The sequence below is a fragment of the Homo sapiens genome, chromosome 11 (assembly GCF_000001405.40).
Source record: "Homo sapiens chromosome 11, GRCh38.p14 Primary Assembly".
In the NCBI taxonomy this organism is placed as follows: Eukaryota; Metazoa; Chordata; class Mammalia; order Primates; family Hominidae; genus Homo; species Homo sapiens.
In genome coordinates this window covers 73,674,963-73,948,879 of record NC_000011.10, presented here as the reverse complement: position 1 = coordinate 73,948,879, position 273,917 = coordinate 73,674,963, and the positions used below count along the sequence as shown (strand labels likewise).

Here is a 273,917-nt window from a genome sequence, read left to right as displayed (position 1 = left end):
GTGTGACTTATTGTCACAGGCTGTATAGTACTCTCTGTTGATGAACATTTGGGTATATGCGCCCACTTTGCAAGGCAATGCCAAAGTTTTCTGGTGTGGTTTTCTAATTTACGCTGGCAACAGCAGTGTATCAGTTTCTTTTGCTTCATATCCTTACCAACTCTTTTTTTTTTTTAAGACAGGGTCTCCCTCTATTGCCCAGGCTGGAGTGCAGTGGTGCGATCATGGCTCAACCTCCTGCAGCCTCGACTTCCTGGGCTTAAGCAATCCTCCTGCCTCAGCCTCGCAAGTAGCTGGAAACCCAGGCACACACCACCACATCAGGCTAATTTTTAAATTTTTTGTAGAGACGAGGTCTTGCCATATTGTGCAAACAGGTCTTGAACTCATGGGCTCAAGTGATCCTTCCATCTCAGCTTCCCAAAGTGCTGGGATTATGGACATGAGCCAACACTCCTGGCCCTCACCAACTCTTGATGTCAAGTTTTAAAACGTTTGCCAATATAGTAGGCATAAAGTGGCATCTCATTGTGGATTTTAATTTGCATTTCTTGGTTGAGTATCTTTTCATACTTATTGGCCATTTGTTTTTCCTCATTGTGAAACACCTATTTATGTTTTTGCCCATTTTTTTCTATTTGACTATCCTTTTTACAAACTGACAGGCCGGGCATAGTGGCTCATGCCTGTAATCCCAGCACTTGGGGAGGCCGAGGTGGATGGATCACCTGAGGTCAGGAGTACAAGACCAGCCTGACCAACATGGAGAAACCCCATCTCTACTAAAAATACAAAATTAGCTGGACATGGTGGCGCATGCCTGTAATCCCAGCTACTTGGGAGGCTGAGGCAGAAGAATAGCTTGAACCTGGGAGGCAGAGGTTGCGGTGAGCAGAGATTGTGCCACTTCACTCCAGCCTGGGCAACAAGAACGAAACTCCGTCTCAAAAAAAAAAAAAAAAAAAAAAACTGACTAGTGGCTTTTTATGTTTTTTGAAAACAAACTCTTTGTTGATAATATGAAATACGAATCCTTTCTTCAACTTGAAGCTTTTTTCACCTTTTTAAAAGTCAAATGTATCAATCTTTTCCTTTCTGGTTACACGTTTTGTGTGTGTCTAGTTTAAGAAATATTTCCTTATGTGAGGGCATAAAGATCTTCACCTATATGATCTTCCGAAAGTCCATTTCACATTTAAATATTTAACACACCTAGAGTTTATTTTTTTGTATATGGAGCAAGATAGTATCTTTTCTGAAAGATATCCAACTGCTCAGATCATTTATTTAATTGTCCATTGTCTTCCCACCGATCTGTACTGACTGCTGTGTTAGATATGAAATTTCCACATATGCATGGGTTGGTGTCTGGAACTACTGTCCATTGGTCTATCACTGGGGCAATGTGTTGCTAGAAGAGCTGAGGCAAGTCTTGCTTGTCTGACATAACGTAAGAGAGTCTTGGAACATGTCCTGGGTCCAGGGTCTAAAACCCCTCGTGGCCTTTGGAACACCAAGCTCTGTGCCAAAGGGTGGAAGGCTGCCCTGCCACACCACAATCTAAGCCCAGGGCATAAAACCCCTCGTGGCTTGGATGCAATCCAGGGCTCAGGGAATAAAACCCCTTGTGGCCTCTGGAATGTGTCCAGACTTGCTGGCTCCTTGCTTCTTGCTGTCCCAGGTTTGTAAATTGATTGTTATCTTGAGATAGAAAAACACGTTCTCCATTATCTCGAGTAGCAGAGCATACTCCATATGCTTAAAAGAAAATGCTAAACTGCCACAGCTATAGGTCAAACGCTTGATGCACCGCTTCCTTTCTAACCCCATGTCCTCACGTCCTCACCACCTGCTTCTGTTTGATCACCAATAAAGAGCGTGGGCTCCCAGAGCTCAGGGCCTTCGCAGCTGCCATACTGGTGTTGGCCCCCTGGACCCACTTTATGCATTCTTGTCTTGTCTCATTCCTTCGACTCTGCCAGACTTTGTAGCCCCCACAGCCTGGTGTTGGGTCTGATCACTCCAACATTTCTGGCACCCAATGTGGGGCAACGAAAACCCCTGTGAAGGAACGCTAGAGCATGCGGAAGCAGAGGACAATTGTCAGAGGACACCAGAGGATGACTGAAAGAAGCTCGGCAGGTAAGCTGGACGCTTGGAAGAACCAGGGTAACAATGGGACAGAATGAAAGCAAATATTCTGCTTATTTAAATTTCTTAAGGCATTTATTACGGAGAGGGGGAGTGAAAGTTAGTACTCAAAGTCTATTAACACTTTTCAGCACAGTAGAGCAGTTCTGCCCATGGCTTCCGGAACAAGGGACTATGGAGTTGGATGAATGGGAAAGAACTGGCAGAGATTTTAAAAAGGCATATAAAGATGGAGCCAAAATTCCAGTTTCTGTTTGGTCAGTGTGGGCGTTAATAAAGGCAGCTCCTGAGCCATTTCAAACAGATGATGAGGCAGATTCAGATGAAGAAGAGGAGGATGAGTGTAAGAAACTAACATCAGATTCTGAACGCGAGGCACAGGAGCCGGAGGAAATCATAGAAAAGAAAGGAAAGCTGAAAAAGACATATTTTACTGGTCCATCAGCTCCGCCTGCTGAATTAAGTGAATGGCCACCTCCTCCCTCTCCCACAATGGGTGAGAAAGTGAAGCAGCTGTAAAAATTACTGCTCCTGTAGTGACAACATTAAAATCTGAAGCAACTGGTGGTGCTATACAAAATTCTATTCAGAAGGCTAGAGCTGAAGGACACCTTGAAGCATGGCAATTTCCAGTTACTATAACCCAACAAGGAGGACAGAATACAGCTAATTGGGCCACTTTTCCTTTTAAGTTATTAAAAGAATTCAAGCAAGCCATTAGTCAATATGGGCCAAATTCTCCTTTTGTGTGAACTTTACTAAAAAATGTGGCTCTTGATAATAGGTTAGTACCATATGATTGGGATACTTTAACAAAATCTGTTCTCACTCTGTCTCAGTACTTGCAATTTAAAACTTGGTGGGCTAATGAAGCTCAAACTCAGGCAAGAGAAAACACACAGGCACAGCCGCCTGTGCCTGTGTCCTCTGAACAGTTAATGGGGGTCAGCCCTAACAGGGGTCGATTAGACAATCAAGCATTAATGGAGGATGTTGCCATTGCTCAGTTATGCTCTGTATGCTTAAGGGCATGGGAAAGAATAAATGTTATAGAGGAAAAATATCCATCTTTCAGTTCTGTCTGACAAGGAACCATATACTGATTTTATTGCTCGGCTCCAGGAGGCTGTGTATAAAGCCATAACTGACAAAACAACCTCAAGATGTTGTAATAAAGCTTCTTGCATACGATAATGCCAATGCAGAATGTCAAACTGCTATTCGACCTAGGAGAGGGAAGCCTCATTTGGCTGAGTATATTAAGGCTTGTGATGGCATTGGGGGTAACTTACATGAGGCTACTCTTTTAGCTCAGGCTATGGCTGGATTAAAAGCCGGAAAAAATATGCCTCGTTTCTCGGGTTCTTGTTTTAATTGTGGGCAATTTGGACACACAAAAAAGGAATGTAAAAAAGGAAATCAACAGGCAAAGGTTACTACCAGTAAGCAGCAAAAAAAGTTCCGGTATCTGCCCCCGATGTAAAAAGGGAAATCACTGGGCAAATCAGTGTCATTCTAAATTTAGCAAAGATGGACAAACTCTCTTTTGGGCCCCTCAACAAACCGAGGCGTATCTGGCACAGCCAGTGCCCTTACAAACGTACAATTGTCCCCCGCCACAGCAGGCGGTGCTGCCGTAGACCTCTGCAGCACAAGTCCTGTCTCCCTACTTCCTGGGGAGCCACCAAAGAAGGTCCCCACGGGAGTTAGGGGCCCTTTACCCTCAGGATCAGCTGGTCTATTGCTTGGAAGGGCTAGTTTAAATTTAAGAGGTGCCACTGTACATACAGGAATAATTGATTCTGATTATACCGGAGAAATTCAACTAGTTATCAGTTCCTCAACTCCATGGTCTGCTTCCCCAGGAGAAAGAATTGCTCAGTTGTTACTTCTACCTTATACAAAACTGGGAAGCAGCATAGTAAAAGGAATGGGAGGCTTTGGTAGTACAAATCCAGCAGGAAAGGCTGTCTATTGGGTTAATCAAGTGTCTGACAAAAGACCTATTTGTACAGTAACGATTCGAGGTAAAGACTTTGAGGGACTAGTAGATACTGGAGATGATGTTTCTATTATTGCTTTAGATCAATGGTGCCAGCATTGGCCCAAACAAAAGGCATCCTTAGTATTGTTGGAGTAGGAGCTGCCTCAGAAGTGTTTCAAAGTTCCTTAATTCTGCCATGTCAAGGGCCAGATGGTCAGGAAGGGACTTATTCCAACAACGGGGTGCTGAAATATCTATTCCTATGGATCAATATAGTAATAACAATAAACAAATGATGAAAAAAATGGGATATCTCCCGGGGAAAGGACTAGCAAAAAATGAAAATGGACAACCAGAACCTTTAGAACTAAAAGGTTAAACAGAGCAAACTGGATCGGGGTATCATTTTTAGGAGCGGCCATTGTCGAGCCTCTGGCACCCATTCCTCTTGTTTGGCTAACTGCCAAACTGGTTTGGGTGGAGCAATGGCCACTGAAACGGGAAAAACTGGAGGCTTTAAAAGAATTGGTGCAAGAACAATTGCAAAAGGGACACATAGAGCCTACTTTCTCTTCTTGGAATTCTCCTATGTTTGTCATTAAGAAAAAATCAGGGAAATGGAAAATGTTAACAGACTTGAGGGCCGTTAATGCTGTAATTCAACTCATGGGCGCGCTGCAACCAGGGCTGCCCTCCCCAACTACGATTCCTAAATACTGGCCTCTCATAGTGATAGATTTAAAAGGTTGCTTTTTTACCATTCCTTTAGCGACCCAAGATTATGAAAAATTTGCTTTTACTGTTCCCGTCATAAATAACAAAGAATCAGCAGATAGATACTATTGGAACGTATTTCCACAAGGCATGTTAAATAGCCCAACTATTTGTCCAACTTATGTTGTTAAAGTTTTTATGCCAGTTAGAAAACAGTTTAAAAAATGTTATATCATCCGTTACATGGATAATATCTTATGTGCAGCTGAAACTAGGGAGGAATGAATACTATGCTACAAACAGAAAAGGCTGTAACTGCTGCAGGATTAATCACAGCCCCCGATAAAATCCAAACTTCCACTCTATTTCAATATTTAGGAAGGAAAGTAAAACAAAGTACTATTAAGCCTCAAAAGGTTCAAATTCAAAGAGATAATTTAAAAACTCTAAATGAGGCCGGGCGTGGTGGCTCACGCCTGTAATCCCAGCACTTTGGGAGGCTGAGGTGGGTGGATCACAAGGTCAGGAGATGGAGACCATCCTGGCTAACACGGTGAAACCCTGTCTCTACTAAAAATACAAAAAATTAGCCAGGCGTGGTGGCAGGCACCTGTAGTCCCAGCTACTAGGGAGGCTGAGGCAGGAGAATGGCATGAACCCAGGAGGCGGAGCTTGCAGTGAGCCGAGATTGCACCACCGCACTCCAGCCTGGGTGACAGAGCGAGACTCTGTCTCAAAAAAAAAAAAAAAAAAAAAAAAAACCTCTAAATGATTTTCAAAAATTATTCCCACTTTAGGCATTCCTACTTATGCTATGTCTCACCTCTTTTCTAACTTATGAGGTGATTCTGATCTTAACAGCAAATGCTCTCTATCCAAAGAAGCATTGTAAGAACTTCAATTAATTGAAGAAAAAATTCATCAGGCACAAGTGACTTGAATTGATCTACTACAGCCATTACAGTTTTTCATTTTTCCTACTAAACATTCAACTACAGGTGTTACTGTTCAACAGGATGATCTAGCTGAGTGGCTTTTTCTACCTCACAATACAACTAGAACACTTACTCTGTACTTAGATCAAATTGCTGTACTGATAGGTCAAGCAAGGCTGTATACAACAAAATTAATGGGATATGATCCAAATCAAATTATAGTTCCTTTAAATAAACAACAAATTCAGCAAGCTTATGTTAACTCCCAGAAATGGCAAGTTAATTTAGCTGGTTTTATTGGTATACTTGATAATCATTATCCTAAATCCAAAATATTCCAATTTCTAAAATTGACATCATGGATATTACCCTCCACTACTCAAAAGACCCCTATTGAAGGGGCCAATACTGTTTTTACTGATGGATCTAGTAATGGAAAGGCCTCATTTGTAGGACCTCAACAACAAGTTGTTCAAACTGACTTTGCTTCTGCTCAAAGGGCTGAACTTATGGCTGTAATTACAGTACTAAAAACCTTTAAACAGCCAGTAAACATTATTTCTGATTCGGCCTATGTGATGCAAGCTGTGCAAAATATTGAATGTGCCTTAATTGAAAATGTAACTGATGATCAACTCAATCTTTTATTTCATTCTTTACAACAAGCAGTACAACAAAGGCATTCCCCTTTGTATATCACTCATATAAGAGCACATACTAACCTCCCCGTCCCTTTAACCAAACTCAATCAAAGGGCAGATGCACTGGTTTCTGCAGCTTTTACTGATACACAAACATTCCATTCTTTAACCCATCCTAATGCTGCAGGCCTTGGAAACAGATATGGCTTATCTTGGAAACAGGCTAAGGAAATTGTACAACATTGCTCTGCCTGCCAAGTCTTACACCTGCCACATCAAGGAACAGGAGTTAACCCTAGAGGTTTATCTCCAAATTCCATCTGGCAGAGGGATGTAACACATGTTCCTGCCTTTGGAAAGTTGTCCTTTGTTCATGTTTCAGTAGATACTTACTCACATTTTATTTGGGCCACATGTCAAACAGGAGAAGCTACAGCTCATGTTAAAAGACATCTTTTACCTTGCTTTGCAGTTATGGGAATCCCAGAAAAAATCAAAACTGATAACGGCCCAGGGTACTGTAGTAAAGCTATGGCTACATTTTTTTCAACAGTGGAATATTACCCATACTACAGGTATTCCATATAACTCACAAGGACAAGCAATAGTTGAAAGAGCTAATCATGCTTTAAAAACTCAAATACAAAAACAAAAAGGGGGAGACCAGGAATATAAAACACCGCATATGCAATTACACTTAGCTTTATTAATATTACATTTTCTAAATTTACAAAAAGATCAATCCATGACTGCAGCTGAACAACACTTGACAGGACAAAAGGAAAACAAAAAGGCCAGACAAGATATATGATGGAGAGATACTCACACAAAAAACTGGGAAAAAGGAAAGATAATTACGTGGGGAAGAGGATTTGCTTGTGTCTCTCCAGGTGAAAATCAGGTACCTGTGTGGGTGCCCATCAAACATCTGAAGATCTATCATGAGCCACACCAGGAAGAGAGGACTCTGGGAAGAGCCAGAGCTCCCAATACGAGTGATGGCGTGAATGAACATCTCAGAGACAAAAGAGAAGACCGAGAATACTCGTCAGGCGGATCCTCCAACATGGGGACAAATCAAGAAGCTGGCGCAGATGGCAGAGGACAGCTTGAGAGCACAGAACAAACCAAAAACAACTAGTAACTTAATGGTGGCCATGCTGGCAGTACTCACTGTGGCGATAAGCCTCCCTACTGTAGGAGCAACTCAAAATTTTACTTATTGGGCATATGTCCCATTTCCTCCTTTAATTAGGTCTGTGAGTTGGATGGACCCGGTTATTGAGGTGTACACCAACAACAGTACCTGGATGCCTGAGCCCATAGATAATCAAGGCCAATGCATTCTAATGAGGAAGGGATGAAAATGAATATATCAATAGGATATAAATATCTTCCAATATGCCTGGGACCTGCCGCTGGATGCTTACAAATTGGCACACAAGTCTGGTTGGCAGTAATCCCTGGAAAAAATAAATCACAGGCTGCTTTACAAATGATTTCAGGGCAAAATTTAACATATAACCATTCCAGCCCTAAAACTCAGCAATTCTGTCCAAACAAGCTCAAATGTAAGAAAAATAAAGTTTGGTTTGAAGGTGTAGATACTTGGACTTGAGAAGATTATATAGCAAGTAAGGCTGAGGTGCTACAAAAGAATTCCTATGGAATTGTCATTGATTGGTCCCCTAAGGGGATTTTTAAACCAAATTGCACAAGAAGGCCCTCTTGTAAAGCAAATTTAACAAACTGATGGAATCGCTGGCAATGTAATCATACACAATACATTCAGATGGAAGCTGATGCCCCTATCATATGGAATCCTGCTGGCATTATCGCCCCTAGTCCAAAAATGATATCTCCTGCCATAGGACAGGAACATTCAGAATTATGAAAATTAGCTGTAGCTCAAAGTCCAATTAAAATTTGGGAGGGTAAATATGAAAAGTACAGTGGGGAGGGAGGTAAGGATAAATATGCTCTTTCTTTTCTTTCCAACAGGACGTTTTGGATTCAAAGTTGCATTCGACCACCTTTTATGTTAGCAATAGGAAATGTTACTATTGATATAAATACACACTCTGTTACCTGCCCAGAATGTCGCCTATTTACCTGCATTAACTCAACTTTTGATAAAAAAAAAAAAAACCACAAAACAAAAAAAACTATTCTGTTAATTAGAGCCAGGGAAGGAGTTTGGATCCCTGTGTCTCTAAATAGACCATGGGAAGCATCACTATTCATATTATAACTGAAATCCTTAGGAAACTTTTATCCCATTCAAAAAGATTTATAGTGGCTCTCACATTTGCTATAATTGGCCTCACTGCTGTTACTACTACTGCTGCAGTAGCTGGTGTAGCTTTACAGTCATCTGTGCAAACTGCTGAATTTGTTGATAAGTGGCAGAAAAATTCCACAAAATTATGGAACTCTCAGCTTCAAACAGATCAAAAAATAGTTAATCAAATTAATGATCTCCATCAGACTGTAATTTGGATGGGGGTTCGTATTATGAGTTTAGAAAATAGAATTCAAATACAATGTGACTGGATACATCTGATTTTTGTATCACTCTCCATAGTTATAATGAAACAGAACACCAATGGGAAAAAGTTAAACACCATTTGGAAAGAAAAGAGGAAAATCTCACCCTCAATATCGTAAAACTAAAAGAGCAGGTTTTTGAAACCTCTCAGGCTCACTTAACCCTGCTCCCTGGAACCGATATTTTGAGCAAGGCAGCTGATGGGTTGTCTGCAGTCAATCCTCTTAAATGGATTAAGGCCACTGGAAGTTCTACATTTGTAAACTTTATTCTAATAATTATGTGCTTGTGCTGTCTCATGTTAGTTGGCAAATGCAGAAGCCACCTCTGGAGAGAAAGCCGCCACCAAGAACAAGCAATGATAGCTGTGGCGGTTTTGCAAAAAAGAAAAGGGAGACATGTTGGTAGAAGGGCTGAGGCAAGACTTGCTTGTCTGACATAATGTAAAAGAGTCTTGGAACTGTCCTGAGTCCAGGGTCTAAAACCCCTCATGGCCTTTGGAACACCAAGCTCTGTGCCAAAGAGTGGAAGGCTGCCCTGCCGCACCACAATCTAAGCTCAGGGCATAAAACCCCTCGTGGCTTGGATGGAATCCAGGGCTGAGGGCATAAAACACCTCATGGCCTCTGGAATGTGTCTAGACTTGCTGGCTCCTTGCTTCTTGCTCTCCCAGGCTCATAAATTGATTGCATCTTGAGGTAGAAAAACATGTTCTCCATTATCTCGAGTAGCAGAGCATATTCCATATGCTTAAAAGAAAATGCTAAACCACCACAGCTATAGGTCAAACGCTTGATGCACTGCTTCCTTTCTACCCCCACATCCTCACGTCCTCACCACCTGCTTCTTTGATCACCAAAAAATAATGTGGGCTTCCAGAGCTCAGGGCCTTCACAGCTGCCATACTGGTGTTGGCCCCCTGGACCCACTTTATGCACTCTTGTCTTGTCTCATTCCTTTGACTCCACCGGACTTCATAACCCCCACGACCTGGTGTTGGGTCTGATCACCCCAGCACAATGCCACACAATATAACCTTCTTTTTCTCTCCCTCTCCCCATTCTTTTTCTTCAGCAGTATCTTCCCTAAGTACTACTCCTTCAGTCAGCCTCTTCTTTGTTGTTGTTTTGAGACAGGGTCTCACTCTGTCACCAAGGTTGGAGCGCAGTGGCATGATGCATGATCACAGCTCACTGCAACCTCCACCTCTTGGATTCAAGTGATCCTCCCACCTCAGCCTCCAGAGTAGCTGGGACCACGAGGGCATGCCACCATGCTCAGATAATTTTTTTTTTTTTTTGAGATAGAGTCTTGCTCTGTCGCCCAGGCTGGAGTGCAGTAGTGCTATCTCGGCTCACTGCAACCTCCGCCTCCTGGGTTCAAGTGATTCTCCTGCCTCAGCCTCCCGAGTAGCTGGGATTACAGGTGCGTGCCACGACACCCAGCTAATTTTTGTATTTTTAGTAGAGACAGGATTTCACCATCTTGACCAGGCAGGTCTTGAACTCCTGACCTCATGATCCACCAGCCTCGGCCTCCCAAAGTGCTGGGATTACAGGCATGAGCCACCACGCCCAGCCGATTTTTTTTTTTTAAATAATTTGTGGTAGAGACGAGGTTTCACCATGTTGCCCAGGCTGATCTTGAACTCCTGAGCTCAAGTGATCCACCCGCCACCACCTCCCAAAGTGCTGAGATTACAGACATGAGCCACCACACCCAACCAGTCAGCCTCTTACTCCCCTCAAATGGAAACATGTTAAGAAAGCATCTGGCCGGGTGCACTGGCTCAGGCCGGGCGCAGTGGCTCACTTGTAATCCCTGCACTTTGGGAGGCCAAGGCTGGTGGATCACCTGAGTTCAGGAGTTCGAGACCAGCCTGGCCAACATGGTGAAACCCCGTCTCTACAGAAAAAAATACAAAAATTAAACAGGTGTGGTGGCAGGGGCCTGTAATCTCAGCTACTCGAGAGGCTGAGGTAGGGAGAAATCACTTGAACCCAGGAGGCAGAGGCTGCCGTGAGCTGAGATCATGCCATTACACTCCAGCCTGGGCAACAGAGCGAGACTCCGTCTCAATTAAAAAAAAAAAAAAAAGAATCTCACATCACTCATATAGGGAAAAAGGAGTGCTGTGTTTAAAATCTCATCTCTCCTCGCTCTCCCTCTCCCGTCTCCCTCTCCCTCTCCCGTCTCCCTCTCCCTCTCCCTCTCCCTCTCCCGTCTCCCTCTCCCTCTCCTTTCCACGGTCTCCCTCTCATGCCGGGCCAAAGCTGGACTGTACTGCTGCCATCTCGGCTCGCTGCAGCCTCCCTGCCTGATTCTCCTGCCTCAGCCTGCCGAGTGCCTGCGATTGCAGGCGCGCGCCGCCACGCCTGACTGGTTTTCGTGTTTTTTTGGTGGGGACAGGGTTTCGCTGTGTTGGCCGGACTGGTCTCCAGCTCCTAGCCGCGAGTGTTCCGCCAGCCTCGGCCTCCCGAGGTGCCGGGATTGCAGACGGAGTCTCATTCACTCAGTGCTCAATGGTGCCCAGGCTGGAGTGCAGTGGCATGATCTCGGCTCGCTACGGCCTCCACCTCCCAGCCGCCTGCCTTGGCCCCCCAAAGTGCGGAGATTGCAGCCTCTGCCCGGCCGCCACCCCATCTGGGAAGTGAGGAGCGTCTCTGCCTGGCTGCCCATCGTCTGGGATGTGAGGAGCCCCTCTGCCTGGCTGCCGAGTCTGGAAAGTGAGGAGCGTCTCTGCCCAGCCGCCATCCCACCTGGGAAGTGAGGAGCACCTCGTCCCGGCCGCCATCCCATCTAGGAAGTGAGGAGCGTCTCTGCCCGGCAGCCCATCGTCTGAGATGTGGAGAGCGCCTCTGCCCCGCCGCCTCATCTGGGATGTGAGGAGCGCCTCGGCCCGGCCGCGACCCCGTCTGGGAGGTGAGGAGCGTCTCTGCCCGGCCGCCCCGTCTGAGAAGTGAGGAGACCCTCCGCCTGGCAACCGCCCCGTCTGAGAAGTGAGGAGCCCCTCCGCCTGGCTGCCACCCCGTCTGGGAAGTGAGGAGCGTCTCCGCCCGGCAGCCACCCCGTCCGGGAGGGAGGTGGGGGTCAGCCCCCCACCCGGCCAGCCGCCCCGTCCGGGAGGGAGGTGGGGGGCTCTGCCCCCCGCCCGGCCAGCCGCCCCGTCTGGGAGGTGAGGGGCGCCTCTGCCCGGCCGCCCCTACTGGGAAGTGAGGAGCCCCTCTGCCCAGCCAGGAGCCCCTCTGCCCAGCCAGCTGCCCCATCTGGGAGGGAGGTGGGGGGGTCAGCCCCCCGCCCGGCCAGCCGCCCCGTCCGGGAGGTGAGGGGCGCCTCTGCCCGGCCGCCCCTACTGGGAAGTGAGGAGCCCCTCTGCCCGGCCAGCTGCCCCGTCCGGGAGGGAGGTGGGGGAGTCAGCCCCCCGCCCGGCCAGCCGCCCCGTCCGGGAGGGAGGTGGGGGGGTCAGCCCCCTGCCCGGCCAGCCGCCCCGTCCGGGAGGTGAGGGGCGCCTCTGCCCGGCCGCCCCTACTGGGAAGTGAGGAGCCACTCTGCCCGGCCAGCCGCCCCATCCAGGAGGGAGGTGGGGGGCTCAGCCCCCTGCCCGGCCAGCCGCTCCGTCCGGGAGGGAGGTGGGGGGGTCAGCCCCCCACCCGGCCAGCCGCCCCGTCTGGGAGGGAGGTTGGGGGGTCAGCCCCCCGCCTGGCCAGCCACCCGGTCCGGGAGCTGAGGGGCGCCTCTGCCCGGCTGCCCCTACTGGGAAGTGAGGAGCCCCTCTGCCCGGCCACCACCCCGTCTGGGAGGTGTACCCAACAGCTCATTGAGAATGGGCCATGATGACGATGGCGGTTTTCTGGAATAGAAAAGGGGGCAAGGTGGGGAAAAGATTGAGAAATCGGATGGTTGCCGTGTCTGTGTAGAAAGAAGTAGACATGGGAGAATTTTCATTTTGTTCTGTACTAAGAAAAATTCTTCTGCCTTGGGATCTTGTTGATCTATGACCTTACCCCCAACCCTGTGCTCTCTGAAACATGTGCTGTGTCCACTCAGGGTTAAATGGATTAAGGGCGGTGCAAGATGTGCTTTGTTAAACAGATGCTTGAAGGCAGCATGCTCCTTAAGAGTCATCACCACTCCCTAATCTCAAGTACCCAGGGACACAAACACTCTGCCTAGGAAAACCAGAGACCTTTGTTCACTTGTTTGTCTGCTGACCTTCCCTCCACTAGTGTCCTATGACCCTGCCAAATCCCCCTCTGTGAGAAACACCCAAGAATGATCAATTAAAAAAAAAATAAAATTAAAAAGAAAAAAAAAAAAAAAGAAAAAAGAAAAAAGTCCTCCCATAAGGAAAGATGATCAATTCTTATGTATCGTTCTAGGGATATAAATATTCAGGAGGCTTTTCAGAATAAAAGTTAAATCATTTAAAAAAAAAAAAAGAAATAAACTTACTTGAATTAAAAAAACAAACAAAAAAAATCTCATCTCTAACTGCAGAAGGAAAAGCTTGGTTCCCTGATGGCATTTCAGATACTAGTGCCTAAGATATTGAAGAACTTTCCTGGGTCTCTGAAACCACACTGTTACAGAGGATGGCCTGCCTTGAAGTAGCTCTTTCATATTATTTGAGGCAAAAGGCTTACTTTAGGTGTATTTGGAGTAAGTAAAACACGCTTTTGGAGGTGGGCCAAAGGACAGAAAAGTCAATTAAAGAGCTAAAAAATAAACTGCAAGTTTTGGGTAAATTGAGTGGTCAGAAAGTGACCAAATCTTCATGCTGCCGAGCTCACCTGCCAGTTGTATGACTTGAAGCAAGCTTGCTTAATGGCCCTAAGCCTAAGTTTGTTCGCATAAATGGGATTATTAACAATCAACTGTAACACAGGGTTGGTAGGAAAATACATAAAGTTATAGGTGGCCAGGTGGGCCCAATGGATCCTCCTACTTCAGACACTTGTAATCCTAGCATTTTGGGAGGCAGAGGCAGAGGGTTGCTGAGGCCAGGAGTTCAAGACCATCCTGGGCACCATAGCCAGACCCCGTGTCTACAAAAAAATTAGAATAATAATAATAAAAGTTATAGGAAAGCATGTAGCATATAGAAGATGTTCCTTCAGCCTTGAGGCAGTAGACTCAAAGACCAGGTTCAAATCCTATCTGTTAGCTACTAGTTTTCTGACCTTAAACAATTATTTCTTAGCCACATTTTCCTATTTACAAAATGAAAATATGGAATTACCCTTTTTTGCATTACCAAGCCTTCTTTTGAATTTTAATTTACATTTGTTTAATTACTAATGAAGTTGAGCATCTTTTCACGTTTGCTGGTCATTTGTTTCACTCTTACCACTAGAAAAGAAATGTATTAAAATGAAAATCCAGAGGGTTGGGAGAAGGCCTTGCTCAGCCTAGGCCTGGCTGAGGTGGAGGGAGAGAGGAAGACCTCATCTGAGTGACAACCATGTGTGCAGGGGGAGGGTAAAACAGGAGATGGGCTGTGTACTGGCAGGTTGGTTACTCACAGAGGTACTGTGGATTATGAGAGGTATTGAGGATTATGAGAGGCAAGTTCCTCACTGTTGAAGAAAGGAAGTATATACGTGGAAGGCTAAAATAAAACCTGTGGAGGTGGGCTGGAATTGGAGACATCAGTGTGAACTCATGCTTTTTACTATAGAACGATGGATGTGGAAAGGGCCATTCATGTACTGTCCCCGATAGGGCCCCGAAGCAGGAACACTCCAGTAACAAAGTATACTAGCGCCCGGATCTTGGTTTCTGAATACCATTATCTACTAAATGGAACCAAGGCCGCATACACAAGTGACTGGTTCTAGGGATGGGGCTGGAAAAATACAAGGTGAGGCTGGAACATCTTGTGGTACCAGAAAATATGGAAGTGCTCAGAGAATGATGGGAACGTGTCAAAAGGACACAGGATCCAGCTTGAAGGAGTGTCCACTGGCCAAACTGGAACAATTTTAACATCAAAGTAAATAAAAGTAAGAATGAGTTGTAATCATAGAATATGAATCCATGAGTAGTCCACACTGATATATCTACGAATGAACAAACAAGCAAATGACTAAATAAATAAATGGGGTAGAAGGGAAAGTTCTAACTTATGGTAGAATGCTAATTATAAATATAGAAAGAATGATGGAATAAGAAAGTCACCCTTTGGCAATTATTAATAGCATGGGAATAACTCATTCAGACAAGAATCATCTAAGAATGCTAAAACTAGTTGACGCAAGTTTCATGGGAACAGGATATTTATATAGTTTCAAAGTAGCTCCCCACAAAATGCTTATTAATTTTCTGTGGAGAAACTTGGAAGACACCATTTTAACCACCTTAACATCAACAGACTATAACTTTAAAAATGGAAAAAAACAAGGACATGGCTGGGCGCGGTGGCTCACGCCTGTAATTCCAGCACTTTGGGAGGCTGGGGCAGGTGGATCACCTGAGGTCAGGAGTTCACTTCACTAACATGGTGAAACCCTGTCTCTACTAAAAATGCAAAAATTAGCCAGGCGTCGTGGCACATGCCTGTAATCCCAGCTACTCAGGAGGCTGAGGCAGGAGAATCGCCTGAACCCAGGAGGTGGAGATTGCAGTGAGCCAAGATCACGCCATTGCACTCCAGCCTGGGCAACAAGAGCGAAACTCCGTCTCAGAAAAAAATAAAATAAATAAAAAACAAGGACATGGAAAAATGAGAACCCTCGTACACTGCTAGAGAGGATGTAAAATGGTTACAGCCACTTTAGAAAACAGTTGGCAGCCCCTCAAAAAGTTAAATATAGGTACCATATGACCCAGCAATTCCACTGTTAGGTATATACCAAATAGAACTGAAGGCATATGTTAACGCAAGAACTTGCACATGAATGCTGCTAGCAGTGTATTTCATAGTAGCTAAAAAGTGGAAACAGCCCAAATGTCAGCCCATTCATCAACTGACGAATGGATAAACAAAATGCGGTATATCCATACAATGACATATGTCAGGTCTCTCCAGAGAAGGCGGACAAATAAGATGTGTACGTTCTGTTTTCATATAGATACGTGTGTGTATGTGTATATATACATAGAAAGAGAGAGAGACATTTAAGGAATTGGCTCACAGGAAGCTTGGCAAATCCAGAAACTGATAGAGTAGGCTGATGGTCTGGAGACTCAGGGAAGAACTGCAGTCTGAGTCCAAAGGCAGTCTGTTGACAGAACTTCTTGCTTGGGGGACAACAGTCTTTGTTCTATTAAGGTCTTCAACTGATTGGATGTGGCCGACTCACACTATCACACTATGGAGGGTAATCTGCTTTACTCAAAATCCCCTGATTTTAGTTTATTCATTTATTTTTTGAGACATGGTATTGCTCTGTTGCCTAGGCTGGAGCTCAGTGGTATGATCATGGCTCACTGAAGCCTCAACCTTCTGGGCCCAATCGATCCTCCTACTTCAGCCTCTTGAGTAGCTGGACTTGAGTAGCTTGCCTGGCCCCAAAATTCACTGATTTTAAATGTTCATCTCATAAAAAAAAAAATACCTTGAAAGAAACATCCAGAAAATTGACCAACCATCTGGGCACCATGGCCAGTCAAGCTGACACATAAAATTTACCATCACAAATGGTAATAAAGTAATAGAATGTAACATTTACATATTACTCTCAAATGAGTCAGAAAAAATATAGCATATATAACCTGTGTACATATATACAGAAAGAGAGTGATAAAGCAAACATAATAAAAAGTTGACAACTGGGCTGGGCACGGTGGCTCACGCCTGTCATCCCAGCACTTTGGGAGTCTGAGGCGGGCGGATCATTTGACGTCAGGAGTTTGAGACCAACCTGGCCAACACGGTGAAACCCTGTCTCTATTAAAAATACAAAAATCAGCCAGGTGTGGTGGTGCACCCTTGTAATCCCAGCTACTCAGGAGACTGGGCAGGAGAATTGCTTGAACCCGGGAGGCAGAGGTTGCAGTGAGCCAAGATCGCACCACTTCACTCCAGCCTGGGCGACAGAGTGAGACTCTGTCTCAAAAAAAAAAAAAATTCAACAACTGGGAGATTCGGGTGAGGGTGTACTGAAATCCTTGATGCTATTCTTTTTTATTCTTTTTATTATTTTTAAATATTTCTCATGTTTGTTTCCTATCCTTTGTACTATTTTTGCAATTTTTCTGCAAGTTTAAGGTTATTGGCAAAATAAAAGTTAAAATAGAAAAAGAACATAAAGTATATGCACAAAGAGTATTGTTTAGAAAAGAAATCTACCTATTGTGAGGCCTGTGCCTGGTACCAAGTACATGCTGAATAGCTGCTGCTGCTGCTGCCAGCTTTTCAGGTCTGGAGAGAAAGGTTATTTCTCATAAGAAGTCACAAGGGGGCATCCCAAAGCCAAGAAACACCATCTAGCACAGAAGTTCACTGAGTCTGTAGAGCTGTCGGTGTCCTACCGTTCCTTACCCAGAATGCACTCCTTAATCCTAAAGAAAAAAAAGAAAAAGCTTTGTCTGCTAAAAGCAGGGGCTCCTTCCTTTCACAGTGGACAAGGCTATGGAGCACCTGAGAGCTGGTCTCCTTTCCTTCTGTTTGGGTCTGGATTTCAGAGCAGCTGTCAAGGGTCACTGCATATATCACAACCAGGACATCGACTCTGGAGACGTATGAAAAGGAGCGGACGAATGTGGTGGCAATGTAGAAGAGTGAGCCCTGGAATGAGAACTCACAGACATTCACGTGTTGTGTGTACTCAGCCATATCCCTCCTTATCCTCTTTTCTTTTAATTGATTTTTAATTGTAAATGGACAATTTATACTTGTTTATAATTATGGGCCACAAAGTCCTATTGTGACTTATAAATACAATATGGAATAATTAAATGAAGCCAGTTAACATATCCATCACCTCAAATGCTTAACATTTTTTGGGTTGAGAACATTTGAAATTTACTCTTAGCAATCTACCATGCTATGCAATAGATCTCAAAACACAATATATTCCTCCTGAGACTTTGCACCCTATGACCATCATTTCCCCATTCCTCCTCCCCGAGTCTCTGTAACCACCATTCTACTCACTGCTTCTACATATATAAATATATATATATACATATATATATACATATTTTTTTTTTCTTTTTTGAGAGAGAGTCTCGCTCTGTTGCCCAAGCTGGAGTGCAGTGGTGCAATCTCAGCTCACTACACCCTCCACCTCCTGGGTTCAAGCAATTCTCCTGCCTCAGTCTCCTTAGTAGCTGGTATTACAGGTGCCCACCACCACACCTGGCTAAGTTTTGTATTTTTAGTAGAGACAGAGTTTCCTCATGTTGTGCAGGCTGGTCTCCAATTCCTGGGCTCCAGCGATCCACCCACCCCAGCCTCCCAAAGTGCTGGGATTACAGGCGTGAGCCACCACGCTGGTTCTTCCACTCACTGCTTCTATGAGTTCAAATGTTTCAGATTCTACAAATAAATGACAACATTTCTTCCTGTTTTCTTTTTTTCTTTTTTTTTTTCTTGAGATAGAGCCTCGCTCTGTCGCCCAGGCTGGAGTGCTGTGGCCCGATCTCAGCTTACTGCAAGCTCTGCCTGCCAGGTTCACACCATTCTCCTGCCTCAGCCTCCCAAGTAGCTGGGACTATAGGTGCCTGCCACCATGCCTGGCTAAATTTTTTTGTATTTTTTGTAGACAGGGTTTCACTGTGTTAGCCAGGATGGTCTCAATCTCCTTACCTTGTGATCCGCCCGCCTCGGCCTCCCAAAGTGCTGGGATTACAGGCGTGAGCCACTGCGCCCGGCCCATTTCATCCTGTTTTCTTTTTTTTTTTTTTTGAGACGGAGTTTCACTCTTGTTGCCCAGGCTGGAGCGCAATGGCGCAATCTCAGCCCACCACAACCTCTGCCTCCCGGGATCAAGTGATTCTCCTGCCTCAGCCTCCCAAGTAGCTGGGATTACAGACATGCGCCATCATGCCCGGCTAATTCTGTATTTTTAGTAGAGACGGGGTTTCTCCATGTTGGTCAGGCTGGTCTCGAACTCCTGACCTCAGGTGATCCACCCGTCTTGGCCTCCCAAAGTGCTGGGATTATAGGCGTGAGCCACCATGCCCAGCCTCATCCTGTTTTCTTAATCTGACTTCTTAGATGTTCCACCTGGAGCTCCTAGGATTTAATGTTTCTAAGTTCTGGAATATGTCCATTCTGGTCTACCTGACCCTGTCACAAACTGCACCTTGAAATGAAATTGCTCTAGTCACAAAAGTCTCTTGCTACCTGCCTGTGATTACACAGTGCAGCAGAAGGTGCTGTCCAAGGTCCAAATGAAGCCTCTGGTATTTAATGTATTGAGTCTCAGTTTCCTTATCGGAATAAAACAAATAATAACATTCGCTTTTTGAGTCTTGTAAGAATTAGATATATAAATATAGTATCTAGAACAGAGTAGATATTAAATGAATTGCAGTATTTTCTTTTTACACTTTGGTTTAAGTAACAGGGTGTTGTAGAAAAAAATGGGATTTAAAGTTAAGACAAAGTTCCTGGTTGAGTGCCGTGGCTCATGCCTGTAATGCCAGCACTATGAGAGGCCAAGGTGGGAGGAATACTTGAGTTCAGGAGTTTGAGACCAGCCTGGGCAACATGGTGAGACTCTGTCTCTACAAAAAATTTAAAAAATTAGCCGAGTGTGGTGGTGTGCACCCATGGTTTCAGCTACTTGGGAGGCTGAAGTGGGAGGATTGCTTGAGCCCAGGAGGTTAAGGCAGAAGCTGTAATCATGCCAACGCATTCCAGCCTGGGCAACAGAGCAAGACCCTGTCTTTAAAAAAAAAAAATTTACATGAGAATACGCCTTTAAAAACTCTGGTGGCCGGCCGGGTACGGTGGCTCACACCTGTAATCCCAGCACTTTGGGAGGCCAAGGCAGGTGGATCACAAGGTCAGGAGTTCGAGACCAGCCTGGCCAACATGGTGAAACCCCATCTCTAATAAAAATACAAAAAAAATATTAGCCGGGCATGGTGGTGCATGCCTGCAGTCCCAGCTACTAGGGAGGCTGAGGCAGGAGAATCGTTTGAACCTGAGAGGTGGAGGTTGCAGTGAGCCAAGATCGCACCAGTCTGGGTGACAGAGCGAGACTCCGTCTCAAAAAAAACAAAAAAAAGAACTCTGTCAACAACATTATTACCCCAGCCAGAAATGACCTTCCTCCGTTAAATAAATAAAAATCTTAATCTGCATGTCCCAGCTCAAGTGTTACATCTTTCAAGAAACTTTTCTCTAATAATCTCAAAAATATAAATAATATGGTATCCATATTCTGGACATTGTTAAAAAAGAATGAGGAACGTCTACATGTACTGAGATGGAAAATCTCAGAGACATTAAGTGAAAATAAGCCATGGAATACATACATTATGATTCCATTTTTATGTTTAGAGAAAAAAGGAGGTGACCATGCCATTCTCTTGCTTAAAACCCTTCAGTGGTTCCCCACTGCCAACCACGTAAAGTCTGAGCTCCTTAGCTAACATTCGTGCTCCTTCACTATTTGGGCTCTGCCAACCTCTGTGGCCTCATCTCCTACAGACCGATCTTGTCATTTTGAGCCCTGGGTTCCAGCTGTGACTAAAGTGCCCTCCACCATCTCTTCCTCTAGATCAGTGGCTCTCAAGCTTTAGCATACATCAGAATCACCTGGAATGCTTGTTAAAATACAGACTGCTGGCTGCACCCGTAGAATTTCTGATTTAGGTCTAGGATTGGGCCTAACAATTTCTATTTCCTGTCAAGTTCCCAGGTGATACTGATGCTGCTGTTCTAAGAACCACACTTTGACAGCCAATGCCTTTACAATGCTTATGATTCAGTTTCCTCACCTACATATAGGCTGACCAATCATGTTGGTTTGAGACTGCCCCAGTTTTGGCATTGAAAGTTTCAAGTCACAGAAAACCCCTTAGTTCCAAGCAAACTGGGACAGTTGGTTACCACCTGCATAAGAATCTCTCCCAGGTGGCAGCTTACAGGACATTTATTGCTACTGCCAAGCAGGCCTTCTCTATGGCCAGGCAACAGGGAGTGCTGAGGAAGGAATTCCATCGTCCTGACCAACTTTTTGCTGGAGTAAGAGTATTTAACAAAGTTCTTCATATTCAGGCACCTCCAAACATATTTTCTTTATTTCCTCCAGAGAACAGGCTTTAGTACTGAGGTCCTTGTAAACATTTAACAAAACTGGTTTAAGAACAAACTAAAAGCATCTATATCCTTGCCCTGTGTTGCTGGGGTGAGTTTATACAAGGAGAAGTTGGAACAAATGCAGTGGGCACAATGACCTTCTTACTCAGTTCAAAGTAGGTCTTGGGATGAGAGTTCCACACGGCCAGTACAGCTGACTTTCTGTGATTTCCAAGGGGTGCCCAAGACATTAAACGCCATGGTCCTTGGGAAGGACTGATGATGTTTCTGCTCATTGTTGATCAGGGTCAAACCTTTTCACTAACCGGGACTGCTCTTTCCAAGAAGTCAGAGGTCAGAAAGCTGGTAGCGTCGTACAAGACCGTCTCGACAGCATGTGTAGATCTGCTTCTCCCATGTGGCTACCTAAAACACAAGAATTCACAGTTCAAAGGAAGCCTGGGATTCTTCCATTTCAAAAAGATGGAGGCTTATGATTGACACACACTAGTCCCATGGAGTCTGAGAAGGCTTTATGAAGGCAACAGAATTACATCCATAATTATGTGCTTACAAAAATTGTTGGCCCATAGTGATGGATGCATCCCAATCACCAATGGTTGGGATGCACCATGACTATATAACAGAGAAACTAATTGGCCCAAGTGGAAAGCAAACCCATTAGTATTGTTCAGGTTTAGCACAGATGGTCTGCCTCTAGGGAGGAGATGGTTCAGAGATGGGCTTGACTATTCTTGAACCTTATAAAATTGGATGCAAAAATGTTCTGAATATGTGTCTTTTTTTCTGAGGAGGATTTCATCAACTCCTCAAGGAAAACAGCATGAATTCTGGAGTTAGTCTCAGCTTTACTACCAACTAGCTGCATGACCTAGGGCAACTTTCTCAACCCCCCAGGCCCCAGTTGCCTCATTTGTACAATGGAAATGTGTTGATTCAAAATATGGAACACTACACAAGAATTTTGTTTGTTTGTTTTTTGAGACAGACTCTTGCTCCGTCGCTCAGGCTGGAGTGCAGTGACGCCATCTTGGCTCACTGCAAGCTCCGCCTCCCGGGTTCACGCCATTCTCCTGCCTCAGCCTCCCAAGTAGCTGGGACTACACACACCCACCACCACGCCTGGCTAATTTTTTGTATTGTTAGTAGAGACAGGGTTTCACCGTGTTGGCCAGGATGGTCTCAATCTCCTGACCTCGTGATTCGCACCCCCTCCGCCTCCCAAAGTGCTGGGCATGAGCCACCACGCCCGGCCGGAACACTACGCAAGAATTTTTAAAAATGAAATAGATGGCTGGGCGCGGTGGCTCACGCCTGTAATCCGAGCACTTTGGGAGGCTGAGGCAGGCCTCAGTCGGGAGTTCAAGACCAGCCTGACCAACATGGAGAAACCTCGTCTCTACTAAAAATACAAAATTAGCCGGGTGTGGTGGCGCATGCCTGTAATCCCAGCTGCTCGAGAGGCTGAGGCAGGAGAATCGCTTGAACCTGGGAGGCGGAGGTTGCTGTGGGCTGAGATCGCGCCATTGCACTCCAGCCTGGGCAACAAGAGCGAAACTCCATCTCAAAAAAAAGAAAGAAAGAAAGAAAGAAATAGATCTATATGCATTTACCTGGAAACAGCTCTAAGATGGTAATTAAAAAAAAGTCACAGGGCAATATATAGAGATAGTCTCAATTACGTACAAACTGAAGATAAAAGTATATTATTTACATTAATACATAAAGATGTAAGTGTGCAAATTCTCTGAAAATAGTCTTGAAAAATATGTGCCAAACTTTTAATGCTAGTTACTTCTGGAAAAGAGAAAGGGAACCAAAAAGGTCGTAAAGGAGACTTTTAAATCTGTATCATTCTGTATTGTTTGAACTTTTACAGATATTAATTGTACAACTTTTTTTAAATTATAGGAAAAAATAGGAATAGTAATACCTACACCTCAACAAATAGTAACAAAGATTACATGAGATAACGTATATAAAACGTTCAGCACAGTGTCTGGTCAATAAATATTCCCCTTTTGTTTTTCTCTATTTGAATCAAATGAAAAAATCAGTCTAGAAGTCTTAATAATAATAAGAATGAATAATATTTATAGAATGTATTTACAAAGAGTTTTCAGATTACTATCTTTACAGATGAATTGACAGACTAGTGAGGTAAAGTAAGTTTTTAAGTTTCTAGAGCTAGTAAGTGATGAAGTCACTTTTTTTTTTTTTTTTTGAGACAGGGTCTCACTCTGTTGCCCAGACTAGAGTGCAATGGTACAATCACAGCTCACTGCAGCCTCAACTTCCCAGGCCCAAGCAATCGTCCCATCTTGGCCTCCCAAATGAGTAGCTGGGACTACAGGTGTGTGTGCCACCATGCCCAGCTAATTTTTCTGTATTTTTTGTAGAGACGGGGGTCTCATCTTATTGCCTAGGCTGGTTTCAAACTCCTGGGCTCAAGTGATCCACCTGCTTCAGCCTCCAAAAGTGCTGGGGTTACAGCTGTCAGCCAGAAGTCACTTGTTTTTTTTTTTTTTTTTTTGAGATGGAGTCTCACTCTGTTGCCCAGGCTGGAGTGTAGTGGTACGATCTTGAGGCTCACTGCAGCCTCCACCTCCCAGGTTCAAGCGATTCTCCTGCCTCAGCCTCCCAAGTAACTGGAACTACAGGCATGTACCACCACGCCCAGCTAATTTTTTTGTATTTTTAGTAGAGACGGGGTTTCACCATGCTGGCCAGGCTGGTCTTGAACTCCTGACCTCAAGTGATCCACCTGTCTCGGCCTCCCAAAGTACTGGGATTACAGGCGTGAGCCACCATGCCTGGCCCAGAAATCACTTCTGAGTTAAGCTCTTGATTTCTTGCCATCCTACCACACTGCTTATACAATAAGCACTATTTTATCATCCCTAATGACCACAAGGTATCTGGATTCAGTCTCATAAAAGCCCTAGATCTCTCATGAGAATCACCCAGGTCTGGTGTCGTCTCAGGCCTGTACCTTGTACACAGGGTCACAGTCAGCCCCAGTGAGCTCAGTGACATAGTCTAAGTCTTGCTGGACAATAAAACAGCTTCCATCACCTGAAAGGCAGAAAGAAAATTCATATAACTAAGAGAAAACTGCATCCAGAGTTTAAAAACTCAGTATTTTTATTTGCTTCTGTAGATCACTAGTGTAAAGAAGATGGTCCAAAGACCCAGAATGGCAAATAGATCTTATTACGTGGGCCAACTTTTTTTTTGTTTTTTGAGACAGAGTTTCGTTCTTTTTGCCCAGGCTAGAGTACAATGGCATGATCTCAGCAAACTGCAACCTCCACCTCCCAGGTTCAAGCAATTCTCCTGCCTCAGCCTCCCAAGCAGCTGGGATTACAGGTGCCCACCACCACGCCTGGCTAATTTTTGTAGAGACGGGGTTTCACCATGTTGGCCAGGCTGGTCTCAAACTCCTGACCTCAGGTGATCCACCTGCCTCAGCCTCCCAAGGTGCTGGGATTACAAGCGTGAGCCACCATACCCGGCCTATGTGGGCCAATTATGATGATCTATAGTGGCTGCCTAGAATGCTGAGCTGGGCTGGATTTGAAGAGCAAGTGCAAGTTCTGTGGGAAAAAGAGATGTCTTTGATTAGCAATGCCTGCCAAAGGCACAGAGCAAGCAACCACAGGTGTGTGTGTGTGTGTGTGTGTGTATTTATAAACTTATCCTAGATTATATTTAATAGGGAATGTCTAAAAAATGTCTTTAACATTTTTTAAAGAAACATTTGTGTAGATATTCCCTATTAAAATGTTCCCAGATTATTCCTCAATCTGTAAATTTGACTGTATACACTAGGAGAAAGAGGACAGTTACACTAAGAAAGTAAAAGTGTATCTAATTCTTAAAAGAGCATGGACAAATGAAACAAATGAATCATAGGGGTGATCTATAAACTGCTTAATAAGGTGATTTCTTTTTGTTAATATAAAAGTAGTAAAAATACAAAAAAAATTAGCCGAGCATGGTAGTGCATGCCTGTAATCCCAGATACTCAGGAGGCTGAGGCAGGAGAATCGCTTGAACCCGGGAAGCAGAGGTTGCAGTGAGCCAAGATGGTGCCACTGCACTCCAGCCTGGGCGACAGAGTGAGACTCTGTCTCAAAATAAATACATAAAAACATAAATAAATAGAAGTAGTACATGCTCACTGAACAAAACTTTAAAACTAAACAAAGCAGAGGTACAAAAATCACCCCTAATCTACCATTCAAAGGCAATTACTGTTAACATTTTGATCTATTTTTTTGTGCCTATTTTACATGGTTGACAGCATGTGCATAAACGAATGTCTTTATGCATAAAGTTTTTTCTGTATTAAGATTATGACTTTGTATATATAAAGACCTGGAAAAGAATCAGCAGACATTAACCTTTTCAAACTTTTTGGAAATCTGAACAACTGTTTTCCAAATTTATCTGTTAATCTACATTCAAGCAGCAGCATATACGAGGTAGTACCTTACCCTTTTTTGCATTACTATTAAAAATCACCTTCTCCAAAAATGAATCCTTGTCTTTTAGAGAGACATATAGAAATGCTAACAGATGAAATAAGACGCTCATGATATATTTCAAAATATATGAAGACTGAGGAATGCAAGGGAATGGGTAAAACAAGATTAGCAATATATTGATAATAGCTTAAGTTGGATAATGGGTATAACAGGTTCATCGTGCCATTCTGTCTACTTTTAGATATGTTTGGCAATTTGCATCAAAAAATTTTGTTTTTTATTTTGTTTCATCTGGCAACTTAAATCTCCTCACTAATAATCAAAGAGTTCCAAAGGACCTCAAAAATCATCTATATCCAACTTCTTTTTTTTTTTTTTTTTTTGAGACGGAGTCTCGCTCTGTCACCCAAGCTGGAGTGCAGTGGCGCGATCTCGGCTCACTGCAAGCTCCACTTCCCAGGTTCACGCCATTCTCCTGCCTCAGCCTCCCAAGTAGCTGGGACTACAGGCGCCCGCCATGATGCCCGGCTAATTTTTTGTATTTTTAGTAGAGACGGGGTTTCACCATGTTAGCCAGGATGGTCTCGATCTCCTGACCTCGTGATCCGCCCGCCTCGGCCTCCGAAAGTGCTGGGATTACAGGTGTGAGCCACTGTGCCCGGCCTATATCCAACTTCTAAACCAGTACAGAACTCCCTCTACAGCACATGGCAGAGCGGCCAAACAGCCTACACTTGCCCATCTCCAGAGTTAGGGGTGCCCACTACCTTAAGGGCAGCTTCTTTCTTAAGGAAAAGAAAGCTTTTCCTTTATAATTAACTGAAATGTGGTTTCTGATAACTTTCTCTTATTGGTCTTAGTTTTGTCCTCTGAAAACAGAGTTATAATCTTACTCCCTTTGCCTTTAGACATCAGTACTGGAAGTTATGCCTTGCCTTCTTCCCAGCAGAAAAGTAGAAAAGTACAAAAAATCTGCTCCTCTGGGTTGAAACCCGGGCGCCACCAAGATGCCAGCTTACCACTCTTCTCTCATGGATCCTGACACTGAACTCATTGGAAACATGGCACTGTTACCTATCAGAAGTCAATTCAAAGGACCTGCCCCCAGAGAGACAAAAGATACAGATACTGTGGATGAAGCCATCTATTAGTTCAAGGCCAATGTCTTCTTCAAAAACTATGAAGTTAAGAATGAAGCTGACAGGACCTTGATATACGTATCTCTGTCTACGTTTCTGAGTGTCTGAAGGAACTCCAGAAGTGCAATTCCAAAAGCCAAGGTGAGAAAGAAATGTATACACTGGGAATCACTAACTTTCCCATTCCTGGAGAACCTGGTTTTCCACTTAATGCAATGTATCCCAAACCTGCAAACAAACAGGAAGATGAAGTGATGAGGGCCTATTTACAACATCTAAGGCAAGAGACTGGGCTGAGACTTTGTGAGAAAGTTTTCGACCCTCAGAATGATAAACGCTGCAAGTGGTGGACTTGTTTTGTGAAGAGACAGTTCATGCTAGAGTCTTTCAAGACCTGGACAGTGAAAGGAGCACGGGCAGCCACCATCTCCAGAGCCCTGGGCAGCATTTTCCAGCAAGATATACGAATCTTTTGCCTTTATTTCATAAAGTTTTATACAGAAGAGAGAAGACCATGTCTTTACTTGAAAAACTCTTGATCAAGAATTTGGGTGGGAGAAAAGAAAGTGGGTTATCAACAGTGATTTGAAATTTTCTGCAGCATTAAGCTGGCGCTTAGTAAGAATAAGTAATAATAAAGAAATTTCTAACATTCCAAAAAAAAAAAGTACAAAAAGTAGAACCATGAGTCAGCTCTTCTCCACCTACACTCCTCATATAACCCACACATCACCTTGCAACAGAGATTTTTTTTTTTTTTTGCGAGGCAGTCTCACTCTGTCGCTGAGGCTGGAGTGCGGTGGTACAATCTTGGCTCACTGCAACCTCCACCTCCCAGGTTCAAGTGATTCTCCTGCCTCAGCCTCCCAAGTAGCTGGGATTACAGGTGCACACCACCATGCCTAGCTAATATTGGTATTTTTAGTAGAGATGGCGTTTCGCTATGTTGGCCAGGCTGGTCTTAAACTCCTGACCTCAGCTGATCCACCCGCCTTGACCTCCCAAAGTGCTGGGATAACAGATGTGAGCCACTGCACCCAGCCAGAGATGTTAATAATCAGTAAAATGGCCTGTAGATAGGACAGAGGAGGCGAGAAATATCAAGGCCTCAGGTGATCTATCCGCCTTGGCCTCCCAAAGTGCTGGGATTACAGGCGTGAGCCACTACACCCAACCTTATTTTTTAATTTTTAATTTTTTTTTTTTTTTGAGACAGAGTCTCACTCTGTCACCCAGGCTGGAGTGCAGTGGCGTGCTCTCAGCTTACTGCATCCTCCACCTCCCAGGTTCAAGTGATTCTCTTCCCTCAGCCTCCTGAGTAGTTGGGACTATAGATGTGTGCCACCATGCCAGCTAATTTCTGTATTTTTAGTAGAGACAGCGTTTCACCATGTTGGCCAGGGTAGTCTCAAATTCCTGACCTCAAGGAATCCACCCGCTTCAGCTTCCCAAAGTGCTGGGATTACAGGTGTGAGCCACCACGCCCAGTCACTATCTTTTTAATATTTTTTTAATTGAAAAAATTATTTTTGAGACAGAGTCTCGCTTTGTCACCCAGGGTGAAATGCAGTGGCACAATCATGGCTCACTGCAGCCTCACCTCCTAGATTCAAGTGATCCTCCCACCTCAGCCTCCTGAGTAGCTGGGACCACAGAAATGAACCACCATGCCTGGCTAATTTTTATTTTTTGTAGAGACAGGGTCTCCTATGTTGCCCAGGCTGACCTCAAACTCCTGGGCTCAAGTGATCCTCCCGCCTCAGCCTCCCAAAATGCTGGGATTATAGGCATGAGCCACTGTGCCCAGCCTACTTGTTTTTTAAATTAAAAAAATATATAAAAAATATTATATTTTGGAGTGACTTTAGGTTTACAGAAAAGTTAGTTAAAGATAATACAGAAGGTTCCCATATGCCCTTAATCAGTTTCAGGTTTTCCCAAATGTTATCACCTTACATTTGTCAAAACTAAGATGCCAATATTGGTACACTACTACCACCTAAACAGCATGCTTTTTTTTTTTCACCAGTCTTTCCTTAACATCCTGGATCCAATCCAGAATACCACTGACTTAGTTGTCAAGTTTCCTTAGTCTCTTTGGTTGACTTTATTTTCAAATCACTAAATTAATATAATCTGAAATGGACTCTGGACTTCTTGTTAAGTGAAGCAGTATCCTTTCCTAACTGTTTAAACCATATTCAGCTGGGTGTTCTGTAAATAACAGCCCAAAACATCCTAACTGACATACTGAAATGCTCAAGGTAGGTAGGTAGTCCCTCCAGGCTGTATAGTCCAGTCCTCCTGACCTACATCATTCCTACAAGGATCCAGTGTCCCTTAATGTACACTTTGCTCCAGGCATTTCCCCAACACCATTCCTGAACTCCATTCCAAAGAGTTTGTCCTGGCTACATTAAGATACTCGCTTTACCTAGAATATGTATGTAAAGCATCAAACACAGTACCTACTACATAGCAGGCCCTCTGGAAATGCTAGTGCTCTTCTTCTTTTGCCCCCGCTTGCCTCATCTATGACTTTGCATATACAATAGCTTCAGCTTTCAGTGTCCCTCTTTACATCTCCAGTGGGTGAAATCTTTATCAGTTTACATGTCACGTAGTTCACGAAGACCTTGCTGACAGCACTCCTACCTCTAGAATTAGCTATTCTTCATTTCCTCATGCAGTCTTCTGATGTAGTCCTTATCAAACTGGACTGCAATCAAATGTTCACACGTCTGTCTGCCTTACTGTGAGCTCCTTTAAGGCAGAAGAGTGGTGGGCATTGAGCTAAATTCTGGGAATAACACAATGAATAAGGCACAGTCACCACCCTCAAGGAGTTTGAACTGGAGGGGGACACAGACAATCACAACGTAGAGTGATAAACACTATTGATAGGTACAATATGCCAAAGAATCATGGGGGACCATGCCCCAACCCAGCCATAGATCAGACACTTAAAACTATGTTTAATTAACTGAACTACAGAGAAGCATCTCTCTCAATTGGCCCATGGACCCACCTTGGCTAGCAATGAATCCATCTCTGACACTTAGCAGGGATAGAACTGGTGCTCCTGATCTGTGGATGACTTGTACCGGAGCCCTAGGATTCAGAGAAAGGGGAAATTTTACTTTCTTTCTTCAAAAGCAATACTTGACTATATTCAACATATAGTACTAACCACATAAGAGCAAACAGGATAAAATGTGAAGAAAGATTAAACATTTCTATGGTTTCTTTCCTGGCAAGAACCTTAACTGGCAGATTAAGGTAATTCAAAAACCATCCATGTCTCTAAACATGAACTAAGTCACCACCCAAATCCTGAGTTTTTAAGGTAGGTATGACATGGGTTGAAGATAACAATATTAGCAGTATGTTAAACTTTTCACTTAACAAAAGAATTAAGATTTGTTGTAAAATATTAAAATTGTCAGGACTCTAAAAAGAAAGAGGCTGAGGCAGGAGAATGGCGGGAACCCGGGAGGTGGAGCTTGCAGTGAGCCGAGATCGCGCCACTGCACTCCAACCTGGGCTACAGAGCAAGACTCCATCTCAAAAAAAAATAAAAAAAAAAAAGAAAGAGAAAGCTGAGTGAGAATCAATTTAATATATATGTAAGTGTGACTTTATAATAGTGATCAGAGATTCCCTATCTCTGTGGAGGCAAAAAAAAAAAAAAAAAAAAAAAAAAAAAAATTAAGTAACTGAAATGATGGAAGAAAAGGTATAAGCTAGTCACCATCTACTGGAATTTATTCCCTACTCTTGGAATAAACTTAGAATGGCAGGTAAGGTCAGAGCAGCTCCTGTTTTCCTGCTGGTATCACTTCTCACCACTGCCCTCATATGCAGGGAACATACCTGTCATAGACTCCTGAAAACAATCCCCTTCACATGCCTTCATATATGGGATTCTATACATGGGATTCTACCGAGGCCAGCTCTTTTCCTCCTTCTTTACTTGGCAACGTCCTACTCAACAAGACCCAATGTTTCTCATTTCCTTGGAGAAGCAGTCTCACCTCCTTCCCTCTCCTTTTTGGTGCTTCCTTAGATTTCTGTAGCTAGCCCTGTCAGACAAGTGATCACACTGCACAACAGTCTTTTACTTGTCCATCTTTACCATTAGACTCCAGGTGCCTCAAAGGCAGAGTCTGTATCTTTTTTTTTTTTTTTTTGAGATAGAGTCTCGCTCTGTTGCCCAGGCTGGAGTCCAGTGGCACGATCTCAGCTCACTGCAACCTCCACTTCCCAGGTTCAAGCGATCCTCCTGCCTCAGCCCCCCAGTACCTGGGATTATAGGTACGTGCCACCATGCCCAGCTAATTTTTGTATTTTTAGTAGAGACAGGGTTTCGCCATGTTGGCCAGGCTGGTCTTGAACTCCTGACCTCAGGTGATCCACCCACCTTGACCTTCCAAAGTGCTGGGGTTACAGGCGTGAGCCACCACGCCCAGCCCAGAGCCTGTACCTTTTATTTCTGGTTTTCAGTGCCTTGAACCAAGCCTGATGCCCACAGAAGCTATTTTCAATAAATATCAGTTGAAAAAAGGAAGGAAATCAAAGGAGGAAGGGACAAAATTGTAGAAATTGTTAAATCCTGCAACAGAGAGATTGTGTGATTCTCTTTGGATATCTTTAAGGCCAAAGAAAAGCCTGTTTAGAAAGGTCATGATCAAAACTACATAACTAACAGAGCTGGGTTCCTTGAACTAAAAATGATCATTCAGGGCTGGGTACAGTGGCTCATGCCTGTAATCCCAGCACTTTCGGAGGCTGAGGCGGGCAGATCACGAGGTCAGGAATTCGAGATCAGCCTGACCAACATGATGAAACCCTGTCTCTACTAAATATACAAAAATTAGCTGGGTGTGGTAGCGCGCACCTGTAATCCCAGCTACTCAGGAGGCTGAGGCAGGAGAATTGCTTGAACCCGGGAGGCAAAGGTTGCAGTAAGCCGAGATAGCACCACTGCACTCCAGCCTGGGCGACAGAGGGAGACTCCATCTCAAAAAATAAATAAATAAATAAAAATAATTCAATCTTTCAATCTTAGGGTAGCCAGGGTCTAATGTAAGAGAAAATTACTGAGCTCTTTAAAATTAAAAGTTCTAGACAATCAATTTAAATGAAATGTTAGTTTATATTTAAGCTTAATTTTCAAAGCAATCATTAGTCAGACAATCATAATGGTATGAATCATATATTTTAATATGAGTCCAGGAATAATAAGAAAAATCAGAAAATTCAGACTGGAAAACCTTTGTAAATGGAAAAATATACCCTTGATTCAATAGTTATCTATATGCTAGGCTAAATCAATGTTAAAGCCAATAAAAATTTCCACTCTGCAGAAGACCTGCATCATGTAAATGAATGGTGACTCACCTTGGACTCCTCACATCCAGCTGATAAATGTTTCCATCTTGAGTCCCAGCCAATAGCAAGAAGCCAGAGAGAAAAGTACAGCAGTTGAAAGCGTCTGAGCCAATAAAGAGGAACACCTGGGAACAAGTAGGAGGCAAAAATGCTGTTTAAAGATTAATTTGTTTCCAAGAATAAACAGGCACCAAAAAAGGAAAAATTTCACTATATTTTGAGATATTTTCTTCCTTCCCCCTTTAATTATTCTCAAATGGTAAATTACACATTCACCAAAAACTGAGAAGGAAGTACTCCCAGGATTTCAGGAACCTGGGGTTGACTAAGGACTTGAGCAGGTTATATAATATACTCTGAAGTAGCAGTTTTCCAACTACTACCACTCAACACACTGTCTCACAGGATCCTCACCACCAAAATTCCTTCTTTGCCCCTTTTTCATGACAACTTTCTGAGAAACACTTGCAATTCCCACATGTAAGTTTTGCTCCATGTCACTTCAACCTTTTGAAGGAGGGTATTTTGTAGGAAAATGAACAGGCTTAAATAAAGTAGCAATGTAAAGAATCACAATTCTCCCCATGAATCTGAAAAAAAAAATTATTATAGTTTTATTTTCTCCTTACTGTTAGCTCAAACTGATCATGTCTTCCCCAAACATACTAAAAAGAAAAGGCAAAAAACAAAATAAACAAACAAAAAAACCTGATTTCCCTCTGGAAGTAAAAGCCAGCATGGAAACTCAAGTACAAAGGCGATATTAGCAAAAATGGTAATGTTCCTGAAACAAACTTTGAAAATGGAAATATCACCAGCACAGTGGAGTAACAAGATGAAATGAAAACAGCAAACCCTGTGGCCAAATCAAATCACTAAAGTTGTCTGGATGACGATCACAGGAGCTAGAAGGAAATTTTAAAAATCTAATCTCTGGGAAGAGAGAATTTAGTTAAGAACATAATCTGCCCAGCAAAAATTCAGAGGATGTAGGAAGAAACTTCAACTAATGGTCTGTTCATTAATTGATCAAGAGTCCTGAATGCATGAGTCCCTTTTTTGAGACAGGGTCTCACTCTTGTTCCCCAGGCTGGAGTACAGTGGCGCAATCTTGGCTCACTGCAGCCTCGACCTTCCAGGCTAAGGTGATATTCCCACCTCAGCCTCCCAAGTAGCTGTAGCTGGGATTACAGGTGCATGCCACCATGCCCAGCCAATTTTTTGTATTTTTAATAGAGATGGGTTTTTTTGCCCAGGCCAGTCTCGAACTCCTGGACTCAAGCAATCCACCCTTTCTGGGCCTCCCAGAAAGCTGGGATTACAGGCATGAGCCACTATGCCCAGTGGGCGTGAGTTCTTTACTCAGAATTTTTTCACATTACCTTAGAGGTAGCAGGACTCATAAAGAAAATCTATACAACTTCATCATTTTACATATAGCACACTAAGGTCCAGAGAGGGAAAGTGACTTAACAAAGATCACAAAACAGTAGACCATTTAATCCTCATCACATACCCTATTATGACCAGTTTAGTGATGAGGAAGCAGGCTCAGAGAGGTTAAGTAACTTGTCCAATGCTGGAACCATTAAGTATTAATAGAAGAACTGAGATTTATTTTATTTTTTTATTCTCTGCAAGTGCTGCACAAGAACTGGGATTCAGGGCTGGGCTCAGTGGCTCACATCTGTACTCCCAGTACTTTGGGAGATTGAGGCAGGCGGATCACTTGAGTCAGGAGTTTGAGACTAGTCTGGCCAACATGGTGAAACCCCGTCTCTACTGAAAATACAAAAATTAGCCAGGCATGGTGGTGGGCTTGTAATCCCAGCTACTCAGGAGGCTGATGCAGGAGAATCACTTGAACCTAGGAGGTGGAGGTTGCAGTGAGCTGAACCGAGATTGCGCCACTGCACTCCATCCAACCTGGGCGACAGAGTGAGACTCTGTCTCCAAAAAAAAAAAAAAAAAAGAACTGGGATTTAAATGTTGCCCTTATTCCAAATCCCACAACTCTTAATCATTACACTGTACTGCCTCTTACTCACGCAGCCTTCTCAAAAGTGAACACAGGGAGCAAGTAGAAATGTTTCCAAAATAGCTTTCTAAGACACAGAGTGACCCAGGTTGCCTCAGAGTTCAAAGGTCATATAGGAACCACTTGCCAGCTGCCTGCTCTGTAGTCCCAAGCACTGAAGTTTCTTATCTTCCCGGGCCAAGAGCAGCATTTTGGCCTCTGTTCCAACCTCCCGTTCACCTGCATGACAAATAAACTATGTTAATAACAGTGAGGCTGATCAGCTGGTAGTGCCCACACAGCACCAATACTGATGGTTGATTACTGATTTTGTTAGCGATTCACTTATTACAAAGAAAACATTTATTATGTTCTGTATCTCACTGTGGTATTATTTATACAACTGGATATATTTGTCAAAACTCACAGAACTATACAATTAAAAATACTGACTTTACTTTTACATTTTAAAAATGTTTTTTAATGGTATCCAGTAGCCAAGGAAAAGGGTGACTTTTACCATATGTAAAAGATACCTCAGTAAATCCAAATTTATTTTTAAAATGTGCCTGTGTGTGTGTGTACTTTTTTTTGAGACAGAGTCTAGTATGTTGTCCAGGCTGGAGTGCAGGGGCCATTCACAAGCACAAACATAGCACCCCACAGTCTTGAATCCCTGGGTGCAAGCAATCCTCCCACCTCAGCCTCCTGAGTAGCTGGGACTACAGGTGTGCACACCATGGCTGGCAATAAGCCCAACTTTTAAAATATTAAGTTGTTTGTACCATGATAAGACACCACACTAGGAGTTGGGATACAATACTGCAAAAAACAGTCTCTGACCTCAAAGATCTTACAGCCTAGAGAAAATGAAATTTATTCATTTACTCACCAAATATTTCTTTAGGGCCTACTATGTATCAGGCACTATTCTTTTTTTCTTTTTTTTTTTCTTTTTTTACCCTCATCTTCTATGTGATGACATCACACACTATTCTAACTGCTAAGGAAATAGTGATGAACAAACAGATAAGGTCCTCACTCTCAAGGATTCTAGTGAATAGGTAAATAAACAAGTAGGATACTTTCAGAAAGTGATGAGTTCTAAAATAAAATAAAATAGGAAAATAAGATCAGAAGTGAATAGATGGTGGAAGGCTAGATGGGGAGGGTAACTTTAAATGTAAACTTCAACTTTATTTATTTTTTAAAATATTTTTTATAGAGATGGGATCTCACTATATTGCCCAGGCTAGTCTTGAACTCCTGGGCTCGAGCAATTCGCCCACCTCAGCCTCCCAAAGTGCTGGGATTATGGGCGTGAGCTACCACGTCCAGCCTAAACTTTAACTTTAAAAAGCCTCTGTGGAAGTCACTTTTCAACTGAATGGCAAGACCTGAATGGTGAACAGAAACCAGTCATGTGAAGACCTGCAGGAGTATATTCCAGACCAAGGGAAAAAGAAGGCAAAGTCAGGCCAGGTGCGGTGGCTCACGCCTGTAATCCCAGAATTTTGGGAGCCCAAGGCAGGTAGATCACTTGAGGTGAAGAGTTTAAGACCAGCCTGGCCAACATGGCAAAACCCCATCTCTACTAAAAATACAAAAAATAGCCAGGCATGGTAGTGCACGCCTGTAATCCCAGTTACTCGGGAGGCTGAGGCGGGAGAATTGCTTGAACCTAGGAGGTGGAGGTTGCAGTGAGCCGAGAACGTGCCACTGCATTCAGCCTGGCAAAAGAGGGAAACTCCATCTCAATTTAAAAAAAAGAAGGCAAAGTCCAGGAGACTGGGAGAGTCTACTGTACTGAAAGAAGAAACTGAAGGCCTGTGGCTGAAATGTAGTGAACATGGCAGAGGGTGGTATGACATGAGACTGGAGAGAAGTGTAGGGGTCAGAAAGTATAAGAGCTTGTTGTAAACCATGCTAAGGGGTTAGGATTTCAACATATTTATAAAGGGAGGCCACTGGAGAGTTTTAAGCAGGAATGTGACATGACTTATGATTTTCTTAAATGACCACAAGATTGCTCTGAAAAGAATGGCTTATAGGAGAATAGTCTAGGCAGTAGTACAGGCAATAGATGATGATAGTTTGGACCAGATGTTGACAGGAGGAAGGGAGAGAGGGGGAGGGAGAGGGAGAAATAGAAAAATTAGAAACACTTTGAAGTTAGAGATGATAGACTTTGCTGATGTGGGACATGAGGAAAGAGAGGGTGGACTGTGAGTGAATCTCAGGCTTTGGGCTTGAGCAAATGGGTAGATAGCGGTGCCATCTTCTGAGATGGAAAAAAACAGTTTGGGGTGGGGAGGGATCAAACACTCCTTGTTAGACAAGGTAAGTTCAACTTATTTATTAGACATCGAAATAGAGTCTGAAACTCAGGTGAAAGGTCTATGCTTTACATGAACTTTGGAATGATAGCTATAGAACAGATGAGGTCACAAAGGAAGAAACTGTAGTTATAGCTGAGGGCCCAGAACTTAATAGTGGGGCCCTCTAGTATTTAAAGGTAGAAGAGAGGAGTTTCATAAAAGGAGACCTTTAAGAAGTAGCAGTCAATGAAATAGGAAGAAAACCAGTGTTATGTGGTATCACAGAAGCCATGAAAAAAAAAAGTTTTTTGAGGAGAGGGTTTACTATGTGAAATACCACTGAATTCAGAAAGACAAGCACAGAGAAACAAGGTGGATTAGGCAAGAAGAAGGTCACTGGTGGCTGGGGCCCATAGCTCACACCTGTAAGCCCAGCACTTTGGGAGGCTTAGGAGGGTGGATCACTTGAGGCCAGAAGTTCATGACCAGCCTGGCCAACATGGTGAAACCTCATCTGTACTACAAATACAAAAATTAGCCAGGCATGGTGGTGGGCACCCGTAATCCCAGCTACTCGGGAGGCTGAGGCACAAGAATCACTCGAACACTTGAACCTGGGAGGTGGAGGCTGCAGTGAGCCAAGAGATCGCACCACTGCACTCCAGCCTGGGCAACAGAGTGAGACTCCATCTCAAAAAAAAAAAAAAAAAAAGGAAGGTCACTGGTGACTTTAACAACAGCCATTTCAGTCAAGTACTTGGGCACAAACCATCCTAGAATGGGTTGAAGAGTAAATGGGAAATGAAAAATTACAGAAAACAAGAAAAAATATTCTCATTTAAATTACTTTAGGGCCAGGAGCTGTGGCTCATGCTTGTAATCCTAGCACTTTGGGAGGCTAAGATGGGAGAATCACTTGAGGCCATGAGTTCAACACCAGCCTGGGCAACATAGTGAGACCCTGTCTCTACAAAAATAAAAAAAAGTAGCTAGGTGTAGTGGTGCATGCCTAGAGTCCTAGCTACTCGAGAGGGTGAGAGGCAGGAGAACTGCTTGAACAGAGTACAGAGGATTATTAGGGCTAAGAAACTACTATGTATGATACTGCAATGGTAAATACATGTCACTGTACACTTGTCAGACCCTATAGGATATATAACACCAAGAGTAAGCCCTAATGTAAACTCTGAACTTTGGGTGACAATAATGTGTCACGTAGGTTCATCAGCTGTAATAAATGTACCACTCTGGTGGGGGATATTGATAGTGAGGAGGGCTATGTGTGAGTGGGTAAGGCAAAAGGTATATAAGAACTCCCTGTACTTTTTTTTTTTTTTTTTTTTTTGAGACAGAGTCTCACACTGTCGCCTGGGCTGGAGTGCAATGGAGCGATCTCAGCTCACTGCAACTTCCTCCTCCCAGGTTCACACGATTCTCCTGCCTTAGCCTCCCGAGTAGCTGGGATTACATGCACACACTACCACACCCAACTAATTTTTTGTATTTTTAGTAGAGATGGGGTTTCACTATGTTGGCCAGACTGGTTTCGAGCTCCTGACCTTGTGAATCGCCCGCCTCGGCCTCCCAAAGTGCTGGGATTACAGGCGTGAGCCACTGCACCTGGTCCCCTGTACTTTCTGCTAAATTTTGCTGTGAGCCTAAAATGGCCCTAAAAAATAAGGGCTATTTTTTAAAATGTGAGGGGCTAAGACAACAGTAGAAAAAACATTGTCCTATGGAACAGAGATGCAACTATTATTATGGGAAAATAAGAAGGAAAGTTGCCTTATTAGGACCTTTATTAGTCTCTCACCACAGCTATTCAACCCATTTCCTACTACTACCCCTCTTAATTCAACTTTCTAGCCCAGTCAAACATATCTTTTTATATAACACTTAGTTTCACGTCCAAGCTATAATGCAAACTGCCCCTACACCTACCCCTTGCCCTAGCTCCCATTGTCCTATCCTTACAATTACTGTCTGTTCAACTTCAACTTATCCTCTAAAGGTTCAAGCCAACTTCTTTTGTGACATCTTTCCTATCTATACTAACCGGGAACACTCCGTCCCTCTGAAAACCTATTATATTTGCATTAGGACTTGCTAATTTGCCAGGCATGGTGGTGCAGGCCTGTAGTCCCAGCTATTAGGGAGGCTGTGGTGGGAGCATCACTTGAGCCCAGGAGTTCAATGCCAGCCTGGGCAAAACAGCAGGACTCTATCGCTAAAAGAATAAAATAAATAAAAAGAATCACTAATTATTTCAGCCAAATGTTACTGTTCTCTAAATGTTTTAAAGCAAGCTTGTCCAACCTGCAGCCCAGGGTGGCTCTGAATGAGGCCCAACACAAATTCATAAACTTTCTTAAAATATTATGAGATTTATTTATTTTTAGCTCAGCTATCATCAATGTTGTGTATTTTATGTGTGGCCCAAGACAAGTCTTCCAATGTGGCCCAGGGAAGCCAAAAGATCGGACACCCCTGCTTTATAGGCATTTATCTCATCTTCTACATTAGATTGTACTTACTGAAACGCAGTGCTATGACATATACTTCCTTTGTAGATTCCAAAGTAATAGAAACATAGTAGGTACAGAGTAAATATTAATCGTATGGTGAAAACAGAAATACCAGGCACAGAGCAGAAAAGGATGAGGAAGAAAAGGAGAAACTAAGGCAATCACTGAAGGGGGCCTAAGAAAATAAAACAATGCTACATATCATTATCAACTTACTGGGCATCTGCTCAGGGGAGCCAAGGTTTATGGAGTTGTCAGCAGCACCCACCGCCACTCCATTGATAGAAGAACCACAATCTGCAAGGACTCCCAAGCAGGCTGAGCGCCCACAATCCCAAAGTCGTGCTGTCCCATCTCGAGAAGCAGACACCACATTCCTCCCCCGATCAACGATGGCTGTATCCAGGATACCTAGCAAGAGAAAAAAACTCCCTAAGATGGAGGATGGAGTAAAGGAACTACAAGGGCAGAGAAGATGGAGCTGCATAAATGACTCCATCCCTTCACAAACATGTTCTGAACAGGTACCACATGCTGGCCATGTTCAAGTGCTAGAAAAACAGAAATAGAGTCCCAGCTTCCCAATGAATCAAAGTCTAGCTGTGAAAGACAGGCATGGAAAAACAAGTACTGGATTTAATTTTTAGTGGAGTGTGCTAGAGAAATCATGTTCAAGTTTTTTATTTTGTCTTCAAAACTCTTTTTTAAAAAGAAAAATTAAGAGGTCGGGCGTGGTGGCTCACACCTGTAATCCCAGCACTTTGGGAGGCCGAGGCAGGTGGATTGCCTGAGCTCAGCAGTTCAAGACCAGCCTAGCTAACATGATGAAACCCTGTCTTTACTAAAAATACAAAATAGCCAGGCGTGGTGACACATGCCTGTAATCCCAGCTAAACAGGAGGCTGAGGCAGGAGAATCGCTCGAACCTGGGAGGCGTAGGTTGCAGTGACCCGAGATCACGCCACTGCACTCCAGCCTTCAACAGAGGAGACTCCGTCTCAAAAAATAAATAAATAAATAAAAAATAAAAATTAAGTAGACACCTTAACAAGAACTTTGGAGGAAAAAAAAGTTGACACCTAAGCTAATTCAGTTTGAAAATCACTGCCTTGGCCAGGTGCAGTGGTACACACCTGTAATTCCAGCACTTTGGGAGGCTGAGGCAGGAGAATCTCTTGAGCGCAGGAGTTTAAGACCAGCCTGGGTGACACAGCATGACTCTGTCTGTACAAAAAATTTAATTTAGGTATGGTGGCTCGTGCCTGTAATCCCAGCTACTCAGGAGGCTGAGGTGGGAGGATTGCTTGAGCCCTGGAGTTCAAGGCTACAGTAAGCCATGATTGCTCCACTGCACTCCAGCCTGGGCAGTGGAGCAAGACCCATATATATATATACACACATATATATACACATATATATATACACACATATATATACATATATATATACACACATATATACACATATATACACATATATATACATATATACACATATATATACATATATACACACATATATATACATATATACACATATATACACATATATACATATATATACACATATATATACACACATATATATATATTTATTTACATATATGCTGCTGCTGCTTTCACTGATAATTGATTAAAAGGGTTAGCCTCCCCATTTGAAAAAAGGACATGACTTCTGGTTTTGGCCAAGAAAGAGTAGTCCCATTGCTCCTAGGTCCTTCTGTTTACAACTGAAAAGTCATTGACACCACAAGCATAGTAAGACTTGGAATGATGGAAAGAAGGTGGTGGACCACTTAAGGACCTCAGGACTTAAAAAACAACACAGCAATGAGTTCCTGGATTTCCTTATTGCCTCCCACATGTCCTGGACAGGACACTGCAGAAGCCTCCAACACAAAACTGCTAACAGGAACAGAGTTAAAAAACAAAACAAAACAAAACTCCCAGTAAAGTCTGTTGCCCCTAGCCCAAAGACTGAGAAAGAAGTAGCTCACAAAATAGAAATCTTGGCAACATCCACCCTATACCAGTAGACATCAACAGAAAAACTGTTACTTCCCCTCCCCCATGGTTTCAGTGGGGCTGAACAGGAGGTGATCATCTACCCCGCTCCCATGGAAGCCGGCAGCAGCACTCCCATTCCCCTACCCAGTGGGGTTGACCAGGTTAAGTAGGGTACTGTCACAGGATCTAGCAGTGAGCTCAGTTTCCATCCCCACCTGGCAGTGACAGGCACAAAGAGGTGCCCTGAGGTGCCCACCACCCCTTCCCAGGTGTCAGTCAGCAGGGAACCAAGCTTATAACGCCACTAGAAGGCAATGAGGTGATGCAAGTCAGGTGGTGCAACTGTGTCCTACTTTCACCAAGAAGATGACACAGGACCAAGGGGGAAGCTGAACTTCCACCTCCCCTGTCTGCAGTGTGAGGCGGTATGAGTCAGTGCTCCACTTTTGCCAGGGTAGTGTCAGGGGAGTCCAGTAGGTGGCTGAACATTCTTATCTACCCAGCCCTCATACCATACCTCAACAGGGAACTGCCTGCCAAAAAAGATGATGGAATTAAGATCGAGTGTTATAATGTCCAAAATGCCTATCGATTTTATAGTTTTTGAAGCCCTTTATTATCTATAATCTGAATATTTGCTATGGTCCCTAGCCTCAGGAATACACAGCATAAAAAAATAGAGTTGATTATAGACATAAAGACTTACAATGGAAAAAAAAAAAGAGAAAAAATACACAAACAGAATATATCTGGAAAAAAAAAGACATACAATACAATGGTACAGGTGTAAAAACACAGAGTTGTATGGAGTAGAGAGGTAGTGCAACCCTATGGTGATCCAGGCAGGGCTAGTATTTGTTTCATTAAAACCCATTTAACGATGCTTAGTATAGGTGCCCAATAAATTAAGAGTAACTGACCAAAAGTCACATAGCTAATTAGTGGTCTTTAGCATACTTTCTTTCCTCTTAAAATGAAATGACTTCAGATACACAAACCTTGACAAAAACTCTACAGCAACTCAGCGTAACGTACAAGTGCCAATCCAATGTGATTAACCACATGTCTCTCAAGTCTTACTGGAAATTTCACTTTGTTTAGAAAAAGATGAGTTTAAGAAAATGCCACAGCTTTAAAAAGTAGCCAATTTAGGGTCTGTGTGAGAAAATATCATTAAAAGCAACTCAGGTGGGACCTAATCACTATAGTGTAACTTTTCAAATAGATCCAATTTAAAATAAAAACTAAATCCAGGCCAGGTACAGTGCCTCACAACTGTAATCCCAGCACTTTGGGAGTCTGAGGCGGGCAGATCACTCGAGGCCAGGAGTTCAAGACCAGCCTGGCCAACGTAGCGAAACCCGTCTCTACTAAAATACAAAAATTAGCCAGGTGTGGTGGCAGGTGCCTGTAATCCCAGCTACTTGGGAGGCTGAGGCACAAGAATCACTTGAACCCGAGAGGCAGAGGTTGAAGTGAGCGGAGATTGCACCACTACACTCCAGCCTGGGTAACAGAGGGAATCTCAAAAAAACAAACAAACAAACAAAACTAAACGAAATTCAATTTATACAGCTGGCAACGGTTGTTAGGTAAATGTAATTCTCACAGCTATATACCCACTGGATATAGGCCACTAGAGAAAAGATTTTTCAGTCTTCCTTTCAAAAACAGATCTATCAAGCCCATATGGTTTGCTGCCATCTTGTTTCTTATTTTGCAATTGGTCACTAAAGTATTTTGAGTTTGGAAAATCTACATTTCTATTTCAACTCCATAATACATTCAGCAAAAATCTAATTAGAAAGTATCTTAGAGCTTTTAAGAATCCTAAGGAATCACCATAAGGAAGGTCTTTCAGCTCTTATTAAGCAATCAAAGATCTCCTTATGTCTCTACTGGAAGTTCCAACCACTATTTCAAAATGCTACTGAGTTCCACGGAAGTGATACATGCTTTTGGAAAAAAAAAATTCTGAAAAGTATGTATTCAAGGCAGGGATGCTATAGCTGTGGCTAGAAAGCTGACTATATTATTAATTGTGTATAAATTTCAAGTAATACTCACCAAAGAGCTGCAATCTAGATAGTTTTCCTTTTCTATAAAAGCAGAGTGGAAAATTATCACCCTCTCTTTAGTAAATAAAATGTCACTCATAATGTAACAGCATCTAGTGTGGGTCTCTTAACACTTACACGACAAGAATAAAGAAAAGAGGAGCCTAGAGAAGTGGGAACCTATGAAGAATGACTTTAGAAAGAAGCTATCAAAGTAGCAATTTTGGCTAGGCATGGTAGCTCATGCCTGTAATCCCAGCACTTTGGGAGGCCAATGAGGGAGGATCACAAGGTCAGGAGTTTGAGACCAGCCTTGCCAATATGGTGAAACCCAGTTTCTTCTAAAAATACAAAAATTAGCCGGGCATGGTGGCGTGTACCTGTAGTCCCAGCTACTTGGGAAGCTGAGGCAGAAGAATCACTTGAACCCAGGAGGCGGAGGTTGCACTGAGCTGAGATCACGCCACTGCACACCAGCCTGGGCAACAGAGTGAGATTCTGTCTCAAAAAAAAAAAGAAAGCAGCAATTTCAAGAATGCCTTTCCAAGAGAAGCAGCCATAGCTAAGACTTACCAGAAGCTGCAAAAAGCTTTACTGTTATTTTTGTTTTGTTTTGTTGAGATGGGATCTCACTATATTGCCCAGACTAGAGTGCCATTGCTATTCACAGGCACAATTATATCACACTGCAGCCCTGAACTCCTGGCCTCAAGAGATCTACCTACCTTTGCCTTCCAAATAGCTGGGATTACAGACATGCACCACTGCACCCAGCTGGAAAAGGCTTTAGATATCAAACCAAATAGATACAAGTCTTCACCATACAAACCAGAACACAAAAGCATTTGCCTTCAAGAAAAGATTCAGCAGAATCACATACGAGCATCCCAGCCAAAGTCTGGAAATACGAATAACATTAGATGAAACTATTCCTGAAATAAATATTTGTAAGAAATAAAGCAAATTTCATATTCCCAGGTGTATATTCTTAACAAGTGTATTTATTTAGTTTCTCTATCATATTAAGCTGTTTTAATGTTGCTAGGGAGCAATATACATACATGCGTATATGGGAAAATTAATGGCTATGACTCAGATCTCCGAAAAAAAAATAAGCCTTGAAGCACCTCCTATTACTTGGAGGCGGCATAGCCAATTTCTAAGAAAGTATTTAAGACTTGGAAAATAATGGCGCAAGTGCTGATACTGCAACCTGGTTTCTTAAAATTATTCTATAAATGTAAGCATTTCCACTACCATTATGAGAAAAAAAATAAAAATAAAGCCAACTAGTTAACTAAAATAGGGTGTAATTTGGTCTCAATGTTTCACTGATTATGAAAGATGTAATGCTTATTATAAAGAATTAGGATTATAAATGTATATCCCCAAATTTCACAAGCTTACTTAAATGGCCTGGGCAATTTAACTTCAAACTGATTAAAGTGCATTTTAGAATTACTTATTGAACTCATATGTTACAATCACAAAACTACTTTTAGTCTACCTTTCCACTTGAAAAATTCAGCATACACAGAAACCTTACCTCTGCTTGTTAATTAAGTAGAGAACAAACTAATCCTTTAGTTATATATATTTAAATACACACACACACACAATTGGGGGACCAATTTATGTATATATATATACTTTTTTTTTTTTTGAGACGGAGTCTCGCTCTGTTGCCCAGGCTGGAGTGAAGTAGTGCAATCTTGGCTCAATGCAACCTCTGCCTCCCAGGTTCAAGTGATTCTCCTGCCTCAGCTTTCCAAGTAGCTGGGATTACAGGCGCACACCACTACACCTGGCTAATTTTTGTATTTTTTGTAGAGACAGGGTTTTACCATGTTTGCCAGGCTGGTTTTGAACTCCTGACCTCAGGTGATCCTCCCACCTCGGCCTCCCAAAGTACTGGGATTACAGGGGTGAGACGCTGCGCCCGGCCAATTTTTTTTAATGTTTCTTTTTATATGGGTTCATGGCTCTGAACAAAATGCTTCAAAATCTCATAAGAGATTTTTTTTTTTTTTGAAGACAGAGTTTCATTTGTTGGCCAGGCTGGAGTGCAATGGTGTGATCTCAGCTCACTGCAACCTCTGCCTCCTGAGTTCAAGCGATTCTCCTGCCTCAGACTCCCAAGTAGCTAGGATTACAGGCTCCAGCCACCACACCCAGCTCATTTTTGTATTTTTAGTAGAGACTGGGTTTCACCATGTTGGCCAGGCTGGTCTTGAACTCCTGACCTCAGATGATCCACCCGCCTCGGCCTCCCAAAGTGCTAGGATTACAGGCATGAGCCACAGTGCCCGGACCAAGATTTTTTTTCTTTTTAAGTCACACAAAGCAACTTGGAAGTCATTTGGTTGGAGACAGTGATGATCGGTCAATCTATAGGTTGCTAAGCTATCAGATCTATCTATATATACGCTGTTAAGCTATCAGAGATCAATCCTGATTTTTGCCACGCTGTGGAAGAATGGGCAACCCCAAACCTGGGGCTACTTTATTCAACGAACTGGAAAGGAGCCTTTGTGACCTGATAAGAGGCCAGCCTGGATCTGACTTCATGTCATTTCTTCTAAAGTATATCATTCCGTTCAATCTACTAAAAACTCCCTTCTCAAGAAAAAAGTCAGGGCTGTTATACTCTGCAGAAGGCACTACTCTACCCCAGGACTTTCTCACAAGGCCAAAAGAATGGAACAACTACATGAATAAAAGCTTATATCTAAATTGATTTAACATTCTAGGCCGGGCGCAGTGGCTCACGCCTGTAATCCCGGCACTTTGGGAGGCCACGGCAGGCGATCACAAGGTCAGGAGTTTGAGACCAGCCTGGCCAATATGGTGAAACCCAGTCTCTACTAAAAATACAAAAAAAAATTAGCCGGGCATGGTGGCGCATGCCTGTAATCCCAGTTACTGGGGAGGCTGCGGCAGGAGAATTGCTTGAACCAAGGAGGCAGAGGTTGCAGTGAGCCAAGATCGCGCCACTGCACCCCAGCCTAGGAGACAGAGTGAGACTCCATCTCAAAAAAAATAATAATAAATAAATAAATAACATTCTACTATTTACTCTAAGCTAAAGGTCCATACATATTCTTAGGGAGAATTAAGGAATGTTGGGAGACTTAGGATTCTGTAAAGGGAACAATAATTGCAGTGATCCAAAGGTATTTATAAACTGGATGTGCACTGATGTTGAATATGCATCTTGTTAATTAAGTTCAACATGCTGAGTCATGACTTGTTCCACTGAAATGTTTTCCTGTGCCCACACCTTCAGAGGGATGGCCAGATCGGAGGTGAAGCTTGCACTGTTCCTCTAGACTACTTTGGCTCCTGGACTCCCCAGATCTGTAGGCCATTCTGACTCCTTCAATCTCTCAGTTCTTCAGGAGGTGATGAGTTCTTCAGTAATGTAAGGAAGGCTCTGAATATTGTTTCTATTCCCTCTCAATGTACCCGTTTTCTTACATCATGGAAGTAAACCATTTATGTACTTAGGTTAATGTGTGTGTTTGCTAAAACATCAGCATGTAATCTGGCAAAATGTTATAAAGAAATATTAAAACTTAAAACTTGGGCCAGGCGCAGTGGCTCATACCTGTAATCCCAGCACTTTGGGAGGCCAAGGTAGGCAGATCACTTGAGGCCAGTTTAAGACCAGCCCAGCCAACACAGCGAAACCCCATCTCTACTAAAAAATACAAAAATTAGTTGGATGTGGTGGTGCACGCCTGTGATCCCAGCTACTTGAGAAGCTGAGGCACAAGGATCGCATGAGCCTGGGATGGGGAGGTTGCAGTGAGCCGAGCTGGCATCACTGCACTCCAGACTGGGCAACAAGCGAAACTAAAAAAAAAAAAAAAAAAAGGCAAGGCGCAGTGGCTAATGCCTGTTATCCCAGCACTTTGGGAGGCCGAGGCTGGTGGATCACCCTGAGGTCAAGAGTTTGAGACCAGCCTGACCAATATGGTGAAACCCCATCTCTACTAAAAATACAAAAATTAGCCAGGTGTGGGGCGTGTACCCGTAGTCCCAGCTACTTGGGAAGCAGAGGTTACACTGAGCTGAGATCATGCCACTGGACTCCGGCCTAGGCGACAGAGTGAGACTCCATCTTAAAAAAAAAAAAAAATCTTAAAACTTGATCTCCACACACAAGTTACAATGTACTGAGGTTCACAAAAACACAGAGTTAAAAATCCCAGAAGTAGAGGGCAATACAAATTAATTCCCAAATGAGTGGTACACGCAATATGTATTATGGTTCCAGAAGAAGGATCAAGGAATTATTTGGGGATATTATCACATATTTTTAAAATATTCAAACTTGTAAAATAGGAATAGCATACTTATCTCCTTTTTAATACTCCAATTAAGGATAAAACATACCTAAATAATATTTTTTCCCCACAAAACTCAGTTACAAAGGGAAGATGTTCCCACTGTATATCTATAATCTGATATTAACTGGTTATATGGCTAATCCATTTTTAAAACACGAACTGTAATTTAAATCTATGGGAATCATCAAGCTCTATCATAATGTCTGATGATGCAGCCATTAGCCACCCAGCTTTTACTGTTCCCTCAGCCAAAAAGACTAATATGAGAAAATGCAGACACATCTCCTTTTCTCTCACTCTCTCTCTCTATTTCCCAGCACACAAGTATACGATTTCCTGGAGAGGATTTTTTTTTTCCTTTATCAATTGTAGAAAACAACTTTTTTTTTTTTTTTTTTTTTTTTTTTTTTTTTGAGACGGAGTCTCGCTCTGTCGCCCAGGTTGGAGTGCAGTGGCGGGATCTCGGCTCACTGCAAGCTCCGCCTCCCGGGTTCACGCCATTCTCCTGCCTCAGCCTCCCAAGTAGCTGGGACTACAGGCGCCCGCCACTACGCCCGGCTAATTTTTTGTATTTTTAGTAGAGACGGGGTTTCACCGTTTTAGCCGGGATGGTCTCCATCTCCTGACCTCGTGATCCGCCCGCCTCGGCCTCCCAAAGTGCTGGGATTACAGGCGTGAGCCACCGCGCCCGGCCAGAAAACAACTTTTAAAGCTGGGATTACAGGCATGCACCACTGCACCCAGCTGGAAAAGGCTTTAGGTATCAAACCAACTGTGTAAGACAGTTCAAGATAGCAATAAAAAGACTGTGTGGCAAAGGAATTTCTGGTCCTTAGGGAAATGGCAGCTCATCTAAATGCCCAGCTGGATGGATTATTTGTGTATTTGTGAATAAACTAGCTTGTTTCTACCTTTTCAGTGATTCATTTCTGGGGATCATTAGAGAAGCCTTTTGGAGAAAGCACACTTCATACCTCCTTTGTGACCTTTGAAGGTCACCACGCAGCTAGCATCTTCAGCTGACCATATCTTCAGCTGGGCATCCATTCCCCCACTCAGGACCACAAGGCCTGATGGGAAAAACCTGCAACAATTCACATCAAACACATGTCCTTCCAATACTCTCTGGAAAAACAAAAGAAAATTCCATGCTAGTTCTCTTGTCCATCCCTTGATGTTCTCTTACCTCCCATACTCTGGTCCCTTATATGAAATACCTACATGCTAAACCCACATGCTGGGTTTTAAAACTAAGGATATCCAAAGGATCTCTTAGCTCATTTGTCTAGCAGGCAGTGTTCTAAAAGGTGTTTCCTCGAATTCAGCTATAGAGGTTATAGAACTGAATTCCATGTAAAAACACCCCAGAGCCTAGGTTAAAAAAAAAAAAAAAGAATTCCATGGCTTTCACAGCCATCTCTAGATCTAGTTAAAGAGCTGAGGTGGCTTGGGGACTTTTTCACTCATCTCTGTTTAAAATCCTTTGTAAAGGTTGGAGGCTCAGCCATAGATTCAGTCTAACAGCCAAGCTATTCTGTCTTGGAAATGGATCACTGAAGGCAATTAAAAAACAAGGGCACACCCACTTAGACCTTCACTGGTCTGGCTCCTTAACTGCTCCAGCCCCACTCTGTTCTGCCAAATCACTGAGCTTGAGAAAGGTTCTCGAATTGACAGCTGAGAGGCCAGGAGCGGTGGCTCACACCTGTAATCCCAGCACTTTGGGAGGCCAAGGTGGGCAGATCACTTGACGTGAGGAGTTGGAAACCAGCCTGGCCGACATGGCGAAAGCCCATCTCTACTAAAAATACAAAAATTAGATGTGTGTGGTGGCACATGCCTGTAATCTCAGCTACTTGGGAGGCTGAGGCACAAGAATCGCTTGAACCCAGGAGGCGGAGGTTGCAGTGAGCTGAGATCACACCACTGCACTCCAGCCTGGGCAACACAGCAAGACTGTCTCAAAAAAAAAAAAAAAAAAAAAAAGAGAAAAAGAAAAAGAAACACACAAATGGGAGAAAAGAGATCAACTGACATGCAGAGTGGTCCCACATTTTTAGAATGGGCCATTCTTCCTTCCATGTCCCAGTCCAAGGCTTCTCAGACCACCCTTTGTGTTTAAGACCTAAAAGTACATCCAAATCCTTTACCCTGAGTTCTCCATTGGAAGCCTGCCAGATTTTCATGGTCCCGTCAGTACTAGAAGACACACCAAGACCTCCTCTGCTGGAAATGTCCAGGCATGTTATCTGTTCAAAGAGAAAACAAACAATGTGTTAGAAATAATGAAATACTCTTATTCCCTTGAAATATGTTATAAACTTCCCTTTTTTCACTCTTCCAAGACTTCCTGAAGCCTGTGTTTCCCAACAAAAGGACTTGTGTTTGATGTAAAGGTTGAGTTATCATCACCAACCTCCCAACAAGGCTGAAGTAAACACCTTTTACTTCTTCAAACAAAAAGATATTCCTCTAATCATCTGAAGTCTAATGCTTCAGCTAAAAAGTTTTCCCTATCCCCATTTCATTTCCATAGTTTCCATGTGTTGCATTTATTTATTTGTTTGTTTGTTTGTTTGTTTGACAGAGTTTCACTCCCATCACCCAGGCTGGAGTGCAATGTCCCCATCTCAGCTCACTGCAACCTCTGCCTCCCAGGCTCAAGTGATTCTCCTGCCTCAGCCTCCCGAGTAGCTGGGACTACAGGCGCACACCACTGTGCCTTATTTCTGTATTTTTCGGTAGAGACAGAGTTTCACCATGTTGCCCAAGTTAGTCTCAAACTCCTGAGCTCAAGTGATTCTCCCATCTCAGCCTCCCAGAGTGCTGGGATTATAGGCCACCGTGCCCAGCCCTGCTATTTTATTTTAAAATTAAGACCAGGTGCAGTGGCTCACACCTGTGTAATCCCAACACTCTGGGAGGCCAAGGCAGGAAGATTACTTGAGCCCAGGAGTTCGAGACCAGCCTGGGCAATATAATGAGACTCCATCTCTACAAAAAATTTTAAAGTAAATATAAAAAATAAAAAGAAAATTAAGATACCTCTCCTAATTCTTAGGAACCCACTTACACAAAAGATAATGTTCTAAGATGCACCAGGAGGATTCAAGAGTTCAGCTATTCCTCTCCCTCTCCCTCTCCTTCTCCCTCTCCCTCTCCCTCTCCCTCTCCCTCCCCCTTCCCCTCCCCCTCCCTCTCCCCACGGTCTCCCTCTCCCTCTCTTTCCACGGTCTCCCTCTGATGCCCAGCTGGACGGTACTGCTGCCATCTCAGCTCACTGCAACCTCCCTGCCTGATTCTCCTGCCTCAGCTTGCCGAGTGCCTGCAATTGCAGGCGCGCGCCGCCACGCCTGACTGGTTTTCGTGTTTTTTTGGTGGAGACGGGGATTCGCTGTGTTGGCTGGGCTGGTCTGCAGCTCCTAACCATGAGTGATCCGCCAGCCTCGGCCTCCCGAGGTGCCGGGATTGCAGACGGAGTCTCGTTCACTCAGTGCTCAATGGTGCCCCAGGCTGGAGTGCAGTGGTGTGATCTCGGCTCGCTACAACCTCCACCTCCCAGCAGCCTGCCTTGGCCTCCCAAAGTGCCGAGATTGCAGCCTCTGCCCGGCCGCCACCCTGTCTGGGAAGTGAGGAGCATCTCTGCCTGGCCGCCCATCTTCTGGGATGTGAGGAGCCCCTCTGCCTGGCTGCCCAGTCTGGAAAGTGAGGAGCCTCTCTGCCCGGCCGCCCAGTCTGGAAAGTGAGGAGCCTCTCTGCCCGGCCGCCATCCCATCTAGGAAGTGAGGAGCGCCTCTTCCCGGCCGCCATCACATCTGGGAAGTGAGGAGCGTCTCTGCCCGGCCGCCCATCGTCTGAGATGTGGGGAGCACCTCTGCCCTGCCACCCTGTCCGGGATGTGAGGAGCGTCTCTGCCCGGCCGCCCCGTCTGAGAAGTGAGGAGACCCTCTGCCTGGCAACCGCCCCGTCTGAGAAGTGAGGAGCCCCTCCGCCCAGCAGCCACCCCGTCTGAGAAGTGAGGAGCCCCTCCGCCCAGCAGCCACCCCGTCTGGGAAGTGAGGAGCGTCTCCGCCTGGCAGCCACCTCGTCCGGGAGGGAAGTGGGGGGGTCAGCCCCCCACACGGCCAGCCGCCCCGTCCGGGAGGGAGGTGGGGGGGGTCAGCCCCCCGCCCGGCCAGCCGCCCCGTCCGGGAGGGAGGTGGGGGGGTCAGCCCCCCGCACGGCCAGCCGCCCCGTCCGGGAGGTGAGGGGCGCCTCTGCCCGGCCGCCCCTACTGGGAAGTGAGGAGCCACTCTGCCCGGCCAGCCGCCCCGTCTGGGAGGTGAGGGGCGCCTCTGCCCGGCCGCCCCTACTGGGAAGTGAGGAGCCCCTCTGCCCGGCCAGCCGCCCCGTCCAGGAGGGAGGTGGGGGGGTCAGCCCCCCCGCCCGGCCAGCCGCCCCGTCGGGGAGGGAGGTCTGGGGGGTCAGCCCCCCCGTCCGGCCAGCCGCCCCGTCCGGGAGGTGAGGGGCGCCTCTGCCTGGCCGCGCCTACTGGGAAGTGAGGAGCCCCTCTGCCCGGCCACCACCCCGTCTGGGAGGTGTACCCAACAGCTCATTGAGAACGGGCCATGAGGACAATGGCGGTTTTGTAGAATAGAAAGGGGGGAAAGGTGGGGAAAAGATTGAGAATCGGATGGTTGCCGTGTCTGTGTAGAAAGAGGTAGACATGGGAGACTTTTCATTTTGTTCCGTACTAAGAAAAATTCTTCTGCCTTGGGATCCTGTTGATCGGTGACCTTACCCCCAACCCTGTGCTCTCTGAAACATGTGCTGTATCCACTCAGGGTTGAATGGATTAAGGGCGGTGCAAGATGTGCTTTGTTAAACAGATGCTTGAAGGCAGCATGCTCCTTAAGAGTCATCACCACTCCCTAATCTCAAGTACCCAGGGACACAAACACTGCGGAAGGCCGCAGGGTCCTCTGCCTAGGAAAACCAGAGACCTTTGTTCACTTGTTTATCTGCTGACCTTCTCTCCACTATTGTCCTGTGACCCTGCCAAATCCCCCTCTGCGAGAAACACCCAAGAATGATCAATAAAAAAAAAAATAAATAAAAAAGAAAAAAAGAAAAAAAGAAACATCGTAAAAAAAAAAAAAAAGAGTTCAGATATTTCCACATATACCTATATATAGGTATAGCTATAGAAAATATACAGATATAGATCTTTCAGAATAAAGAATAGAGAAATTTCAGATTCACTTTTTGTTTTCCAAACTCACTTTTATAGTTTTTGTGTTTTTTTTAAAGACAGGGTCTCACTCTGTTGCTCAGGCTGAAGTGCAGGGGCATGATTACAACTCACTACAGCCTTAGCCTCTCAGGAACAAGTGATCCTCCTGCCTGAGCTTCCCAATAGCTGAGATTACAAACATGGGCTGGCATGTCCAGCTAATTTTTTAACTTTTTTTTGGAGAGATGGGGTCCCCCTATGTTGCCCAGGGTGGTCTTGAACTCCTGGGCTCAAGCTATCCTTCTGCCTTGGCCTCCCAAAGTGCTAGGATCACAGGCGTGAGCCACCGCGCCCAGCCTCACTTTTGTAATTTCAGTATCAGCAATCACTTCATGCATAAGCCATTATCAGAATAACAAATCTTTTATACACATGCATACATGTACACTTTTATTAAAAAACAACCAGCTGCAAATGCTCCAGAAATGATGGACCAAGATATGCAATTCCAGACACATTCCCAGCAACAATAATTCCCACATAAGTTATTAAGAAAAAAGTAGGGACTTTGGCTTTAATTATCCAACTTTCCATTTTACTTTGTTCTATGTCAATTAAACCATAATAAATAAGTTTGGGAAGAACTATAGGGATATATCCATCAACTCTAACATTTTCTAAGACTTTTCTTCTTCATTTTGCTTCCTCGGAATAAAAGGACTGCTAACTTAGTAGTGGATCCTTTACTTGTAAGCAACATACTTCAGGTTCTGTCCTGATACAGGTGGTATCTATCCAATTGCTTGCTGGTAGGCAGTGAACACCTAGGCTAGACTGGAAACCTCAAACTGAACATGTCCAAAGAAAACTTTTATTTCCCCTGCCCCATCCCAATACAACTCCTCCTCCTCCAATTAGTAAATGGAACACAATTCACCTACTTCTCAGGCCAAAATTTTTTGAATCATCCCAACTCCTCCTTTTCTCTCATACTTAACATCCAAGTCATCAGCAAATCACGTCTAGTCCCACATCTCTAGCATGTAAGATCTATAAGGGCAGTTTTATTTATTTTATTCAGTATCCAGAAGACTGGCTGAAATATAGTAGGTGATTAATAAATGGATGAATCATCTTTCAGTAAGCTCAAATAAAAAGAGAATAAGAAATAGAAAAGGAGCACAGTTATGTTTGTTTTTGAGACATGGTCTCACTCTGTCACCCAGCCTGGAATGCAATGGCACAATCACAGCTCACTGCAGCCCTGACCTCCTAGGCTCAAGCAATCCTTCCATCCCAGCCTCTCGAGCAGCTGGGACTACAGGCACACACTACCACATCCAGCTAATTTTATTTTTTGAGACAGAGTCTTGCTCAGTAACACAGGCTGGAGTGCAGTGGCGCAACCTCGGCTCACTGCAACCTCTGCCTCCTGGGTTCAAGCGATTCTTGTGCCTTAGCCTCCGGAGTAGCTGGGATTACAGGCGTGTGCCACCATGCCCAGCTGATTTTTTTTTTATTTTTATTTTTTTTAGTAGATTTTTTTTTATTATTATACTTTAAGTTTTAGGGTACACGTGCACAATGTGCAGGTTAGTTACATATGTATACATGTGCCATGCTGGTGTGCTGCACCCATTAACTCGTCATTTAACATTAGGTACATCTCCTAATGCTATCCCTTCCCTCCGATTTTTATATTTTTAGTAGAGATGGGGTTTCATTATGTTGGCCAGGCTGGTCTTGAATTCCTGGCCTCAATTGATCTGCCCACCCCAGCCTCCCAAAGTGATGGGATTACAGGTGTGAGCCACTACAACCAGCCTATTTTGTTTATTTTTTTGTAGAGACAAGGTCTCACTATGTTGCCTAGGCTGGTCTCAAACTCCTGGGCTCAAGTGATCCTCCTGCCTTGGACTCCCAGAGTGCTGGGTACAGGCATGGGCCACTGTGCCTAGCCTGTAAATGATTTTTAAAATGACTTACTTCTCAAAAGGTGAGCGGCATTCCCAACTCTCCCAAGAGGTGAATTGCCTTCTCCCTCAGTTAAAGCAGAAAATAATAAAAAATGATGTATAAAGGCCAGGCACAGTGGCTTATACCTATAATCCCAGCATTTTGGGAAGCCAAGGAGAGAGGACTGCTTGAAGTCAGGAGTTTGAGACCAGCCTGGGCAACAGAGCAGGACTCCACCGCTACAAAAAATAAGAATAAAAATTTTTAAGCCAGGCGACTAGCTGGGACTACAGATGTACATCACCATACCTGGCTAACTTTTAATTTTTTTGTAGAGACGAGGTCTTACTATGTTGTCCAGGCTGGTCTTGAACTCTTGGGCTCAAGTGATTCTCCTTTCTGGGTCTCCCTAAGTGCTGGGATTATAAGCATGAGCCACCGCGCCCACGTTTAGTTTTTTCTTTCTTTTTTTTTTTTTTTTTTTTTTTGGAGACAGAGTTTCACTTTTGTCTCCCAGGCTGGAGTGCAATGGCGCAATCTTGGCTCACTGCAACCTCTGCCTCCCGCGTTCAAGCGATTCTCCTGCCTCAACCTCCCGAGTAGCTGGGATTATAGGTGCACGCCACCACGCCTGGCTAATTTTTGTATTTTTAACAGAGACGGGGTTTCGCCATGTTGTCCAGGCTGGTCTTGAACTCCTCACCTCAGGTGATTCACCTGCCTCGGCCTCCCAAAGTGCTGGGATTACAGGCATGAGCCACTGCGCCCAGCCTAGTTTTCAAATAAATAACTGCTTTCCGCTTTTCACATTCACATTTTATTGATTTAACATAAGATTTAATTAATTTATATAATTTCAAAAATAATATAACTGGCATTACAATTGACTCTTGATAAACTTTCAACCTAACGGTATGTTTTACAGAGGAAATGAAGAGCAACAATTGACTCTATACATCAGTTAAGCGGCAATGCATTAGAACACACCCAAAGCCTCATAATTCCCACACCCTATGACTTAGCAATTCCACTTTTACAAATGTATTCTAATTTCTTCCCATCTTTGGGAGCAAAACTTTAGCTATAAATGTATTCATAAAAATACAAAATCACAAAACTGGAAACACCTGAATGTCCAGTAATATAAAACTGTTAAATTAAATTATAGTAAACTCATCAATAGAATACCATGCAGCTCTTAGAAGGATACATTGAAAGACAGCATAGAATAATGGACATATAATTAAGTAATAAAAAGCAAGTTATAGGCTGGGCACGGTGGCTCACACCTGTAATCCCAGCACTCTGGGAGGCCGAGGTGGGCGGATCACAAGGTCAGGAGATTGAGACCATCCTGGCTAACACAGTGAAACCCCGTCTCTACTAAAAATACAAAAAAAATTAGCCGGGCGTGGTGGCAGGCACCTGTAATCCCAGCTATTCGGGAGGCTGAGGCAGAGAATGGTGTGAACCCAGGAGGTGGAGCTTGCAGTGAGCCGAGACTGCACCACTGCACTCCAGCCTGGGCAACAGAGCGAGACTCCATCTCAAAACAAAAACAAAACAAAACAAAAAGCAAGTTATAAAATAGCATGTAATGTAAAAACCCATTTTGGTAAAATATTTAAGGAAAAGACAGAGTATTAAGTAAAATAATGATATGTAGAGTTGCCACAGTGCTGGCTCATAGTAGGCAATCAATAAATGTGAGCTTTACTACTATGATTATTATTTAAAAGGGATATACAACAAAAGTTCCTAACAGTTATCTTTAGGATACAGAAATATGAGTGATTCTCCTTTTTTTACATGTCCTAAATTTTCATCACTAAGTATATATCTGTTTTGTAATAAGGGTGAAAAAGAGCTCTTTTTCTTTCTTTCTTTTTTTTTTTTTTTTTGGTGAGACAGTGTCTCATTCTGTTGCCCAGGCTGGAGTGCAGTGGCATGATCATGGCTCACTGCAGCCTCAACCTCCTGGGCTCAAGCAATCCTCCTACCTCAGCATTCAGAGTAGCTGGGACTACAACATGTGGCACCATGTCTGGCTAATTTTTGTATTTTTCTGTAGAGACAGAGTTTCACCATGTTGCTCAGGCTGGTCTTGAACTCCTGAGCTCAAGTGATCCACCCACCTCGGCCTCTCAAAGTGCTAGGATTACGGGCATGAGCCACTGTGCCTGGCCAAAAATTGCTCTTTTAAAAAACGTACCACACAGTAAGAAGTGAATGGCTTCAACATAATCAGTTTTATCTAGCAATTTCTCACTTCTGCTTCCAAGAAGCCCATGGTAGTAGAAAAGGCTTTATATCACAAAGACCTTTGAAAATTATTCCTCAATGTGGTATATTTGAAATTTTGAGAAAATATCCCTGTCCTATAGGAAAAGGAATAAAATATGAGCAGCAGCATTATTATATAAGCATCAACTATTACAAATTTATTTATTTTTATTTATTTTTTGGAGACAGAGTCCAGGCTGCAGTGCAGTGGCATAATCTCAGCTCACTGCAGCCTCCAACTCCTGGGCTCAAAAAATTCTCCCACCTCAGCCTCCTGAGTAGCTAGGACTACAGGTAAGTGCCACCACGCTCAGCTAATTTTTGTTTTTTTGTGGAGACAGGGTTTCACTCTGTTGCCCAGGCTGGTCTCAAACTCTTGGCCTCAAGTGATCCTCCTGCCTCTGCCTCCCAAAGTGCTAGGATTGCAGGTGTGAGCCACTGCACCTAGCCAAGCATCAAGTATTATATCATTATCTGAAAGCTGGTAACTCTCCTAAAACATATGTAAGGAAATTTCATATAATCTCTAAGATGACCAGTGAGTAGATTTGAACACATATTCTATGTGGACTAGAGTACCAGTTTTGCCAAACACATCAGACTTCATCAGCTGTATCATCTTACAATGCAAAGTAAATGAAAGACATATTAATTATGAATATGTTTATAGCACTAGACAAGCAAATAAAATGAAAAATTAACATGCTATTACATTTTCTCTTCATTTTATCAAAATACTTACACTCTTTGTATGAATTCTGGAAAAAGTAGTATATGGTGCCAAAAACTTAGAAGATGCATTTTCCTTTGGACATGAAATATGAATGCTTTTCTAAACAAAGAGGAAAAGATGAGATTCATCAGTAAAACTCCTCCAATGTATTATAATTAAAGCCTCTTAAAGAAAACATTAGGACTACAGGACATTCTCATCTTCTCAGTGTACCCTCTCTCGTTCTCCTTTCCCACCCCACAAAACTATCCCTCCCCCATAGATCAGCAGTCCTTTTAAACTGTTGAGGGCTACAGTGTAATTTGGTATTGCTAAGATGCCATTATCTTTTTGTGTTGAAATAAGCTGCTCCACAGAAGACAGACAAACAATATGATACAACCAATAAGCATTAGAGCATTCGTTTTAAGAAGAAAATCTAATACCAATACTCTCAATTAGCAGTGGGGCAAGGAACAGGATCAGTGCGAAGAGGACATAAAGAGATATAAGGAAACTCTTCAACACCATCCCCCAAACCTAGGTCTTAAAAGACAAGTCTAAAAGTAAACTTGCTGTCTACAAGAACTTTTAGAGAGAATGTTAGACTACTGACATTTACAATGACCAGATGAAATTGGTAAAGTAAATTATGGTACACCCATAAAATATGTAGGCCTGGGTCAGGCTTACGGTGCCTATTCCCTCCTAAGACTTAAATTGACTGTACATGTTCATAGACTGGTTGTTGTAACACAGCTATATTTTGATGCCCCATGTGTTCTACCTAGTCATTATCACCTGTCTTTCAACTACTGTAGGAAGATAACACTGGTGGCATATTAGGAAACTATACCTAGAACCAGATGTTAGATTCAGGAGACATGACTTGCTAAGGGCCATTTGTAACCATTTTAGGTAAGAATATTGGCGTTTGAAGGTAGCACGTGTAGAGGTAAAAAAAAGAAAAAGGCTTGGTAAACCCTCCCTCAAGGACTCTTGCAATATGACAGTCCCTTACTCTAACCAGCATAATACCAATACTATCACTTAAGTATAGATCTCCTATAAGGAACTGAGGAGCTGCACTCACCAAATGACCCCTAACCTTTTATCTCTTCTGCAGTAGTACTTCAAAGTCTCTGGTAATTCTTCAGGACAATGAAAATGTCTTCAATAATCAAAATTTTCTGAACCTCTTTATATCCAACAAGCACAGGTCCTCACAGTTCATTAGAAAGAATGGTTTCAAAGTCAAAATATTCTCATCATTGAATCAGTATGCTCTTTACAGATCATCTACTCCTTTAAAATGACAATTAGACTATCTACACAAACAGCACTTTCTTAGCCAGCATATCCATGCCTGGCTGCCTGCAGGCCTTTCACTAAATGAGTTTTTGCTTCTAACTGTGTGATAAAGCCCATATAGCTGCAAGAGTGCTGGCCTGGATTTGGAACTGCCTCTTGTACCAGAAACTAAAGCGTCAGCTAAATCCTCTTGGCTGAATATTCATATTAGCAAGGATGCAAGGAGCTTCAAAAGCTTAGTGTTTGGGCCTCTGTAAGAATTGGATTTGCTCTCAGAAGACTTCATTTCTTTGGAGCTATGTGACAGATTTCAATAATCAGTACTTTTCTCCTACTTTGCAGTCTTGCAAATCAATCTTTAATCCACAAACAGACTACAAAGGAAGATAAATGTTAAAATATCTTCCAACATTAGCAGTGGACAATCATGCTGTTAATGAAAATATTTTAAAGAAAAACTGCAAGAGAGATCAGAACAGACAAAATCCAAGGGGAAAAAGTGTGAGTATGCTGCACTAAGATAAAATTCTAAGTCAAACATTTTTATGCTCCAGGGTTAGACATTTAAGCATAATGACAGATCTACTGTTTAAGAGAACAATGTAGCAATATCAAATTAGCAAAGTGACTCATGGCAGTTAGGAAACAAATGAATGTTCAACCATAAGCACTTACTGTCTGAACCCACTCAGCAGGTTCACAGCAAAAATTAGCAATCATGTTTGAAGTGATAAAGACTGTATCCAGGTCTGAGTATGAAGGGAAGAAAGAAGTCAGCACCCAGGCTGTGCCAAAACACCTGGGAAAAACGTAGGCTTGCATGGTAGTGCTAAACTTGGAATCAACAGAACTGGGTTTCAATTCCAGCATACAGTCTGTCTTTGATTATTTGAGATTAATTAACCTCTCTGAGTTGGTTTGCTTATCTGCAAAATGGAAATTTAAAATGCCAATCCCACAGGATTGTTATGGTAAAAGAACCAAAACTAACTTCTGTAGTATTTTATAGATTCATCCACATGCAGTCTCATTCCCCATTAACCATTCTAGGAGGTAGAATAGGATCTCAGCTTTATTGATGAGGAAACTGAGACTCAGAGAACTAAGTTATTTGTCCAAAATCACACAGCTAATAAGTGTCAGAGTTAACTAAGACTTAGATCTTCTGATACCTATAATACCCATAGCTGTTTATGAAAAACAAATATAAAATATATAATAACATGTAGCCTACTACCTGGCCCAAAGAGAGTAATGAATGAACATTTGCTAAAAATCTTATGTAAAAAACAAAGTATTCTCTATTCTTGTCAGTATACCCAAAATATTTTTTATAACTAAAAAGTTTAATTACACAAAAAATGAAAAATGAAACAAAAGGCTGGTCCACCCTTACGGAATCATCTCACCAGAGCATACTAACTGCAGCAGTCAGAATGAGTAGGGAGAGGCAAATCATGGGTTCTCCAACGCTTTGCTTACCCATCTACTCACCTCAAAGACAAACAAGAAAAACTGTTAAGTACTATTAATGTAGGCTCTTCATCAAGGCCTCACCAGATATGGATTATAAGGCTACATTGTTCAGTGTAGTAGGTAATGGCCGTATCAGGCAACTGAGAACTACTTGGATATGGGCATCTATATTTTCAACTGTAAATTTTATAAAACCTAAATACAGATCAAGTATTTCTAATAAAAATTAGAGTCTGAGCTGAGATAAGCTGTAAAAGTAAAATATACATGGAGTTTTGAAGACTTAATAAGAAAAAGAAATGTAAAATATCTCTAATAATTTTTAGTATTATTTACAGGTTGAAATAATGTTTTAGATATACTGGGTTAGATCAAATATATTATTAAAATCAATTTCGCTTGGGCATGGTAGCTCACGCCTGTAATCTCAGCACTTTGGGAGGCCGAGACAGGTGGATCACGAGGTCAGGAGTTCGAGACCAGCCTGGCCAACATGGTGAAACCCCATCTCTACTAAAAATGCAAAAATTAGCTGGGTGTGGTGGCGGGCGCCCATAATCCCAGCTGCTAAGGAGGCTGAGGCAGGAGAATTGCTTGAACCCAGGAGACAGAAGTTGCAGTGAGCCAATATCATGCCATTGCACTCCAGCCTGGGCGACAGAGCAAGACTCCATCTCAAAAAACAAAACAAAATCAATTTCATTGTTTATTTTTATCTCTATAATGTGGCCACTAGAAAATTTTAAATTACACATGCATCTTGCATTATCAGAGCTGATATAAGGGAAGTAAGAGGAAGTCTGATGGCACTTAAAAGTATATGTAACTACAATAGAAAATACCAATGACACTCACAGACAGCAAAAACTATGATTCTCATACAAATGAAGTGGAGATACACAGATAATAGTATAAATATCTAAGGTAGATGTTTGGGTACTACCATAGTTTTAAATATCATGCCATCTAGAAGACATAAAAACATACCTTGTTTATTTCATTCACAGTAAATCCTTCTGAAGCTGTAACCTCTGGGATGCCATCTAGGCCAATTCCTTGACAAGTCAGGCTGCCATACAAAGATGGTTTCCCTATATGGTACAAAAGAAGCATGTCTCAAAAAATAAGAAAAATTTATTATTTTTCTCTTTGAAGACCCAATTCAGGCATCTGTATAAATAGTATACCCATGAAATTGGCCCACGAAAGAAAAACAGGTGCCTGTGTTAAAAGTCAGGTGAAGTAAAAAGAGAATTAGATTAGGTGTCTTAGTCTGTTTAGTGTTGCTATAAAGGAATACCTGAGGCTGGGTAATTTATAAAGAAAAGAGGTTTATTTGGCTCACGGTTCTGCAGACTGTACAAGAAGCATGGCACCAGCATCTGCTTCTGATGAGAGCCTCAGGCTGCTTCCACTCATGGCAGAAGGAGAAGGGGAGCCAGTGTATGCAGAGATCACATGGTGAGAGAGGAAGTAAGAGAGAGAAGGGAGATGCCAGGATCTTTTTAACAATCAGCTTTCTCAGGAAAGAACAGAGTGAGAACTCAGTCACTCTCACTCTCCAGGGAGGACATTAATCTATTCATGAGGGGTCTGCCCCCATGACCCAAACACCCCCCATTAGGCCCTACCTCCAACACTGAGGATTAAATTTCAACATGAGATTTGGAGGGGTCAAACATACACACTATAGCACTAAACTCTAATTTGAAAGGGAATACACTTTCAAGACTAAAATACATTTTCTTTTTTTTTTTTTTTTTTTTTTTTTTGAGATGGAGTCTTGCTCTGTCGCCCAGGCTGGAGTGCAGTGGCGTGATCTCAGCTCACTGGAATCTCCACCTCCTGGGTTCACACCATTCTCCTGCTTCAGCCTCCGAACAGCTGGGACTACAGGCACCCGCCACCATGTCGGCTAATTTTTTGTATTTTTAGTAGAGATGGGGTTTCACCATGTTAGCCAGAATGGACTCGATCTCCTGACCTCGTGATCCACTCGCCTCAGCCTCCCACAGTGCTGGGATTACAGGCGTGAGCCACCGCGCCTGGCCTGACTAAAATACATTTTCAAGACTAAAAGCTAAGAACAAAGATTTAGAGATTTGATACAGCATTTGTAGAGAGGGCTTTTAGAGTGATCTCAACCTGATGTAACTGGCTGTGAAATGTAATTCTTCCAGGATGAAAGGTGAAGATCAGTATGCATACATGTATTTATCTACAGTATATACACATAATACATAGTAAAGAATTAAGCTTCAGTAACCTGTAAAATTTGCCTAAGTAGAATACTGATTTTGCAGAGATATGGGCTAAGTAAGATACTATCCTACACATAAACACACGCAGATGATAGAATGAAGTTAAAAACTGTTTCCATTCTTCTTCTACACCTTATATATTCATGTCTATAACAGCCCATAACACACTGTTTACATGTCTGACTTGCCCAACAGACTGTGAAGTCCTTAAGTCTAGCAGGGTGCTACATTCATTTATTATTCAGTAAATAAATGTTGAGCCAAACTGAAGTTACAGGAGAGAAGCAGAAATCATCATGGATTCACACAAGAGTGGGAGGGATTTTTTTTTTTTTTTTTTTGAGATGGAGTTTCACTCTTGTCGCCCAGGCTGGAGTACAATGGCGTGATCTCAGCTCACTGCAACCTCCACCTCCTGGGTTCAAGCAGTTCTCATGACTCAGCCTCCCAAGTACCTGGGATTAAAGGCACGTGCCACCACACCTGGCTAATTTTTGTATTTTTAGTAGAGACGGGGTTTCACCATATTGGCCAGGCTGGTCTTGAGCTCCTCCCCTCAGGTGATCCACCCACCTCAACCTCCCGAAGTGCTGGGATTACAGGTGTGAGCCACCACGACCAGGCCGGGAGGGCTTTCTAGAGAGTATAGGAGCCTCAAAGAAAGATAGGAGCTGGCTAGGAAGAAAATAGGGAAAAGAAAACTCCAAGTCAAGGAGGAGCATATCAAGAATAAAAGAAAGTCAGCCGGGCATGGTGGCTCACACCTGTAATCTCAGCACTTTGGGAGCCCAAGGTGGGTGGATCACAAGGTCAGGAGTTCAAGACCAGCCTGGCCAACATAGTGAAACCTCTTCTCTACTAAAAATACAAAAATTAGCCAGGTGTGGTGGCACGTGCCTGTAGTCCCAGCTATGATACTCAGGAGGCTGAAGCAGGAGAATACCTTGAACCTGGCAAGCAGAGGTTGCAGTGAGCCGAGACCACGCCATTGCACTCCAGCCTGGGTGACAGAGTGAGACTCCATCTCAAAAAAAAAGAATATCACGCCTGTAATCCCAGCACTTTGGGAGGCCGAGGCGGGTGGATCACGAGGTCAGGAGATCGAGACCATCCCGGCTAAAACGGTGAAACCCCGTCTCTACTAAAAATACAAAAAATTAGCCGGGCGTAGTGGCGGGCGCCTGTAGTCCCAGCTACTTGGGAGGCTGAGGCAGGAGAATGGCGTGAACCCGGGAGGCGGAACTTGCAGTGAGCCGAGATCCCGCCACTGCACTCCAGCCTGGGCGACAGAGCGAGACTCCGTCTCAAAAAAAAAAAAAAGAATAAAAGAAAGTCAAAAAGAACAAGAAGGAAGGATTCATCAATTAATACACCAGTTTGGTAATAGCAGTCATGGAAATGATAGTTGAGGGATAAATCCCAGAGAAACTCAAAGTCTAGGGTAGAAGTTTGGCCTAGAGAAGACCTAGTAAAGACGCTTTTCACAGGGAAGTATCATGAAGCACTATTTCAGAAAGATGCCACAAAAACAGAACTGAAGCAACTTCACTTTTTATCCCACTCCATGATTCCCTATTGTGTTTACCAACTGCCTTAAGAAGTCTGGCCCTCATGGTGCATCATTTCAACCAATCACTCAATGACTTCTCCACATTTGTGGATGTATATATATGTATTTTTTTAATATTTGAGACAGGGTCTCGCTCTGTCACCCAGGCTGGAGTGCAGTGGTATGATCATGGTTCACTGCAGCCTCTATCTCCCAGAATCAAGGGATTCTCCCGCCTCAGCTTCCTGAGTAGCCTGCATGCCACCATGCCCAGCTATTTTTTTTATTTTTATTTTTAGTAGAGACAGAGTCTCACTATGTTGCTCAGACTGGTCTCGAACTGCTGGGCTCAAGCAATCCTTCTGCCTCAGCCTCCCAAAGTGCTTGGATTACAGGGTGAGTTACCCTGCCCAGCTGACTTCTCTACATTTGTGAAGTCACTAAAATGACCTCAGCCTTGGTTTTCTCTATATAATAGCAGAACTAGGATCAATCCAACCACTTACCTTCTACATTCCTACATGCAGGCTGCTGAGTACTGCTCCAGAAAAGAACACAACTGTGCCGACTGTCACCAATCCAATTCATGTTTCTAAACTCAGCAGTTTTGTAATCCTTTCACCCCTCCCATTCCCCACAGCAGCTGGTTCTCATGCCATCTATCCTGCCATCAAAATCTCCTTCCTTCATAATAGCCAAAAACTAGAAATATGTGTCCATTAATTGATGAATGGATAAACAAAATGTAGTATATCCATACAACAGAGTATTACCGGGCCACAAAAAGGAACGAAGTACTGATAAAAACAACAAATAGAAACATTATACTAAGTTGCCTGTAATCCCAGCACTTTGGGAGGCCGAGGTGGGAGGATCACTTGAGGCCAAGAGTTCAAGACCAGCCTGGCCAACATGTCGAAACCTCGTTCGTCTCTACTGAAAATACAAAAATTACCCGGGTGTGGTGGCAGGCGCCTGTAATCCCAACTACTCAGGAGGCTGAGGCACAAAAATCACTTGAACCTGGGAGGTGAAGGCTGCAGTGAGGAGCCGAGATTGTGCCACTATACTTCAGCCTAGACGACACAGTGAGACTCTCAAAAAAAAAAGAAAGAAAGAAACATTATACTAAGTGAAAGAAGTCACACAAAAGGCCATGTATTTTATGATTCCATTTATATGAAATGTCCAAAGTAGGCAAATCCACAGAGCTAGAAAGTAAACTAGTGGTTGCTAGGATTGGGGGGTGGAAAGTGACTGTTAATGGGTATAGACTGTTTTGGGGGTGATACTAGAAATAATATATGTAAAGTAACTAGCACATAGATAGCACACATTTTTATCTCAATAAAGCTGTTATTTAAAAACAAAAACAAGAAACAAGATGGTGGATCACACCTAGAGTCCCAGCTACTTGGGAGGCTGAGGGAGGATCACTGGAGACCAGGAGTTCAAATTCAGCACCTGGGAAACACAGCGAGACCCCATGTATTAAAAAATAAACACAGGAGTTCAAGACCAGCCTGGGCAACATAGTGAGACCTTGTCTCTACAAAAAATTTAAAAAATTAGCCAGGTATGGTAGTGCATGACTGTGGTCCCAGCTACTGAGGAGGCTGAAGTGGGAGGATCTCTTGAACCCAGGAGATCAAGGCTGCAGTAAGCCATAATCATGCAACTGTACTCCAGCCTGGGCAACAGGGCAAGACCCTGTCTCAAAAAAATAAGAACAGGCCAGGCACAGTGGCTCACGCCTGTAATCCCAGCACTTTGGGAGGCCGAGGTGGGCGGATCTCAAGGTCAGGAGTTCGAGACCATCCTGCTTAACACGGTGAAACCCCGTCTCTACTAAAAATACAAAAAAATTAGCTGGGCGTGGTGGCGGACACCTGTAATCCCAGCTACTTCGGAGGCTGAGGCAGAAGAATGGCATGAACCTGGAAGGCGGAGCTTGCAGTGAGCCGAGAACATGCCACTGCACTCCAGCCTGGGCAACAGAGCGAGACTCCGTCTCAAAAAAATTAGCCAGGCGTGGTGGCGCATGTCTGAAATCCCAGCTACTTGGGAGGCTGAGGCAGGAGAATCGCTTGAATCCAGGAGGTGGAGGTTGCAGTGAGCGGAGATCGCACCACTGCACTCCAGCCTGGGCGACAAGAGCGAAACTCCATCTCAAAAATAAATAAATAAATAAATAAATAATAAAAATAAAAATAAACACACACAGAAACAAAAACCACCCTCCTCCTTAAGAGTTGACATCATTAACTCCAATTCATAAAGAAAACTGAATCTACAAGTTACCTTCAAAAAAAAAAAAAAAAAAGTGCAGGCACGGTGCCTCACGCCTGTAATCCCAGCACTTTGGGAGGCCAGGGAGCGGATCACGAGGTCAGGAGATGGAGACCATCCTGACTAACACAGTGAAACCCCATCTCTACTAAAAATACAAAAAATTGCGGGGCACAGTGGCTCACGCCTGTAATCCCAGCACTTTGGGAGGCTGAGGCAGGCGGGTCACCTGAGGTTGGGAGTTCGAGACCAGCCTGACCAACATGGAGAAACTCTGTCTCTATTAAAAAAAAAAAATACAAAATTAGCCAGGCATGGTGGCACATGCTTGTAATCCCAGCTACTCGGGAGGCTGAGGCAGGAGAATTGCTTGAATCTGGGAGGCGGAGGTTGCAGTGAGCCAAGATGGCACCATTGCACTTCAGCCTGGACAACAAGAGCAAAGCTCCATCTCAAAAAAAAATACAAAAAATTAGCCGTGCATGGTAGCACGCGCCTGTAGTCCTAGCTACTTGGGAGGCTGAGGCTGGAGAATTGCTTGAACCCAGGAGGCAGAGGTTGCAGTGAGCCAAGATTGCACCACTGCACTCCAGCCTGGGCAACAGAGTGAGACTCCATCTCAAAAACAAACAAACAAACAAACAAAAAAACTCCTTGGTTGTTGAAGGTAGCTTGGTAATTTAAAACAACAACAACAACAACAACATTAAGTTTGTTGCTTTGTAAAGACTTGATAATGTTTTTTTAAAACTGTTTTAGGCCGGGGGCAGTGGCTCACACCTGTAACCCCAGCACTTTGGGAGGCCAAGGCGGGCGGATCACTTGAGCTCAGGAGTTCAAGACCAGCCTGGCCAACATGGTGAAACCCTGTCTCTACTAAAAATACAAAAATTAGCTGGGCATGGTAGTAGTCCCAGCTGTAGTCCCAGCTATTCAGGAGGCTGAGGCACAAGAATCCCTTGAACCTAGGACTGGAGGTTGCAGTGAGCTGAGATCATGCCACTGCATTCCAGCCTAGGTGACAGAGCTAGATTCTGTTTAAAAAATACTGCTTTAATAGTATGTATCGGCAAGAAAAATGCAAAATATTAGGGAAAAGATCTAAAAAAATATAAACCCCAGTTGATGTTTTGCTCTTAGATTGCTTTTTTAGCCTAAGTAAAGATTTGCCTTGCTTTAAAGAAACTGTGCCTTTTGGTTACAGTTTATTACAAGATAGCCAAGGTCCTTGTAATAATAAGTGGACTAATAAAGAGAAGGTGAATTTTAATGTATGTTTATATATTTTAGTTAAAATAAAATGTAGGTCTTTTGTGTATTTTTATTTTATTTATTTATTTATTTAGAGATGGAGTTTCGCTCTTGTTGCCCAGGCTGGAGTGCAATGGCACGATCTCCACTCACTGCAACCTCCACCTGCTGGGTTTAAGCGATTCTCCTGCCTCAGCCTTCCGAGTAGCTGGGATTACAGGCATGCACCACCACGCCCAGGTAATTTTTTGTATTTTTAGTAGAAACAGGGCTTCACCATGTTAGCCAGGCTGGTCTCAAACTCTTGACCTCAGGTGATCCGCCCGCCACAGCCTCCTAAAGTGCTAGGATCACAGGCGTGAGCTGCTGTGCCTGGCTTTTTTTTTTTTTTTTTTTTTTTTTTTTTTCGAGACAGAGTCTTGCTCAGTCATCCAAGCTGGAATGCGGTGGCACTATCTGGTCTCACTGCAAGCCCCGCCTCCCGGGTTCACTCCATTCTCCTGCCTCAGGCTCCCGAGTAGCTGGGACTACAGGGGCCCACCACCACATCCGGCTAATTTTTTGTATTTTTTTTTAGTAGAGCCACCGCACCTGGCTTTTTTTTTTTTTTTTAACTGAGACAGGGTTTTGCTCTGTCTCTCAGGCTGAAGTACAGTGGCACAATCCTAGCTCAAGCAGTTAGAATAGGATTTTTGAACATAATTAAGCACAATAAAATAGGTAAAATAAAATACAGTATTTTCCTTGAATTTTTATGTTAAGTATACATATGTATATGTGTGTGTGTATATATATATATTTGTGTATTTGTGTGTGTGTTTCTTTTTTTAGAGCCAGGGTCTCACTTTCTGGTCCAGGGTAGGAGACCACGCAGCATGATCACGGCTACCCTTGTCCAGGGTAGGAGGTCCAGTAGCATAATCACAGCTCACTGCAGCCTTGACTTGCTGGGCTTGAGCAATCCTCCCACCTCTGCCTCTTGAGTAGCTGGGACTACAGACACCCAACACCATGCCCAGCTAGTTTTATTTGCTGTAGACACGAGGTCTCCCTATGTCTCCCAGGCTGGTCTCAAGCAATCCTCCGCCTTGGCCTCCCAGAATGGTGGATGACAGGTATGAGCCCCCACGTCTGGCCTTATTTTTAAGATGATTGGCAAGTCACAGCACTATAAAGTCCATCCTTTATTCCACTGATATAAACAATAGTCTTTTTTTTTTTAATGATGGGGTCTCACTCTGTCACCCAGGCAAAAGTGCAATGGTTCGATCATAACTCACTGCAGCCTCAACCTCCCGGGCTCAAGAGATCCTCCTATTGCAGCCTCCCAAGTAGCTGGGACTACATGCGCATGCCACTATGCCTGACTAATTTTTTTTGTTTTTTATAGAGATGGGGAGGGGGTCTCACTTTGTTGCCCAGGCTGGTCTCGAACTCCTGAGCTCAAGTGATCCTCCTGCCTCAGCTTCCCAAAGTGCTAGGATTACAGGTGTGAGCCACTGTGCCTGGCCAAAACTTTATTTCTCATAGAAATACAATATATCAGCAGCATTTGAAATGAAAGATAATCAGCAAAACAAAACTTTCTTACAGAATTTAGAAGGAAGGTTGATTTGTTTTAGAATGGTACCACCTCGGTTACAATTTGAAAAGAATCCTGTGAATGATATAAGACTGTTGTTCAAAAGAAAAATTGATAAGACTTGGGAGCTTCCTGGATATGGCAGGGTCAAGTAACTAGGTTTTTCACTCTGATGCCTAGAAAAATGATGGTAACTTAAGAAATGAGAAAAATCAGGAAAGAGAACTCACTTGACAACAAATGTACTTAGCTTGGTTTTGGACTTCAGTAAGTCCAGTAACTTAAGGTGACAGTGAGACCTTTAAGCAGAAATATCTAGCAAACAACTGATCAATCTCTGCTTGAACATGGAGAAGTCAGGGCTGGGGCTGTAGATCTAGAAATTATCATCAAGAAAGTCCCAGTTGAAGCTGCAGAAGTGCTTAGAATACAATAGCACAGGGTAAGTGACTAATTAAGATGCATCAACAATGTCTCCATGAATAAGTCTGTGGCTTTCAAATGGAAAATCAATCTGAAGGCCTTCCCTTGGAATGGAGGAGTTGGGGTGTTGGCCATACAGTACAGACTGGTCAAGCATGTTTGCAGACTATTATGTAAGGAGGCTGGGCCAGGAGAAAGTAGGAAGCTTTCTTTTAAGGGTATTAATCCTTCTCCTTTAAAGTCACAGCATATATAATTCATGGGTATTACCTGGGGGATGACAGCTCAGCCAGGCCTCCCCTTCATCCTTCCTACGAAGAAAGACAAAAGCCTAATTAGGCTTACCCAAAGTTGAATAGGATCCCATAGTTACAAGGGAAGAAAGAAGGTCATGTAACCTCCAGCTTGGTCATAGTACTTAGACATGAGATAGTCCAACCTCTCATCGAGTATAGATCATTCTAAGACAGACAAACTTTATTTGTTCAAGAAATATTTGTGGATTAACTATTTAATGAATAGATATCTGTTGGTTAAATTAATGCTCATCCATCAACAGTGAGCTCACTTTGAAAAATCAAGGTTATTTAATTATTTATCAGGATTATTGTAAACCAAGCCCTGTGCTAAGCACTTTCCATACACAATCATTAACCCTCACAATAACCAAACAAGATTCCTTTTATTATTTTAGCACCTGCCCAATCATCCAAATCCTGATCTCTTCACCCTAGCACTTTTAGGGTATAATGGAAAGGGTCTATGCATTTAAGACAGAAAGATCTAGGTTGACAGCAACCCTCTATCATTTGACGAGATGCATGATCTTGGGCAAATTAAGCCTTCTGATTCTGGTGCTGTATTTTCTCATAGGTAGCTAGTGGCACTTCATGTTATTGTTCTTTATTACTTATCACATTCTGTGTACTAGCAACTAGTCTGTATTTTAGCCCACCTAAATTAAGTAAGGTATAAATTTAGTAAGGTGTAAATTTCTTAAATGCAGAAGGCTATGTTTCATTCATCTTCACCATTGTTTCAATTTGAAAAACCCTTATTAGTAGTAGCAGTTGCCAAATATAGCACTGCTATATTCATCCTGAAGCCTAGAGAAATAACTGGAATAGTATAAGATCAATAAATGTTAGATGAATGAATAGTTTGCTGTGTATTCCTAATTAAGACGTCAGCTTTTCTTCTTTTTTGAGATGAGTATCGCTCTGTCACCCAGGCTGGAGTGCAGTGGTGCAATCTCGGCTCACTGCAACCTCCACCTCCTGGGTTCAACCGATTCTCCTGCCTCAGCCTCCCGAGTAGCTGGGATTATAGGCGCCCACCACCAAGCCCGACTAATTTCTGTATTTTTAGTAGAGACGGAGTTTCACCATGTTGGTCAGGCTGGTCTCGAACTTCTGACCTCAACTGATCCACCAATCTCAGTTTTCCAAAGTGCTGGGATTACAGGCATGAGCCACTGCGCCTGGCCTGGATGTCAGCTTCTTGAAGAGCAGGAACCATCACTTATATTTAGAGTATACATCTGAGCTCCACCAAGCATCCAGTATGGGGCCTGGACACAGTATTAGTTTCCTTAATAGTATCGTCCAGTATGCCTAATATAGCATTAGGGGCCTAGGAGAATACAAAGGTTCCATCACATACACAAAGTGGTGGTGAGTACAGAGACTTCTGGAAGTAACTGACGACTAATCAATATTTGCTAAATGACTGCTTGGCCAAAAGCCTTCCTGCCTCCCAGTATCCCTGTCTTTCTCCAACTCACTGATACTAGTTCTGACGCGGGGATCACACAGCTCATGTGCTCCCTTGGCCTAGGGATAGCTTTTCAGAGAATGACCATACGGGTTTGATACTTCTTTTTCCGGACCCTGTTCCCTCCATATCCCTCGACAATTGACGAAGTAACCCCTATTGATATCCTGGACCAGGCATGGCTCTCCTTGACGCAAAGCAACATCCACTACCCGCCTCCTCTGACTCTGTTCTGGGCCTGGATTCACCTGAGGGCTTGCGCCCAGTCGCTCTGAATCCTCAAAGGCGCCGCCATCTCGACCCCGCCTCCACCAGCCCACCTCTTCCGCCCCTTCCCGGAAGTGAGTCCCCGAGAAGCGTGCGGCGAGGACAGAGGTGGGCTCAACACCAAGAGGCCACCAATGAAAACGTGACTTTTTCACATTCCCCGCCCCTTCCGTGTGCACGCTCCCCACGAGGGGCTGGTTCCTGAAAGGATGTACAGAGGATCCCCAACCGCCTGCGAAACCCAAGCCGCCGCGTAGGAGCGTGCGTTCGGGCCCTCTTCTCCCACCTGTTCGGTGAGCATCGCGTACCGCGTTCTTCAGGAGGCGTTGCGGGCACAACGGGGCTGCGATCAGCGGCCGCGCGCGCGCATGCGTCCTCAAAGTTCAAAGTCCTCGATACGCCTGAGGCGCCTCAGGCCTCGTGGCTGCCAGCATTTTTCTGCTTTAAGATCCTTTCCATGACTTCCTTGTTTAGGCCAGCCTCCACGATCCAGCTGCCAACCATCTAGCCTACCCTGATCTCTGAGCAGGGGTCGTCGTCATTTTACTCCAGAGGAGACTGAAGCCAAAAGGTGGTGAGAGGAGAGTACAGCAGCATTTACTGAGTCCTATAGTAGCCCAAGCGCTTTTCATTCGTTATATTAATCTTCATTCTAATTGTGCGAATTAAATATTATTAATGGGAAAACTAAAATGAAAAAGATTACATAGTAAGGCGTAGTGCTGGGATTTGAACACGGATCTCTTGGTTTAGGATCAAGGCACTTTCTATTCCACTGTTCTTTCTCTAAATTATTTGCTCCTGGCCCTATTTAAAGAGTTAACAGTGTATTTAGGAAGAGAAAACTATCATTTATTGAACTCTTTAGACATACCAGCCTCCTTACAAACCTTACCTTTTTTTTTTTCTTTTTTTTTTTTTTTGAGACAGGGTCTCCCGCTGTAACCCAGGCTGGAATGCAGTGGCGTGATCACGGCTCACAGTGTTGCCCAGGCTGGGCGCAAACCATCCTCCCGCCTCAGCCTCCCAGTGTTGGGATTACAGGCGTGAGCCATGGCACCCGGCTTCATCTCTGTGCTTCCAGAGAGGTTATTAAATGATGTGTCCAAGGGCACCAAATGAGGCAGTGACAAAGCTAGGTCCAAGTCTGTTTCAAAGCCCATTTTCTCCCTCTTGCTTAAGTTATACCGCCTCCAAGGCAAATGAGTTGTGTAAAGTGCCTAACTCCCTCTTGTGATTCCCCATTGCCCTCAGAATAAAAAGTCTTAAACTCCCTACTATGTCCTACAAAGCCTTGTGATGATCACTTACTTATATCGCCAGTTTAATATTGTCTTATTCTCACACTGTATTCTCCCATCACTGAACTTTTTTTTTTTTTTGCTCTCATGTGTCAGATTCTATCTCAACCACCTGCTCTTCCATTGACCAAAAATAGTTTTCCCATCTCTGGCTAACTTCTGTTCCATCTGTCAAGTTTCAGCTTGGAAATCACTTCCTCTAGGAAGCCTTCCCTGCCTATTCCTGCCCTTGTCTGGATTAGGCATCCCTCCACTGTGGTCCCAGTCTTTGCTATCTGTACACTGTGTAGTAAACTGCCCTGTTTCCTTGTCTAGGTTGTAAACTCCATGAAGCCAGGAACTTAACTGACTTAGACAGTCTTGAATCCTCAGCACTAGCATAGTGCCTGGTACATGATAGGTACTTAATCATTTGTTGAGTGAATGAGAGACACAGTTAAGGCAATAAGGAGTCCTAGTTGCTTTACAGCCCATCATGGTGAAATTTTTGCAAAGGCTGAAGTCATTTCTCTTCAAACCTTAAGTTCCTTCTGTATGCTGCTTTCTGCTGAGTGTTCTGATGCAGACGGGCAAGACAGTTTGGGCAAATAAATACACCTCACATTTTTGTATAGTTTACAAAGCCATCTCACCTTATAGACCCAGAGGCCAGGTTTCTGCATACTGTATGCTACAGCCACAGTGAACTCTTTCCATCCTTCCCATGTGTCAAAACCTACCCATATTTGGGCACTCTTTCACTTTGTTTGTTTGTTTGTTTTGGAGATGGAGTCTCACTCTGTCACCCAGGCTGGAGTGCAGTGGCACGATCTTTGGCTCACTACAACCTCCGCCCCTTGGGTTAAAGCGATTCTCCTGCCTGAGCCTCCCGAGTAGCTGGGATTACAGGTGCCTGCCATCACGCCCGCCTAATTTTTGTATTTTTAGTAGAGACGGGGTTTCATCATCCCGGCCAGGCTGGTCTTGAACTTCTGACCTTATGATCCATCTGCCTCGGGCTCCCAAATTGCTGGGATTACATGTGTGAGCCACTGCACCCAGCCTCTTTCACTTTTTAAACTTTGTTCTTCAGCATAGAATAAGGCTAGTAGGATAAAAGAAGAAAGGTTATTTATTTGAAACAGGGTCTCACTATGTCACCTAAGCTGGAGTACAGTGGCACCATCATAGCTCACTGCAGCCTTTGAACTCCTGGGCTCAAAGGATTCTCCCTCTTCAGCCTCTTGAGTACCTGGGACTACAAGTGTGTGCCACTATGCCCAGCTAATTTTTACATTTTTTTTCTTTTTTCTTTTTTTTTGAGATGGAGTTTTGCTCTTATTGCCCAGGCTGGAGTGCAATGGTGTGATCTCGGCTCTCCGCAACCTCCGCCTCCCGAGTTCAACCTCGGCTCTCCTGCTTCAGCCTCCTGAGTAGCTGGCATTACAGGCATATGCCACCACACCTTGCTAATTTTGTATTTTTAGTAGAGACGGGTTTCTCCATGTTGGTCAGGCTGATCTTGATCTCCCGACCTCAGGTGATCCGACTGCCTCAGTCTCCCAAAGTGCTGGGATTATAGGCATGAGCCACCGTATCCAGCCATTTTTAAATTTTTTTGTAGAGATGAGGTCTTGCTATTACCCCTGCTGGTCTCAAATTCCTGGGCTCAAGGGATCTTCCTGCCTCAGCCTCCCATAATGCTAGGATTACAGGTGTGAGCCATCGTACCTAGCTGAAAGTTTAGTTCTTTTTAGGTAGATCAGAGATAGCTTATCTAAAAAGATGACATTTCACCTAATTCATATTCCAATAGCAAAATCCACTGAGCTTATTGAATGTTATGTCAAGCATTCTCACAGTTTATCTCATTCAGTTCAAACCACTTTTCAGGCCTGCTCTCAGCCAGGCCTAGTGCTGGGGGCACAAAGGTAAATCAAGACGAACATCAGCCGGGCACAGTTGGCTCACACCTGTAATCCCAGCATTTTGGGTGGCTAAGGCAGGAGGATCACTTGAGCCCAGGAGTTTGAGACCATGCTGAGCAACATGGAAAAACCTTGTCTCTATTAAAGAATCAAAAAAATTAGCTGAGTGGTGATGCACACCTGTAGTCCCAGCTACTCTGGCCAGGGAGGGACTGAGGGGGAAGGATTGCTTGATCCCTAAAGATGGAGGCTACAGTGAGCCTGGGCAACAAAGCAAGACACCCTCAAAAAAAAAAAAAAAAAAACAAGCATCTGTCTTCAAGCTTAGAGTCTCCCACGGGAGACAGACACATTAAACAGGCTAAATGGTGCAGTCTGGTCAGTGCTATTTATAATTTAGGAACCTTACATATTATATCCCTACTCTAACCTGTTAATGTTCTATAGACTCCCCATCCCCAGGATGTCAACCTCAGTCCCTCAAGGCCATACCTGGACCCAACGGGTGAAGAAAGACGATGAGGAGGAGGACCCGCTGGACCAGCTGATCTCCCGCTCTGGCTGTGCTGCCTCCCACTTTGCAGTGCAGGAGTGCATGGCCCAGCACCAGGACTGGCGGCAATGCCAGCCACAGGTGCAGGCGTTCAAGGATTGCATGAGTGAACAGCAGGCGAGGCGGCAAGAGGAGCTGCAGAGGAGGCAAGAACAAGCCGGTGCCCACCACTGAGACCCCAAACCACCTATCCCCAGTAGATGGCCCTGCCAAGACCAGCACCCAGCAAGATTATAGAGGAAGAAATCCTAAATGCTGGTGTGGGAGGTCTAAAACATGGGGAGAGTTTTTGGATCTGGAGTTGAGAGCCATGGGTTTGGACATGACTGGCACAAACAGCTGTCATATGTTCATGGTCAGATGTCATACATTCTCAGCTGTCTTGTTCCACCAGTATTTACCAGGAAAACAAAGAATGTGTTAAGGGATGCTCCCCCACCCCACATCTTAAGTCAGTGTGCCAAGTACTGAGATGATTTTAGGGACATTTTATTTTAAATTAAATTTACAATCTAATGGTAAATTGATTACCTAATTAGTGCCTTTCTCTTTCATCACTTGTTCTGGATGTTTCAATCAGTTTAGTGGAAGGAAAAATAAATGGGGAAACTTTTTATTCAAATATGTTTTTCTTTTGTTTTTTTGAGACAGGGTCTCTGTTGCCCAGGCTGGAGTGTGGTGGTGGAGTCAGGGCTCACTGCATCCTCAGTGGGCTCAGGCCATCCTCCCACCTCAGCCTCTCAAGTAGCTGGAACCACAGGTGTGTGCATCACCACACCCAGCTAATTATTCAAACATTGAGTACCTATTAAATGCCAGATTCTGTTGAATTAACAGATACCAAGTCTGGCTTTAACTTGCTCCCAACCCAACAAACACAAAGTTGGGCTAACATTTTTAGAGTATATTTAACACTAAAATACAGATTTTCAGCTTTTGAAAAGGGGAGAAGATGTCAACATTGATTTTTATTCCCTCTTAACAATTTGCTGGAGCTGAATAATAACTCCCCCTTTAAGTAGGTTGTGTTTTCCCATTCAAAACAGTTGCATATCATTTCTCATTTTTCTTCAACAAAACGACTCTTCCATTCTATTCTTTTTTTTTTTTTTGAAATGGAGTCTTGCTCTGTTGCCCAGGCTGGCGTGCAGTAGCGCAGTCTCGGCTCACTGCAACCTCTGCCTCCCAAATTCAAGTGATCCCCCTGCCTCAGCCTCCCAAGTAGCTGGGACTACAGGCAAGCACCACCACACCCGGCTAATTTTTGTATTTTTAGTAGAGAATGGGGTTTCACCATGTTGGCCAGGCTGGTCTCAAACTCCTGACCTCAAGTGATCCACCCTCCTCAGCCTCCCAAAGTGCTGGGATTAAAGGCGTGAGCCACCACACCCAGACAATAACAAATATTTCTTCAGGATCTATTAGAAGCCCAAATCTGAGGTATAGTAGGCCTTAAAATTTACTTTGAACCTTCATGCCAGTATTTGGGGAAGAAGTAAAGAGAAAAGGGGAGAAGGTAGGAGTTTAAAGAACAATCCTATTTCTGGCTGAAGGGGATAACCAGCAAATTATAAAGACAAATCGCTATGTGTGTGTGCTCAGTGCTGATTCATCAAAGGAAACAAGCAGTGTGCACTGGAGTTTTCAGCAAGAATCTCAAAGAAGAGAAGAGATTAGTTGAGTTGAACTTTTAAAGCTGAAGTAGGCCAGGCATGGTGGCTCACTTGAGGTCGGGAGTTCAAGACCAGGCTGGCCAACATGGCAAAACCCCATCTCTGCTAAAAATACAAAAAAATTAGCCAGGCATGGTGGCGCATGCTGAGTGTAATCCCAGCTACTTGGGAGGCTGAGGCAGGAGAATCACTTGAACCTGGGAGGTGGAGATGGCAGTGAGCCAAGATCGCACCATTGCATTCTAGCCTGGGTGATGGAGTAAGACGGTCTCAATAAATAAATAGATAATAAAGATGAAGTAGACATCACCTATTTGTAAATTATAACAGAAAAGATTACCATCCAGAATTAAAAGTACCTGGAAGCCACCAAGAAGCACATAGTTTGACAGCAAAGTGAACAAGTAAGGCAGGCGCAGTGGCTCACGCCTGTAATCCCAACACTTTGGGAGGCAGAACTGGGTGGATCACTTGAGATGAGGAGTTTGAGACCAGCCTGGCCAACATGGCAAAATCCCGTCTCTACTAAAAACACAAAAAAATTAGATAGGCGTGTGCCTGTAATCCCAGCTACTTGGGAGACTGAGGCAGGAGAATTGCTTGAACCCAGGATGCAGTGAAGGTTGCAGTGAGCTGAGATCCTGCTACTGCACTCCAGCCTAGGTGACAGAGCGAGACTCCATCTCAAAAAAAAAAAAAAATAGTGAACAAATAAACCACAAAACATAGGAAACTAAATATGCTCTATATCATGGATAATCAAGAGAAATTTTGTTTTTGTTTTTGGTAGAGATGAGGTCTCACTATGTTGCCCAGGGTAGTCTCAAACTCCTGGGCTCAAGTGATCCTCCCACCTCAGCCTCTCAAGGTGTTGGGATTACAGGCATGAGCCCCTGTGCCTGGCCAGAAATGTATTTTTATAAGACATACATACTATTAGGTTCATTGCAGCATTGTTTATAATAGTAAACAAATGGTCCCAATGTCAATTTCCATCAGTAAGGACTCTATTTGCTGTGTATTCAAATCTTTTATAACAGGAATGCGTGTATTTTGTGTAAGAAAGAATAGTAGGCTATGGAGGAGGGGGTGATAGCAGCAGAGAGAAGCATAAAAGACCTCTTTGGCAGGAAGGATGGCTTCCAGACCAGCTAAGTGGAGCAAGCATGTTTTGAAGGACACTGGCTCTAATAGGGAGTTAGCATGGGGTGGGTCACAGAACGTATTTGATCAGGCAAAGAGGACTCTTGCCATCCAAGCCTGTTCCCTCAGATAAATGGGGATAATTCATATGTCATAAGCCAAATAAATGAGGGAATGAAACATACGTAACTAATAATAAAAAGTGTTAAAATTTATTGGGCATTTAACTGAGACAATCTGGTTCCAGAGCCTGCTCTCAATCCCAATGATGTGCTACCTTCACATCCTAGTTACGCCACTGACTAGCTTTGTGACTTTGGACAAGTTATTTAACATCCCAGGATCTGTTTTTACCTGTGTAAAAATGCATATATAGTACCTTTTTCACAAGCCTCAAAACGAATATAGGCCTTCCTCATAGGATTATTGAAAGATTGAGTTAAACATTGGTTTAGCTTAGGAACAGCATCTGGCACATAGTAAGTGTTCAGTGAACGTTAGCTATTACCATCATCACTATTAATGTGTGCTAGTGACTGTCCTGAGTTACATTATCTAATCTAATTTGTAATCCTCTGAACATGGCATTCACTCTCCTTTAGATGAGGAAATAAAGCTCAGACTGGGGATCAGACTCCAAGTATGTCTTGCTCTAAAGCCTAGGCTGTTTTCTACTCTACTCTCACAAGCATCTGTTGCCCAGTACAGTGCTTAACACACAGTAGTGAGTAACCACATTGACTGTGTAAATATTACTTTGCTTTTGTCAGCACTTTGCAAAAAGGAAATTAACTTTTTGCAATTAATTAGTGCAAGTTGCCCACAGTGATATAGCTTGGTATGTTTTTCTTTAGTCTCAGCTCTGCAGCCCACAATCTAGGAGCTGAACTTTAAGGTGCTTCATACCTGTCCCTATAGGATCTAACTCTGGCAGCTTTGGGTTGCCTCTGCTTAGAGGCTTGGTGCCAGGGATGAGTGGAGAGACCTCTTGGCTTGATGCCTATCTTGGCTAGGCCTAGGGCAGACTCATGGTTTAGCCTTAGCCCTTCCTTTCAAGGTCCTTGGCTGGGGACTTGGCCTTGTGCTCGGTACAAAGGTGCACTGCAATGTGTTTTACTAGATGAGTAAGAAGATACTCCTCCCACCCTCTCTCCATAAAGTTGCCAGACTAAGTCCTTGAGCTGCTGACTTCAGAAACCCAAAGAGAACTGAAGCAAGTCCAGATTGAATCCTTTAATTTTCCTGTAGAAAATGCTGGGGCTCCCTCCTCGCTCAGCAAGGACTTAAAGCAAGCAGAGGAAGTAGCAGGGATTCCTCCCTGTCAGCAGCTATCTTTTGAAGAGTTTTCATTCTTCAGATCCTGGGCACTCTGTCTAAATGGTGAGCTGATTTCCTAAAATGAGCTGAAATGTCTGAGAATGAAAGTTACTCCACGGGGATTATTATAGTCAAATGAATCATTTCAGATTCTGCAAGAAGATCAGACACGTGAAAACAAAAATTTCACAAAGAGATCAAAGTACAGATTAAACAAGCACAAGACACATTGGCCACCTCTGTCTCCAGTGTCTGTCCATCAGGATTAGTTCTAGGCACACCCAGTACAAGCTCAGAAAGCTTTCCTTAAGTACACTAGAAACAGAGGGGACCCAGGGGCCTCAGCATTGCTAGTATCTGAGTGGCCAAAATACCTAGATTTGTTTCTCTGTGTCTAAAACATACCTTTTCAGAATCTACAGCTGGCCATTCCCAGGATTCCATGGTGGAGGAACAAGTCATCCTCAGCCAGAGGAAAGGGATGAAAACGAAGCTGAGAAATCTGCTGGCCTCAACTAGGAAAACTGCCCATTTTACCCAGGCATCCTATCCTTCTTGAAAGTTAGTGATCTGGCCAGGCATGGTGGCTCACGCCTGTAATCCCAGCACTTTGGGAGGCCAAGGCGGGTGGATCACCTGAGGTCAGGAGTTACCAGCCTGGCCAACATAGTGAAACCCTGTCTCTACTAAAAATACAAAAATTAGCTGGGTGTGGTGGCGGGTGCCTGTAATCCCAACTACTGAGGAGGCTGAGGCAGGAGAATCGATTGAACCTGGGAGGCGGAGGTTGCAGTGAGCCGAGATTGCACCATTGCACTCCAGCCTGGGTGACAAGAGCAAAACTCCATCTCAAAAAAAAAAAAAAAAATAGTGATCTACATAAAAATCATTTTTTAAAAATCTCAGTAATATGCACTCAACCAGGAATTGTGTGACCTTAAACCATCCTTGGCTCTGCCACTGGCTAACTAGGTGACCTTAGACAAGTCTCTTTCTCTCCCTGGGCCAGTTAACACATTTGTAAAATGAAGACCAAAATAGTTTATCCCCAAGGTTATGTATTGATAGAGCCAGGATTAGAACCCATTTATTCTGATTCCCAATCCACTGACATTCCTTCTTCTCTCCTACCTATCCCTTGTGATTTCATGGCACTACTAGGCATAATTTAACCCCAACTAGGATATTCAAAACTAAAAGCATGCTGAAGGAATGAACTACTGATAATGGAACACAAGGGATAAAACATTATGCTAAATGGATGAAGTCAGGCACAAGAGAATACATACTGTATGATATTTCATTTATATGTAGTACTAGATAGGCAAAACTAATCTATGGCGGTAGAAACGACGTTAGTCGTGACTTCTTGGGGAAAATGTGAAAGATGGCCGGGTGCGGTGGCTCATGCCTGTAATCCCAACACTTTGGGAGGCCGAGGCCGGCAGATCACAAGGTCAGGAGTTCGAGACCAGCCAGTTTGAGAGCAGCCTGGCCAACATGGTGAAACTAAAAATAAAAAATTAATTAGTATTTACTAAAAATACAAAAATTAGCCGGGCATGGTGGCGTATGCCTGTAATCCCAGCTACTTGGGAGGCTGAGGCAGGAGAATTGCTTGAACCCGGGAGGCAGAGGTTGCAGTGAACCAAGATTGTGCCACTGCACTCCAGCCTGGGCGACAGAGCAAGACTTCGTCTCGGGGCAGGGGAGGCGGGGGGAAGAAAAAGATGATTATGAGGGAACTTTTTGGGGTGATGGACATGTTCTTTATCTTGATACAAGTATGGGTTTCATGGGTAGGTAGATGTATTTTCAGAATTGATCAAATGTACACTGAAGATCTATGTGTCACTATATATAAATTATACCTCAATGAAAAAAATCTTTTAAGAGTATGCCAAAGAAGTTTTAGAAGGGAAGGAAATACAACATTTACTGAGCATTACTAGCTCATTATATTTATATTATCTCCATCTCAAATCCCTAAAAAGGGATTATCCTCACTCTTCAGATCAGAAATCTGAGGTTCAATGAGGCCAGAATAACTCAGCTTCAAAATGAATAAATGTGGAAGCCAGCACAACCCAGGTTTGTTTGCCTCTTTTCCTTTAGCAGGTTGTCTCAGGGAGGGAAGGGAAGGTATTTTCAGCCTGGAGCCAGAAGACTTGTGTTCCGTTTGGTTTCACTGCCATGTGATCCTAAGAACATCCATTTCCTTCTGGACCTCCCTCCAGAAGAGTCAAAGCTCACAGTTGTTTTGTAACCCTGAGGTTCTGGCAATCAGAGTATCTCCAGTCCCTCTTACCAGGATAAGGCATTAAGAGTAATTTCCCTTTGTCTCAGGGCAAACTAATCATGAGCAACAAAAGTTCTCTGACTCTGGCGAGAGGATAAATCATCAGCTAGGTCAGTGACACAAGAGCTCCAAGGTGACAGAATCCAGCTGCCTCCTGTGTAAGAAGCCTGACTCATCCCTGAGTGATGTGATAGAAAAAGATGGACTAGGAATCAAGAGATTTAAATCCTGCTGCCCTTTTCCAGTGACATATCCCATGACCTTGGGCAAAGGATTGCCCTCTATGGGCCCCTAACCTGTACTAGCTAAAAGAGACAATTAGGTTGGCTGCATCCTAAAGTCCTTAAGCTCCACTATCTTGTCAGTTTATGAAATCCTGATTCCTGCTTCCACATATTGATAACAGCTGAGCAACTGGAAAAGACTGTTTTTTCCAGGTTTCCAAATGGAAAACATGTGACACTGCCCATTGCCCATATGATATAGAGGCAATACACATACAGCTACCCAACTCTGCCACTGTAACATTAAAGCAACCAGAGACAGTATGTAAGTGAATAAGCATGGCTCTGATCCAATGGCAGGGAGGGGTTTTGGAACTAGATAGAGCTGGTGACTGCAGAACATTATGAATGTACTAAATAAATGCTACTGAATTACTCATTTAAAAATGTTTAAGGCCAGGGGCGGTGGCTCACGCCTCTAATCCCAGCATTTTGGGAGCCCAAGGCGGGCGGATCGCCTGAGATCAGGAGTTCAAGGCCACCCTGGCCAACATGGTGAAACCCCGTCTCTACTAAAAATACAAAAATTAGCCGGGCTTGGTGGCAGGCACCTGTAATCCCAGCTACTCAGGAGGCTGAGGCAGAAGAATTGCTTGAACACAGGAGGCAGAGGTTGCAGTGAGCTGAGATCGCGCCACTGCACTCCAGCCTGAGCAATAAGAGCGAAACTTCATCTCAAAAAAAAAAAAAAAAAAAGCCAGGCGTGGTGGCGGGCGCCTGTAGTCCCAGCTACTCGGGAGGCTGAGGCAGGAGAATTGCTTGAACCCAGGAGGCAGAGGTTGCAGTGAGCCAAGATCGCACCACTGCACTCCAGCCTGGGTGACACAGTGAGACTCTGTTTCAAAAAAAAAAAAAAGTGTAATTTTGTATGTATGAATTTCACCTCAATATACTATTTAAAAAAACACAAACAGGCAGTGGGTAGGATATGGTTTATAGGCAGTAGTTTGCTGACACCTGACCAAAATCAACTTTCAATTCTTTGCTTAAACTCAATCCAGGGAAACTTAATTAGCAGTTATGTAACATCTGCCTGAATACTATAAGTCACTCATTACCCCCACAAAGCATTTTATTTCACTTATGGGCAGAATCTGTTTCTATCTGGAGAGTCTTTTCATGTACAAAGCCAAAATGTCCTTCTCTCCAACTTCCACCCATAGAGAGTTTACTTATGTTATGATCCTCTGCTTCACTACAGGACACCATGCCAGATTGCTTTAAAGGATGAGTTCACTCTAGTTGGAGAAATACGGAAGGGGAACATGCTTCTGTGCTAAAGCATCAGGCAAAGAGAAAATAGAATCTTTTTTTTTTAAGAGAAAGGGTCATACTCTGTCAGCCAGGCTGGAGTGCAATGGCACAATCATAGCTCCTGCAGTCTTGAACTCCTGGGCTCAAGCAATCCTCCTGCCTCAGCCTCCTGAGTAGTGGGACTACAAGTGCATACCACCACGTCCAGCTAATTAAAATAAAAAGTTTGGCTGGGTGCAGTGGCTCACACCTGTAATCCCAGCACTTTGGGAGGCCAAGGCTGGCGGATCACGAGGTCAGGAGATCGAGACCATCTTGGCTAACATGGTAAAACCCCGTCTCTACTAAAAATACAAAAAATTAGCCAGGTGTGGTGGCGGGCGCCTGCAGTCCCAGCTACTTGGGAGGCTGAGGCAGGAGAATGGTGTGAACCCGGGAGGCAGAGCTTGCAGTGAGTCTAGATCGTGCCACTGCACTCCAGCCTGGGCAACAGAGCGAGACTCCGTTTCGGAAAAAAAAAAAAGAATGTTTTTGGTAAAGACAGAATGTTGCCAGGCTGGTCTCAAGCTCCTGGCCTCGAGCAGTCCTCCTGCCTCGGCCTCGCAAAGTGCTGGGATTACAGGGATGCACCACGGTGCCTGGCCAGAATATAGAATCTCTTAAAGATACTCCACAGGATGGGCCAATTTCTCTCTCTCACACACACATACATATACACATCTGCAGCAGATTTTTATTAGATGGAAGATAACAAGCATTACCTCATAGGTAAGTGGTAAGAAATGGCAAGTACAGCCAAGCCACAGAGGAGTGAGGACATTACTGGCTATGGGAATGGGTACTTATGAAATCTAAGGGTTGGGTCTCCTGATGAACTCTAACTACCCAGTAAGCTCTTCTCTTTGGCACTCAATATGACCACTGCTGGCATGAAAGGGTCTACAGTAGCTACTTCAACTTGGCCAACAGTTCTTCCAGTTCTGGTCGAGCTTTGAATCGTCCCTTGAAGTCTTCTTCAGTGTGCTAAGGAGAAGAAAAAGAAAATAAGCGGTAATTACTGCAGAGCTTTTAGTTACCCAGATATGCACAGCATCCAAAAAGGGCCCTTGAACCAGCTCTGTAGAGAATCATTCAGATTCAAGTAACTTTTATTATCTACTATGTAGCAGACTTATATTAGATACTGGGGATTCAAACTTGAATCAGACTTCCTCCTTGCTTTCAGTGAACTTATAGTCTGGTTAGAAAAGACAGATATATGAAGATTTAATGTCAAAATGCTATAACTATCACAATAGAAGCATTTGAGAGAGAGAGAGAGAATACCAAAATTATTTACATAGGAAATAAAACAAACAGGGATTGGACTGTTTTAAGGCAGCATGACCAGCACATGCTGTCTCTGTCCCCAGATCTGTATGAAACCCAAATACCAACCAGAAGAAGCTTGACAAGGATGGACTCAGAACAAGCAGAGCTGGATGGAGCAAATGGTACCAATCTAAGATGACCTCATACATCTGTGTCATAAGAAGGATCATCTTGGCAACTGGACCCAAATACTCAGTATTTAGGCTAAGACTCCTAATGTTCTCCAAGTTTTCCATGCCTGACCAAACATTCTATTGACTAGCATTCTTTATGAAATATATTCAGTCAAGCTACAGTCAAGCCTTGAAGATCCAGGAACCTTTTCTCTAACATATATTTTCCTATTTGTGTTCTGATTTATTACACCATATACTATCTTAACCCATGTTCTTTCTTCCACGCAACTGCCTGACAGGAGAGAATTCTGGGGCCTCATAGGCTCACCACCAACATCAGGATGCTGTGCTCAAAGTCAGCACTCATAGGCCACAAAGCATCATCCCTGATGCCTCAGAAGCTGGACTAATGATCACAGTGTCATCAGAGTGTACAACTTTTCTGATTATTATTTAGGTCACATTATCCACATTTCTCTGTTCTTTCTAAAGCCAGGAAGTCCAGATGTTCTTATCCTTATTTTGAGCATATGCAGGCCAGCAGGGGCCTCTTCTCAAACCAGCACCTACCTCCTTCACTGACAGTCTGACTCCTTCAGGAAGACTGCTTTGGATTATTTCCAAGAAAATTTCTGCAAACGTAGCACTCAAACCGCTGATCTGCAAAATGAAAGAAGGTGCTCTAAGAGGTGGGAGGAGCTGAAAACGAGGTAACTGGGCAGACATGGTATGGGTTCAAATGCCAGCTCCAGTAGAGTCTGGAGAGCCCAAGCGTGGAAGATTAACACCAAAACTGGTTTCTGAGCTGGCCTCTACAGGATTTCTCCTGCCATCTGCCAAGGTGCTGAGATGTTCACTGCCAATATCTGCTCCTGTGGGCATTAGATGTCATTACTGGACCAAGAGGTTTTAAAGTCCAGGGTTTCTTTCTGTTGCCCAGGCTGGAGCGCAGTAGAACAATCATAGCTCACCGCAACCTTGAACTCCTGGGTTCAAGTGGTCCTCCCACCTCAGCCTCCGAGTAGTTGGGACTACAGGCACGTGCCACCAGTCCCGGCTAATTTTTTATTTTTATTTTTTGGTAGAAACAGGGTCTTGCTATGTTGCCCAGACTGGTCAAATTCCTGGCCTCAAGGAATCCTTCCACTTTGGCCTCCAAAAGTGCTAGGTTTACAGGCATGAACCATGGCACCCAACTCAGGCTGACTTTCTTATTTATTTATTTATTTTTGAGACGGAGTCTTGCTCTGTTGGCCCCAGGCTGGAGTGAAGTGGCGCTATCTCAGTTCACTGCAACCTCCGCCTCCCAGGTTCAAGCAATTCTCCTGCCTCAGCCTCCCAAGCAGCTGAGATAACAGGTGCCTGCCACCATGCCTGGCTAATTTTTATTTTTGTTTTGTTTTGTTTTTGAGATGGAGTTTCGCTCTTGTTGCCCAGGCTGGAGTGCAATGGTGCAATCTTGGCTCACTGCAACCTCTACCTCCCGGGTTCAAGCGATTCTCCTGCCTCAGCCTCCTGAGTAGCTGGGATTACAGGCATGCGCCACCACGCCTGGCTAATTTTGTATTTTTAGTAGAGATGGGGTTTCTTCATGTTGGTGAGGCTGGTCTCAAACTCCCAACCTCAGGTGATCCGCCCACCTCGGCCTCCCAAAATGTTGGGATTACAGGCGTCAGCCACCGTGCCCAGCTAATTTTTGTATTTTTAGTAGAGCCAGGGTTTCACCATGTTGGCCAGGCTGGTCTCAAACTCCTCACCTTAAGTGATCCGCCCGCCTTGTTCTCCCAAAGTGCTGGGATTACAGGTGTGAACCACCGTGCCCGGGCACTGCCTTTTGATTCAACTCAGCTTTGCCCATATCCAGGCATACCAGGACCTGACTGGTGTCAAACGCTGTGCTAAGAACACCAAGGTGAATCAGATGTATGGTAAAAGGGCAGGCAGGGGGCTGCAAGGAACCACAAGAGAAATTCCTACCCAACTCAACCAAGGAAGATCAAAAAAACCTTCCAGGAGAGGTAGTATCTGGGTGAAATATTGAAGAAAAACAAGACTAAACTAGGAGAATTCAACAGTAATGTGGAGGATTTTGAAGGCAGAGAAAACAGCATTCAGTAAAATATAGGGGCATAACAGTGTTAGGAAATTAAAACTAGCTCCATTGGCCGGGCACAGTGGTTCATGCCTGTAATCCCAGCACTTTGGGAGGCTGAGGTGGGCGGATCACCTGAGGTCAGTAGGTTGAGACCAGCCTAACCAACATGGAGAAACCCCATCTCTACTAAAAATACAAAATTAGCTGGGCATGGTGGCGCATGCCTGTAATCCCAGCTACTCAGGAGGCTGAGGCAGGAGACCCGCTTGAACACAGGAGGCGAAGGTTGCGGTGAGCCGAGATCGCACCATTGCCTTCCAGCCTGGGCAGCAAGGGTGAAACTCTGTCTCCAAAAACAAACAAACAAACAAAAAAAAACAAACTAGCTCCACGTGTGGCTGGAGTAAATGGGCTGTGAAGAGGAAAAGCAGGAGGAGAATCATGAAGGCACCTGAGTACCAACCTAAAGCATTCAAACTATTCTATGGGCTTCTGGCATGTCAGATCTGTCACAGGATATATTATAAATAATTTAATCCTGATAATATTTAAAAAGCCAAAGATTGTACTTAGTTATTTTTTAAATTAGCATATTTAGACTTAAATTTAATATTCATTTTATTACCTTGCTGATATGTTCCTTCAGTGGATCAAAAAAGGGTGATGCCTATACCATGGAATATTATTTGGCAATAAAAAGGAATGAAGTACCAATACAACAGAGATGAACCTTGAAAACATTACGCTAAATGAAAGAAGTCTGACACAAAAGGCCATTTAATGTACAATTCCATTTAAATGAAGAGATAAATCCATAGAGATAGAAAGTAGATTAGTGGCTGCAAGGGGTTAGGGCGACCAAGAAAGAGGAGTGACTGCTAATGAGTACACGGTTTCTTTTAGGGTGAGGAAAATGTTCTAAAATTGATTGTGGGGATGGTTGCATAACTCTTTGGCTATACTAAAAACCGTTTTTATTGTATACTTCAAATTGGTAAATTGTATGATATGTCCATTATATATCAATTAATGCTCTTATTCAAAGGGGGATGATGTTAAAGCTGGGAAGCTGTGAATTTTTTATACCTCTGGGTACTCTCATGGTGGTGTGGTTGGCACCCATCATTATCTGCAGGAAGAAAAGAGGACAACTGCTAGAGATCAAAGGAAGGCAGCCACTGAGGGGTTTCAAGCGGGAAAATGACATGATCACTTGTTATGGGGGTAAAGTGAAGTGGATGAATCTGAAAGATTTTTAGGAGGTAGAAGCTATAGAATTTGGTGAATGAATGGATATCAGAGGACAAAGAAGGGTGACACATTAGGCTCAAAGGTGGGGAGGATTACAGAAAAAGAGGAAAATCAGTCCCTCTACAACTAATTTTGCATAGACAGAGTGCAGGGAGGACTCCTGTGGAACATCCAAGTCGAGAAGGCCAGTAGACAACTGGGTATCAAGTTTCAAGCCTCAGCCAACAGATCAGGACTGGAGATATATACATCTGGGGGTTATCAGTATTAAATGATGATCACTGAGGCCTAAGGAATGAATGAGACTGCATAGGGGGAAGGTATTATAAAAGGAGAGATGGAGGCATCAAGAACTGAACCTGGAGAACACTATTATTCAAGAAAGAAAAGAAAAGAGCATAATAGAAAGTGAAAAAGTGGACAGAGAAAAGAACCAGGAGAAGCAAATACATTTTTTATTCTCCTGGAGTGCCTACCTGAACCACTCGCTCATGGGTGGTAAGCACTGAGTCCAGGAGCATTTTGCTGCCTTGGTCCTGCAACTGCAACACTTCTATGGTTTTGGTTGGCATTGCATAACTGTGGGAAGGAAGAGTCAGCTATAGTGAGTGTTCACTGAAGCCAGCAGCCACTTCAATCATAGTAGTCCATGAGTATAGCCACTATGGCATGCAATAGTTCCCGGAATGTAGGGGATGCTTATCTGCAACCAGGAGCAAAGTAACTAGATCCCTCTTACCTGCTTCAAAACTCCCTAAGCAAATACACCATGTTTAATGCAGTTCTGCATCTCTAATCATACTTAATACTCCAAAAAAAAAATACAATACTCCGAATAAAACCTGGTGATTAATAATAAATAATTTGTTGCTACTGAAGAATGGCCCATTCTAAAAGAATCAAGTGACCAGATGTGGTGGCGCACACCTGTAATCCCAGCAATTTGGGAGGCCAGGGCAGCTGGATGGCTTGAGCTCAGGAATTCAAGACCAGCCTGGGCAACACAGTAAGACCCTGTCTCTACAAATATACAAAAATTAGCTAGGTGTGGTGGCACACACCTGTAGTCCCAGCTACTCAGGAGGCTGAGGTGGGCAGATTGTTTGAACACAGGAGGTCAAGGATGCAGTGAGCCAAGATTGCGCCACTGCACTCCAGCATGGGCAACAGAGGAAGACCTTGTCTCAAAAAAAAAAAAAGAAAGAAAAGAAAAGAAAAAGAAAAAAGAATCAAGCTCATCACTAGGTATGCTTTGGAGGCTAACCTTGGGTATTTAATCTGTTCTGGAGAAATAAGGCATGAAAATTAACTGTTCTAGAACAGGATTTCTCAACCTCAGTGCTACTGACATTTTAGACCAGATAATTCTTTGTTGTAGGGGCTGACCTACACATCCATATACATCCCTCTACCCACTGGGTATCTGTAGTATACCCCAAGTGGTCACAGTCAAAACTACCTCCAAACATTGTTAATTTCCCCCTGAGGGGCAACTTCTCCCAGATTATAGAGTTTATGCTTACTAAAATCAGCTTCAGCAAGTCTACGTGTTGCAGTGAAAATAACACGGAACATGGAGTCAAGTGTTGGTCCTGCTACTTATTAGCAATATTTACTTAGGTAAGTCATTCCCCCTCTGGGCCTCAGTTTCTTCATGTATAAACAAGATAACCATCTAGGCCTATTATCAACAGAGAATTGTGAAGACTGGTGTATTAATGAGATAAGACTGGACTAATGGCTACATGGAAATATGGTAGTAGTGTTGTGTTCATCTTATCAAAAAGTTCATCAAACTGAAGATAAATGAAATAAGATTCCTAAATTTTCATGTGTCACAAAATCATCACTTAATAGCAAGGGGCATGGCCCTCTATAGGTGGACCTCTACAAAAGAAGTTTAGTGTAATAGGCCAGGCGCGGTGGCTCACGCCTGTAATCTCAGCACTTTGGGAGGCCGATGCGGGTGGATCACAAGATCAGGAGTTTAGAAGTAATGGAAAATGGACTAGAGACATGACAGTCAGTCCTGGAGTTAAATATTGGCTCTGCCAATTATTACCTATTTGAATTTGGGAATTCAGGTTTCTGAGTCTCCATTTTTCTGCTATAAATTGAAAATAATAATACCTAATTCACAGAGTTGTTGTAATGATTAAATGAGATTACATAAGTAATTGCCTGGCATAAGGTCAGTAAATGCAAGATATTGCAAATTCTTTCAGGTAGTCTTTCTAAATAACATCCCTCCTGCTTTTCAGCATTATCTCTGATCTCCTCTTCTTCTGATTCAAATACAGTAATAACTTTCCAACATAAAAAAATGGGGATACAATCATAGACTTCTTATGGATGTTCAAGTGAAATAATTGTGTTTCAGAAAAATAAAAACACCCTAAAATACTATTTTTCTTTTTTGGCATTCTGCAGATAGGACTGACTAAAGTGGGAATTGTCCATTCCTGCCACTAATAATGGGTTTTATTCTTTAACACTTACTTCAGCAAGATTTCATTGATTTGTTTACTCATTCACTCAACAAATATTTACTAACAGCCTGCTCTGTTCTAGGCACCCTGATGGGCAAAGAAGTCTATGCATGCGGTGGCTCAAGCCTGTAATCCCAGCCCTTTGGGAGGTTGAGGCAGGTGGATCACCTGAGGTCAGGAGTTCAAGACCAGCCTGACCAACACGGTGAAACTGTCTCTACTAAAAATACAAAAATTAGCTGGGTGTGGTGGCAGCTGCCTGTAATCCCAGCTACGCAGGAGGCTGAGGCAGGAGAACCACTTGAACCTGGGAGGTGGAGGTTGCAGTGAGCCGAGATCATGCCACTGTACTCCAGCCTGGGCGACAGAGCAAGACTCTGTCTCAAAAAAAAAAAAAAAAAAAAAAAAAGTCTATGCGGCCAGGCGTGGTGGCTCCCACCTATAATGTGAGCACTTTGGGAGGCCAAGACAGGAGGATTGCTTAAGCCCAGGAGTTCAAGACTAGCCTGGGCAACCTACTGAGACCCTGTCTCTATTTAGAAAAAAAAAAAGGAAGAAAAAAGTCGGTCGGGCGCAGTGGCTCACGCCTGTAATCCCAGCACTTTGGGAGGCCAAGGCAGCTGGATCACCTGAGGTCAGGAGTTCGAGACCAGCCTGGCTAACATGGTGAAAACCTGTCTCTACTAAAAATACAAAAAATTAGCTGGGCGTGGTGGTGAGCGCCTGTAGTCCCTACTACTCGGGAGGCTGAGGCAGAAGAATCACTTGAACCTAGGAGGTGGAGGTTGCAATGAGCCAAGATCATGCTACCTCACTCCAGCTTGGGCGACAGAGCAAGGCTCAGTCTCAAAAAAAAAAAGGTCTATGCTTTCAAGGAGCTCACTGTGAGTGTTTTAAAGAGATAAGTAAGTATATAAACATTGTACTACAGTAAGACAAAGGCAATAATAGGTATGTGCCGAATACTATAGGGACAAGAAGGGGCGGAAAGGGGGGCTCAGGGAAAGCCTCACAGGAGGTAGTGATTTATCAAGATGTAGAACAGGCCTTTAAGTATGTAAAAGTACGTATGGGTTTTTTTATTTTTTTATTTTTTATTTTTTGTCTACACTATTTTGTACCTTCCAAATTTTCTGCAATAAACATTGCTTTGATGATCAGACAGTAAAATGGAAGGAAATAAATGAAGGAATTTAATTTCACGAGTCAATCTAACATGACAAAATAATGCTATTTAGGGGAAGTATTGCCAAGAAAGGGACAAAAGGAAGTCTGCTAGGGTGCTGGGGAGCTTCACTTTATACAAGTTATATCTCAATTTTTAAAAATGTAAGTAGATTTTTTAAAAACAGAAGAGCAGCCTCATAGTGAGTGATGCTGAGTGATGCTTTTACTCTTAGCAGAGCACAGGGGCTGGTTCAACTTCAGGCTTGGAAGCTGCTCCCAGATGAGTGAGATTTCCATCTCCTCAGGCAGCTGCTCAGCAAAGGATGCAGGCAAATTAAGGGACCCACATGAGAGGCCTCTTCTTTGCCTCTCCTTCTGGGTGAGTTGTAGCTGCAGCAGTGCAAACCACTTAGAGAACAAAAGCTGGCATCCTGCTGTCTAGCCCAATTCCATCTCAAGGTCATGGCAATCATCCCTACCCACCCTCCCCCAAGGAAAAATGGATTAAGATGAAATGAAAATCAGAAGAAAATAATTTCATCTCTGAAAGGCTGGGTAGTGAGATTGCCTAACAATACCACAGTCTGAAAACCTCAATCAATGCAGAGAATTGAGTTGCTAAAAACAAACAGCTCTTTATGCTCTGAGCTGTTTGGAGCAAAGAGCCAGCAAAGAGGCAAAAAGCAGCATATCATTCATCCTGCTGTTCTAGGAATCATGTCCGCCATGCCTGTTAGAATTCAATCCAAATCAACAAGTCTGTATTCAGTGCCTACTGTGTGTCAGGTACTTGGCAAGATCTTAGGGTTAGGCCACTAATGAAGACAGAAATAGTCCTTGCCTTACAAAGCTTAGAGTCTAATAGAAAAGACCAATAATAGTCAAGTAATTACAAGAGCAAGAAGTGCATGTTATGAAAGAGCAGTTAAATACCTTTTACTTCTTCTAAATATATAACATAAAGATCTAACTTAATGAGGTTTCCTGAAGAAGTAACATTCAAGATGACATGTAAGAAAACAAAAATAAATAAATAAATAAAGAGGCCAGGCACGGTGGCTCACGCCTGTAATCCCAGCACTTTGGGAGGCCGAGGCAGGTGGATCACGAGGTCAGGAGCTCAAGACCAACCTGGCCAAGATGGCGAAACCCCGTCTCCACTAAAAATACAAAAATTAGCTGGGCGTGGTGGCAGGCACCTGTAATCCCAGCTACTCGGGAGGCTGAGGCAGGAGAATTGCTTGAATCTGGGCAGCAGAGGTTGCAGTGAGCCGAGATCGCACCACTGCACTCCAGCCTGGGCAACGGAGTGAGACTCCATCTCAAAATAAAAAAGATGGCATCTAAGAAAAAAGTAGAAGCTAGTTAGATGAAGAGAGGAAGAGCATATGCAAAGGTCCTGAGGTGGAAAGGGACAAAAACAAAGCCAGTGTAACTAGAGGTAGAGGGAGGTGGGGAGGGAAGTGTGAAGAGAGGCAAGGCAGGCCCTGGAGCACCTAGGAAGCTACATGAGAAACTTTTATTGTGATCCTACGGGAGTGGGAAGCCATCAAAGCATTTCAAGCAGAAGAGTGACATAATCATATTTCCATCTAGAAAGATCACCATAAATGCTGTGTGGAGAACCGGTTAGAAGAATAGAGAATTAGGAAAAAAAGTAGGTTTAACTCCAGAACTTGCCACTTATTAGGTGTAGGAATAGGGCAAGCTTCTATAATAATAATAATAGTAATAGTAATAATAATAGCAGCCAACAGTTGCTGGACATAGTTCTATGTACATTATATATAATAGCTCCCTTAATTTTCACTGTAGCCTTTTAAGGTAGGTGCTTTTAGTAACCCCATTTTACAGTTGAGGAAACCAAGACACAAAGAGGTTGAGCAAACTGCCCCAATGTCATACAGTAAGAATGCAGTGGAGCAAGAAAACTCAGGCAGTTTGGCTCCAGCTTTGATACGTTGATCTACTAATACACAAAAAAATGTACTTAGCTTGTTCAGAGTGCCTCACTGATAGTAGGTGCTCAACAAATGTAACTGCCTTCCTGCTTTCACTCAAATGCAGCCAGGGCATTACAGCTGAGTTTTTTAAAGAAAGTGTTTTGGTTGGTTGTTTGTTTTTGGACTAGATAGTCTTTTAATCTATAATCCAGGAGTATACAACCATGCAGCACTGACCACTTAGCCAGATGTAAAATAAACTAGCTTCTTACCACAACTACCCTATAAACATTGCAACTAGGCCAGGCACGGTGGCTCATACCTGTAATCCTAGCACTTTGGGAGGCCAAGGCGGGCGGATCACTTGAGGTCAGGAGCTTGAGACCAGTCTGGCCAACATAGTGAAACCCCATCTGTACTAAAAATACAAAAATTAGCCAGGTGTGGTGGTGGCGGGTGCCTGTAGTCCCAGCTACTCAGGAAGCTGAGGCTTGAGAATCCCTTGAATCCAGGAGTCAGAGGTTGCAGTGAGCCGAGATCGTGCCACGGCACTCCAGCCTGGGCGACAGAGCAAGACTGACTCAAACAAACAAACAAAACATTGAAACTATTCCTTCTAAAATGACCCTAATCTTATGTGAACACACCAACTGTGGGGGAACCAGAAACTTAGCTATGTGGCAAAAAGTAAAAGCCAAAGGGAAAACAGCAATTCCGTGGTTAGTTGATGAAAAGCAGGAAATTCAGTGCCCTTCACTATAAAAGCAGCATCTGTAAAGAGTCCTAAAAATTTCAAACACTATTCCAAGGAACTGACTGACCCACTGTAGGTATGATAGTAACATTCTGTGATTGACATTTAATGTTCTTTGCCATCAACCTTTAAGAAGCTATCTCAGCCGAGCGCGGTGGCTCACGCCTGTAATCCCAGCACTTTGGGAGGCCGAGGTGGGCGGATCACGAGGTCAGGAGATCAAGACCATCCTGGCTAACACGGTGAAACCCCCTCCCTACTAAAAGTACAAAAAATTAGCCAGGCGTGGTGGCAGGGACCTGTAGTCCCAGCTACTCGGGAGGCTGAGGCAGGAGAATGGCGTCAACCCGGGAGGCGGAGCTTGCAGTGAGCCGAGATCGCGCCACTGCACTCTAGCCTGGGCAACAGAGCGAGACTCCATCTCAAAAAAAAAAAAAAAAAAAAAAAAAAAAGAAGCTATCTCTAATTCCCGCCAGCTGAAAAAAAAGTTCTTAATTATTACAACAGTAACATTAGTAACAGAATGTTTACAATGTGCCAGTGTCTGTGCTAAGTGCTGTCATGTACCATCTTGTTTCATTTTCAGAGCTCAAAGAAACAGAAAAAATTATCATCCTCATTATATAGATGAGGAAACTGAGGCTCAGAATTTCCCAAGGTCATATTGCTAATAACTGATAGAACTAGAATATGAATGCCAACAATTTGATTCCAGAGCTTGTACTCTTTTTTTTAATGTTTAATTTTTGTGGGTCCATAGCAGGTATATATATTTATAGGGTATATGGGATATTTTGATACAGGCATACAATGCATAAGAATCTCATCAGGGTAAATGGGATATCCATCATCTCAAGCATTTATCCTTTGTGCTACAAACAATCCAACTATACTCTTTTAGTTATTTGTAAATGTACAATTAAATTATCAACTATAGTCACCCTGTTGTGCTATCAAATATTAGATCTTATTCAATCTTTCTATTTTTGATACCCATTAACCATCCCCACTTCTCCCCCAGCCCCCACTGCCCTTCCCAGCCTCTGGTAACCATCAGACTACTCTCTATCTCTGAGTTCAATTGATTTTAATTTTAGCACCCACAAATAAATGACAACATGCAATGTTTGTCTTTTTTGTGCCTGGCTTATTTCACTTAACATAATAACCTCCAGTTCCATCTATGTTGTTGCAAATGACAGGATGTCATTCATTTTTATGGGTGAATACTACTCTATTGTATACATGTACATTTTCTTTATCCATTCACCTGTTGACAGACACTCCGGTTGCTTCCAAATCTTGGCTATTGTGAATAGTGCTGCAATAAATACGGGAGTGCAGATAACTTTTCGATATACTGATTTTCTTTCTTTGGAGTTTATACCTAGCAGTGAGATTGCTAGATCATATGGTAGCTCAATTTTTAGTTTTTTGAGGAACTTCCAAACTGTTCTCCATAATGGTTGTACTAATTTTCAATCCCATCAACAGTGTATAAAGGTTCCTTTTTCTCCACATCCTCGTCAACATTTGTTATTGCCTGTCTTTTGGATAAAAGCCATGATGAGATGATATCTCACTGTAGTTTTGATTTGCATTTCTCTGACGATCAGTGATGTTGAGCACTTTTTCATAGGCCTGTTTGCCATCTGTACATCTTTTAAGAAACGTCTATTCAGATCTTTTGTCGATTTTTAAATTAGATTATTAGATTTTTTTTTTTTTTTTTTTTTTTTGCTATAGAGTTGTTTGAGCTCCTTATATATTCTGGTTATTAATCCCTTGTCAGCTAGATAGCTTGCAAATATTTTCTCCCATTCTGTGGGCAGAGCTTGTACTCTTAACCACATATTATTTCAAGTGTAGTCCATAGACAAGCTGCCAGTGAACAGCCTAATTGTCACTGGTCCATGACAGACAAGAAATGTGCAACCAGTCACTAAACAAACCGCTTGATTCAGCCAAGTTTTTCTTAATATCAAGACTCTCCTAATGAAGGAAACCAAGTATTAATGTACATTTTGGCATAAGTTCCTGACATCTTCTCGGAATGGTACTTTGAGAAGCACTACTCTAAATTACTATGTTACTCTGCCTCTTTGAGCTGTAATTGCAGTTTATCTTTCACATTATGTTATAATTATGTCTCTCGGTATGTATGTACATGCATGTATGTGTGCATTCACTGTGTGTGTGTGTGTGTGTGTGTGTACGTTCCCTGAAACTAGGAGGTTCCCCTTAATATCTCCCAGAATGTCTAATGCAGTGCTCACCACATAGCAAGAAGAGGCTCAATCAATAGTTTTTGAATTAATTCATTAAAAGGACTTTCATTAATTTAGCAACTGTATACCACACAACTGGATTGTATAGTGATATTTAAGAACCTGTCATTCTTTCAATCATGACTGAATGTCTCCCATATGGCAGGCCTTGTAGTGGGTGCTAAAGAAACAAAGAACACAGTCCCCATCCAGAAGGAATGCACTGTCAGAGGGAAAAGGAACTGCCACATGAATAGATCATTCGAGCCCAGAGCACTAAGTGACATGAGGTATGTGTCAAGTGCTGAAAGAGGAACCAACTCTCTGGGGCATCAGAAAGAGATAAAGCACATTTTTAGAACTGAAGTACTGTCAGCTATGAGAGCTAAAGTCACAGCTTATTATCAAATCTCCTAAAGAACATCTTTTAGCACAGTTGCACTCTAATGTATAAAGGTTTAAAAGTTCAAATTTGGCTGAAGGACTTAAAATAAGACCCTATGTAACTGAAAATACTTGTCAGGCAGAACTGGGTTTAAATCCAGGCAAGTTACTGGTTCTGTGCTTTCAGCCTTTCTAAGCCTTGATTTCCACATCTGTTAAATGGGAATATACTAATATCTAATGAGTAAGAAAGTATAATTTTTGTTTGTCCAATATGGCGGCACCCAGTGGCGGTGTGAACTGGGAGGAGTTTGCCCAGTTCCAGGAATTACTCAAAGTGATAAGGACAAGTGATGACAGAAAATAGTATATAAATTAAACACTAAGGTTCTAACAGCTTCCTTTGTAGGGAAAATTGATGCCAGCCAAACCTGTAAACAAATTTATGGGTCTTTGATGGCAGCTCTTGCCAGTAGGAACAGAGTCATAAAAAATTGTATAGCCCAGGCCGGGCGCGGTGGCTCACGCCTGTAATCCCAGCACTTTGGGAGGCCAAGGAGGGCGGATCACGAGGTCAGGAGATCGAGACCATCCTGGCTAACATGGTGAAACCCCGTCTCTACCAAAAATACAAAAAATTAGCCAGGCGTTGTGGCAGGTGCCTGTAGTCCCAGCTACTCAGGAAGCTGAGGCAGGAGAATGGAGTGAACCTGGGAGGCAGAGGTTGCAGTGAGTCGAGATCGCGCCGCTGCATTCCAGCCTGGGCGACAGAGCGAGACTCCGTTTCAAAAAAAAAAAAAAAATTGTATAGCCCAGACCTCAGAAGTAGTAAAAAACCTCCAAGAAGAGAGAGAAAATAATTTGGACAACTTAATGTTATTAAAGCAACTTAGAAAAGAACAGACAAAGTTGAAATGGATGCAGTCAGAACTGAATGTTGAAGAAATAGTAAAAGACAAAGGCTGGAAGGTGTTTAATAAACGGTGTCAAATTCACTTCAAGCCTCCAAAGAATGAATAAAGAAAGAGAGATTTTTTTTTTAAAGGACTGGGTCATCTCATAAGAGGTAAGTATGACAGATATCAAGAGGGCAGGCTTCCTAGGATGATCTGTGAGCCAACAACAGTCCAAGACCTTTTGTTGATTTCAGCCCACTTAGCCAAGACCTCAAGTATAAATAATTCTGATAATTATGGAGTAATCAACTGCTATTTTATATTGATTCTGTAAAAAAAAAATTTTTGTTATTAAAATAATTTTCTGACTCAGTGTAAAAAAAAAAAAAGCAAGTGTAATTTTTGCCATATCCACATACTATATCATGTACTACCTTGCCACAGTGACAGATTACCTAAGCTACATTTTTGTTGTTGCTGTTTTTAAGACAGGCTCTCTACTTTGTTGCCCAGGCTGGAGTGCAGTGGCACGATCTCAGTTCACTGCAACCTCTGCCTCCCGGGCTTAAACAATATTCCTGCCTCAGCCTCCCAAGTGGCAGGGACTACAGGCGCACGCCACCAAGCCAGGCTAGTTTTTGTATTTTTTATGTAGAGACAGGATTTCACCACGTTGCCCAGGCTGGTCTCAAACTCCTGAGTTCAAGCAGTCCATGCTCCTCAGCCTCCCAAAGTACTGGGATTACAGGTGTAAGCCACTGTGCCCAAGCCTTGATTTCTTATAAAATCAAACATATACTTCACTTACTATTTGACTCAACAATCATACTCCTAGAGAAATGAAGACGTGTGTTCTCACAAAAACCTGTACATATTTATAGTGGTTTTATTCATAATTGCCAAAAACTGGAAACAACAGAAATGTCCTTCAATCAGAAAAGGAATAAACTGTGGTACATCCTTTCAATGAAACGCTACTCAGCAACAACAACAAAAAACCAAACTACTTGCAGGCAACAACATAGATGAATCTCAAATACAGTATGCTAAGCAAAAGAAGAATCAAAAAGAAAAATACTATATGATTTTATTTGTATGGAATTCTGAAAAAGGCAAAACTATAAGGACAGAACATAGATAAAAAGTTGCCACGGGGCGCAGTGGCTCACACCCGTAATCCCAGCACTTTGGGAGGCCAAGGCAGGCAGATCACCTGAGATCAGGAGTCTGAGACCAGCCTGACCAACATGGCAAAACCCCATGTCTGCTAAAAATACAAACATAAGCCGGGTGTGGTGGGGAACATCTGTAATCTCAGCTACTTGGGAGGCTGAAGCAGGAGAATCGCTTGAACCTGGGAGGCAGAGGTTGCAGTCAGCCGAGATTGCGCCACTGCACTCCAGCTCAGGAGACAGAGCAAGACTCCGTCTCAACAAAAACAAAAAACAAAAAGAATTAAAAAGGGGCTGGGTGCAGTGGCTCATGCCTGTAATCCTAGCACTTGGAAAGGCCGAGGCAGGCAGATTGCCTGACTTCAGGAGTCCGAGACCAGCCTGGGCAACATGGCAAACCCCAACTCTACTAAAAATACAAAAAATTAGCCAGGCATGGTGGCACACACCTGTAGTCCCAGCTATTCCAGGGAAGCTGAGGCAGGAGAATCACTTGAACCCAGGAGATGGAGGTAGCAGTGAGCCGAGATCACGCCACTTCACTCCAGCCTGGGTGACAGAGCAAGACTCTGTCTCCAAAATTAAAAAAAAAAAATTACAAAGGGAAGAAATTTCTACCCATGGGATTTAATGTTATTTAAGGAAAACCAGAGGGCATCCTATACTGTGTGAAATACTGAGATAAGATATGTAAAGAGCCCAGACTGGAGCAGGTAGGTAGGGAGTAAATGTTACTTCCCTCTCCTACAGTTTTCCAACAAATCCAAAAAATGCATAAAAGCAGAGCAGATAAAGAATATCTAAATACTGTAAATGGAGAGAGAAATTGTGTTAATGAATCAGAAGACTCAATATAAACAATTAAGATTTCAATTATTCCCAAATTGATCTACAGATTCAACACAATCCTAAAAAAAAAAAAAAATCCCATCGGACTCTTTTCTGTAGAATCAACAAGCTAATTCTAAAAATTTTTATGGAAAACCAAAGGACCTAGAATAGCCAAAATAATTTTGAAAAAGAAGAACAAAGTTAGAGTTGGTAATCAAACTACACTAATCAAGACAGTGGGTACAGGTGTAAGCATATATGTAACAGAATAGAGCAGAGAAATAGACCCACATATACATGGTCAACTGGCTGTCAAAAAAGGTGCTAAGATAATTCAGTGGAGAAAGAAAATCTTTCCAACAAATGGTGCTGGAAACAACTGAATATTCATATGCCAAAAAAAAAAACTTTGACCCATTATATACAAAACTAATTCAAAATGGATCACAGACCTAAATATAATACTTAAAACTATAGAACTTCTAGGAGAAAACATAGGAAAATGTTTTTTTGCAACTGGGTCAGGCAAAGATTTCTTAGATATAAAAGAAAAAGCAGAAACCATAAGAGAAAAAGATTGATAAACTGAACTTCATTAAGCTTAACTTCTGCTCTTCAAAAGACATACTGTTAAGAGGACAACAAGATAAGTCATAGACAGGAAGAAAATATTTGCAAAACACGTATCTGCAAAGGAACTGGTGGCCAGGTGCAGTGACTCACAACTGTAATCCCAGCACTTTGGGAGGTCACGGTGGGTGGATCATTTGTGGTCAGGAGTTCGAGACTGGCCTGACCAACATGGTGAAATCCCATCTCTATTAAAAATACAAAAATTAGGCCAGGCCCGGTGGCTCACACCTGTAATCCCAGCACTTTGGGAGGCCGAAGCGGGCAGATCACGAGGTCAGGAGATTGAGACCATCCTGGCTAACACGGTGAAACCCCGTCTCTACTAAAAATACAAAAACAAAATTAGCTGGGCATGGTGGCAGGCGCCTGTAGTCCCAGCTACTCGGGAGGCTGAAGAAGGAGAATGGCGTGAACCCGAGAGGCAGAGTTTGCAGTGAGCTGAGATTGTGCCACTGCACTCCAGCCTGGGTGACAGAGCAAGACTCCGTCTCAAAAAAAAAAAAGGAACTGCTATCTAAAAATAGATGAACAATTTTGAAGACCCAATAAGAAAACAAGCCATTTTTTTAAATGGACAAAAGATTTAAACAGACATATCATCAGGGAAGATACACAGATGACAAATAAGCACATGAAAAGATGCTCAATATCATTATTTATTAGTGAAGTGCAAATTAACACCACTATGAGATACCACTATAAACCTATTAATAGCTTTTTAAAAATTGATGATACCAACTGCTGACCAGGATGAAGAGTTGCCGGAAGTCTCATACATTGCTGGTGGGAATAAAAAATGGTGCAGCCATTTTGGAAAACAATTTGGCAATTTCTTATAAAGTTAAACATAAACTTACTATACAATCCAGAAATTGGAGGCGAGATTGGAGGTTGGAGGGAGGCAGAGGTTGCAGTTAGCCAAGACTGTGCCACTGCACTCCAGCCTGGGCAACAGAGTGAGACAAAAAAAAAAAAAGAAAAAAAGAAAGGAAGCCTGGGCAACAAAGTGAGGCCCCATCTCTACAAAAAATTTTAAAATTAGCCAGGCATTCAGAGGACTAGGTCATATCAGGAAAATAAAAAATCAGCTTGGCGAGTTGGTGTTTGCCTGTAGTCCCAGCTATTTGGGAGAGAGAGGAGGATCGCTTGAGCCTAGGAGGTTGAGGCTGCAATAAGCAATGATCGCACCACTGCATACCAGCCTGGGTGGGAGAGAGAGACCATGACTGCATACCAGGCTGGGTGGGAGAGAGAGACCATGTCTCTAAAAGAAAAAAAAAAAAAAGAAAGGAGGTGGGCACAGTGGTTCACTCCTGTAATCCCAGCACTTTGGGAGGCTGAGGCAGGTGATCACTTGAGGTCAGGAGTTCGAGACCAGCCTGGCCAACGTGGTTGGTGAAACCCCATCTCTATTAAAAATACAAAAATTAGCCAGGTGCAGTAGTGCGCACCTGTAATCCCAGCTACTTGGGAGGCTGAGGCAGAAGAATCACTTGAGGCAGGAGTTAGAGACCAGCCTGGCCAACATGGTGAAACCCATGAGGTGGAGGTTGCAGGGAGCTAAGATTGCACCACTGCACTCCAGCATGGGTGACAGAGTGAGACTCTGTCTCAAAAAACAAAAAAAGAAAAAGAAAGGAAATTCTGACATATGCTACCACATGGATGACCTTTGAGGATATTATGATAAGTGAAAGAAGCCAGTCACAAAAAGACAAATACTATATGATTCCACTTACATGAGGTAGAATAGTCAAAGTCAGAGACAGAAAGTAGAAGGGTAGTTACCAGGAGCTTAGGGGAGGAAGGAATGGGCAGTTATTTAATGGGTACAGTTTCAGTGTTTGCTTTTTTTAATCTTTTTTTTTTTTTTTTTTTTTTTGAGACAGGGTCTTGCTCTGTTGCCCACGCTGGAGTGCAGTGGCACAGTCTCAGCTCACTGCAACCTCCACTTCCTGGATTCAAGCGATTCTCCTGCCTCAGCCTCGCAAGTAGCTGGGACTACAGGCGTGCACCACTGCACCCAGCTAATTTTTGTATTTTTAGTGGAGACAGGGTTTTGCCATGTTAGCCAAACTAGTCTCGAACTCCTGACCTCTGGTGATCCACCCGCCTTAGCCTGCCAAAGTGCTGGGATTACAGGCATGAGCTACCGCGCCTGGCTTGTTTTTTTAAATTTTGAGACAGCGTCTCACTCCGTCACTCAGGCTGAAGTGCAGTGGCAAGAACACAGCTCACTGCAGTCTCCACCTCCTGGACTCAAGCTATCCTCCCGCCTCACCCTCCCGAGTAGGTGGGACTACAGGCACATGCCATCATGCCCAGCTAATTTTGTTATTTGTAGAGACGAGGTCTCGCTATGTTGCCCAGGCAGGTCTCAAACTCCTGGGATCAAGTGATCCTCCCACCTTAGCCTCCCAAAGTGCTGGGATTACAGGTGTGAGCCACTGCGCCCAGCTAGAGTTTCATTTTTATAAGATGAAAAGCATGATGGAGATGGATGGTGGTGATGCTTGTATAACATTATGAATGCATTTGATATCACTAAACTGTACAGTTAAAAATAGTTAAGCTGGTAACTTATGTGTATTTTACCACTAAAAAGAAAACTTGCAAAAACATGAAAGAATGTCAGACACATTATACTAAGTGAAAGAGGCCAGCCACAAACAGCTACATACTGTGTGATTTCATTTATATGATATTCTGGAGAAGTTAAAACAATAGGGCCAGAAAATTGGTCTGTGGTTGCCAGGGACTTGAGTGGGGAAGAGGGAGAAGACTGACTACACCAGGGCACCAAAGAACTTTTCAGGTTAATAGAACTAGTCTATATTTTTATTGTAGTACATTATATAACTAAAAAGAGTTAATTTTACTACATGTAAACTGTATCTCAAAAGCCTAGTTTAACAAAAAAACAGAGCATTCTACCCACACCAAGAACATCCCATACAAAAGCATCCTTCATACCTTTCCTCGACTTTAATGGAGAGAGAGTTGCAGAGGTTGTGAACATACTGGGCATAACTCTCTGCCAGGGTCATATCATATGCAGTCAGATGAATATTTAAAACCCCATATTCATAATCTGTCCCCAAATTAATGGCTCTCACTTCCACTTTTCCCTTCTTCTTCTTGGGCTGAAGAGAAAACAAAGAGAGAAAGAAAATAAAGTATTATACAAGAAATTCTAATAATACTATCTTGATATTTTAAAAAGTCAATCTTTCTAATAAATTTGTTCACATTTTGCTCTCAGGTTACCCCACCTACAAACTGAAGTTCTCCTGGGAAGGAAAGAGCAGCTTCCCTTGCCATTCTAGGCTGTGACATCAGCCAATGCAAGGAGAGAATATTGCTGTCATTACTTGAATACATGAATTACTTGAACATGAATACATGTGACTGTCTTATACTATTACCTTGTTTTGAGATTCACCTCCCATTTCTGGCCTTCTATTACTCAATTTGTAAACCAATGGGATTATGTCAGATTGAAATATTTTTCTTTTTTTTGGAGACAGTCTCACCCTGTCACCCAGGCTGGAGTGGCAGTGGCGCAATCTCGGCTCACTGCAACCTCTTCCTCCCCAGTTCAAGTAATTCTCATGCCTCAGCCTCCTAAGTAGCTGGGACGACAGGCGCACCCCACCACACCTGGCTAATTTTTCGTATTTTTCGTAGAGATGGGGTTTCACCATGCTGCCCAGGGCAGTCTCAAACTCCTGAGCTCAGGCAATCCACCCGCCTCGGCCTCCCAAAGTGCTAGGATTACAGGTGTGAGCACCACACCTAGCCTAGATTAAAATATTCCTAACCCATATATGAATTAAGGGGTCTATGAGCCCCCCAATATTTTTTTTTTTTGAGATGGAGTTTCACTCTTGTCGCCCAGGCTGGAATGCAATGGCGCAGTCTCAGCTCACTGCAATCTCTACCTCCCGGGTTCAAGCGATTCTCCTGCCGCAGCCTCCCAAGTAGCTGGGATTACAGGTGCCTGCTACCACACCTGGCTAACTTTTGTAATTTTAGTAGAGATGAGGTTTACCAAGGTTGGCCAGACTGGTCTCGAACTCCTGACCTCAGGTGATTCACCCACCTAGGCCTCCCCAAGTGCCGGGATTACAGGCATGAGCCACTGCTCCTGGCCAAGCCCCAAAATTTATATGCAAAATTTTACGTGTACATGTTTCTGAGGAGAGAATCCTGAGTTTTATCAGAATCATGAAAAAAAATTAACAGAAAGGAATCTCAGCATTAGTTCTCTTCTACTCCTAGCTCGAAATTCTACAATTGTCTACACAGCATTCCTTTTGAGAACTGAAAGGTAGAATAATTATTTGATTTCTTCCTTTTCTGTCATACAAAATATTGCTTCACTACATATCAACTTGTGTAGGCTGCTGTAAAAAGTTAAAATGAAGGCCGGGCGTGATGGCTCATGCCTGTAATCCCAGCACTTTGGGAGGCTGAGTTGGATGGATCACGAGGTCAGGAGTTCAAGACCAGCCTGGCCAACATGGTGAAACCCCATCTCAACTAAAGATACAAAAAATTAGCCAGGCATGGTGGCACATACCTGTAATCCCAGCTACTCAGGAGACTGAGGCAGGAGAATCACTTGAACCTGGGAGGCGAGGTTGAAGTGCGCCGAGATCACGCCATTGCACTCCAGCCTGGGTGACAGGGCGAGACTCCATCTCAAGGGAAAAAAAAAAAAAAAAAGTTAAAACAAAGCCTGGGAAAAAATATTTAACACAACATACTTCAGAAAGAAGAAAGCACCTCAACCGAAAATAATCTAACCTAAATGCCCATAAAGAGAGGGACTTATAGCTGGGTACAGTGGCTGACACCTGTAATCCCAGAACTTTGAGGCCAAGATAGGAGGATAACTTGAGCCAAAGGGTTCAAGAGCAGCCCTGACAACATAGCTAGATCCCGACTCTACAAAAAAAATTTTCTTAATTAGCTGGGCATTGTGGCAAGTGCCTGTAATCCCAGCTACTCAGGAGGCTCAGGTGAGATGATGGCTTGAGTCTGAGGGGTTGAGGCTGCAGTGAGCCGTGGTCACGCAACTGCACTCTAGCTTGGGCAACAGAGTGAGATCCTGTTTCAAAACAGAAAAGGAGGGAGACTTATTAAGTAAATTATGCAGCTGTAAAAAGAAATAAGGGGCCGGGCGCGGTGGCTCACGTCTGTAATCCCAGCACTTTGGGAGGCCGAGGCAGGTGGATGATGAGGTCAGGAGTTCGAGACCAGCCTAGCCAATATGGTGAAACCCCGTCTCTACTAAAAATATGAAAATTAGCTGGGCACGGTGGTGTGCGCCTGTAGTCCCAGCTGCTTGGGAGGCTGAGGCAGGAGAATTGCTTGAACCCGGGAGGCGGAGGTTGCAATGAGCTGAGATCCCGCCACTGCACTCGAACCTGAGCGACAGAACGAGACTCCATCTCTAAATAAATAAATAAATAAATAACCACTTCTTTATGTACAGATACTGGAAAGGTCTTTAAGATAAAACAAATGATAAAAGCAAACTGTAGAATAATGTGTTCAAAATGTTGCCACACATATAAAATGGGGGAGCTGGAAGAGAATAGATATGTGTGTGTGTGCATGTGTGTAATTACATACATGCTTATTTGCTTGCATATTTAAAAAATATCTCTGGAAGCATGTACAAAAATAGTATCAGCTAGGCACAGTGGCTCACGCCTATAATTCCTGCACTTTGGGAGGCTGAGGCAGGCAGACTGCTTGAGCCTAGGAGTTCAGGACCAGCCTGGATAACATGGCAAAATCCCAGCTCTGCAAAAAACATAAAAATTAGCCAGCCGTGGTGGTGCACACCTGTAGTCCCAGCAACTTGGGAGGCTGAGACAGGAAGACCGCTTGAGCCTGGGAGGCAGAGGTTGCAGTGAGTGGTGATTGAGCCATTGCACTCCAGCCTAGGCGACAGAGTGAGACCATGTCTCAAAAACAAAAATAAAAACAAACCCCCCCCCAAAAACTAGTATCATTGGCTGTTTGTGAGGGAACTAGGTGGCTGGGGTCTGGGGGTAGGAATGAGAATTTTAAACTATTTTCTTCTGTTTTTAAAATTTTCTAATAGTGTAAATATCTTATTAATCTAAAATTAGAATTTTAAAATCTATTATGTTTGAATTTTAGTAAATTTTTATTGCATTAATATGCAAAAATACATAAATAAGTTACACCTCAATGAATTTTCACAAAGTGAAAGTACCTCTGTAATCAGTACCCTAGACAAGAAACAGAACATTACCAGTACCCTAAAAAGATCTCCTTTCCCCAAATTAGTAACCACTATCCTGACTTATGAAACCATAGAGTTATTTTGCATGTTTTTGAAATTCATGAAAATGGAATGATAGATACATTCTCTTTTGTGTCCGTCTTCTTTCATTCATTAGGTTCATAAGATTCAACCAGGCATTATGTGGAATGGCAATTCTTTCCTTCTCATGTGCTACTAGTCCACTGTATGAATATGCCACAATTTATTTATCCTTTCTACTGTTGGTGGAAATTTGAGTTATTTCCAGTATGGGGCCGTTATGAATAGTAGTGCAACCAATGTTCTAGTATGTATCTTTTAGTGAACATATGTATGCATTTCTGTTGGGGGTGTACCTGGGAGCTGAACTACTGAGTTACACAGTATGAACAGGTTCACCTTTAATAGACACTCTCAAACAGTTTTGTAGAGTAGTTTCCAATTTAGACTTCCACCAGCAGTGTATGAGAGTTCTAATTGCTCTACATTCTTCCTAACACTTAGAAAACAGTATAGTCAGGTTTTCTTGTGGGTTTCTTTATTTTAGCCATTTTGGTAGTGGTAATGCAATGAGATTTTAACTAGCATTTTCTTTATATCTATTGAGCCTGAGCACCTTCCCATATGATTACTGGCTATTTGGATACTATCTTTTGTAATCTGCCTATTCAAGTATTTTGCTCATTTTAAAAACTGGGTTGTCTGCCTTTCTCTTATTGATTTGTAGAGGCTCTTTATATATTCTAAACATGATCCTTTGTACATGCTGCAAATATCTTCTCCCTCTCTGTACCTTCCCTTTTTACTTTATTTTTATTTTATTTTATTTTTTTGTGAGACAGGGTTGGCCGGGTGTGGTGGCTCATGCCTGTAATCCCAACACTTTGGGAGGCCGAGGTGGGTGCATCACCTGAGGTCAGGAGTTCAAGACCAGCCTGGCCAATATGGTGAAACCGCGCCTCTACTAAAAATACAAAAATTAGCTGGGCGTGGTGGCGGGTGCCTGTAGTCCCAGCTACTCCAGAGGCTGAGGCAGGAGAATCGCTTCAACCTGGGAGGCAGAGGTTGCAATGAGCTGAGATCACACCACTGCACTCTAGCCTGGGTGACAGAGCGAGACTCCGTCTATAAAAAAACAAAAAACAAAAAACAACAACAGGGTCTTACTCTGTTGCCCAGGCTGGAGTTCAGTGGCACAATCACAGCTTACTGCAGCCTCGACCTCCTAGGCTCAAGTGATCGTCACACCTCAACCTCCTGAGCAGCTAGGATTACAGGCATGTGCCATTATGCCCAGCTAATTTTTGCATTTTTTTATAGAGACAAGGTTTTTCCACGTTGCACAGGCTGGTCTCAAACTCCTGGGTTCAAGTGATCCGCCAGCCTTGGCCTCCCAAAGTATTAGGATTATAGGCATAAGCCACAGCTTCCAGCCCCCTTTTAACTTTATAATGGTATATTTTGATGAGAAGCTATTTTTTATTTTTATTTATTTTCTCTTTTTCATTTAACTTGTCACTGACAAAACTGAGTTTTTTTTTTTTTTTAAGGACAGGGTCTCACTATATTGCCCAGGTTGGAGTGCAGTGACACAACGGTAGCTCACTGCAGCCTGGAACTCCGGGTCTCAAGTGATCCTCCCGCCTCAGCCTCCCAAGTATCTGGGACTACAGTGCACATTATCATGCCTGGCTCATTTTTAAAATTTTTCATAGAGATGGAGTCTCACTCTGTTGCCCAGGCAGGTCTCAAACTCCTGACCTCAAGCGATCCTTCCACCTCAGCCTCCCGAAGTGCTGGGATTATAGAAGTGAGTTACCACACCAGGCCTGAAGTTGAAATTAAGTTCTTATTTTTAATGTAGTCCAATGTATTCATTTTTTATGGTTATAGGGATTTTTGTGTCCTGTTTAAGAAATCTTTGCCTACCTTAAGATCATGGAGACATCCTTGTATTTTACCTTCTAGCAGTTTTATTATTTTAATATTTACATTTAGATCTACAATCCATCTTTAAGTCATTTCTGTGTGTGGCGTGAAATAGGGTCAAGAGTCATTTTTTGTTTTCACATGATCATCCAGCCGAAATGACCCAGCCACACTACTTTACAGTGCCACCTATGTCATATAACAAGCACCCAGAGATATGTGCATTTGTTTCTCTACTCTTCTGTTCCATTGGGCTATTTGTCTATCCATGAGATAATACCACCATGTCCTAATAATTGGAGATTTATAGTAAGTCTTGCTATGGGGCTGAATTATTTTTTTAAGAAAAAAAGAAAAAAAAACTATCCCTACTGATATGTCTTAAGTCACCCCATCTAATAGCCAACAGTCTAGGGGCTTCCACAGCAGCATTGTTCCTAACAGAGCACCTGGAATGGTTCCCTTACACTGCTGCTCTGAAGGTCAACCTGTCAAGAGCAGGAAGCCAATTTGAGGAAGCACAGAGAAGACAAAGAAATGGTCCTTTTACAAGGCCAGTAATACTGATGATAGACCTGATCTCACAGGAATGTTTTGAGAACTGAACAAAATACTATATGTAAAATGGTTAATACAATCTGTGGCACATAAACACTAAACATTAACTTTTATTATTATTTTCACTTTATATTCCTCCTATCTAGCACAGGGCCCAGCAAAGAGAAAACATACAATGAGTCATTATTTTAAAATTTTAGAATAGGAAGGAATTTAGAGATGCTTTTGTCCTGGTTCTTCATCTTTGCAAGGGAAGAATATGAAGCCCAAACAGATAAATGTGTTCCCCAGAATCACGAAGCCAGACAAGACAGACCCCAGGAACTAAAATCCAGACCTCCTGATCCTAGTGCAGGAATTTTTCCTCTGCATTACTAAAGTTCTTAACAGTGGTGGCCACCCCAGGGTGCTAGACCTTGCGGTGAGTGGGAAGCCAACCTCTAGAAACCAACCACCAACATGCAGGCATTTGGCTCTCTCCTCTTCAGAGCCCAACACATTCATGGCCAAATGCAGCAATCAGGACTTCTCATCGTGACAGGCAGCACTGCAGTAAGAGCTGTCTAGAATGCTGAAGTCAGAATGCAATGGAGAGTGGCTGAAATTTTCCAGCAGAGAGGGGAGGAGCTTCTCTGAAGCCTGTAGGAGGCTTTTCTTAACCACAGAAAATGCCAGGACTCTCCAAAGGTATTGCTTTAGGGGAACAAAGAAAAGAAAGCTGATCCCAGTGTCCATCTTGGCATCTCATTTGCTTTCCCATGTTGGCCTAGATCTACCTGAACCAATTCACATTATCAAGATCCCACTGTGATATTACAATACATATTTCAGTTCTGAGCCAGGGCACAGCATAGCCAGCAAGAGCTTAACTGCATATAATACCAGATGCCAGTTTCTGTCATTTTATCTACACAATTTTTCTCACATCCATCCCATTCTCTCAATGCCTACTGATTGAGTTCAGGACTTCATGAATGCCATGAGGAACTATTAAAGATATATCTGTGGGCCAGGAGTGGAGGCTCATGCCTGTAATCCCAGCACTTTGGGAGGCCGAGGCAGGCGGACCATGAGGTCAGGAGTTCAAGACCAGCCTGACCAACATGGTGAAACCCCATCTCTACCAAAAATACAAAAAAATTAGCCAGGCGTGGTGGCGGGTGCCTGTAGTCCCAGATACTCAGGAGGCTGAGGCAGGAGAATCGCTTGAACCCGTGAAGCAGAGGTTGCAGTGAGCCAAGATCATGCCACTGACTGCACTCCAGCCCGGGCAACAGTGCGAGACTCTGTCTCTAAATAAATAAATAAATAAATCTGTGCAAAGGATATACATGAATAAAGCTGTGTTTTGGGAAGCCCAACCTGACTGCACATGAAGGCCAGCCAGGCAGGAAAGGAAAGGAAGTTAGGAGAAACGTAGTAGGGAGGATGGACTACTGTCCATCATCAAACGTTGGCACTCCTATGGCCTAGATTCACTAAGGGATGGCCCAGGATTGTCATTCTTAGGTCCTTGTAGGACTGCACTCTGGTCCCCCAAATAGACTATAGGGTAAATTATGAAACAAGTTTTGTACACAAATGTTCACATTATTACCCCTATTTCACAGACAGAAAACTGAGGTCCTCTGAAGGTAAGTTATTTGCCCAAGGTTACTGAGAAACTTTGCTGGAAAGAGCAGATAAAGAAAGGAATCAAATTAGAATCATAGCCTGTTACAGCCAGAAAGGATCTTAGAGATAATTTAATCTCTCCTTCCCCCTAATTCTACACAAGGGGGAAGTTGAGACCCAGAAAAGGAAAATGGCTTGTGTAAGGTTTAACAGCAAGACAAGGGCAAAGGTAACAACTTTATGTCTATCCAGAACTGGAAGCTGAGTCTGCAGCCCCAAGCCCAGGCTCTCTCCTTTAAAGTGATAGTATCTACCCATCGCTATAAGTGACATTCTCCAGGGTGAGAAAGTTGGATAAGAATTAATCCATTATCTGAATCCTCAAACAAAAAGGCTGATATGCCTGCAGCATATTCAGCTTCCAGAAATTCTAGTGATGAAAATAACAAAATTTACACCCGAGGATTTGAATGATTTGGGGTTAAGTACTATCAACAGTCCATAATGAGCTGTGAGGTATGCAGCGATTGAGTATGTTTATAACCTGGTGTTATACACTTGAGAGACATATGGACAAAAGGCCTGGCTCTGACTGGGGTAGCAAGGAGGCATGGCCTGATGCTATATAAAGTGCACTAGACTTAGATGGAAGCCACAGAAAATCTGACCTCAAATCCTAACTATCTGCTTAGTCACTACATGACACTGTGTGACCTTTCTAGGCCTCAGTTTCCTCATCTGTAACAGCTAAAGTTATTGTGAAGCTTAATAGAGTGAATTTATATGAAATGGAAATACTAGAGATGTTAGATGAATTCTGGCCATCCTCATTCCAAATATCGGCTCTGAAAACTTCTAGCCACGTGGGCACATCATTTAATCTTTCTCTGAGTCTTGGATTCCTCAAACAGGGTCTTGAATAACCATATGATACTCTAAGGCTTAAATAATATATATGTTTATAAGGCTATAAAATGAAATAATGTCTTTAAAGCCTGGCACATAGTACTTACAGCACCTGGTATATAATAATAAGTGGCATTTTTGGAAGGGCACGGTGGCTCATGCCTGTAATCCTGGCACTTTAGAAGGGTGAGGTGGGAGGATCACCTGAGGTCAGAAGTTCGAGACCAGACTGGCCAACATGGTGAAAACCCGTCTCTACTAAAAATACAAAAAATTAGCTGGGCATGTGGTGGTGAGTGACTGTAATCCCATCTACTTGGGAAGCTGAGGCAGGGAGAATCGCTTGAACCCAGGAGGTGGAGGTTGCAGCCAGGCGCCTGTAGTCCCAGCTACTCAGGAGGCTGAGGCACCAGAATTGCTTGAACCTGGGAGCTAGAGGTTGCAGTGAGCCGAGATGGTGCCACTGCACTCCATCCTGGGTGACAGAGTGAGACCCTGTCTCAAAAAAAGTAAATAAATAAAAATAAAACTACAAAAATTAGCTGGGCATGGAGGTGCACACCTGTAATCCTGGCTACTCAGGAAACCGAGGCACAAGAATTGCTTGAACCCAGGAGGAAAAGGTTGCAGTGAGCCAAGATCGCGCCACTGCACTCCAACCTGGGCGACAGTGAGACCCTGTCTCAAAAAAATAAATTAAAAATAAATAAATAAATGGCATTTTAAAATTATTATTATTTTGAGACAGAGTCTCACTCTGTCACTCAGGCTAGGGTGTAGTGGCATGATCTCGACTCACTGCAACCTTCACCTCCAGAGTTGAAGCAATTCTTGTGCCTCAGCCTCCCGAGTAGCTGTGATTACAGGCATCTGCCACCATGTCTGGGTAATTTTGTATTTTTAGTAGAAATGGGGTTTCACCATGTTGGCCAGGCTGGTCTCAAACTCCTGAACTCAGGTGATCCACCAGCCTCCGCCTCCCAAAATGCTGGGATTACAGGTGTGAGTCACTGTGCTCTGCCATAAATGGCATTTTTAAAAGAGGTTGTGTAGTGTACATAGATAGGACATTACTGTTACTACTATATATTGGAGATAAGCATGGTCCCAATTTCCAACTAGTAAATTTTACGAAATGAAGAATGTATTAAGCAACTGCAGTTTGCAAAGTGCTAGTTCAATTACTCTAAAGAAAGACAGGGTGGGCGCGGTGGCTCACGCCTGTAATCCTAGCACTTTGGGAGGCCGAGGCAGGCGGATCACGAGGTCAGGAGATCGAGACTATCCTAGCCAAAATGGTGAAACTCCATCTCTACTAAAAATACAAAAATCTGCTGGGCATGGTGGCACGTGCCTGTAATCCCAGCTACTCAGGAGGCTGAGGCAAGAGAATCGCTTGAACCAGGGAGTCGGAGGTTGCAGTGAGCCAAGATCACACCACAGCACTCCAGCCTGGTGACAGAGCGAGACTTCGTCTCAAAAAAAAAAAAAAAAAAAAGACAACATGGCTGGGCACAGTGGCTCACACCTGTAATCCCAGCACTTTGGGAAGCCAAGGTGGGTAGATTGCTTGAGCCCAGAAGTTTGAGACAAGCCTGGGCAACATGGCAAGACCCCATCTCCACAAAAAAATTTAAAAATTAGCCCTGTGTGATGGCGTGTACCTGTGGTCCCAGCTACTCAGGAGGCTGAGGCTGGGGGATCGCTTAAACTCAAGAGTTTGAGGTTGCAGTGAGCTATAATCACACCACTACACTCCAGGCTGGATGACAGAATGAGATCCTGTCTCAAAAAAAAAAAAACAGGCCAGACATGGTGGCTCACACCTGTAATCCCAGCACTTTGGTAGGCTGAGGCGGGCAGATCACCTGAGGTCAGGAGATTAAGACCAACCTGGCCAACATGGTGAAACCCTGTCTCTACTAAAAATACAAAAAATTAGCTGGGCATGGTGGCACACGCCTGTAGTCCCAGCTACTCGGGAGGCTGAGGCAGGAGAATCACTTGAACCCGGGAGGCGGAGGTTGCAGTGAGCCGAGATCGCGCCGCTGCACTCCAGCCTGGGTGACAGAGCGAGACTCCGTCTCAAAAAAAAAAACAAAAAAAAAAACCAGCAAAAACAAAATAAAACAAGAACAACAAAAACAAAAAACAAAGAGAAAAGAAACATGATGACCACTGCTTCCCCTTTCCGCTTCCTGCTGCCTGAAATGTGAACATAGTGGCTAAAGAGGGAGCAGCCATCTCAAACCATGAGATAGAAGTAATATGATAAGTATGGCAAAACAAAAAGCTGGAATATCTACTTATACTTTTATGTCAGAAAGAAAGAAATTTCTATTTTACTTAAGCCCCTGGTATTGTAGGTCTCTCTATTATGGTAGCTAAACTACTACCACAATTCATGTAGGAAGGTACTATGTCTCATTAATCTTTCTATTCCTAGAGCCCCAAATTATTAAATGTTGAGTTGAACTGAAATGAATTCTAGGCCAGCTGTGGTGGCTCACACCTGTAATCCCAACACTTTAGGAGCCCAAGGCAGGCATATCACTTGAGTCCAGGAGTTCGAGACCAGCCTGAGCAACATGGTGAAACCCCATCTTTACAAAAAATTAGCCAGGTGTGGTGGGGCGCACCTATAATCCCAATTACTTAGGAGGCTGAGGTGGGAGGATTACCTGAGCCAGAGAGGTCAAGGCTGCAGTGAGCCATAATCATGCCACAGCACTCCAGCCTAGATGACAGAGTGAGCCCATCTCAAAAAATTAATTAATCAATTTAAAAAATAAAAATATTAGCAAGGCGTAGTCGTACACACCTGTAGTTCCAGCTACTCTGGAGGCTGGGGTGAGAAGATCACTTGAGCCTGAGAGGTTGAGGGTACAGTGTGCTATGATTGCACCACTGCACTCCAACCTGGGCAACAGAGCAAGACCCTGTCTCTGAAAAAAATAATAATTAAAAAAACAAAAACATAACTGAGTTTCTCTGTCAATATTTGTTTTTATCAAGTAAAGCTGATAGGAGGAATGTGTGAAATTTAGAAAATTCTATCCATTCATTTAATATGTTTCTAAAATGGGAAAGACTATTATTATTCATCTTGAGGAGGGGTTTGGCTCTAGTACCACCAATGTTCCAAGGGAATATGGCTTGCAAGGATCTGAGATAATGGATGCCAAAGTACTTTTAGAATGGAAAAGGGTCATTACTATTATTCATATCAAACATGAATCCCTCTAAAAATCAGACACTATTGTAATTTGGTGACACAGGGCAAGACTCCCAGGGGCTGCAGACCAGGAGCTCTAATGGCACAGGCAGTCAGGTCTTCACGTGAGTCACTCCCTGTACTTAGAAAAGCCCTGGGGAGCTTTTCTATGTTCTTCACAGCCCTGTGTCAACAGCTACCCCAAGCAACTAGATACTGCCAGAGGAGTGTCCAGTTCAGCTTTACCTACCCAGTGCCAAGAATACAGGTGGCATTTAATAAATGTTTGTTGAGCTGAACTCCGTAACACCTTCACTGACCCTTTTGGGGAGAATTGCTTCTTTTTTGTTTTTAAAATTGTATGGATTTACCATGTAAAACATCGTGAAGGAATTGCTTATCTTTGTTCTCTTGATATTTAGTTTATTCCCTAGTAAAGCACTTGCCTCAAGTATTTAGTTACACTTTTGAGCACTAACTTTCCCAGCAGACTTTACACTTTTTACAGGACCATGTCCCGTTCACCTGAGCATCATGGATACTCAGCACAATGCATGGCATATAGTAGATGCTCAATTATGGTTTTTCTTTTAATGAGCTACAAGAAATAAATGAGTGAAAACATGAGTGCTAATATAAAGTAACTCTCCCTAAGCCAGTCCTATAATACATGTCTAGCCCTACAGTTTCTAGACCAGCAAAACCAATTGTTTTGTTACCAAGAAGGTAGGACTGGATGTGAGGGCGATCTGGCTGCAACATCTGTCACCCCATTGATTGCCAGGGTTGATTCAGCTGATCTGGCTGGCTAGGCGGGTGTCCCCTTCCTCCCTCACCACTCCATGTGCATCCCTCCCAAAGCTGCAAGCTCAGTAGAAGAGGACAACCATCCCCAATAGAGGAAGACCGGTCCTTAGTCAAGGGTATATGACTAGCTGTGCTCCCCTGCTACAACCTCCAGACAAGCTCTCAAGAAGCCAGGACTATAACCATAAAGTGATTCTGACTTTCTGATTTATCTGGGAATGATTCCAGTCTCCTCAGAGATTTGTGGCTGTGACAGCTGATCTATTATGGGTGCTACAACAAAATAAAATAGGTGACAGAAATGGCAGATACCTCCTTTCTATCAACACTAAAAACAGCATGAAGTTTCCAAAAGAAAAGCTACCTTGATTCCTAGGGGCCATTCTGCAAAGAGGAAGAAAATTGTCTGAGTTACAGAAGATATACCTAACTCTCTTGCTCCAAGGCCTGGAAATGAGAACATATGACAAGGTGACAGAAATTCATGTTGCCTCCATTTCATCCTTCCACATCTTTCTCTTGGCAATTTTCAGATTATTAAGCTGCCATTACCCCAAGACTGGAAGCTGGACAACAGCTGAGGTCAAGTAACTAAATGGTCTTGGGAAAAATGACCCAGTGCTATACAAATGTGATGACTATTATTATTTTTACTTTTTTTTTTTTTTTTTTTTTTTGAGACAGAGTTTCACTCTTGTTGCCCAGGCTGGAGTGCAATGGCATGATCTCGGCTCATTGCAACCTCCACCTCCCCGGCTCAAGCGATTCTCCCGCCTCAGTCTCCCAAGTAGCTGGGATTACAGGCATGCGCCACCATGCCCAGCTAATTTTGCATTTTTAGTAGAGATGGAGTTTCACCATGGTGGTCAGGCTGGTCTCGAACTCCTGACCTCAGGTGATCCTCCCCCCTCGGCCTCCCAAAGTGCTGGGATTATAGGCATGAGCCACCACGCCTGGCCTTATTTTTACTTCTGTGAAATATAAGTCACTCCAAATATCTGAAGCCTTTTTAAATTCAACTGAATGATGCAGGGCCTTTAAGGAATAATGAGATCTACACTTTGAGACAGGATGCTAGGTCTGGAGATACGCTCTAAAATATGATCACTCACTGCCACAGGTCAAGATGGGTCTTACAGGATGAGCACCATAGAGAAAAAAGGGAGGGTATCATCCCATACAAAGGAAAGAGCATGTGCAAAGGCAGAGAGGCAGGAAAGAGCATGGGTGTATGAGAAAACATGTCTGAAATACAAGGTGCAAAAAGGGAAATCACTGAGAAGGAGGTCAGGTACATACTGTAAGCGAGCTGAAATACCACATTTATTGTCATGCCCCATGCTGCCACCTGAGAAAAAGCCTCATTTTTATCTCTCATCTACTCCCTCAAAAAAGCATCAAGGACAAGGACACGGGATGGAGGGATGGGAAACTATTCAGAGTTATAAACCGGGCCATGTAAGAAAAAGATAAAAACAGGCTGGGCACGGTGGCTCATGTCTATAATCCCAGCTCTTAGGGAGGCCAAGGTAGGTGGATCACCTGAGGTCAGGAGTTTGAGACCAGCCTGGCCAACATGATGAAACCCCATCTCTACTAAAAATACAAAAATTACCTGGGCATGGTAGCGCATGCCTGTAATCCCAGCTACTCAGGAGGCTGAGGCAGGACAATTGCTTGAACCCGGAAGGCGGACATTACAGTGAGCCGAGATGGCACCACTGAACTCCAGGAAGACTCCATCTCAAAAAAAAAAGAAAGAAAGAAAGAAAGAAAGAGATAAAAACAGTATTAACAAGGAAAGCTGAGATGAAGTAGATACCCCCTTCCTTCCCAAGATGCGTAAGTCATAAGACTGAGTGTGGGACCTTTCGAAGGAGGAATGAAGGGATTATACCAGCAGAAATGGGACAAGGGTTGGATACTTTATGCATGAGCATGAGAATTTACTCGTCTTAGGGATGTTGGGCTCACAAGAGTAGAGGGGCCAGACTGAGACCCAGAGAGGAAAAAATGGGAATCTGGCCAACTTATTTTTTTTCTAGGCTTAGGGAGAGAAAGAAAGGAGGCCACAAAAGATTCCATCTAGTTTAACTAGTCCAGTTCCCCAGAGGGATAAGAGACAGGAACTCAGGACAGAGCCTCTGTAAGGTGGTGAATGAAAGCTTTCACTGTGCTGTCCTGTGCAGGAAGCCACGAGGCTGGAGCAACTTACTCCAGTATCCAGCACTACTGTACTAGCCACCCTGGGACACTGAATAACATCAGAGAAAAGCCTACAACCCTAAACAAAGGGAGCATCCAATCCATTCAAGCAACCAAGGTCATCTGGAGCCAGGTGTTTGCAGATAGTGGGTTATATTTGATAAATCTGATTTATAAAACCACAGGGCAGCTCCAATAACCACATTTCAGTCCAGCTTAATCAATATTTACTGTCCTCTCCTTGATGCTAGGCCCTGTGCCGGACACTGAGGATATGAAGAAAACTGAGACTTCTACCCTTAGGGACCTCATAATCTAAAATAGAACATAGTCATCAAAATAGATGGTTAAGGCCAGGTACGGTGGCTCACTCCTGTAATCCTAGTACTTTGGGAGGCTGAGGCAGACGGATCACTTAAGTCCTGGAGTTTGAGACCAGCCTGGGTAACATGGCGAGACCCCCATCTCTACAAAAATATAATGAGCCGGGTGTAGTGGTATACTCCTGTAATCCTAGCTACTCAGGAGGCTGAAGAGGGAGAATCATTTGAGCCTGAGAGGCAGAGGTTGCAGTGAGCTGAGATTGCACCACTGCATTCCAGCCTGGGTGACAGAGCGAGAACCTGTCTCAAAAACAAAAACAAAAACAATAAAAACACTCAGATGATTAAAACATAGAGCAGTTTTCCTAGGACAGAGGAAGCACAAGAACTCTGGCAGCTCATGGTAAGAAAAGCAACTCAGGGCTGGGCATGGTGGTTCCCACCAGTAATCCCAGCACTTGGGAGGCCAAGGTGGGAGGATCACTTGAACCCAGGACCGGAAGACTAGCATGGGCACTATAGTGAGACCCCATCTCTATAAACATTTCTAAAAATTAGCCAGGCTTGGTGGCATGTGCCACCAAGTAGTCCCAGCTACTGAGAAGCTGAGGCAGAAGGATCGCTTGAACCTAGGTATTCAAGGGGCAGTGGGCCAGGATCACACCACTGCATTCCAGCCTGGGCAGCAGAGTGAGACCATGTCTCAAATTTAAAAAAGAAAAAAAAAAAGAAAGAAAGAAAAGTAACTTAGTGCAGAGAATCCAGGAAGGTTTCTTAGAAGGAGAAATTTGTCTGTGTCCCTCCTCACCCTGCTTTCTCACTGAGATTTAAAGGTTGAAGAGGAATTAGCCAGGTGAAGAAGGGGAGGTCTTCCAAGTAGACAGAACAGCTTGTGAGCCTTGAAAAAGTATAATGACTTGGAGGAAAAACAAAAGGCCCAATACAGTTAAAGCGTGGTATCCGGGAGAGTGGAGAAGAGGCTGGAGAGGAAGGTGGGGACAGACGGCATTAAGCTTCCTTTTATACCATGTTAATGGAGTGGGTCAGAGCATGACATATGCAGAAAATTATCTGAGAGAGAAGATTCTAAGACATTTTTTTAAAACAGCCAAAAAAGTCCCCCTCAAACAAAACTAATTTTATTTCCCACTATTTTATGTGGGACTTTTAGAAGGGGGATATCTCACTGATGTTGTACACTGTTTTACTTAATATTTTGGGAAGTAACTGCCTCTGACTTCAACTGAAGAAAACACTTTTTTGTTGCAAATGTAATGTTTTTGTAATGGTGTCAGCAAATAAAAGGATGCTTAGTATTTAAAAAAAAAAAAAAAGAAGGGGGATGTCTCAAAATAAAACAACTTCAATAATTTACTCTAAGGTGTCACAACTCCAAAAAAGTAAACCATTCCTTCCGAATTTTAATAGCGCTTTGTATCTTCCTTTTAGCACTTGTCACTTTCTGCCTGGAAGTATATTGTCTGTGTCTTATCTCTGTTGGTTTAACAGCTCCCTCTGAGAATGAACCATGTCTTGTTCATCCATTTTGTAAAATTATTTTGCTTGCCAGGCATGGTAGCTCATCTCTGTATTCCTTGCACTTTGGGAGGCTGAGGCAGGTGTATCACTTGAGCTCAGGAGTTTGAGACCAGTCTGGGCAACATGGCAAAATACCATCTTTACAAAAAAATACAAAAACTAGCTGGGTGTGGTGGTGCATGCCTGTAGTCCCAGCTGCTCAGGAGGCTGAGATGGGAGGCTCTCTTGAGCCCAGGAGGCAGAGGTTGTAGTGAGCCGAGATCGCACCACTGCACTCCAGCCTGTGCGGCAGAGAGATTCTATTTAAAAAAAAAAAAAAAAAAGAATTATTTTGCAACTCACTCTTGAATAGGCAAGGCATCAAGAGTTCCTAGCACATAATAGATATTCAATAAATATTGCACAGCATCGTGAAGTTACATGACATACAAGTTGAAATTCTAGTCTTAGAGATATTCTAATCCAGAATTTCTCTACCTTTGTGAAAAGTCTGATAAAAACTATGGACTCTCTTCCCGGAAAAATTCACCTACAACAAACATTTTACATATAATTTCAGGACCCGCCATGCCTAGACGGGGAAGGTTGACTTACCCAAAGTCACAAGGCAGAAAAGTGGCAGAACCAAGCCTAGAACACAAGTTTCCTTGTTCCTAATTCAGTAGACTTCCCACTACAAAGGAACAATTTTAGTAGGGCATTTGTTTCCTGCTGGGAGCCTGGCTAATACAGGCCTGATAGGTGGTAATGTTCTTCTCCTGAAATTCTTTACTGTAAGGATGAGCTCAGAAGAACACGGCAAGGTTAGTGGTTTCTAAGGCCCAAATTCAGTGGAATTGGACCTTGCCAAGAAGAGAGAGGTAAATAGGAAATATGTGTGGTTGCGTGGGAGCATTAAAATAAGCTAAAGAACCAAGAGATATTGAAGTCTCCCCAAAATCTCCCCCCACTGTACTGTTTGCAGGAAGTGACAGGCTTGAGATTGAAAGACAGATCTTATACCTTGCATGCTGTATCCACCCCAAAAGAAAATCCTCTGCACACACACAGAAATCTAACTGGAGCCAAAGAAATGGGCTAAATAATTTCATAATGCTTAGAACTAATATCCACTTACCTGTGATAAAGGATTCAAGAAGCACATAATTTATTTATCTATTTATTTTTGAGACAGAGTCTCACTCTGTTGCCCAGACTAGAGTACAGTGGCGTGATCTCGGCTCACTGCAACCTCCACCTCCTGGGATCAAGTGATTCTCATGCCTCAGGCTTCCGAGTAGTTGGGATTACAGGCACGCGCCACCATACCCAGCTAATTTTTGTATTTTTAGTAGAGACGGGGTTCCTGCCATGTTGGTCAGGCTGGTCTTGAACTCAACCTCAAGAGATCTGCCTGCCTCAGCTTCCCAAATTGCTGGGATTACAGGTGTAAGCCACCACACCCAGCCTATTTTAGATTTGAAAATACAATAAGAGGCCAGGCTTGGTGGCTCATGCCTGTAATCCCAGCACTTTGGGAGGCTGAGGCAGGCAGATCACCTGAGGTCGGGAGTTTGAGACCAGCCTGGCCAACATGGAGAAATCCCGTCTCTACTAAAAATACAAAATTAGCCAGGCTTGGTGGCGCATGCCTGTAATCCCAGCTACTCGGGAGGCTGAGGCGGGAGAATCGTTTGAACCCAGGAGGTGGAGGTTGCAGTGAGCCGAGATCGCACCATTGCCCTCCAGCCTGAGCAATAAGAGTGAAACTCCATCTCAAAAAAAAAAAAAAAAAAAGAAAATACAGTAAGAATCAGTTATCCCAGCACTTTCAGAGGTCAAGGCAGGCAGATCACTTGGGGTCAGGAGTTCAAGACCTGGGCTGGTCAACATGGTAAAACCCCACCTCTACTAGAAATACAGAAATTAGCCAGGTGTGGCAGCGGACGCCTATAATCCCTGCCACTTGGGAGGTTGAAGCATGAGAACAGCTTGAACCCGGGAGCCAAAGGTTGCAGTGAGCTGAGATCGTGCCACTGCACTCCAGCCTGGGCAACAGAGCGAGACTCCATCTCAAAAAAACTAACAAACAAAAAAGTATCAGTTATATGGCTGAAAATATCAGTCTACCTCTACTTGCCACAACTCATTCACTCAACTAAACTGAATTATCATTTCCATTATGAGGTCCATACTGAAATAAGTACACTACTAGGAAGATTTTTTTTTAAGTATTACAAATAATAAAATCAGGCCAGCCATGGTGGCTCATGCCTGTAATCCCTATGCTTCCGGAGGCTGAAGCAGGAGGATCACTTGAGGCCAGGAGCTTGAGACCAGCCTGGGCAATACAGCAAGACCCTGTCTCTATAAAAAAATTTTTTTTAATTAGATGGGCATGGTGGCAAGAACCTGTAGTACCAGCTACTTGGGAGGCTCAGGTGGGAGGATCACTTGAGCCCAGGAGATCAAGGCTGCAGTGAGCCGTGATCATGCACTGCACTCCAGCCTAGGTGACAGAGCAAGACCCTGTCTCAAAAAAAAATAAAAATAAAAACCATTTGCTTTTTACTATTATAACCTGGCCTAGGGATAAGATTGGAAGTTGGTAGAAACATCTCCAGTCTGGAAATTCCAAATTAATAACTGGCAAGGATTGAGAGGCAACTTTATCATTTCTAGCTCCAATATTATCAAAACTATACATATCTGATCTTCAGGTTTTTGCAAAAGCTGCACATTATCCTTTTCCAAAAGACTCCCCCTGCCCGTTACCTCTTCTGCTTTAATTAAGTGCTTGTACTTTCCAATGCCGTGGGTGGGCTTTGTCTTGTAGGGCCGACTGATACTTAGTAGAATTCCACCTAAAAGAGAGAAAATAAGACAAACCTGTTTTTTTGTTGTTGCTATTATCGTTGTTTTTTAAGAGACAGGGTCTTGCTCTGTCACCCAAGCTGGGATGTAATGCCATCTCATAGCTCATTGAAGCCTCGAACTTCTGGTACAAGACAGTCTCCTGCCTCAGCCCACACCCCCCTCCCCGCCGACCCCAAGTAGCTAGTACTACAGGCATGTGCTACCATGCCCAGCTAATGTCTTTTATTTTTTGTAGAGCTGGAGTCTTGCTATGTTGCCCAAGCTGGTCTGCAGCTCCTCCCACCTCAGCCTCCCAGGGTGCCAGGATTACAGGTGTGAGCCACCACACCTAGCTTGGACTACAAATTTAAAAAAGAAAAAAAAATATGTATACACACACACACACACACACACACACACACACACACACATATATAAAAAACAAGGTAACAGTAAGGATTTTTAAAAGTAATCTCGGAGATCTTTCTAAGCATGAAACAAAATCTAGAAATCAAATATTAATAAACTTAGTATATAAAAAGTTAAAACTTCTGTTCAACAAAAAATAAATAAATAAATGAAGTTAAGGACTAGATGACAAGAAAAAGTACAAAGCATACGTAACAGAGAAATGCTAATTTCCTTAACATACAATAACTATATTAAAACCTCTTTCTAAGCTCCTCTGGGAACAGCAGATGATTTGAGGGGACAAATTCTCCACTGCAGGACTGGGAAGATTTGGTGGTAGCTGACCTCTTGTTGGTTTAAGGAGCCATAGATATTTCTTGATCCTGGACGGATTCTCAGTTTGTCCCCTTATTCTCTCCTTTTGGCTCCTAGAATATGCACGATCCCCACTACTCATCTTTCTTTGAGAAATTCTCTCCTGATAAAGCCACTGGCAGTAAGGGGATAAAATACATTCTCAGAGGGCTCTCATCTCTTCTTGTTCCTCAACAGGCAATAATCCTTTTGAGGTTTTCTTTTTTTCTTTTGAAAAAAAAATCCTTTCGCCTTCCCTTTTGAAGTTTTCTAACTGTGACTATATAGAGAAAGAGACAGGCAGCAAAAATAGCCAGCAAAGAGGAAGAGCATAGAATTCCATAAAGTTTTTTTGTTTTTTTTTTTGAGATAGAGTCTCATTCTGTAACCCAGGTTGGAGTGCAGTGGTGCGATCTCAGCTCACTGCAACTTCCACCTCCCAGGTCCAAGCAATTCTCCTGCCTCAGCCTCCTGAGTAGCTGGGATTACAGGCACGCGCCACCACACCCGGCTAATTTTTCTATTTTCAGTAGAGTCGGGGTTTCACCATGTTGGTCAGGCTGGTATCGAACTGACCTCATGATTCGCCCACCTCGGCCACCCAAAGTACTGGCATTGCAGGCGTGAGCCACCGCGCCCGGCCATACAGTTTTACAAAACATCTAACTTGATTTATTTGTGCTGATCTGAAAACAGCCTCCAACAAATATCGTTAAGTGAACAACAACAAAAACAAAAACCAAAAGTGTAGAACAGTATGTAGGTATGCTACTACTGGATTAAAAAAATAGGGTCTTGGCCAGGTGCGGTGGCTCATGGCTGTAATCCCAGCACTTTGGGAGGCCGAGGCAGGTAGATCACGAGGTCAGGAGTTCAAAACCAGCCTGACCAGCATGGTGAAACCCCATCTCTACTAAAGATACAAAAATTAGCTGGGCATGGTGGTGCACGCATATAATCCCAGTTACTCAGGAGGCTAAGGCAGGAGAATCACTTGAACCCAGGAGGCGGAGGCTGCAGTGAGCCAAGATCATGCCACTGCACTCCAGCCTGGGTGTCAGACCCAGACTCCGTCTCAAAAAAAAAAAGGGGGGTCTTTATATATATATACATTGTGGTAGACCCAGGTAGCCATAGTGGTAGCATGTGTCTGTAGTCCCAGCTACTCAGGAGGCTGAGGCAGGAGGATTGCTTGAGACTAGGAGTTTGAGGTTGTAGTGCAAATAGCTGCTGCACTTCAGCCCGGGCAACATAAGAAGATCCTGTCTCTAAATTAAAAAAAAAAAAAAAAAAAAACAGAAAAGAAAAGATAGGGTAGAGATAAGAAACTGAAATCAGATCAGGTCTAGCTAGATTTTTGTATTCTAGAAATCAAGTGTTATAACCTAGTGGTTATGGACACAGGCTGTTCAGTCAGATAGACCTGAGTTTAAATAGAAGTCCCACCTGTTTCTTTCTGGTTACTTTCACCAAATTTTTTTGAGCTACTGTTTCTTCTTTATTTATAAATGAGGATAATAAAGAGGGTTAAAGGATAACATGTGTATGTGTGTGTATCTATATGTATGTGTATATGGCATCAAGATATGGGCAGCAAGTCCTTCCTTGAAGAGGGATCTTCAAGCTGCTGTGGTCCTGCCCTCATTTCTTCAGGGTCACCACTCTGTGAGGTATTAAACACAAGATGGTGTGAAGAAGTCTAAGTCAGCAGTCCCCAACCTTTTTGGCACTAGGGACCAATTTTATGGAAGACAATTTTTCCACAGATGTGAGGAGTGGGGAAGTGGTTTTGGGATGATTCAAGCATATTACATTTATTGTGCATGTTATTTATATTATTATTACATTGTAATATATAATGAAATAATTGTACAACTCACCATAATGTAGAATCAGTGGAAGCCCTGAGCTTGTTTTCCTGCAACTAGACAGTCCCATCTGGGGGTGATGGGAGACAGTGACAGATCATCAGGCATTAGATTCTCAGAATGAGTAGTGCTCAACCTGGATCCCTCATATGTGCAGTTCACAAAAGAGTTCATGCTCCTATGAGAATCTAACGCCACAGCTGATCTGAGAGGAGACAGAGCTCAGGTGATAGCTTGAGTGATGGGGAGTGGCTGGGAGGGGCTGTAAATACAGATGAAGCTTCCCTGGCTCAACTGCCCCTCATTTCCTGCTGTGTGGCCTGGTTCCTAACAGGTCACAGACCACGTACTGGTCCATGGCCTGGGGTTTGGGGATTCCTGATCTAAGTGACATCAAGTAAAAGTTTTCTTAGGCCTCTGTTTTCTAAAATGGGCTTCCAAGCAGGTTTGCTCTGTGTGAGGCCTATCAGAGATAGTACTGGCTTCAGAGAACTTCTCCACATTTACAATCCACGCTATTTCATCAAGACAACCCAGAAATATCATGGATCCCTTCCACGATATGCATTAATCCACATTTACAATTACATGCCAATAACTGTATAGACACTGAGACAGTTACAAAGACAAATAAAATATGCTACTTTCCCTTGAGATACTCGAGGTATAGTATGAAAGGAAGATAGGAAAGCAGATAATCACCTTACGGTGTACTAAGTACTTTAATGGACACGTGAGCAATGTCATAGGTGCTCAGAGGAAGAAAAAACTAACTCTGCCTTTGGGGTGGGGGTGCAGGGTGCAGGGGAATAGGTTCAGATGAGGAAACAGCTGCATTCTTGAAAGCAGAGTAAGAGTTTACCGTGTAAGGAATAGGGAGGTATTTTTGGCCAGAGGTTCCCAAAGAGCACAGAATATAACCAAGGTATCTTCCTGACTGCTGCCCCAGTTTCATCTCTCTGAATCTAAGACCTTTGACCTTTTGCAACTTCGGGCTCTAGACTCTCCAACCTGAGGACCCACCCATGGAGCTGATATCCAAATCTCTTTGATGGGTACACAGTGATCCTCAGGCCAGGACCTTGAAAACCAACCTCATCGAAGATTTTATTATGACTCAAAATAAGACCTCCTAAAAAGCACTGAACTCTCCAAAGTATGATCATCCATTCAACAAATATTTATTATTACCTATTAGGGTAGGCAGCAACCATTATACTGCACAATCATATGAATGGCACACACCAGAGTTGTGCAGTGTACAACCAACCCAATATCCATGGCAGGCTTGATAGGTACCACGCATTGCCCTAGAAGCTGGGGCTACAACAATGAACAAAGACTAAGTCCCTGCAATACAGAACCTGCCACCTAGGAAGACAGACACTAATATCAATGCAAGGTGATAAGGGCTGTCTATGATAAGCACTGTACACGGGAGGGGCACTTAAGATGAACTTGAGTGCCAGGAAAGGGTTCTTAGAGTGAGTGGCTTTTAAGTAAAACTTGAAGGATAAGTAGGAGTTAGGAGAAAACACGGTATAGGCAGAGAAAGAGCCAGAGATAATTTTAAAGTAGAGCAAGAGGATCAGGGTGGCAAGAGATGAGCTTAGAGAAACAGGCAAGGCTTAGGAAGGGCTTAATTATTGAGTACTAATGATATCCCAGACACCGTGCAAAGGGTTGGGGACAAGGCCAACAAAACTCTGCTTATGGAGATTATAGTCTAGTGGGAGGACAGAATCATTAGACTAATAGTCACAAAGTAAATATAAGATTACAAATTGTGGCCAGGTGTGGTAGTTCATGCCTGTAATCTCTGCACTTTGGGAGGCTGAGGCAGGAGGATCACTTGAGGCCAGGAGTTTAAGACCAGCTGGGCAACATAGAAGAGACCCTGTCTCTATAAAAAGGAAAAAAAAAATTAGCTGGGCATGGTGGCATGTGCCTATAGCCCTAGCTACTCAGGAGGCTGTGGTGGGAGGATTGTTTGAGCCCAGTTCAAGGCTGCAGTGAACTATTATCATGATGCTGTACTCCAGTGTGGGCAACAGAGCGAGACCCTCTCTCCTAAAAAAAGTAATTACAAATTCTGGTAAGTGATGAAAACAAAAAGCACAGGGAGGGCTATGGTGATACAACAGATAGACCTATTTTTGGAATAGAACATCAGGGAAGGCCTCTGTGAAAAAATGAGATTTTAACTGAAACCAGAATTCAGAAGAAAATTATAATAGTGGTTACCCCCAGGGGGGATAGTGGGGGGGAAGTAGCTAGAAAGGCAAGAGAGTTACTTATATTCCTTTGCACCTTTTAAAATCTGTTCCTTGTATATATATATATTATCCACTCAAAAACAAATAAATAAAATAAGATATTGGAAAGGCAAATAGAAGTGTACTGGATGAAAAAAATGGAGGATGGGTGTTCCAGGTAGAGGAAACAGCATGTGTAAAGGCCCTAATGTAGCACACAGCTTGGGACATTCAAGGAACAGAAAAGCTGTCAGTGTGACTGAAGCAAAGTGAGAGGGACAGAATGCACCTAAGAGATGAGAGTGGGCTGGGCAAGTGGCTCACACCTGAAATCCCAGCATTTTGGGAGGCTGGGGCGGATGGTCACTTGAGGTCATGAGTTTGAGACCAGCCTGGCCAACATGGTGAAACCCTGTCTCTACTAAAAATACAAAAATTAGCCGGGTGTGATGGTACATGCCTGTAGTCCCTGCTACTCAGGAAGCTGAGGCAGGAGAATCACTTGAACCCGGGAGGCGGAGTTTGCAGTGAGCAGAGATTGAACCACTGCACTTCAGCCTGGGCAACAGAGCGAGACTCTGTCTCAAAAAAGAAAGAGACCAGCGTGAGTAGTGGTCGGAATCAACCGTGCTGGGCCTTGTTAAAGGTTTGGATTTCATCCTGAACAGCCATAAGCAGGGAAAGTATATGTCTGATATATATTTTTAAAAGATCATTTTGGTTCTTATGTGAAGGAAATAGGGAGATTAGATTGGTAGCCCCCGCTAAGTTGTTGATCTGCACCTACACCCTCCAACATCCCTCTCCTCTATTCCGTCCTTGAGAGCTGACAGATTAATCCTTTTAAAATAAAAATCTAATCATGTTATTCTCTTTCATTAATCTAACCATTTATTTATTGCACACACACAATTGTTTGTTTGCTTGTTTTGAGACAGGAACCGCTCTGTTGCCCAGGCTGGGGGGCAGTGGCATGATCTTGGTCACTGCAACCTTGATGTGCCTAGGCTCAAGTGATCCTCCCATCTCAATCTCCCGAGTAGCTGGGACTACAGGGTGTGCCACCACACCAGTTTAATTTGTCCCAGGTGCGTGCCACCACACCAGGTTAATTTGTGGATTTCTTGTAGATATGCAGTTTCGCCATGTTGCCCAGGCTGGACAATTGTTTTAAAATATAGATATTTACTATTTGTCAGGCATTATACCAGGCACTGTAAAGACAACAATGAATGAGACAGAAGGTAAAATTTTGATGGTTTTCTGTTGCCCAAAGTTTGAAATTCTTAGGTAAGCACTTAGGTAAGATCATCAAGAGTTTAATTCATAGTGATAGCTCTATCATGCCTCCAATATATAATAAAACGTTTTATGTAAATAAAAAAGAAAACTCATATGTCAATCACCATCTTTAAGTAGTACATAGAAACTCAATCATCTATCTGTAATTTCAAAAAGCAGAACCAAAAAGGATCTTTGCGATGATAACACATCGTAGGTGAAAGTACTGCAAATGTTTGCCTCAGCCTCTTATCTACTGGAATTCCTTGGCAAGGAGGCATTTTAAAATTCAGTTTGGAGCAATTCCTATAATTAGAGCATCTGCTTAATTAAGAAGCTGGTTCAAACCACTGTTAAATGAACCATTCTGCCCCTTAAATGAAAGGTTTTGGTCAAATTACCAGTGGTTAAACTGCTTAATTAGCCAGTTGTTTTAATTATAAAATTTACAAGTTTGAAAGCCTCTGATTTCCAATAAGTTCAACTGAATTCTTTTCCCCTGTGTCATGTCAATAAGTGGGTTTCCTGCTGTCACATTAACATTGCAGCCTCCTGAGAGAAAAGGCAACTCCTTACTAAAGAAAGACACAAAACCCCAGGGTTTCAAATGGAGGCTTTAAAAATCTTTCAATTATCACAATTATAAGATGTAATCATGCAATGACATTTCCCACAGCATTCCCCTTTCCTTTACATATGCCAGAGACAACTGTCCTTCAATGTTCTTGTTCATTAAACTGAGAACTAAACCCATCAATCCAGGATGGGGATAAACAACTTTGTTATAATTATTTCTCATTCAGAAATGGGATAAGCATTTTTAACAGGGCTATGCAGGTAGGGAAAGAAAAAAATTGGGGTAGCCCCCAGCGAAGAAGCTAATTACAGGTTATTCTCTCCACTCAACAGACTGTAAGGCCCTCCAGGGCAGAAACAATGCCACCACCTGGCAAACAGTATGTGCTCAGTAAGTGTATATTTAAAAACAAAACAAAACAAAAATGGTTCTTAAGATATTTTACCAAAACAATCTGCAATGATTTGTCCCTGCCAGCTGCCCACATTTTTCAAAATTTCTTTTCAAATTTCTTTCAGTTGTTCTAATTACACTGAACTACTTGGGTCTGAAAATACCACGCTTCTCTGCTTCTACCTTTTTATTCATGCTGTAATGAGAGCACTCTAAGTTCCCTTCGTCTTGTCTCTTTAGATCTAGTTTTATATATTTACTTCTATCTGTCTATTATTTTTAAATCAATAAGAAAAAGATGGTCACCACAATCAAGCCCCTCCTTGGATAGAGCAGCTGGAATGGTCCCCAGAGCCCACACACGGAGTGGATGGGTGAAGGCAGGAATGGGGCACTTTCCCTACTCTTCCTTTCTGAACATCATTGTAATTCAATTCTGAAATTTCTGACTTTAAAGATATCTCAGTCTGGGGGCAGTGACTGACACCTGTAATCCCAACACTTTGGAGGCTGAGGTGGGAAGATTACTTGAGGCCAGGAAATCAAGACCAGCCTAGGCAACACAACAAGACCCTGTCTTCACAAAAAATTTAAAAAATAAAAAATTAGCTGGGCATGGTAGCGCATACCTGTAATCCCAGCTACTCCAGAGGCTGAGGCAGGAGGATTGCTTGAACCCAGGAGTTCGAGGCTGCAGGGAGCTATGATCATGCCACTGTACTCAAGCCTGGGCCACAAGCAAGACCGTCTCTCTCTCAAAAACAAAAACAACAACAACAACAAAAATAAATATCTGAAAGAACCTATAAAAAATACCAACAAAACTGTGTGCTTTCAAGTGGAAATTATCCTGGTGAGCCAACATTAGTGAGTTATTCTGGGACTTGGAACCTTCTAGGGACTACTATTCTCCAGTCACAGTTGAAACATGGGCAAAGGAAAGAATAAATAAATAGCAAGTAAATGTACAAAAATATGTTCAACCAACTAGTAATCAAAGACATGAAAATTCCAAACACAAGGGAAAGCACGTTTTAACCTACAATATTAGCAAATATTAAAAATAATACTCGATGTTGATGAGTATGTAAAAAGGGATTCTCAAATAGAGAAGTATAAAATGGTGCAATCTTTCTGGAGATCAATTTAGTAATAATACACATCAACAGCTTTAAAAATGTGTATTTCCTTTGACCCAATAGTTCTACTTTCAGAAATGTACCCTAAGTAATCAGACAATGGCACAAATATTGCCCAAGAATGTTCATCACAGTGTTGTTTCCATTGCAAAATCTTGGTAACAACTTAAATTTCTCCAAATAGAAAAATGTTGAAAAAATTATGCACTATCCCCACATATCTTTTCAAAATGATTCCTATTGGATCTTTTCCAATAGCCATTTAACGTGCCCTATTTGATGCCAACTTCAAAAACAAAATAAACAGGCTGGGCATGGTGGCTCATGCCTGTGAACCCAGCACTTCGGGAGGCCCAAGCGGGTGAACCACCTGAGGTCAAGAGTTAGAGACCAGCCTGGCCAACATGGTGAAACCCCGTCTCTATTAAAAAAAATACAAAAACAATTAGCCAGGCATGGTAGTGCACACCTGTAATCCCAGCTGCTTGGGAGGCTGAGGCAGGAGAATCACTTGAACCTGGGAGCCAGAGGTTGCGGTGAGCTGAGATGGCACCACTGCACTCCAGTGTGGGCGACAGAGTGAGACTCCGTCTCAAAAAAAAAAAAATAATAAACAAAATAAACAAAAAATGACATCCGAATTAGGTAGCTACCAGATACTAAAATATACCACCAGCTGGGCAGGGTGGCTCATGCCTGTAATCCCAACAATTTAGGAGGCCAAGGCGGGCGGATCACCTAAGGTCGGGAGTTCGAGACTAGCTTGGCCAACATGGAGAAACCCCGTCTCTACTAAAAATACAAAATTAGCTGGGCATGGTGGCGCATGCCTGTAATCCCAGCTACTCAGGAGGCTGAGGCGGGAGAATCGCTTGAACCGGGAGGTGGAGGTTGCAGTGGGCCAAGATCGTGCCATTGCTCTCTAGCCTGGGCAACAAGAGCAAAACTCCATCTCAAAAATAAAAAACTAAAATATACTAAAAAACTGTAGTAACCAAAAAGCTTTAAAACAGTTTCATACTGGCATCAAATACATATACAGATCAATGAAACAAGATGAAGTTTAAAAAGTAGTTCCGGCCGGGCACGGTGGCTCACGCCTGTATCCCAGCACTTTGGGAGGCCGAGGCGGGCGGATCACGAGGTCAGGAGATCGAGACCATCCTGGCTAACATGGTGAAACCCCGTCTCTACTAAAAATACAAAAAATTAGCTGGGCATGGTGGTGGGCGCCTGTAGTCCCAGCTACTCGGGAGGCTGAGGCAGGAGAATGGCATGAACCCGGGAGGTGGAGCTTACAGTGAGCCGAGATCGCGCCACTGCACTCCAGCCTGGGCGACAGAGCAAGACTCCCTCTCAAATAAATAAATAAATAAATATAAAATAAAATAAAAAAATAAAAAGTAGTTCCAAGCCAGGCCCAGTGGCTCATGCCTGTGAAGCCAGAACTTTGAGAGGCCAAGGCAGGAGGATTGCTTAAGCTCAGGACTTCAAGACCAGCCTGGGCAACGTAGGGAGACCCTGTCTCTATAAAAAAAAAAAAAATAAAAGTCAAGCATGGTGGCACAGGCCTTCAGTCCCAGCTACTGAGGAGTCTGAGGTGAGAGGATGGCTTGAGCTTGGGAGGTTGAGGCTGCAGTAAGCTGTGATGGTGCCACTACACTCCAGCCTGGGTGACAGAGCGAGCGGTCCCAGCACTTTGGGAGGCCGAGGCAGAAGGCCTAGTCTCTATTTTTAAAAATTTTTAAGTAAAAAAAACAAAACAAAAAATAGTCCTAGACTTAGGCTGGGTATTGTGGCTCACACATGTAATCTCAGCACTTTGGGAGGCCAAGGTGGAAGGATCCCTTGAACCTAGGAGCTCAAGACTGCGGTGAGCTGTGATGGTATCAAAGTCCGGGCAGCAAAGAGAGATCCTGACTCCAAATAAAAAACTTAAAAATCCCAGATCTACACAGGAACTTAGAATATGATAAAGGTTACATTCTCAAACCTCCAGGAAAAACACAGATTTTTTTTTTTTGAGATGGAGTTTCGCTCTCGTTGCCCAGGCTAGAGTGCGATGGCGTGGTCTCGGCTCACCGCAACCTCCGCCTCCCAGGTTCAAGCTATTCTCCTGCCTCAGCCTCCTGAGCAACTGGAATTACAGGAGCACCACCACGCCCGGCTAATTTTTCTATTTTTAGTAGAGATGGGGTTTCACCATGTTGGTCAGGCTGGTCGTGAACTCCTGACCTCAGGTGATCCACCTATCTTGAACTTCCAAAGTGCTAAGATTACAAACATGAGACACGACGCCTAGCCAAAAACATGGATATTTTAATAAATGTTGAAACAACTGACTTCATTCATTCATTAAGAGGCAGAAACTATATTCATGCTCCACTTATAATTCCAGATGGAACACTTTTTTGTTTTATTTATTTATTTATTTATTTATTTATGAGACCAAGTCTTGCTCTGTCATCCTGGCTGACGTGCAGTGGCAAGACATCTCGGCTCACTGCAACCTCCGCCTCCCAGGTTCAAGGGATTCTCCTTCAGCTGCCGGAGTAGCTGGGATTATGGGCGTGTGACCACCACGCCTGGCTAATTTTTGTACTTTTAGTAGAGACAGGGTTTCACCATGTTGACCAGGCTGGTCTAGAACTCCTGACCTCAAGTGATCCACCTGCCTCGGCCTCCCAAACTGCCGAGATTACAAGCATGAGCCACCGCACCCAGCCTCACTTTTTTTTTTTCTTGAGACAGTCTCACTCTTGTCGCCTAGGCTTGAGTGCAATGGCACAATCCCAGCTCACTGCAACCTCCGCCTCCCAGGTTCAAGCAATTCTCCTGCCTCAGCCTCCTCAGTAGCTGGGATTACAGGCATGCATCACCATGCCTGGCTAATTTTTGTATTTTTAGTAGAGATGGGGTTTCACCATATTGGCCAGGCTGGTCTCGAACTCCTGACCTCAGGTGATCCACTGGCCTCAGCCTCCCAAAGTGCTGGGATTACACGCGTGAGCCACCGTGCCCCACCTCACTCTTTTTTTTTCTTTTTGAGACATGATCTCGTGCTGTCTTCCAGGCTAGAGCACAGTGGCAAAATCATAGCTCACTGCAACTTCAGTCTGACTCATGCAATCCTCCCACCTCAGTCTTCGTCTTCTGAGTAGCTGGGACCACAGGCACTCGCTATCCCACCAGGCTAATTATTTTTTTTTTGTAGAGATGGAGTCTCCCTATGTTGTCCAGGATGGTCTTAAACTCCTGGGCTCAGGTGATCTTCCCCTCAACCTCCCAAAGTGCTGAGGTTATAAGCGTAACCCACTACACCTGGTCTGGACCACATATTGAAAAGAAAAAATATTTATCAGAAGGTAATATGAAGGATTTTTTTTTTTTTTTTTTTGAGACAGAGTCTCACTCTGTCGCTCAGGCTGGAGTGCAGTGGCGAGATCTCGGCTCACTGCAAGCTCTGCCTCCCGGGTTCACGCCATTCCCCTGCCTCCGCCTCTGGAGTAGCTGGGACTACAGGCACCTGCCACCACGTCCCACTCATTTTTTGTATTTTTAGTAGAGACGGGGTTTCACCATGTTAGCCAGGATGGTCTTGATCTCCTGACTTTGTGATCCACCCGCCTCGGCCTCCCAAAGTGCTGGGATTACAGGCGTGAGCCACCATGCCCAGCCATGGATTTTTAAAAATAATCTTAGGGTAGAAAAGACCTTTTTAAGCATGAAACAAAATCTAGAAATCAAAGATTAATAAACATAACTATATAAAAATCTAAAGCTTCTGTTTAATGGAGAAAACACAAACATAAAGTCAAGGGATAAATGACTAGAAAAAGTACAAGCATATGTAACAGAGAAATGCTAATTTCCTTAATATATAAGAACTATATTAAAAGTTCTTACAAATCAAAAATGAAAAAGTAAACAATCCAATAGAAAAATTGACAAAAAAACATAAATGGGCCAGGCACAGTGGCTCACGCCTGTAATCCCAGCACTTTGGGAGGCCGAGGTGGGTGAATCACCTGAGGTCAGGAGTTAGAGACCAGCCTGACCAACATGGTGAAACCCTGTCTCTACTAAAAATACAAAAAAATTAGCCAGGCGTGGTGGCACATTCCTGTAGTCCCAACTACTCAGGAGGCCGAGGCAGGAGAACCACTTGAACCTAGGAGGCAGAGGTTGCAGTGAGCCAAGATCATGCCACTGCACTCTAGCCTGGGTGACAGAGTAAGACTCTGTCTCAAAAATAAGTAAATAAATAGGCAATTCATTAGGAAACAAATACAAATGGCAAATAACCATATGAAAAGATGACAAATTCAAGACACACAAATTAAAATGAGACATAATTTTCACTAACAAAAAAAATATTATTTTTTTAGGCCAGGTGCAGTTGCTCACACCTGTAATCTTAGCACTATGGGAGACCGAGGTGGGTGGATCACCTGAGGTCAGGAATTAGAGACCAGCCTGGCCAACATGGTGAAACCCTGTCTCTACTAATAAATACAAAAATTAGCCAGGCATGGTGGCGCATGCCTGTAGTCCCATCTACTTGGGAGGCTGAGGCAGGGGAATCTCTTGAACCCAGGAGGTGGAGGTTGCAGTGAGCCAAGATCGTGCCACTGTACTCCAGCCTGGGTGACAGAACGTGACTCAGTCTCAAAAACAATAAAAAATAAATAAATAAATATATATATATATATATATATATTTAGACATGGGATCCTGCTCTGTCGCCCAGGCTAGAGTATGGCATCTATTCACAGGCAAAATCAAAGTGCGGTACAGCCTCAAACTCCTGGGCTCAAAGGACCATTCTGGGACTTCAGCTTTCCATGTAGCTGGGACTACAAGTTCATGCCAGTGCTTCCAGCTAACAGTAAATGTTTTATAAAACCCAGTTTGGGCCGGAAAATAGAAATGTAAATTAATACAACTTCTCTGGTGGATAGTCTGGCAATACTTATCAAAATCTCCAATTCATAATGCATTGACTCAGCAATTTCAATTCCAGGAATTTATCTTACAAATGTACAGGAACAAGTTTACAAAGACATACGAAAATGGCTGGTGTACCATTTTTTGAAACAGCAAAAAACTAAAAACGACCTAAATGTCCAGCATTAAGATACAGTCATACACACACATAATATAAATCTTCATATATACATAAAATCTTCCTGAAAGATACACAAGAAATTGCTATCAGTGGATATCATGAGGGAGTTAAGATTGGGAAAGAGGGCCGGGCGCGGTGGCTCACACCTGTAATCCCAGCACTTTGGGAGGCCGAGGCGGTTGGATCACAAGGTCAGGAGATCTAGACCATCCTGGCTAACACGGTGAAACCCCATCTCTACTAAAAAATACAAAAAATGAGTGGGGCGTGGTGGCAGGTGCCTGTAGTCCCAGCTACTTGGGAGGCTGAAGCAGGAGAATGGTGTGAACCCGGGTGGTGGAGCTTGCAGTGAGCCAAGATCTCGCCATTGCACTTGTCTGGGCAACAGAGTGAGACTCCATCTCAAAAAAAAAGACTGGGAAAGGGCAATAAAATTTCACTTTTCATCATATACACTTTTGTACAGTTTAAGTTTATTCTTCCCATATGCATCCATTTCAATTTTTTAACAGGTGATAATTTTAATAGTATTAGGTTGGTGCAAAAGTGCAGTTTTTGCCATTATTTTTACTTTTGCACCAACCTAATAATTTTTTTAAAAGACTTTCCTCAGAATATATACCAATTCAAAATAAACTTTGCCTATGGTTGAGAAGGATAAGGGATAAGACCAAGGCTAGAGAATAATGATGACTTGAACATAGATCTTTTTGTTTTAATACAAAAAAGACAATGAAAGTCTGACAAAATGTTAATAGTTGCCAATTCTGGGTTTATTTGACATATTACTCTTTTACTCTTCTATATTTTTTATATCTCTCAAAATAAAAAGTATAATTAAGAGATAAACAATTTTTAAAAAAACCTCTCCTTCACCCTACATCTCTCTTCAGTTCCTGCCAATATTTTATTGACCCATTCAGTCTCAAACTTTTTTAAAGCATTGTCTACAGTCATTTTTTTCCTAACTCTTGGACTTTCATTCACTTGTCACCTCATGGTTAATTTCCACAACCCATCCACCCCACCTACCTAGACTACCCTCCCTAAGGTCACCAGTGACCTCTAGATTGCTAAAATCCAAGGATACTACCATGTTCATGTTTTTCCTGGTCTCTCAGTAGCACAGTTGAAACTGTAACATGGTTGGCCACTCTTTCCTTCTTGAAACGCTCTCCTCTTGCCTGCCATGATACTATACTATCCAGGTTTTCTCCACTATGGTCTCTCTTTCTCAGCTTCATTAGACTTTCTCCCTCTACCCAGATTTTTAAGGTTGAAATTCCTCAGGGTATGATCCCTGGGTCTCTTCTCCACCTTTTCTCCTTAAGTGATCACATTCATTCCCATGGCTTCAATTAAAACTGACAAAATAATGACTTTCATATTTATAGTTTCAACTCAGACCTAAATTTTTAGCTCAAGATCAGTGTATCCAATGGGCTGCTTAATATATCCTTTGCAGGCACTCCACACTATTACAAAAACCACAGAAAAACAAACACTGGATGTTCTCACTCATAAGTGGGAGTTGAACAATGAGAACACATGGACACAGGGAGGGGAACATCACATACCAGGGCCTCTCGGGGGGTGGGGGGCTAGTGGAGAGATAACATTAGGAGAAATACCTAATGTAGGTGATGGGTTGATGGGTGCAGTAAACCACCAGGGCACGTGTATCTATGTAACAAAACTGCACGTTCTGCACATGTAACCCAGAACTTAAATTACAATAAAAAAAAAAAAATAAAGAAAGAAAACATCCTTATTTCTTTTTTCTTTTTTGAGTCAGAGTTTCGCTCTTGTTGCCCAGGCTGGAGTGCAATGGCACGATCTCGGCTCACTGCAACCTCCGCCTCCCAAGTTCAAGCGGTTCTCCTGCCTCAGCCTCCCGAGTAGCTGGGATTACAGGCATGCTCCACCATGCCCGGCTAATTTTGTATTTTTAGTAGAGATGGGGTTTCTCCATGTTGGTCAGGCTGGTCTTGAACTCCTGACCTAAGGTGATCCGCCCATCTCGGCCTGCCAAAGTACTGGGATTACAGGCATGAGCCACTGCACCTGCCCGAAAATATCCTTATTTCTAAAAACCCAAGCTAAAGTATTCAAGCGTAAAGTATCATGATGTCTGATTTTTAAGAAGCTAACATGACAAAATGTTAACAAAAGTTGAATCTAAATAGTGGGTAAAGAAATGTTCATTGTATTATTCCTAGGGAAAAAATAAGCTTCTAAAACTACTAAATAGCAAGGACTATATCCTCTTAATTTTGTATCACCAGCATCTAACACACAGTCTAGTAAGATACATGTTTGTCAAGAGAATGTATAAATAAAAAGAAGCCCATTATTTTGAGATGTTAGGCTTTGGGCCCAGTAGAAATGGTGATTCCCTACACATTGCCGCCATCTTCTAAAATAATTAACATATGTAAAGCCTCTTCCACACTTCCTTGCACACAGTAGGCACTGAGTAAAAAATGTTAGTTCCCTTCCTTACTTCCATTCCTTTATCTCTGATACTTGTCAGACACATGACAAACGTCATTAAAATCCAACAACTCCATTGAAATTTCTCACATAATAGACAAAGCAAAAATGGCAAGTAATTGGGTTGAAACAGAGATGGATATCCATTGAGTTAATCAGACTGAATGGACATTCATTTTGGATTAAACAGTGTGAGAAAAGCCCTAGCCTGATGATGGACATACAAGGCAGTTCTGGAATAGTAGCAGTATTAATAATAATAATAATTACAGCTGCTACTTTTTGAGCATTTTATCTTTTTTTTTTTTTTTTTGAGACGGAGTCTCGCTCTGTCGCCCAGGCTGGAGTGCAGTGGTATGATCTCGGCTTACTGTAACCTCTGCCTCCGGGGTTCAAACAATTCTCCTGCCTCAGCCTCCCGAGTAGCTGGGACTACAGGCATGTGCCACCACGCCCGGCTAATTTTTTGTATTTTTAGTAGAGATGGGGTTTCACTGGGTTAGCCAGGATTGTCTTGATCTGACCTCATGATCCGCCCTCCTCGGCCTCCCAAAGTGCTGGGATTACAGGCGTGAGGCACCTGGCCAAGCACTTTATATCTTTTGTCTCACTGAATCTTCAAATGGTACACTACAGTTTGTATTACAATTATCCTCTTTTTTTTAAATTTTTTTAATTTAAGAGACAGGATCTTGCTCTGTCACCCAGGCTGCAGTGCAGTGGCACAGTCATAGCTCACTGTAACCTGGGCTCAAGAGATCCTCCTGCCTTGGCCTCTGGGGTAGGTAGGATCACAAGCCTGTGCCACCACACCCAGTTAATTTTTAAAAAAATTTTTGTAGAGACAGGGTCTCACCATGCTGCACAGCCTTCTCATTATTTTTTTTTTTTTTGAGATGAAGTCTCGCTCTTGTCCCCCAGGCTGGAGTGCAATGGCGTAATCTCAGCTCACTGCAACCTCCGCCTCCCGAGCTCAAGCGATTCTCCTGCTTCGGCCTCCCGAGTAGCTGGGATTACAGGCGCCTGCCACCACGCCCAGCTAATTTTTTGTATTTTTAGTAGAGACAGGGTTTCACCATGTTGGCCAGGCTGGTCTCGAACTCCTGACCTCAGGTGATCCGCCCGCCTCGGCCTCCCAAAGTGCTGGGATTACAGGCGTGAGCCACCGCACCCGGCCTCACAGCCTGCTCATTTTTTAAGGTGAGGAAACCAAGCTACAGAGAAATAGCCAAAGATCAAATAAATATGTAGTACAGTTGGAATCCAAACTTACTGTAGAGCTCTTGCTCTTAGCCACTACTTGATGTTCTCACCCATGGTTCTATTCCATGCTCACATGGAGGGGTGGGGTTTGGTTCAGGCCACTGTTCTCAAAGATATGGTAGGCTTCCTTCTAGGCAAAATTATTATAGAGTGCTAAAGGGTCACTTAAAGCAGGCCAACTACATCAGGTAAAAACTGCTTACCTACAGAATAGATGGGCTTCTCTCCTGAAGTTCTAAACCTAAAAGGAGGGAGAAAGTATGTTCAATACAATTAGAAACCCATATTTTATTTGCATAGTTTGCAAAATTTATATTCTATCACTAAAGATGCATCAATGCTGTTTCCTTACTCCTTCTTTCCTTTCTTCCTTCCACAAACTTTAATAAGGACCTGATGTGTGCCAAAGTGCCACATCCTGAGAATGCAAATATAAGTAAGATGTCTCTATCCATGGTCTAGTTGGGAAAGGTGCTGGTAAACGAATGTGAGCCACAATATAGTATTGATCCAGAACAGAAACATACAAAATTAAATAGGACACAAAGGAAAGTATGGTCACTCCTACTAGGGAGGTGAAACTATTTTGAGGTGAGTTTTAAAAAACGAAGAAGTGGCCGGGCGCAGCGGCTCACGCCTGTAATCCCAGCACTTTGGGAGGCCGAGGCAGGCAGATGACCTGAGGTCAAGAGTTCGAGACTAGCCTGCCCAATATGGCGAAACCCCGTCTCTACTAAAAATACAAAAAATTACCCGGGTTTGGTGGTGGGCACCTGTAATCCCAGCTAATCGGGAGGCTGAGGCAGGAGAATCACCTGAACTTGGGAGGCGGAGGTTGCAGTAAGCCAAGATCGTGCCACTGCACTCCAGCCTGGGCAACAAGAGCGAAACTCCATCTCAAAAAAAAAAAAAAAAAAAAAAAGATAATAATACTACAATCTAATGGGACTGAAAATGTATCTTAAACTCTGAGTCAGTTTCCTCTTTTGCAAAATGATATTTATATTTGCCTTGTAGTGTTTTTTGTGAAGATTAGAGATAACGAAAAATAGCTAGTATGGTGCCATAGGAGGTGCTTATCAAATAGTAGTTGACTGATTAAGATGGGATAATAGATTAAGATGGAACGGGATACTATCACATTTGGGATTAAGAAAAAAAAAAAGAAGATGGAAGGGAAATAAAGGGAGAAAGCCCTCAATAAATGTTAAGGACTCAAGAAATCATCCAGGATCATGAGTGCCGAGTAGTTCGGGAAGATGTACAATACATTATTTTATATCCTGTGGCTGTCACACAAAAGACACTTGGTGCATATTTGCTGCTGAACAGAGAAATAAACCACCAAATGTATTTCATCACACTTAGAGAAAAACAATGGGGAGCCTGGGCACGGTGGCTCATGCCTGTAATACCAGCACTTTGGGAGGCTGAGGAGCATGGATCACTTGAGGTCAGGAGTTCGAAACTAGCCAGGTCAACATGGTGAAACCCCATCTCTACTAAAAATAGAAAAATTAGCCAGACATGGTGGTGGGCGCCTGTAACCCCAGCTACTCAGGAGGCTGAGGCAGGAGGATTGCTTGAACCTGGATGGTAGAGGTTGCAGTGAACTGAGATAGTGCCACTGCACTCCAGCCTGGGTGAAAGAGATTCTGTCTCAAAAAAATAAAGAAAAAAGAAAAACAATGGAGAGCAATCTATACACAGAACAGTTTAAAAAAAAAAAGACAACTTGGATTTGAATCCTAATTCCAACCCAAATTAGCTCCATCATATTAAAACAACAGATTAAACTCTCTGGACCCCAGTTATTTATATAAAATTGAGATAATATCATCTGTTTTACCAGGTCACTATGAAGGTCAATTCATTCATTTAACAAATATTTATTAAATGCCTACTATGTGTCAGATACCATCGTAGGCCTAGGAATAGGGCAGTATCCCCATGATGCTTATTTTTAAGGGGCAAGGAAAGACAGTTAAACATTTTTATATATAAAAAATGAGTCAGATGGTGACATCTGCTATAAAGAAAAAGCAAAGTATAAAGGAACAGAGATTGATGGAGGGGTGTATATTTTACATAGAGTAGTCAGGGAAGGCCTCTTGGATGGGATGACATTTGGACAGAAACCTGAAAAAAGTATAGGACAAACCATATGGATATCTGAGGAAAGAATATGCACAGATCCTGGGGTGGGAAGGTGCTTAGATTATCAAGGAATAGCAAACCACAGCACAGCTAATGCTGAGTAAGTAGTATAAAATGAGGATACAGATTATGGAAGGTCCTATAGGCCATGGTAAAGATTGCAGGTTTTAGTTTGAGTAAGATGGGATACCACTGGAGAATTTGGAGCAAAGGAGTGATGTGAGCTAACTTGGCTTTAAAAGAATCATTCTTATGTTCATAATGTTAGGTCTCTTTAAAAAAAAAAATCACTCTGCTTTACTGTGAAGAACAGAAGACAAAGGTAAACTAGGGAGACCAGTTGGGAGGCAAAGTGATGGTAGTAAAGGCAATGAGAAAATAAGGAGCTGGCCCCTAGTGGTTTAGCATAACAGAAAGCATGAGGCAAAAACTGGAGAAAGAAATGGTTCTAGGTCTGGCACAGTGGCTCATGCCTGTAATCCCCTCACTTTGGGCAGATCACTTGAGCCCAGGAGTTCAAGACCAGCCTGGGCAACATGGCAAAACCCTGTCTCCACAAAAAATACAAAAACGAATGGGGCATGCTAGTACATGCCTGTAGTCCCAGCTACTTGGGAGGCTGAGGTAGAAGAACCACTTGAGCATGGGAGGTCAAGGCTACAGTGAGCTGTGATCATGCCACTGCACTCCAGCCTGGGCAACAGAGGTAGACTCTGCCTCAATTAAAAAAAAAAAAAAAAAGGTTCTGTTTATATTTCAAAAGTAAAGCCAACAAGTTTTGTTGAAGAATTAACAGCATCTGGCTGGACGCGGGGGCCCACACCTGTAATTCCAGCAATTTGGGAGGCCGAGGCAGGCAGATCACCTGAGGTCTGGAGTTCAAGACCAGCCTGGCCAACATGGTGAAACCCCATCTCTACAAAAATACAAAAATTAGCTGGGCATGGTGGCAGGTGCATGTAATGCCAGCTACTTGGGAGGCTGAGGTGGGAGAATCATTTGAACCTGGGAGGTAGAGGTTGCAGTGAGCCAAGATCACGCCACTGCACTCCAGCCTGGGTGACAGAGTGAAACTCCATCTCAAAAAGAAAAAAAAAAAAAAAGAACAGCATCAAAGATTAACTGCAAGTATTTTGGCCTCAGCAACTAGATGAATGGAGATGCTATTAACTGAGAATGGGGAAGGAGCAAGGTGGCAGGGGAGATGCATGATGTGCTTATAGACATGCAAGTAAATATGATGAAAAAATGCTGTGTGAACTATGAAGCCAAAGGCAAATGTTACCTATATTTAATTATTGTTTTTAATATTCTTACCTTAAGAGAGAAAAGGCTTGCTTAAAAATGGTATTGTTCCTCAGGCACAGCACCTACAGCAAAACAGCCATGTTAGGACAATCTTAAGCATTTATAGACCTCCAAGTATGTCTTCTCAGAGAGGCAAGAAACCCACAGTACACAAACCAGAAAAGGACAAAAAGGCTCTTATCTAACAAAGAAGCTACCCTACAATTAACACCAAGCATGCAAACAAACCAAGGTCATCATTCTCATTCCACCCACTACAGTAAATGCTCAAAAAACAGAAGTCCCCCTCCCACACTGCTTTTTCACTGTTTACCATTTCCAACTTAATCTATTTTTTTCTAATATCAATCAATAATTAGTATGCATCTGCCATGCACAGCATCATGAGAGGGGCTTTATTAAATCTTCTTTAATTCTGAAAACACTGCAAGACAATTTCGTAAGTAAAGCAACTGAGACCCAGAGAGGTTATATTCCAAAAAATTATACCTAATAAGCTGCTAAGAGGACTGACTTAATGGCCAGGTGCGGTGGCTCATGCCTGTAATCCCAGCACTTTGGGAGGCTGAGGCGGGCAGATCACGAGGTCAGGAGTTCAAGACCAACCTGACCAACATGGTATTGTCTCTACTAAAATTACAAAAATTAGCCGGGCATGGTGGTGCATGCCTGTACTCCCAGCTACTCAGGAGTCTGAGACAGAAGAATCACTTGAACCCAGGAGGCGGAGGTTGCAGTGAGCAGAGATTGCGCCACTGCACTCCAGCCTGGGCCATAAAATGAGATTCCGTCTCAAAAAAAAAAGAGGACTGACTTACTACAAAAGCTATGCCTCTATTATAGTACACTGTCTCTCTCAATAACAGTGATAGGCTGGGCACGGTGGCTCATGCCTATAATCCCAGCACTTTGGGAGGCCAAGGTAGGTGGATCACGAGGTCAGGAGTTCAAGACCAGCCCGGCCAAGATTGTGAAACCACGTCTCTACTAAAAATACAAAAATTAACCAGGCATGGTGGCGGGCATATGTAATCCCAGCTACTCAGGAGGCTGAGGCAGGAGAATCCCTTGAACCCAGGAGGCGGAGGTTGCAGTGAGCCGAGATCTCGCCACTGCAGTCTAGCCTGGGCAACAGAGCAAGACTCTGTCTCAAAAAAAAATTAAAATATAAAAATAAAATTAAAAAATGACAGTGATAATGATACTTCACAATGGAGGTAAGAACAAAAAAACAAATATAATGATAGCAACTGCAGCCTCAATCTCCTGGACTCAAGCAATTCCCTTGCTTCAGTCTTCCAAACAAACGTCTGTTCTTTTGTTTGTTTGTTTGTTTTACGGGAAAGAAACAAAAAAAAAGTCTGTTCTTAAGGTCCCATAACATAAAGAGAAAATCCTGCCCACTATGGATAACAATTTTAATTCTTTCAACATGGATGTATGAAAAGTCTAGTATGCAAAAACAAGGAAAATCTGAGAAACTATCAGTCAAGAGGAGCCTACGGAAAAGACGACGATTAAATAAAATATAATATCCTGAATGGGATCTGCAACAGAAAAAGGACACTAGAGAAAAAGTAAGGAAATCTGAATAAAGTATGGACACTAGCTAATATACCAATATTGGCTCATTAATTATAAAAAAAAAAATCACTCTAGGCCAGGTGTGGGGGCTCACGCCTGTAATCCCAATACTTGAGGAGGCTGAGGCAGGCAGATCACTTGAGGCCAGGAGTTCAAGACCAGCCTGGCCAACATGGTGAAACCCCGTCTCTCCCAAAAATACAAAAATTAGCCAGGGGTGGTGGTGCGTGCCTGTAGTCCCAGCTACTTGGGAGGAGGCTGAGGCAGGAGAATCGCTTGAACCTGGGAGGCAGGGGTTGCAGTGAGCAGAGATCATACCATTGCACTCCAGTCTGGGCAACAGAGCAAGACTCTGTCTCAAAAAATAAATAAATAAATCACACTAATGTAAAGATAATAGTAATAGGGGAACTTGGGATATATGGGAACTCTGTGTACTGTCTTTGCAAGTTTTCTGTAAATCTAAAACTATTCTAAAATAAAGCTTATTTTTAAAAAGTCTATTATAAGCCAGGTGTAGTGGCTAATGCCTACAATCCAAGCATTTTGGGAGGCCAAAGTAGGAAGATCACTTGAGCCTAGGATTTTGAGACCAGCCTGGCCAACATAGGAAGACCCTTTCTCTACAAAACAAAAAATTAGCCAGGCGTGGTGGTGCACACCTGTGATCCCAGCTACTCAGGAGGCTGAGGTAGGAGGATCACTTGGACCCAGAGGGCTGAGGCTGCAATAAGCCGTGACTGTGCCATTGCACTCTGGCCTGGGGTGACAGAATGAGACCCTGTCTCAAGTTAAAAAAAAAAGAAAAAAAAAAGCTTATATGCCAACTGCTGTGCTGAATGTTAAAGAGAATATAAAAACAAAATGTAACTACAGGGATGAATCTTGAAAACATTATACTAAATAAAAGAAACCAGTCACAAAGGACCAAATATTACATGATTCTATTTCTGTGAAATATCCAGAATAGTGAAATCTATGGAGAAAGGAAGTCAATTAGTGGCTGCCTGGGGCTGGAAGGGCTGGGGAGCTGTGGATGACTGCTAAGGGGTATGGAGTTTTTTTTTGGGATGATGTTCTCAAACTGTAGTAATGGTTGTACAATTCTGTGAATATAATAAAAGCTACTGAATTCCACACTTTAAATAGGTGAATTGTAGGTTATGTGAACTATATTTCAATAAAGCTATCAAAAAATGTATGCACAATCTCTGTCCTTCAGGCATCTGGATGGCTGGAGACACAGACATACATTTGTATTAAACAGCTAAGCAATATTGCAGGCATTGTATGAAGTCAAAATAGGTGGTGCGAACAACAAGCACACCTGGCAGGAAATCCAGGGGGAGATGGCTAAGAGAAATCCTTAGCTTTTGCAGAGTTACAGACGTTGCTGAGGATCTGCTCAGTCATGAACCCTCTTCCTAGACAAATGCATATAAGCAAGGATATATAAAGAGTTTGCCTACTACTTCAGGAGATTCACCAAAACTCTTATCATCACCCAAGAACCCCTATGCTAAACCAAGAGATCCTCAGAGCAAGGGTCATGTCACTTTCCTCTCAGGCACATTGTAGACAATCAAGGTTTGTTCTGATGAATAAATGATTAGAAAGAAGTGAATAAATGATAATCATTGCTACCATATATTAAGCACCGACATCTACTTTGTTGAGCACCTACCATGTGTCTAAATCATAATACCTTTACAAGATAAGCATTATTATCACCACTTTACAGTTGAGGAAACAGATTAAGTAACCTACCCAAAGTCACACAACTACTATTGAAGCTAGCCTAGGGTCTTGGGTTTCTCTGACACCAAAATCCATAATTTCCCCACTATTCTACACCTTTTCTCACATAAATGAAGATGTTAGTGCTTAGGAAATTAGGAGGCGGAAAGATAAAACTTAAGAAAAGTCTCCCAGAGGATGTAAAACCATGAAGATTGGGAAGGATGTGAATAGACAGAAGGGCAAAATGTGCAGATGATCCCAGAAGCACAATTGAATCAGGTACTAAAAGACTTTGTAAAGTATGTGTGCAATACACTTAACCTAATATTGGTCAGCATAAAAGACAGAGTAGGAAACTGGGGCCCCAGGAGAGGTCAGGCCAGCTCCCCCAACCACTAGCTATGTACTTTGAAGTTAGATCAGAGGACTCTAAAGTCTCTCCAGGGCCGGGATCTATTAACCATGACAAACAATAGAAATGAGAGTGAACAGAATATATTTTTAAATGGGTCACTTCATATAGAAGAGGGACTGGATGGGAAAAAAAGATCAAAATGAGACTGCTTTCTCATTTTAATTGTTCAGATTTCTGAGTCTGTACAATAACCAAGGTTTTAATTATCTAAAAGCCAGGCTTAAGAATTGACAACTTTCGGCCAGGCCCAGTGGCTCACGCCTGTAATCCCAGCACTTTGGGAGGCCGAGGTGGGCGGATCACCTGAGGTCCGGAGTTTGAGACCAGCCTGACCAACATGGAGAAACCTCGTCTCTACTAAAAATACAAAATTAGCCGGGCGTGGTGGCGCATGCCTGTAATCCCAGCTACTCCAGAGGCTGAGGCAGGAGAATGGCTTGAACCCGGGAGGCGGAGGTTGCTGTGAGCCGAGATCACGCCATTGCACTCCAGCCTGGGCAACAAGAGCGAAACTCCATCTCAAAAAAAAAAAAAAAAAAGAAAAAGAAAAAAGAGTTGACAACTTTCTGGAAGACATTCAAATTATGGTATGAACTCTCCCGGTCAGCTCTGGGAAATGTGCTTCCTCTCCCCTGCAATGCTTGGCATTATTTATCCAGACAAAAGTAATCTATTTTGGGACTGTATCTACAATTACCCTCTCCTCCCCATCAGCAAATGAAGAGCAGCTCTGGCCCTGCAAGTGGAAGAGGAGGATGGTGACGCCAGCGAATGAATGAATGAGGACACAGATGCTGCACTGGGTAACAAAAATACTCCCATGAGCCAGGAACCAAGCAAGGACTGCACAACTACCAAAAAACTGAAGTCACAGGGCAAAATCTAGAGCATGTGAGTAGCTTAAGACATCAGAGTCTGGAGTGGGTGGTGAGAGCAGTGGGTCAGGGGTCTTTGATGCAAGCAACTGAGAGCTGTTTCATGAAAGTAACAGAATATATTTGTGTATTAATAAATATTATTTAAAATAGCATTGTTACTACCATTTATTGAGTCCTATTTACTAGGCACTTTACGCATACTATTTGTCTTTTTAATTTTTTTTTTTTAAGAGACCGGATCTTACTATATTGCCCATGCTGTCTCGAACTCCTGGCCTCAAGCAATCTTCCTGCCTTGGCCTCCCAAAATGCTGGGATTACAGGAGTGAGCCACCAGGCCTGGCCCATATTATTTCAATTAATTGTTACAGCAACCCTCTCTGATGGGGCATTATTGAGATAACTGGCTCTATTTTACACAGGAAAAAAAAGTTTATGTAAATTGCCCAAAGTTATAGGTTTGGTAAGAGAAATTCAAACCCAGGTCTGCCTGAATCCAAAGTCCATCCCTTCTATTCTTCCACACTACCTCTCAAAAAACTGATACCAATTTATACTAATGAAGTTCATAGCTAATGATAATAGCCATTCAAAAATCCTACCATTTACTGAGCACCTGCTATATGCCAAACACCATCTCCTTTAATCCTCACAACCATTCTGTGAGGCATAGTTCTTTGTATTTTCTTTTATATAGATTTAGGGAGTACAAGTGCCATTTTGTTAAATGGATACATTGCTTATTGGTGAAATCTGGGTTTTTAGCGTAACCATTACTCAAATGATGAACATTGTACCCATTAAGTAATTTCTCATCCCTCATCCCCCTCCTGCCTTCCCACCCTTCCAAGTCTCCAGTGCCTATGTTCCATGCCTGTGAAGTAGATATTTCTACCGCATTTTATAGTGAGGAAATCAAAGCTCAGAAAAGCGAATTAACATGCCTAATGCACACAACTAATAAGTCATGTTCTAGCTGACCCCACAATCAGAGCTCTCTCTACTACTATATACTATATCCTATACTCCTGTTGCAAAGCAAGTCGGCTATTACATGACAGCTCTTATTTTATTCCAAGATGAACAACACCTTGATCTATATTCCAATTCTTTTGTTTTTGAGACAAGGTCTTGCTCTGTCACCCAGGCTGGGGTAAAGTGGCATCACCATGGCTCACTGCAACCTCGACCCCCTAGACTTAAGCCATTCTCCTGCCTCATCCTCCCAAGTAGCTGGGACTACAGATGTGTGCCACTACACTCGGCTAATTTTTTCTTTGTAGAGATGGGGTTTTGCCATGTTGCCCAGGCTCTACATTCCAAAGCTTACAAGGAGTTTACTCTCATCTTAGGCATCCTGGAAAAGCCCAGTCCCTGCCTAAGTTCATTTATCAGAAGCTTCAAATTCTCCTTACTGGCTTTCCACTCTCAGTGCCCACCACTACCTTCCTTTCTTTTCTTTCTTTTTTTTTTTTTTGCTTGAGAGGGAGTCTTGCACTGTTGCTAGGGCTAGAGTGCAATGGTGCGATCTCAGCTCACTACAACCTCCGCCTCTCAGGTTCAAGCGATTCTCCGGCCTCAGCTTCCTGAGTAGCTGGGATTACAGGTGCCTGTCACCAAACCCGGATAATTTTTTGTATTTTTAGTAGAGACGTGATTTCACTATGTTGGCCAGGCTGGTCTCCAACTCCTGACCTCGTGATCCGCCCACCTCAGCCTCCCAAAGTGCTGGGATTACAGGTGTGAGCCACCACATCCAGCCTCACCATTACCTTTCCCACGTACGCAACCAATACTAGCCTCTCTGTCTATAATGATCCATCTGTTACTTAAATACCTCCCTGGTCAAAACTGAAACATTTTCAGACACTGCTAACTATCTGAATGTTCTCCCACATAGAAAGCCCAAACCCATCTCCCTGTAACTTCTACGGTTTGTGCCTAGTTCCCCACTCTGACATCATACAAAGTAAGTTCAGTTCTTGTTTTTCATACAAGAAGTCAAACCCTTCATGTATTTGAAGGCAATAATCATTGCCTCCAGGTTTTCTCAAGTTCTTTTAAAAATTGTTTTTGTTGGCCGGGCGAGGTGGCTCACATGTGTAATCCCAGCACTTTGGGAGGCTGAGGCGAGCAGATCACCTGAGGTCAGGAGTTTGAAACCAGCCTGGCCAACAGGCTGTATTTTGTAAAAGGCTGTATTTTGTATTTTGTAAAAATACAAAAATTAGCCAGGCACAGTGGTGGGCGCCTGTAATCCCAGGTACTCGGGAGACTGAGGCAGGAGAATCACTTGAACCCAGGAGGTGGAGGTTGCAGTGAGCCGAGATTATGCCACTGCCCTCCAGGGCGACAGAGCGAGACTCTGTCTCAAAAAAGAAAAAAAAAATTGTTTTTGTTTCCAGTCTTTCCTTTAGCCATAACCTTCTAAACATATTTATGTTGATTATCAAAGTCTGCCTTTGGATTGGGTCCTTATGGCTGTTAGGAGCACAAGTTTTATATCCAAACCCAAACACAAATTTGTGTTTGAATATCAGCACTTCCATTTTACTAGCTGTACAGTCCTTGGAAAGTCAGCTGGCCTCACATATTGTTACGGGATTTTTGGAGTGTCATTTTTCTGGCCGGAAAAGTCTGTGGCTGGTGGCATCTTTGCCCGAATTTTGCTCTGGTCCACTGGGCTTGTTTCACCCACTTGTCTTGGCAGGCTGTCCTCCGCTCACACTACCAGCCTGGGTCCCACGCCTGCCAAGGGCAAGTCAGGCATAGGCCAGTGAGGGGTATGTGAGTGAGCATGGGGTCTGGCCAATGTGCACAGTCAGACATGCCGGCTGCTGCAGCAGGGCGGGCAGCTGCAGGTGCTGGCACAGGCACTGGCTCTCTGCGAGGCCGGACCAGGTGCACCACAAGCAGCTTTCACAGCTGGCACTGGGGAACACGTGGCGCTCAGAAGCTTGGAGATGCCAGCAACCACAGGGCTCCAAGGAGGGAGTCACAGCCCTGGCTCAGGGAGCTCCCAGGTCTGGGCTCCCTGAAGGGCTGCAGCTCTTCTTTCCTTCTCTTCACCCACAACCTGGTGAAAAAGGGGCACATCTCAGCCCTGTTTCTGTTGCAGCTCTTTTAGCCCTGCCATTAAACAGGTCCCAAGTTCTTGTCCTGCAACCAGAACAAATGGAGTATGCAGACAAGCGGAGGGTGAGCAAGACAAAGAAGAGCTTTATTGAGTGGCAGAATAGCTCAGAGGAGGACCTTGGAGTGGGCAGCTCCTCTCTGCAGGCAGGTCGTCTGAATGTCTTCCCAGCTCTCAGCAGAGAAGTCTCTAGAGTGGATAGCTCCTCTCTGCAGCCGGTTGTCCCGATGTCTGTTCAGCTCTGGCTGAGCCCAAGGTTGGTTTGTTTGCTTTTTTTTGAGACAGTCTCACTCTTTTCACCCAGGCTGGAGTGCAATGGCGTGATCTCACTGCAACCTCTGTCTCCTGGGTTCAAGGGATTCTCCTGCCTCGACCTCCTAAGTAGCTGGGATTACAGGCGCCCACCACCACGCTCGGCTAATTTTTTTGTATTTTTAGTACAGATGGGGTCTCACCATGTTGGCCAGGTTGGTCTCAAACTCCTGACCTCAGGTGATCTGCCTGCCTTAGCCTCCCAAAGTGCTGGGATTACAGGCATGAGCCACTACACCCAGACCCAAAGTTTTTATGAGCCTCAGAGGGAAGGAAGTACATGTTGATTTGTCCATGGGTGGCCATGGGCAGGCCTGGAAAAGGTACCGTTAAGTTCCCACTCCTGTCCACGGGACTGGCAGCCTAGCCCCAGACTTCAGGCACTCCCTGGCCTGAAGGTGGGGTCTCAATGGGAACCTGCCCCCTTCTGCCCAGGAAGCTGTCTGCCTCTCACTGCCATTCATAGTGCCCTGTAGGTGCCAAGGGGCACGGGCAGGCCACTGCTGAGCTGCCTTCAGCCCCGCTTTGGCTTCCCTCCTATGCCTGTTGGTGCCCAAAGTCCAGAGGGGGCCAAGGAGGCAAGAGGCTGGCGTGTCAGCACTGCCCCGAATGTGTGTACACCTGGCCAGGCTGCGACAGTACCTGGGCTTGGCCCCAGCTTTGCTCCAAGATCAGAGCTGGTGTCGACAGCAGGGAGAAGCCAGGCAGCAGGAGCAGACACCTCTGAGCCTGCGAGGGCTGGGGCAGCCTTCCTGGGCCCCACAAGAGTACACAGATGCCTGGGTCCGCAGTCACAGTTTGGGCGGCCGTAACTGCACTCGGAAGAGCGGAGCTCCTGCTTGCTCCGTGGAGCAAGAGGCCTAGATCCACAGCCATGACTTGGGCACCGCCCCAACTCGGAAGGGGCAGGGCTCCCACTTGTCCCTGGCTCTGACTGGCTCTGGCCACGCCTCCCTGCTGCAGCCAGAGTGATGGCAGCGGCCAATCCAGATGGCCCACGATTTCATTTATATGAAATGACTAGAATAGACAAATCATAGGACGGAAAGATGATTAGTGGGTGCTAAGGGCTGGGAGATGACAGTATGGGGAGTGACTACTTATGGGTAAGGAGTTTCCTTTTGGGATGGTAAAAATGTTCAGGAATTAAATAGTGGTAACAGTTGTACAACTTTGTGAATATACTAAAAACCATTAAATTATCTACTTTAAAAGTGAATAAGCCGGGTGCAGTGGCTCAAGCCTGTAATCCCAGCACTTTGGGAGGCTGAGGCGGGTGGATCACGAGGTCAGGAGATCGAGACCATCCTGGCTAACACAGTGAAACCCCATCTCTACTAAAAAAAAAAAAAATTAGCTGGGCGTGGTGGCGGGTGCCTGCAGTCCCAGCTACTGGGGAGGCTGAGGCAAGAGAATGGTGTGAACCCGGGAGGCGGGGCTTGCAGTGAGCGGAGATCGCGCCACTGTACTCCAGCCTGGGTGACAGAGACTCGGTCTCAAAAAAAAAAAGAGTGAATATTATAATAAATGAATTATATTTTTTAATTATTAAAAAAGAGTCACAAGAAAACTTTTATGACTGCTCAGACTTGCTTGGATCCTGCTGTTATACTTTAAAAAAAAAAAATTCAGAGATGAAGTCCAGGTGAAGTCAGACTTCATCAGAGATGAAGTCCAGGCTCACGCCTGTAATCCCAGCACTTTGGGAGGCGGAGGCAGGTGGATCACCTAAGGCCAGGTGTTCGAGACCAGCCTAGCCAACATGGTGAAACCCTGTCTCTACTAAAAATACAAAAATTAGCCGGGCATGAGGCCAGGTGCAGTGGCTCACACCTGTAATCCTAGCACTTTGGAAAGCCGAGGCGGGCGGACTGGCTGAGCTCAGGAGTTCAAAACCAGCCTGGGCAACACGGTGAGACCCCGTCTCTACTAAAAAAATACAAAAAAATTAGCTGGGTGTGGTGGTGGGTGCCTGTAGTCCCAGCTACTTTGGGAGGCTGAGGCAGGAGAATTGCTTGAACCCAGAAGGCGGAGGTTTCAGTGAGCTGAGGTCACACTATTGCACTCCAGCCTGGGCGACGGAGCAAGACTCCATCTCCAAAAAAAAAAAAAAAATTAGCTGGGCATGGTGGTGCATGCCTGTTATCCCAGCTACTCAGGAGGTCGAGGCAGGAGAATCGCTTGAACCCGGGAGGCGGAGGTTGTGGTGAGCCGAGATCATGCCACTGCACTCCAGCCTGGGCAACAGAGCAAGACTCCAACTCAAAAAAAAAAAAAAAGAAAAGAAGTAAATACTTGCCCTCATAACACAAGTGCTGGATGATACTTCTAAGCCAGAGCTGAGCTCCATTAAACTCAATTCCCTAACTAGATTCTCTTGAACAACTTAACCCAATTTTACAATCTTGTGGTCACCATCTAAAATGTTTGTTTGTTTGTCTGACCTGATTTAAATTTTTTTTTTTTTTCCAGAGATGGAGTTTCACTCTTGTTGCCCAGGCTGGAGTGCAATAACACGATCTCGGCTCACTGCAACTTCCTCCTCCCACATTCAAGTGATTCTCCTGCCTCAACCTCCCGAGTAGCTGGGATTACACACATGCGCCACCACGCCCAGCTAATTTTGTATTTTTAGTAGAGATGAGGTTTCTCCATGTTGGTCAGGCTGGTCTCAAATTCCCAACCTCAGGAGATCCCGCTGCCTCAGCCTCCCAAAGTGCTGGGAGTACAGGCGTGAGCCACCATGCCCGGCCTTGATTTATTTAATTTTATTTATTTATTCAGAGACAGATAGTTTAGATAGATAGATAGATAGATAGATAGATAGATAGATAGATAGATACAGGGTCTCACTCTGTTACCCAGGCTGGAGTGCTGTAGGGTGATCACAGAGCTCGCTGCAGCCTTGGCCTCCCGGGCTCAACTGATCCTCCCACCTCAGCCTCCCGAGTAGCTGGGACTAAAGGAACATGCCACCACACCTGGCTAATTTTTGTATTTTTTGTCAAAACAAGGTTTCAGGCCGGGCGTGGTGGCTCACGTCTGTAATCCCAGCTCTCAGGGAGGCAAGAGGTGGGAGGATAGCTTGAGCCCAGGAGTTCGAGACCTGCCTGGGCAATATAGCGAGACCCTGTTCTCCAGAAAAAGGGAAAAAAAAAAAAAAAAAAACACGAAACAAGGTTTCGCCATGTTGCCCAGGCTGGTCTCAAACTCCTGAGCTCAAGCAATCCACCCACTGCAGCTTTTCAAAGTGTTGGAATTATAGGCATGAGCCACCATGCCTAAATATAAATCCAATCCCTTACCTCAATTCTCACTCCCATACTATTTCTCTGCATACTCTCCCGTAATCTACACCCCAGTGCTTCTCTCCCTCCCAACTTCCTCTAGGAGTTCCTCTGGAACTCCAAGTGTGTTCTCATTTCAGGACCTTTACACATGTTCTTCTCCTTATCTGGAATATATTTTCTCTAAATCCTACCTACTCTTTAAATCTTAGTAGTCATGCAACGTCCTCAAGAAAACTTTTGTGACTGCTCAGACTTGCTTGGATCCTTCTGTTACACAGTCATATAGCACCCTGAATCTTTCATTTGCAGCATTTATCATAGTCAGTTAAGTAGTTATAAGTTTAATTAGTCCATCTGTTAATAAGCACCATGGCCAGGTGCAGTGGCTCACGCCTATTAATCCCAGCACTTTGGGAGGCCAAGGTGGGCGGATCACCTGAGGTCGGGAGTTCAAGACCAGCCTGACCAACATGGAGAAACCCCATCTCTACTAAAAATACAAAATTAGATGGGCATGGTAGTGCATGCCTGTTATCCCAGCTACTTAGAAGGCTGAGGCAGGAGAATCACTTGAACCCAGGAGGCAGAGGTTGTAGTGAGCTGAGATCGCACCATTGCACTCCAGCCTGGGCAACAAGAGCAAAACTCCATCTCAAAATAAATAAATAAATACATAAGCACCATGAAGACAGGAACCTGCTACATCCCAGCATCTAGCATACACTCTGGCACACAGCAAGTGCCCAATAAATATCTGCTGATCAAATTAGTAAATCCCTCTAAACCTCATTTCCTTATCTCTGAAGAGTTTATAAAAATATTTACTTCATAGACTTGTTGACATGATTAAATTAGATAACACATGAAAAGGGCTAACAAGTACAAGTTGCATTATTAATGGTCAAACTGGTAACAATGATGATAATGGTGGTGGTAATTGTTTGGTTCCTCATTTGTGAAACAATATGTACCTTAGGGTGTGACAGGTGCTGAAGATAAAACCATTAACAAAATAGAAAAGCTCCTCCAGGGCCTGTGGTCTAGTGGTGACCAGGAAATAGCCAACTTCTTGATTATTCTGAGCTTTTGGACTTCCTGCCCTTCTAGGTACTCTAAAATGTGTGTACTACTAGTTCATGTCTTTTAATGTCCTCCTAATTCTGTCTATTGAATGTATTTGGAGGACATTTTGTTCATATGAACTCTGTTCCACTTTAGCCTTCAAATGCTGAAATGTGAAAACATCTTATCTCTGAGATCAGTTCCCAAGGATGTTCCTTCTGGGCTGACATATTAGACATAACTTGGCACACCATTAGTGATCACAGAGTCTCCCCTAACCATACCCTTGTGGTTCAGGGGTAAGGTATTCCCTGAGAAAATAGTGGTTATCTCAGAGTGAGTGGCATCTAGACCTGAGCATGACACTCCAGAGCCATTCATTTTCTGTGCAAAATAACTGCAGGTGATTCAATACTCATTTCCTTGGTGCATTCTAACTTCCCTAGATACCATCCTGCCATCATGATCATCAGTACACTGATCTGATAAATATCAGCATGAATGCCTTATCTGGTTCCACCCTGCTGAACTCCTTCTGTTGACCCAAAGAGGTACTGGCTCTATCCAGTTTTATTCTAGCAAAGCTGGGCTTCTCACTCATCTAAAATTTGAGATGAAGTTAGGCACAGAAGGGCATGTCTGTTATCCCAGCAACCCAGGAGGCTGAAGTGGGAGGATCACTTGAGCTCAGAAGTTAAAGACCAGCCTGGGCAACATAGTGAGACCGTGTCTCAAAAATAAAATAAAATTTGAGATTATCTGCAGCCAGAAACTTCTTAGGGCCCCAAGGAAGGAGCACTGAATTAAGAGTTAGAAGTTCTAGTCCCAGCTCTACCATGTACTTACCAGGTAATATCAACATTTGTTTGTTCACTTATTCATTCGACATTTACCAGGTACCTACTTTAGGCCAGATACACTATAGGGTGGGTGCATATAGACAAGAATACAGTTGCAACCTGGCACAGTGGCTCACGCCTGTTATCCTAGCACTTTGGGAGGCCGAGGCGGGCAGATCACTTGAGTCCAGGAGTTTGAGACCAGCTTGGGTAACATGGTAAAACCCCATCTCTACAAAAAAATACAAAAAATTAGCCAGGCACGGTGGCATGTGCCTGTAATCCCAGCTACTCAGGAGGCTAAGGCGAGAGGATCGCTTGAGCCCAGGAGGCGGAGGTTGCAGTGAACTGAGATCACTCCACTGCACTGCTGCCTGGGTGACAGAGTGAGACCCTGTCTCAAAACAAAATTTAAAAAAAAAGAAAATATAGTTGCATACCCACAAAACTTCTAATGAGGAAAGCAGATGCACAAATTATTTATTATCCTATGTTAGATCAGTATAATGGGCTGTATGGGTTACAAAGAAGAAAAGGTCTGACACATAGGAAAGCCAGGAAAGGTTTTCATCCTGCATTTCACAGATGAGGAAAATCAAGAATATTATCATATTAGGGAGATGTAAAATACTCAGAAAAGAAAAAGCAGCGGGCCAGGCATGGTGGCACACGCCTGTAATCCCAGCACTTTGAGAGGCCCAGGCGGCAGATTGCTTGAGCCCAGGAGTTCCAGACCAGCCTGGGCAAAATGGCAAAACCCTGTCTCTACAAAAAATACAAAAATTAGCCAGGCGTGGTGGCAGGTGCCTGTAGTCCCAGCAACTCAGGAGGCTGAGGTGGGAGAATCACCTGAGCCCGGGATATCGGGGCTGCAGTGAACCAAGATTGTGCTACTGCACTACAGCCTGGGCAACAAAGTGAGACCCTGTCTCAAAAAAAAAAAAAAAAAAAAAAAGAACAGAAAAGGCAGTGGGATCTTAGGAGGGGTACAACTAATAATCTAGGTTTCATCCAGGAGTGGTGGCTCATATCTGCAATCCCAGAACTTTGGGAGGCCAAGGTGGGAGGACTGCTTGAAGCCAGGAGTTCGAGACTAGCCTGGGCTACAAAGCAAGACCCCATCTCTACTAAAAATAAAAAAATTAGCTGAGCGGCCAGGCACGGTTGCTCAAGCCTGTAATCCCAGCACTTTGGGAGGCCAAGGTGGGCAGATCACGAGGTCAGGAGATCGAGACCATCCTAGCTAACACGGTGAAACCCCGTCTCTACTAAAAATACAAAAAATTAGCCAGGTGTGGTGGCGGGCACCCGTAGCCCCAGCTACTCCAGAGGCTGAGGCAGAAGAATGGCGTGAACCCGGGAGGCGGAGCTTGCAGTGAGCTGAGGTCGGGCCACTGCACTCCAGCCTGGGTGACAAAGCGAAACGCTGTCTCAAAAAAAAAAAAAAAAAAAAAAAAAAAAGGCCGGGTGCGGTGGCTCACACCTGTAATCCCAACACTTTGGGAGGCTGAGGTGGGCGGATCCGGATCACGAGGTCAGGAGATAGAGACCATCCTGGCTAACATGGTGAAACCCCGTCTCTATTAAAAATACAAAAAATTAGCCGGGCATGGTGGTGGGCACCTGTAGTCCCAGCTACTCAGGAGGCTGAGGCAGGAGAATGGCATGAACCCGGGAGGTGGAGCTTGCAGTGAGCCGAGATCGCGCCACTGCACTCCAGCCTGGGCGACAGAGGGAGACTCTGTCTCAAAAAAAAAAAAAAAAAAAAAAAAATTAGCTGAGCATGGTGGTGTACACCTGTAATCCCCGCTGCTCATGAGGCTGAGTGAAAAGAATCACTTGAACCCAGGAGTTCAAGGATTTAGTAAACTATGACTGCACCATTGCACTCTAGCCTGGGTGACAAAGTGAGACCCTGTCTCTAAACAAAAACAAAGCCTAGGTTCCAGTCATTCATTCAAGCCATCAGTATGACATTAAAGTCTCTATTATATACCAGACATGAGGCTTCCATTTCCTCATCTGTTGCATCTGCCAGGATTATCTCGTGATATTGTGAAGATCAAATGAAATTGTGTAAATGAAAATTTATTAACTATAGAACAATATCAATATTATTATTTGCATCATCCTTCATTCCTTACAAAATATTCCTGTTTACATTATTCCCTATAGTCTCTACAATTCCATGTGGTGGGCATCATCTGCATTTTACAGATAGGAAACAGAAGCAGTAAAGTTAAATAACTTGCCCAAGGTCATAACAAGAGACAGAACTGTCTGACAAATCCCATGACCTTCCTTATAAATGTAAAGTATTAACTAACACTTTGAGACAGACTTACATTTGGCAAATAATGACGAGGTTAGCTGACTAAAGCAACTAAGGAGTCGGGAAGAGAACAGTGGCATCAGACGTCGAGAGGCCTTATATACCCATGTCAGATGCTGGCCTTAATGACAGATTTCCATGGGCTCTTTTCCAGGAGTTCCAGACCAGCCTGAGCAATATGGTGAAACATGGAGAACCGAATGGTTGGAAATAGTATTCCTTGAAAAATAATCCCTCCCTTTTAGCCCTTCTTGGAACCAAGGCAAATCAAGGAGTGTAGTCACCAGTGTGACCATCTTTAACAATGGAATTTTGAAACTTTCTGATTTTTTTTTCTATTATCTTGGCACCATATTTGGCCAAATTCTTACAAACTGGCTAAGGTGAACAAGTGAATTGTTTCATAAAGGATGAAGTGAGGCGTGGGCCCTCACACATTCAAGGGCAGCCCCAAGGTAACCACAGGTAGACCCATGAGCTGCAACGACCATGCTGACCTATGAATCATGGAAATATAGTTGCCACAATTAATGCCTAAAACAAAATTTTAATATAAATTGCTAAAATGAGTCATTAATCTAAGCAGCATGATACAATTGAAAGAGCACAAATGAAATCTGTTAAATCTGTTAAGGGAACGGGAGAAAGCCCAGGAACACATTTATAGTGGTTCATACGGTTTTATGACAGTCACTTAAATAAGGTTTTGGAAACGAAAATGTTGTTAATTATTGCAGGGCGCGGTGGCTCATGCCTGTAATCCCGGCACTTTGGGAGGCCGAGGCGGGCAGATCACGTGGTCAGGAATTCGAGACCAGCCTGGCCAACACAGTGAAACCCCGTCTCTACTAAAAATACAAAAATTAGCCCGGCATGGTGTCCCGCGCCTGTAGTCCCAGCTACTGAGGAGGCTGAGGCAGGAGAATCGCTTGAACCCGGAAGGCGAAGGTTGTGGTGAGCCGGGATCGCACCACTGCACTCCAGCCTGGGCAACAGAGCGAAATCCGTCAAAAAAAAAAAAAAAAAAAAAAGAAAGAAAAGAACAAAAACCTAGTTTATTACTGCTGTTTCCTTATTACCAGGTAGCTTCACATCCTCATCAGTTCAGCAAGTCAAAACTGCATTCTTAGAAAAAATTCTGGAAGTTGATAACTGAATGCAAATATAAAATGACCTGCCCAAGGTCACACAGTTAATCGGGACCGTATCCTGGTGTCGTGATTCCCATCGCAGAGCTCTCCCTTTTCCAGAAACTGGGTGGAGAGAGTGGCATGTGGTGTGGGCGTGGCACGGGTCGGCTCGGCAGAGTTCGCCCCGGGTGGAAAGGAATCTGCTCAGCCCCTTCAACGCCAGGCAGCCGCATGTGCTGCTGGGAAGGACCTTGGGCGCCCCAGTGTCTCATCCCCGGATGTCCGCGCGCCGCCACCTCCCCGCTCTGCACCCTCCGCCATCTCCCCTCTCTGCACCGTCCGCCATCTCCCCGCGCCCCGCGTGCGTGGAATCTACGTTACCTTTTCCAAGGTTCCGCTCATCCTTTGCTGCTGCGCGGCCTCTAGCTGTGCAAACCGAAGACCGGACCCTGCAGCCGCGTTCCCAGGGCGTCTGAAAACACTGAAGGAACGGCCTTGACCAGGTGCAGCAGCAATATCCCACCGAGACTCACTCAACTTCCACATCATTTTAGTTCCGGAAGCTTCTGAAATTCAGAGTCTAGAAATTCTCCTGCTTTCCACCCTCACTCAGGTTGTCACATTCACTGCTGTTTCTCCAGAAAGAATTAATTACCATCTCTGTGTTACCCCAGTACTTAGCACACAATTCTAATTTTTCGCTTACAATATTATACACTAATGATTTGTTACCACCTCTTCTCTGTATTTGAAAGTTCTTAAAAGACTGAGATCCTGTCTGATTAATTCCTTTCAGCGTCTAGCACAGATCTGACTTTTTTGTTTGTTTGAGACGGAGTCTCGCTCTGTTGCGCAGGCTGGAGTGTAGTGGCACGATCTCAGCTCACTGCCACCTCCGCCTCTCGGGTTCAAGCAATTCTGTCTCCAAGTAGCTGGGATTACAGGTGCCCGCCACCACGCCCGCCTAATTTTTATATTTTTACTAGAGATGAGGTTTCTCCATGTTTGTCAGGCTGGTCTTGAACTCCCGACCTCAGGTGATCCGCCCGCCTCGGCCTCCTAAAGTGCTGGGATTACAAGCGTGAGCCACCAGGCCCAGCCAATCATCTCTTAAATTGAGTTTAGAAGTCAGATTTCCACGTCCTGTGCTAGATGCTGGAATAAATTAGTCAGGATCTCAGTCCTTGAGGAACTCAATCAAAATAATAGCAAAAAATAATTAGTATCTAGTAACAAATAATTAGTATCTAGTATGGTAAGTGAAATACCAGAATTGTGTGCAAAGTACTGAGGTAACACAGATACGACAATTAATTATGCTTGGAAATATAATGGACCAGGCATACCTCCTCCAGTACAGTGATTGATTATTGCCTAATAAATGCTATTGGGGTTTTAGAAGTGAAATTTTAAATAAGAAAAAAAAAATCAATCAAATGCTAGTATGTGCCAGGTCGGTTCTTTATGGGTGTATGGGTTCATTTAGTCTTTCCAATAACCCTATGAGGCTGAGGATCATTATACCCATTTCACAGATGAGGAACAGAGACAGGAAGAAGGTACCTAGTTAACATAATGTTATATAAGTGGTGAGCTGTTTCATTTCCGTGCCTGTGCTTCATCTATTTTATGGGACTGTGACTATAGGTTTGCAAAAGGGCAGGTTGGCAGCCAGAGAGTTTCTTTCCTTGTCTAGTCCAGGTAAATACAATCTAATAAGATACATGGCCGGGTGCGGTGGCTCATGCCTGTAATCCCAGCACTTTGGGAGGCCAAGGCAGGCGGATCACAAGGTCGGGAGTTTGAGACCAGCCTGACCAAAACTGTGAAACTCCGTCTCTACTAAAAATACAAAAATTAGCTGGGCGTAGTGGTGCATGCCTGTAATCCCAGCTACTCAGGAGCCTGAGGCAGGAGAATTGCCTGAATCCGGGAGGCAGAGCTTGCAGTGAGCCGAGACGGCGCCATTGCACTCCAGCCTGGGCGACAACGAAACTCCATCCCAAAAAAAAAAAAAAAAAAAAGATACAAATCCATCTTTGCATTAATACACTCTCTGGGGTAGGTAAGGTGAAGGGAAAGGGAAAAAGAAGGAAGAAGGAGACGGTTAGTCCTTTGTACGAAGATATAAGGATTCCCAAAACAACTAGAATTTTTTTTTTGGCCGGGCGCAGTGGCTCACGCCTGTAATCCCAGCACTTTGGGAGGCCGAGGCGGGCAGATCACGAGGTCAGGAGATCGAGACCATGCTGGCTAACACGGTGAAACCCCGTCTCCACTAAAAATACAAAAAATTAGCCGGGCGTGGTGATGGGCGCCTGTAGTCCCAGCTACTCGGGAGGCTGAGGCAGGAGAATGGTGTGAACCCGGGAGGCAGAGCTTGCATTGAGCCGAGATCGGGCCACTGCACTCCAGCCTGGGCGACAGAGCGAGACTCTGTCTCGAAAAAAAAAAAAAAATCTAATCCCCATCTACCTATCTAGCCTTATTTCCAGCCTTTTTTTTTTTTTTTTGAGACAGAGTCTTGCTCTGTCACCCAAGCTGAAGTGCAGTGATGTGATCTTGCTCACTGCAACCTCAAGCTCCTGGGCTCAAGTGATCCTCTCACCTCAGCTTCCCAAGTAGCTGGGACTATAGGCACATACCATTGTGCCCAGCTAATTATTTTTATTTTTATTTTTGTACAGATGGGGTCTCACTTTGTTACTCAGGCTGGTCTTGAACTCCTGGCCTCAAACAATCCTCCCACCTCAGCCTCCCAAACTGTTGGGATTACAGGTGTGAGCCACTGAGCCTGGCTGGCCTTTCCACCCTTTTCAACACAAATATTACTCCATAGCCAATATTAAATCCTGTAATTCTCCAATCATGATATTCTCTATCACACCTCCCTGCCTTTGCTCCTACAATATTTCTGTTGACCTTTCTTTATTCATTCACCTGGAAAACTCCTACTCTTCTTTCCAGACACAAGTCAAATGTTACCTTTCCTGTGTAGCCATTTCCAACCACTCCACGAAAATAATGTGGTCCTTTCTCTGCACTTCCACAGCTCATTTCTTATGCTCTCAATACAATGTATTGTAACTATTTGTTCACTTATGTATCTTCTCCACTAGATCTCCACTGGATTCACTAGAGCACTTTTAAAGGAATATTGTTCATTTTTCTTTCTATCCTCAGCATTTGGCACAGGTCATAGAACATAATGAAGCTCCAACAAATGTTGAATGAAATAATGAATGTGCGAATATTTTTAAAGTTCCTAGAAGTAAATATGGATTTTAGATTTTTATAAGATCTTGCATCACAAAAAAAGCATTGAGTACTTTGCCTTTCTGGTTTTATTTTTACAAGCTAACCTTCCTTTAAAGCTTAAAAAAAAAAAAAAAAAAAAAAACCTGTCCTGGTTCTCAGCACAGCCACATCAGAGAATGCCTTAGGGAGCAAGAGAATAAAGGGAGGCCCTTTAGAAAGACTATGTTTGATCTCTGGTTAAACTTCCTTTAAAGTAATAATTCCATGATCACCTATTATAAAAAGTTTCCCATAGTGCCAAAAGTTCTAATCTATGGCTTAAGTGGAGATATATACCTTAAGCTACCTCAAACTGAAAACTATTTTAGCTTCAGTGGAACTTTTCTGCTTCTATTTTTTGGTATGATTTTGGTACAAAGAAAATCATACTTAAAAGAAAAAATATAAAAGGCCAGAGGTGGAAGAGGACTGGCTACCTAGGAAAAGCCAGAAAGAGATGGTGCTGACTCCCCAGCCCGAACTTTACCAGGAATTTTCTCCTTGTGCAGGGTTGGGCTGAGTGAGTGGGAATTACCTAACCCTAGAGAGAGGGCGAAAAGATGATGAAAGAGGCTGCAAGAGGGAAGCTCAACTGTTCAGTAAGATCACAGAAGCCCACAGGAAGGGGCAGGGTGCTGTGGCTCACACCTGTAATCTCAGCAGGGATACTGTGACACCTGAGAGGCTATCCTTATCCACCTCTTCCCATCCCTTTCAGGTTGGTCTGCACTGAACCACTTGTTATTGCAAACATGTTACTCAACGTAAGAAAACTTTTCGACCAAGTGTGGTGGCTCACACCGATAATCCCAGCGCTTAGGGAGGCTGAGGCAGGATTGCTTGAGCCCAGAAGTTTGAGACCAGCCTGGGCTATAATGAGACCCACATCTCTACAAAACAAAACAAAACCAAACCCTTTTCTTATGGAAAAGGTCTTTGTGTTGCTGCTGTCCAAGGCCCAAATATCACACAGGTACTGGAAAACAGAAACAGAAAAACCCTAATTCCACTCTAGCAAACCACTCATAGCCTCTAGTGTAATTATCCTGCCTGGCAGCCTGGGGTTAGGAGACACAAGTGCAAATTTTACAAAATAAAAATGTGGAGATAGTTTTTGAAACACATTATTTAGAGGATAGTAATAACTCCTTGACCTAATGAGATAGGCACTTCTGACCTTCATCTCCAACTATCTGCTCTGTCTCTTCATTTGAATGCCCCTCCTCTTTACCTCCACATGTACTAGCCAAGGTCCATTTTTATTATCTCCCATCTGAACTATTGTGCTGGCGTAACTAATTGGTCTGCCAGTCTTTAGTCTCATTCCTATGCCAGTTTATTTCCAAAAACAGCTTTCTTGAAGCATATTTCATGGAGATCATGATCTAAAAAGCAAAACAAACAAACAAAAAACCTTCAATACAGCCGGGTGCAGAGGTACTTACGCTGGGGTACTCCCAACACTTTGGGAGGCCAAGCAGGAGGACCCCTTGGGCCCAGGGTTTTGTGGTTACAGTGAGCTATGATCACACTACTGTACTCTAGCCTGGCGACAAAGCGAGACTTTGTCTTCAAAAAAATTAAGAAATAATAAATGTAGGCCAGACACAATGGCTCATGCCTATCATCCCAGCACTTTGGGAGACCAAGGCAGAAGGACTGCTTCAGCCCAGGAGTTTGAGACCATCCAGAGCAACATGGCAAAATCCTGTCTCTACCAAAATATAAAAATAAAAATTAGCTGGGTGTGGTGGTGCATACGTATTTTCCCAGCTATTTGGGAGCCTGAGGGTGAGAGGATCACTTGAGTCTGGGAGGTTGAGGCTGCAGTTGAGTTGTGATTGTGCCACTGCACTCCAACCTTGGTGACAGGGGGAGACTTTATCTCAAAATAATAATAATAATATGCCAGGAGCAATGGCTCGCGCCTGTAATCCCAGCACTTTGGGAGGCTGAGGTGGGCGGATCACTTGAGGTCAGGAGTTCAAGACCAGCCTGTCCAACATGGTGAAACCCCATCTTTACTAAAAATACAAAAAAATTAGCTGGGCATTGTGGCATGTGCCTGTAATCCCAGCTACTCAGGATGCTGAGGCAGGAGAATTGCTTGAACCTGGGAGGCGGAGGTTGCAGTGAGCCTTGATTGTGCCACTGCACCCAGCCTGGGCAACAGAGCAAGAATCCTCAAAAAAAAAAATTAATAATAATAATAGGCCAGGTGTGGTGGTGGCTCACGCCTGTAATCCCAGCACTTTGGGAGACTGAGGCTGGTACATCACCTGAGGTCAGGAGTTTGAGACCAGTGTGGCTAACATGGTGAAACCCCGTCTCTACTAAAAAAAAGTTAGCCGGGCTTGGTGGTGGGCGCCTGTAATCCCAGCTGCTCAGGAGGCTGAGGCAAGAGAATCACTTGAACCCAGGAGGTGGATGTTGCAGTGAGCCGAGATCACACCATTGCATTCCAGCCTGGGCAATAAAAGCGAAACTCTGTCTCAAAAAATAGTAATAATAATAAAAGTTGCTTTTTTTTTTTTTGAGACGGAGTCTCGCTCTGTCCCCCAAGCTGGAGTGCAGTGGCATGATCTCGGCTCACTGCAAGCTCTGCCTCCTGTGTTCATGCCATTCTCCTGCCTCAGCCTCCCGAGTAGCTGGGACTACAGGCGCCCACCACCATGCCCGGCTAATTTTTTGTATTTTTAGTAGAGGCGGGGTTTCACCGTGTTAGCCAGGATGGTCTCGATCTCCTGACCTCATGATCTGCCCGTCTCAGCCTCCAAAAGTGCTGGGATTACAGGTGTGAGCCACCGTGCCAGGCCAATAATAATAAAAGTTTAAAAACCCTTCAATAGCTACTTACAGCCCTCCAATTTAACAATACGCTCCTTAACCTGGCATTTTAGCTTTCATGATCTGTCTCCAGTTTACCATTCAGCCATTCCTATTCACATGTGCATTGCATATACCACACTGATAACTGTTCAACACATTTTCCTATACCTCCTTTATATACTTTTTAATTTGTTTTATAGTTGTTTGAAGATGTGTTTTTTCAAACCACCAGACAGTGCTCCTTGATGTTCTGATCCTTGTCTGATCCCACTCTGTGTTTCTCTCAACATATTTTTAGCATCTACACATTGTAGGTATCAGAAATAATTTGTGGATGAACATTGGGCTTGCTGAAGAATACTAAGAACTTTGACTCTAAGTTTTTGATCAAAGTAGAGATGATTGTCATGATTAGCAACTCTTATTTTAGCCCTTGAGAGCCTTTTCTTCAAAAAAGTAGGGAGGTTGCTTCTTTTCTGAGAAAACACCAAATGGCGGATGACGCCGGTGCAGCGTGGGGGCCAAAACTTATGGCACGGGAGTAAATTCAGCATTAAAATAAATGTAATTAAAAGGAAAAAAAAAAGTAGGGAGGCATAATTAACTATAAAACATTTGGAAAATACAGAAAAGTAAAAACAACAACAGCAAAAATCAACACCACCCAGCCGGTCACGGGTCCTATAATGGTCTTAGATTTCATTGTTCTGCCGTACATTGTTAACGGTCTAGTTAGAGAACAATTACATGGTTATTTCCATTTTACAGATGATGAAACTGAGACTCGGTTCAAATGAATACATTATCCATTAAGTCTGGCTGCAAGGAAACCAGACCTTCCAACTTTGTTGTGGTCCCTACCCCTTTCTTGAATCCGAAGCCCCCTCTTTTTGAATCCCAACTCTTCCTGAAACTGGGCTGCTTAGCATCTCAGGGCTCTCCAACATGCCTATTTTTATGATGAAATGCGCAACAAACTTTTACCCTAAACCACTTGAGGTAACCTGCTCCTTACCACCAAAATAACTCAATTCTTCATTTAAAACAAGTCACTCTGAGTTGATAATGCTGTTTTGGAATAAAAAACTCTTCTGGCCTTAAGAAGGACTATTCTATATGCTCTGCCATATAGGCCTATGGAAATTAATATACCATTTGGCTTTTGCCACACCTCCTCCTACAATTTTTTTTCTCTCTCTCTCTCCTCTCTCTCTCTCTTCTCTCTCTCTCCTTTCTCTCCTCTCTCTCTCCTCTCTCCTCTCTTTCTGACTTTTTGCTCTGTTTCCCAGGCTGGAGTGCCGTGGTGTGATCTCAGCTCACTACAACTTCCGCCTCCCTGGTTCAAGCGATTCTCCTGCCTCAGCCTCCCAAGTAGCTGAGACTACAGGCACCCACCACCATGCCTGCCTAATTTTTCTATTTTTTTTTCATAGAGACAGGTTTTGTTTGTTTGTTTTTGAGACAGAGTGAAACTATTTGGTAGAGGCTTGGACTTGTTTTTTCTGGGGTCCTTACTCACCCAAGATGTTATGATTCTGAGTTTCTCAATTGTACTACTTTAGAACCCTAAGATCCTAAAATGTTGAAAGACTCTACAATCTTGTAATTCTTGTGGAACAACTTTGCAAAGAGAAGGTGAAGCTGTGGAATAGCCAGTTCTTAGCTGTCTCTCCTTCCCGACCTGCCCCATCTCCAAGAGGCTATCCACTCAAAGTTTATTTTTTATTTTTATTTATTTATTTATTTTTGAAATGGTGTTTCGCTCGTTTCCCGGGCTGGAGTGCAGTGGCGTGATCTTGGCTCACTGCAACCTCTGCCTCCCAGGTTCAAGCAATTCTCCTGCCTCAGCCTCCCAAGTAGCTGGGATTACAGGCGTGTGCCACCACGCCCAGCTAATTTTGTATTTTTAGTAGAGATGGAGTTTCACCATGTTGGTCAGGCTGGTCTCGAACTCCTGACCTCAGGTGATCCGCCCGCCTTGGCCTCCCAAAGTGCTGGGATTACAGGTGTGAGCCACTGTGCCCAGGCTCAAAGTTTAAATGCTCAACGGAAAAATATAAAAATCACAGTCATTCATCCATGGAATACTTTATCCTATCCATGCATTTAAAATCACAAAGAAAAACACTTAATATGCAAACGATAATACATAAGTTATACAGCATTGTCCCAATTGTGTTAAAATAGACACACAGAGGGAAAAAAAGAATGACAAAGGTTAATTATGATTGTTTCTGGCCGATGGGACAGTAAATCACTTTTGTTTCCATTACACTTTTCTTAATTTCCTAAAATATGCATATATTTTTATAATCAGAAAAAAAGGTTTTAAGCTCAAACGTGTCAGGCCACACCTGGTGCCGCGTCGTTGGGATACAGAGATGAGTCATCTCAAATGAGAGGGAGGGGCCAACAAGGCTTTGATTAGGGCTGGCTTGGAAGAGGAGGGACAAGTACTGGGTAGGGTGGGATCTGATCAGCTCAGCTCAGCTGGAGTTCAACCCGGAAGCGCTGACGGTGGCACACCAGCGGGCAAAATCCACCTCAAAAGCTGGAAATAACGTGGCAGCCCCGGCACAACAAGACCCGCCAGTTCAAGTCAACCTCACCGCCCTCTGGCCGAAGACCCAGGCCAACCCCGCCCCTTGCCTCTCCCCATTGGTCTGCTGAAGCTCGTTCGGTTCCCAGGGCCCGCCCCTCTGGGGCTGCGAGAGGAGGCGCGCTCCCTCCTCCACATGGACGCTGGCGGCCATGTTGAGTGTGGCTTGACAGGGGAGGGTGGGGCTATTCTCTGTTTCTGGCGTCGCTGACTCCATCCGACACATTCTGCAAGTGTTTCCCTTTAGTCGTGGGCTCTTGGAACCCCAAGTAAAGAGATGATTTACCACTGAAATGATTCTCACTTGGGAGCTGGGCGTTTGTGTGAAGTGCACACATCTTCCGCCCAGCCTCCGGTTCCCTGGAGGCCTGTGGGTTCTAGTTTTCCAGAGGTGATGTCATCGCAAAACCTTTGTAAGGTCCTAATGCCCGATGTTAGGATTGCAGAATCATTCAAAATGAGATCTTAGAGATTGGGTGGCTATATAATTTATTGTTCAAACTGGGATAGCTTTGAGAGTCTAGGGGTATACTATCAATAATTACAATCCACACAACAGTCATAAATGTGGACTGTTCTGGAGTTTATAGTCACTCTACTTAAAGTCACTCTATAGTCAGCTCGTTTTTTAAAAATTGTAGTCAAATATATATGAGAAAAATTTCCATTTTAACAATATGTGTATAATTCAGTGGCATTAATTACATTCACAGTGTCGTGCAATCATCGTCATTATCTATTTCCAAAATTTTTCATTACCCCAAGCAGAATCCATTGCCCAGTAAGCAATAACTCCCCATTAACCTCTCCTACTAGCTCCTGTTAATCTCCAGGACCCTTTCTGTTTCTATGAATTTGCTATATTTCACATAAGTGGAATCACACAATAGTCGAGGTTTTCTGTCTGCATAGTTTCACTTAGCATAATGTTTTCAAGGTTCATCTATGTTGTACCATGTATTAATACTTTATTTTGCTTTAGAGTTGAATAGTATTCCCTTGTATGAATATACCACAATTTGTTTATCCGTTCATCTGTTAACAGACACTTGGGTTGTTTCTACCTGTTGGCTATTGTGAACAAAGCTGCTACGAACATTTTGTACAAGTATTTGAAGGTCCCAAAACATTTTTTAAGCCATTTTAGTAGTTTGAAATGGTATATTTGTGGTTTTGGTTTGCATTTCCTTGATGATTAAAGATGTTGTGGCTGGCGTGGTGGCTCACGCCTGTAATCCCAGCACTTTGGGATGCCGAGGCAGGCAGATCACAAGGTCAAGAGATTGAAACCATCCTGGCCAACATGGTGAAACCCTGTCTCTACTAAAAATACAAAAACACCGGGCGCAGTGGCTCACGCTTGTAATCCCAGCACTTTGAGAGGCCGAGGCAGACAAATCACAAGGTCAGGAGATCAAGACCATCCTGGCCAACATGGTGAAACCCCGTCTCTACTAAAAAAAATACCAAAATTAGCCAGGCGTGGAGTCGCAAGCCTGTAGTCCCAGCTACTTGGGAGGCTGAGGCAGGAGAATTGCTTGAACCCAGGGGGCAGAGGCTGCAGTGAGCCGAGATCATGCCACTGCACTCCAGCCTGGGCAACAGAGCGAGACTCTGTCTCAAAAACAAACAAACAAATTAGCTGGGCATTGTGATATGCCCCTGTAGTCCCAGCTACTCGGTAGGCTGAGGCAGGAGAATTGCTTGAACCCGAGAGGCAGAAGTTGCAGTGAACCAAGATCGCGGCCACTGCATTCCAGCCTGGTGACAGAGTGAGACTCGGTCTCAAAAAAAAAAATGTTGAACATCAGTTTTATTTATTTATTATTATTATTTTTGAGACGGAGTCGCTCTGTCGCCCAGGCTAGAGTGCAGTGGCGCGATCTCGGCTCACTGGAAGCTCCGCCTTCCAGGTTCACGCCATTCTCCTGCCTCAGCCTCCCGAGTAGCTGGGACTACAGGCGCCCATCACCACGCCCGGCTAATTTTTTGTATTTTTCATAGAGACGGGGTTTCACCGTGTTAGCCAGGATGGTCTCCGTCTCCTGACCTCGTGATCCGCCCGCCTCGGCCTCCCAAAGTGCTGGGATTACAGGCGTGAGCCACTGCGACCGGCCCATTTTTATTTATTTATTTATTTATTTATTTATTTATTTATTTATTTATTTATTTATTGAGATGGAGTCTTGCTCTGTCGCCCAGGCTGGAGTGCAGTGGCGCGATCTCAGATCACTGCAATCTCCGCCTCCTGGGTTCAAGTGATTCTCTTGGCTTAGCCTCCTGAGTAGCTAGGATTACAGCCATGCGCCGCCACGCCCAGCTAATTTTTGTGTTTTCAGAAGAGACGGGGTTTCACCACGTTGGTCAGGCTGGTCTCGAACTCCTGACCTCATGATCCACCCGCCTCGGCCTCCCAGAGTGCTGGGATTACAGGCGTGAGCCACAGCGCCCGGCCCTAATTTTTTGTTGTTGTTTATATTTTTTGTTGAGAAGGGAATCTCACTATGTTGCCCAGGCTGGTGTCAAACTCCTGGGCTCAGGTGATCCTCCTCCCTGGGCCTCCCAAAGTGCTGGGATTCCAAGCATGAGCTACTGTGCTCAGCTTTAAATACTTTTTTTTTCATTATTTCGAGTTTGCTTTATGCTTAATATTAATCAATAGTAGTTTGCTGCTGGGAGCCGTGGATCACACCTGTAATCCCAACATTTTGGGAGGCCGAGGCAGGAGGATCACCTTAGGTCAGGAGTTTGAGACCAGCCTGTCTAACATGGTGAAACCCCGTCTCTACCAAAAATACAAAAATTAGCTGGGCATGGTGGTGCATGTCTGTAATTCCAGCTACTCTGGAGGCTGAGGCAGGAAAATCGCTTGAACCTTGGAGGCAGAGGTTGCAGTGAACTGAGCTTGATTGAGCCACTGCACTCCAGCCTGGACAACAAAGCGAGACTCCATCTCATTAAAAAAAAAAAAAAAAAAGAGAGGATGTCTGGCAATCTTATAAATACTAGAAATAGAAAGCATGACAGCACACAACATTTTTTCTTTTTTTAAAATACATTTTATTATTATTATTTTAAAATAGAGATGAGGTCTTGCCATGCAACAGAGGTTGGTCTTAAACTCCTGGGCTCAAGAGATCCTCTCACCTCGGCCTCCCAAAGTGCTAAGATTACAAGCATGAACCACCACTCCCAGCCACAGCATCTTTTCTTAAATGAGAAGTTTTAAAAGACTCAATTTTAAAGAGAGATTTGTGTTAAACACTAGGAAAAACTTCCAGATAATGAAGAACCGGAACTGGGGAGAATGGGAGAGTAGAGAGAGATTCTTCACTATATGTACTGAGGAAGAAGTTGATGTTGATATGCCTAGAAGCTGACAGAGATGAAGTCCTATGGATATTCTCTGAGCTCAGTAATTCTGGAAATGGAATTTGCCTAGAGACCAACTGGGGCCCTTTATCTGCTGTGCTGCTCTCTTTCCAGCTTCACTCCAATGCCCACCTGTTGTGGAACTTTTGTACTAAGCAATCTGCCACAATTCCTACTTCTCAAACAAAAGGGAATAATTGTCTACTAGCTATATAGAGTCTTACCTCAAACAGAATATATCTAAAACTAAACTTACCACCTTCCTCCCCTTCTTGACCTTGTGGGTCTCTTTAGGTACTATGTTTTTTATTTCCTTTCCTTAGAACCACATTTCTTTCTTTCTTTTTTTTTTTTTAATTGATCATTCTTGGGTGTTTCTCGCAGAGGGGGATTTGGCAGGGTCATAGGACAATAGTGGAGGGAAGGTCAGCAGATAAACAAGTGAACAAAGTTCTCTGGTTTTCCTAGGCAGAGGACCCTGGGGCCTTCCGCAGTGTTTGTGTCCCTGGCTACTTGAGATTGGGGAGTGGTGATGACTCTTAACGAGCATGTTGCCTTCAAGCATCTGTTTAACAAAGCACATCTTGCACCGCCCTTAATCCATTTAACCCTGAGTGGACACAGCACATGTTTCAGAGAGCACAGGGTTGGGGGTAAGGTCATAGATCAACAGCATCCCAAGGCAGAAGAATTTCTCTTAGTACAGAACAAAATGGAGTCTCCTATGTCTACTTCTTTCTATGCAGACACAGCAACAATCTGATTTCTCTATCTTTTCCCCACATTTCCCCCTTTTCTATTCGACAAAACCGCCATCGTCATCATGGCCCGTTCTCAATGAGCTGTTGGGTACACCTCCCAGACGGGGTGGCAGCTGGGCAGAGGCACCCCCCACCTCCCGGACGGGGCGGCTGGCCGGGCAGGGGCTGCCCCCCACCTCCCTCCCTGACGGGGCAGCTGGCCGGGCGGGGGCTGCCCCCCACCTCCCTCCCTGACGGGGCAGCTGGCCGGGCGGGGGCTGCCCCCCACCTCCCTCCCAGACGGGGCGGCTGCCGGGCGGAGACGCTCCTCACTTCTCAGATGGGGCGGCTGCCGGGCGGAGGGGCTCCTCACTTCTCAGACGGGGCAGCTGCCGGGCAGAGGGGCTCCTCACTTCTCAGACGGGGCGGCGGGGCAGAGACGCTCCTCACCTCCCAGACGGGGTCGCGGCCGGGCAGAGGCGCTCCTCACATTCCAGATGGGGTGGCGGGGCACAGGCGCTCCCCACATCTCAGACGATGGGCGGCCAGGCAGAGATGCTTCTCACTTCCTAGACAGGATGGCGGCCGGGAAGAGGCGCTCCTTACTTCCCAGACTGGGCAGCCGGGCAGAGGGGCTCCTCACATCCCAGACGATGGGCGGCCAGGCAGAGACGCTCCTCACTTCCCAGATGGGGTGGCGGCCGGGCAGAGGCTGCAATCTCGGCACTTTGGGAGGCCAAGGCAGGCGGCTGGGAGGTGGAGGTTGTAGCGAGCCGAGATCAGGCCACTGCACTCCAGCCTGGGCAACACTGAGCACTGAGTGAACGAGACTCCATCTGCAATCCCGGCACCTCGGGAGGCCGAGGCTGGCAGATCACTCGTGGTTAGGAGCTAGAGACCAGCCCGGCCAAGACAGCGAAACCCCGTCTCCACCAAAAATACATGAAAACCAGTCAGGCGTGGCGGCACGCACCTGCAATTGCAGGCACTGGGCAGGCTGAGGCAGGAGAATCAGGCAGGGAGGTTGCAGTGAGCAGAGATGGCGGCAGTACAGTCCAGCTTCGGCTGGGCATCAGAGGGAGACCGTGGAAAGAGAGGGAGAGGGAGACCATGGGGAGAGGGAGAGGGAGAGGGAGACCATGGGGAGAGGGAGAGGGGGAGGGGGAGGGGAGAACCACATTTCTTAAATGAAAGAGTCTTCACTTCTTGCCTCCATTTCTTCATTTTGAATTTACTTCTAAATCCAAATCTGGTGTTTTTTCTCATTACTTCATTGAAACTTCTCAGACCCAGGCCACCAGTAACCCTCTTGAAAATACTGTTTTGGCCAGGTGCGGTGGCTTACTCCTGTAATCCTAGCACTCTGGGAGGCTGAGGCAGGAGGATTGCTTGAGTACAGGAGTTCAAGACCAGCCTAGGCAATGTAGAATAACCCTGTCTCTACTAAAAATACACAAAATTAGCCAGGTATGGTGGCTCGTACCTGTAGTCCCAGCTACCCAGGAGGCTGAGGTGGGAGAATCACCTGAGCCTGGGAGGTCAAGGCTGCAATGAGCCGAGATCATGCCACTGCACTCCAGCCTGGGCAACCAGAGTGAGACCCTGTCTCAAAAAAAAAGAGCCAGGCTTGGTGGCTCACGCCTGTAATCCCAGCACTTTGGGAGGCTTAGGCAGGCAGATCACCTGATATCAGGAGTTCGAGACCAGCCTGGCCAACATGGTGAAACCTCGTCTCTACTAAAAATACAAAAATTAGCTGGGCATGGTGGCAGGTGCCTGTAATCCCAGCTACTCGAGAGGCTGAGGCAGGAGAATTGCTTCAACCCAGGAGGCAGAGGTTGCAGTGAGCCAAGACCATGCCATTGCACTCCAGCCTGGGTAACAAGAGTGAAAAACTCCATTTCAGAAAAAAAAAGGAATAACATTCTTTTGAGGTATAATTTACATTCCACAAAAGTCACTCATTTTCAGCATACAATTCAGTGATTTTCAGTTAATGTGCAGAATTGTGTGATCATCAACACAGTATAATTTTTAGAAGATTTCTATCACCCTAAAAAAGATTCCTTACTGGGCACAGTGGCTCACGCCTGTAATCCCAGCACTTTGGGAGGCCGAGGCGGGTGGATCACCTGAGGTCAGGAGTTTGAGAGCAGCCTTACCAATATGATGAAACCCAGTCTCTACTAAAAATACAAAAATTAGCTGGGTGTGGTGGCATGCAACTGTAATCCCAGCTACTTGGAAGGCTGAGACAGGAGAATCACTTGAACCTGGGAGGCGGAGGTTGCAGTGAGCCAAGATCGCGCCATTGCACTCCAGCCTGGGCAACAAGAGCAAAACTCTGTCTCAAAAAAAAAAAAAAAGATTCCTTGTCCCGATTTGCCCCATTTGCAGTCACTCACCTTTGATAATAGGATGCTTTTTAGTCTTTGACTTATTTAACTGCTCTGACGTATTTCAGTCTGCTGACTGAGGCTTTCCTTTTGACACATTTTCTTCCTTGGCTTTCTTGTCACCACTTTCTCTCCTGGTTTTCCACCTAACTTTCTGACATTTTTTTCTTCACAGATTACTTCTTTTTTTTTTTTTTTTGAGACAGAGTCTTGCTCTGTCACCCAGGATGGAGTACAGTGGCGCAATGTGGGCTCACTGCAGCCTCCGCCTCCCAGATTCAAGCAATTCTCCCACCTGAGCCTCCCGAGTAGCTGGGATTACAGGGTGCGTCAATCACGCCCAGCTAATTTTTGCATTTTTAGTAGAGACAGGGTTTCACCATGTTGCCCAGGCTGGTCTCAAGTTCCTGACCTCAGATAATCTGCCCGCTTCAGCCTCCCAAAATGCTGGGATTACAGGCGTGAACCACCCCGCTCGGCCATACTTTTTCTGTCTGACTTTAAATATTGCTGTTCCATAGGATTCTATCCTGGCCTTCTCAGGCTACACTCTACTTAGGTGATACATCCATTCTCATTACTACAGCTGCCACATATAAGCTGATGACTCCAAAATCTCTATCTACAGCTCAGACATAGCCCCTGAGCTCCAGATTGATATGATACAGTAGTGAAAATACTTATCATTAACAGTTGGTCATTTCTTGGGCTTTGGCCATAATAAAATGCAAATAGAAAACTCACCAAATTCATATTCTTCTGGAGGAGATAATTAAGATTTACCCATATCTGGCCGGGCGCGGTGGCTCACGCCTGTAATCCCAGCACTTTGGGAGGCTGAGATGGCCAGATCACCTGAGGTCCAGAATTCGAGACCAGCCTGACCAACATGGTGAAACCCTGTCTCTACTAAAAATTACAAAATTAACTGGGTGTGGTGGCGCATGCCTGTAATCCCAGCTACCTGGGAGGCTGAGACAGGAGAATCACTTGAACCTGGGAGGCAGAGGTTGTGGTGAGCTGAGATCATGCCATTGCACTCCAGCCTGGGCAACAAGAGCAAAATTTCGTCTCAACAAGAAAAAAAAAAAAAAAGATTTACCCATATCTTAGTTTTCAAAGTGGTGGATGATATATGAAATATATGCATGATCTCTGTGGTCTGTAGACCATAATATACTCTTCTTAGCAGATCTAATAAGTTAAATAAAATTATAAAGTACCTGGGCCTGGATCAGTGGCCCACGCCTGTAATCCCAGCACTGTGGGAGGCCAAAGCTAGAGGATTTCTTGAGCTCAGAAGTTCAAGGCCAGCCTGGGTAAAATAGTGAAACCCCATCTCTACCAAAAATACAAAAAAACGAGCCGGGCATAGTGATGCGTGCCTGTAGTCCCAGCTACTCAGGAGGCTGAGGTGGGAGGCTTGCTTGAGCCCAGGAGGCAGAGGTTGCAATAAGCCAAGATCACACCACTGCACTCTACCCTGGGTGACAGAGTGAGACCCTGTCTCAAAAAAAACTATAAATAAATAAATAAAGTACCTATACCCCCATTACTTACTTTATTCTTACTTATATTTAGTTTTTTTTTTAAGGCTGAGCATGGTGGCTCACACCTAAAATCCCAGCACTTACAGAGGCTAAGGTAGGAGAATCACTTGAGGCCAGGAGTTCAAGAACAGCCTGGGTAACATAGCAAGATCCCATCTCTGAAAGAAAAAATATGCCGGGCGCGGTGGCTCACGCCTGTAATCCCAACACTTTGGGAGGCTGAGGCGGGTGAATCATGAGGTCAGGAGTTGGAGACCAGCCCCGCCTCTATTAAAAATACAAAAATTAGCCGGGCGTGGTGGCAGGCACCTGTAATCTCAGCTACTGGGGAGACTGAGGCAGGAGAATCGCTTGAACCTGGGAGCCGGAGGTTGCAGTGAGCCGAGATCGCGCCACTGCATTCTAGCCTGGGTGACAGAGCAAGACTCCATCTCAAAAAAAAGAAAAAAGAAAAAGAAAAAGAAAATATATATATATATTAACATGTTTGCCTCACCAGTAGAATGATGTAACCTCAAAAGTAAAGATAAGGCTGGGCACAGTGACTCATGCTTGTAATCCTAGCACTTTGGGAGGCCAAGGCAGGTGCATCACTTGACGTCAGGAGTTCAAAACCAGCCTGGCCAATGTGGTGAAATCCGGCCTGTATTAAAACTACAAAAAAATTAGCAGGGCATAGTGGTGGGCACCTGTAATCCCATCTACTTGGGAGGCTGAGGCAGAAGAATTGCTTGAACCTGGGAGGCGGAGGTTGCTGTGAGCCAGGATCGCACCACTGTACTCCAGCCTGGGTGACAGAGTGAAACTCTGTCTCAAAAAAAAAAAAAAAAGTAAGGACCAAATATTTTTCTGCTTTATATTTCCAGTAGAAAAGCAGAGCACCTGGTACACAGTAGTTAAAAGTGTTTGTAGAATGAATAAATGAACAAATGAATATTTCAGGACAAAGGATACTCGAACCTGAATTCGTGTGTTTAATGTAATGAACACTGGCTTTGGGCTCCAAATATTATATTTCATCTTTTCCTCATAACAAAATTACAATTTTAATGCAAAAATCTATCTTTCTCCACACAGCCATAGATCTATCTATCCCAGTCTTAGTAATCCCATTTCTCTTGCAGTGACAGATTTAGGATGGGGATATGAAGCAATTCTGGCCAGTGAGATGTAATGGGGAGTTTGCTGGGGGATTCTGGGAAATGTTTTTTTTTTTTTTTTTTTTTTTTTTTACTTACAGAGATACATAGATGGCATCTCCTTTCCTTGGACTTTATAGGATATAGATGTGTCAGCTTGAACTATAGCAGCAATCTTGTGATTATTGGGGAAGCTAGCATCTAAGAGCAAAGTCAATACACTGAGAAAGGCAGAGCAGAAAGACAGAACAACCTGGTTCTTGTAGACATTGCTGGGTAGGAGGGAATTAACCAGTCCTGGAAGCTTCGGACTTCCCTTTTTTTTTTTTTTTTTTTTTTGAGACGGAGTCTTGCTCTTGTCACCCAGGCTGGAGGGCAACGGCATGATCTTGGCTCATTGCAACCTTCGCCTCCCAGGTTCAAGCGATTCTTTCGCCTCAGCCTCCTGAGTACCTGGGATTACAGGCGCCTGCCGCCACGCCTGGCTAATTTTATTTTATTTTATACTTACTTATTAATTTTTTTTTTTGAGACAGAGTCTCGCTCTGTCGCCTAGGCTGGAGTGCAGTGGCGCGATCTCCGCTCACTGCGAGCTCCGCCTCCCGGGTTCACGCCATTCTCCTGTCTTAGACTCCCAAGTAGCTGGGACTACATTGGACTACAGGCGCGTGCCACCACGCCTGGGTAATTTTTTTTTTTTTTTTTTTTTTTTTTTTTTGTATTTTTAGTAGAGACGGGGTTTCACCATGTTAGCCAGGATGGTCTCGATCTCCTCACCTCGTGATCCGCCCGCCTCGGCCTCCCAAAGTGCTGGGATTACAGGCGTGCTCCACCACGCCCGGCCGGCTAATTTTTGTATTTTTAGTAGTGACGGGGGTTTTGCCATATTGGCCAGGCTGGTCTTGAACTCCTAACCTCGTGATCCTCCCATCCCGGCCTCCCAAAGTGCTGGGATTACAGGCGTGAGCCACTGCACCGGCCAGGACTTCTTTATGTGATTTGCCCTATTGTTGAAACTTTTTTTTTTTTTTAAGATGGAGTCTCCCTCTGTTGCCCAGGCTGGAGTGCAGTTGCGCAGTCTTGGCTCACTGCAACCTCCGCCTCCCGGGTTCGAGCAACACTCCTGCCTCAGCCTCCCTAGTAGCTAGGATTATAGGCGCTCACCACCACACCCGGCTAATTTTTGTATTTTTAGTAGAAACGAGGTTTCACCATGTTGGCCAGGCTGGTCTCTTAACTCCTGAGGTCAAGTGATCCTCCTGCCTTGGCCGCACCAAAGTGCTGGGATTACAGATGTGAGCCACAGAGCCCGCCCATTTAAATTATTTAGAGTTGAGTTTTCTGTTTCTTCCAGCTGAAAGGTTCTGAAATGATAATGTTAGTAAATGGATCACATAGCAAATAAACTGTGGGGTTTTTTTCTTTATTTTTTTGTTTTTTTTTTTTTTTTGTTTGTTTTTTTCCCTCATCAAAAGATAGTGGAGTATATATATAAAGGGCACATGTCAACCCTATTGTAATCTTTGTTGTCTGTATTGGACTACAGCTACGATGTAGGTGTTCTTGCAAGCCTCCTCTGGAAAGACTGCACACTGTCCTTGATAATCTCCGATCTGGACAACAGCAATAACAGCGTGTCAGGTAAAGCCAGGAAGACAGTTGGTATGAAAAGTGATTTGGAAATTTTTTGTCTTTATTGATGAAAATAATGCGAATTGGTTTTGTTTTGTTTTGGTGGATTTTTTTTTTTTTTTTTGAGACGGAGTCTCGCTCTGTCACCCAGGCTGGAGTGCAGTGGCATGATCTCGGCTCACTGAAATCTCCACTTCCCAGGCTCAAGGAATCCTCCCATCTCAACCTCCTGAGTAGCTGGGATCACAGAAGTGCACCACCATGCCTGGCTAATTTTTTGTATTTTTGGTAGAGATGAGGTTTCATCATGTTGCCCAGGCTGGTCTAGAAATTAATGTGGGCCGGGCCCTGTGGCTCACGCCTGTAATCCCAGCACTTTGGGAGGCTGAGGTGGGCAGATCAGGAGGTCAGGAGATCGAGACCATCCTGGCTAACACAGTGAAACCCTGTGTCTACTAAAAATATAAAAAAATTAGCTGGGCATGGTGCCATGCGCCTGTCCCAGCTACTCGGGGGGCTGAGGCAGGAGAATTGCTTGAACCCGGGAGGTGGAGGTTGCAGTGAGCCAAGATCGCGCCATTGCACTCCACACTCCAGCCTGAGCAACAAGGGCGAAACTCAGTCTCTTTTTTAGGCATATGAGACTGCCTGCCGTTGTTATGGAAGATGCTTGGGAAGAGATGGTTGTTTATCAATTCCCCTGTCTTTTGGCAGCACCTCACCCTGGTACTTTACTATGCCTGGTTAACTGAGCCTAGAACTTTTTTTTTTTGAGACGGAGTCTCACCCTGTTGTCCAGGCTGGAGTGCAATGGCGCGATCTCGGTTCACTGCAACCTCCGCTTCCTGGGTTCAAGCGATTCTCCTGCCTCAATCTTCCCAAGTAGCTGGGATTACAGGTGCCTGGTACCATGCCCGGCTAATTTTTGTATTTTTAGTAAGGGTTTCACCATGCTGGCCATGCTGGTCTCGAACTCCTGACCTCAGGCTATCCGCCCCGCTTCGACCTCCCAAAGTGCTGGGGTTATAGGCGTGAGCCACGGCGCCCCGCTGCTGAGAGCTTCTTATATTCAGTTTCACCATAGAAAGGGATGGGTTTAAAATGCTGTTCATACAGTCCTTGATACAATTCCCTTGTTTTTGTCCTCGTTTTACCCCCTACCTTATATGGTACCTGGTATTTCACATTCCTGAGCAGAATTTCTGCAGTTCCGCTTAGCTGATTGGCTTGCTTCTTGTTAATTCATCCTTCAGTAAGCACTTTATATGTTCTGTTTAGTCAGTTACCATTGCTCTATCTTTGTCCCCCATCTTAAAATATTATGGCTCTGGGTTACAGATGTCAAATCCAGAGTTTGCATTTTAATTTCTTTATTCTCGTTTTGGAATGGTTTCAGAGAGAGAAGACAGAACATCTTTATCTTCCTAAAACCGGTAGTTTTTTCATTTTTCCTGTGATGTTGGGGCTTATTATCTCACTTCATAGTTTGAGCTACAACTTCTATAATTATTTTGATATCTTTTGATTTTATATAAAATAAAGTCCTAGTTACTTTGTGTTAATTGAAAAGCCGAAGAAATATTCACAGAAAGATAGTTTCTCTTGGCTTCTTTGGCAAGTTACAATTTGGCTGTGCAGTCTGTTGGTATTTCAGTGCAAACAGTGTTGGTCTCACTTTTCTATCCTAAGATGCTCTGTTCTTTATATAAACAGCAGTAGAGGCAGTTGTTCTCTTCTACTCTGAGAGTGATTATCACTTAGTAGCAGGTGGAGTGATTCATTCTCTTGTACATCTTAGAGGAGACTTTATTATTTGTGGGGGATAGAGTGTGGGGAGAGGAGAGCTCCAGCAATGTGTCAGATTTTATACATTCTGGACTAGCATAAAAAGCAGCAAGTTCTTCCCCCACTGCAATTTCAAAGCCTGGAAGTAACACCTCACTTACAAGGCTTTGAGAAATCACATTATTCATAATGGGGACCATGATTCACATGAACAGAACAAAATGGAATTATCAAAAATAGATTCTGTAGATCAATCCGTAGCAAAAATATCTTCTGACTTAGCTATTAATTGGCTATAATTACAGGAAGGACCATTCCATTTAAGTTCTAACACCTTCTCCACTTTGACTGAATAATCTTTATTCTCCCATGGCATGTCCTTATAGGTCAAAGTATTTGGAAAACAGGTTTTAACATGACTCGTCTCCCCCTTTATTTTTTGTAGTCTTTTAAAAATGAGACTTACTTCAACATACCTTGTGTTAATTGTACTCATTTAACTGGTCACCTTGAATTACTGAGCATTTGTCATTTTTATGCTTTGTATATTGACCCATTATTATTTTTAGTAGCAATGATTATAATAACCTGCAGTGTGGGTTAGAAGGGCTTTGCATTTGATGGAATTTGAATTCCTGCCAGAGCTATTATTTGTTTCAAATGTGAGCAATATGATTTCAGTCCTTTTACCTGTACAGTTTTTCTCCTTCTATTGATTTCCTGCCTCTCCAACAGTAATAAATCCCTTTTTAGGGAGTAGTAAACAGAAAAAGGCAGTTCCAGTGTGGTAACTACTACTTTATATATACACATACAATATTGAGTGCCTAATATTCAAGGAACTATGCAAGGTGTTTTAAGGGATCTAAATATGAGAATGTGAGCTGCAAGTAACAATAACAAAGAAATACAAAGACACATAAAAGCATTATTAAATATAAAGACATTTATTATGTTACTAAAAAGAAATCTAGGCGGCCAGTTCCAGGGCTGGTACAGCGGCTCAATGATGCCTTTTAGCTTTCTGCTTAGCCGTCATCAATGATTGGCTTTTTTCATTAGAATTATATATTAATGTTCGGCCGGGTGCGGTGGCTCACGCCTATAATCCCAGCACTTTGGGAGGCTGAGGCGGGCAGATCACGAGGTCAGGAGATCAAGACCATCCTGGCTAACACAGTGAAACCCCATCTCTACTAAAAATACAAAAAAATTAGCCGGGCATGGTGGCAGGCGCCTGTAGTCCCAGCTATTCGGGAGGCTGAGGCAGGAAAACGGCGTGAACCCGGGAGGCAGAGCTTCAATGTTCAGAAGAGCTATCTTAGCTCTAAATATCATGTCCTTACACAGCTACATCAATGGCAGAAAAATGGCAGTTTTTTCTCATTTATTCCTTTTCATCAAGGAAGAAAATATGTCTCTCTATCTCTCTTCTTCTCTTAGAATAAAAAAAGCCTCTAGCACATTTCCTTCATCTCCCACTGGCTCAGATGGACTCATGTGCCTATAACTTAGCTGAAGGGAGGCTGGAAACACATCTGTCATTTCTAGTATATATGGTGGAAGTATGTGTGTGTGTTATGTGTGCATTGCTGGATATGCAACCACTAGTGTCTGTCACTAAGAATAAGATGAAATTGACTGGGCGCAGTGGCTCACGCCTGTAATCTCAGCACTTTGGGAGGCCAAGGCAGGAGGATCACTTGAGGTCAGGAGTTTGAGACTAGCCTGGCCAACATGGTGAAACCCCGTCTCTACTGAAAATACAAAAATTAGCTGGACATGGTGGCACACTTCTGTAATCTCAGCTACTCAGGAGGCTGAGGCAGGAGAATCGCTTGAACCCAGGAAGTGGAGGTTGCAGTGAGCCGAGATCGGCCACTGCACTCCAGCCTGGACAGAGTAAGACTCTGTCTCCAAAAAGGAAAAAGAGAAATTTCAGCCAAGCACAGTGGCTCACGCCTGTAGTCCCAGCACTTTGGGAGAGCAAGATGGGCAGATCATCTAAGGTCGGGGGTTCGAGACTAGCCTGACCAACATGGAGAAACCCCATCTCTAGTAAAAATACACAATTAGCTGGGCGTGATGGCACATGCCTGTAATCTCAGCTACTCAGGAGGCTGAGGTGGGAGAATTGCTTGAACCCGACAGGCGGAGGTTGCGGTGAGCCGAGATCACGCCATTGCACTCCAGCCCGGGCAACAAGAGCAAAACTCTGTCTCAAAAAAAAAAAAAAAAAAAAAATTCAGTCCTCCTGCAAGAAGTTTTGTGTCTCTCAGGGCAGAAGATAAGCTATAATTTTATTACAATTTCTGTGTGATAGATTCCCTACATACTCCTGGGCTTCAATTTAGATATGACCTTTAAATAGATAATGAAAGCTGCTTTAGGTACTTTGAATTTGGAGCTGTGAAGACTGTCCTCTCCCATTGTTCCTAATTTTTAGTTACAAGATCTGTTCTCAGCATCTTTTTCATAAGTAATGGTTTAGGAAAGAAGTATCAAATTACATGACATATTTTTGGGTAATGTTCTCTTTCTCCAAAATGCTCTTAACCTTCCTTCTCTGCATGCCCAAATCCCATTCATCCTTTGAAGACAGTGAAAAATAATTCCTCTTTTATTTGATTTTGTCAGCAAACATCTGCTGCATGCTTACTATGTAGCAAGCACTCTTCAAGCACTGGGGATACAAGATGAGATCTGACCTCGTGGAGGTTACAGTCAAGTAGGGAACACTGACAATGAACAGCAATTAAGAATAGGATACAATAGGACAGGCAAAGGTACTTATACTGTTAGTGGGGATGGGAGCAGATGGGAGCAAGACTTGTGTGGTAGACTGAATGTTTGTGTCTCCCCAAAATTCATATGTTGAAACTATAGTCCCCAATGTGATGGTATTAGTAGGTGGGACCCTAGGGAGGTGATTAGGTCATGAGGGTGGAGTGCTCATAAATGGGATTAGTTCCCTTGTAAGAGGGAGCCCAGAGAGCTTTCTTGCTCTCTTTCTGCCATGTGAGGGCACAGTGAGAAGATGGTTGTCTATGAACCAGGAAGTGGGCCTTCACCAGACACAGTATCTTCTGGTACCTTGCTCTTGGACTTTCCAGTCTCCAGCTGTGAGAAATAAACATTTGTTGTTTAAGCCACCCAGTCATGGTATTCTGTTATAGCAGCCTGAATGGACAAAGACAACTTCTTTAAGTGGTAAGTGATTTAAAAGAAAAAAAAAAAAAGACAATTTCTTTAACTGAAGGATGAGTAGGAATTGGGGAAGAGTGGGGAAGGGAGGGGAAGAGTGTTTGCAGTAAAGAGAAGTGAGCGTAGGAAATCATGAAGGTGAAAATGTTGGTGAAAATACTCTTGAAAAGGGCCTCTCTAATTCCTCTTTCTCCTGAGTAATTTTTCCATTTGCTATACCCTACAGCACTTAATATGCAATGTTTAGGCCATAAAGTCTCTGAAGACAAAACTTACACAGAGTACTTGGTAATATGAAGGCAGCTTCAGAGGATAATGAGGCTGTGTATGTGTCAATGCAAAATGAAAGCTTAAAACATTAAAACATTTTAGGTAAGAGGTGGACTAGACCATAAGGCCCTTCAAAATGACAGGGAACAGTACCACCTGTCTAGGTGACTACAGAGACCAAAGCAGCAGGGAGGACTGATTCATAAAGTTCTGTAGGAAGTACAAAGTAATTATAGTTCCAATCCTCAGATGTTACTTTAAAGTCTATTTCAGGAAGCATAATGAAAACTTGGTACCCATCAGAAAGAAAATAGCTACTCACTTTTGTTTGCATAATCTTTTTAAAAAGTTTCTTGGTTTAAGCTGCTCTTTGTATGTGCCAGGGTTCTGGGTTAATGGTGGAGAGGACCCTATTAGATCTGACAAACTACTTGTAAAATCAAATGTCCATGCTACAAGCCAGGTTTTTACCATTTTATTTTAGATGCATGTTCTACCTGCACATGGCTGGGAGAGGAACCAGAAGGGAGTAAATTTTGATAGAGATGGTTTGAGGATATAGCTGTTGTCTTGATAGGCCAGAATAGATGATATTTTAAGAACTTTGGTTCTTCCCTGTAATTTATTCTAGGTCAGCAATTCATCCCTGGGCCTGAGAAGGCACTTTTTCAATCCTGTCATTTCTACAGCTAAGCAAATAACTCCCCAATAATGAGAAAAAGTACATAAATGTTTTGTGAATGATATACACAAATGATATACATTTGTGTATAGACACAAATGTAAGGACATATTTTTTATTATTCACTTAGAAAGTTTTTTTGTTTTTTTTTTTTTTTTTTAAGACAGGGACTTGTTCTGTCACCCAGATTTCAGTGTAGTGGTGCCATACCTCAGCCTCCAACTCCTGGACTCAAGCAATCCTTCTGCTTCAGGCTCCTGAGTAGCCGGAACTACAGGAGCACACCACGATATTCGGCTATTTTATTTTTTGTAGAGATAGTGTCTTGCTTTGTTGCCCAGCCTGGTCTCGAACTCCTGGGCTCAAGCGATTCTACCGCCTCGGCCTCCCAAAGTGCTGGGATTACAGACGTGAGCCACCGCGCCCAGCTGCTTTATGGATTTTTTTTTTTGGAGACAGAGTCTCGCTCTTGTTGCCCAGACTGGAGTGCAATGGTGTGACCTTGGCTCACTGCAACCTCCGCCTCCCGTGTTCAAGCGATTCTCCTGCCTCAGCCTCCCAAGTAGCTGGGATTACAGGCACCCGCCACCACACCACGTTAATTTTTTGTATTTTTAGTAGAGATGGGGTTTCATCATGTTGGCCAAGGCTGGTCTGGAACTCCTGACGTCAGGTGATCCACCCAACTCAGCCTTCCAAAGTGCTGGGATTACAGGGATGAGCCACCACGCCCGGCTTTTTTTTTTTTTTTTTTTTTTTTTTTCTGTTGAGATGGAGTCTCGCTCTGTCGCCAGGCTGGAGTGCAGTGGTGTGATCTCGGCTCACTGCAACCTCCGCCTCCCGGGTTCAAGCGATTCTCCTGCCTCAGCTTCCCGAGTAGCTGGGACTACAGGCGCGCGCCACCACCCCCAGCTAATTTTTGCATTTTTAGTAGAGACAGGGTTTCACCATGTTGGCCAGGATGGTCTCGATCTCTTGACCTCGTGATCCACTCGCCTCCGCCTCCCAAAGTGCTGGGATTACAGCCGTGGGCCACCGCGCCCAGCCCGCTTTATGGATTTTGCAAGTCATTTACTCCCTCTAAGCTTCAGTTTCCTCATCTGCAAAATTGGGAGGCCATGATTCTGGCAGTTATAACATTCCTGGGAGCAATGGAGGAGAATGTTATTTAGTAAGATGCCTGTGAGGAATTATGATGAGAGGATGGAGAAGGTGGGGTGTGTGCAATGGTGAAGAAGGGATCTGAGGACTGTGAGGCACGGCTGAGGGCTCAGGAAAGAGGCTCCCATTACAAATTTTAAGGCTATAGGACCCCACCCACACTTTTTGGGGGATCATATTCCACCTTTGTCCCGGCCCCGCCTCCGCCCCACCCTTCTCCCCCTCCCCTTTCTTTCCTTCCCCTCCCCTCAGGCTGAGAGGCGCCACACTTCTTATGGCCGCCACAGTGCTCCGCTTTCCACAGCTCGAGGGCTGCGCGCGCTCTCACGCTGCCACCTCACTCGCGTGTGGGCTCGCCCTCAGCCCCTTCCGATTGGCTCATTATGTAAGTGACGTAAGGGCTCCAGCCTCCCACTAACTTATCCCTGGCTTGCCCCGCCTCCTCCTGGCTTCTTTTGACGCCAGTGGAAACCTAACCTGCCCCGTCGCCGCCGTGCGGGAGGAGCCGGTAGAGCTGTCCAAACCAGGAAGGCGATGGCGATGGCGGTGGCGCGCACGCATGCACGCACGCACGCACGCCAGCGGCCGGCGGGGCCGCAGGCTCGCGCCCGGGCTCGCCCCGCGCCGCTCCAGAGGCTCGCGCACTCAGCAGGTTGGGCTGCGGCGGCGGCGGCAGCTGTGGAAGCTCAGGCGCTGCGCGTGAGAGGTCCCAGATACGTCTGCGGTTCCGGCTCCGCCACCCTCAGCTTCTCTTCCCCAGGTCTGGGAGCCGAGTGCGGAAGGAGGGAACGGCCCTAGCTTTGGGAAGCCAGAGGACACCCCTGGCTCCTGCCGACACCGCCCTCCTTCCCTTCCCAGCCGCGGGCCTCGCTCGGTGCTAGGCTACTCTGCCGGGAGGCGGCGGCGGCTGCCAGTCTGTGGAGAGTCCTGCTGCCCTCCAGCCGGGCTCCTCCACCGGGCCTTGCAGGGGCCGAGAGAGCTCGGTGCCCGCCCTTCCGCTCGCCTTTTTCGTCAGCTGGCTGGAGCAGCATCGGTCCGGGAGGTCTCTAGGCTGAGGCGGCGGCCGCTCCTCTAGTTCCACAATGTCCACGGGCGGAGACTTCGGGAATCCGCTGAGGAAATTCAAGCTGGTGTTCCTGGGGGAGCAAAGCGGTGAGTGCGTGGCTCCCCTACTCCTGGCAGCTGGCCGCAGCGTCCCCGCACCGCCCCCGGTGCGGCCCTTCCGTCCGCGGAGGCTCCCTGCCCGCCTCGCGTCCGCGCTCGTTGCCACCGCAGCCCTTCCCGATGTGCCCCCCGGTGCCACTGGCTCTTCGCCAGTGGCCGAGTTTTTACCCTGTTCCCCGGGTTCTTCAATCCTCGACTCCCCGGCTCCGTTCCCCGCAGTCCGGCCATCTCCGGTCGATCTGCCCTCCCTCCCCAGACCTCACCCCGCCCAGCCTCTTGTCCATCCCTTTCTTCCTCCGGTCTCGGTCATTGCCCGTACCCCGGCCCCCTTTCTTGAGCCCCACCCTTATTCCTTGCTCTTTTCCCAGTTCCTCAGCTCTGTGAGGCCCACTCAGGGAAGCCCCACTCCCGAGAGCGGGCCCTCTTCAACCTTGGCCAAGGAGGGTGGGATCTGGGCGTTGTTTTCCCCAGAGGCTTGGCCCTGCGAAGTGCTGATGTCGTGGAAGGTGGGAAGGGGTGGTAGTAGAAAAAATTAAATGATTTTCACCTGGGTGGGAAATTAGTCTGGGCCATAGAGGAAACATCTGAATTGGAGACGACTTGAGCATGGGGTGGTTGGGGGTGAAAGGGGTAGCGTCGGCAGTGGAGATTTTTGCCCCTTAGGTTAGATGGGGCTGTGGCTTGTCGGAAAACCTCATTTTGTTCTCTTGACTTTCATCACTGACAATTCTTTTGGCAATGTTGATGATTTTTCAATCTCTGCCAGATGCTATGTCATGATCATTTTACTTGGAATTTTTCTCATCTCACCTCCCCTTTTTCTCTTTTCAACATGAAGCAGCGTCTGAGTCTCATGGTGGTACAAAAGGGAATTACTGGGGAAATGTTAATTATTCATTCCTTCTTGAGTATTTTCCAATGATATATTGAGGATTCATGTGAGAGAAGGCTTGGAATAACAAACATCTTTGTTTTGTCGGATTTCCTTTGGAAAATGGAGTAGAGTAGGAACAGACTCATCATCTAGTTACCTAAATTAGATTTAAATACCATTTGGGCTAAATAATTCTTTTATGCTTAATATTCTGTACTGTCTGATGAGTGAAATTGTTATGTCATTTACCTGGTCAGGTTCTGCTGTCACTGTACTTTTGTATTAGATACTAGATCCTAATTTTGTGATGGTTGTATCTACGATTACTTCTTGTAGTAATTCCAGTTTTATGCTGTATTATACAAACTTGACACTCGACAATTCAGAGATGATTACCCTCCTTTGTTTTTCTCATACTTTGCATGCCCATCTTTAAAATTCAGACATTGAGAGATTAGTTCTGAGTCATCAAACATTGAGTACCTACTAGGTGTTTTAGGTGAGGTTATAGAAAACATTAGTTATTTGTTTTGACTGGAAGGCATGTAAGTGATATAAATTCGTAGCTTTTATTACTACTTTGAACTATTTATACTAATTTGTATGCCATCACAGAGGTTAATACTCTTGCAAAATTGCCTCCAGTTAGAACTGGGAAATCATTTTTCTCCTTTCATGTGTAGATTATCTTCCCCTCCTCCCTTTTGGGGGGAAAAATACAATCTCCCTCCTTTTTGCTTATATATTTTCCTGAAGTAAGTATAAACTTGTGTCTTTAGGTGAGTAACTTGGTAGAACCTATGGAGTTGCTTCTAGTCCAGCTTTTCTGTGTCAATATCAGGATAGTTCCCAAACATAAAATATAGTTTATTGGTTATTATTGATAAAAAGGATCCAAAGTGCTTATTGTGCATTCTAAGGATATTATTGCCTTCCTTATGTTGTGATGCACAGCTATTTAGTTTGCATGAAAAAACCTATTCATCTTCCTGCCTAAAAAGGTTTTAGCATGAATGGAGTGCTTAACTTCCTAAGTATCTTCAGGTTTCCTTTGAATTTCTTGAGTATTTGTGTATGTTCTAATGCATAATGGAGAGTTTTATGGCTTCTAATTTCGTACCTTGTTTAAGCCTCTACTACCCTCCCCCCTCCATTACTGAAGCCTGGTTAGATTTTTTTTAATAGACTTCATTTTTTAGAACAGTTTTAGACTTACAGAAAAATTGAAAAGATAGTGTAGAGTTCCCATATACCCACACATCTAGTTTCCCCTGTTATCAACATCTTGCATTAGTATGGCACATTTGTTAACAATTAATGAACTAATATTGATATGTTATTATTAACTTAAGTCCATAGTTTATTTAGATTTTTAGTTTTAACCTAATGTCCTTTTTCTGTTTCAGCATTCAATTCAGGATGTGAAGTTAATTATCTTTTGAGGTTACTATATTGTCAAGTAATGCCATTCATTAGCTTTGACAATGAAAGATTGATCTCTGTTTTCATGGTCAGTGTCTATAGTTTTCTTATGCGTTAGAAGTCTGTAGACTCCATGTCCTTTTGATGTAACTCTTCATGAATTATTTATTTTTAGGTCTGTTAGAATTCCACAATTCAGCTTTCAAAGACTGTAATCTATGGCAAAGCCTTGTTTCTTCTTAATAGCATTTACCACATTTACAATTATCTTATTTTTTATGTGTTTGTTTTTATTTCCCACAGAAGAATGCAACTCCCATGAAGATAAAAACTATTCTTTTTTGTTCAGTGTGTCCCCATTGCCTAGCGTAGAGCCAGGCTCATAGTAGCTGTTCAGACATGTTGGGTAAATGAATGATGGCTGAATCTAGTAGTAACGAAAGCTAGTAGCCTATGTTACACTCTTTGACATGGTTACGCAATTGATAGTTTAACAATAACACTTAAAACTTACATCATTTGATTGTATACAGGAATATATCAGATACTTAAGGGGGTAGAGAAACCAATCGTTTAGAGGCCCAACCATTTCATTCAAAAAATAGGACTGACCTGAATTTTGTACTTTTTTTTGAGTTGAGCAAAATTCGTCTTCCTTTATTAAAGTTGTTAAATTATTTGCTATTAATGTAACGCATGAAAAGTATTCAAATTATACCAATGATGTGCTCATGGAACTGATTTGAAATTAGGTTTTATTTGGCTTATCAAAAATTTAAGATACTAGGCTGGGTGCGGTGGTTCATGCCTGTAATCCCAGCACTTTGGGAGGCTGAGATAGGTGAATCATCTGAGGTCAGCAGTTCAAGACCAGCCTGGCTAACATGGTGGAGTCCCCGGCTCCCCCCCACCCCATGGCCCGGTCTCTACAAAAATACAAAAATTATCCAGGTATGATGGCGGGTGGGAGCCTGTAATCCCAGCTACTCAGGAGGCTGAGGCAGGAGAATCGCTTGAACCTGAGAGGCGGAGGGTGCAGTGAGCTGAGATCATGCCATTGCACTGCAGCCTGGGTGACAGAGTGAGACTCTGTCTCAAGAAAAAAAAAAAAAAAAAAAAAAAAAAAAATATATATATATATATATATATATATATATATGTATGTATATTTAAGATACTACGCTCTATAGTGAAAATGAATTGTGTCAGTACATGAAGCAGATTGAGTTAATGACATCAATCTTAACCTTAGATAAATTCTTACGGTTTAATAAAGGAATGTTTGGCTGGGCGTGGTGGCTCACGCCTGTAATCCCAGCACTTTAGGAGTCCGAGGCAGGCAAATCACCTGAGGTCAGGAGTTCAAGACCAGCCTGGCCAACATGGCAAAATCCCATCTCTACTAAAAATCCAAAAACTAGCTGGGCGTGGTGGCGTGTGCCTGTAATCCCAGCTACTCAGGAGGCTGAGGCAGGAAAACTGCAACCCAGGAGGTGGAGGTTGCAGTGAACTGAGATTGCCCCACTGCACTCCAGCCTGGGCCTCAGAGCGAGACTTTGTCTCTAAATAAATAAATAAAGGAATGTTGAAATACACAATTGGAAGTTTCCTTGAGGAGTCTGTTTTGTTACTACCTCTGGCTATTGTCTTGAGATGCAGAGGCAGTTTTAGTAATGTCACTCAGTGGTTTACAGTAGAAGATTTCACTATATATACATGTTACCAATTATAAATTAGGAGATGTAATGGCAGAGAGAAGCGCATACTCAGCCTACTACTGTTTTTTTCACTTTATATTGCCTTTTCTTTTTTTCCATCAATGCTGATCAAATTGCAATATGTTAGATAAGGAAAAAATGTCTTATTGTCAGAGACTAGCAGTACTGACCAGTTGTTTTTCTTTTGAGACGGGGTCTACCTCTGTCACTCAGGCTGGAGTGCAGTGGTGTGATCTCAGCTCACTGCACCCTCCACCTCCCAGGCTCAAGTGATCCTCCCACCTCAGCCTCCCAAGTAGCTGGGACAACAGGCACGCACCACCACGCCTGGCTAATTTTTGTATTTTTTTGTAGAGATGGGATTTTACCATGTTGCCCAGGCTGGTCTCAAAGTTTTGAGCTGGCGAGATCCTCCGGCCTCAGCCTCCCAAAGTGCTGGGATTACAGGTGTGAGCCACCACGCCTGGCCAGTACTGAACATTTTATATTGGCTAGATCAGTGGTTTTTAAACTTTTTTTCCCCAAGACCCCTTTCTGCTCTTACAAATTTTTGAGGATCCTGAAGAGCTCTGTTAATGTAGTTGTTATTGTTGTTCTTCTTCCTCCTCCTCCTCTTCTTTCTCCTCCTCCTCTTCTTCCTCCTCCTCTTCCTTCTCCTCCTCCTCTTGTTCTTCTTCCTCCTCCTCCTCTTCTTTCTCTTCCTTCCCCCTTCTCCCTTCCTTCCCCCTTTCCACCTCCCCCTTCCTTTCCTTTTCTCCCTTCCTTCCTCCTTTCCTCTTCCCATTTCCTTCCCCCTTCTTGGATGCAGTGACTGTTCACAGGGGCTATCATGGCCAACTGCAGCCTTGTCTCAAGCTCTCCTCCTGCCTCAGCCTCCCTAGTAGCTGGGACTATAGGCACATGCCACTGTGCCTGACTTTTGTTTATGTAGTTTATGTCAACATTTAGGCCGGGTGCGGTGGCTCACGCCTATAATCCCAGCACTTTGGGAGGCCGAAGTGGGTGGATCACCTGAGGTCAGGGGTTCGAGACCAGCCTGGGCAACATGGCGAAACCCCGTTTCTACTAAAAATACAAAATTAGCCGGGCATGGTGGTGCGTGCCTGTAGTCCCAGCTCTTCGGGAGGCTGAGGCAGGAGCATTGCTTGAACTCGGGAGGTGGAGGTTGCAGTGAGCCAAGATCGTGCCACTGCGCTCCAGCCTGGGCAACAGAGTGAGGCTCCATCTCAAAATAAATGAATAAATATATCAACATTTACTGTATTGAAAAAGAAAATTTCAAAATATTTAATATGTTAAAAAATAATAGGGCCGAGCGTGGTGGCTCATGCTTGTAATCCCAGCATTTTGAGAGGCCGAGGTGGGCGGATCACTTGAGGCCAGAAGTTTGAGACCAACCTGGCCAATATGGTGAAACCCCGTCTCTACTAAAAATACAAAGAAATTAGCCTGGCATGGTGGTGGACGGTCCCAGTGGTAGTGCCAGCTACTCAGGAGGCTGAGGCAGGAGAGTCCCTTGAACCCGGGAGGTGGAGGTTGCAGTGAGCCAAGATCACGCCATTGCACTCCAGCCTGGGCAACGAGCAAAACTCCATCTCAAAAAAATAATAATAATAATAATAAACCCATTGCATGTTAATACCCTTTTTTTTTTTGACTGCATCCCTCTGTTGCCCAGGATGGAGTGAGTGCCTCCCGGGTTCGCGATTCTCATGCCTCAGCCTCCTGAATAGCTGGGACCACAGGTACATGCCGCCATGCCTGGCTAATTTTTTGACTTTTTAGTAGAGACAGGGTTTTGCTATATTGGCCAGGCTGGTCTCAAACTCCTGGCCTCAAGTGACCTGCTTGCCTTGGTCTCCCAAAGTGCTGGGATTACAGGCATGAGCCACTGTGCCCAGCCTTCATGTTAACATCATTTCTGAAATGAAAAAGAACTATTTTCCAAACAGATATTTAGTGAGAGTGACATTGTTTTACATATTTGCAAATCTCTTTAATGTCTGACTTAATAGAGGACAATTGGATTTGCATAGCTGCTTATGCATTCAATCCTGTAATATTACACATCATATAGGCACGGGGAAACTCCACAATACATTTCAAGAGAGTAAGAGTGAAAAATTCAAATAACATCTTAATCTTATGAAAATGGTTTTGACATCCAGGAGTTTGTGGACCTCCCCAAAGGTCTTGGGAGATCCTAAGGGGTCAGTAGACCACTCTTTGTAAACTGCTGGGTTAGGTAATATCAAGTCAATTGTATCTCCTGTTATAATGTTGCCAGTTTTTCATATCTTGTTCTGAAGCCTTAAAACTGCGTGGTACATACAGTTAATGATTTAGAGCACTAGAGGACTGGTAGAGATGGAGAGTAAGAGTCTAGGTTTCATGTTTTAGCAGTGGCTACTGACCTTTGGCAGATTACTCAACATGTCTTTATGCCCCATTTTTCCTTATCTATAACATAAAGATAATAGACCTATCATAGAGTTATTGTGACATTTAAACTAGTCAAATAATGCAAAACATTTAGAAGAGTGCTGGGCACATGAGAAGTGCTCAGAAAGTGTTTTAATTTAACAAATCTTTATTGAAAATTGCTACAGTGTCAGGTGGTTTGGTAGTGCTTACTTTTAAGGAATTTACGTTTTATCAGGGAAGAAATACACAATACTTAATACAATATAGCATGATGAGTGCCACTGCTTTTAAAAGTAGAGCTAAGGCTGGGCGTGGTGGCTCACGCCTGTAATCCCAGCACTTTGGGAGGCCTAGGTGGGCAGATCACTTGAGGTCTGGAGTTTTTTTGTTTTTTTGTTTTTTTTTCAGACGGAATCTCGCTCAGTCACCGAGGCTGGAGTGCAGTGGCGCAATCTCGGCTCACTGCAAGCTCTGCCTCCCGGGTTCATGCCATTCTCCTGCCTCAGCCTCCGGAGTAGCTGGGACTACAGGCGCCCGCCACCATGCCCGGCTAATTTTTTGTACTTTTAGTAGAGACGGGGTTTCACCGTGTTAGCCAGGATGGTCTCGATCTCCTGACCTCGTGATCTGCCTGCCTCGGCCTCCCAAAGTGCTGGGATTACAGGCATGAGCCACTGTGCCCGGCGAGGTCTGGAGTTGGAGACTAGCCTGGCCAACATGGTGAAACCCTGTCTCTACTAAAATACAAAAAATTAGCTGGGCATGATGGCGTGCATCTGTAATCCCATCTCAGGAGGCTGAGGCAGGAGAGTCACTTGAGCCCGGGAGGCAGAGGTTGCAGTGAGTGGCCATGTTGGCCAGGTTAGTCTTGAACTCCTTGCTGTCTCACCCAGGCTACAGTACAGGGGTGCCATTATAGCTCACTGCAGCCACGAGCTCCTGGGCTCAAGTGATCCTCCCACCTCAGCCTCTGGAGCTGTTGGGATTAGAGGCATTCGCCATTGCGCTCGGCTGATTAAAAAAAATTTTTTTAGCAAACGAGGTCTTGCTGTGTTGCCAGGCTGCTTTCCAACTCCTGGCCTCAAGTGATTCCCGCCTCAAGCTCCTGACTCTGGAATTACAGGCATGCACCACCTCACCTGGCTTGGACTTTTTATTAGACTTCCTGATTTTATTTCATCTGGTCTCTTTCATTTCCTTAAGCTTCTGTTTTAATTCTCATAAGATTTTTCTCAACTTTCTTCCATTTTTTTATTATTTTTTTCTGCTATCATTTTAATTTTTTTTTTCTTTTTTTTGAGCTGGAGTCTTACTCTGTCACCCAGGCTTGAGTGCAGTGGTGCAATCTCAGCTCACCGCAACCTGTGCCTTCCAGGCTCAAGTGATCCTCCCACCTCGGCCTCTTGAGTAGCTGGAACCACAAGCATGCGCCACCAAGGCCGGCTATTTTTTGTATTTTTGGTAGAGATGGCGTTTTGCCATGTTGCCCAGGCTCATCTCGAATTCCTGAGCTCATGCGATCTGCCTGGCCTCGGTCTCCCAGAGTGCTAGGATTACAGGCATGAGCCACCGTGCCAGTTCTTATCATTTTAATTTCAAAGAGTGTTTTTGTTCATCTTCTGAATGTTCCTTTCTGTAGCATCTGTGTTTTTGTTTTTTTGAGACAGAATCTTGCCCTGTCACCCCGGCTGGAGTGCAATGGTGCAATCTTGGCTTACTCCAACCTCTACCTCCCGGGTTCAAACGATTCTCATACCTCAGTCTCCTGAGTAGCTGAGATTACAGGCATCTGCCACCATACCTGGCTAATTTTTGTATTTTTAGTAGAGACGTGATTTCACTGTTTGTCAGACTGGTCTCGAACTCTTGACCTTCAGTGATCTGCCCCCTTGGCCTCCCAAAGTGCTGGGATTACAGGTGGGAGTCACCACACCCAGCCTTCTGTAGCATCTTTTTAATTCCCAATTTTTACCTTTTCTTGTCATTTTGAAGATGTTAATAAGATACATGACTTTTTTCTTCCTGCATATTTAGTTTTTGTAAATTGTTTTTCATCTCTGCTTGTTTTAGTTTCTCTATTTCCTGTTTGATGTGGTCCTCAAAAAACTAGTGTTTCTTGGCTATTTGCTTCTATTTAAGAGGTGAGCACTGAGAGTTGTGTTTTTGTTTTTGTTTTTTATGCTCTTGTGTGGGTTTGTGGGTCTTTACTGCAGAATGATCTTGCTGAGTTCCTTTTTGGGAGTCTCTGATGTTAGGTCTTTAAGTCTTTTTGCTGGTCAGATTCCCTGAAGAAGAATTACTCAGTGCACTGCTGGAGAGAATCTTGGTTGTCAGTGTTCTTGGAGGTGAATGGAGAGAGGGTTTGAAGTCATAACATACAGTAAATGCATTTAGTCTCCTTGCTTTTAATATTGTTTGTACTCTATCCCTCAGCTGTACCTTGTAATCCCTAGTACAGAAACCCCGTTTTTCTTTCTCAGCAGCATTATCTTCTAATTTTCAGCTGTGTTGAACAGAAGAGGGAATAGAAGAGAGTGTTAATCTACTTGTTAAATAGACTTTCATCCCTTCCTTCTGTTTTTAGCTCCATCTTTACCTTTATTTCTAGATGTACTTGGCCCAGACAATTCCTAAGTCAATGGGGGTTCTGTGGTCCAAATCAGCTTTCTCAGCTTTCCCCATTGTCGGTTTAAAATTGATCATTATTGAGTCTTTTAGGTCAATTACTACTTTTCCATTTGCTTTCTACTTTCTAACTTGGATGATTCAGATTTTCCGAGAACCAACACTTAATACTTGCTTAGGGTTGGTTAGTTGGTTTGTTTTTTGAGACGGGGTCTTTCTGTGTTGCCCAGGCTGGAGTGCAGTCCATTCACAGGCATGATTATAGCGTACTACAGCCCGGAACTCCTGGCTCAAGTGATCCTCCTGCCTCAGCCTCCTGAGTAGCTGGGACTATAGAGTCAGGCCAGTGAGCCTGACTCTTTTCTTTTTTAAAAGTACACTTTGGCCGGGGGGCATGGTGACTCACACCTGTAATCCCAGCACTTTGGGACACTAAGGCGGGAGGATTGCTTGAGGCCAGGAGTTGGAGACCAGCCTGGGCAACATAGTGAGACCCTATCTTTACAAAAAATTAAAAAAATTAACCAGGTGTGGTGTCACATGCCTGTAGTCCCAGCTACTTGGGAGGCTGGCTTGAGCATAGGAGGTTGAGGCTACTGTGAGTCTTGATTGTGTCACCTCACTCTAGCCTGGGAGACAGAGCAAGACCCTGCCTCAAAAAAAAAGTACATTCTATAAAATTAAAACCAACTTATTTACCCCCATACTCATAGTAGCATTATTCATAGTAGCCAAAGGTAGAGGCAAACAAGTATCCATCCACAGATGAATTAATAAACAATATGTGACACATGCATACAATGGAATATTAGCCTTAAAAAGGAAGGAAATCTTGGCCTGGTATGGGGGCTCATGCCTGTAATCCCAACAGTTTGGGAGGCCAAGGCATGAGGATCACTTGAGGCCAGGAGCTTGAGACCAGCTTGGCCAACATGGAGAAACCCCCCCATCTACTAAAAATACAAAAATTTGCTGGGCGCGGTGGCACATGCCTATAATCCCAGCTGCCCTGGAGACTGAGGCACGAGAATTGCTTGAACCTTGAACTGGGAGGTGGAGTTTGCAGTGAGCTGACATCATGCCACTGCACTCCAGCCTGGGTAACAGAGTGCGACTCTGTCTCAAAAGAAAAAAAAAAAAAAGGGAAGGAAATCTGACACATGCTACAATGTGGATGAACTTTGAGGACGTTATGCTAAGTGAAATAAGGCAGTCACAAAAGGACAAATATTTTATGATTTTTAAAATTAATAAGTACTAAATAAACCTCCTTGTTATCCTGTCCGTTGTGAGATTGACTAAACCTTGCCAAAACATCCTGACAAACTTTACTTTTGAGATGAAATCCAAACTCTCTTGTCTAAGTTAAACCCTTTCATGGTCTGACGTCTACCTTCGTATCTCTCACTTACTTCTAACACTCATCTTTACCTGTTATTATAAGGCAGATTTAAAAAAAATATTTTTTAAAATTTGTGTTAAAAATGTTGTAATTAGAGGTAAGATCTCACTATGTTGCCCAGGCTGGCCTTGAACTCCTGAGCTCAAGTGATTCTCCTGCCTCAGCCTCCTGAGTAGCTGGGACTACAGGCATATGACACCATACCCTGCCAGTTTGTTTTTTTCTTACAGTCAGGGTCTTGCTCTGTTACCCAGGCTGGAGAGTAGTGATGTGATCACAGCTCACTGCATCCTCAAACTCCTGGGCTTAAGCAGTCTTCCTGGCTTAGCCTCCCGAGTAGCTAGGACTATAGGCACATACCACCACACCTGGCTAATTTTTAAGTTTTTTCATAGAGATAGATCTTGCTTTGTTGACCAGGGTGGTCTCAAACTCTTGGCCTTGAGCAATGCTCTGGCCTCGAGTGATCCTCTGGCCTCGGCCTCCCAAAAGGCTGAGATTACAGTCATGAGCCACTGAGCCCAGCCTATTTTGGTTTCTTAAATTGTCATTAAGTTGTATACTGTACAACTTTTATTTTTCAGTAGTTTTCGGGGAACAGGTGGTGGGTGTTTGGTTGCATGGAAGAGTTCTTTAGTGGTGATTTATGAGATTTTGGTGCACCCATCACCCGAGCAGTGTACACTCTACCCAGTGTGTATGTAGTCTTTTATCCCTCTCCCACTTCCCTGTGAGTCCCCAAAGTCCATTATCTCATTGTTTTTCCTTTGTGTTCTCATAGCTTAACTCCCGCTTATATAAATGAGAACACACGATGTTTGATTTTCCATTCCTGAGTTACTTCACTTAGTAATGGTCTCCAACTCCGTCCAAGTTGCTGCGAATGCCATTACTTCGTTCCTTTTTATGGCTGAGTAGTAGTCCATGGTAGATGTATACCACATTTCTTTTTTTTCCTTTTTTTAAGATAGAGTCTTTGTCTGTTGTCGAGGCTGGAGTGCAGTGTCGTGATCTCGGCTCACTGCAAGCTTTGCCTTCCGGGTTCAAGAGATTCTCGTGCCTCAGCCTCCCAAGTAGTTGGGATTACAGGCGTATGCTGCCACGCCTGGTTAATTTTTTTATTTTTAGTAGAGACGGGGTGTCATCATATTGGCCAGGCTGGTCTTGAACTCCTTACCTCAATTGATCTGCCCACCTCGGCCTTCCAAAGTGTTGGAATTACAGGTGTAAGCCACCGCGCCCAGCCTAATCCATAATTTTTTAAAGTTAGCTTTGGTAGAATTTTGGGGGGATGAAGGAGGATTCAGAAATAGACAACAGGTATAAATGGCATATTTGAAAAGTGAACTTGTGATTTAACTAAATACTGTGTTTTGGGGTCCTTAAAATATTTTTTGACTCTTCATTATGGAAAAATTTAAATGTATAGAAAAATACGGAGACTAGCATCAGGAGCCCCTGTTAGCTGTTACATAGCTTTAATAATTATTAACTCGTATCTTAATCTTTTTTCATCTATATAGCATTCCCAACCTCTGTACCAAAGTGGGTTATTTTATGTGTCTATTTATTTTTTAGAGACAAGGTCTCACTCTGTCACCTAGGCTGGATTCCAGTGGTGCAGCCATAGCTCACTGTAACCTTGAACTCTTAGGAAAAGTGCGTTATTTTAAAGCAAACTCCACACGTCGTATTGTAACTATTTTGCTATGGCTGCTCAAAGAGGAAGACCTCCTTATTGAAATATTCTTGACATTTATATACATAATTGCTCATAGAGGCCTTTATTTTTGGGATACTGTTCATTCCTTTACACGTTTTTGAGCTTAATATTTCAGGATCTCTATATTAGAGAATTAAAATATCCATGAGTTCATAATCTAAAGAAGTGACAGCTCTTCCTTTAAAAGAATTCCAATTAACAAATACAGACAGAATGAGGTAAATTTAAAAATCACCATTAGAATACCACAGTAATAACTGCTGCAGGTAAGATCCCTTTGATGAATTTTAAAATTGGTGGGCAAAAGTTTGAGAACACAATGTTTGCATCATCTCAAAGTATCTTCCCCAATAGTTATTATTTACAAAGGGAAAAACATTAACTTCAGGGTGAAGAAACACTGTAGACACCACCAATAACCAAGTGATCAAGGTTAACATCGTTAGGAATAAGATAATGGGCCATTATGTATCCTCTGTTATAATGCACTGAGAAAGGCACATCAGTTCTGTGGTAGTTTTGCCAAGAATTCATGGCCTCTGTCTAATCGTGAGAAAACATCAGACAAATCCAAATCGAGGAACATTACATGAAACAACTGACAAGTATTATTTGAAAGTGTCCATGTCATGAAAACAAGGGAAAATGGGGAAAATCTCACATATCAGAGGAGACCAAGGAGACATGACAGCTAAATGCAATGTGGGATCCTGGATGACATCTTGGAACAGAAAAAGGGCATTAGAAAAATGGGTGAAATTCTAAATAAGTTACATAGTTTAGTTAATAACATTATATCACTGTTAATTTCTTAGTTTTGATAATTGTGCTGTGGTTATGTAAGATTTTATCTTAGAGGCTGGCCGGGCATGGTGTCTCACAGCTGTAATTCCCAGCACTTGGGAGGCCGGGGGCGGGGCGGGGGGGGGTTCCGATCACAAGGTCAGGAGTTCGAGACCAGCCTGGCCAACATGGTCTCTACTAAAAATGCAAAGAGTAGCTGGGCATGCTGGTGGGCGCCTGTAATCCCAGCTATGGAGGCTGAGGCAGGAGAATTGCTTGAACCTGGGAGGTGGAGATTGCAGTGAGCCGAGATCGCACCACTGCACTCCAGCCTGGGCGACAGAGCAAGACTCCGTCTCAGAAAAAAAAAAAAAGGAAGATTTTGTCTTAGAGGAAGCCAGGTAAAAGGTGTACTGAAATTCTCTGTACTATTTTTATAGCTTTTCTATAAGCCAAAAAAATTTCCAAATAGAATGTTAAAACAGTCGTATGGCTGGTTGGGGTGGCTCATGTCTGTAATCCCAGCACTTTGGGAGGCCGAAACGCTTGAACCCGGGAGGTGGAGGTTGCAGTGCGCCGAGATTGCACCACCACACTCCAGCCTGAGTGACAGAGCGAGACTCCGTCTCAAAAACAACAACAACAAAAAACAGTCCTACTACGTGTACTACTGTTATTCTGATTTTACCGTGAGGAAATTGAGGCACAGAGAGATTAACTAACTTGTCTCATGGTTGCGTGGTTAGTAAGTAGGCAAGCTGGGATTTCAACCCAGTAGTCTGGTTCTACAACTCACTTTTTTTTTTTTTTTTAATTTATTTCGAGGCAGAGTTTTGCTACGTCTCCCTGGTTGGAGTGTGATGGTAGTGTGATCACTGCTCACTGCAGCCTCAGTCTCCTGGGCTTAGGCAATCCTCTCACCATAGCTGGGAATACAGGTGTGTACCACCATCCCCAGCTAAATTTTTTTATTTTTAGCAGAGATGAGGTCTTGCTGTGTTTCCAGGCTGGTTTTGAACTCCTGTGCTCAACTGATCCTCCTGCCTTGGCCTCCCAAAGTGCTGGTTTTTTTTAAGAGACAGAGTCTCACTCTGTCACCTAGGCTGGAGTGTAGTGGCACAATCATAGCACACTGACTTTGAACCCCTGGGCTCAAGTGTTTCTTCTGCCTCAATTTCCCTAGTATTTGGGACTACAGGCATGTGCCACTGTGCCTGGCTATTTTTTGTGTGTGTGTATAGAGAAAATGTTTGATTGATATGTAGTATACATAGAAGCATATAAATCATAAATATACAGCTTGAATGAGAAAAATTGATGAATATTCTCATTCTTACAAAAGTTATTTCTTACTATAAATTAGAAAATTTGACTTTTTTTCTTTTCTCTTTAGCTTACAACAGCTTTTTTTTTTTCTTTTAAATTGATGGGGTCTCTGTTGGCCAGGCTGCTCTTGAACTCCCTGGGCTCAAGTGATCCTCTCACTCAGCCTCCTGAGTAGTTAGCTGGGACTACTGGTGCGAACTCTGCACTTGACTGATCTTCATTGTTTTGTATCTCTATTTCTTTCTTTCTTTTTTTTTTTGAGATGGAGTCTCACTCTTGCCCAGGCTGGAGTGCAGTGGCGCAGTCTCAGCTCACTGCAACCTCTGCCTCCAGGGTTTAAGCGATTCTTGTGCCTCAGCCTGCTGAGTAGCTGGGACTACAGATGCGTGCCACCACCATGTCCTGCTAATTTTTTTATTTTTTTTGAGATGGAGTTTCACTCTGTCACCCAGGCTGGAGTCCAGTGGAGTGATCTTGGCTCACTGCAACTTCTGCCTCCCGGGTTCGAGCAGTTTTCCTGCCTCAGCCTCCTTGGTAGCTGGGATTACAGGCACACGCCACCATGCCTGACTAAGTTTTTATATTTTTAGTAGAGACAGGGTTTCACCATGTTGGCCAGCCTGGTCTCAAACTCCTGACCTCAGATGATCCACCCATCTCATTTTTGAATTTTTAATAGAGACAAGGTTTCACCATGTTGGTCAGGCTGGTCTCAAACTCCCGACCTCAAGTGATCCACCTGCTTCAGCCTCCCAAAGTACTGGGATTATAGGCGTTAGTCACTGCACCCGGCCTGTGTCTCTATTTCTTAAGGTTAATTTTATGTCTCTGTGAGTTGTATCCACTTTCATTTTTCTAAGAATGCAAAGTTGTTTTAGGCCAAACTCTGGACCACATTAACTGCCTAAAGTACTGAATGAAGTCTACTTGGTGAAGTTTCTCTCCATTGGTTAATTAATTCATTCAGTGCCAGGCAGAAACTGACTCTCTGAGTATACAGCTATGAACAAGAAAAATACAGTTCTTGTTTCTTATTTTATCGTGTGTAGTTGAGAGAGGTAAACTAGTAAATAAATGCATTAACAAGATACTTTGAGATAGTGTTAATGTGTTTATTATATTACCAATTTTTCCTATTTTTTCCCATAAGAAAAGATGGATCATGCTTTATTTAAAATTTCTACACTTAAGTGTTTGAGTGAAATAATGCTGATAAAGTGAGTCTTGTGCTAGTAGTCAGTCTTATGCCAGTACTCTTTACTCTTTTTTTTTTTTTTTCTTTTGAGATGGATTCTCGCTCTGTCACCAGGCTGGAGTGCAGTGGCGCGATCTCGGCTCACTGCAACCTCCACTTCCCGGGTTCAAGCGATTCTCCTGCCTCAGCCTCCTGAGTAGCTGGGACTACAGGTGTGCATCACCATGCCCAGCTAATTTTTGTATTTTTAGTAGAGATGGGGTTTCACCATGTTGGCCAGGATGGTCTCGATCTCTTGACCTCATGACCTGCCCGCCTCGGCCTCCCAAAGTGTTGGGATTACAGGCGTAAGCCACCGCGCCCAGCCCCAGTGCTTATTTTGAACTTTCCACTGGAATATTCTTTTAGAGTGCAAACTATTTTGATTTCTCTTTTTGTCCTTATGATACAATTATAAAAGTATGTTGACTTTGTTGTAGGAGTAAAATAAAAGTCCTGCTGCCATCTAAAATTCTTTTTTTTTTTTTTTTTTTTTTTTTTTTTTTTTTTTGGAGACAGGGTCTCACTCTGTTGCCCAGGCTGGAGTGCAGTGGTGTCATCACAGTATACTACAGCCTTGACCTCCTGGGCTCAAGTGATACTCCTCCCTCAGCCTCCTGAGTAGCTGGGACCACAAGCATGTGCTACTACATGTGGCTAATTTAAATTTTTTTTTTTTTTTTTTGAGATGGAGTCTCCCTTTGTCACCCAGGCTGGAGTGCATTGGTGCGATCTCGGCTCACTGCAACCTCCACCTCCCGAGTTCACGCCATTCTCCTGCCTCAGCCTCCCGAGTAGCTGGGACTACAGGCGCCCACCACCATGCCCGGCTAATTTTTTGTATTTTTAGTAGAGACAGGGTTTCACTGTGTTAACCAGGATGGTCTCCATCTCTTGACCTCGTGATCCACCCGCCTCAGCCTCCCAAAGTGCTGAAATTACAGGCGTGAGCCACTGCGCCCGTCCAGTTTAAAATTTTTTGTAGAGATAGGGTCTTGCCATGTTGTCCATGTTGAACTTTTGGGCTCAAGTGATCCCTGCCTCAGCCTCTCAAAATGCTGGGATTGCAGGCATGAGCCATGGCACCTGGCTGATCTAAAATTCTTAGAGAGATGCAATCTTAGGCTGAAAGTAATTTAGAAAGATAATTTAGTTTTTTTTCCTTCAGGCAGAACCATATCTGATATCAATTTTATGAGCTAATAATGTAACCAGGAAAGAAAAGTTTCACAAAATTGTGTTATGTGAGCAAGGGTTCAGAGCCTCTAAAGTACATAGTATGCTTGGAGAATAATGAATAGCCTTCTGTAATTGGCAGATGAGGTTTATGTTTGTTAAAGGTGTGAGATGAGACTGGAGGCTAGGCTCAGAATTAAGTGTTTTTTTTTGGTTGGTGGTTTTTTTCTGAGACAGGATCTCGCCATATTGCCCAGGCTGCAGTGATCCTGTCTCACTGAAGCCTCAGTCTCCTGGGCTCAAGTGATCCTCCCACCTGATACTCTTGAGTAGTTGGGACTACAGGCACACACCACCACACCTGGCTTCAAACTCAAGTTTGACATAAAGGTCCTTGATGACCTGCTAAAAGTTTAACATTATCTTACGGATACTGGGGACCCCTGCAATGTTTTATAAATTGAAGAAGGATACCTCTGCTAGTATGGAGGTTGGACACTGACAGTGCTTTCTTTCTTTTTTCTCTTTTTTTTTTTTTTTTTGAGACAGAGTTTCGCTCTGTTGATCAGGCTGGAGTGCGGTGGCGCAATCTTGGGTCATTGCAACCTCCGCCTCCCAGGTTCAAGTAGTTCTCCTGCCTCAGCCTCTGGAGTAGCTGGGATTACAGGTGCCCACCACAAGATCTGGCTAATTTTTTTTGTGTGTGTATTTTTAGTAGAGATGGGGTTTCACTATGCTGCCCAGGCTGGTCTCAAACTCGAGTGATCTGCCCGTCTTGGCCTCCCAAAGTGCTGGGATTACAGGCGTGAGCCACCGTGCTTGGCCTTACAGTGCTTTCTTATCTTGTTCACTCTCTTGTATGTGTGCATATTTGTTTTCTTCAGTGGATTGTAAGCTCCTTTCAGGTCAGGGCTTTACTCGTATTTGTTTTTGCATTCTTATCCCCCAACCTCCTTATTTCCTAGCATTTAATAGTTTTGGAATGAAGTGAGAAATAGCCATTTGAGCATTGATGTATTTGTTTACTTTTTTTTTTTGAGACAGATTTTCATTCTTGTTGCCCAGGCTGGAGTCAATGGGGCAATCTCGATTCACTGCAACCTCCATCTCCCGAGTTCAAGCGATTCTCCTGCCTCAGCCTCCCAAGTACTGGGATTATAGGCATGTGCTACCACGCCCAGCTAATTTTGTATTTTTAGTAGCGACGGGGTTTCTCCGTGTTGGTCAGGCTGGTCTTGAACTCCTGACCTCAGGTGATCCACCTGCCTCAGCCTCCCAGTGTGTTGGGATTACAGGCGTGAGCCACCACGCCTGGCCCATTTTTCTTTGATAAGAGTAATCAGTAGTCTGTCTTTACCATTATGTATCTTTCTTATCTGCAGCTTTTATGTAGTTAAACAAGTTTTTTTGTCTGCGTGTGGTGGATCACGCCTGTAATCCCAGCACTTTGGGAAGCTTAGGCGAGAGGATCACTTGAATCCAGGAGTTTGAGACAAGGCTGGGCAGCCATAGCCAGACCCTGTTTCTATTTTGTTTTATTATTATTTATTTATTTATTTATTTTTGAGACAGAGTCTCGCTCTGTCGCCCAGGCTGGAGTGCAGTGGCACAATCTCAGCTCACTGCAACCTCTGCCTCCTGGGTTCAAGCAATTCTCCTGCCTCAGCCTCCCAAGTAGCTGGGGTTACAGGTGCCCACCACCACACCCAGCTAATTTTTGTATTTTTAGTAGAGACAGGGTTTCACCATATTGACCAGGCTGGTCGTGAACCTCTGACCTCAAGTAATCCACCTGCCTCAGCCTCCCAACGTGCTGGAATTACAGGCGTGAGCCACCATGCCCAGCCTATTTTATTTTTTCTTTTTTAATTTTGTTTTTCTTTTTAAATCACATTCCCTTCTTGTCCCTATATGTCTCCTGGAGGCAGGAGATATATAGGAAATATCAGTAAGTGCCTCTCAATTTTGCTGTGAACCTAAAACTGATCTAAAAAATTAAATCTTAAAAAATTTCATTTCATTTTGTTTTAATTTTTTATTTCTTTTTGTCTTTTCCAGAATATTATGTAGTTGGATCATGTATGCATTCCTTTCGAGATAAGATATTTTCATTTAATAGTTCACATTAGGTTCTGGCATGTCTTTCTATGATTTGATAGCTTATTTCTTTTTGGTGCTGAATAATACTCAATTGTGTGGATATACCACAGTTTGTGTATCCATTCACCTACTGAAGGACATTTTGGTTGCTTTCAAGTTTTGCCAGTTACTAATAAAAAGCAGCTGTAAACATACATGTACGTCCTTTTTTTTTTTCTTGTGCAGATTTTTGTGTGGACATGTTTTCAGCTCTTTTGGGTAAATACCAAGGAGCATGGTCGCTGGATCATATGGTAAGAGTATATTTTGGGCCAGGCACGGTGGCTCACGCCTATAATCTTAGCACTTTGGGAGGCCGAGGTGGGTGGATCACCTTAGGTCAGGAGTTCAAGACCAGCCTGGCCAACATGGTGAAACCCCGTCTCTACTAAAAATACAAAAAATTAGCCAGGCGTGGTGGCATGCACCTGTAATCCCAGCTGATTGGGAGGCTGAGGCAGGAGAATGGCGTGAACCCGGGAGGTGGAGCTTGCAGTGAGCCGAGATTGCGCCACCGCATTCCAGCCTGGGCGACAGAGCAAGACTCTGTTGGGGGGGTGGGGGGAAGGAGTATATTTTGTTTTGTCAGGTAAATATTTTTTGTTTTTACTTTGGATGTCTCTATTTCATCATGCTGGAAACTCATACTGTAGATCTAATAAATATTATTGTGGAGAAACCACTTTTATTAAAAACAACTTTTGAGCCATAGATGTGAAATTACTTATTTTAACAAATTTTCTATACAACCACATTCATTCTCTCCATTTTTAAATACGACTGTACAGGTGTAGTGTAGTTTTTTTTTTTCTTTTTTTTAAAGACAGAGTCTCACTCTGTTGCCCAGGCTGGAGTGCACTGGCGTGATCTCGGCTCACTGCAACCTCTGCCTCCCAGGTTTAAGCGATTGTCCTGCCTCAGCCCCCCCGAGTAGCTGGATTACAGGCGCATGCCATCACGCCTGGCCAATTTTGTATTTTTAGTAGAGACGGGGTTTCACCATGTTGGCCAGGTTAGTCTCAAACTCCTGACCTCAGGTGATCCGCCTGCCTTGGCCTCCCAAAGTGCTGGGATTACCGGCGTGAGCCGCTGCTCCTGGCCAGCTAGTTTTTTTTTTTTTAAATTAACTTTAGGAGAAACAAAAAATCTTGATTCAATTTAGGTCTTTTAGAGAAAGGCTACTAGATTTTTAAACTTTAGTTTTATTGACTAGGTAAGTTACACTGAAGTAGCATTAGCTTGGTTTATTTGATTTTGTTTTCCTCTAGAATTGCATCACCTAGGTGAGACGCCCTTGGATATGATATTGCAGTGAGGTTTGCTTGCAGCTGAGCTTTTCTGTTGTGATCCCTAGGTACTTTTCTCAACTGTCTTTGTTACCAGGATGGAACAATGACTAGATAGTGTCTTTTGCTTGGCTTTGTTACTACAATCATAGCATATGATTTAAGCTACCATTATCATAGCGGATTAATTTTTTATAGTGTTTTTTTGTGGGAAAAAGTAAAAAATATAAATATCTAATTGGTCTAGTTCAATACTATCTGGCCAATGTTATTGACCAAGAATTATGAAGCAGGTCAGAATTTATCATAGTTATAGATTGTAGACTAATTGAGTCCTCTCTTTTTTTTTTTTTTCTTTTTTTTGAGACAGAGTCTTGCTCTGTTGCCCAGGCTGGACTGCAGTGGCGCAGTCTCGGCTCACTGCAACCTCTGCCTCCCAGGTTCAAGCGATTCTCCTGCCTCAGTCTCCTGAGTAGCTGGGACTACAGGTGTGTGCCACCAAGCCCAGCTAATTTTTTGTATTTTTAGTAGAGATGGGGTTTCACTGTGTTAGCCAGGGTGGTGGTCTCCATCTCCTGACTTTGTGATCTGCCCGCCCGGGCCTCCCAAAGTGCTGGGATTACAGGCATGAGCCACCGGGCCCGGCCTGAGGCTTCTCTTTTTTATGCAAATACCAGTCTTAGATTGTGTGAATCCTAGGTATCCTTCAAGAGTATATTATGTGAGGACTTACTTTGCCACTTATAAAACTTATCTTTTAAATTAATATCCCTCGGTTTTCTTGAGGCCCCAATAATTAGTTTATCTAACTTTTAATAATCAACCTTAGAGGTGGCAGGATTTCTTGAGCCCAAGGACTTGGCACTGCAGTGAGCCATGATTGGTGTCACTGCACTCCAGCCTGAGACAGAACAAGACCCTGATTCAAAAAAATAAAAAATAAAAAATCAGGCTGAGTGCACTGGTGGCTCATGACTCATCCCAGCATTTGGGAGGCTGAGGCGGGAAGATCACTTGAGCCCAGGAGTTCGAGACCAACCTGGGCAATATAGTGACACCCCATCTCTTAAAAAATTTTTTAGTTTACTTTTTAGTTATCTTTGGTGTTCCAGTATTTATATATATATATATATATATTTTTTTTTTTTTTTTTTTTTTAATTATTATTACTATTTTTTTTTTGCAGTCTTGCTCTGTCTCCCAGGCCAGAGTGCAGTGCTGTGATCTTGGCTCCCTGCAGCCTCCACTTCCCAGGTTCAAGCGATTCTTGTGCCTCAGCATCCTGAGTACTAGACCTGCCTAATTTTTGTATTTTTAGTAGAGATAGGATTTCACCACGTTGGCCAGGCTGATCTTGAACTCCTGACCTCAAGTGATCTGCCCACCTCAGCCTCCCAAAGTGCTGGGATTACAGGCATGAGCCACTGTGCCCAGCCCCAATATTAGTTTAGTTTAGTTTAGTTTAGTTTTGTTTTTTGAGACAGGAGTCTCACTCTGTTGCCCAAGCTGGAGTGCAGTGGCGCAGTCTTGGCTCACTGCAGCCTCCGACTCCCAGGCTCAAGCAATCATCTGGGCTCAGCCTCTCAAGTAACTGGGACTACAGGTGTGTGCCACTATGCTGGGTAATTTTTGTATTTTTAGTAGAGACGGGGTTTTGCCATGTTGCCCAGGCTGGCCTCAAACTCCTGACCTCAAGTGATCTGCCTGCCTCGGCCTACCAAAGTGCGACCGCTCCTGGCCTCAATATTGGATATTTATTTTATTTTTTACTTTGAGACAGGATCTTACCCTGTTGCCAGGGCTGGAGTGCAGTGGCACTATCACAGTTTATAGTAGTTGCAAACTCCTGGGCTTGAATCTTCCTGCCTCAACCTCCCAAGTAGCTGGGGCTACAGGTCTACTCCACTGTGCTTGGCTAAATTTCTTTTTAAATGTTTTTGGAGATGGAGTTTTGCTTTGTTGCCCGGCTAGCCTTGGACTCCTTGCCTCAAGCATCCTCCAGTTTCAGCTTCCCGAGTATCTGGGATTACAGGCAAGAGCCACTGTCCCTGACCATTTTAGCCATTTTTAAGTGTGTAGTTCAGTGGCATTAAGAACATTCACATTGTAGTACCGGCTAGGCATGGTGCCTCACGACCATAATCCTGGTACTTTGGGAGGCCGTGGTGGGAGGATTGCTTGAGCTCAGGAGTTCAAAACCAGCTTGGGCAACTTAGTGAGACCTTGTCTCTATTAAAAATAAATAAATAAGTAAAAAATAAATAAAAAATAACATTCACATTTAGTACAACCATCACCTGCATAAATTTTTATAACAACTTTATGGAGCTAAAGTTTACATATCATATAATTTACTTGTATCAAGTATACAGTTTAGTGGTTTTTAGTATATATTAATAACATGTGGTCTTTTTTTTTTTTTTTTTTGAGATGGAGTCTCCCTCTGTTGCCCAGGCTGGAGTGCATGGTGTGATCTCGGCTCACTGCAACCTCCGCCTCCCGGGTTCAAGCAATTCTTTGCCTCAGCCTCCCGAGTAGCTGGGATTACAGGCGCCCACCACCACGCCCAGCTAATTTTTGTATTTTTTTTAAGTAGAGACGGGGTTTCACCATGTTGGCCAGGCTGGTCTTGAACTCCTGACCTCATGATCCACCCGCCTTGGCCTCCCAAAGTGCTGGGATTACAGGCGTGAGTCACCATGCCCGGCAATAATATGTGGTCTTTAGTGACTGATCTCTTTCAGTTAGTGTAGTGTTTTCAAGGTTCATTTGTTTTGAAGCATATTATCAATACTTCATCCCATTGTATCTGTGTACCACGTTTTGTTTATTAGTTGATGGACATTTGGCTTGTTTCTGCACTTTGGCTCTTATGGGTAGTGCTTGCCATATGTTATAATGATTTCATTATCATTTAGCTCAAATGATGATGAGTTTTAGAAACAGGGTCTTGCTCTGTCACCCAGGCTGGAGTGCAGTGGTGTGATCATAGCTCACTGCAGCCTCAAACTCCTAGGTTCAAGCAATCCTTCTGCTTCGGCCTGCCAAGTAGGGGACTACAGGTGCATGCCACCACACTCTAGTAAATTTTAAATTTTTTGTAGAGATAGGGTCTCGCTTATTTGCCCAGGCTGATCTCGAACTCCTGTATTCACTCGATCCTCCTCAGCCTCCCAAAGTGATGGGATTACATACACGAGCCAACACACCAAGCCTAAATTTCCATTGTGAGTTCTTCTTGAACCTCTGGGTTAGAAGTACATTATGTTATTTCCAAACATTTCAACATTTTCTGGATATCTTTTAGTTGTAAATTTCTTGTTCAGTTTCACTGAGGGCAGATAATACGTTCTATATGATTTCAAACATTTGAAATTTGTTGAGACTTGCTTTGTGTCCCAGCACTTGTTTTCTTTCTTTCTTCTTTTTTTTTTTTTTTTTTTTGAGACAGTGTCTCGCTGTGTCACCCAGGCTGGACTGCAGTGGCATGATCACGGTTCATTGTAGCTTTGACCTCCTGGGCTCAAGCAATCCTCCCACCTTAGCCTCTCAAGTGTCTGGGACAACAGTATGTACCACCATGCCTGGCTAATTGTTTTTTTTTTTTTTTTTCTTTTTTTTTTCTTTCTCGAGATGAAGTCTCACTGTGTTGCACAGGCTGGAGTGCAGTGGCACAGTCTTGGCTCACTGTAACCTTTGCCTCCCAGGATTAAGTGATTGTCCTGCCTCAGCCTCCGGAGTAGCTGGGATTACAGGCATGAGCCACAATGCCTGGCTAATTTTTGCATTTTTAGTACAGACAGAATTTCACCATGCTGGCCAGGCTGGTCTCAAACTCCTGACCTCAGGTGATCTACCCACCTTGGCCTCCCAAAGTGCTGGGATTACAGGCGTGAGCCACACCGCGCCTGGCCAACTGTACTTGTTTTCAATTAGGAGATACCTTCATCTAGAATTACTTTCACTGGTGAATTTCTTTTTCTTTTTTTTTTGGAGACAGAGTCTTTCTCTGTTGCCCAGGCTGGAGTGCAGTGGCACAATCTCGGCTCACTGCAACCTCCGCCTCCCGGGTTCAAGTGATTTCCCTGCCTCAGCCTCCCAAGTAGCTCAGATTGTGGGTCTCTGCCACCACACCCGGCTGATTTTTGTATTTTTAGTAGAGATGGGGTTTCACCATGTTGGCCAGGCTGATCTGAAACTCCTGACCTCAAGTCATCTGCCCGCCTTGGCCTCTCAAAGTGCTGAGATTACAGCCATGAGCCACCGCACCTGGCCTTAAAACGGTGAATTTCTCATATCTGTAATCCCAGCACTTTCCACCTGTATCGTCTGCTACTCTGGAGGCTAAGGTCAGAGGATTATTTCAACCCAGGAGGTTGAGGCCATGGTGAGCCACGATCATGCCACTGCACTCTGTTTCCAAAAAAAAAAAAGTAGGTGAATTGTATGGTATGTGATTTATCTCTCTCTGTCTCTCTCTCTCTTTTTTTTTTTTTTTTTTAAGGCAAGGTTGGGATTCCAGAAACTGCCTCCTCAAATACTGCTTATTCTCTCAAATAGACTTTTGAGGTTGGGATAGGTTTGATATTAGCAGCAAAATCCTGTAAGAGGGCCTGTAACTTCAAGATTATGTCCTGCATATGGGTTATTACAGATTTACTTGTCTGATTTATTGTTGAAGAATTTAGGTAATCTCGTATATAAGTAGAGTTACGTATTTAAATTTATTTCTTTCCAAATAAGATTGGAAAAATAAATAAAGCTTCCTAAGTTAGCTCTCTAATACTCATGGTCCTTGTTAAAGGCCTGAGATACCTTCTTTTTCTTCTAGCTAAAGTCTCCTTCAGACCTCATGTTTAAAGTTATTTTTCTCTGGAAAGTTTTTCTTTACCTTCTAGCCTTATAATAGAAGACTGCCCCCATTCACAACATGCTCTTGTACTTTTTATCACTCTGCAGTAACTTTTTGTCTCTCTGACTTAACCTTAGCAAGTACTATGTTCTGATTGTTTTTATATCCCCAGCATTTTTCAGTCCCTGGCATTTAGTATGTTCTCATTAAAAGGAAGAAATATAAGTGAGTAGGATCATTTTTCTATTATATTTGCCCTGGGCTACAAAAGTTTCAAAGATTGAGCCCTATCATTTGAATTAGAATTTATACCCAAGTTGTTTGCCAGTGGTTGTTAATACAGTCAAATGGAATGTGAATCCTACTGAGATCATTGTTGTGTCTGGCCTTCACAGAATTGCAAGAGTGTGTAATTAGCATGGTGCAGATGGTGTGATTTTAGGAATGTTATTATAAATGTTGAAATTGTGCTAGAATTTCTATTTTGTTTCTGGAGATTGCATTGAGGCAGCATAGTGAATGCAAATGTAGTTATTAAGAGATGATTTACAAATACATGCATCAAAATTTTATATTTAAACATGACTTTCAAAGGAAATGCTCATTGGAGCATTTCTCATTTCAGGCTTTTGGATTAAGGATGCTCAAGTATAATGCAAATTTTCTAAAATCTGAAATATTTATGGTTCTGAGCATTTTGGTTAAGAGATACTCAACTTGTAGTTGTCTTGTTCCTACCTACTTTTACTGAGAGACACTCTCCTTTAGTTTTTTTTCTCCTAGATTTTAGATTACTCCTGTTAGGAACCAGGCCTCACGGCAGGAGGTAAGCAGTGGGCCTGAGCTCCACCTCCTGTCAGATCAGTGCTGGCATTAGATTCTCATAGGAGCGAGAACCCTATAGTGAACTGTGCATGTGAGGGATCTAGGTTGCATGCTCCTTATGAGAATCTAATGCCTGATGATCTGAGGTAGAACAGTTTCATCCTGAAACCATCCACCGTTCCTCCTCCCCAACTCCCACAGAAAAACTGTCTTCCATGAAACTGGTCCCTGGTGCCAAAAAGATTGGTGACTGCTACTGTAGATTTATCTCCAATTTGGGTTTGCCATTTTTTTTTCTCACTATTAAACTGGATAAACTGGCCAGGTGCGGTGGCTGAAGCCTGTAATCCCAGCTCTTTGGGGGGCTGAGGCAGGTATATCACCTGAGGTCAGGAGTTTGAGACCAGCCTGGCCAACATGGTGAAACTCTGTCTCTACTAAAAATACAAAAACTAGCTGGGCGTGGTGGCGGGCGCCTGTAATCTCAGCTACCCAGGAGGCTGAGGCAGGAGAATCGCTTGACCCCAGGAGGTGAAGGTTGCAGTGAGCTGATATCGTGTCACTGCACTCCAGCCTGGGCGACAGAGTGAGACCCCGTCTCAAAAACAAACAAAAACTTGATAAACTGGGTAAATTCTTCTCCGTTATTAAACTGGAGTTTTTTTCACTTCACAAGGTGAAGTGCCCTTCTTGTCACAGTATATCAGGGGTTCTTGATAGCCACATACATATATACACTTTTTATTGGGAATGATACATATATAGTAAAGTGTTTTACTCTTTGAGAAAAAGATTTTATTTTAAAGTATAACATCCAGTAAAGGGCACAAAGTAGACAAATCTTAAATATATGGCTTGTTGGAAATTTTACTTTTTTATTCACCTTTGTAATGATTAATACCAGCACTTAGAAGATTCCTTGGCTCCCTTTCTCAGTTAGAAACCCCTTACAACTTTTCTTGACTTCTATCAGCATTAATTCTACCAGTTTTGAACGTCATATAAATAGAATTACAGAGTATATATTCTTTTGTATCTGGTCTCTTTCACTCTATGTAGTGTCTGAAATTTGTTCATACAATTTTACATGTTAGGATATTTTGTCATTGTAATATTTCATTTTATGACTATGCCACAATTTGTCCATTCTCTTTATTTATTTATTTATTTTTATTTATTTATTTTTTTTTTTTTGAGATGGTGTCTCACACCCTGTCGCCCAGGCTGGAGTGCAGTGGCATGATCTCGGCTCACTGTAACCTCCACCTCCTGGGTTCAAACGATTCTCCTGCCTCAGTCTCCTGCGTAGCTGGGATTACAGGCGCGCATCACCACACCCGGCTAATTCTTGTATTTTTAGTAGAAATGAGGTTTTGCCATGTTGGCCAGGCTGATCTCAAACTCCTGACTTCAGGTGATCTGCCTGCCTCAGCCTCCCAAAGTGTTGGGATTACAGCTGTGAGCCACCGCGCCTGGCCTAAAATACAGCTGGAGAATTAATTCCAGCAAGGGATGGCTTGATGATTTTTGAAAGACTTGGCTTAAAACAACAACAACAAAAAAATCAATGTAACAGCAGAAGCAGCTTCTGCCAACCAAGACAAGTTTCCAGATGCCATGAAGAAAATAATTGAGGCCAGATGTGGACGCTCATGCTTGTAATCCCAGCACTTTGGGAGGTCAAGGCAGGCGGATCATGAGGTCAGGAGTTTGAGACCAGCCAGGCGAACATAGTGAAACCCTGTCTCTACTAAAAGTAAAAAAATTAGCCAGGCATGGTGGCACACGCCTGTAATCTCAGATACTCGGGAGGCTGAGACAGGAGAATTGCTTGAACCCAGGAGGTGGACGTTGCAGTGAGCCGAGATCGCGTCACTGCACTCCAGCCTGGGTGACAGAGCAAGACATCGTCTCGGGGGAAAAAAAAGAAAATCACTGAGGAGAAAGGATAGCTGCCTGAACAGATCTGTTTGTTTGTTTGCTTTGAGACAGAGTCTCACTGTGTCGCCCAGACTGTAGTACAGTGGTGCACTCTCAGCTCACTGCAATCTCTGCCTCCCAGATTCAAGCGATTCTGTTGCCTGAGCCTCCCAAGTAGCTGGGTTTACAAGGCGCACTCCCCCACGCCCGGCTGATTTATTTATTTATATATATTTTTTGAGACAGAGTCTCGCTCTGTCACCCAGTCTGGAGCGCGGTGGCGCAGTCTCGACTCACTGCAAGCTCTGCCTCCCGGGTTCACGCCATTCTCCTGCCTCAGCGTCCCAAGTAGCTGAGACTACAGGTGCCCGCCACCACGCCTGGCTAATTTTTTGTATTTTTAGTAGAGATGGAGTTTCACCATGTTAGCCAGGATGGTCTCAATCTCCTGACCTCGTGATCCGCCCGCCTCGGCCTCCCAAAGTGCTGGGATTACAGGCGTGAGCCACCGCACCCGGCCTTTTAGGTATGGTTCTTATCCTCCCAAAAAGTACATTTTGGGAGTATTGGAGATGTTGATTTACCCAGTTCCTTTCTAATTGATAAGGTTTTTTTTGCATTCATTTTGTATTTTGAGTCTGTGTCAAGCCACTGGCAAAATAGAAAAATAATCAGATATGGTTTTTGCCCTTGGAGAATGTGCTTATTGGTAAAGAAATTGCCAGCATTCCACTACTTTTGACCTCATGACACTTTCATATGGATTAACCTAAAAATATCAATACAGTCCAGACACAGTGGTGCACGCCTATAATCTCAGCACTTTGGGAGGCCGAGGCGGGCGAATCACAGGGTCAAGAGATCAAGACCATCCTGGCCATGATGAAACCCCATCTCTACTAAAAATAACAAAAAATTAGCTCGGCATGGTGGCGTGCACCTGTAGTCCCAGCTATTTGGGAGGCTGAGGCAGGAGAATCGGTTGAACCCGGGAGGCGGAGGTTGCAGTGAGCCGAGATCTTCCCGCTGTACTCCAGCCTGGCAACAGAGCGAGACTGTCTAAAAAAAAAAGAAAATATGTGTGTGTGTGTGTATATATATATATATATATATATATATATATATATATATATATATATAATATCTATCTATCTATCTCACAATACAAAGTGAAGTTATGGATCTTTGGTAATTCTTTGCCAGAGAAGTAGAGAGTTCTATCTGGTTTTGAAATGAATTTTAAAACAGCTTTTCTTGTCAGTTTTTCTCACTTTTTTTTTTTTTTTGAGACGGAGTCTCTGTTGCCAGGCTGGAGTACAGTGGTGTGATCTCGGCTCACTGCAACCTCCATCTCCTAGGTTCAAGTTATTCTCCTGCCTCAGCCTTCCGAGTAGCTGGGACTACAGGCGTGCAACCACCCTGCCCAGCTAAGTTTTGTATTTTTAGTAGAGACACGATTTCACCATGTTGGCCAGGATGGTCTCGATCTCTTGACCTCGTGATCCACCCACGTTGGCCTCCCAAGGTGCTGGGATTACAGGCGTGAACCATCGCACCTGGCCAGTTTTTCTCACTCTTAAAACAGTGTAGTTCTTGTAGCCCTCATACCCCTTCTAAGACTATCTTTTGCCTTTCTACTCCCAGGGATTATACTTTGATTTGCTAGATGAAGTGGACCTAAGCCTCCATTAATTCTTTTTGTTAGGGCCAAGTAAGTGTTTACTTGGCCTTTTGTGAATTAGGAATGTCAGTATATAATAACAGAATGTTTTCAACTTTTAACTATAGACTGTTTACCTGTGCTTTTAAATTGGGAGATGGTTGTCTGTGTTTGGAGAAAGTCATTTTGACAATCTTGGGGCTATATGGGTTTTAATTATTCTTAGTAGAACCATTGCAGGTATTTCCCATTGACTTTAATTGCAGTTCTCTGTAGAAAAATTTTCTGAGAACCCAATGTAATGTGTTCACTGAGCAAATCTTTTTTTCGTTTCATTTCAGTTGGAAAGACATCTTTGATCACCAGATTCATGTATGACAGTTTTGACAACACCTATCAGGTATTTTGTTTTTGCCAATTTATTTGTTGTCTATTTTTTGTTACAAGTAATATTCAAGATATTTTTAAAAAATTATTTACTTGCAGTTGTGGATGTAAAAGTACTTTCTATAATCTGTAAAATGCTGTATAAATACAATGTGTAAATGATTTTGTCCAGTCCTAGGATAAACTTTTATCATTTGATTTCTTTTGTCTCTTCCAAAGTCTGTTGAAATATATCTCCAATATCATCTAGGATGGCATTAGAAGTAATGGTGGATATTCTCTATAGATTTTGTCCAAGCCTAGGATTCTGTGACATTTTTTATCTACATTTGAAATTAAGAATAAATGAATAATGAAATTAGAAATCATTAACAGAAGGATATTTGGCACATTCACAAATATGTGAAAATTAAATAATACACTCCTAAATAATTAATGTCAAAGATGAAATCACAAGAGAAATTAGAAAATGCTTTGAGATCAATAAAAAAGAAAACACAGCACACCAAAACTTATGGTATACAACTAAAGCAGTGCTATACAAAAAAGAAAAGAGATACTAAATAAATAGCCTAACATTCTACTTTAAGAAACTGGAAGAAAACTAAACCCAAAGCGACAGAAGGAAGAAGCTATTTTAAAATTTAGGTTTTATCATTATTCCTGTATGGTGAGGCCAATAGATCAGGAGATGATTGCCATTGAAAAGATAGTTTGTTATACTCACAGATCCCAAGAGAAGAGGGCATGCCATGCCAGAGGGGGCCACATGGGGAAGCACTGGGTCAGTTAAAAGGCAGGTGGCTGGGGAAATGTGGACAAAAGCCTTGATTGTGGTTTTCAGGGAAGAGGCACACAAGACAGGGTAAGCAGGTTTAGGATTAGCTAGTTCGGATAATTTCAGGGGTTCTGGGGTTGAGGGGCTGTTCCTGGTTGTCTAGTACCTGGCCCGGGTGATTAGGGCAGTGTAGTATTGGCCCTCAGTGTCATAGAGGAGGTGCTGGGGTATTGGCTTTGGATTGGTTGGTTTGCCTATGAAAGGAGTACTCAAAGGTGAGTTTACTATCTCTAATGAAAAAGCTAATCCTGGCAGGGGCAGTCCCTCCAGTGTCAGCAAGGACCCTGATGTCAAAACATCAAAACTATAGAAAGTAAAAAGACATGCTTAATACAGAAGTTAATAAAGGTTAAAGCAGAAATATATGAAAGAGAGAGCAGAAAAACAATGGAGGAAATCAATGAAACCAAAAGCAGTTCTTTGAAAAGATAAAAAAATTGACTAACTTTAGCTAGACTGACCAAGAAAAAAAAGAAGACTCAAGTTCTGAAATCAGAAAAGAGGGAATATTACCACCAACCATACAGAAATAAAAAGGGTTGACTGGGCGCAGTGGCTCATGCCTGTAATCCCAGCACTTTGGGAGGCTGAGGTGGGTGGATCACCTGAGGTCAGGAGTACAAGACCAGCTTGGCCAATATGGCAAAACTCCATCTCTACTAAGAATACAAAAATTAGCCAGGCATAATGGTGGGCGCCTGTAATCCCAGCTACTTGGGTGGCTGAGCCAGGAGAATCGCTTGAACCCAGGAGGCGGAGGTTGCAATGAGCTGAGATCATACCACTGCATTCCAGCCTGGGTGACAGAGTGAGACTCCATCTCAAAAATAAAATAAAATCAAAAGGGTTATAATGGAATGGTGTGAACAATTAAATGCTAACTAATTAGATGACAGGTAAAATGGACAAATTCCAAGAAAGACACAGTTTACTAAAACTATCTCAAGAAGAAATAGAAAATCGGAATATATATCTAATAAGTAGAGAGAATTAGTAATAAAAAAAACTGCCCACATAGAAAATCCCAGCATCAGATAATTTCATTGGTCAATTCTATGAAACATTTAGAGAACAACACCAATACTTTGTAAAACTCTTCTGAAAAATAGAAGAGGACCCACCTCATTCTGTGAGGTCAGTTACTCTAATATTCAACCCAGACAGAGATATCAAAATTAAACTACAGACCAATATCCCCTATGAATATAGACACAAAAATTGTCAATAAAATACAACCAAACTGAATCCAGCAACATGTTAAAAAAGATATACACTATTATTTTTATTTCATTTATTATTATTATTATTATTATTATTATTATTATTATTTAAACAAAGACAGATTTGCTATGTTGCCCAGGCTGGTATTGAACTCCTGGGCCCAAGCAACCCTTTCACCTCGGCTTTCCAAAGTGCTGGGATTACAGGCATGAGCCACCACACCTGACCTATGTGTCATTTAACAAGTGGAATATACAAAAAGCAATAAACATAATACATTATTTGAATAAAATAAAGGACAAAATCACATGATCATTTGAATGTACACATAAAAAGCATTTGACAAAATCCAGCAGCGTTTCATGATAAAAACATACAACAACAAGCTAGGAATAGAAGGAAACTTCAAAATGGTAATGAGCATCCATAAAAATGCCACATCTTATATACTTAATGTGAAAGGCTGAACGCTTTCTAAGATCAGGAACAAGTAAGGATGTCTGCCCTCACAACCTACACAGTTTCAATACCAAAAATCAAAGAACAAACTAAAAGGAATAAATTAGTAATCTTAAGAGCAAGTACTTTGAGACACTAAGCACACTGTAAATCTTTACCATGTTAACTCTTTAAAATTTTTTTTATTACCACTACTTTTCAGTTATGAAATGTTTTTGTGAAACAATTGGGGAGCATAGATTTAAACTGCCTTGTTAAATGAATTAAAAAAATTTTAAGTTAAAAAAAGAAAACAAGTTACTCTTAATTTACTTATCCATTTTATATGTATTGTAGTTAGCATAAAAACTTGATTTCATTTGTCATTCTATAGATTAAAGAAAAAAACTTGATTTCAATTGCTTTGTCTTTGTAATATAGCAAATGTTAATCTGATTAAGGCTGTCACTCATTAACTGCTGCTGTCTTGATTATTAAACCATTTTTATTTTTCAGAAACCTTTTTAGGGTAATCTTAAAATCTAAATCCTCTTAGTATGTATTTTTCCACATTTGAAGTATTTATTTCAGGAATATGGCTTCTGAATTGAATCTTCCTGAAAAACAAAAACATGGGCATTTCTTTTTTAGGAAAGCTATGTAATGAGCCTTAGAGTTGGAAGCACCTTTATTTATGTCTTAGTTCTACCATTTAGTAGTTGGATGGGTTTGGATCAATTATTAAATTTTTCAGAATCCATATTTTCACATCTGTAAAGTGAGAATCATAATCCCTATGGATGGTGACTCCATTCTTTTTTGGGGGAAAAAAAAGTTCTTTTTTTTTTTTTCCAAGAGATAGAGTATTGCTTTGTCGCCCAGGCTGGAGTGCAGTGGCATGATCATAGCTCATTGTCACCTTGAATTCTTGAGCTAATGGGTTTCTCCTGCCTCAGCCTCCTAAGTAGCTGGGACTACAGGTACACGCCACCACTCCCAGCTAATTAAAAAAAATTTTTTTTGTACAGATGGGTTTTTGCCATCTTGCCTAAGTCTTGTACTCAGGCTCAGGAGATCCTCCTGCCTCAGCCTCTCAAAGTGCTGGGATTACAGGGATGAGCCAGCATGCCTGGCCAAAAGCTCTATTCTTTTGTGATTATTACCATTTACCATTGAGAACAACATTGATTGTTTTATTTCTTTCTTTGAATACTTTAGCACTTCTTTTCATAGTAGTCCTCTTCATTATAACCTGTCAGCATTTTAGACAACTATAATGTTCACATAGACAATCTGCTAGCCTCCTGTACTTTTCGTTTCCATAATCTCAGACCTTCTCTGAAAATCATGTATTCTCTTCTCAGACCACAGTCTTGTATCCTTCCAATTTTTTTATTCAGGTACTTTTACTATAATAGTTTCTACTCCGGTGGTTCACATCAAAACCTTCAACCCATTAATTCCTCCATGTTATTTTTATTTTATTTTTTCATTTTTTAAAAATAATTTTTCTTCTAATTTTTTTTTTTTTAAGACAGGGTTTCACTCTGTCACCCAGGCTGGAGTGCAGTGGTGTGATCTTGACTCACTGCAGCCTCCATCCCCCCAGGCTCAAGCGATTCTCCCACCTCAGCCTCCTGAGTAGCTGGAACTACAGGTGTGCACCACTATGCCTTTTTTTTTTTTTTTTTTTTTTTTTGAGACAGAGTCTCACTCTGTCACCCAGGCTGGAATGCAGTGGCACAATCTCGGCTCACTGCAAGCTCCGCCTCCCAGGTTCACGCCATTCTCCTGCCTCAGCCTCCCATGTAGATGGGACTGCAGGCACCTGCCACCACGCCTGGCTAATTTTTTGTATTTTTAGTAGAGACAGGGTTTCACTGTGCTAGCCAGGATGGTCTCGATCTCCTGACCTCGTGATCCACCCGCCTCTGCCTCTCAAAGTGCTGGGATTACAGGCGTGAGCCACTGTGCCTGGGCTTTTTTTTTTTTTTTTGAGACGGAGTCTTGCTCTGTCGCCCAGGCTAGAGTGCAGTGGCTCAATCTTGGCTTACTACAACCTCTGCCTCCTGGGTTCAAGCGATTCTCCTGCCTCAGCCTCCCGAATAGCTGGGACTACACATGCGCACCACCACACCTGGCTAATTTTTGTATTTTTACTAGAGACGGGGTTTCACCATATTGGCCAGGCTGGTCTCAAACTCCTGACCTTGTGATCTGCCCACCTCTGCCTTCCAAAGTGCTGGGATTACAGATGTGAGCCACCATGCCCGGCCTTTTTTGTGTTTTTAATAGAGACAGGTTCTTGCCATGTTGCCCAGACTGATGACAAACTCCTGAGCTCAAGCAATCCGGCTGCCTCGGCCTCCTAAAGTGCTGGGATTATTGGCATGAGCCACCGCGCCTGGCCCTTCCATGTTGTTTTTAAACATCTGGTCCTGTGTCTTCTGTCTTACCTTTCTCCTTTTTTAGCTTAGACTCCATGGGAAATTCTTTAACTTTCTAGCCTCTTGATATGGTTTGGCTATGTCCCCACCCAAATCTCATCTTGAATTGTAACTCCCACAATTCCCACATGTTGTGGGAGAGATCCAGTGGAAGATAATTGAATCATTGGGGGTGGTTTCCCACATACTGTTCTCGTGGTAATGAATAAGTCTTACGAGATCTGATGGTTTCATAAAGGGAAACCCTTTTCGCTTGCTTCTGATTCTCTGTTGTTGCCTCCATGTAAGAAGTACCTTTCGCCTTCCACTATGATTGTGAGGCCTCCCCAGCCATGTGGAACTGCAAGTCCATTAAACCTCCTTTTCTTTATAAATTACCCAGTCTCGGGCATGTCTTTATCGGCAGCGCCAAAACAGACTAATACACTTCTCTTTGGTTCAATCACATATGCTTGACAAAATTCGTGTTATGAACCCAGTCATCTCATTTCTCCTCATTGGTTCTTGAATACATTAATGTTGCTAGTGTCAACTAGGTTATCAGTTTACCAAGCACTTTTTGGAGTAACTATTTCATACTAACTCTGTACTCCTCAAAAGCTAACTTTACCACTTTTACCACTCTTCTTTGACCCTTACTTTGAAGACCTTGCTTCTTAGAGAAATGGAAAGTATAAGGCAGGAATGCCCTTATTTATTTTTCTTACCACATCATCTAAGTACATGTAACAGTATTTGTACTAATCCTCTTTCATTCCAGTATACTGCAGTAAATGCCCTCCTCCTATCAAAAGCCAATCCCTAACTGTGCTAAAGCTTATCTTCTCTGGCATTTGTCATTCTCAACATCTTCATTATTCTTTATTTCCTGGAGTTTTTGTTATATATCAGGCACTATTCTGCATCCTGGGTATATAGCATACTGCAGTGAACAAATCAACCAACCTTACTCTCATGGAACTTCTAGTGGGGAGAAGTTGGACATTTAACAGTTAATCAAATAATTTATTAATCTAGTCAAAAGTGCTGTAAAGAAATACATTTAGGAGGCCAGGCGCAGTGGCTCACGCCTGTAATCCCAGCACTTCGGGAGGCCAAGGCGGGCGGATCACAAGGTCTGGAGATCGACACCATGTTGGCTAACACGGTGAAACCCCGTCTCTACTAAAAATACAAAAAATTAGCCGGGCCTGGTGTCGGGCGCCTGTAGTCCCAGCTATTCAGGAGGCTGAGGCAGGAGAATGGCGTGAACCCCGGGAGGCGGAGGTTGCGGTGAGCTGAGATTGAGCCACTGCACTCCAGCCTGGGTGACAGAGCGAGACTCCGTCTCAAAAAAAAAAAAAAAAAAACGAAATGCATTTAGGAAAACATGATCTTAGCATGATAATGATTGTGGCCTTTATAGTACTACCTAGCTGCATAATTTGTAAGTCACAATTTGCTATTTTCAGAGAAGGAAGAGAGTACTGTTCTTGACTTATATACTATAAAATTTACTTTTAGTCAGTTTGTGATGTTGCCTATGTATATCAACAAATGTACTTTGATGTTCGAACTAATATATTCTCAAGTGAATGTTTTTGTCATGGAAGAGAAAATGAAGTGTTCAGTGGGATATCTTTTTCTTTGCTTTTGGAGTCACCTTTTGAATTGCTGTTGTTTTACATGCTTTACATAGCTGTTCTTGAGTGTGAACTTTCTGCAGCCTATATGCAGTAATCCCATATTAAGGCAAAGTGAATGAGAAATGCATAAGCGTTTATATGGAATTTGAGAAACAGTTCAATTTTTTCTTTAAAAACCTATTTGTTAGAAATATTTGCTGTACAGGAATTGACATACATAAAGTTTGTGGTGTTTTATTTATGTAACTAAAAAAAATCTTATATATTGAAATGCAGGGTACTGGTTTACAGTATATAGATATGTGGGTAGGAGTGGTGAGAGTCATTTTCTTAGCCTTTATTGAGTATCTTATCTAAAAATATTGACATCGTACCATAATATCTTTTATTGTCCTTTTCCTGGTTTTTTTCTCTCATACTACTCTCTAATATACTATTTTACTTAATTAGCTTATTGTTTGTCTTAGCAGACTGTAACCTTTGCAAGGGCATAGATTCTTGTCTGCTTTTTATTCTTTTACCACAGGATTCTCAGCTGCTAATGATGGTGCCTAGTAGGCAATCAATAAATATTTCTTTCGGCCAGGCGCAGTGGCTCATGGCTGTAATCCCAGCACTTTGGGAGGCCGAGGTGGGCAGATCACTTGAGGTCAGGAGTTCGAGACCAGCCTGGCCAACATATAGTGAAACCCCGTCTCTACTAAAAAATACAAAAATTAACTGAGTGTGGTGGTGCACACCTGTAGTCTCAGCTGCTTGGGAAGCTGAGGCAGGACAATTGCTTGAACCTAGGAGGCGGAGGTTGCAGTGAGCCAAGATCACCCCACTGCACTCCAGCCTGGGTGACAGAGCAAGACTCTGTCTCTCAAAATAAATAAATAAAATAAAATAAAATAAGTAAAATAAATCTTTCTTTTTTTCCCCCCCAGTATTTGGAAGGAATAGAGTTCAATAAATATTCCTGATGAATGTGGACAGGTGTACATGATTTTTAAATGTGTTCCGTCCAATTTGGGTAGAGACTAACTGCATGTTTGTTCATCACTCTAGTACCTTACACAGTACTTGCAAGTACGTGCTTAATAAATATTTGATGAGCAAGCTGGGCACATTGGCTCATGCCTATAATCCTGGCACTTTGGGAGGCCGAGGTCGGGGGGAATCACTTGAGGCCAGGAGTTCGAGACCAGCCTGTCCAACATGACAAAACCCCATCTCTACTAAAAATACAAAAAGTAGCTGGGCTTGGTGGTGAATGCCTGTAATCCCAGCTACTTGAGAGGCTGAGGCACTAAAATTGCTTGAACCCAGGAGGCAGAAATTGCGGTGAGCCGAGATCACGCCACTGCACTCCAGCCTGGGCGACTGAGCGAGACTCTGTCTCTAAATAAATAAATAAATAAATAATCGATGAACGAATAAATGAGAACTAAATGGGGCAATGTGTATAAATCGGCACTTAGTAGATAATCAATTTATGTAATTTACTGTAGCTTTCATTCTTGAATATATGTAAAAACATGTAAAGACTTATCAACATTGCATTGATTTTTCATATAAAGATATTATCTTTAGGCAGGGTGTAGTGGCTCATGCCTATAGTCCCAGCGTGTTGGAAGGCCAAGTGGGGAAGATCTCTTGAACCTAGGGGTTCCAGACTAGCCTGGACAACATGGCAAAACCCTGTCTCTATAAAAAAATACAGAAATTAGTGGGGCATGGTGGCATGCACCTGTAGTCCCAGCTACTCGAGAGGATTGCTTGAGCCAGGAGGTTGAGGCTGCACTGAGACAAAATCACACCCCTATATACCAGCTTGGGCAAGAGTGTGAGACTGTCTCAAAAAAAAAAAAAAAAAAAAAAAATATATATATATATATATATATATATATATATATATATACACACACACATATATATTTGAATTTTATTTACGGAAGCATCAGAAAAGAATAAAATACTTAGGAACAAATTTAACAAACAGCATAAGACTATACAAAACACTGCTGGGAGAAATTAAAGGAGACACATGTATTAGTTTGTTCTCATGCTGCTAATAAAGAGATAACCCAAGACTGGGTAATTTATAAAGGAAAGAGGTTTAATAGACTCAAGTTCCACATGGCTGGGGAGGCCTCAGGAAACTTACAATCATGGCAGAAGGGGAAGCAAACATGTCCTTCTTCACATGGCAGCAACAAGGAGAAGCACAGAGCAAAGAGAGGGGAAATCCTTTTATAAAACCATCAGATCTCGTGAGAACTCAACTATGACACACACAAAATTCTATTTTTCTGCTAACAGAAATAAAATCCCCAACTGATGGACCACTTTTCTGATCTAGTTTTTGATTGTTTTTTAGGAACTTAAAATTCTTAGTGACTCATATTTTAAAATGCACAGACTCAGTTTCTGTTTTAAGGAATATGGCACAAAGATATTTAGGGAAAAAGTATGTATGTACACGCACATATATACATAGTATATGTGCACACAAACATTAATGAGGTGGTAAAACTTCTAAAATAGAGTCCATATCAACATCCTCTTTCTGGAGTCTGTCTTTCTTCCATTCTTTTTATTTATCTCCCCTAATTAATACTGGACTGTTTTTTAACTTGTATACTTTTTTTCCTTTCTTTTTTGTAGTCTGCCTTCTTTCTATTCTCTTATTATTTCACCATTTTCTCTTGATAGGGAAAACAGCAGCCAGGCAATAGAACTTTACATTTGTTTTCACCACAGAAGGAAGCTATCATTGTGTGGTACAGAGGAAAACTTGTTTTCCTTACCTAATGACTTTTATTTTATATTGGAAAAATCATGTCTCTTATGGAAAGTTATGATGTTTGTGAGTCTCTGGCTGTCTATGGCATTAGGACAGTTGACAATATATCAACAGTATTTTATAAAACTGCTCTTGGGGCAGATACTTACCATTCTGAGTGGAGAACAATCAGATACTCAAACTAAAGTTCAAATACAAATATTTAAACCAAAGTTGCCATTGTCTTGTTATTTGTAAAATGAGAAAAGTAGGGATGAGAATAAGCTACCTGGCAGGAATGTATAAAGATTAGAGATGATCATGTAAAAGGCTTAAAACAATCTCTGATATGAAGCAAGTGCTGAATACATGAAAATCATTATCACTGGAAATTTTGTTTGTCCTTAATTGTCCTTAATTGACTATGTTGTATTGATTTGTTTATTCATTATTTCTTCCACAATCATGAATCCCATTTGAATCCTAAACTGCTGGCCACCATTAAACTTATTATTTGTTAACTTCTTTGTTTTGTTTTACAGGCAACAATTGGCATTGACTTTTTATCAAAAACTATGTACTTGGAGGATCGAACAGTGAGTAATATTTTCAGTGTGCAATTTTCTGCAACATTCCAGGTTAGAAAACTGCAATCAAAGTTATCAATGATTGTCACCATAAGAAGTACTTAGCAAAGTTACCAAAGATAGTTTACAGTTGTTGAGAAAAACTCTTATTACCGAGTGAGTAGTACTTGGCAGTCATCTTGATTTGGAAAAATGAAAACAAAGAGCTTTACAGAGAATTAAAGGAGAATTTTTATGAAGAAATTAAACCTGCTAAAGACCTTCTAAATGCCACCCTTGAGGCATTCAAAAAGATTTCAATTTGTGAACTTCAAGATTTTTTTTGTCAGGATAGGATGCGTATCAAAGTGACTGACAAAAAAGAAGTTATGTGGGCAGGGTGCGGTGGCTCACACCTGTAATCCCAGCACTTTGGGAGGCTGAGGCAGGTGGATCATCTGAGGTCAGGAGTTTGAGACCAGCTTGGCCAACATGATGAAACCCCATCTCTATTAAAAATACAAAAAATTAGCCAGGCGTGGTGGCGGGCGCCTATAATCCCAGCTACTTGGGAGGCTGAGGCAGGAGAATCGCTTGAATCCAGGATGCAGAGGTTGCAGTGAGCTGAGATTGCGCCATTGCACTCTAGCCTGGGCAACAAGAGCGAAACTCCGTTGCAAAAAAAAAAAAAAAAAGTAATGTGTATTTATTTGTTGGATTTTTGTCTTTCATCCTTTGGAATGTTTTCTTTAAATACAGTGTAAAATCTGTATTCTAGCCCACTACCCCTTGAAGAGATACTTGTCACCTAAACAGTGAATATCTTAAATGCAGTACTTTGAGACCTGCACCCAAAAACATTATTTAATTTCCAGTGTTATTTCTTAGGTGTTTTTTTTTTCCTGAATATTCTCTTTTATGTTTTGATATATAGCATGTCATTTCTTAAAATTTGAAAGCGGCCAGGTGTGGTGGCTCACGCCTGTAATCCCAGCACTTTGGGAGGCCAGGATGGACAGATCACCTGAGGTCAGGAGTTGAAGACCAGCCTGGCCAACATGGCGAAACCCCATCTTTTCTAAAAATACAAAAATTAGCTGGGCGTGGTGGCGGGCGCCTGTAATCCCAGCTACTCGGGAGGCTGAGGCAGGAGAATCGTTTGAACCCGGGAGGCAGAGGTTGCAGTGAGCCGAGATCACACCACTGCACTTCAGCCTGAGCGACAAGAATGAGAGTCTGTCTAAAAAAAAAAAAAAAAATTTGAAAGCTTGGAAACGACTTTATCATGATGCAAGAACTTGATACTTGTTTTCAGGCTTTTCTTCCTGTAATATAGATATGGATAGTACGTAAAGACATTTTTATGTAGGGCTGCAAAAAGATCTTCCTCCTTTTTGTTACATTATACACACACACGCGTGCATGCGTGCGCGCACACACTCGCATGTTCTGGGGAAAATGTATGGGAGAAATACAAGCACGGTAGTTAAAAAACAGGTTTGAAAGTATTCTAGACCCAATAGGAAAGAGACACATTTTAGCTTGAGAGAAGCTTTCAAAGAAGCATTAATTCCTTTACTCTGATAGCTTAGGCTGCTCATTGACATTTACCTTAGGTTTTTTTGTTTTGTTTTGTTTTTTTCTCTATTTAACCATCAACAGTCTACTTTTTGCCACTTGAAAGGCATAGGGATTCAAACAGGTTTTAGGTAGGGAAAAAGGGAAGCCATATTTCTGATTCTGTGAAATTTTTCCCAGTGGCATTTTCCAGTCATTTATGTTTGGAGTATGCAAATTTTTAATATTTCTCCCTTTTGAAAAAGGAGTTTTGTGTTATTTTCATTCCTCACTCCCTGCAACCTCTTGCATGAGTCTTCTTTCTACTTCCTTCCCACCCTCTCCCTTTTACAAAAAACATTGTTTCTTTTTTCTTTTTAGTATTAGTTTGGTTTTTTTTTTTTTATTTATTTTTTCCCATCTCACAGATCAGGCTTCAGCTGTGGGATACTGCGGGTCAGGAACGTTTCCGTAGCCTCATTCCCAGTTACATCCGTGATTCTGCTGCAGCTGTAGTAGTTTACGATATCACAAGTAGGTATATTGCAACGGGTTGACCTTTCTTATTTTTCTTGCTTGTTTGACTGATTTTGTTGTTAGGTACGATTGCAATTATGGGACACAGCAGGTCAAGAGCGGTTCAGGAGCTTGATTCCTAGCTACATTCGTGACTCCACTGTGGCAGTTGTTGTTTATGATATCACAAGTGAGTGGAGGGAATTATGCATTTCTAATCTTCTTTCAACCTTTAGCTTAGCTGCATGCATGTTCTTGTCTTGTGCTTGTTTTCCTTACTGGCATGTAAAAATAAGTTTTATCATAGTAAATTACATACCAGCCAGGTCAGAAATATTTGCTTTGGTGTTTATACCAATATGCTTTATATGTAACTGTGCCAGGTTTTTTGCCCCAGAAATTTTCTTTTGGGTCCAACTATGAATCCTCTTCAAGGGTTTCTTAGTATCCTGTTATTCGTAAACCATACCATAATTATAGTTGGAGGAATGTTTCCTTGATCTCAGATTTCTCTAAAATAAAATGATCTGCATTTAAGTCTCTTGCCAGGTTTTCCAAATCCTCCAAGCTTTCTATTGAGGCTATTACAAGCTTCTGCTAGCCAGCTTTTCTCTGCTTTCCCCTTCCAGCCATTCTCTCTCTGTAGAGGAAGACAGAGAAAACATAATGTACAGTTTTCTATTAATCTTTTTTATTTGAATCATATTTTGGTTCTGTGACTGATTTATTTACTTTGTTGCTAACAAATTACACTTTCATTTCTCTCCAAGAAAAAAATTTTAAATAGGAGGTGAAACAACTAGTAGTCTTTTTCTTTTTTCTAAAGATTGAATAATGCCTGTGGCCTTTTAAGTGATTGTAAATTTTCCATGAAGCATTGGTGACTGACAAGAAAATGCTTTCTGATTGAAATTGCCTTTGTAAATTGGTTTATGACATATATTAGGCAATATTAAACATTATTACATGTAGTGGTTCATAACTTATAGGAAAACCAGGGTCTTGAACTCCTGGGTTCAAGTGATCCTCCTGCCTCAGCCTTCTAAAGTGCTAGGTTTAGGCCGGGCACAGTGGCTCACGCCGGAAATCCCCATATTTTGGGTGGCCAAGGCAGGCGGATCACCTGAGGTCAGGAGTTTGAGACCAGCCTGACCAACGTGATGAAACTCCATCTCTACTAAAAATGCAAAATTAGCCAGGTGTGGTGGTGCATGCCTGTAATCCCAGCTACTTGAGAGACTGAGGCAGGAAAACCTCTTGAACCTGGGAGGCGGAGGTTGCAGTGAGCCAAGACCGTGCCATTGCACTCCAGCCTGGGCAACAAGAACAAAACTCTGTCTCAACTACAACAACAACAACAAAAACTAAAGTGCTAGGGTTACAGGCATGAACCATTGTGCCCAGCCCAGTATCTGGGGCTTTCTTTTTAAATTTTTAAAAAATGTGTACCACACTACACAGATGTAGTATCTTGGGCTAAAAAAAATCTTAAATAGACAAAGGAACTATTCATTTGGACTAGTAATACTGTTACTATGCATTCTTGCATATCTCCTCAATTAGGAATTGTTATCTAATAACGAATAATTGTGCTGGCAAAATTAGAAGATTGCATTCAAGGACTTTTTTTGAGATAGGTGCTATATGCAGTCTTTCTTCCTTTGCACCTTTACTTTGGGTTGCTGTTTGTTTAAAAAAAAGAGGTATGTTCATATTGTGCATTGACACGTTTTGTAGCTTTAAAATGTTTGTGCTTACTTTAACCACAGCAAGTGAAACCTGGTGTATTTTTTTTTAAATCCACAAATGTGATTCAAATATTAGTACGTTGTTTTCTTTAGCTGCTGTAAGAAGTGTTGAAGTACTCTACTTAGAATCCAACACTAGAAAAGATAAATTTTGTTACAAGTGTTTCTGATGCATTAAACAAATAAACTTTAGGTTAAAGTGATCACAAACTGAGGAAGCAGTGCAAACAGTGGTGTTGAAAGCTATTGAAAGGCTTTACAGATTTTCTGGATGTGTTGGGACTTACTGGCTGACATACTTTGGAAAATGCTTTCTTTGTCATGTTTGGTATGTGTAAGTGATCAAAAAAGCATTGTGGCAATGTGACACCATATTATCTGCCATAGCTGTCCTTATATTTCAAAAAGTTGTTTTTTTTTCAATTAAATACTACATTGTACTCATTTGATCATGTTCAAAAAATTTTTAAACTACTCTAAAAGGAACCTTGAAGATTTTATTCTTGTAATTTGTTTAAATTGCTGACAGTTGTAATCAGATAAAATGGAGTTATGTTGCAGGCACATTAAAAGTGGGGTACTAATGTGCCAGCCCCCTTCCAACTTCCAGGGCTTTTTTGGAGGGAGGTGCCCACCACCTGGGGAGGCATTTTTCAGCAACACTAATCTCTCTGTCTACCCTCCTATACTAGATGTTAACTCATTCCAGCAAACTACAAAGTGGATTGATGATGTCAGAACAGAAAGAGGAAGTGATGTTATCATCATGCTAGTAGGAAATAAAACAGATCTTGCTGACAAGAGGTATGGAGTTATTTTATATGTGTGTAATGTTTGATTTCTGTGATGCAGCCTTTTATTTTTGTTCACTGAGAAATTGTTTTGAAAGGAGACATGCTTAATCCTTAAGTTTACGTCCTCCCCTGCTTTTCTTTAGCATGGGAACCTCAAATATAAATGTAAATATTAAACAGCCAGTCCTTAAGGGAAATGAATTTTATTTTGTTTAAGCCCATGTGTAAATAACTCTTGTGCAAGTTTGTTTAGACATGAAGCCAGTAAATATTTTGCTTTTTTTAGATCTCATAAGTATGAAAAGTGTTTTGTTAAAGAGCAAGCCATTTTGGAAAAACCTTATCTTTAAAAATTGTTCATAATGATTAAATGCACACTCTTTTCTTAGTAGTCTTCTTATAAAACATTCATTATAATTCAGTGGTGTGGATTTTTGTTTTTTGGTTGTTGGTTTTTAATTGTGTGGCTGAGCCAGACTGTGTAGTTGCACTGAATAGCTTGATTGTGATACCTTAGTCAAATGAGCAAAGCGATATTCAAGTCACAGGATGCAAAATATATTAACATTCACTGTAGGACCCATGGCTTGAATATTTGCTTTCAGCATTCTTAAGCGATTTACTGCATATTCTTTCTGCTTTAAATAGTTTTGACCATACTACTTAATAGTAAGAGCTTTTACTATTTATTTGTTTATTCATGAGATGGATATTGAAATTCGGGTAATGAACTTGTGATATTAATTCAAGTGTTGCAAAGAAAGCCAGTGTTAAAAGACTTGTGGAGATATGAAGCCCATTTCTGCACATGGCACCTCAGTTAGAATTGGTAGTACAGGCCGGGTGCGGTGGCTCACAACTGTAATCCCAGCACTTTGGGAGGCCAAGGACGGTGGAACACGAGGTCAGGAGTTCAAGACCAGCCTGGCCAAGATGGTGAAATCCCGTCTCTACTAAAAATACAAAATTAGCTGGGCGCTGTGGCATGCACCTGTAATCCCAGCTACTCGGGAGGCTGAGGCAGGAGAACTGCTTGAACCAGGGGAGCGGAGGTTGCAGTGAGCTGAAATTGTGCCATTGCACTCCAGCCTGGGCAACAGAGTGAGACTCCGTCTCAAAAAAAAAAGAATTGGTAGTACAGTTGCAAAAAAGTCTTTCTTAATTTAAAAGTAAATTCAAAGTGATTGCATCTTTTCTTTATAAAAATATGTTTTGGACATGAACTGCTATGAAGGAAATTTTCACTATTTTATTTATCCTCACTCTAGAGACTTTGTAGGTACTTTTCTTTTTTTGGGATGGAGTCTCATTCCGTCGCCCAGGCTGGAATGCAGTGGTGTGATCTCAGCTCATTACAACCTCCACCACCTGGGTTCAAGCGATTCTTCTGCCTCAGCCTCCTGAGTAGCTGGGATTACAGGCGCCTGCCACCATGTCCTGCAAATTTTTGTATTTTTAGTAGAGACGGGGTTTCACCATGTTGGCCAGGCTGATCTTGAACTCCTGACCTCGTGATCCACCCGCCTCAGCCTCCCAAAGTGCCAGGCGTGAGCCACCGCGCCCTGCCAGTACCTTTATTTTATTTATTTATTTATTTTTGAGTTGGAGTCTCGCATTGTCACCTGGGTTGGAGTGCCATGGCGCGATCTCGGCTCACTGCAACCTCTGCCTCCCAGGCTCAAGCAATTCTCCTGCCTCAGCCTCCCGAGTAGCTGGGATTACTGATGCCTGCCACCATGCCCGGCTCATTTTTTTGTATTTTTAGTAGAGACGAGGTTTCACTATGTTGGCCAGGCTGGTCTCAAACTCCTGACCTTGTGATCCGCCTGCCTTGGCCTTCCAAAGTGCTGGGATTACAGGCGTGAGTCACCGCGCCCGGCCTCTTCATTTTTAAATAGAAAAATTGTATATCTGAATTGTTTCCCTTTATAGCCAGAGTTATCTGAGGAGGATGCTTATAAGGATTTTTTTATTGCTTAATATTTCAGTTGTGTGCACAAATGGTAGAAACTTGTCAAATTATATGTGTGTATATATATATATATATATATTTTTTTTTTTTTTTTTTGAGATGGAGTTCTGCTCTTGTTGCTTAGGCTGGAGTACAATGGCACAATCTTGGCTAACTGCAACCTCAGTCTCCCAGGCTTAAGTGATTCTCCTGCCTCAGCCTCCCGAGTAGCTGGAATTACAAGAGCTTGCCACCACATCTGGCTAATTTTTGTATTTTTTAGTAGTGACGGAGTTTTCCCATGTTGGCCAGGCTGGTCTCGAACTCCTGACCTCAGGTGATCCACCCGCCTCGGCTTCCCAAAGTGTTGGGATTGCAGGCATGAGCCAACAAGCCCTATCTGAAATTATATTTATAATAATTTTTCTTTAAGGTAACATTTGTCAGTTGCGTTGAAATTACCATCTTTCTTGGTAATCTTTGCCAGACTATCATCTCTCAACTGTTCACATTTAAAAGAATTACAGCTTGTTCGTTCCACTAAAATGATTTTCAAATGGGTAAAAGACTTAATTTTTTAAAGCATCTTTATATTTTGGGCTTTTATAAGCATGACATGAAATCCTGAAGCCATAAAGGGAATGATTGATAAGTTTGAATACATAGAGAGCATATTCTCCTATTAGATTGACTATGATTCAGAAGATTTAAATGCACACAGTATTTTCTTTTTTTTTTTTTTTTGAGACGGAGTCTCGCTGTCTCCCAGCCTGGAGTGCAGTGGCGCAATCTTGGCTCACTGCAAGCTCCCCCTCCCGGGTTCACGCCATTCTCCTGCCTCAGCCTCCTGAGTAGCTGGGACTAGGCACCCGCCAGCATGCCCGGCTAATTTTTTGTGTTTTTAGTAGAGACGGGGTTTCACCGTGTTAGCCAGGATGGTCTTGATCTCCTGACCTCGTGATCCACCTGCCTTGGTCTCCCAAAGTGCTGGGATTACAGGCGTGAGCCACCACACCCAGCCCTGAAAGCCAAATGAAAATAAATGTTTTAAGGAGAAGACAGTTATTAACTATGCCAAATGCTCTGTAAGATCAAACCAAATGAAGACTGAGAATTAACCATTGGATTTAGAAGTTTGGAGGTTATTAATGTTGTTGACAAGTAGTCACACTGAAGTGGTGGGGTTGAAAATCTCACTACAGTAGGTTCAAGACAGAATACCCCTCTCACCTCTGAAGTTATAAGATAAGATGAACAAGATGACCCTATTTATATTAATAATAGTAAAAGAAAAATCTGGCCAGCGTGGTGGCTCACACCTCCCAGCACTTTGGCAATCCGAGGCAGGCAGATCACTTGATGCCAGGAGTTCGAGACCAGCCTGGCCAACATAGCGAAACCCTGTCTCTACTAAAAATATAAAAATTAGCCAGGTGAAGTGGCACATGCCTGTAATCCCAGCTACTTGGGTGGCTGAGACATGAGAATCACTTGATCCCAGGAGGGAGAGGTCAGTGATCTGAGATCGTGTCACTGCACCCCAGCATGGGTGACAGAGTGAAACTGTCAAAAAAAAAAAAAGCCTCTATAATTAAAGCAATGTGGTCTTGCTGCATGAAAAGTTATGGAAAAGTAGAACAGAGTAGAAAAGCTAGCAACAGGCGAGCGTGGTGGCTCATGCCTGTAGTCCCAGCACTTTGGGAGGCCAAGGCAGGTGGATTACCTGAGGTCAGGAGTTTGAGACCAGCCTGGCCAACCTAGTGAAACCTCGTCTCTACTAAAAATACAAAAATTAGCCGGGCGTGGTGGCATGTGCCTGTAATCCCAGCTCCTCAGGAGGCTGAGGCAGGAGAATTGCTTGAGCCCAGGAGGTGGAGGTTGCCGTGAGCTGTGATTGTGCCACTGCACTCCAGCCTGGCTAACAGAGTGAGACTGTCTCAAAAAAAAAAAAGGAAAAGCTAGGAACAGACCCAGTTTCATATGGAAAATAAGTATGAAGGTGGTACCTCAAATCACTGGGGAAAATGAACTATGTAATAAATTGATTGGAGTAACTGGTTAAGTGTATAGAAAAGATAAAATTGGATCAAGTTCTCATATTACACTAGGACAAATTCTAAAGGGATTAGAGATTTAATTGTGAAAATAAAATAAGGACTAACTGAATTCTGGTTCTTAATGATACTAATGCTATGGCACAAAATAAGGGAAAATGTAAAGTTTGATTACTTAAAACATTATAAACAAAGCAAATGGCAAACTAGGGAAAAGTATTTGTAAATCGTATCAAAAATGGCTAATATCCCAAATAAAAAAGCCTCTAAAAATAGAGAAGAAAAAAGATAAACATCACTATAGAAAAATTGACTAGAAATATGAACGGTTCATGGAGAAAGTAACATAGCTCTTAATTATCTGAAAAGAAGCTCTGTCTTGCTCTTACTGAAGTACTGATTGAAACTGCACTGAGAAATATTTTTGCCTCAGATTCAGACTGCCAGAATTCCAAGTTTGTTGAAATCTTCTGATAGCAAGGCTATAAGGAAAACAGTTACTCTCATAAATTACTGAGGCAATGCAGAATGGTAATACTCCTATGGAGGAGAGAGAGTTGATTTTTGGCAATATCTAATATCGACATTTAGCCTTTGACCTGGAAATCCCACTTCTAGGAATCTCCTCAAGATACACTGGTAAGAGTACAAAAAGACATATGTACAAGTCTATTTCCTATAGCACTATTTGTAATACCTAGCACTATTTGTAATATCTAAAGACTGTAAACAACGCAGGTGCCCACAAAAGGAAAATGGTTTGACAAACTTACGAACATCCTTTTAAAGGAGTACTAGACAGGTACAAAAAGGAATGAAGAATGTATATATTACTATGGAGTGAATCTTCAGGGTATATGACTAAGTGAAAAAATGCAAGGTGAAGTAGTATGTAACATATGGTACAGTTTACTTAAGAGAGAAATACAGATGTATATACACATTACCTAAAGCAAAATGAGGACCCTACTGGGCTGCCATCCCAGCTGGACTGCTGCTGTGGAGCTCAGCATCAAGTACTTCCAGGAGAAGCTTCAGCAGGACCTAGAGGCAGAGCATGGTAGAGGTAGAGGATACAGCCCTCATACCACCGTGCTGTATGTCCATCTTTCAAGTCCTGGTGGTGCCCGCAGAGTTTGAAGGGAAGCCACTGCTTCAGAGATACCAGGTGGTAAATGCATGCCTAGTGGAAGTGTGCTCCTCTGCATCTATGCCTTTGAGCAGAAAGCCTTTGAGTCCCAATTAGTGGGCCCATGAGTGGCCAAAATGAGGGACTGGGACCTGTATAGCCGTTAAACTATAAATCAGGGCCAAAAAGGAAAGATAAATTATAAGTTTAAAGAAAATGGGCTAGGCATGGTGACTTACACCTCTATTCCCAAAGGAAGCTGAGGCAGAAGGATCATTTGAGGTCAGGAGTTCGAGGTTACAGTGAGCTACAATCCTGCCACCGCACTTATATGTGCAACAGAGCAAGACCTTGTCTCAAAAAAAAAAAAAAATTAACTTTTTTTTTTTCAAGACTGAGTCTCTCTCTGTTGCCCAGGCTGGAGTGCAATAGCACAACCTCGGCTCACTGCAACCCCCACTTCCTGGGTTTAAGTGATTCTCCTGCTTCAGCCTCCTGAGTAGCTGGGACTACAGGGATGCACCGCCACACCCAGCTAATTTTCATATTTTTAGTAGAGATGGGGTTTTATCATGTTGGCCAGGCTGGTCTTGAACTCTGACCTCAAATGATCCACCCGCCTTGGCCTCCCAAAGTGCTGGGATTACAGGTGTGAGCCACCACACCCGGCTAGATCTTAACTGTTTTTAGTAAACATGTTGGTGATGATGTTGGATATTGTTATTTCAAAATGATTGTCTGTATTCTGCATAAAATAAATGAATACTTTGCTTAATGATTGAGAACTGGCATTTTGGACACGGGAGATGGAAATACAGATATAAGATTAATAAAGTTAAATATAAAAAATATAAGCATGGGGGCCGGGCGCGGTGGCTCACGCCTGTAATCCCAGCACTTTGGGAGGCCAAGGCGGGTGGATCACGAGGTCCGGAGATCGAGACCATCCTGGCTAACACGGTGAAACCCCGTCTCTGCTAAAAAAAAAAAAACACAAAAAATTAGCCGGGTGTGGTGGCGGGAGCCTGTAATCCCAGCTACTCCGGAGGTTGAGGCGGGAGAATGGCGTGAACCTGGGAGGTGGAGCTTGCAGTGAGCCGAGATCGTGCCACTTCACTCCAGTCTGGGCGACAGAGCAAGACTCCGTCTCAAAAAAAAAAAAAAATATATATATATGTGTGTGTGTGTGTATGTATATATATGTGTATATATATGTATATATGTGTGTGTATATATATGTATATATGTATGTATATGTGTATATATGTATATATGTATATATATGTGTATATATGTATATATATGCATGAATTCATTACATTTTTTAGCATTTGAAAATTTTTAATATTTTCTAGCTCTGTCTACTGAAAAGATTTAAACCAGGAGGAATGAGCCCACATTACCACATGTAAATACGGTTTCTTTCCAAAGGAACCAGGGCTACTTGAAGAAGTGACAAATTAGGCATCTGGGCCAGAAAATGTAAACAGTGGGGCTGGAACATGTCATACCATAAATCAAAGAAGTTATTAAAGACCATTGAGGTTATGTCAGATTCAGGAGAGCCAACTCAAAGAAGCTCTACTGGTCAAACTGTAGGAAAACTTGAAAATCAGTAATTACTATAAAACATGTTTAAATCCACGAGTCATAATAATAATAGTAATAATAATAATAATAATAATAATATACTTAAGGAGAAAACTCATTGGTCCCCTTTGGAAGATGCCAGAGACTGACTCGAGCATTTATCCTCCTTTCCTCTCCCTCCCTCCGTCACTCCCTCCCTCCTTGTTCTAAGTACCTCAGGATAACCAAATAATTGAGAAAGTTTCTTTCTAAAGAAGTATTTAATTTGCTATAAAGGACATTGGAATAACTGGCAGTAAAGGACATTATTGGGATAATTGACAAGAATAAAACCTATAGATTCAATGATGGTATGATGTTGATGTTAATTCCCAGATTTAATAATTGTACTGTGGTTATATAAGAGAATGTCCTTGTTTTTAGGAAATTCACACTGCTGAAGTATTTAGGGCTAAAGGTCTGCAGATTGGCGGTTTACTCTCAAACAGTTTTTTAAAAGTGTTTCAGAAAATTTATATACACAGAGAGAATGAGAAGATAACACAAGCAAATGTAAAATCTTAACAGTTGGAGTGTTATGTAAGAGAATGTTCTTGTTTTTAGGGAGTGGAGAATTCTAGAATAATAATTTCTTGTAGGCAAGAAGGGAGTGGGATCTAATACATAGATGTAAGTTTTGAGAATAAGGACAACTCTTTCATAGTAATAGGACTAGAGGTAGGATATAAGGGCACACTTGCAAGTAAATGGAAGCTTGTGGAAATTCTCTTCCATTGCCCATTTTCTGTGTTGTAGGAAGCAGGGTTTGTCAGCTGATAGTTTAAATCTAGCTAATTAGAACATTTGTATATTTATGGAATACTTATCTGCCAGCTTAAGCATTAGGAATACCAATATAAATGACATAATCTTGCACTTGAGATCTCACAATTTGAGACATAGTGCTAATTGTAATGCATCACAAAATACCCTGTAAAGGTAATATTAAAGTATTAATATTTTGTATCTAGAGGCTTTACCATACATGTCTTTGACTCACTTACTTCACTTACAGAAATCCACAAAATCGGCTGGGCACGGTGGCTCACGCCTCTAATCCCAGCACTTTGGTAGGCTGAGATGGGTGGATCACCTGAGGTCAGGAGTTTGAGACCAGCCTGGCCAACATGGTGAAACTCTGTCTCTACTAAAAATACAAAAATTATTCAGGTGTGGTGGTGGGCGCCTATAATCCCAGCTGCTCAGGAGGCTGAGGCAGGAGAATCGCTTGAACCCAGGTGTTGGAGGTTGCAGTGAGCTGAGATCGCGCCATTGCACTCCAGCCTGGGTGACAAGAGCAAAACTGTCTCAAAAAAAAGAAAACCACAAAATCTAACCTAAGGAAATGATTTGCAGTGCACAAAATATTAAGCACAGATATTTAGGGCAACAATTTTCATAGTAGTGTAAAATTGGAAAGCAACTTGCATTCTAATAGTTTGGGAATGGTTATATAAATTATAGGAGCAAATTGACAGAAATTGTTTAGCCATAAAAATTGTTTTACACAAAGATTTGAATTTTAAGGCTAAAAGCCTGTGGTCTGATATTAAGGGAAAGAGGCAAGCTATTAAGCGTTTTTTGTTTTGTTTTGTTTTTAGCTTTTTCTTTTTTTGAGACAGGTTCTGTTGCCCAGACTGGAGTGCAGTGATGTGGTGGCCTAATAATGGCCTGCTGCAGCCTCAACATTCCTGGGCTCGAGCATCCTCAAGCTATTAAGTTTGTAAAAGTAAAAAAATTACAGGATGAGCCCAGTCAAGTGAAAGCAAATCAGTAACAAAAAAAAGTCTTTAAAAAAATGTTAAGTATACACACACAGAAACACACAAATTTCAAGAGTGTGGCAGATTAATGAATTTTTAAACTAATGTGACCTGTATAACCAGTCCTTATATCAAGGAAAGTTATTTTCAGAGCTTTCTTTATAATCTTTATAATACTGCCTCATGTCTCAAAAGTAAGAAGTTTGTTTGTTTCTTTACAGGCAAGTGTCAATTGAGGAGGGAGAGAGGAAAGCCAAAGAGCTGAATGTTATGTTTATTGAAACTAGTGCAAAAGCTGGATACAATGTAAAGCAGGTAAGTTGAGTTGAGGTTACCAAATTGAAAAAATATGAAATAATTGTGTGAGTATTCTATTCTCTGGTGTATAGGTTTCCTTCCACCTGGCAAGAGCAGGCCTTACAAACTAGCAGTATATTTTCAAACAGTGAAAAATATAAATGTGGCATAGTTTTTGGAAAAAGAGAAAAGACTTGCAAACTTCAGATCGTGGATAGAACTACTGCAAAGTGGTAAATCTACCATATTGTCACTACATTCCTACTACATTGCTTTAAAGGTAAATTTTCTTTTCTTTTTTTTTTTTTTTTTCTTTTTTGAGATGGAGTTTCGCTCTTGTTGCCGAGGCTTGAATGCAATGGCGTGATCTCGGCTCACTGCAACCTCCACCTCCTGGGTTCAAGCAGCTCTCCTGCCTCAGCCTCTCGGGTAGCTGGGATTACTGGCATGCGCCACCATGCCCAGCTAATTTTGTATTTTTAGTAGAGATGGGGTTTTTTTCATGTTGGTCAGGCTGGTCTCAAACTCCTGACCTCAGGTGATCCGCCTGCCTTGGCCTCCCAAAGTGCTGGGACAGGTGTGAGCCACCATGCCCGGCCGGTAAATTTTATTTCAGAGTTTGATGCCAAGACTGAGATAAATGAAAGCAAGTATTTACTGTCAGTAATGGTGTTCCACTTCTTGTTGTAAAAGTAAATTCTGGTTACTTTATCCTTAATAAAATGCTGGTGTTTGAACAGTGTTTACAACAGGTCTTTTTGGGGGAGGGCAGGAAAATATAGGGAGATGTCACATTATCAAGCCATTTTCTACAAGATAGGTCAGCCAGAGACTCACATGCTTAACTCTTCAAGGCTGTATATCATGTAGGGTAGTGGTCCCAGATTTATAAGATTTATGGACCAATAATTTTTTTTTTTTTTTGAGATGGAGTCTTGCTCTGTCGCCCAGGCTGGAGTGCAGTGGCGCGATCTCGGCTCACTGCAAGCTTCACCTCCCAGGTTCACGCCATTCTCCTACCTCAGCCTCCCGAGTAGCTGGGACTACAGGTGCCTGCATCACGCCTGGCTAATGTCTTGTATTTTTAGTAGAGACGGGGTTTCACTGTGTTAGCCAGGATGGTCTCAATCTCCTGACCTCGTGATCTGCCTGCCTCAGCCTCCCAAAGTGCTGGGATTACAGGTGTGAGCCACCACGCCCGGCCTAGACCAATAATTTTCTTAATTGAGGGTGATCAACAGAGGGTAACAGTAACATCATTTAAATAGTTAAAGCTTTAGGAAGAAGTCTTTATATTGTTTTTATATTTTTTAATTTATTTCCCTCCATGCCTTGAATCATAATGTAAGTAATATTGAATGATCACTGATTCTTTCCTCATTAACATATTGTTTCATGGTCATGGTTTGATACCTGTGCTCATGCTTTTGTTTCCTTTGCTTAGAATGTTCATTTTTTTTCCCTTTCCTAATTGTACTCCTTATAAGTTTCAGTTTAGATGTCAGCTCCTCAGCAACATTTTCTCTGACATTTCCCATCCTACCTCCTGTCTGTGACACCTGATTCTCTTATGTGTTTTCACCGACCTGATCTCAGCAAAAACAGTATCATTACTTACCATAGTATATTGAAAATCTCTCTCTCTCTCTCTCTCTCTCTCTCTCTCTCTCATCGGAATTATATATTCCCAGAACCTAGCAATGTGTATGGAACGTAGTAAGTGATACGTAACTGAACCCATAGGAGCCACAGACAGTTAAATAATTTGTGTAATACCATTATATTAGCCATATGCCACTATTCTAAGACAAAGCAGTGGGTAGCTTCATCTGGCTTTCTCTTTTCTATTTCTTATATATATTTTCTCTTATATTTATTTATTTTTTTATTTGAGACAGGGTCTTGCTGTGTCAGCCAGGCTGAGTGCAGTGGTGCAATCTCGGCTCACTGCAACCTCTGCCTCCAGGGTTCAAGTGATTGTCATGCCTCACACTCCCCAGTAGCTGGGATTACAGGTGTGCAGCACCATTCCCGGCTAATTTTTGTACTTTTAGTAAAGACAGGGTTTCACCTTGTTGGCCAGGCTTGACTCAAACTCCTGGCCTTAAGTGATCTGCCTGCCTCTGTCTCCCAGAGTGCTGGAATTACAGGTGTGAGCCACCACACCCAGCTGGCTTTCTCTTTTAGAGACATTTTGATAAGGGTGTGAGCTAGTTGCTTATATATCCTGGTACAGGCTGTCCTTTTCCTGGTTAATAGCTAAAGAAGGCATTGCTGTAGTCCCCTAGCCCTGACCCTAAGTAGTCTCATAGGTTTAGAAACTCTAGAATTATCAGATAGCATACAGTAAGCACCACTGATGTCTAGTATCTTCATAATGTTTGATTGCTTCCAATTTTATTTTTATTATTTTTGTTATTTATTTATTTATTATTTATTTTCGAGATGGAGTCTCGCTCTGTCATCGAGGCTGGAGTGCAGTGGCGTGATCTCGGCTCACTGCAAGCTCCGCCTCCCAGGTTCACGCCATTCTCCTGCCTCAGCCTCCCGAGCAGCTGGGACTACAGGCGCCCACCACCACGCCTGGCTAATTTTTTGTATTTTTAGTAGATAGGGGGTTTCACCGTGTTCACCAGGATGGTCTCGATCTCCTGACCTCGTGATCTGCCCACCTCGGCCTCCCAAAGTGCTGGGATTACAGGTGTGAGCCACTGCACCCAGACTATTTTTATTTTTTATTTATTTATTTTTTTTGAGATGGAGTCTCACTCTGTCGCCAGGCTGGAGTGCAGTGGCACGATCTCAGCTCACTGCAACCTCTGCCTCCTGGGTTGAAGTGATTCTCCTGCCGCAGCCTCCCGAGTAGCTGGGACTACAGTCGAGCGCCACCATGCCCAGCTAATTTTTTTGTATTTTTAGTAGAGACGGAGTTTCACTATGTTGGTCAGGATGGTCTCGATCTCCTGACCTCGTGATCTGCCTGCCTCGGTCTCCCAAATTGCTGGAATTACAGGTGTGAGCCACCATGCCTGGCCCTTCTTATTTTTATTTTTTTGAGTTGTGGTCTTGCTCTGTTGCCCAGGCTGGAGTGCAGTGGCATGATCACAGCTCATTGCAGCCTTGACCTCTCAGGCTCAAGTGATTCTCCCACCTCAGCCTCCAGAATAGCTGGGACTACAGGCACACACCACCATGCCCAGCTAATTTTTAATTTTTTTCCAGAGAATAGGTTCTTGCCATGTTGCCCAGGCTAGTCTTGAACTCCTAGACTCAGGTGATCCTCCCAACTTGGCCTCGAAGATTTCGAGATTATAGGTATGAGCCCCTCTGCCTGGTCGATTTTTAGTAAATTTATAGCATTGTACAACTATTACCATAATCTGATGTTAGAAATTTTTTTTTTTTTTTTGAGATGGAGTCTCCCTCTGTTGCCCAGGCTGGAGTGCAGTGGCACCACCTCGGCTCACTGCAACCTTGCCTCCCGGGTTCAAGCAGTTCTCCTGCCTCAGCCTCCCAAATAGCTGGGACTACAGGCGCATGCCACCACGCCCAGCCAATTTTTGTATTTTTATATGATCCTGACCTCAAGATCCATCCATCTCGGCCTCCCAAAGTGCTGGGTATACAGGCGTGAGCCACGGCGCCCAGCCCTTCTTACTTTTAATTTAGATTGTTTTTGTTTTTGTTTTGGGTTTTTTTTAGACAGTCTTGCTCTGTTGCCCAGGCTGGAGTGAGTGGCACAATCTTGGCTCACTGCAACCTCCGCCTCCCTGGTTCAAGTGATTCTCATGCCTCAGCCTCCTGCCTAGCTGGGATTATAAGTGCATGCCACTGTGTCTAGCTAATTTTTATATTTTTTGTAGAGACAGGGTTTTGCCACGTTGGCCAGGCTGGTCTGAAACTCCTGGCCTTAGGTGATACGCCCACCTCAGCCTTTCAAAGTGCTGAGATTACAGGCGTGAGCCACTGTATCTGGCCAGAAATTTTTTAATTGTCAGTTTATTCTGCCTCCCCACTAAACAACAAACTCCATAAATGTTCATTGAATGAATGATAATATACTTTATTTTTTTTTAGCAGATTCTTAGAGCTGCATTGTTTTGCCATAAAAATAAGATTTATTTCATGTCCTTGGTTCTGTCTTAAGAATTTTCTTAGCTAGACTGAACAAGCCCTAGAGAAGCCAGGTTACTTGGAGAATTGCCCTTCATTTGCTGTTTTGACTACACCTTAGACATAGATACATGTTCATCTTCCGTTTCTTTGCATTCACCTGAACCCATGTTGAATTTTTTTTTTCCAATTTTTTTTAATTAGGCCAGGCATGGTTGCTCATGCCTATAATCCCAGCACTTTCGGAGGCTGAGGCAGGCGGATCACTTGAGGTCAGGAGTTCTACTAAAAAATTAAAAAATTAGCTGGATGTGGTCTCATACACCTGTAATCCCAGCTACTCGGGAGTCTGAGGCAAGAGAATCACTTGAACCCAGGAGGCGGAGATTGCAGTGAGCCAAAATCACACCACTGCACTCCAGCCTGGGTGACAGAGCGAGACTCTGTCTCAAGAAAAAAAAAAATAATAATATATATAAAATTGAGATAAACATTTATGTACAGTGAAATGTATACATCTTAAATTGACTATTAGATGAGTTTTGGTAAATGTATTTACAGGTATAATGACCACAGCAATGAAGATATGGAAATATGTTGTTAATTTCCCAATGTTTAGGGACATTTCTAGATAATCTTAATTGTTACTGGCTTCTAATTTAATTCTGTTATAGTCAGAGAATACACTCTGTAATATTTCAGTCATTTGTAATTTATTGAGACAAGTTTTATGGCCTATCATATGGTCTATCTTATTGAATGTTCTTATATGTACTGGAAAAAGAATTTTTTTTACAGTTATCAGGTATACTAGTTAACATGTTTGACAGCATTCTCAAACCTTATATAGCCTGGCTGGGCACAGCGGCTCATGCCCATAATCCCAGCACTTCAGGAGGTGGATGTGGGAGGATCACTTGAGGCCAGGAGTTCAAAACCATCCTGGTCAACATAGTGAAACCCTGTCTCTACAAAAGTAGAAAAATTTTTTTGAAAATTAGCTGAGCATGGTGGCATGCACCTGTAGTTCCAGCTACTCAGGAGACTGAGGCAGAGGATTGCTTGAGCCCAGGAGTTCAAGGCTGCAGTGAGGCATGATTGCGCCACTGCATTCCAGCCTAAGCAACAGAACAAGACTGTCTCAATAAACAAAAAAACACCTTATATATCCTTACTAGTTTTTTGTCCAGTTCTGTCGATAACTGAGAAGGGGATATTGAAACCTATAACAACAACGATGTATTGTTCGCTTTGCTGATTAGTTCTGTCAGCTGTTACTTCTTGTATTTTGAAGTTATGTTAGTAAGTGTATACATATTTAGGATCATTATGTCTTCATTATCTGTTGACTTTTTGTATGTAAAGAACTGTCCCTCGTGGGCTGTGTGTGGTTGCACAGGCCTGTATTCCCAGCGCTTTTGGGAGGCCAAGGCAAGGCAGGCTGATTTCTTGAGCCCAGCAATTGAGACCTGCTTGGGCAACATGACGAAACCCTGTCTCTACAAAAAAACACAGAAATTAACCCAGCGTGGTAGTCCCAACTACTTGGGAGGTTGAGCTGGGTGGATTGCTTGGCCCAGGGGGTCGAGGCAGCAGTGAGCTGAGATCACACCACTGCACTCCAGCCTGAGCAATAGAGCAAGACCCTGTCTCAAAATAAAAAACAAAAAACACGAAAGAAAAAAGAAATGTCCCCATATCCAGAGTTAATCATTGCTGTATGTACAAGAGTGTTAGTCTTATACAAGCTGCTCTGCTATTACCAAAGCTAAAGTCTGCACTGAATTTATAGGGGTAAAAATTAAAATATCTGATAAAGGAAATAAAACTGATTATCGTGAAATAATCTCTGATCTCTTCTGAGTTCTTGCTATGTAGGTCAGTCACAATTCAGAAGTTGTGCTGGTATTCAGGACTTTCTGAGGTAAATTTCACAGTCTAGTCACTGTCTTGGAAAACATTGAGAATCACAGTCTTACATGCCTGTTATTACCGTTGTGTGTTTTCTCAGCTGTGTATGTTTGTAAGCAGAACTATTTTTGATTTTTGATTGTACTCATTTTATTTGACAAAATCATGCCTTTTTACCAGAAGATACACAGAAGTCTTTCTGTATATAAGGTATATATTTATCAGTACTATAGGTACCATGTAGTTCTACTTTTCCATATACAGAGTTGTTTCCTAGCTTTCTGCTAATCTAACTGGATTCCTCTTCCCCATTTCCTCATTTACTAGATTATAATGCACATCACATAATAAAAGCTTAAAAATGGGCTTTCACAGTTACTGTTTTCTTTTTAAATAATTGTGAGAGAGCTTTTACATCATTTATTATCTAATCATGATTCAAGTGACTAGGCTGTAGCACCCAAGAACCTTGCCTTAAAACAGTTTATTTTACCCAATAATACTACTTTGCCTTCTTACTTAAAAATGTCCTGTGCTTAACCCTTTTGCTCTTTATTTTGATTTAAGCACTTGACCCTAAAGTCCTGCTTCTGTCTTACAGAAGATTGTTGTCATTTAAAAAATAAAACAATCAGTACTAGAACTAGCATAAATAGTAATATCTAACATGATCATTTGTATTATATAGCATATTTAAGTAAAATGTGTTTCATTCCATTCAGTATTTCATAAAAAGACAGCCTCTGAAAAATAGTTTTACTCCTTAGATTTCTCATCCACTACCCTCCTCCCCCCCCCCCCCCCACACACACACTTTTTTTTTTTTTTTTGAGACAGGGTCTTGCTCTGTCACCCAGGCTGGAGTATAGTGGTATGAACACGGCTCACTGCAGCCTTGAACTGCTGGGCTCAAGCAATCCTCCTGCCTCATCAGCCTTCTAAGTAGCTAGGACTACAGGCCCCCACTATCATACCCAGCTAATTATTTATTTTTCCTAGAGATGGGTCTTGCTATATTGCCCAGGCCTCAAGTGATCCACCAGCCTTGGCCTCCCAAAGTGTTGGAATTACAGGTGTGAGCCATGGTGCCTGGCCCAAATTCTTTTTTTCTAATGCATAAGTATTACTTTGTTTTTGAAAGTGGTATGGTGTTTAAATTGCTGAAGAAATGATAATGATAAGGTGATTACTTTAGCCTTCACCTGGCTTTTCATCTGGGAATTAGTACATTCTTTTAGTGAAGCAATAAGTGTGTGGTGTCACCTTATTATATATTTTGTAGTACTGAAAAATGGAAAAAGAAAAGAAAAACTCCTTGATCTTCAACTTCTAAAATCATTAGTACTTATCATAAAAAGAAGATTTGTTTGAAAGAGAGAAGACTTTATGAGAAACTAGTGATAGCTGATGGGCATCAGCTCTAACAGGTCAATGAAAGCTTGTGTACATACTAACCATGGAGTTGCAATGTTATATGTATGGGAAAATTATTTTATATTGGCTGAAATAGTATATGTACCTTATGCATTGGTGGTGATCATATCTTTTCCTCATCACTATATCTCCCATGTCTACCACAGTTGGCTTATAGCAGGTGTTAATCTTGGGCTTTTGTCATGTACCTAAATCCATAGGTATCAAGTGTGGCACGCTAGACCACTGTAGGTACTTTGGAAAATAAAAAGTTATGTAAAATGTGGTTCCTAACTTCAAGAAACTTATGATATTGTTGGGAAGAAGAGTCACATTCTCATGAAGACTGTGCAGTAAAGAATGGGTCATACATGATAAATTCCTAGCAAATGCTACAGACAGTAAGATACATCGTAATTATTGAGAAGCAAGGCCAGGCGCAGTGGCTCACACCTCTGAGCCTGAGTTGGGAGGCTTGCTTGAAAGCCAGGTGTTTGAGACCAGCCTTGGCAAAAAAGGGAAAACTTGTCTCTACAGAATAATGAAAAATAAATAAAAATTTAAAAATTACCTAGCTCTGGTTGAGTGTCTGTAGTCCCAGCTATTCAGGAGCCTGAGAGAGCCTGAGATGGGACCGTCACTTGACCCCAGGAGTTGGAGGTTGCAGTGAGCTATTAGCACGCCACTGCACTCCAGCCTGGATGACAGAGCAAGACCCTTGATTCAAAAAAATTAAAAAGGAGAGAAGCAAAACGAATGCTGGCACAAAGAGGTTTATTGACTAATTGAATGATATCACATATAGTTAGAATGGTTGAGGAATGCTTTGTTTAAAAAACAGCATTATCGGCCTGGCGCAGTGGCTCAAACATGTAATCCCAGCACCTTGGGAGGCCAAGGTGGGTGAATCACCGGAGGTCAGGAGTTCGAGACCAGCCTGACCAACATGGTGAAACTCTGTCTCTACTAAAAATACAAAAAATTAGCTGGGTGTGGTGGCGGGCGCCTGTAATCCCAGCTACTGGGAAGGCTGAGGCAGGAGAATCACTTGAACCTGGGAGGCGGAGGTTGGAGTGACCTGAGATTGTGCCATTGCATTACAGCCTGGGCGACAGAGCAAGACTCCATCTCAAAAAAAAAAAAAAAAAAAATCGCAAAAAAAGTATCTGAGCTGAACTGAGTGTACTTGATTTGGATAGGTAACTGGGGATGCTTCTAGGAAGAAGAAAAATTAACATATGTATGATACAAGACTACCTAGCACACATAGTGTAAATACTATGCCATGAACGTTCACTTAAAATCTTTCATATTGCCTTCCTAGCAAGCACTTTATATACAATATCTAGGTGCTTAGATACTTGTCGAATACAAGAAGGAATCTATGTAACAATCCTACGAGTCAACTGCTATTGTTGGTCTGATTTTAGAGAGAAAATCTGAAGCGTAGAAATTATATAACTTTCCTAGAATTGCCTAAATACTATCTGCTAGATCCATTTAATGTACCAAGTGTTTAACTTAATTCTCACAATATCCCTATGAAGTAGATAAGTATATTCATTTCACTGATATGAAACCAAAGTTTTAGAGGCCAAGTAACTTGCTTAAGATTATAACTTAAACTGCAATGTGAGCCCAGGTCTATTTAGTTCCAAAATCTGAGATCTTAAGCCTTATATTCTGCCTCTCTCAAATTTAACCTCACCCCAATTTATCCTTTTGTGTTTCATATCCTTAACACAGTAGGACTTTATTTTTTATTTTTATTTATTTATTTTTTTGAGAGTCTCACTCTGTCACCCAGGCTGGAGTGCAGTGGCACAATCTCGGCTCACTGCAATCTCTGCCTCCAGGGTTCAAGTGATTCTCCTACCTCAGCCTACTGAATAGCTGGGATTATAGGCATGCTCCACCTCGCCTGGCTAATTTTTGTATTTTTTAGTAGAGATGGAGTTTTGCCATGTTGGCCAGGCTGGTCTTGAACTCCTGACCTCAGGTGATCTGCCCACCTTGGCCTCCCAAAGTGCTGGGGTTACAGGCGTGAGCCACCATGCCCAGCCCACAGTAGGACTTCAGTATAACTGAATGGTCAGAAATCTATATGTATAATGAATATGAACTGACAGAGAAATTATATTGATCAGGTTTTATTCAGTCATTAATTAACTCAGATATTTGTTGATCACCTCCTGCATGCCTAGTTATGTTATAGGCACTGGGGATACAATAATGGAACAAAATACCTAAGTCTGTGCCATTATGGAGCTTACATTCTGGTATGGAGAGTTAGACAATTAGTGAAATATAATCCTTAAGGAGGTTATAGATTCTATAGAGAAAAATGAAGTAGGGGCCAGGCACAGTGGCTCATGCCTGTAATCCCAGTGTTTTGGGAGACTGAAGCAGGCAGATCACTTGAGGCCAGGAGTTCAAGATCAGCCTGGCCAACATAGTGAAACCCGTCTCTACTAAAAATACGAAAATCAGCCGAGTGTGGTGGTGCTCACCTGTAATCCCAGCTACTTAGAAGGCTGAAGCACAAGAATCACTTGAACCTGGGTGGTGGAGGTTGCAGTGAGGCGGAGGTTGCAGTGAGCCGAGACCATGCCACTGCACTCCAGTCTGGGAGACAGAGTGAGACTGTTTCAAAAAGAAAAAAAAAGAAAAGAAAAACAGAAAAATAAAGTAGGGTAAGAAGGATAAAGAATACTGGTGAAGGGAATTATGATATATTGATGTCTTATAAAAGGAGGGAAAGCCTGTCTGATAAGGTGATATTTGAGCAAAGAACTGAAGGAATTGAGAAAGTGAGCCATTTATACATCCAGGGAAGAGCATGCCAAGCTTCAAGTGCAGTGACAAATTCAAAGGAACTTGTCATGTTTAAGGAATAGTAAGGAAATTAGTAAGGTTACACTAGAGTGAAGGAAGGGGCATATGATAAGAAAAGAGCTCACAGAGATAGTTATGGAGAACAGAGGCCTTAAGACCATGTGGGCAGTAGTGAGGATTTGGCATTTTATTCCCAGTGAGAGAGGAAGCCATTTTCATGAGAGATTTGACAGGATCTCACTTAAAATTTAAAAGTAATCAGGCCAGGCACGATGGCTCATGCCCGGTAATCCCAGCACCTTGGGAGGCCAAGGTGGGAGGACTGCTTGAACCCTGGAGTTCAAGACTAGCCTGGGCAACATAGGGAGAGTGTGTGTCTGCAAAAAAAAAAAAATTCTAGGCATGGTGGTGTGTTGACTGTAGTTCCAGCTACTCCAGAGGCTGAGGTGGGAGGATTGGTTGAGCCTGGGTGGATGAGGCTGCAGTGACCCATGATCATGCATGGGAGACAGAGCAAGACCTTGTCTCAAGAAAGGAAAGAAATCACTGGCTCTTCTGTAAAAAATGATCTGTTAAGAGTAATTGAAAAACTAAATACAAGTAATAAAATAATCTTTCATTTAAGAAATACTACCAAAATTAAGATGGAGATCTAGCAAAAAGTCAAAAGCAGCTGGGCGTGGTGGCTCACACCTGTAATCCCTACACCTTGGGGAGGCTGAGGCGGGAGGATCACCTGAGGTCAGGAGTTCGAGACCAGCCTGGCCAACAGAGCCAAAGTCTCTACTGAAAATACAAAAATTAGCTTGATGTGGTGGTGGGTGCCTATAATCTCAGCTACTCAGGAGGTCGAGGCAGGAGAATTGCCTGAACCCAGGAGGCAGAGGTTGCAGTGAGCCGAGATTGTGCCACTGCACTCCAGCCTGGGTGATGAGAACAAAATTCCGTCTCAATAAAAATAAAAATAAAGTCAAAAGTCCACAAATAATGAACACTCATCTAAGAATTCAGTTATGTATAAAACACTCTTTACTCTTACATTTACTTTCATAATGGAATTTTTTCTGTAAGTTGGTAAAACTGAGTAGCTTAGTTTGCTCTTTGAAGGGTGGTATTTCTGCCTATAAACTACTTAGTTAACTTCATAAGGTAAGAACTGGTAGTCATAGTGATTTTATTTTGAAATCTCCTTCTCCAGTGTATCTCTTTACATTAAAATTATCCCTAAAAAAATTTTTAGCCCTAAAATTATGGCCTGAAATATTCAACTTGAAAGTTTCTACAGAGAACCATATTCAGCTTGTCATCATCCCTGAACTAATTACTGTACTAGCTGTCACTGCAACTTAAATATGTCTGTTGCCTCCTAGAAATTACAAATAAAATACCATACACCTGGAGGTCAGCGTGGACTTAATAAGTTTCTTAGGGAAAGAAGCTGTTCCAGCAAAGATGCCCTAGAATGTCTTCTAGAAAGTGGATTCTCGGCTGGGTGCAGTGGCTCACGCCTGTAATCCCAGTACTTTGGGAGGCCAAGGTGGGCAGATTATCAGGTCAGGAGTTCAAGACCAGCCTGACCAACATGGTGAAACCCCATCTCTACTAAAAATACAAAAAAATTAGCCAGACATGGTGTCACGCGCCTGTAATCCCAGCTACTCAGGAGGCTGAGGCGTGAGAATCACTTGAACCCGGGAGGCAGAGGTTGCAGTGAGCCGAGATTGCGCCACTGTATTCCAGCCTGGGTGACAGAGCGAGACTCCGTCTCAAAAAAGAAAAAAAAAAACAAAAAAACTGGATACTTAGTAAATATGAGGATTTTTTTTTAAGTATTACAAACTGTACTAGTCTCATACTTAGTCATTTGTGATTCCTAATATGGCAGAAGCCTTTGTTAGCATATCATTGGCATTTAAGAAATAGGTTTTTCTTTTTTTTAAACCAAGAAGTAAGTTTGAATTTGAAAACCTTTGTAAAGTTTTTTTGGCCCACTTTGGGATGTCCTGAGTTGAGTTTAGGTTAGTGACACTGATTCTTTTAATCTAATTGGAGTATTTTGGAGAAAGCACCAAGTTTGTTAAATATATAGATTAAAACTATAGATTAAAAAAATTTGGATATATTTTTATTTTTAATTTTTTTTTATTTTTTGAGACACAGTCTTGCGTGTTGCCCAGGCTTGAGTGCAGTGGCACGATCTCAGCTCACTGTTACCTCAATCTCCTGGGTTCAAGCGATTCTCGTGCCTCAGCCTGCCGAGTAGCTGGGATTGCACGCGTGTGCCACCATGCCCAGCTAATTTTTTGTATTTTTTGGTAAAGATAGAGTTTTGCCGTGTTGGCCAGGCTGGTCTCAAACTCCAGGCCTCAAGTGATCTGCCCACCTTGGCCTCCCAGAGTGCTGGAATTATAGGCATGAGCCACTGTGCCTGACCTGGTATATTTTTAAATTAATTTTCTGTAGAGACAGGATCTCCTTATTCCCAGGCTGATCTCGAACTTCTGGGCCCAAGTGATCATCCCATCTTGGCCTCCCAAAGTGCTGGGATTACAGGCATGAGCCACTGCACCCAGCCTAAAATTTTTGTCGTAAAAAAATGGATTAGCTTTTTGTGTCTGTCATTTATGTGTACTAGTATTTTACAAAACAAATTCTTCTTACCCAAGATTATTAGCTGTTTCTTCACATAGCCCTTTCACAGTGCTTTCCATATAAAAAATACTCCATTTATACTAGGCAGCTTAGGTATTATAAAAAATACGAGCTTTGGAATCTCAGCTCTGCCATTTATTTGGTCTATGGCAAATTCTTTAGCCTTAGATTTGTTTAAAATGGGGTTATTAACATTTTCCTCACAAATAAGAGGATTAAAATGAGAAAATACGTAAACATTCCAACAGAGTAAGTACTCAGTGTCTTTTCTTCCCTTCTTTGATTTGATTGTTTCACACCCTTAAAAATTGTTACTACAGCATTGGTTCTTAACCCTAGCTGCACATTAGAATCATCCAGAGATATTTGAATAAAACACGAATGGCTCAGCCCCACCCCACATCAGTTGAATCAGTCTTTGAGGGTGAGGCCCAAGCATCTGGAGTTTTGTTTGTTTTTAAGCTTCCCAGGTAATTCTGATACCGCATAGGTATTGAGAACCACTAGTCTAGAGGGAAAGACTTCACACATAACCTTTCAAGAAAGCTTTCCTGAGGTATTTCTAATAACTTTCAAAGTTAAAAATAAGGATGGGGGAGGGCCAGTGGGATCACTTTAACCTATTACTCTTACCTAGCTTTTTTTTTTTTGAAACAGTCTCAAGCTGGAGTGCAATGGCGCCATCATAACTCACTGTAGCCTCCATCTCCTGGGTTCAAGCAGTCCTCCTACTTCAGCCTCCCAAGTAGGGACTACAGGCGTCCACCACCACACCTGATTTTTTAAATTTTTAGTAGAGACGAGGTCTCACTATGTTACTAGGCTGGTCTTGAACCCCTGAGCTCAAGTGATCTCCTGCCTTGGGCTCCCAAAGTACTGGGATTATATGCATAAGCCACAGCGCCCAGCCTGTCGCTTTCTTTTCTTTCTTCTTTAAAAAAAAAAAAAAAAAAAAAAGATGGAGTCTTGCTATGTTGCCCAGGCTGGTCTCAAACTCCTACACTCCAAGTGATCCACCCGCCTCAGCCTCCCAAAGTGCTGGGATTGCAGGCGTGAGCCACTGCATCTGGCCCTGTTGCTTTCTTTAAACACATATTTCTCTGATTCATGTACCTACTGGTTAATCTTTTGGTCTCTTAACTTTCATTCATTCCAATTATATTTGCTTATGTTAATTAAATCCTTAAATCCTTTATTTATTTATTTATTTATTTATTTATTTTTTGGAGACGGAGTCTTGCTCTGTCATCCAGGCCGGAGTACAGTGGCGTGATCGCAGCTCACTGCAACCTCTGCCTCCCAGGTTCAAGCAGTTCTTCTGCTTGAGCCTACTGAGTAGCTGGGATTACAGGCGTGTGCCACCACGCATGGCTAATTTTTGTATTTTTAGTAGAGACGGAGTTTCACCATGTTGGCTAGGCTGGTCTTGAACTCCTGACCTCAGGTGATCTGCCTCTGTGCCCAGCCATTAAATCCTTTTTTTATATTTAATTGAAGATACTCATAATTGGCTTTTTTTGTTTTTTGTTTTTTTGTTTTGTTTTGTTTTGTTTTTGAGACAGTCTCGCTCTGTAGCCCAGGCTGGAGTGCAGTGGCGCGATCTCGGCTCACTGCAAGCTCCACCTCCTGGGTTCACGCCATTCTCCTGCCTCAGCCTCCCGCGTAGCTGGGACTACAGGCGCCTGCCAACACGCCCGGCTAATTTTTTTTTTTTTTTTTTTTTTTGTATTTTTAGTAGAGACAGGGTTTCACCGTGTTAGCCAGGATGGTCTTGATCTCCTGAACTTGTGATCCGCCCGCCTCCCAAAGTGCTGGGATTATAGGCGTGAGCCACCGCGCCCGGCAGGCATTTGTTTATTATCAAGTTGACGTTCATCTAATTTAGTCAGAGTTTTCCCTCACTGTAACCCTCTTATGCATGTAAGTTTGAAATCCCTTTTATACTTCTTTTTCCATTAGAACTGAATAAATTGATTTCCTTTTTCTTTCCTTTTTTTTTTTTTTTTTTTTTGAGACAGAGTCTCACTCTGTCGCTCAGGCCGGAGTGCAGTGGCGCAATCTCGGCTCACTGTAAGCTCCGCCTCCCGGGTTCACGCCATTCTCCTGCCTCAGCCTCCCTAGTAGCTGGGACTACAGGCGCCTGCCACCACACCCGGCTAATTTTTTGTATTTTTTAGTAGAGACGGGGTTTCACTGTTAGCCAGGATGGTCTTGATCTCCTGACCTCATGATCCGCCCACCTCGGCCTCCCAAAGTGCTGGGATTACAGGCGTGAGCCACTGCGCCCGGCCTTGATTTCTTTTTTTGCTCTGTTTTTGAGGTCAGGAGGATTCAGTGGGCATAAGTATTGCCAGATTTTCTTTGACTTGATATGAAAATAAGCTCTCTGAAGTCTGTGTTGGTCTGCTGAGTAGTATTGTGGATAGTTATACCCAAAGAATTAATCTGACAATTAACGTTCAATAGGTACCCAACAGCCAGCAAGTAAAGGCACTAATATAAACATTTGTGCTGCACTTTTTGCTTTCTTTTTTTTTTGGAGACAAGAGTTTTGCTCTTGTCACCCAGGCCGGAGTGCAGTGATGTGATCTCGGCTCACTGCAACCTCCGCCTCTCAGGTTCAAGTGCTTCTCCTGCCTCAGCCTCCCTAGTAGCTGGGACTACAGGCGCAAGCCACCATGCCCAGCTAATTTTTTTGTGTGCGTGTGTATTTTTAGTAGAGACGGGGTTTCCCCATATTGGCCAGGCTAGTCTTGAACTCCTGACCTCAGGTCATCCGCCTGCCTCGGCCTCCCAAAGTGCTGGGATTACAAGCGTGAGCCACCGTGCCTGGCCACTTTTTGCTTCCTAATGTGTTTTCACACCCCTTAATTATTGTTTTAGCTAACATTTTGAAAAATATCTACTGCATGTCAGATACTGGGATAACAAAGATGAAATGAGAGCCTTGCTCTCCAGAAGTTTAAAGTCTAGAGGGAAAGATAGAGAAGTAAAAATAGGCTATTACAATCAGTGCAGTAAATAACTCTGAAAGAACTACTGGTGCTACTTGGAGTATATATTTTAGTGCTGGGCATGGTAGCTCATGCCTGTGATCCCAACACTTTGGGAGGCCAGGAGTTTGAGACCATGGCAATACAGCAAGACCCCCATCCCTACAAAAAATAAAGAATTAGCTGGGTGCCCAGGGGATGCTCTGGCGAGGGCAGACCCCAGGAGAAAGCAAAAGGCGTCTCAGGGAACCCCCACATTCTCTCACTGAAGTTTCCCACCAGGATGACCCCACAGCCAGAGTCCCTTGGCAGCCCCTCACCCCAGAGCCCCCTTCTAAGGAAAAAAGAGAAGTTCAGGGCATTGGACCTTCATTAACAGTGGCCTGGCTGGCGTGGCAGGCCCAAGGCCCACTCACTGCCATCCCCTTTCTGTGTGTCCCTGTCCCCTAGTTCTAAGGCCCAGGGCCTGAGCTCTCTTCCCCAGCATCGCCCCCCCACCCCCGAAAAACCCCGCCTTTGGAGAGTTAATTTTCTGTGTGAGGTGCTTAACCTATCAGGCCTGAGAACACAAAGCAGTAATCTTTGTTACTGAGATGCGGCTGTTCGTGTTTTGGGTTTTTTTTTTTTAATGTTTCCTAATAAAAGAAGCTGCATTTTGTTGGTTTTTATTTTTAATTTTCTACACATTTGAGCTGAGTCCAGAGACACTTAGCTTCCCTGTCCCCCATACCCGGACCCTTCCACCCCACTGGACCCAACCATGGGCTCAGAACCCTGGAATTCCGTTTGCTGATTTGTTTGGGTTTTTTTTTTTTTTTTTTTTAAGATGTTACATGGTATTTCGAAGCCAGCAAGTTACCACCCTCCGGTGTCTCTTCTCTCCACATCTGTAACTTCTTTTTCCAGGTTTTATTTTCAGTTTTAAATTCCTAATAAATTATTTGAAAATGTTAAAAAAAAAAAAAGAATTAGCTGGGTGCCTTGGCACATCCCTGTAGTCCTAGCTACTCAGGAGGCTGAGGCAGGAGGATTGCTTGAACCCAGGAGTTCAAGGCTATCATGAGTTATGATCACATTTTCATTGCACTCCAGCCTGGCAACACAGTGAGACAGTGTATTTTTTAAAAAGATTTTATTAGACAGGAGGAAGAAGATTTAAGGAACTGGGGAGTGAGTTAGAGAAGCTTTTAAGGAGTTATCAAGGAATGGGTCCTGAAGGATGAGTGTCAGCTAGGCAAATTGAACTGGGAGGGTATTCCAAGGAGAAGCATCATCATTGTGTCCTTTGAACTTCACAACTGTATCCCCTTTTTATTAGAATGAATCTAAGAATTAGAGATAGTAAATATCCTTGAGATTACAAAGCTGTAATAATGGGGTAGTTAATAGTAGAGTTTCTTTCTGGGCTTGTATTCTATGCTCTTTCTATATGCACATTAAATGCTGTATTAAATTATGGAAATAGGCTTTTACCCTTTCTGCCTTACACCATGTGAAAAGAAGTTTTCCCCTCCTCCAGAGTGTTGACAAAAAAAGCCAAACTGTAAAATATTTAAAGAGGTCTATTTTGAGCCAAATATGAGTGATCATGCCTGAGTCGGTCTTTTTTTTTTTTTTTTTTTTTTGAGACGGAGTCTCACTGTGTTGCCCAGACTGGGGTGCAGTGTTGCAATGTCCACTCACTGCAACCTCCACAGAGGCACAGTCGAGATTCTGAGAACATCTGCCCAAAGTAGTTGGGTTACAGCTTGGTTTTATACATTTTAGGGAAACATAAGACCTCAGTCCGTACATATGACATAGACATTGGTTTGGTCTGGAAAGGTAGGACAACCCAAAGTGGTGGTGGGGGTTGAGGGGAACTTGTAGGTCATAAGTGGATTCAGAGATTTTCTGAGTGGCAATTGGTTGAAAGAGTTATCTAAAGACCTGGAATCAATAGAAAGGAGGAGTGTCTAGGCTAAGATAAAAGGTTGTGGAGACCAAGGTTATTACGATGTAGGTCAGGGGTCCCCAACCCTTGGGCCACAGCCCAATACTGGTCCGTGGCCTGTTAGGAACCAACCCACACAGCAGGAGATGAGCAGCAGGTAAGCCAGCATTACAGCCTGAGCTCTGCCTCCTGTCAGATCAATGGCAACATGATATTCTCCTAGGAGCATGAACACTATTGTGAACTGCACATTGGAGGGATCTAGGTTGCACACTCCTTACAAGAATCTAAGTAATGCCTGAAAATCACAGGTGGAACAGTTTCATCCCAAAACTATCTGCACCCCAGTCCATGGAAAAATTGTCTTACAGGAAACCGGTCCCTGGTGCCAAAAAGGTTGGGGATCGCTGATGTAAATGAAGTCTCATAGGTGGCTGCCCTTAGAAGCAATTTTTTTTTTTTTCTTGAGACAGGGTCTCCCTCTGTCTTCCAGGCTGGAGTGCAGTGGCATAATCACAGCTCACTACAGCCTCAACTTCTGGGCTCAAATGCTCTTCCCACCTCAGCCTCCTGAATAGCTTGGACTACAGGAGCCTACCACCACACCTGGCTAATTTTTTATAGAGACAAGGTCTCCCTGTGTTGCCCAGGGTGGTCTGGAACTCCTGGGCTCAAATGATCCAACCACCTCGGCTTCCCAAAGTGCTGGGATTACAAGAGTGAGCCACTGCCTGGTGGCAAGTGTTTCTTATTTAGACCTTTAAAAGTTGCTAGACTCTGAGTTAATCTCTTCAGGATTGGGAGAACCTGGAAGGGGAAAAAATCTACTTATGTAAATAGAAATGTTTTACAGATGCAAGTTTTCTCTTCACAAAGTGGCCCTTTGCAGGGCTATTTATGGCAAAAAGAATGTTATTTGGGGGTAAGATATTTTGATTTCCTTTATCTGTAATGTGATACTATACTAGAGTCAGGTGGTAAATCCTTAGCAGAAGACCCAGGGACAAGATCTCTTAAGAGTTCAAGATATAGAAAGTACACAGAATGGCACCAACTCATTAGCAATTCTCTTATTTCTCCGGAGCCAGAACGTGATGGACACAGAGACTAATTCATTGTATTTTATATATCATCAACTAGGCTCAAATCTGTCTCTCTCTTCCTGGGAGTCTACCCCGCTGTTGAGACTGCAAACTAAGCCTTCCAGAGATGGTAAATAGGACTTCAAGAGACAGAGACAGGCACAAGAGGCACTGCACAGCCCTACTGACCCAGCCTAGATCCAGAGTTCAGCAGACCATGAGACAATGAAAGGATATTTAGTAATCTTTTTTCAGAAGTCACAGTAATGATTTATTTGGGCAAAAATCACCAATTGGTATTAAAACCTTAAAGTGAAAATTTGACAAAGAATGATAAGAGATATACATAATTGCAGAGAATCTCCTCTCATACTTATTAATCACAAAAGGAAAGTTGGTAATTTGGCAGTGAAGAAACTTGACCAGCTCTACCTTAATTTAACCAAGTGGCTAAAATTCACTTCACCAGTAAGGGCACAAACCAGCATAAGGTGCCTCCTGATATGATACACTAAGAAAGACACTATCTCTTCTGTAGTATTACTGACAAAAAGTGAGTAAGGTAAAACTAAACATTAGGAAGCAACAAGCAAATCCAAATTACTTGACAGTCTACAAGGTAACATCCGTGACTTCTTTTTTTTTCTTGAGATGGAGTTTCCCTCTTGTTGCCCAAGCTGGAGTGCAGTGGTGAAATCTCGGCTCACTGCAACCTCCGCCTCCCGGGTTCAAGTAATTCTCCTGCCTCATCCTCCCAAGTAGCTGGGATTACAGGCATCGGTCACCACACCTGGCTAATTTTTTGTATTTTTAAAAGAAACGGGGTTTCATCATGTTAGCCAGGCTGGCCTGGAACTCCTAACCTCAGGTGATCCGCCCACCTCGGCCTCCCAAAGTGCTGGGATTACGAGTGGCATGAGCCACCGTGCCTGGCCCCATGTACTTTTCAACAATGAATAATGACAATAGGAATGGAGAAAAAATAGACTAGTCCAGAAAATATTTAGCGAGTGCCTCTCTTGAGCTGGGCACAGTGGCTCACACCTAAAATCCCAGCATTTTGGGAGGCCAAGATGAGAGGATTGCTTGAGCCCAAGAGTTTGTGCCTAAGATTGTGTTCATTATCCTAAGATTGTATCCATTTTCCGTAGACAAAATAGGATTTTTTTAAAGTACATTCACACTATAGTGCAAAAATCACTGCTATCCATCCAGAACCCTTTTCATTCTTGTAAAATTGACATTCTGTACCCATTAAATAATAACTCCTTATTTCCCCCTTCCCCCAGCCATTGACAGCCAGCCATTCTACTTTGTGTCTGTGAATTTGATTACTCTAGGTATCTCATATAAGTGAACTCATACAATATTTGTTCCTTTGTGTGTGACTTGTTTCACTTGCATAATGTCCTCAAGATGCATCCATATTGTAGTAGGTGTCAGAATTTCTTTCCTTTTTAAGGCAGAATAATACTGCATTTTATGGATATACTATGTATAATATATAATATATATTTACATATATAGCACGTGGGTTGTTTCTACCTTTTGGCTATTGTCAATAATGCTGCCATGAACATTGGTGTGCAAATATCTGTTTACTGCTTTCAATTCTTTTGAATATATACTCCCAAGTAGAACTGCTGGACCATATGTTAAGGAATGTTAAAATAGATGTTATGAAGCAGTATATGTATATATATAATGAAAATAGGTAGATATGTGAATATAGCAGTACTTGCCCTGGAATACTTTGTTAGTTATGTACTTTTCACTAAAGAGAACCTATTTTCATTATTTAAAAGTCTGAAAACTTGTAAACCTAATTTTATTCCATTTTCACAAGCTCTACTTAGAAAGTAGCCAAACCTTTCCTATGCCTCCCTCTTGAAAAGATTTTCGGTTTTCAAGCTAGCTGATAATAAACCTGGTTTTTGTTTTGTTTTGTTTTTAGACAGAGTCTCACTCTGTCATCTAGGCTGGAGTGCAGTGGCGCGATCTCTGGGTCACTGCAACCCCCGCCTCCCGGGTTCAAGCGATTTTACTACCTCAGCCTCCTGAATAGCTGGGATTACAGGTGCCTGCCACCACACCCAGCCAATTTTTGTATTTTTAGTAGAGATGGAGTTTCACCATGTTGGCCAAGCTGGTCGAACTCCTGACCTCAAATGATCCCCCCACCTTTGCCTCCCAAAGTCCTGGGATTACAGGCGTGAGCCACTGCACCCAGCCTAAATCTGGTATTCTTAAGAGCCGAAAAGATTATGCATCTTGAATAGGCAAGCAGTTTAATAAATATTTCATGTCAGAAGCAAGTTGTAATATTATGAGGACAATTTCTAGATATTCCTAAGTAAGGAAGTTTCAGCTCTGCTGTAATATTTTTAAAAGGTCTCCCCCAACCCCCACATCTTTCCCACCAGTTTTTTATAGTTCCTTTTTAAAGCAGAATTGAGCCTGTGGGTGTTTTGTTCTAGTCCTAGAATTCACTGCAGAATTGTATAACATTTGGCAAAATTCTCTGTTCCCCAAGCCTGCAGGCCCATGAGTTCATTTATCTCTGATAGAGTTATTGTCTCTGGTAGAAATAAAGCTGCTTTTTTTTTTTTTTTTTTTTTTTGAGACGGAGTTTCACTCTTGTTGCCTGGGCTGGAGTGCAGTGGCATAATCTCGGCTCACTGCAACCTCCACCTCCCCGGTTCAAGCGATTCTCCTGCCTCACCCTCCCAAGTAGCTAGGATTACAGGCATCTGCCACCACACCTGGCTATTTTTTTTTTTTGTATTTTTAATAGAGATGGGGTTTCACCATGTTGGCCCGGCTGGTCTCAAACTCCTGACCTCAGATGATCCACCCGTCTTGGCCTCCCAAAGTCCTGGGATTACAGGCGTGAGGCACCGCACCTGGTCGCTACTTTCAGTCCGGGCGTGGTGGCTCACACTTGTAATCCCAGCACTTTGGGAGGCTGAGGCAGGCGGATCATGAGCTCAGGAGATCGAGACCATCCTGGCTATCACAGTGAAACACCGTCTCTACTAAAATTGCAAAAAATTTGCCGGGTGTGGCACAGGCACCTGTAGTCCCAGCTACTCGGGAGGCTGAGGCAGGAGAACAGCTTGAACCCAGGAGGCAGAGGTTGCAGTGAGCTGAGATCGCGCCACTGCACTCCAGCCTGGGCAACAGAGCGAGACTCCGTCTCAAAAAAAAAAAAAAAAAAAAGACTTTCTATATAGCAGGTCAGTACTAAAACACTTTGCATAATTATTTCCCTTAACTTACACAATAATCTAATCAGGCAAGTATACTATTATTTTAAGCCCATCTTACACATCAGGGAACAGAGGAACGAAGATTACATGATCTGTCACTTAAGTGGCCTACCTAGGGCCCAAGCCCAGGCTGTTAACTACTACACTGTACTGCTATCCACACTTTACCTTTTAGTTTTTTGCTTTTTGCCATTCTGCTTAATACCTTTCAATTTCACTATGTGATTTGTATATCTCTTTAGCCATATTAAGACAATGGAATTATTGATGGAAGTCTGAGAGCAAACTACTATTTTTAGTGGCTTCCTTTACCCACAGGATGTGAGGGAAGGTCTTTCTCAGTCTGGCCTCCAATATGTATATATCCTTATCGTAATTATTTTACATATTCTGTGCTCCAACCAGTCTGGACTACATAAGCATTCTTAAGTATACCTTGTACTTTTCTATCTGTGAACATGTGTTCAGGAAACTCTTCCCTGTGAAATCTTTGCCACTTCTTTTCCTTTGTCCTCATCTCTACTGAAAGAGAAATGTGCTGAATATACATTCTGACTAGATGGCCAGGTGTTAAAATCATTGAGGCCAAAACTGCATACAGGTGTACCTCGGAGATACTGCAGTCTGGCTCTAGATCACTACAATAAAGTGAATATATCAATAAAATGAGTCACATGAATTTTCTGGTTTCCAATGTGTGTGAGTTATGTTTATACTATACTGTACTCTATTAATAGCATTATGTCTGTAAAAACAATGTACATATCTGGCCACACGTGGTGGCTCATGCCTGTAATCACAGCACTTTGGGAGGCCAAGATGCGTGGATCACTTGAGGTCAGGAGTTCGAGACCAGCCTGGCCAGTACAATGAACCCCTGTCTCTACTAAAAATACAAAATTTAGCCAGATGTGGTGGCCGATGCCTGTAATCTCATCTACTCAGGAGGCTGAGGCAGGAGAATCGCTTGAACCTGGGAGGCAGAGGTTGCGGTAAGCCTAGATAGTACCACTGCACTCCAGCCTGGGGGACAGATAGCAAAACTCTGTCTCAGAAAAAAAAAAAAAACAACAATGTATGTATCTTAATTAAAAAATACTTTATTACTAAAAAATGCTAATGATCATCTGATCGTAGCCTTCTGCAAATCATAATGTTTTTGCTGTTGGAAGGTCTTGCCTTGATGTTAATGTCTGCTGACCGATGAGGGTAGTAGTTGCTGAAGGCTAGAGTGGCTGTGGCAATTTCTTAAAATAATACTATTAATACAATGTAGTTTTCTGCATTGATCGATTCTTTTATCACAAATGATTTCTCTGTAGCATGCAATGCTGTTTCATAGTATTTTACCCATAGTAGAACTTCTTTCAAAATTGGCATTTCAGTCCAGTCGCAGTGGCACATGCCTTTAATCTCAGCACTTTGGGAGGCTGAGGCAGGTGGATCACCTGAGGTCAGGAGTTTAAGACTAGCCCGGCCAACATGGTGAAACCCCATCTCTACTAAAAATACAAGAATTAGCCCTGTGTGGTGGCGCACACCTGTGGTACCAGCTACTTGGAAGGATAAGGCAGGAGAATCACTTGAACCCAGGAGGCGGAGGTTGTGGCGAGCTGAGATTGTGCCACTGCACTCCAGCCTAGGTGACAAAGTGAGACTGCATCTAAAAAAAATAGTGCCACCAGGTGCGGTGGTGCATGCCTGTAATCCCAGCACTTTGGGAGGCTGAGGTAGGCAGATCACTTGAGCTCAGGAGTTGGAGACCACCCTGGGTAACATGGCAAAACCTCTTTTCTACAAAAAAAATACAAAAATTAGCCAGGTGTGGTGGCATGCCCCTGTAGTCCCAGCTACTTGGGAGGCTGAGGTGGGAGGATTACTTGAGCCCATGAGGTCGAGACCTCAGGGAGCCATGATTGTGCCACTGCACTCCAGCTTGGGTGACAGAGCAAGACCATATCTCCAAAAAAAAAAAAAAAAAAAAAGATGGGTCTATATCGTTATTATGCAGTGAATTTCTGTATACAAAAATAAAAAATGTATCTGCAAAATGCTGTTAACGTTTGATAGAGTGTCACATTGTCAGGTACTAGATTGTTTCTGTAGTCACTATACTTACTGCCTATTTGTGATAATAAATAGATTGTGATTTTCAAGTTTTCAGCTGATATTGGTGGGAGAACACTTTTGACTCAATTTCTATAAAATATGTTTTCCTTCATACCCTGTATTCTTTATGTCTTGATGAAAGGTGGTTTATTAATGGACATTGGAGTTTTTCCTAATGCATGAAATTTTGAGCTGACAAAGTTTATATTCTGCTTTTAATTCATTGTTTAATGCTCATAAAAAAGATCAGGATTGCCTAACCTTATATTATTAAACTTTTAGAAACCCTTGCTGGTTTAAACGGGGTATAATAGTTCATATCTGTAATCCCAACACTTTGGAATGCCAAGGTGGGAGGATCACTTCAGCCCAGGAGGTCAAGGCTGCAGTGAGCTATGATCATGCCACTGTACTCCAGCCTGGGTGACAGAGCAAGACCCTTCTCAAATAAAGATTTTTTTCTTTGAGATGGAGTCTCGCTCTGTTGCCCAGGGTGGAGTGCAGTGGCACCATCTTGGCTCACTGCATCCTCCACCTCCCGGGTTCAAGCAGTTCTCCTGCCTCAGCTTCCCTAGTTGCTGGGACTGCAGGCATGTGCCATCATGCCCAGCTAATTTTGTGTATTTTTAGTAGAGATGGGGTTTCACTGTGTTAGCCAAGATGGTCTCGATCTCCTGACCTCGTGATCCACCCGCCTCAGCCTCTCAAAGTACTGGGATTACAGGCGTGAGCCACCATGCTCGGCCTACTTATTTTTTTGTTCATAAAATTAACAGCTTTCACAGTCATTAATTGTTGCAGCATTCACTCTTAGAATGTTTTTTGTTTGTTTTTTAAAACAAGGTCTCTCTGTGTTGCCAGTGGTCTCAAACTTCTGGGCTCAATTGCTTGATTTTCCCACCCCAGGCTTCCAAGTAGCTAGGATTACAAGCTCGTGTCGCCACACTCAGCTAGAATATTTATCTATGTTTCAAACCTAATATTCACATATTAATCCAGATGGACCCACCGTATATAATTAATGTTATATTGATTTGACATGATGGTAATTTATACAGCTACATGATCTTTGATGGTGTACCAGAAATGATGTTAAGGTAAGTGTTCCGCAATTCAAAGTCTTACAGCTGATGTGGATTGAATATTGGGGTAAAGCCTAATTTTGGTACATCTCTAAAAAAGCTACTGAACCTTATAGAAACAAGACAATTAGAGTTTTCCCCATTTTCATATCCCTGCACCTACCCTATCAGGCTTTTGTCTACCAGATCAAAATTTTACAATTTGCTCCTTTATACATTTTTTTTGTGTTGTTTTTCCAGACAGAGTCTTGCTCTGTCGCCCAGGCTGCAGTGCAGTGGCAAGATCTTGGTCCACTGCAACCTCCGGCTCCTGGGTTCAAGCGATTCTTCTGCCTCAGCCTCCCGAGTAGCTGGGATTACGGGCATGCGCTACCACGCCTGGCTAATTTTTGTATTCTTAGTAGAGACGGGGTTTCACCATGTTGGCCAGGCTGGTCTCAAACTCGACCTCGTAATCTGCCTTCCTTGGCCTCCCAAAGTGCTGAGATTACAGGCGTGAGCCACCAAGTCTGGCCTGATACATTTTTAAACATATTAGTTGTAGTTCCAGTCTCTTATCTCTGTCCTTCTAGGCATTCTGTTCTTTCTTCGTTTAATTCAGTAATACTTATAGAGCACTTAAACCCTGAGCATTTTATGCATGTATTTCAGCCAAGTGAGGTTTTAAGACTGCCTTTAAATCTCAACTCAGATGTTACCTCCTAAAAGATTTTTTTCAGCCTCCTGAGTTGGACCTTGTTACATCTGTATTCTCAGAGCATTTTAAACTTACTTTGTTTGTAGCATCACATTGTAATATAAAGAATTGTTTGAGTATCTCCTTTACCAGATTTTGAGCTCCTTGAATTAAAAAACTGTTTTTTCTTGTTCATTTCTGTGTCTCAAAGACACAGAATGAGGCTGCCTGATACACTGCCTCAAGTAAGCAAGTACTTGGTACAAAGGAGTTACAGCACATATGCATTTAATTTATGGGTTTACACTGTGTGCTTAATTAAAAGATAAATAATTGAAATAATCAGGCAGTTTCACTGGCTGTTGTACCCAGTGGGTGTATGCCTAAGATTGGGACAATATAAGAAGTATAAACTGTTGTTCCAGTATCTGTTCTCATATGCCTCTCAAAAGTAAACATCTCACCAGGCTTGAGTGCGTTTCTCCTGTTGAAGATAACTTTTCATAGCTTCATACCTCAAACACAAGCCAGCCACTCCCACTGACACTCATTCCAATGATGGAAGAAAAGCCAGCTGTGTTGGACTTGAGGGGTGGTGTATTAATCTCTAACATAGTGCTTTTCTAATGAACGATGAAGGATAATTTTGACTGGACTGAGTTTCACAATATATTATACACTGACTTCAGAACCTAACTCTCCCCCCCACACCCCCGCCAAGAAGAAGTCTTGCTGTGTCGCCCAGGCTGGAATGCAGTGGCGTGATCTTGGCTCACTGCAACCTCCGCCTCCCAGGTTCAAGTGATTCTCCTGCCTCAGTCTCCCAAGTAGCTGGGATTACAGGCATGTGCCACCACACCCAGCTCATTTTTGTATTTTCTGTAGAGACAGGGTTTCACCATGTCCAGGCTGGTCTTGAACTCCTGACCTCGTGATCCACACCCCTTGGCCTCCCAAAGTGCTGGGATTACAGGCGTGAGCCACCGCGTCCAGCCCTGAACCTCACTCTTTATATGAAAGATAGGAATGCTACTATACAGTTTTGTTAAATGAATGATCTGTCCTTTTTCTGCGTTTCTGTAATACTTTATTATTCAAATGACATTTTTGCTGCTTATTTCATAGCTGTTTACTTTTGTCTTATCCCACCAGTTAAAAAAACAGGAATCATGTCTTTATACCTCTTTGTATTTGGTATATTGCTTTTTATATAATACTCGTTTATAGAATGAATAGACATTTTATTTTATTATTTATTTATTTATTTATTTAAAGACAGAGTCTCGCCCTGTTGCCCGGGCTGGAGTGCAGTGGCGTGATCTCAGCTCCCTGCAGCCTCCACTTCCTGAGCTGAAGCAGTCCTCCAGGTTCAGCCTCTCCAGTACCTAGGACTATAGGCGTGTGCCACCACGCCTGGCTAATTTTTGTGTTTTTTTTTGTAGAGACAGAGTTTCACCATGTTGCCCAAGCTGGTCTCAAACTCCTGACCTCAAGTGATCTGCCCACCTCGGGTGGGTCCCAAAGTGCTGGGATTACAGGTGTGAGCCACTGCGCCCAGCATTAGACAGCTCACTGTACAGTGATCATAAACCTCAGTACCCTTTGCTAAATGTTCCCTCTCAGTTATCACTTTTCTCTCTTTCCCACAGCTCTTTCGACGTGTAGCAGCAGCTTTGCCGGGAATGGAAAGCACACAGGACAGAAGCAGAGAAGATAGTATCCTTTTTATTTCATTGGAAATTTTTCATTATTAACACTAGTCTTTAGAGCCCTGCTTGCTTGGCTAAAGAATATTGTGCCATTGCCTTTTACAACCAGGAACTGATGACTTAAAGGCATAGAAATTCATTTGTTTTCTATAGCAAATGAGGTCTGGTTATCCAAGTGCACCCTTTGCAGCCTGCTTCTCGTTGTTAATCAGTGAGAGGTTTTGTGTTTGTTTGCTTGCTTTTAAATGAGCAGGAAACTCTTAGAATCCCTGTGTCCTTGCCTCTTCATTTTGAGTCCCATTGACTCTAGGCTTTTTCCTCATGGAATATCAAATTTTCATTTCTTTTTCTAACACTTGAGCTTTCTACTTGACACAGGCAAGAAATAGAGTGGAGCTTTATTGTAGCCTCTGCTTTCAGAAACAGGACATAATATTAGTTCATTTCCAAGGATTGGGACATCTAATATTAGTTAATTCTAAGGATTTTTAATTTGATGTTTTCAGTGTTTCATATTCACCTTCTAGTGTATTTCCATATGCAGGCATTTTTATTAAGCCATATAGTTTGTAGCACTTTGTATTCAGCTCTTCCCACTTGTAAATGTTATATGTTTTCATAAAAAACATAAAACAGGCCGGGCGCGGTGGCTTATGCCTGTAATCCCAGCACTTTGGGAGGCCAAGGCAGGTGGATCACCTGAGGTCGGGAGTTCAAGACCAGCCTGACCAACATGGAGAAACCTTGTCTCTACTAAAAATAAAAAAATTACCTGGGCGTGATAGTGCACGCCTGTAATCCCAGCTACTAAGGAGGTTGAGGCAGGAGAATTGCTTGAACCCAGGAGGCAGAGGTTGCAGTGAGCCGAGATCACGCCATTGCACTCCAGCCTGGGCAACAGGATCGAAACTCCATTCCCCCCCCAAAAAAAAAAACACAACAACAACATAAAACATAATATGTTTCAAAAACAAAACAACAACAACAACAAAAAATGTTCTATTGAGTTGAAGTATGTCCCCGCGCCCACCGCCGTTTTTTTTTGAGATGGAGTCTCATTCTGTCGCCCAGGCTGGAGTGCAGCAGCGCAATCTCAGCTCACCACAACCTCTGCCTCCTGAATTCAAGTGATTCTCCTGCCTCAGCCTCCCAAGTAGCTGGGAATACAGGCATGAGCCACCATGCCCAGCTAATTTTTATATTTTTAGTAGAGATGGGGTTTCGCCATGTTGGCCAGGCTGGTCTTGAACTCCTGACCTCAGGTGTTCGGCCTGCCTCAACCTCCCAAAGTGTTGGGATTACAGGCATGAGCCACGGCACCCGGCCTGAAGTCCCATTATTTACTAAATGTTTCCTCTGCTGTTGGAACTATCTTGTAGGCTATTTTCAGATTTATATTATAGATGATTCTATGAGGAACATCATCTTCATATCACTTCTTGCCACTGTAGAATAAGTTCCTTAGGATAGATACCCATAAATAGAGCTTGTACCTCATTCTGACCCTTGTTGCATATAGTAGATATAAACAAGTTTATTCCATTTGAGCACCTTATATGGTGAGGCGGCTATGTAGAAAATAGTGAGTGTGTAGGCTCTGAAGACAGATAGGAATATAAGGGCCATCCCAGAAATGCTAGTGTTTGGAAGAATTGAAATTGTACTTTCCCATTTATGGCTTCTTAACTTTTGTTTCAGTGATTGACATAAAACTGGAAAAGCCTCAGGAGCAACCAGTCAGTGAAGGAGGCTGTTCCTGCTAATCTCCCATGTCATCTTCAACCTTCTTCAGAAGCTCACTGCTTTGGCCCCCTTACTCTTTCATTGACTGCAGTGTGAATATTGGCTTGAACCTTTTCCCTTCAGTAATAACGTATTGCAATTCATCATTGCTGCCTGTCTCGTGGAGATGATCTATTAGCTTCACAAGCACAACAAAAGTCAGTGTCTTCATTATTTATATTTTACAAAAAGCCAAAATATTTCAGCATATTCCAGTGATAACTTTAAAAATTAGATACATTTTCTTAACATTTTTTTCTTTTTTAATGTTATGATAATGTACTTCAAAATGATGGAAATCTCAACAGTATGAGTATGGCTTGGTTAACGAGCGGTATGTTCACAGCCTACTTTATCTCTCCTTGCTTTTCTCACCTCTCACTTACCCCCATTCCCTATTACCCTATTCTTACCTAGCCTCCCCCGACTTCCTCAAAACAAACAAGAGATGGCAAAGCAGCAGTTCTACCAAGCCCATTGGAATTATCCTTTAATTTTACAGATACCACTTGCTGTAGGCTACGGACCAAGATGTCCAAAATTATTCTTGAGCACTGATATAAATTACGGTCTTCTTTGAGGTCAAAATTCAGCCATCATGGTAGGCAGTGCTTGAATGAGAAAAGGCTCCTGGTGCATCTTCAAAATGAGTCCTAAAGAACATACTGAGTACTTAGAAGTAGAAGAACATAAGATGTATTTCTGACTAAAACAAATGGCTCTTTCACATGTGCTTTATTAGACTCTGGGAGAGAAAATTAACCAAGTGCTTCAGAACAGGTTTTTAGTATTTAATTCTTCACGGTAAGAAAATGAAGTTCTAATGAACTGTTTCTCCCAAGGTTTTAAAATTGTCAAGAGTTATTCTGTTTGTTTAAAAAATAAGAAACCTCTTTAAGCAATAGATTTTGCTTGGGTTTTCTTTTTTAAAAACATAATACTGTGCAGGCAAGGCACTGTAAAAGTTTTAATTCCTTCCAGAAGAACCAGTGGAAGAATTTAAATTTGGCGCTACGATCAAAACTACTGAATTAGTAGAAATAATGATGTCTAAAGCTTACCAACAAAAGAACCCTCAGCAGAATAACAAAAACTTTGCTCAGGACATTTGAGGTCAAATTGAAGACGGAAACCGGAAACCGTTTTCTTGTAAGCCCCTAGAGGCAGATCAGGTAAAGCATACATAGTAGAGGGAAAGGAGAGAATGGAAATAAAACTCAATATTATGCAGATTTATGCCTTATTTTTTAGCATTTTTTAAGGTTGGGTCTTTCAGGCTGGTTTTGGTTTGTATTAGATCTGTATAGTTTAATTAACTGGTGATTTAGTTTTATATTTAAGCTACAATTAATCTTTTTTCTTTGGTGATATTTATTTCTTTGCCTTTTTTTTTTTTAACAACTTTCAATCTTCAGATGTTTCGTTGAATCTATTTAGAGCTTCACCATGGCAATATGTATTTCCCTTAAAACACTGCAAACAAATATACTAGGAGTGTGCCCTTTTAATCTTTACTAGTTATTGTGAGATTGCTGTGTAAGCTAATAAACACATTTGTAAATACATTGTTTGCAGGACGAAAACTTCTGAGTTACAGCTCAGGAAAAGCCTGCTGAATTTATGTTGTAAGCATTACTTAACACAGTATAAAGATGAAAAGACAACAAAAATATCTTCATACTTCCTCATCCCCTCATTGGAACAAAACCTTAAACTGGGAGAACCTTAGTCCCCTCTCTTTCCTCTTCCTCCTCCACTTCCCACTTATTGTCACCTTGTAATATTCAGAGAGCACTTGGATTATGGATCTGAATAGAGAAATGCTTACAGATAATCATTAGCCCACATACCAGTAACTTATACTTAAAGATGGGATGGAGTTGTAAAGTGCTTTTATAATACAATATAATTGTTAAAGGCAAGGGTTGACTCTTTGTTTTATTTTGACATGGCATGTCCTGAAATAAATATTGATTCAATATGGCAGATGGGTCATATTCTTTATTTGGAAGAAGTTGTGACTTCTGACATGGGTGTGATTGTCTTCCTACACTGTTGCATTTGATTCTTTTTATGTATTTTTAAGAAAGTAACCAGTTATACTGCTTTTAATATTGATTGGTCTTTTTATTTGGCTTGGAGTTCTTCAAAGCATTGAAGTGTGTTCATAGTCCAGGTTTTTTTTTTAATAAACACAATTTTGCTGCCAAAAATATATAAATAAAACACGAAAGAAAACAATTATTGACCTGGTTTCCCATTCCTGCCAAGATGGTGAATTAGCATTTACTTCTCCCTCTCTGGGAAGACCTTTAAAGCAGACATGGACAGAATCCAGAAAAATAACAACAACAAATGTGAGGAACTCCTAGGGAGTCAAAGACTCTTTTTTTGATGGGGGTATTGTTGGGGGGTGGGGGAGAGGGGCTGCAACTTGAAAGATACATCCCCTGGTGGAGGCAGTAATAGGACATATTAAGAAAAGCATCTTAAGTTCTGCTTTTGCGTCCTCACTCCTAACTATACCTTTGCCTTGGGACAGGAGCCAGCAAACTGTGGCCCTCCCACCAAATGCAGCCTGGAACCAGTTTTAAAAATTAAGTTTTATTGGAACTCAGCCATACTTTCCCACTATAATGGCAGAGCTTAATAGCTGCCACAGACCTTATGGCCCTAAAACCCAAAAAACTGTTTACTATCTGGCCCTTTACAGAGAAAAGGGCAACCCCTGCCTTGGGACAACCATAGCTGAACCCCTTACTGTAAAATGAAGGCCACAGGCCAGAATACTAGTGCAGGTGTCTGCAAGAGTAATATTAAGGCAGTACAAAAGCACTAATAAGCCGATGGAAATAAAGGCAAGGCCCTGAAATAAGTTGTGGCTTTGGGGGATGATACTGATACTGAATGGGAGTG

At 43.0% G+C, this 273,917-nt stretch overlaps 4 protein-coding genes, 1 long non-coding RNA gene and 4 pseudogenes across 26 annotated transcripts, besides 21 other annotated features; 6 read left to right on the top strand and 3 right to left on the bottom strand.

Annotated features, from left to right (window-relative positions):
- Window positions 11,451-12,085: an enhancer, noted in NCBI's record as "H3K27ac hESC enhancer chr11:73647840-73648474 (GRCh37/hg19 assembly coordinates)". NCBI's record gives its function as "activates a minimal SCP1, AML or CMV promoter by ChIP-STARR-seq in primed H9 embryonic stem cells {active_cell/tissue: H9 hESC(primed)}" and the evidence as "EXISTENCE:reporter gene assay evidence [ECO:0000049][PMID:30033119]".
- Window positions 16,008-16,258: a silencer, noted in NCBI's record as "fragment chr11:73643667-73643917 (GRCh37/hg19 assembly coordinates)". NCBI's record gives its function as "represses an EF-1alpha promoter that drives an FKBP-Casp9 reporter gene in an ReSE screen in HepG2 liver carcinoma cells {active_cell/tissue: HepG2}" and the evidence as "EXISTENCE:reporter gene assay evidence [ECO:0000049][PMID:32094911]".
- On the bottom strand, window positions 17,766-72,181 carry PAAF1 (proteasomal ATPase associated factor 1). Of its 8 annotated transcripts, none has more exons than NM_001267803.2 (13): window positions 71,812-71,881; window positions 70,061-70,101; window positions 61,781-61,849; window positions 61,423-61,526; window positions 57,679-57,768; window positions 49,636-49,734; window positions 48,460-48,610; window positions 39,287-39,481; window positions 34,376-34,467; window positions 32,220-32,335; window positions 29,848-29,930; window positions 24,183-24,265; window positions 17,766-21,595 (listed from the first exon to the last, which is right to left on the bottom strand). In NM_001267803.2, the coding sequence occupies exons 3-13, from the start codon at window positions 61,815-61,817 to the stop codon at window positions 21,518-21,520; spliced, it is 1,128 nt and encodes a 375-aa protein (NP_001254732.1). In that variant the 5' UTR covers window positions 61,818-61,849; window positions 70,061-70,101; window positions 71,812-71,881; the 3' UTR covers window positions 17,766-21,517. The 8 variants fall into 8 exon arrangements, 7 of the variants coding, with proteins under 7 accessions (NP_001254732.1, NP_001254733.1, NP_001254734.1 ...); NM_001267804.2 differs by having other exon boundaries at window positions 61,781-61,840; NM_001267805.2 differs by having other exon boundaries at window positions 61,781-61,840; window positions 70,061-70,097.
- Window positions 21,979-22,478: an enhancer, noted in NCBI's record as "H3K4me1 hESC enhancer chr11:73637447-73637946 (GRCh37/hg19 assembly coordinates)". NCBI's record gives its function as "activates a minimal SCP1, AML or CMV promoter by ChIP-STARR-seq in primed H9 embryonic stem cells {active_cell/tissue: H9 hESC(primed)}" and the evidence as "EXISTENCE:reporter gene assay evidence [ECO:0000049][PMID:30033119]".
- Window positions 26,653-27,483, top strand: ARPC3P4 (actin related protein 2/3 complex subunit 3 pseudogene 4; annotated as a pseudogene).
- Window positions 28,156-28,368: a silencer, noted in NCBI's record as "fragment chr11:73631557-73631769 (GRCh37/hg19 assembly coordinates)". NCBI's record gives its function as "represses an EF-1alpha promoter that drives an FKBP-Casp9 reporter gene in an ReSE screen in K562 erythroleukemia cells {active_cell/tissue: K562}" and the evidence as "EXISTENCE:reporter gene assay evidence [ECO:0000049][PMID:32094911]".
- Window positions 41,398-41,537: an enhancer, noted in NCBI's record as "active region_5245". NCBI's record gives its function as "activates an Ori minimal core promoter by ATAC-STARR-seq in GM12878 lymphoblastoid cells {active_cell/tissue: GM12878}" and the evidence as "EXISTENCE:reporter gene assay evidence [ECO:0000049][PMID:35858748]".
- Window positions 51,139-51,918: an enhancer, noted in NCBI's record as "H3K27ac-H3K4me1 hESC enhancer chr11:73608007-73608786 (GRCh37/hg19 assembly coordinates)". NCBI's record gives its function as "activates a minimal SCP1, AML or CMV promoter by ChIP-STARR-seq in naive H9 embryonic stem cells {active_cell/tissue: H9 hESC(naive)}" and the evidence as "EXISTENCE:reporter gene assay evidence [ECO:0000049][PMID:30033119]".
- Window positions 71,644-71,713: an enhancer, noted in NCBI's record as "active region_5244". NCBI's record gives its function as "activates an Ori minimal core promoter by ATAC-STARR-seq in GM12878 lymphoblastoid cells {active_cell/tissue: GM12878}" and the evidence as "EXISTENCE:reporter gene assay evidence [ECO:0000049][PMID:35858748]".
- Window positions 71,734-71,783: an enhancer, noted in NCBI's record as "active region_5243". NCBI's record gives its function as "activates an Ori minimal core promoter by ATAC-STARR-seq in GM12878 lymphoblastoid cells {active_cell/tissue: GM12878}" and the evidence as "EXISTENCE:reporter gene assay evidence [ECO:0000049][PMID:35858748]".
- COA4 (cytochrome c oxidase assembly factor 4 homolog) lies at window positions 72,034-76,213 on the top strand. Of its 3 annotated transcripts, XM_017017884.2 has the most exons (3): window positions 72,034-72,123; window positions 72,305-72,401; window positions 75,486-76,213. In XM_017017884.2, the coding sequence occupies exon 3, from the start codon at window positions 75,502-75,504 to the stop codon at window positions 75,763-75,765; it is 264 nt and encodes an 87-aa protein (XP_016873373.1). In that variant the 5' UTR covers window positions 72,034-72,123; window positions 72,305-72,401; window positions 75,486-75,501; the 3' UTR covers window positions 75,766-76,213. The 3 variants fall into 3 exon arrangements, with proteins under 3 accessions (XP_016873373.1, NP_057649.2, XP_016873372.1); NM_016565.3 differs by lacking the exon at window positions 72,305-72,401; XM_017017883.2 differs by lacking the exons at window positions 72,034-72,123; window positions 72,305-72,401 and adding an exon at window positions 74,405-74,459 and having other exon boundaries at window positions 75,136-76,213.
- Window positions 81,962-82,256: a silencer, noted in NCBI's record as "tiled region #5745; K562 Repressive DNase matched - State 18:Pol2". NCBI's record gives its function as "represses a minimal TATA promoter and a strong SV40 promoter by Sharpr-MPRA in K562 cells {active_cell/tissue: K562}" and the evidence as "EXISTENCE:reporter gene assay evidence [ECO:0000049][PMID:27701403]".
- MRPL48 (mitochondrial ribosomal protein L48) lies at window positions 83,747-161,006 on the bottom strand. Of its 10 annotated transcripts, none has more exons than NR_134659.2 (10): window positions 160,888-161,006; window positions 159,390-159,545; window positions 146,703-146,799; window positions 143,801-143,853; window positions 140,530-140,567; window positions 123,084-123,172; window positions 103,904-104,073; window positions 88,871-88,973; window positions 85,619-85,708; window positions 83,747-84,584 (listed from the first exon to the last, which is right to left on the bottom strand). NR_134659.2 is itself a non-coding variant. In XM_047427121.1 (10 exons), the coding sequence occupies exons 5-10, from the start codon at window positions 131,012-131,014 to the stop codon at window positions 84,510-84,512; spliced, it is 609 nt and encodes a 202-aa protein (XP_047283077.1). In that variant the 5' UTR covers window positions 131,015-131,057; window positions 140,530-140,567; window positions 143,801-143,853; window positions 159,390-159,545; window positions 160,888-161,006; the 3' UTR covers window positions 83,747-84,509. The 10 variants fall into 10 exon arrangements, 6 of the variants coding, with proteins under 6 accessions (XP_047283077.1, NP_001305428.1, NP_001305427.1 ...); XM_047427121.1 differs by lacking the exon at window positions 146,703-146,799 and adding an exon at window positions 130,933-131,057; NM_001318499.2 differs by lacking the exons at window positions 146,703-146,799; window positions 159,390-159,545 and adding an exon at window positions 130,933-131,055.
- MIX23P5 (MIX23 pseudogene 5) lies at window positions 97,666-98,671 on the top strand (annotated as a pseudogene).
- RN7SKP243 (RN7SK pseudogene 243) lies at window positions 116,190-116,429 on the top strand (annotated as a pseudogene).
- Window positions 120,189-120,389: a silencer, noted in NCBI's record as "peak1351 fragment used in MPRA reporter construct". NCBI's record gives its function as "represses an SCP1 promoter by STARR-seq MPRAs in K562 erythroleukemia cells {active_cell/tissue: K562}" and the evidence as "EXISTENCE:reporter gene assay evidence [ECO:0000049][PMID:32103011]".
- Window positions 151,239-151,758: an enhancer, noted in NCBI's record as "H3K27ac-H3K4me1 hESC enhancer chr11:73508167-73508686 (GRCh37/hg19 assembly coordinates)". NCBI's record gives its function as "activates a minimal SCP1, AML or CMV promoter by ChIP-STARR-seq in primed H9 embryonic stem cells {active_cell/tissue: H9 hESC(primed)}" and the evidence as "EXISTENCE:reporter gene assay evidence [ECO:0000049][PMID:30033119]".
- Window positions 160,793-160,872: an enhancer, noted in NCBI's record as "active region_5242". NCBI's record gives its function as "activates an Ori minimal core promoter by ATAC-STARR-seq in GM12878 lymphoblastoid cells {active_cell/tissue: GM12878}" and the evidence as "EXISTENCE:reporter gene assay evidence [ECO:0000049][PMID:35858748]".
- Window positions 161,013-161,072: an enhancer, noted in NCBI's record as "active region_5241". NCBI's record gives its function as "activates an Ori minimal core promoter by ATAC-STARR-seq in GM12878 lymphoblastoid cells {active_cell/tissue: GM12878}" and the evidence as "EXISTENCE:reporter gene assay evidence [ECO:0000049][PMID:35858748]".
- Window positions 168,827-169,701: a transcriptional cis regulatory region, noted in NCBI's record as "candidate enhancer chr11.4166 targeted for multiplex CRISPR interference". NCBI's record gives its function as "positively regulates MRPL48 gene expression in K562 cells {active_cell/tissue: K562}" and the evidence as "EXISTENCE:mutant phenotype evidence [ECO:0000015][PMID:30612741]".
- Window positions 169,289-169,648: an enhancer, noted in NCBI's record as "active region_5240". NCBI's record gives its function as "activates an Ori minimal core promoter by ATAC-STARR-seq in GM12878 lymphoblastoid cells {active_cell/tissue: GM12878}" and the evidence as "EXISTENCE:reporter gene assay evidence [ECO:0000049][PMID:35858748]".
- Window positions 171,454-172,320: an enhancer, noted in NCBI's record as "H3K27ac hESC enhancer chr11:73487605-73488471 (GRCh37/hg19 assembly coordinates)". NCBI's record gives its function as "activates a minimal SCP1, AML or CMV promoter by ChIP-STARR-seq in primed H9 embryonic stem cells {active_cell/tissue: H9 hESC(primed)}" and the evidence as "EXISTENCE:reporter gene assay evidence [ECO:0000049][PMID:30033119]".
- On the bottom strand, window positions 185,780-187,722 carry LOC124902711 (uncharacterized). The gene is made up of 2 exons (XR_007062775.1): window positions 187,640-187,722; window positions 185,780-187,143 (listed from the first exon to the last, which is right to left on the bottom strand). It is a non-coding gene; the product is annotated as an uncharacterized LOC124902711 (long non-coding RNA).
- Window positions 187,199-187,388: a silencer, noted in NCBI's record as "silent region_3748". NCBI's record gives its function as "represses an Ori minimal core promoter by ATAC-STARR-seq in GM12878 lymphoblastoid cells {active_cell/tissue: GM12878}" and the evidence as "EXISTENCE:reporter gene assay evidence [ECO:0000049][PMID:35858748]".
- Window positions 187,549-187,858: a silencer, noted in NCBI's record as "silent region_3747". NCBI's record gives its function as "represses an Ori minimal core promoter by ATAC-STARR-seq in GM12878 lymphoblastoid cells {active_cell/tissue: GM12878}" and the evidence as "EXISTENCE:reporter gene assay evidence [ECO:0000049][PMID:35858748]".
- RAB6A (RAB6A, member RAS oncogene family) lies at window positions 187,806-273,242 on the top strand. Of its 4 annotated transcripts, none has more exons than NM_198896.2 (8): window positions 187,806-188,314; window positions 218,057-218,115; window positions 227,981-228,034; window positions 230,162-230,267; window positions 232,518-232,629; window positions 241,367-241,460; window positions 269,160-269,226; window positions 270,918-273,242. In NM_198896.2, exons 1-8 carry the CDS (start codon window positions 188,245-188,247, stop codon window positions 270,980-270,982), a joined length of 627 nt encoding a protein of 208 aa, NP_942599.1. In that variant the 5' UTR covers window positions 187,806-188,244; the 3' UTR covers window positions 270,983-273,242. The 4 variants fall into 4 exon arrangements, with proteins under 4 accessions (NP_942599.1, NP_002860.2, NP_001230647.1 ...); NM_002869.5 differs by lacking the exon at window positions 230,162-230,267 and adding an exon at window positions 229,990-230,095; NM_001243719.2 differs by lacking the exons at window positions 187,806-188,314; window positions 230,162-230,267 and adding exons at window positions 188,785-188,832; window positions 229,990-230,095.
- Window positions 188,155-188,655: an enhancer, noted in NCBI's record as "H3K27ac hESC enhancer chr11:73471270-73471770 (GRCh37/hg19 assembly coordinates)". NCBI's record gives its function as "activates a minimal SCP1, AML or CMV promoter by ChIP-STARR-seq in naive H9 embryonic stem cells {active_cell/tissue: H9 hESC(naive)}" and the evidence as "EXISTENCE:reporter gene assay evidence [ECO:0000049][PMID:30033119]".
- Window positions 197,334-197,834: an enhancer, noted in NCBI's record as "H3K4me1 hESC enhancer chr11:73462091-73462591 (GRCh37/hg19 assembly coordinates)". NCBI's record gives its function as "activates a minimal SCP1, AML or CMV promoter by ChIP-STARR-seq in naive H9 embryonic stem cells {active_cell/tissue: H9 hESC(naive)}" and the evidence as "EXISTENCE:reporter gene assay evidence [ECO:0000049][PMID:30033119]".
- Window positions 197,835-198,335: an enhancer, noted in NCBI's record as "H3K4me1 hESC enhancer chr11:73461590-73462090 (GRCh37/hg19 assembly coordinates)". NCBI's record gives its function as "activates a minimal SCP1, AML or CMV promoter by ChIP-STARR-seq in naive H9 embryonic stem cells {active_cell/tissue: H9 hESC(naive)}" and the evidence as "EXISTENCE:reporter gene assay evidence [ECO:0000049][PMID:30033119]".
- LOC268276 (musashi RNA binding protein 1 pseudogene) lies at window positions 256,351-257,551 on the top strand (annotated as a pseudogene).

What these genes read in the sequence shown, in the direction of transcription:
- RAB6A (NM_198896.2), top strand. Translation starts at nt 188,245, where the DNA reads ATGTCCACGGGCGGAGACTTCGGGAATCCGCTGAGGAAATTCAAGCTG. An exon ending in TGTTGTTTATGATATCACAA is followed by an intron (nt 230,268 to 232,517) that starts GTGAGTGGAGGG and finishes CTCCTATACTAG; the next exon opens with ATGTTAACTCATTCCAGCAA. An exon ending in CTGGATACAATGTAAAGCAG is followed by an intron (nt 241,461 to 269,159) that starts GTAAGTTGAGTT and finishes TCTTTCCCACAG; the next exon opens with CTCTTTCGACGTGTAGCAGC.
- MRPL48 (NM_001318499.2), bottom strand. Translation starts at nt 160,908, where the DNA reads ATGAGCGGAACCTTGGAAAAG. An exon ending in GAAGCCCATCTATTCTGTAG is followed by an intron (nt 131,056 to 140,529) that starts GTAAGCAGTTTT and finishes TGTTTTTGAGAG; the next exon opens with AGAGACGGTCTTGCTTGTGG. An exon ending in CCCATGAGCGAGTGGTTCAG is followed by an intron (nt 85,709 to 88,870) that starts GTAGGCACTCCA and finishes TTCATTTTGCAG; the next exon opens with ATCAGCGGTTTGAGTGCTAC.
- PAAF1 (NM_001363556.2), bottom strand. Translation starts at nt 59,829, where the DNA reads ATGCTGGAATTGAAACCCAGTTCTGTTGATTCCAAGTTTAGCACTACC. An exon ending in GACTACAGAGCAGGCAGCTG is followed by an intron (nt 32,336 to 34,375) that starts GCAAGTGGTTCC and finishes ACTTGTTCCCAG; the next exon opens with GTGTTCCTCTTTATTGGCTC. An exon ending in TGGATTCATTGCTAGCCAAG is followed by an intron (nt 24,266 to 29,847) that starts GTGGGTCCATGG and finishes TCTGCCTTTCAG; the next exon opens with GTGATGGAAGCTGTTTTATT.
- COA4 (XM_017017883.2), top strand. Translation starts at nt 75,475, where the DNA reads ATGTTCTATAGACTCCCCATCCCCAGGATGTCAACCTCAGTCCCTCAA.